At 39.9% G+C, this 288,358-nt stretch overlaps 12 protein-coding genes, 1 long non-coding RNA gene and 2 pseudogenes across 22 annotated transcripts in view; 6 read left to right on the top strand and 9 right to left on the bottom strand.

The window, feature by feature from the left end:
* zbtb16a (zinc finger and BTB domain containing 16a) overlaps positions 1-29,540 on the top strand; it is a 142,487-nt gene extending 112,947 nt beyond the window's left edge. For both annotated transcript variants that reach the window (XM_080866383.1, XM_080866384.1), the window contains exons 5-7: positions 10,816-10,986; positions 20,190-20,360; positions 23,458-29,540. In XM_080866383.1, coding sequence (XP_080722509.1) covers positions 10,816-10,986; positions 20,190-20,360; positions 23,458-23,687 — 572 coding nt within the window. In that variant the 3' untranslated portion in view covers positions 23,688-29,540. The remainder of the gene's footprint in view (positions 1-10,815; positions 10,987-20,189; positions 20,361-23,457) is intronic.
* Positions 29,541-32,660: 3,120 nt separating this feature from the next.
* On the bottom strand, positions 32,661-34,518 carry LOC308387465. Its single transcript, XR_013969947.1, has 2 exons — positions 33,897-34,518; positions 32,661-33,434 (listed from the first exon to the last, which is right to left on the bottom strand). It is a non-coding gene; the product is annotated as an uncharacterized lncRNA (long non-coding RNA).
* Positions 34,519-47,498: 12,980 nt separating this feature from the next.
* Positions 47,499-53,873, bottom strand: htr3a (5-hydroxytryptamine (serotonin) receptor 3A; the record flags this gene model as incomplete). The annotated part of the gene is made up of 9 exons (XM_080866409.1): positions 47,499-47,809; positions 47,951-48,187; positions 48,539-48,749; positions 50,874-51,034; positions 51,495-51,664; positions 51,757-51,866; positions 52,394-52,438; positions 52,736-52,899; positions 53,786-53,873. The coding sequence occupies 9 exons, from the start codon at positions 53,871-53,873 to the stop codon at positions 47,499-47,501; spliced, it is 1,497 nt and encodes a 498-aa protein (XP_080722535.1).
* A 1,971-nt stretch (positions 53,874-55,844) lies between these two features.
* htr3b (5-hydroxytryptamine (serotonin) receptor 3B) lies at positions 55,845-65,661 on the bottom strand. Its single transcript, XM_080866738.1, has 10 exons — positions 65,554-65,661; positions 64,840-64,877; positions 64,012-64,175; positions 63,791-63,835; positions 63,540-63,649; positions 62,790-62,959; positions 61,222-61,379; positions 58,208-58,418; positions 57,415-57,624; positions 55,845-57,005 (listed from the first exon to the last, which is right to left on the bottom strand). Exons 2-10 carry the CDS (start codon positions 64,871-64,873, stop codon positions 56,740-56,742), a joined length of 1,368 nt encoding a protein of 455 aa, XP_080722864.1. The 5' UTR covers positions 64,874-64,877; positions 65,554-65,661; the 3' UTR covers positions 55,845-56,739.
* A 12-nt stretch (positions 65,662-65,673) lies between these two features.
* usp28 (ubiquitin specific peptidase 28) lies at positions 65,674-91,494 on the top strand. 3 transcript variants are annotated; one of them, XM_080866736.1, is made up of 26 exons: positions 65,674-65,825; positions 68,460-68,537; positions 69,901-70,021; positions 70,718-70,805; positions 71,810-71,972; positions 75,400-75,486; positions 75,595-75,732; positions 77,764-77,834; positions 77,938-78,014; positions 78,092-78,240; positions 78,353-78,480; positions 78,670-78,765; positions 78,834-79,013; positions 79,218-79,426; positions 80,280-80,350; positions 80,615-80,843; positions 82,251-82,583; positions 83,268-83,401; positions 83,925-84,206; positions 84,482-84,577; positions 85,172-85,350; positions 85,665-85,743; positions 86,603-86,682; positions 87,145-87,268; positions 88,965-89,163; positions 89,966-91,494. In XM_080866736.1, exons 1-26 carry the CDS (start codon positions 65,766-65,768, stop codon positions 90,139-90,141), a joined length of 3,627 nt encoding a protein of 1,208 aa, XP_080722862.1. In that variant the 5' UTR covers positions 65,674-65,765; the 3' UTR covers positions 90,142-91,494. The 3 variants fall into 3 exon arrangements, with proteins under 3 accessions (XP_080722862.1, XP_080722861.1, XP_080722863.1); XM_080866735.1 differs by having other exon boundaries at positions 82,248-82,583; positions 89,966-91,443; XM_080866737.1 differs by having other exon boundaries at positions 65,675-65,825; positions 68,463-68,537; positions 82,248-82,583; positions 89,966-91,493.
* Positions 91,495-93,513: 2,019 nt separating this feature from the next.
* Positions 93,514-99,423, top strand: orai2 (ORAI calcium release-activated calcium modulator 2). Its single transcript, XM_080866558.1, has 3 exons — positions 93,514-93,827; positions 95,438-95,661; positions 96,572-99,423. The coding sequence occupies exons 2-3, from the start codon at positions 95,443-95,445 to the stop codon at positions 97,139-97,141; spliced, it is 789 nt and encodes a 262-aa protein (XP_080722684.1). The 5' UTR covers positions 93,514-93,827; positions 95,438-95,442; the 3' UTR covers positions 97,142-99,423.
* A 3,590-nt stretch (positions 99,424-103,013) lies between these two features.
* On the bottom strand, positions 103,014-120,170 carry bckdk (branched chain ketoacid dehydrogenase kinase). The gene is made up of 11 exons (XM_080866557.1): positions 119,768-120,170; positions 114,131-114,199; positions 113,922-114,032; positions 111,652-111,699; positions 110,090-110,209; positions 109,467-109,565; positions 108,005-108,078; positions 107,280-107,408; positions 106,359-106,448; positions 105,975-106,130; positions 103,014-105,744 (listed from the first exon to the last, which is right to left on the bottom strand). Exons 1-11 carry the CDS (start codon positions 120,011-120,013, stop codon positions 105,600-105,602), a joined length of 1,287 nt encoding a protein of 428 aa, XP_080722683.1. The 5' UTR covers positions 120,014-120,170; the 3' UTR covers positions 103,014-105,599.
* A 1,682-nt stretch (positions 120,171-121,852) lies between these two features.
* lrwd1 (leucine-rich repeats and WD repeat domain containing 1) lies at positions 121,853-131,922 on the bottom strand. Its single transcript, XM_080867606.1, has 16 exons — positions 131,873-131,922; positions 130,935-131,021; positions 130,195-130,429; positions 129,083-129,202; positions 128,721-128,867; positions 128,544-128,636; positions 127,988-128,365; positions 127,357-127,471; positions 127,107-127,213; positions 126,746-126,956; positions 126,120-126,192; positions 125,772-125,915; positions 125,499-125,602; positions 124,983-125,144; positions 124,297-124,406; positions 121,853-123,334 (listed from the first exon to the last, which is right to left on the bottom strand). The coding sequence occupies exons 2-16, from the start codon at positions 131,012-131,014 to the stop codon at positions 123,182-123,184; spliced, it is 2,232 nt and encodes a 743-aa protein (XP_080723732.1). The 5' UTR covers positions 131,015-131,021; positions 131,873-131,922; the 3' UTR covers positions 121,853-123,181.
* A 1,044-nt stretch (positions 131,923-132,966) lies between these two features.
* Positions 132,967-138,396, top strand: alkbh4 (alkB homolog 4, lysine demthylase). Its single transcript, XM_080867524.1, has 3 exons — positions 132,967-133,100; positions 135,272-135,460; positions 136,426-138,396. Exons 1-3 carry the CDS (start codon positions 132,987-132,989, stop codon positions 136,945-136,947), a joined length of 825 nt encoding a protein of 274 aa, XP_080723650.1. The 5' UTR covers positions 132,967-132,986; the 3' UTR covers positions 136,948-138,396.
* A 632-nt stretch (positions 138,397-139,028) lies between these two features.
* Positions 139,029-158,037, top strand: LOC308387463 (E3 ubiquitin-protein ligase CBL-like). Its single transcript, XM_080867523.1, has 15 exons — positions 139,029-139,611; positions 141,525-141,772; positions 143,547-143,693; positions 145,457-145,613; positions 145,976-146,097; positions 146,213-146,350; positions 146,793-146,880; positions 147,034-147,165; positions 148,619-148,828; positions 149,110-149,226; positions 150,042-150,325; positions 150,622-150,789; positions 152,405-152,508; positions 152,678-152,860; positions 153,963-158,037. The coding sequence occupies exons 1-15, from the start codon at positions 139,468-139,470 to the stop codon at positions 154,304-154,306; spliced, it is 2,586 nt and encodes an 861-aa protein (XP_080723649.1). The 5' UTR covers positions 139,029-139,467; the 3' UTR covers positions 154,307-158,037.
* A 2,891-nt stretch (positions 158,038-160,928) lies between these two features.
* On the bottom strand, positions 160,929-220,317 carry mcama (melanoma cell adhesion molecule a). Of its 2 annotated transcripts, XM_080867000.1 has the most exons (16): positions 220,160-220,317; positions 183,429-183,559; positions 181,446-181,671; positions 181,263-181,333; positions 181,036-181,123; positions 180,301-180,480; positions 179,088-179,215; positions 177,574-177,718; positions 176,910-177,025; positions 176,524-176,665; positions 170,508-170,638; positions 170,173-170,314; positions 167,502-167,537; positions 164,567-164,693; positions 163,476-163,593; positions 160,929-163,028 (listed from the first exon to the last, which is right to left on the bottom strand). In XM_080867000.1, the coding sequence occupies exons 1-16, from the start codon at positions 220,221-220,223 to the stop codon at positions 163,020-163,022; spliced, it is 1,854 nt and encodes a 617-aa protein (XP_080723126.1). In that variant the 5' UTR covers positions 220,224-220,317; the 3' UTR covers positions 160,929-163,019. The 2 variants fall into 2 exon arrangements, with proteins under 2 accessions (XP_080723126.1, XP_080723127.1); XM_080867001.1 differs by lacking the exon at positions 167,502-167,537.
* Positions 220,318-245,417: 25,100 nt separating this feature from the next.
* Positions 245,418-255,741, bottom strand: tmem120aa (transmembrane protein 120Aa). Of its 3 annotated transcripts, XM_080866553.1 has the most exons (12): positions 255,576-255,741; positions 253,896-254,014; positions 252,911-253,042; positions 251,335-251,394; positions 251,127-251,222; positions 250,840-250,929; positions 250,520-250,585; positions 250,311-250,372; positions 249,593-249,685; positions 247,407-247,471; positions 247,216-247,284; positions 245,420-247,032 (listed from the first exon to the last, which is right to left on the bottom strand). In XM_080866553.1, exons 1-12 carry the CDS (start codon positions 255,666-255,668, stop codon positions 246,919-246,921), a joined length of 1,059 nt encoding a protein of 352 aa, XP_080722679.1. In that variant the 5' UTR covers positions 255,669-255,741; the 3' UTR covers positions 245,420-246,918. The 3 variants fall into 3 exon arrangements, with proteins under 3 accessions (XP_080722680.1, XP_080722681.1, XP_080722679.1); XM_080866554.1 differs by lacking the exon at positions 251,335-251,394 and having other exon boundaries at positions 245,418-247,032; XM_080866555.1 differs by lacking the exons at positions 251,127-251,222; positions 251,335-251,394 and having other exon boundaries at positions 245,418-247,032.
* Positions 255,742-257,184: 1,443 nt separating this feature from the next.
* Positions 257,185-263,692, bottom strand: styxl1 (serine/threonine/tyrosine interacting-like 1). Of its 2 annotated transcripts, none has more exons than XM_080866460.1 (8): positions 261,615-263,692; positions 260,846-260,928; positions 260,583-260,682; positions 260,272-260,405; positions 259,582-259,727; positions 259,378-259,475; positions 258,708-258,820; positions 257,185-258,534 (listed from the first exon to the last, which is right to left on the bottom strand). In XM_080866460.1, exons 1-8 carry the CDS (start codon positions 261,907-261,909, stop codon positions 258,406-258,408), a joined length of 1,098 nt encoding a protein of 365 aa, XP_080722586.1. In that variant the 5' UTR covers positions 261,910-263,692; the 3' UTR covers positions 257,185-258,405. The 2 variants fall into 2 exon arrangements, with proteins under 2 accessions (XP_080722586.1, XP_080722587.1); XM_080866461.1 differs by having other exon boundaries at positions 260,846-260,907.
* A 7,507-nt stretch (positions 263,693-271,199) lies between these two features.
* LOC308386723 (serine/threonine-protein kinase pim-2-like) lies at positions 271,200-275,659 on the bottom strand (annotated as a pseudogene). The gene is made up of 7 exons (XR_013974729.1): positions 275,288-275,659; positions 275,017-275,111; positions 274,882-274,929; positions 274,552-274,770; positions 273,759-274,202; positions 273,555-273,653; positions 271,200-273,433 (listed from the first exon to the last, which is right to left on the bottom strand). The product of XR_013974729.1 is annotated as a serine/threonine-protein kinase pim-2-like (transcript).
* Positions 275,660-277,665: 2,006 nt separating this feature from the next.
* Positions 277,666-288,158, top strand: LOC308386721 (hepatic and glial cell adhesion molecule-like; annotated as a pseudogene). Its single transcript, XR_013974728.1, has 7 exons — positions 277,666-277,900; positions 281,700-282,041; positions 285,383-285,664; positions 286,611-286,704; positions 286,778-286,851; positions 286,968-287,041; positions 287,539-288,158. The product of XR_013974728.1 is annotated as a hepatic and glial cell adhesion molecule-like (transcript).
* The last annotated feature ends 200 nt before the right edge of the window (positions 288,159-288,358 follow it).

Raw genomic sequence — 288,358 nt, 5'->3', positions numbered from 1 at the left:
TATTTTCTCAATTTACTCAGATGTGATGATCCAGATCCAGATGACACAGTAAAGAATTGGCTGATTTATTTTAATCATGTTTGAGTTCTGATCATTAAATATTGTCTTACAATATATTTTCTTTGTTCTGTGAAAAGCTTCCCAACATAACATGCACCTACATTAAAGTCCCAAATGTTAATATTAAGACTTGACAAGCTCCCATGCCCAGACTCCAATTCTCTGTTTGGTTTATTTGTCACATTTTCATCAAATATGATGAAATTAAAATATGGAGTTAGAGCCTTCTCACTGGCCCCTGCTGGCTGTTTACTAGTTTTACACCCCAAGCTGTTGAAAATGGGCCCTTGCTTGACTGAAGGAGAGGGGAGTGGAGAGCCAGTTGTCATGGTCAGGCTGGCTGAAAGTTGCTGGGGCCAGCTGTAGCACAGGAGCCATTCCCTCTCATTTCCACTTCATTTATCTGCTCCTGCTCTTTCCTCCATCCATCCATCTATTCCTCCTTCTTTTCCTCTGCCAGTGGACCAACACTCTCTCCATGCTGAGCTCCACTGTGCCCAGTCAACTGTGGCAGAGCAAATGGCATCTCTTTGTTTCTTGTCTGTCTCCCTCAGAGTTTTATTTGCTAAAATAACACAGTGTACTTCATGTATGTCCAAACCCTTCGATATTAAATACACTAACAGGTTTATGTTTATTTCCTTAATTATGTTTCACTCTTTTGTTCGTTTTCTCAGCCTCGAATTTTGAAGGAATATTTATCACTTCATTGCTTCAGGTAAAAAAGAAAAATAATACTAATAATTGCAAGTAGTCGGGGTTGTATATTTGTTTTACTTATAAAAAAAAACGATAACTGGAGTCATGCAGGAAATAAACAAACATAAAGGAAAGCAAATCACTTCCAGATCTGACCCACTGTAGAGCAGAGCCAGGTCCAGACAGAGCATTCTCTCTGTTTCCTTTTCTCTCCCTCCCTCCTCTTCTTGGTATGAATCTGCCGTATCTCATTCCCCAGCGCTAATTCCAATTTAATTGCCAGTAGCCTGAAGCCTCCTCAATAGGAGTAACAAATGGTTTGATTCTGTAGACTTCATCAGACTGCATTTTAAATGCGACACAGTAACCCGGTGCGAATGCCAATGAAGCCTGGCGAGTAGCTCCTCTGTTTACTAATTATCCTTTTTCTTACTCCAAGCCACACTGCACAAGTTGTCTGATTAAATCGGATTTGTGGGGATTGGAGGGTGGGGTAGGTGGGTGCTCCGGTGGTGGTGGTGGTGGTTGGGGCCGGGTGGATTGGATGGCAACCGTTGTCCATCTTTGCAAATGATCCCCACGTCCACAACACCAAGGGCCCGCTGGTGCGACTGTAAATCATGTTAAAGGGCTGTGCCACTGTTCTTCACATTGACATTAATTCCCAGCTTGTGCCGTTGATGATCTTTACAGTCAGCATGGTGGTGAGGAAAAAACAAACACACGCTGGCAAGTGTATTCTAATGACATTTCGGAATTGATATCCACCGCAGTCACGCAGGGAACAGGCTTTGAAATTTGAGATTTCTTGAATGTGGGTGAGATGTGCAGTTAAGATCTGAAAACTTTTAAAGAGCCATGTTATATGAGGGTAGATTCACAACAGCAGCTCTTAGCCACAAGCTTATTTGTTTCCAATGAACAAGTAAATCTTTTTTTTTAATTGGGTCACTGTAGTATTTTGGCTCAAACCAGAGTAAATAGTACATTTGAATGAGATTATTAGAGCTCAGTGAAATTAAGTAAACAACAGAGTGGGGCAGTGTATTTGTACATAGTATAGTAACTATTTCTCTCATTATCTAACATATCTCTAATTCACTTTTTCTTCCTGTCTCTTGTGCTGCAGTAACAAGTGAATTTCCCCCAGTGTTGGATTAAATAAACTCTGTCTATGTCTAAAAAAGGCAAAACAGATCTTTTAATATATACGCATAAGATGTTTTACATTTATTTGTCTGTTCTGGCTTTATTGGCACTTTGTACTTGGAAGTAGGGTAAATTCAATACAGAGTTAGCTGTTTTCATTTGTTCATAATGAGGAAAATATGGATATTATTACCAACCTTATCAATTTAGCAAACCTTAATCACAGCTACGTTTCTAAAATGAAGTAACAACGGATCGCTGGAAAACATTCACTTATTAAGCCTCCCTCTCAATGTATTGTCCATCATAGCGCACCGCAGACACCGAGCTAACACTACAAATTTGAGCAATAATGTGCAGCAGTAATGAAGTGCTCCAGTTGCTACAGTAGAGAGAGAATATGGCGGGGCTCTGAACGCTGTGCAGATGAGGAAATTTGCACCGCTATAAAGACCTCTCCCTGTCAACTAAATGGGCAGTTGAGCTGCCATATGGTTGTGCTGACATTATCTCTGGGTAATTAATATGGCATCTCGCCTGGCATCTGGTGGCATTAATCTAGCTGGGAGCAGTTCATCTTACAATGTCAGCGCTGCTGCGGGCCCGACGTGAATTATCACTGCCCGATGGAACAGGGAGGAAGGGACGAAACAAAACAAAACACAGCGGGGCAGGGTCTGTTGACTGCGTGGCGTTGCATCTTCTTATAATAGCGGTTGCCTTTTTACTTTGATTTCTTGTTTATTTCATCTGCATGAATAATGTGAGCGAGTTATTGGTTCTTTGAACTGACTCCTTGGCAGTCCCGTGTCATTACTGAAATGCTCGTATGAGTGCGATAATGTCTTCAGTGAGTCGTTTTGTTGTATTTAATTGCAATTGTGCCAAACTATTGTAGCTCTAGTTTTGTATTTTTCCCAATTATTAAGTTGCATGCTATTATATTGTAATTTTTCCAAGTTTCCTTATATTCTTTAGAGGTAGCGTAGTATAAAAACAATGTATAGTATAATTACGATTATAAATGTTGGTGTGATGTAAAGCATTTCCTTCCAACGTTGTCATATAATATTTTGCCATCCATCTTGCGTCTAGTGTCAAGACGGAGGTGATTATTTTTTTTGGACTGCCTCGATGCCTCCTCTTTTATTAATCACCCTTTTGCTGATCGACAGCCTCTCAGTTTCCTAATCCCGAGTTAAGAGTCACTGAAATAAGGTTTGTCCAGACAGATCTTAGTTTAGCAGCCTGCTTCTCCCATATGTTTTTAGAGGCTTAAATAAATTGATTTTGTGTGACCAGCTATGGCATTGCACTTGGGTGAAGCAGAAGTGTCCATCAGAACTAACTGCCACAGGCTAATTTCAATTAATAAAAGGGTTGTTTTTCCACGCACGAGGGAAAATCTCGTTTTTTTTCAAAGTATGTTCATGACCTCGGATAACCCACCCCCCCTAAAAACATGAAATCTCTGCCTGGTTAGAAGTAACCACTTTAAAATCTGTTGCCTCAATCCAGGGGTTTTATTCAGATGTAGAGCTCCCTTTCTCTGTTACCCCTGAAGCCTCATTTCAGCAGTCATTCCAGCCTCCCCCAGTTTGATCAATAAATAATTCTGTGGAGGTGTTTTAAATGAATTAGCAGAAGCGCAAACATTCCATCTTATTTTCTTTCTCGTGCCGAATACACAAACGCGCTACAACACAGGGTGCCTCAGTAGATGCCAGACCCCTGTGTTTATTTTTCTCGTGTTATGCATCTGCGTTTTGAAGCACAAGGGAGGAACTATACTGATAATGTGAGTTGAGAAAAGAGGATTTATGGGAGTGCTGCGCCTGGTTGGATAACAGGATACTCTGAAAAGCGCATATCAAACGTGGCATTCACCTACAGGTTATTATTCTGAAAAGCTGCGTCTGTTGAAGTTGAGGTAAACATGAGATGTCTCCAGCAGCAACAGGTTCAACGCTAAAATCCTTAACACGTCGAATAAACAGCTCTTTGAGGGGAAATCTGAGGAGATTTCAGGATGTAGTACAGACCACAGGGGATGAAAATCTCATAAAGTAGTCCTAACTTACACCAGGAATGTTTTCTTGCCAAATTGAAACTGTTTGCATGCAACAAACAGATCATTTGCTAAGGGTGTGCAGAGTGATGTAATTCAGATGCAATGCACAATATGTAAACCACTTGAACAGAATGCTTATTTCCCCATTTCTGCATCTGCGTTGGCTTCTACTTAGCACCATGTGGTAGCTTTACTGCACAATCACTTTAAATGTACAGTTCTCCACGATGCAATGAAAAGCTCTCAAACAGTTTTCCACATGAATATCGATCCCCTGAACATTTTCTGAAGATTTAGTTGGCAGAACAAACCCCAGCCATTTTTCTCTTCAGTGTTAAAAACAAATTTGTTTTCTTGAGCATCTGTCGGAGCGATCGTTATCATACCGAGGAGCATATGTCTAACAGTTTGTTTCAGTGGCTACGACTGAATGAGGCTAAGAGTCTGTCACTCTTTTGATTATGTTACGTGGTAATGAGGAAATCCCTGAGACAGTGGAAAGGACCGCACACTGTAAAGAAATCCACTGGCGTTAGCAGTAAGATCTTCTAGTATTGCACATTCTTACATCTTTTTCCCTGATGCTTTTTTTCCCTGCTTATCCTTTTTTGTTGTTGTGTTTTGGAAGAAACTTTGTGTGGTGGTGCTACAGACAGGCAACTGTTGCCCACAGTGGAAAGGATATCCCTTATAATCAATTTAAAGACTCCTTTCAGTCCATAAAAAAGTAAATTAAAGAAGGCGTTTATTTACTTATTTATTTATTCATTCACTGTGAGATGCATATCTCTGATGACACCCCACGGAGGCGGCGGTAAAAAGGTGCTCTGCGACCTTTTCAGAAAGACTCTGGCTTGATATGCGATGAAGCCTGATTGCAGATGAACAACAAACACTTGACAAAGCTAAAGAGCAGCAGGAACATCGCTGTTTCTTTGATTTCTCACACCTTGTCCTGCCAGCACAGGCGGGGATGTTGTGACTGGTGTTTGTGGAGACTGTCAGTTACATGGTGGGAGATAGGAGAGCAGCCAGTAGGACGGATGTTGTTGTGACTGAATGCTGTTGTACTGTAGAGCAGCGATAGTTCAAGGCAAGAAAATGAAGGAAGACGCTGAGATTTGCGTACTAATAATCTAAACATTCAGCTGTGATGGTCACTCCAACTAAACAGGACATGCCGAGAATAATTCGCCTACCGCTGATTTCCTGTAAGGAAACGGACTGAAAAGGTCTAGTTCGACAAACCAAACCAGCACGTCCCGGGGAAGTGTCAGCGATCGGTTGTACTGCTGCCAATGGCTTAGTCAGGTTGAGTCATTTGCGGTTGATTTTTGATTGTCACTATTCAAATGCGCTTGTCCATGTGGCAGAGGCGCTAAAAGGGGGGTAAAGTTAAAATCTGTGACTCTGAATCTAAGACAGCAAATGCTTCTGAGAATAGTGTGGTTTCCTTTTGACCAGGCCACAAAAAAGAAGTCACTTGAAGGTAAACGAAGTAAATAAAGCAAGGGTATATTCACTGGCCTTTCAGGATTTAAGCCTCATGTTTGACAGCTGGGTGCATTCATTTTTCAAACTTCTATTTCCACATCAGGTATGAACGCTCCTTATCAAGATGAATCACATTTAGGTAACTTATCAAGGCAGCAGCTCAGAAAAGAACTCAGATTTCACATGATGCGGTGACTTTGGGATCATGTTTCTGTTATTACGCCTCAAATTGGGACATCTCCAATTAATACTAGCGCACTAGGATGCAGACACCTACATTTAGTCACTATTCTGCCCTCTGTATAGATAAAGTATAGCTTGCTATAGATTGCTATTGACAAGAGCAAGCAGTAACAGAGGTTGAGGGCTGCGGTAATGGCCTGTGATTGAACACCTTGTGCTGAGGTCCCGCTGCTCTCTGCCTCATTAACTCTGGCAGTTCCTCTGTTCAGCACGCTGCATTGCAGGCCACAGTCAGGACGCATTTAACTCTCTCAGCTACAGTCCTGGAAACGTGCATTCAGAAAGGATTTAAACCAGCATAAGGACTTTTAATGCTTCGTCTCAAAAAACGCCTGCGAGTCGTTGCAAATATCCCAGGTAGCTGTTAAGCTTCTAATCGAGGAGCATAGGCTGCTGTTATGTAGAGTATGTGAGTGGCAGCACCTTGAGGTGTACGTGGAGATTTTCAGGTGTGTAGTTACATTTTACCACTCATCAAAATCCATTTCTTCAAGCTTTAGAGTCCTCAAAATGTTCTGAGATCCTGATGGTCCTCAGTCGTGCTGCATTCTGTCACTTCCACATTTAATTCAAATGGCCACCGTGGTGGAACCTATAACCTAGAATTATAGGAACAGTCTTAAGCTGTTTTCATACATGCACTTCAGATCTGAACTTTTCTAGACGTTACCCAACGGAGCTGCAGAGCTGTGAGAATGCAAATGTCCCTTTTATCCGGATCAGACATTAAAACTGCCTTTAACCTGCCAGATCCTCTGATGCAAAGTCAGTGTGATGTCTGCACGTGTGAGACAAGTGCAGCAAACTCTGAAGAGAATGAATGAGCACCATGTGTCCAGTATCAAACACTCAAACCACCCTTGCCTAATCAAGAGTATTTCCAGTAGAGGCCACATGTCTGAAGCAGATTTCCTGTGGTTTGCTAAATGTATGGAGAAAAGGAAACTTCATACAATGTCCCAGCCAGAGTCTCCTATAAATAGACTGATTCTTATATAGTGTTTCACTGCTCGAGCACTGAAAGTATTTTATACAACATGTGTCATTCGCCTATTTGCACCCATTCATGCAAGCACTGTTTTCAACACACTGAAACAATTAAAACTAAGATAACGCACACTGGAGAGCAACTAGGGGTTCAGCGTCTTGCCCAAGGATACATTGCCACACAGAGTGGAGCAGCCAGGGTTAGAACGAGCAACCTTCCGACCTTCAGATTACTACAGCTCAGTTCACCTGTGATAACGGCTCTTGTTGATTTATGCAGATTTATGCAGGTGACAACTGTAAGAATTTCTGATAATTTTTGAAGCCATTAATCAAGATGGATAATTTTTCTGAATAGGTGCGTGAGTGGTGGGTGGTTACCCTGCTGCTGGAAGCGCCAGCCTCAATGGCAAGCATCTAGCTACAGGCCATTTCTCTGCTCCTTGCCCATCCGGCCACTGTCACCTCCCATCGCGGGGTATTCCTCTCCATTACCAGCCTGTGTCCATCCCCCACTTAAATAACAGCAGCCCTGCCACTCCAGACCCATTAAGATACTACCGGCACTGCTGCGGCCCCGCACACAAACAGCCACAAACTGCCCAAGCCTTTATAAATAGATGGCACGAGAAGTGTAGAGAGGCTGGTTAAAGGAGGTAAATTATTCCAAAACAGCCAAACAGGACTGAGACTAAGAACCCTCCACCGCTCTGGCTCCACAGCTCCTCCTTTCAGGTGTCACTTTGGGCTGACTCAATTTTACACTGTAATGGACCTCCTGGGTCAACTACCTTTCTCCCACCTTTCCTTCCTTTTTTATCTCTCCACTGCTCTCTTCATCTATCAGCAGCTGACAAGCCTTTTACTCACTTTACTGCAACACACAATTATTCCCTGTTCTGAAGTTTGGACCGCTTAATTTTATCTAACAGTAATCAATGTTAGCACTTTGCTACAAACTGTGCTTTGCAGACAAGGAGGGCAAACGATAGCAAGGAGGAAGCAATTTCCTACAGTACATAGACTCAGCAGCATAGGTGAAAGATCTGGGATGTAACGTGCAGTTTGTGGAAAAAGTCTTAAAGACTTTTTTTACTTACTGGTGTCAGATGGACTTTCTGTACTGGCTGGTTAGTCAAACCATTTATTTCTATGATGTTATTTGTACTGTTATTAAAGTTCTGGAACTAGTTGGACTTTTTCCCACATTTAATTAAACATAGGATGTAGAAAGTCTTACTGTAGTTGGTGTATTCCTACACTCCAATGAGATCCATAGAAACATATTAACAGGAAAATTAATCATTTCTGTGCTCGTTAGCTAGTTTGCTAACATTGCTAACCTTTGGTTAGGTTTAAGCACAAAACACCACATGGTTTGGCTTAAAATAATTAGTTTGTTAAGGTCTAGGGGCCTTGCGTGATCCCGCAGTAGTAAATATGCAGTTGTTATGCAGGATTCTAGGAATGGTCGTGGTTAGAAGAAACGGCATTAACTAAGCAACAAATATCGATCTGCAATACAAGTGTATGTAATCTTATCAGTTCATCTACCCAACACAACATCCGCCCTGCAAAAATAATTGGACTTCCTCCTTTGCTGCTGTCGGAGCTACAACAGGCACTAAAGTGCTTTGTATCTTAAAATGAATAGAGATGGCAATTACATGTAAATGTGGGTTGTAATAAGATGCTTTAGTGTTGGCAAAATGCCTGAAACATTAGTTAATAGCAGCTCTTCGAGGCTCAGAAAGTCAAAAACTGCATAAATATGTGGTCATTTTTGATTATTTACTTGTGTGGTGTTTAGAGAGCAGCATGTTTAAACGTCCATCACTTTCTGGTGGTTTGCTTGTACTAACCATCTTTGTTCCAGTGTTCTCAGCTAGATTGTATTGCTTTTGATAAAAGCAGTCACTGTCAGAGCTCTTTTAAAGTTGATACACACTTTGGTGATGCATATTGTTCACCATAATGCGCCGCGCCACTGTAACTGCCCTGACTTCAAAGTCGTGTTTTTCATGCGGTGCTTCCACTTTTTTGTTCCACTGCTTTGTTTTTCTGTGTGTGTCTGTCTGCGTGTGTGTTGGTATCTGGGTTTCAGATTTCCACCATGCCTTGGCCTAAACCTGAGGTCAGAGGTCTGCTGACCTTTTACATTCCAAAACCTTTTTTTTTCCCTCTAATTCTTGATCTTTGGCCAAAGTCTCCACCCAACCCTACCCCCAAGTCCACTATTCTCTCATTTTCTCTGATGCCCATTTCACCTCTTGTGCACTTACACCATTGTTAGTTTCTTCTTTCAATAATAGAACTTTATTTTTACATATTCAGTCCAACTCTGAATGTTGTGATTGATCTGATATAGCCTAAAGGAAGAAGTATTGTGCTTATGGAGGATCACTGAGTTAGCCAGACCTTAGATGGATTACAAGCTAAAGAAGGAGGAGTGAGGTAGAAAAAGGTGAGAAGTGACTAAAACCTGGATTGTCAGTCAAAGCTATTATCGTACCTGAAATGTCCTGAAGGGATTCTAAAAGCAATAATAGGCATTCATTGGCCTCTTCAGTGGCCTTTTCAATGATAAACGCAGAGAGGACAAGAAGACAGAATTGAAAAAAGAGCAAGCAAGTTTAGATGTAAGTTTAGATGTAGATGTAGGAAATAGATAGATAGATAGATAGATAGATGTTCTGAGCTAAGAAGTGGCTAATTTCCAAAGGGTGATCTTCAAGGTGGCATGAATATGCTCGGAAAAATTAAAAAGCAAAAGGTTGCAAAAACGCTGCCCTGTGTTTGGGGGGGAATAAGTTGGTCAGCAGCACATTTGGAGTTATCCTCCAAGGAGCATGAATATAACTGACATCACATGTAGGGCTGGAAGATTAGTACCTCGGGCTTTCAGTCATGAGTGCTCACCACGGTGTTAATGAAAACTCTACACTCCTGTAGACAAGCCTGATTCCTTTCATGTACAAGAAAAAATGAGAAATAGAGACAGTCCGAAAGTCAGAAGGGAAAGGTTTGTCAATATTTATTTTTTCTCCACTACTTGCAAACAAAGTGAGAATTTTTTTTCCTCGTTTCGCTCTTCAGCATCACTTTCTTCTGCTACAAACCGAAATCTCCTCTCTTTACCTGCTTTCCAGCAACTCTTTTCTATCCTTCCTCCTATCATCATTCTCCAGCAATATACTCCCTCCCTTCATCCCGGTTCTTTAGCGTGTAGAGCAGCAGAGACAGTGATTGATCTGGTGTGGAGGCTGTCGTGGGCCCGCCTCCTCCTCCAGTGGTTATGAACATGAGGCGGGCTGCTCTTCATAGATTTTTAAATTAGTGTCAGCTTTGCCCCAAAGATGTGTTATTGACTGATGAAATAGAAACTGAGCTCCAAACACTCAGTCCTTCCCCAGAGTTTTCCCCAGCCTGGTAATTGAAAAAGTGTGAAGGGAGTGTGTTCAAAGGAGCGTGCAGTTGGGTGTGTGTGTGCGTGTTTGTGTGTGTGTGCGTGTGTTCTGCTGTGTTTGTGGGCTCTTTATCTCTGCTGGAGAAAAATGCACAGTGCTCGCTGGAGTCAAGATTCGATTGAAGTATTGCATAGGAGATCTTTATCTTTCTACACACCCACCCTAAAACATGAATGCTGCATGCAACTTTAGTCCTATAAATACAGTATTTTTTTACATGCACTTGTGAAAAAGTTTTTTGTTTTCCTGGGTTCTTTTCTTTTTCTTCATTCAAATTTGATGTGCTAAAGTTCTCGACATCATACCTGTGTTGTTATCCTGTATTTTAATCACTGTAAGGATACACAGCCGTGTGTGATTGGTTTGAGAAAAGCTGGCTTTGGCTGTCACTCTGGATCTACATTGAAGTGCTACTGAATAGCTCCGTAGTGACAGTGCTTTATTCTTCCTGAAATAACCACTGCACAACTTGGATCTAAGTTTGTTTTTTTTAACACAAGCACCTATAAGGTCATATTCATCCCTTTAATTGCAAAAGAATGGATACACAAAAAGACATGCGACAAGTCAAGAAACGTGAGGTCGGATGACTTTTAATAAATAATGTTTGCCTCGAATTAACTTGCGGTGTTTTTTGCTCCGCAGGCTCGGACATGGCCATCTTTTGCCTGCTTTGTGGGAAGCGCTTCCAGACCCAGACAGCATTGCAGCAGCACATGGAAGTCCATGCCGGAGTTCGCAGCTACATTTGCAGCGAATGCAACCGGACTTTCCCCAGCCATACTGCACTCAAGCGTCACCTACGCTCACACACAGGTCAGTGAAAGCCGCCTGTGGTGATAAGGCGGCGATATCATTTCACCGAGGTGTTCCATGGGGCGTTATCTGTCTATTCATATCCAGCCTTTTCTCTTGGTCTGGAATATGCGAATGCTGTAACAAATTAAGTGCAGTAGTCCATAATACATTCTCTGTTTGATCTTGGGCGACCCGCATGTACCCACACCAGGTCGGAAAGGTAATCCCTTTGCTCTTTTTTTCTGTATCCTAGAGTCTGCTTTGATTTTAATTCAAAATACCTCCAAAAGTAGGATTCATCATAATTAGATGTCTGAACCACCTCCTTCCTAATGCTAAGGAAGCACATCCAGAACTAGTCCCTGTAATTCCTAGCTGAGTAACAGTCACCTTCCAAAACTTTGAGTATATAGTAGATGAAACACGAAGACCTGACAACTGCAGCCATTTGTTTTGTTAAATCAGTGCACTTATACAGCTTAGCCTTTTGATTCATTTCCTTAGCGTATTTAACAAAAACAACTCAAATCCTTCTAATAAAATGGATGGCATTGCGCACTAACAAGTAGTTGATATCTTTAACTTCTAAGTAGTTTCCATGAATGACATGCTAACTCATGTGCACAGAGTCTGTATTTTTTACTTTTTAAGGTTTCTTCAAGTCCAAAAGCTGCTGTGTGTTTACTTTAGGATGGGAGTTTTAACTTTCACTGTCCAGGACAACTGGGTGTGATAAGAGAGAGTAAAAGAAGTGATGCCACTGCCTTTATTTCCTTTTCTTTAGGGCAACAAATACGATACATACATGAACTCTCATACAACTTACACATATTTAAGCTCGTCATACAACAAAGGACCTTCATCACATATAGGATGCCTGAATGAAAAGGTACATAGACCCATATGAATGGTAGTGACAGTATCACTCCCTATCAGATATCCAGTTCTCTTATCAGTTAGCCAGGAGCGGAGCACGTGTATGTAGATAAAGGACTTTCAGGTGGAAGCCTTAGTAATCACCAAAGTATTGACTATTGGAGAAATGATTAGTAGGAATTAATAATGGCAGAATACATTTTCCACCCAGCTCATACTGATGCCAGATTTCCGTTTTATTTATCGTGCATGCCCACACCTACTAGACCACAGACGTGCAGTCCCTGTGGTTCCATAAAATCTACATTTATTATTATTCCAGCTGATGCTCTACCTAAACGGTACATATTCTTAATTTTTGTGTGTGTTTAATGGAGGCTAGTATAATGTCCAGCAGTGTCCCATAATTCAGGTCATCTGAGTTCATTTTTAGCATAAAATAAAATAAAATTCATTCTCAAACAACACGTAGGGATAGGGTGGCTAGTACAGCACAGCCAGCGTAGGGTTGCCATCGACAAATATAGGTATACAAATAAAGAATTCATGTTTTGTTTGTAGCAAATTTGAGTGAATTATGTTACCACTTTCCTGTTACGCTGCTGTTTTTGCTCATCTGAATAAACAGTATTAATTCAGGTCAACACAAAATGAATTCTGCAGCAGTCACAAAAAGCGTATTTACAGCAACTATTTTTTTCTTGTTGTTGCTGTTGTTGGGTTTTTTGGTTTGTTTGTTTGTTTTTTCCCCCCCTTTTTGTCAACTTGTAATACTCACGGTGTTGGCTCTCTACTGAGATGAGGCCAGGATACTAATACATTTTTGCGAGGGAGCAGAGGTAGCCTGACGGATGCGGCTATTCAGAGTAAAGAGAAAAAAGCCGTAGCCATGACAGAATATGAACACATGGAAATGAATCCCATTTCACTGGCAAGGGGATGGACGCTTTTTTCCTTCCCCCTCTCTCTCTCTGTCTCTTAGCCAGCCGCCTGTCTGCGACCTTAAATAACAGTCTCACTGTCAGAGCCGATTTAGCTCACCGGCTCACGGATAAATATTTGAAACGAAAGGCAGTGAGATGAGAGCAGTCGGCCCTATTTACAAGTCAGGCGAATACACCATTAGTGTGTGATGGTGGCAGAAGCCGGGGGGGGTTGAGGTGGCGGAGGAGGGAGGGGGGGGGAGGCGGACGTGGCTGCTTGAGCCGCCTGTACAGTAGCGGTGCACACATCTGTTCTATCTACCAGACATTGGAGGGGACACATGCAGCGTCTCTGATCCACCTGCCCACCCGGGCGACGCAAATGTCACCTCAGCTCGTCAGTGGAGCTGCAGATGAGACTTTGCAGCCTCCTGCCACTTTGAACCTCATCCCATTGTGGGCGTGTGTTAAATCACAATGAGCCAGCCGTGAAAGCAATCGTTTAAATATGATGCAGAGCCTTTTGTCAGGGGATTATAAAGTCAGCAACTCGCACAGCCATCATAGGCGCCAGAAATAGGTCTAATTTACCCTCCAAAAAAAAAAAGTAGAGGCATGGTGTTCCTCTGCATTTACACTTTGATGTTAATAATCTCATTCACACTTTGCTTGGTAACGAGGCAAAAATAGTGCTTAAAAACAGACAGCTAGACAGCGTATCCACCTTAGAGAATCAGCCTTATAACTTTACCTTCATGTGATGCAGAGACACGTGCACTCTCACCTAGCAAAGTTCAAGTTCGGATTTTTGTCTAATTCTTTTCTTTATATTTTGTTATTTGTTCCTTAATGTATCAATGTTGTGTTTTCAAGTTTTATCGGATGCATCAAACATGCAGAACCCATAAAAGGGTTGGTTGGGTTAAGATGTGGAAACGATTCAATTAATAACGCCCTAATTAACTTATTTTCACTTGTATCAAACGTTAGATCTACACCTTAACTAAAGTGCCATCCTCGCTTGTTTTGTGCATGTATTTTCTAGGAGAATATTCCATTCAAAAAGAAATATAGATTAAGTGAGCATGCAAAGGGGTGTATCTGTAAAGATAAATTAGACGTTAAGCCTGTCTGAATGTAGCCCTAGAGGCAAAGCTGCAGTAATGTAAGTCTGTAAATGTAAATAAATTATGTCCGTCTGTAGGGCTGGGCGATATGACCCAAAATTCATATCTCGATATTTTTTTTAAGCCATAAAGTAAGAACAAAAAGAGTTCTTAGTCAAAGCTGTGTCCCAGATGTCACACAGGCACTTTTATTAACATACAGCACAGATGTACATGAAAAATTACTCAAAATTAAATTATGAGCATTCATTAAATAATAATGCTCCATAAATAAAAGAAAACAAGGTTGTTTTTGTGCTAAACAAAGAGCTCACAATTGTGCAGTCAAAATGTAAACTAAAAGACGCTGAGCATAATAACAAAGACAGACAGATTTCACAGCTGCTCTGTTCCCAAGTTTTACTGTGTGACTGATAGCCTGGAGTTTGAAATCCGCTTCATAACCACGTCTCTTACAGGTGCCATTTATGGTCCTTATACACACACACAATACGGTAATATTACGTTGATGCACAGTACGTATCACTCCGCGAAGCTCCTCGGTAGCCGTAATGCGCCGACAATCTATCAAGCGGTGCAGCTCCGTAGCTTACCAAAGTCGTACTCAAACATTTTTGACAGATTGCTGAACGCCGTGTACCACATAAAATCGGTTCGCGGCCACCAAGCACAACCAGAATTCATACATAAGGCGCGCTATCAACTTTTGAGAGAATGAAAGGATTTTAGGGTTAGCGCTGTTAGCTCGTTAGCGCGGTTAGCTCGTTAGCATGTTTAGCTCGTTAGCACGTTGACGCCGTCCAGCCCCACGCATGGGGCGATGCGCAGTAACTCGTTAACGGAGATTTGCCGTGTCCGTCTTGTCGCTGCCTGCACGTGAAGCGATGGGGTAGGAGGGGGAGTTGTCTTCAGTGAAGGCGAGGCGGAGTAACGTTGCGTAGAGACAAAAGTGGACGAAAGAGAGGCAAACTTGCGGCTCCACAACTATAATTATAACGTAACATAGACTATATCGATATAAAGGATATTGTCACATCTTATATCTCGTATAAAAATATATCGATATGTTTTAAAAACTCGATATATCGCCCAGCTCTATCCGTCTGTATGTTCTTATCAGCTAGGATCTTTTCTCGTCTGGATTCTGTAAGTCAGCTCAGCTCAAGACATTTGAGTGATTAAAAGCAAATTGCATAAAGAAAGCTGCCATGTATTGGAAAGGAAATCTTTAAACCAACCAAAGTTTCTGCAGTAATGTGCATTTGCTTTATTTATTTACTTCTAGTTAAGTTTATGCAAGCGCCAAAAAGCAGATAAAATGGGAACCATTGGCTCTTCCTTCTATAGTTTTAGTTCTGGTCCTAAAAACATCAAAACCGTTGTCATTAATGCTGATTAATGGCATACGCTATCAAAGACAGTTTATCCATATTGCAAAAGCTAACAGTGCTTAGTAATTGCTAACTAATTACTTTGATAAATGGAAGTAGTGACTAAGAGATGTTTCCATTTGGTGTCATATTTTGTCTGGATTAATAAAGACTCATCACTGAACACATTTAAATTTAAGATCTGAGATATGTGTAAATTACTTTTTGAATGAAGGTTCAGCTCTATAGGTTTTCTCTCGATTTAAAAATGATTCCTTAAAAAACTGTGCTTTAAAATAAAAAACCAAAATGAATTTTTGTTTCATGTAAACTCCAAAATTTAAATCTAAAAAAGCATATATTATAATAATTGTGACATCATTGTATATTTTCATGTAAGTATTATATTATATTATATTACACTTGCATTATATATTAAAGCAGCACAACAGTGTCCCTGTTGACAAAACCTGCTTTGCAAAGGGAGGAGAAAAACCTTTCACATGCCGCCATTTTTTTCTCTTTGTTTTTCTAATTTTGGGAAAAGCAGTTAGTTATATGCCAAGTTAAATTACAAAATTAATTCATTCTTCTTGTCTGTTCTCTTATTCTGATTTAGTGATGGTTGATCTGTTTTTGTTGTTTTCGGAGGGTGTGCTCATTCAGACCTGGAAAAATTGTATTTCCTCTCATCTGGACTTAAGGCAGACACTGAAACATGGAAAGTAATTGAAAACAAAACACTGCAGGAGAAACGCTGATCCATATTATATTACCGTAATAATGGCTTTTCAGTGGCAGACTTTGGCGTTTAGGTGTGACAGTTGTGTGGTAAATGAGGTTTGGATGAGGTGTCTTTGTTCCAGTGCGCGCAGTTGTTTCCAGCACACAAATGTATCATGGATGCACTGGTTCCTTGCAGGTATTTTCCCAGAAGCACGGCTCAGTTTTGACAAAAAATCCCCAGTAAATACCAAAACCTCAATTCCTGGTATTCAACCTTAATTTTTATGGACAGACAATGGCAGCTCATCTTCCATACAAAGCATTCTAGATATTGCTTGGTTATTGGTTGACTCACTATTCGGTTGTATCAGCTGACAGCAGAAAGCAGCAAAAGCACTTTTATGGACATTCATTACGCGTGCTTCATTTTACCTGTCTGCAGCTTTATCTTTTGAACGCAGCCTTGCTGGTGCGGGCTTTGACACTGGATCACCGTTTAGGACGAGGAAGCAGGAAAAAAAAAACAACCTGATTTAATGGTGTTTATTTCAGCATCTTAATCTTGCCATCTCTCTTTCGCCTCCATCACTGTGTTTTCATTTTCTTCCATCCACCTGCGGTTTCATTACCTCCCCTTAACATCCTATTGCACATTCTTACTGCGATGTTGCCTATCTGTTAAATTTATTTTTGTCTTTATTTCGCGCATGTAGTACAGTATAGGTTCGAGCACTCACACACAAATGCACAATGTTGGCTCATAAAAAGTGGCAGTCATAGCAGCTGTGTTATTTTTCTTCCCCGGCACCACATGCACACAGACATACACACTCTCTCTTTACAGACCAGACCTTCATTAATATTCTGTTGTTGTGCACTGTCTGTGTGTAAGTGTCTGTTTTTTTTTTCCCTTTTTTTTTTTTTTTTTTTAACTCTGGGCCAATTTGCTGTCTGCTGTGGCGGGGTGTTTTGTGTTCGCAGCTGTATTTGATAGTGCTACAGCCAGAAAGAGAGAGAGAGCGAGAGAGGGCTGAATTGAATTTAGAGAGAGAGAGAATGAGGCAGTTTCTGGTCCTGGCAGTGATGGAGCCTGGTGATTTACAGCCTCTTACCGTATATAATGAACACGCACCGTGTGCCCATGGGCACAGGAACCCTCAGCAGTCCTTTGGGGTGTCAAAGGAGGTGATGAGGAGGGGTCAGGAGACGCAGGTGGTGATGCTCGGGGGCACCCTTGGGTTCAGTCACCATGCTGTGGTTCCACCTCACTTTGCCGGGTCCTCATCTGTCGCGTCCCTGCCATGTGGTCACGCCACAGAGGGATGGAGAAATGGAGAGAAAATAAAGAGGAAAGCAAGAATTGAAGGATGGAGAGATGGGGGAAGTAATAGTAGCAGATTTGGGATGGACGGAGGACGTGTTCCTATTATTCTCCGCCTCCCATGAGAATATATCCTGACAAAATGAAGCCTTGTCTGCTCCTTTACATTCTCACAATGTGATTACAGAATTGTGTCCGACTTATATAAAACTCTGCAGTGCAACTTTGCACTTTGGCGTCCCCGAGTGGCAATGGGAGATAACATGCGTGATGAGCATCCAGCAACAGGGTGCTTGAGTGAGACCGAACCCCCTCTGTATGTTATACCACGGTTATTTTTTAGCTTCTGCTGATACCAGAAGCTCCTTAATTAGATTTACACTGGGTCTCTAAGCCTGAATATTATATATTTGTTGTCTATTCATTATATATAGCTAAAGCAGTTGTAGCCAGCACAGACTAACAGAGGCACCCTTACTTTAGCGCAGTAACTGTAGCATTGATTTGTGTGTTTGGGTATAGGAAAACTATTTTTTTTGTTTTGCATTGTTGTCAAATATGATTTTGAGGTTGTTTTCTTCTTGCTTTTTGTTTATTGCTGTTATTTCTTGTAAGATTTGCATAAATGTCTACAGTAACTTGAGATAAAGTCAGTGTAAATGGGTTAAATTGAAGTGATTTATAAACCAAATCTAAGCTTCAGATCATTTACAAAGCTATAAGAGAGATCATGGACACTCTCCAAAACTCTTTATTGTGTTTTCCAATTTAATTTAAATAGCACTAACTCACCATCACAAACATACAGAATACATATTGTGTAGAAATCTGTATTGTGCAGAAATCCTTTATTATATTATCAAATGAATCAAGTTCTTTCCTACTAATGGAAGATTTTTGATGTTTGCCAACAGCACACGTTAGCACAGAAACATGCATCTAAACGTAAATAGCCCTCCACAGACATTCTTCGAGTATTAGCATCCCACTTGCTGGTTTGATTGGAGGCCTTAATTAAAGGCAGGTGAATCTGAGCTCAATTATTATTCTTGCAGCGTCGTGCAAGCCCACCGAGCTCTGTGATGGATTGTGATCTCTGCTGTGGTTGAAACGCTAGAAAGAGCATAATGTCTTACAGCGGGAGCCACTGATAACTTCATGCAGACAAATAAAGACTGTCACTTTTATTGATTTTTGCCCAGCCCCCACCACTGCCACCATATACACCCACATCCCCTGCTCCATCCCTGTCTCAGTTTTATCCCTCCCCCTTTACCCCCTCCAATCCCCAGCATTCCCTTTAATGGGAATGCATCCAGCATCAGAAGGCTTTGAAAACATTTCCCTCCCCAAAAGTATAACATAGCCGACACGTGATCAACATTTAAAGAGTATCCAGTTTACATTCCTTTCCCATCCTTTCTTTGTCTCTCCTTCTAAATAAACCAGTTACATGTGTGCATACTCTATGTGCATACATAAAATCTCAAATAAAATATGCAGGATGGAAGTGAAATAGTCTCTTAACAGCGGGGCAGTGGTAGCAGCACATAACGAGAAATGCAATTTATTCTCTGGCACGTTGCTACTTGGACAGGCAGATAATGAAAGGCATAGGTCACTGATGGTGACTTAAACCTGCAGCGGTAGAGTGAAATACATTAATAAATATCCACAACATTACTTGGATGGAGAGTGTAACACTGGGGGGAAGCAAATGACGCAAGAAGCAGCCCCTCATCAAACACGGAAATACAATTAGTCTTTGGACTGCTGGTGAGAGGCTCCTGCAAATCATAATATCCCTGATCACTGACATCTGAATATGCATTACAGCAGCCCTGTGGGGACCTGTGCAGTGGCAGCATGAGGGGGAGAATGTTATCATTTTCATTTCTGAAAGCATGCATGCTATACAACCGCCAGCAGTCTGATGCCTACAATAACTGCGATGTCTCAGGAAGGAAATATGATGCTATCTAAGGAAAAATTAAGGAAGGGTGGAGACGGGGCGTAAGGAGGCTAATATAAGCCAGTCAACATGCTGCCAGTGAATGTCAAGACATGGTACATTTATCTTCATTTACATTTTTAGGCATTGTCATTTAACCGTGATGATGACACACTGTCTAAAATACAAATATTGTGTTTTAGGACCGGCTACATGGCAGTGATCGAGGATGCAGAGTAATTTGGACTCTACGACTAGACCAGTTAAAGACAAATGCCTGAATTTGGGTCTGCTTAAACACATATATATCCAAGGATAATAGATTCTGTGATGACAAACTCACTTCTTTATCCTAGGTTTGCACATTAGTTAGGTGATCCATTAGTGCATTGTGACACTGGGTCTGCATGGTCAATAATACATCTCGAGGCTGGTGAGCAGCCATGACAGGCTACAATTATTTAAGGGTTTGGACAAAGCAAAACAACAGCGCAGGTGATTTGTAGACAAAGACAACAGATGGGTTATACTTGTCTGCTGTTATTAAAGGCTTTATGTAGCTACGCATTGGAAGATACTGCATGCTGCTCTTGCATTGTGCACAACCCCGACAAAATAATCAGATAAAGTAAAACATTTTGCAATGCGGCTTCCTTCACAGTAGCTTTCTAATTTTTTTTGAAGGTGGAAGCTATTTTCAGACATTTGACGTTCTTCTTTGTCACAATTACTAGAGTAACACTTGAATTGTACATGTAAATAAAGACAAAACCTAAGCTTCTTGGTGCTGTCATTTGCACTGAGTTGTCATTAACCCTTCGAGCTATCTTTTCACGAGCTCAACCAGTGCAGTCTTTAGCCTTTTTATGATACAATGTCATCAGCAGTTTGTGTGAATGTGTCCTATTTTTTCTTTCCACATTTTAGCCGGGGACCACCCATTTGAGTGTGAGTTCTGCGGGAGCTGCTTCCGAGATGAGAGCACGCTGAAGGGCCACAAGCGCATCCACACCGGAGAGAAGCCCTATGAATGTAACGGGTGTGGGAAGAAGTTCAGCCTCAAGCACCAGCTGGAAACCCACTACCGTGTGCACACAGGTACTGTGACCAAACTAAGTAAAGGCTTTAGCGATAATGGATAACAATCAAAGCATTCGGAACTATTTATTCTCACTTGATTCTGTGTTGTTTGCGGTAGAAAATGAAAATCTATCGTGTGCAACACAGTGTAGCATCACAACAACTTTAGCTTTTTGTTTCAGAGCAAAAAACTGTAGAACTTCCTGTTCAACATTTTTCATATATACTCAGTTAACAAATGTTTTGGTGTCTGTAGAGGCCCAGTGACCCCCAAACTTGGGCAGGACAAAAATGGATGCCAGATCATTTCAGATACAATATGTTAACAAATTAATTTTGCAGGTGATAGCAGCTATGTGAAAAAGGCCAGACTAGTGTTTTACACTTGCTTTTGAGTCTTTTACTGTACTAAGTTCTTCTCACCTCACTTGCAGAAAGAGCATAAACTGCAGTAATGAGGTGTTCTAAAACATATGGTGCATGATGGGGGAGCCTGTTAAGGGACTCTCTTCTAGAAAATCCAAGTTGCAAGGCGCAGACCAAACCAGATGAATATCTTTGTTGCTGAGATACAGTAGATGAATGTCTCAGAAGACTTTGTATTGATCTTAGTATATTTAGAGCCCCATAAAGATGTTGACACAGTGATAAGCTAGGTGCCCTGGAGAATGAGTGCGTGCTACGTAGCAGAGTGAGCGAGGATACCACAAGTGCTCACCAGGATGGCACACAGCCAAAGGTTTATGCTTCCTCACCATCCCTTTTTCTCAAACACACACATAGCAGCACCCTCCCATCTCCCATTCAATAAACCAGCTGTTCAGCCACACTATCAAGGCAGCCTGTCCAATAATTGGCTTCCCCCCCCATCCACCCTTTCGCCTTTTGTGTTGGGGAGGGGGGCTTTGCGTTAAGCTGGAGAGCAACAGCAGATAACAAGAGCAAGTGACAAGCTCACAGTCAAAGGCCACCTCGCACAAAAGGGAGCTGCTTGATGAATCATCGACATTGGCAACCCAACCCAACCCCTCCCCGACCCGTCCTCTCCACACATTCCAAATGCCAATGGCGGATCAATACCTGGGCCCTATTTGCAATTCATTATTAGCTGGTTATTTGAAGCGACCCTGTTTACAGTCTGGTTATCAATATCAACATCATGCAGGTGTCCACACTGCTACAAAGAAGCGCGGGGCCTGCAACACTGTATTTATGCTTATTGGCTCAATGGAAGCGTAACCCGGGCCCTGTGGAGGTCAAGGTTAACCGGGGATTCAAAGGAGCAGACGGGCTGGGCAGCAGAGGCACAAAGTCGGACGTTTCGCAGCACACATGCGCAAAGATCTAGCTGAAAGGTGACAGCGAGCGCTGGGCCAGATCACTTCCGACAGCTCATTTCAAATGCCATTGGTAAAGGTCAGCATTTACATGTCTAATTTGCGTCTGCCGGCTTGAGCGCTGGTGGATTATTCCGTGCCATCACTCAAATCATTAGCACATTTAGGCTGGCCGCTGTTGCTGAATTGAAATGTGCCTCTGGAATATAGCAGCCCCCACAGCAAGAAAGCAGTGTTGCACTATGATTTATGACACTTGCAGGAGTTCTCGGTGTCGTCAGCTGTATTTTCTTGTAATGTGCTGTAGATTAGTTGATTAGATCATATTCTATAAAAGTAAATACGCCTGGAATTTCTTTCTTCTTCTGATTGTACTGACTGGTTCTTATCACAGGTAAACAGGTGATATGATTTAGAGAGTCTCTTATAACTCTTGTATTCTCTAATTTGGGTCATTTTGAGCATATTTCTACCGCTACTCACTCTAATAAGTACTAAGAGCTGAATTTTGAATTTTACAGTTTTTACAAGTAATAACAAATAAAGTATATGTTAAATTATCCTCTGCATGTACTTTAAAACTGCTGGCATAATATTCCATGTATATTAGTTTTAATAGCAGAACATCTCCTTTTCTTTTTCTTCTGTTGCACAGCCTGATGTAACTAAAACCTTGATCCTTCAAAAATCTCTTTACACAGGGGTATTTTAATAAAATAATGACATGGAAACAGTTCTATCCCTTTAAAGTAAGAATAATTAGTAAACAAATCATCATGTGCGCTGCTGCTGTGAGGGGATACTTTGACTGGACCTGACGGGTATTCTATTTATTTCTCAGAGGTGAGAAAACTGCACTAATGTACTTGGAGCTTTTTATTCTCCTCTCACTTCTGATTTGTATCAATTATCGAAGGCTGTTGAGAATGACTTTAAAGAGTTACCATTATCTTTTACTGGTGCACAGTGTCGTCTGGAAGACATTTGGGATTTCACCTCTGGGTTTTGACTTGTCACTTTTTAGATGCATCGTTCAATTATCATAATAGCGTCAATGTTTCTTGTGAGCCACACAGAGAAAAAAATCTCTTAGTGGTGATGGGATTTTTTTTCTCTCCCACAACTTTTACTTCTTTGGTGCAAAAGACACCATGTTTAAACTGTCGGTAGATTTGGGTTGATTACATCTTGGGTCTGGCTGTTGTCCAAAGACATAAAGATGGCAACACAAGGTCAAAACAGACCATGTAGTGAAACCTAACTGACAGGGATGAACCACCTTCACCTTAGCTCCTCTTTTGAGGCAATGTTTAACTTGAAAATCTGTAAGATTTTTCTGACATCCAGATATTCAAAATAACCTAGTATACCTTTGACTGCTGCGGCCTTGGTGATTGAAGACACAGAACAGTAGCTGAATCCTCAGAAGCAGCTCAGACAGTTGCTAACCTGTTGGTCCATTTGCTGTTTGTGTGTTTATCTGACTTATGTTAGAAAAAAATAAATAAATATATATATATATAACTCAAATGTAATTTAAAATCGTTGGCTGTAGAAATACACACATTTTTTACTGCATTTTGAACAGCAAGGATTTTTCTCATTGCATTAAATAAAGTTAATAAGTTTTAAGGCAAAGAAGCAGAAGTCATGCACTTATCAGTAACATCTTACAGACTAGTACAGTTTTTCCATCCCTCTAATGGATTTCAGTACTGAATTCCTTTATTTGCTGTTTAACGTCACACTTAGGCTAACACTGTTGTCTTCATCTTTAGGTGAGAAGCCATTCGAGTGCAAGCTGTGCCACCAGCGATCCAGGGACTACTCGGCCATGATCAAGCACCTGCGCACCCACAATGGCGCCTCGCCCTACCAATGCACCATCTGCCTGGAGTACTGCCCCAGCCTGTCAGCCATGCAGAAGCACATGAAAGGCCACAAGCCCGAAGACATCCCCCCAGACTGGCGTATAGAGAAGACCTACCTGTACCTCTGCTATGTCTGAGTCTAGGAAAGTGAATGAAGAGGGTAGGGGATGGGTTGAGAGGTAAGGGGAATGTAACAAAGCGGATAGGAGGCATGAGTGTTGACGATCGAGGAATGTCAACGAGAAGTGACTGGAAAGCAAGAGGGTTTGTTTTCTGTTTTTTGTTTTCATGCAAAGGCAAGCGATGAGGGCGGGGTGGGGGGAAAGGGTGGTGATGGTGGGGCAAACGTGCTAAGAAGAGGAAGTCTTGGACACGGAGATCAATTCTCCACCATTGTTCGGATTCACCGGGTCATTCACTACATCTGCAACTGTGTTATTGTTTCAGGTCATTTCATGCAGCGCCATAAAGTGAGCAAGCTGCAAGGAAGTGACTTCTTGGATGCTGCTGAGTTGAGAAAGCAGATTCTCAAGGGCTATCTGAACCTCTACATCCATGCTGTCGGGAGCCTTCACTGCGTTTTGAGGTCTTGTTTTGCTCAAAAAATGGAAAACTTTTTGGGGGGGTTTTGTTCTGCAGTGGTACTTTGTGCTTTCATGCTCAAAGTATCACTGCAAACCTACATCTTTCTGGTTACGAACTACATAAAAAAAATATCTCAGAAGAAGACTGAGACATGTTTTTTAACATGCATGCATCCTGAAGAAACTAATACTGTGGAGTAAATGAACAGCTTTGGGGGGGACATACACGCAACCTTCTCCTTTTCCAGTAGAGGATGTATAGGTTTTGTCACCTTTTTTGTTTTATGCATGAGCAGTTTTCACAGAAATCTGCCCGTTATCCTGTCCATGTCTGAAAAACCTTCAGATCCCAATGGTGGCAGTGAGATAGCCCCTGAGAATCAGCAGCAGAGCCGGTAGGCTTATGCAGTAGATGAAAACAGTTGAACTGGACGAGTAGAAGCATTAATTTAATGCTGCAAACCAAGCACCCATTTGGTTGTGAGTGGGGAAAATGCTAGCGCTGCTCTTTGTCGGAAGTGTCGAAAGTGTTCTCAGTAGTCTTCCTCGTTCTGCATCTCTTTCAGATGAGGGCTGGAGAAGGTTGAGTCACAACTGGCCACTCACGGTTCTCCCCAGAGAGCCACAGGCTAACTTGTGTTACTTTTTCATCATATATATACATACATATATATATATTTTTATTTTTTATCTTTTTTGCTCTGCATCGTAGTTTATTACGGCTTAATTGCACAAGTAAAACAAACTACGACAACAGTCTCTGTTTGACGTCAGCAAGGTATATACTTTTTTTTTCATCCGCTCATAACTCGCTACAATATTTCACATTAAACCCTGCCTATTCACTTATTGAGCAATAGATAACTGGACTGCTTGTATCCATGTACGTTTAACCAGATGACTATCATTTTTCCCACACTAACAAGAAAGTACATAAACTGACTGACACGCAAACACTTCAACTGCAAGAGATCTGTCAGTTCACCGGAGTGATTTGAAATCCAAGCAGCGGAAAGTGACTTGGGAAAAGGTTGCTGTCTGTGAGAGTCCTGTGACTTTACCTGCTAGTTGTAAATGTTGAGGATGCCTTAGCTGCACACCTTAATGTTTGTCATAGGTGGTGTGGCAGTTTGAAGACTGTTATATGGCATAGTGACATGAATGTGAACGCTTGTAAGCCCGGCTTCTACTACCATGTAAGCATACATACTGTAGCAGGTTAATGCTGCCTTTCAGTCAGTAATTCCCAGGTTATGATTAGTTTCCAGTGGGTCACACTGGAAGACTTTCTCCATCCAACATTAACAGCATGCATGCTTACGTTCCAGCAGGCAAGACTTGCTGGGCTACGCACCTTTTCATCCACGAGCCCCAGGTCATTGTGTGGAAGTGAGGTTTATTTTGGAATGTGCACCACTTGAGTACTGGCAGGTCCTGCGTTATGTTACAGATATTGTATTCAGATGATGCATATTCCCAAATGTAGTTGCACTGATTTGAATTACCACTGAGGCTTTTGGCAAAGATATAGCTAAAAGGATGTGTGTTGGATACCTGTTTACAACACAGCATAGGGAAAAGGGTAACAGCTGTAAAGCAGGCGTGATATTTCATGCTAAGCTGTAACACTGACCTTGGTTCTCTTGGGGGGGGGGGAAAACACATAACCTGAGAAACTCCTGCTCCAACATTTTCTCTGACTACAAGTCGGCAAAGTCTTTTCTTACACCTTTGAAATGCAGCATTAGACCTTTACGGTATACGCAGTCAGGTATTATGGTTGAACCTTGGGAGTTTTGATGAATATCACTGCACGTCACAGCGTTGTATCTGGTTGATCACATATCCAAGAAGGGGGAGATCACTGATTGGACGAGACACAGCCCAGCAGCTTAGGGGGCGACCAGTAAGATGACAGAATAAATCAACTCTTTCTCTGTGGTTTTTGTCCCTGCACTTCGTCTCTCTCTCTCTCGTCTTGTTTTGTTGTTGTGGGTTTTGTTTTTTTCTTATGATTTACCTTGAGTTTGATCTCAACACATTGTACTTGAATTACCTCGTTTTTGTGACCTCATGTTCCTTTTGTGTATTTTAATTTTCCCTTTTGTTTCATTCGTTTTGTTTTGTTGTTTTTTGGGGGAGTTCTTCTTTTGTTTTTATTTGTTAGTTAGCGTGTGTTGGAAAGGTGCATTGCGAACATGATTGAAGCAATGCGTACACGGAAAAAAAAAATAAGTGCCACGGCGAAGAGATTTGTTTGTTTTTTTCTTATGTTGCGTATTTCTTTGTGCATTACTCGTTACCAAACTTGGTATTATTAACCCTGCTTGTTAAAGAGCTGGAAGGTTTGGTCATTTGTTATAAAAGCTACCTCTAAGTTGTCGTGTTGGTTTTTTTTTTTTTTCTTTTTCTTGTTTTTTTCTTGGTAAAAGCACATTTTTTGCATTTGTGTTTTACATTGTTTCATCTCATGCTTTTTTTTTTAAGTTGATTTATGATTGTCTGTTTTTTTAAGCAAAATGTATATAAAAGGATGAGAGATAACAAAGTAGAGGCTGATAGGATGAGAAATGCCAAATGATGTTTATTCTTCTCTTATAGTCCCCCCAAACCTGCACCTCCAACCACAGAAGAGCAGAGAGAATGGAGGGGGAAAAAAGCAATTTTGAAGCCTTAAGTGATGAGGGATACAGCAAATAAGAGGAAGTACTATTGCTTTTAAGAGGGTTTAAAAACAAGAATCTAAACTTGAACATATGTGAATAGAATTGTAGTTTTGTAATGTGAAAAAAACAAAAAAAAAACCAGAAAGTTCGTCTAAAAAAACGCTGAACCACCCAGGACAGGTCATTTTTGCAGTGATGCAGAGTGCGTTGGACAATTGGAACTGGAAGTGGTAATCAAAAAAGGAGGGAGAAAAAACCACACATAAAACAAAAGGTTAAAAATAGAGATTCTCTCAGCAGACAAGCTCTCTTGAGAAATGAGTGTATTCCTGAACAAGAGCCAATAGAGGCAATTTGATATATAAAAATTGTGATATTTTTGTATTCAGTGTCAGTCCTTTTTCCATTTGTGGAGGGTTATAGCAGGGCACAAATATTTGTATTTCTTTTCTTTTTTTTTTTAACCTGTTTTTTTTTTTTTCTCTTTTTGGGTGTGAATCATTTTATTTGCCTTGCTCCTCTTTGATATTGTTGAACAAAAAAACATGTGTGTGAACATATTGTAATAATAAGTGTTGCTTTCTGGATGTCAATTGCATTGTAGGTGAAGGACTAAATCTATCCGCCACAAATTTTACGAGTGTGTGTGTGTGTGTGTGTATGTGACAAAGTTAAGAGAGAAAAAAAAAAGAAGAAAAAAAAAGATGATAATATGCGGGGCGGCAGGGGGACGCGGCCAAACCGACCAATTAGTACTTGTCATTCATGATTTTTCAATCAAACTTGACTGTCGACATGTTTTTTTGTTTTGTTTTTGTACTTGAAAAAAAAAGAAAAAAGAAGGGATGGCATGTCCCGTGGTGTCTTGCCATTTTATTCTCTAACACTGTGATTTGAGGGAGCTTCTTTTCACCCTCGCATAATATCCACCCACTATAATATACCCAGTCACGGTTCAGTCTGAACACCACAATGCAAGACCTGTTCAGTCACATTATTCCTATCATCATCCTCTGAATGTTTTCTACTTTCTTGTGCAGGTGAAAGAGTGCATGAAAGAGTGTGTAACTGTGTGTGTGCGTGTGGGTGTGTATTAGTGGAAAAATGCACTAAACAGATCAGATACAAAATAAATGATATTCTATGCCACTTTTTTTCTGTGGGAAAAATATATATATACATTGGCATTGATATAGTTCTTCCCTCAGTGTTTCTCCGATGTTTCTGTACTATCTTTGTGCCTAAAAATGGAAATTGTTCAACAAAAATATCCATCTATCTGCGCTTAGTTTCTGTATTTTCAGAAGAAAATAAAAATGGTGTCTCCAGCGCCCTAGGGATGTCATGACGCTCTAAAATGACCTGATTTTCTTTCTTTTTTTCCTTTTTAATCCTGAATAGAGCAGTGCCTCTTCTTTTCTTGTTTTTTTTCAAGGACTGCAAAAAACCCTTAATGCTATTGAAATAGCAACTAGGATTGTGCATTCGCTTCTGTTCTTTGGCTCTGCTCTATGATTGGCTCCCAGAAGCATTTATTTAGCAACACAAAACAAAACATGGGGAAAATTTACTGAAATTTGTGCTGCAGTCGTGAAACTATTAGAGACTTTTGGGGACGAGATCTGCTTTGTGATTTATTTTTCTGTTTTCTTGCGAGCAAACGAGGCCCCGAGTCTGCTTCTCTAATTCTAATTTTCTCTTTTTGTCAGCAACAGGTTTGCTGAGCAGAACATTTTATTGTTCTGGAAAAAATGTAAAAAAAAAAAATGATAAAGAAACCTCCATTTGGGTAGGTTAGCACCGGGGTATTACCCTTCTGTTGCTTCAGTTTTGTTTGTTTTTTAAGTACTTTTTCTTTGCTACAAAAAAGCATTTAAGAGGGGATGTTCAATTCGTCAGAGAGGAATCATGGCATCCCTGGACCTGGCACTCTGTGTTTGGGTGTGGTGTTTCTAGAACAAAGTAGCCATTTCATGCAGTGTTGCAATGCATGTGTCATCGAGGTCTAGACTAAACTTGTTTGAGTAACAAAGCACCAAGACATTGTATTTTTTTATATTAGCACTGAGGACCAATTGCCCTGTCGGACCAAGCATAACAAAGCTTTTTATGTAACAAAGCTTTTCTCTCTCTGTCTTTCCCTGGCTTGTCTGTGCTACTTCTTTCCTCCATTGTTGTGACAGCACAAGTGCCAGTCAAGTTGCTCTATATTAAGAAAATAGTGTTTTTATTATGATTTGAATGGTTATAGTTTTTGTCTACCTCAGCACCTAATCTTAGCCTAATCTTAGAAGGTGCCCAATTATTATTTTTTATTTTCTTTATTTTGGTCTCTTATTGTTGTCAGGTATATAATTTTTTTTTTTTTTTTTTTTTTTTTTTTTTTGGAGAAAATTGGCATTAGAGCTTTGCAAAGGTCCTTTGTCTTTTCCAGCGACAACGTGCTATTTCTTTCTGTGGCAGTACGTTTCCTGTTGAGCTGTGCCACCAATCTATAGCCACTGTCTGTTGATATAGAAGTTGTTCTTTTTCGTTTCTTTCCATGTAGAATCAGACACATCTCTTTGTAACATTTCAGTGTTCTCTGATGGAGTGTGAAAAAAATAAAAAGGAAAAATAAAAGAATTATGCTGCAGGTTTTCTTCTCCATGTTGTCAATAAAGTCAATGTTGTGCCTTTGATAGTGAAAATATAACGATTTTTTGTTTTGTTTTTTTACATCCTACTAACAGTAGATTGTTTTTGTTTGTTTTTTTGTAGTGAAATTTTTTTGTAATTTTATTTAAGAGTCTCATAACAGAAATCAAATCATGATGTTCAGTTGTATACTTTCAAACTGCAGTTAGAAAAAAAAATAAAAAATGGACTTCATGTTGTCTGTGTTAGCCCTCTTTCTGGCTCACTATTTTATTTACAGTAGTGGAAACCCTGTTTCACAAGAGACAAAGACTCACAACTTTTGAATCGTTGTTAAAGTTACATACAAACTTTGGCAAAAGTAGGAAAAAGTCTGCGTGGAATAGCTGCAGACATCTATCAGGGTAGATGGACAGTACTTCCACATTCAGTATTATCCTAAAAACTAAAGGCATTAAATAAAAGAGCAAGGTATTATATATCTCAAAGAAAATAACTATTATACTGCAGATATGAAAATACCAAATAAATAAACGCCAAAGACGACCGGTTACATTTAAAGGACCAGTGAATATGAGAGATTTTATCTTTATCTCATTTTATCTCAACACAACTCACCATATGCTGTACTTTTATTTTCAGAATGACTATATCAATAATATTATTGTATAACTAGTATTTAATCTGGTGAAAAGACATTATTTTTACTCATTTTTAAAACTAAGATTTCGTCCACTCTTGCTTTACTTTATTGTAATGTGGGCAGGGTCATGTTTACGAGCAGCAAGACATACTTAAAGCAAAAAATAAATATCCACATTAAGTAACCGGAATCAACGTTTTATAACCATTTCAAAGTATCTGACTGATGCCACCATCAGTTTTCTGTGAATCTGCTTTATTTTTCAACAAATGCTCAGAGCTGAAGTGCATTCAGTTGTCTAGCTTTGCACTCAGCATCTGGCTGTTTGCCACCAGTTCTCACTCATAATGTACTAACGGTAACTGTTGCACCACTTCAAGCCTGACTGCCTTTTGTCTGTTCAGTCGCTAATGCCATAGAGGTCATAAATGCTATCATTAGATATGCAGGGGCATGTTTATCTGCGCACCTGTGCTCTCACACAGGCATGATTGTCATTAGAGAGGAAGCGAAGCAAGACAAAAAATGTTCCGATTTTGCACAAAGATAGACGACCCCAAACAGGGGGTTTTTCTGTGGCAAGTTATAGCTGATGTTTATCACCTGTTATCATTTTGCATCGTTGGTCAAGCTCACATCAAAACATCAAATATTTTGATATAGCATTTAAATTTATACAGCAGGTATTGAATAATTGTTCCACGGTTTTAGAGCAGTAGATCATTGTGAAGCTAAAGAAACAGCCAGTATTTAGAGAGGCTTAATCCCTGTCTTTAAAAGTAAAAAGAGAAGATCAGTCTATGAGTCCAATATCTGTTTCAATGCAGCGAAGTCTTCTTTAATTAGGAGAACTTTTAACAAAAGGATCACAATGAAACTTTTGATCACTTAAGACAAGTTTAAGACAAATTTGGAAGTTCGATTCTGCACATGAGCCATATTTTAGTATTTCTAGTAGTCATAAACTATATTTAACTGTCCACTATTAAAGGTTTTTATTAAGAGATAACACAGTGAAATTTTCCTTTTTTTTAATTCCAAGTTTTCTGAAACTGTTCACCGTAATTAAACAAATGAGGTATCTCATTACTTATTTAGCAATTTGCAGACACTGACAGGAGAAATAGAGGAAAATGAACACAGAAATCTGTGCTTGGTTATTTTGTGAACCCTAGTTTGACCAAATATAACAAGCCAGAAATCACCTTTGCATTGCTCATTGGATTTGTAACCACTGCTATTGCAGGGACTCTCTGCCATTTGGTCTTAGAGCTGAAAAAGCTTGTCGGGTGAGAGGTGAAGCATCTTCAAGAAACTTAAAGAAGTCCCATCAGTTTTCCTTCGAATCTCCTTAGATTACCATGAGCTGGATAACTGAGAACCTACACTGCTATTGTTTCTACACATGCTTCACTAATAATATTTTGTCACTTAGTCACTGATGCATATCTCATCTGAATTCGACAGCCAATTAAAACAGTTACTACTTTTGTCAGTCAGACTTTTCTCTCCTTAATATTGTCCAGCATGACGTTTTTTGGTTGTTTTTTTTTTTTAGTCAAATCAAATATGTATGAAAAAGTAAAGAAAGCACTTTCTATTTTACTGGAGCACTCAAAGTGCTTTATACAACATGCTTCATTCACCCCTTCATGCTTTTTTCCCAGTACAGCATTTTTCCAGTCTTCTGATATCTAGTTTGAAATGTAGCCTCGGTTTTCTGACCTTAGCTGACAGGAGTGGCATCCTGTATGGTGTTCTGGTGCTGCAGCTCATCTGCATCAAGTTCCAGTGTGTTGTGAGTGTTCTGCATACCTTCGTTGTAATGAATCATTATTTGAGTTGCTGTGACCTTCCTATCAGCTCAAAGTAGTCTTCTCCTTTAACCTCCGCTATCAACAAGGCTTTTTGTTTTCTCTTTTCTGACCGTTCATTGTAAACGTAAGAGATAATTGTGTAGGAAAATTCCAGTAGATCAGCAGTTCTGACCAGCCCATCTGGCATCAACAACCATGCCACACTGAGTCACCTTTCTTCCTAATTCTGATACTTGGCTTGAGTTTCAGCAGCTCATCTTGATCATGTCTGTGTGCCTAAGTGTTTTGAGATAATGCCATGTGATTGGCTGTAACATTTGAGTCAGTTTTTCCTCAGCTGGTTTGATGCAGCAGAAAAGTCTCTCTTAATGCAGTTCTCACAACACTTCAGACATTTTTCATAACGCAGAATCAGCTGTGCAAAAGACACTGAAAGATTCAAAATACCCTTTTCACATTTATCAAAACACGAATAGTGAGTCAATCACTTCAACTCTGTGATGAAAGAATCAAACCCTTTCACCACTCTTTAAAGAATTAGTCATTGAAATGTTTAGTTGTTTCTTTGTCTTAAACCCTTAGTGACTTTGAGAGATTTCTGCAAAAATGTGAAGGATTTTTTGACACTTTACAAAATTGCTGAAATTGAGAAAAGCTAAATAATACCCATTAAATTCTATGCATCAGAAAACGGACAAGTCAAATATATATAATCTGAGACCTGAACACCAACTACTGTGTGGGCCAGAAAAGTCACGCTACATACATTTAGCACCCACTTTATTAGATATGCTTGTTCCAATGCTTGTTACAGTAATCCAAATATCTAATCAGCCTTTAACATCAGCAGCAACTCAAAGTATTTAGGCATGTAGACATGATTAACTTAAATAACCACTCATTAGAAACAGGCTAGGCAGAAGAGCATCCCTGAAAGTACAACATGTCTGGCCTTGAAGGAGATCTGTACTTCAGATGGGTACAGAAGACCACACTGGGGGCTACACCCATCAGCTAATAACAGAAATACCTAATGTAACCAGTATGTAACAAAATATATAAACAATGGGCAAATCAGAAGATTTCAGGAACGACAGGAGCCCAGAGGATGGGTAACCACAATGAAAACACAACTGCAAATGATGAAGCAATAGTTCAACTGTATTTGAAATTTGTGCACTGTATTGCCTTTACAATAACAACCAAAATTGTGTGTGCGCGCACAGATACCCAAAATAAAAAAAAGAAAAGAATGTTAGACCCGGGTCTTTTAAAGTGTCAATAGGATCCAGATCAGGCCTGTTTGGTGATCTGGTGAGTTATTGGTGTGAGTTCAGTCCACGATCGATGTATGGTTTGCACTGTCCTGTCCTACCACAGTTCAGGCAACCAGACTTCAAGATTCAATTCCAAATGGGCTGTGGCTCGCCATCCATTGCAATGGAAAATTATTCCTCTTCTGCGGATTTCCACAAAGTCTGTAATCCAATGTTCTCCGAGGAGTCTCGGCTCCTTTCTCCAACTCAAAAAACCTGACCTAAGAGTGAGGTCAGAATTACTTCAAATGAACATGGTTCACACTTAACTAACACTTCTGTTTAAAGTATAAATCATGAACAAAATGTGTTTCAATTTCTAATGTTGTACAACTAATCAAATTCTAAACGTTTTCATTACATGGCAATGTAGCTATCACCAATCATTAAAGCAATTCACACTGCTCATTAAAAGCAGCAAACTCAATATACTCTGCTCACGGTCAAGTAACAACAGTGATGAATAAAAGTAACACAATAAAACATTTCAATACAACAGATAGACATACTGTTTTTTCCTTAACCTAACAACAGCTAATAAGTTCTCAACTAACGCTTAACAACGGGAGTGAGCGTTTAGCACATATGTACACGCACCGTCACCATTAGCGTTTGTTTTTTGAAGCGAACAACATTAACATTTCAGGATGCCGATCAGCGGCTATAACGGTTTCGTTACTCACCAGTGCAAAGCACTTCGTATTCATAAAACTAGCTTCGGCTATCCAAATCTGGCGGCTAATCAAGCAGACACCAACAGCTTCGCTGTTTCAACAGCTACCACGTTTTCCCCACAGGTACTGCTATGGCGCGTGTGGTCTAAGCAGCCTTAGCAGCGCAACCAAACATGAAAAACAAGGCGGGACAAACAATCCCATTGGTTGGACTGCATTTGTATCCAGGTCAAAAAATAACCTTTGAGAAACAAAATAAATAAATAAATAACACAAATAATGCAATTCCATACAAAATAATTTGGATTTTTTCTTTAGAGTCTCTCTCCAATCATGAGTGCTTTTAACTGAACAAAATAAAACACCTTTAATAATAATTACAATAAACAGTCTCTAATTCCATCTGTTTGCCACTGGGCTACACTCTCCCCTCCTAAATTCATGCAAGTCCCTTTGCATGGGAGATGGCTGTGACCTCACCACTTGAGAGAGTGGCTCCTGGTAAGTTCCAACCTCCTTACTCTCTTGCAAAGCATCAGTAAAAGCTAAGCTCAAGCCTTGGAATAAGGATTGCACAATAGATATCAGTGGATTACCCAACTGGGTGTACTGCAGTCTTTCTGGCGGACCTCTATTCGTCACTGAACGTCGAAGAGTGTCCGTTTTATCACCTTCCACGCTCTGTTGTGAATCTTCTTTGTTAAAGGCCTCAGGCTCACTGTCAGAGTCTTCTCTGCTTAGAAGAACATCTCCCTGAAAGGTGGATGTGTCTGCTAAGTCATTTCCACTTCCAGGTACATCAGCAGCTGAGCGTTTTTCACTCACGGCATCCAAGGCAGTATCCTCCAAAATGATTTCTGCATTTCCATGAGACAAGTCTTCTCTGACTACCGTATCATTAACAGCTAAGCAGTCTTCAGTTAAATTTATCTGTGCTGCCTCACCATCATCGGTGTCAGGGGATGATTTTGGAATCTCGTACAATGTGGTGAATCGAATGGTTTCTCTGGGACGCCTCTCACGAAACCAAACGGTATCCTCCTCTGTCTCAGAAGGTTCAGTCTCATCATACTGTTTAGCTGATTGCCGTGTTACAGGCTTGCGTGTGGAGTTTGTCATAACAGGCTTCTCCTTAGTGGGTGTGACAAAACCACAAGGGAGTAGGAGATCTCGATGGACAGTTCGCCAAGGAGCGTCTCTGTTCTCAGGTTTTATTGTGTAAACTGGGAGATCTCCCGCCTGCTTTACCACCACATAAACATCTGACTCCCACTTATCAGCAAGCTTATGTTTCCCTCTTAGGCGTACAGCACGCACTAAAACTCTGTCTCCTTCTTCCAATTTAGAAGCGGTTACACACAAGTCAAATCTGGTCTTATTCTTGTCAGCAATCCTGTAACTCTCTTCCAGACGTGACTTCAAACTTTGCACATATTGCGAATGTGACTTGTAGCCGTCGTCTCTGAGGGGAAGACCAAAAGCCAGGTCAATGGGCAATCTGGGTTTACGGCCATACATTAATTCATAAGGTGAGTACCCTGTAACGTCGTTCTTTGTACAATTGTACGCATGAACCAATGGTTTCACAAAGCTATGCCACTGTGATTTGTCCTTGTTTTCCCAATGTGCCAAGCATGCTCAACAGCGTCCTATTAAAACGCTCTACAGGGTTTCCCCTAGGATGGTAGGGCGTAGTACGAATCTTGTGAACACCCAGGATGTTGCATAGTTCTTTGATGATGTGTGACTCAAAGTCAGGCCCTTGGTCACTATGCAAACGTTCAGGAATGCCGTAATGGACAATGAAATTATCCCACAGGCACTTGGCAACTGTTTGAGCTTTCTGATTGGGAGTTGGGACGGCAATGGCATACTTAGTAAAGTGGTCTGTAAGTACGAGGACGTCCTTAATATTGCTCCTATCAGGCTCAATGGACAAAAAGTCCATACAAACAAGCTCAAGAGGTCTGGTGGACTTTATGGTGACCAAAGGAGCAGCTTTTTCAGGAAGGGATTTTCTCAGAACACAGCGATCACAGGTTTTAACCTTTTTCTCAACATCTGCAGCCATCCTTGGCCAGTAAAACCTTGTTCTCACCAGGTCGAGAGTGCGTTCAATCCCTAAGTGGCCCATATCATCATGGAGGCTATGGAGGACTGTGTCTCGAAACTGCTCTGGAAGAACAAGTTGCCAGGTTACACAACCTCCATCTTGTCGTGTTCGGTACAGTATTTGATTGTGTAGTTCAAGGCGACTGAATTCCCTGATTAGTAAGGGAATATCGGGCAGTTGCTTTCTAACGGTGGGTGGAACCTTGTCCCCAGTCTCGAGTTGAGCTATAATTTCCCTCAAACACGGGTCAGCTCGTTGTTCTGCCCTTAGCTGCTCTACTGGCATATGGGGAATAACTGGTAACCCACCACACTGATCTTCATTCACAAACTCATCTGGTATAGCAGATACAGACATGGCCAAAGAGTCTACCAGGGTGAAAGCACAATCCATCTCTTTGTTTTCACTTGGGCTACAGCCAATGAGGTGCCTCTCACAGATAGCTGGGACCACGTCTGGGCCAAGAGTGACTCCTTGACCAGACAGATGTGTTTCAGTGAACCGCTGTATACGTTCCTGCTCTTTTTGTGAAACGGTGTCATTGAGCAGTTCTCCATGTGGTCGTCTTGAAAGACCGTCTGCATCAGAATTTAACTTTCCAGCTCTGTACTGAAGCTGGAAGTTAAACGTGGAGAGTGCTGCTAGCCAACGATAGCTCATTGCATCCAACTTGGCTGTAGACAGAACATATGTTAAGGGATTGCTGTCAGTTACAACCATGAATTGGCTACCATAGAGGTAATCAGAAAATTTTTCTGTAACTGCCCACTTTAGAGCTAAAAACTCTAGTTTGTGGGCAGGGTAGCGAGACTCACTCTTGGACAAACCTCGGCTAGCATATGCTATTACTCTCATCTGCCCCTCCTGCTCCTGATACAAAGCAGCACCCAACCCCATAGTGCTGGCATCCGTATGGAGAGTGTAGGGCAACTTGGGGTCAGCAAAACCCAAGATCGGAGCAGTAGTTAGCTTTTCAATGATCGCTCGGAAAGCTTGTTCACACTCTGGAGTCCATCGCTCACCAAAGGGTTTTTTCGGATCATGATACTGAGGAGTGTTAGCTTTGGGCTTGGTACCTTTGCGAAGGGGTGGGTAACCTGAGGTCAGATTGGTGAGGGGCTTCACTAGGTTAGAATAGCTTTTAATGAAGCGTCTGTAATACCCTGCAAAACCAAGAAAAGACCTCAGTTCTTTCAGATCAGTAGGTACTGGCCAAGTTTGCAGAGCCTTCACTTTTTCAGGGTCAGTCTCCACCCCATTACGAGACACAACATGTCCCAAGTACCTCACTGATGTCTGAAAAAATTTACATTTCTCAGGGGATAATTTCAACCCGTACTCTTTCAGACGGTTGAGAACTTTGATCAGTCGGGTCTCATGTTCTTCCAGCGTTTTAGAGAAAACAATGATGTCATCAAGGAAGACAAGAACCTCCTTCAGGTTCATATCCCCCATGCATTTCTCCATGAGACGCTGAAATGTGCTTGGAGCGTTCGTAATGCCCTGCGGCATACGGTTAAACTCCCAAAATCCAATGGGACAAACGAAAGCTGTCTTCGGTTTGTCAGCCTCTTCAACCTCAATCTGGTAGTAACCAGATTTTAAGTCGAGGACAGAAAACCACTGGGAACCAGTCAGCGTGGAGAAAGTCTCCTCCAAGTTTGGGAGTGCATAAGCATCCTTCACTGTTTGCAGATTGAGCTTCCTGTAATCAACACAGAGACGCACATCCCCATTCTTCTTCCTCACCACCACTATGGGAGAAGAGAAGGGTGATGTGGACTCCCTGATCACACCTGCCTGTTGAAGTTCTAGCAAGTGCTTTCGGACAGCTTCCAGATCATTTGGGTGTATGGGGCGTGCCCTGTGCTTAAATGGAGTCTCATCAGATAGCTTGATTTGGTGTTTTACCTGATTAGTTCTCCCAAAGTCAATGTCATTTTGCGCGAAGACCTCCGGCATATTGGCAAGTTTTTGTGTTACTCTCTCTCTCCACTCAGCACTTATGGGTGAGTCCTCGAAGTTGAAGTTGAGGCCTAGCTTCTGCTTGGTGCTAGAATCTGGTGTCACCACACAATGCTCATGTGAGAGAGAACACGATGAAATGCACTGATTTCCCCAATCACACACTTCTGGGGAATAACAACATCATGATCCAGCTCATTAGTCATTACGACTGGCACTTTATATGGCGCTTTCTGGGGCAAGTCAATGAGGCAAGGTTTAACTAACACCCCACCTGGCAGTGCTGACAAGGAGGGATGTTCTAAGAGGACAGATTTCTCAGTGGTATGACTGTTAACATCAATGAACCCCTCTAACACTACGGTTTGTCCTGCTGGAACTAGCTGGGGGTCTTTTCCGAGCGAGGTGACCAGACCAAGGCGGTTATCCTTGCACTGCCTGTGTCGCAGCCCCAAAATCTTTAGCACTGCTTTGTAACCATATTGTGATGGTTCATACTCTTCAGGACAGGTATCACGATGGAGTTCGTAAAGTAGATCTAGTGTGTTAGTACCTATCAAAACTAGTGGCTGGGGGACTGTACGAACATCTGGAACCACCAATGCTAGTGTGGGGACTTCAACCTCAGCACCTAAAAACTCTTTGGGGAATACAACATTAATCTCAATGTAGCCTAGATAAGGCACAGATTGGCCATTGGCTCCTTCAACCTCCAAAAGCTCAAAGAGAGGCCGGATCTCATGTTGTGACAGGTTCTGATTGTAAAACGACTGGGGAACAGTGGTGACTTGAGAGCCTGTATCCATTAAGCAGCTAACACAATTGCCCTCTATTTGAACCTGTGCTGTAGTTTTCGCCCCTATTAAACCTTTGGGTAATTTGAAATTACCACGCTCAGCATTCAATGTTAACATGGCACCCTTCTTAGTGGTCACTTTAGGCTTCTTATCAGCGGGACGTGTTTGACCCGTTGCAGTCCCCATCTGTCCCACGACAGGGACTGAATTCAGTTTAACGAAGGTGTGTTTCGGTGTTGGCTTTCCCATAACTGCTGACGGATTCTCAGTTCCTTTCTTTTAGCAGCTACCAGGGCAGGATTTGGATCTGACTCACAGGTGGCCACAATATGACCATCCTCCCCACAACGGAAACAGTACCACGGTTTTGGCTTTACAGTTAAAGCGCTGTGTGGAGGGGGCCCTGGTTCAGTCTTTGCATGGTCAGGTTTTTTAGTTTCATCTTTCTGCATGTGTTCTTTCTTAGAAGCAGTGGGTTTTCTTTGTTTCATGAGTGCTGTCAATTGACTCTTCAAGTCAGCAACTTGCTTCTTTAACTTACTTAGGTCACTTGATTCAGATTCAGCTTGTGTTTCGCTTGTTTCCTGAACACTCTGTCTATGGGAGACAACCTTAGGTTTGGTAGTACCAAGGTGCCGTTTCATTCTACTAGTTTTTGTTTCTTGCCTATTTTCTGCAGTACGCAGCAGCAACAAAAGCTCAGCGAGTGATGGGGGTTGTCGATCCTTAAGTTCTAGCTGCAAGACAGCAAGCAAGTCATGATTCCAACAACCCCTGTAAAATTGTTTCAGGAGGTGTTTGTCGACCTCTTGTGGCTGTACACCTCCCCTGCGTACAGTACGGTTCAATGCCACCTGCAGGCGATGCAGGTAAGCTGAGGGTTTTTCTCCAGGATCTTGCAACGTGTTCATGAACCTCACCAACAATTCCTCCCCATCCTCAACTGTGCCAAAGGCAGATTCCAATAATTGCAGGTAGGTAGATGGTGGCGCTTCAGGTCCAAGATGTCGAACTACATCTGAAGCAGGAATGAGGAGGCTCTCGAGAATTTTATGAGTCTTCTCCAAGTCAGAAACAGAAGTGTCCTCCATCATTAAATCAACATGAGAGCGCCAAGTATCATAATCAGCTTCATTATATGGCCGGGGAATCTTCCCAGAAAAAGCTCTCAGTCTCATGGTGGAATGGGTACGTGACATCTTATCATCACTCTTTACAATGTGTTCAACCACAATTCTCTGTACGTCTGGTGGGTTAAGCTCACCAGGATTTAGAGTCAGGGATCTCTTGGTTCCAGAGCTTAAAGTCGGTGTGCGATATTCATCATCAGCGTGGCCAAGCTTAGGACAGACTGAAATACCAGCTGATTCAATAAAAGTAGCAGGGGTCTGGCTGGGCCTGTCAATATGATCAACTTCCTCTATTTCAACCTCAGTACTGAGTGCAACACTTTCTTCGGCGACACCCACAGACTTTTCAATTTTTGTCATCACCTCTCTCAGTACCTCTTCAAAATCTTTCCCACTTAGCTTGGCTATTCCTCGCAGTTCACTCAGGTAAGTATCTGTGACACTCCCCCCAACTCTCTGGGAATAAACATCTGTCAAAGCATGTACAGAAAATACTACATCAGGATTGGCAGCTGAGGGGTGGACATAGGGCAACAAGGGTCCTAATGTTTGCACTGCTACTCCTGAGTTATACTCCACTATCTGATCCTTGTTGAATTCAGATACTTGATCATCAATGGTGAGGACCCTACTAATAGAGCCGTACTGCTTTAAGAACTCAAAAATCTCTTCATCCTTTTCTGATCCTGTTACCCCACGCACTATGACAGCATTTGGGACCTTAATACCTAATTTTTCAACAAAATCCATCTTTTGGTGCGACAGACGGTCTTACCAAAAGCTCAATCACACAATATGCTTCACTATCGTCACCCATTAATTCAAGGCTCCTGGCTGGCTCGCCACTTTTACACTGTAACCAGTATGTAACAAAATATATAAACAATGGGCAAATCAGAAGATTTCAGGAACGACAGGAGCCCAGAGGATGGGTAACCACAATGAAAACACAACTGCAAATGATGAAGCAATAGTTCAACTGTATTTGAAATTTGTGCACTGTATTGCCTTTACAATAACAACCAAAATTGTGTGTGCGCGCACAGATACCCAAAATAAAAAAAAGAAAAGAATGTTAGACCCGGGTCTTTTAAAGTGTCAATAGGATCCAGATCAGGCCTGTTTGGTGATCTGGTGAGTTATTGGTGTGAGTTCAGTCCACGATCGATGTATGGTTTGCACTGTCCTGTCCTACCACAGTTCAGGCAACCAGACTTCAAGATTCAATTCCAAATGGGCTGTGGCTCGCCATCCATTGCAATGGAAAATTATTCCTCTTCTGCGGATTTCCACAAAGTCTGTAATCCAATGTTCTCCGAGGAGTCTCGGCTCCTTTCTCCAACTCAAAAAACCTGACCTAAGAGTGAGGTCAGAATTACTTCAAATGAACATGGTTCACACTTAACTAACACTTCTGTTTAAAGTATAAATCATGAACAAAATGTGTTTCAATTTCTAATGTTGTACAACTAATCAAATTCTAAACGTTTTCATTACATGGCAATGTAGCTATCACCAATCATTAAAGCAATTCACACTGCTCATTAAAAGCAGCAAACTCAATATACTCTGCTCACGGTCAAGTAACAACAGTGATGAATAAAAGTAACACAATAAAACATTTCAATACAACAGATAGACATACTGTTTTTTCCTTAACCTAACAACAGCTAATAAGTTCTCAACTAACGCTTAACAACGGGAGTGAGCGTTTAGCACACTCGCTAGCTACTTGCATAGTACCGTCACCATTAGCGTTTGTTTTTTGAAGCGAACAACATTAACATTTCAGGATGCCGATCAGCGGCTATAACAGTTTCGTTACTCACCAGTGCAAAGCACTTCGTATTCATAAAACTAGCTTCGGCTATCCAAATCTGGCGGCTAATCAAGCAGACACCAACAGCTTCGCTGTTTCAACAGCTACCACGTTTTCCCCACAGGTACTGCTATGGCGCGTGTGGTCTAAGCAGCCTTAGCAGCGCAACCAAACATGAAAAACAAGGCGGGACAAACAATCCCATTGGTTGGACTGCATTTGTATCCAGGTCAAAAAATAACCTTTGAGAAACAAAATAAATAAATAACACAAATAATGCAATTCCATACAAAATAATTTGGATTTTTTCCTTTAGAGTCTCTCTCCAATCATGAGTGCTTTTAACTGAACAAAATAAAACACCTTTAATAATAATTACAATAAACAGTCTCTAATTCCATCTGTTTGCCACTGGGCTACACTAAGGCTACATTGGTGAGTCACAGTCTCACCAAAATATAGAAGACTGAAAAAACTGTACTCCAATGGCCTTCAGTCAACAGTATCCAGTAGAGCATCCTTGGGGCTGCTTAAAAGGGAAACTTGGATGAGCAGCTGACACTAACCTGAAAGTATGCATTTCTATTTGTTGCAAGTAAACCTCTGAATAGGCGTTACTGTATTTGCTCTTTCATACAAGCTTGAAGTCACTGGACTGGAAACATTAATGCAATGCTGGACAGTATTAGTAGAAAAAGGGTGTTTTCTGTCACGGTCTGGCTGGCAGACCGTGGGGATGTGGGGAAAGGAGGACCCAAAACGCAGACTCTGCGATGCAAACAGTGCTCTTTATTTACAGTGAAAAGGCTGTAAATACAATAACTCCCCGTTGCTCCCTCGAACCCCGTGTGCGTGCTTCCCTCCGATATCTGTGCTCGTGCTCCCCGCTGTTGTGTTTCCGCACCCCCGTGCGTGCTGCCTCTCCGGACCACTCCTCCTCCTGTAGGGAAACCAGAGACGCAGCCGTCAACACTAACCCTCGGCGGGCATATACGCACAGCACAGACCTAAGCTAACACACACTGACTTGGTAAGATAACTCAATGATCCCGCGTCGGTGGGAGCTCCAAGACTCTCCTAAGTAGCTCCCCCGACGAGCCCTGATCAGCGGCAGGTGTGTGGCTTCGGGTGTGGCCAGTCCCTCCGCAGGGCCACACCCCTCAGGCCTGCAGGTGGCCGAGCTCCATCCTCCAGGCACACCCGCAGACATACACACCCATACCTCGCCTAAACATATGAGTGGGACACAGACTAACACAGCACAGAGAAACACACATATGTACACGCACAGAGAAGGGGAAACGACACCAAAAATACATAATAATAATAATACACAGGTCTATGACTGCCCAGGGATCCTGGGTCGCCCAGTCCCAGGACCCTGACATTTTCATATTCAAATGACATAATTTCCTTAGGGATTATTAAAGTATTCTGATTCTGAAGTTCATCAAGACAGTAACAAATATCTTTAGTAGTGTAACAATAGCAGTATCACTGGACAATTTATTAGGTACACCTTTTGGTAGATCTGTCTAGTACTGGTTTGGATCCCAATAGGTGATTCTATTGTGTAAAATGTTTAATTCTTCACATTTCATTTTTGGGTCTGGACACTATTTTTTTAGGGCCAGTAAAAAAAATTGTTGGTATTTTTTGATAAAAAGTAGAAAAACATTTTGATGTCAAAGTCCTAAAACAGCAGTGAGTAAAGGCTTTTACTCAGCGGTCACTGTGTTTAAGTGAAGTGCTCGACTGCATATTCTAACTCATGTGAAACAAGCTTTGATTGTTGAATTGTATCAAAACAATTGAGAAAACTTAAAAAAAAGAAATATGGTAATTATTATTCATCATTTTACTTATGCTTACGTTAAATAGTATTATGAACATAATCATGTTCATAATTTGGTGAGGGAGCAGGATTTATTTGTCTCCTCTGGTGCATTGGACATGTTTTTTTGTATGAATGCTTTAACAAGGCCTGATATTTTTTTTCCCAGTGCCATCATCAGGCTAAAATCTCCACACGCTACCCTTTCCAAACAAAACACAGCAATGAATAGGTGGATTGTACAACATTTGCTGAGAAAATGTATGTTTCCTGAGAAGAAACTCCTTTGACTTCACTGATTTGAGGGTCTTTTCTGTACCATGATACTTAGAGCAAGCTTTGAAATTTCATCCTCAGTGCTGGTGAGGCTTAAATGTTGCATTCACATCACACAGGCAGGATAGGAAAAAACAAAAGACATCCCTCTAACTGTCCTTTCATTGCTATAGTCAGCAATTAAATGTACTAACAATGAGGTGTTCTGACATCAGTATAATCATCCTGCCTGAGTGTGCATTACTGCGCAGCGCATAATATATATGGAGTATATTTTGTAAATGCTTGCAGTGTTGTGTGTTTGTAGTTAATGTCATCGCCGCTCATATCTGGGGTAATAAACATCCATTGTCAGTTCTGTGTGGTTCCCAGAATTTTATGCCCAATAAAACTAGAGAAGGCAAGCCCGGCTGTGTGTGTCCAACAAATAAATACAGTGTCACATCAAAAGTGTCTCCAATATTTCCCAATAATCTTCCTATATTTGCTCATTTCCTCTCTCTGGCACACGAGATCAGATCTTGACTTCAGCGTATTGGAAACTAATGAGGCAGCTCTCCAGTTTCCCTGTTCATTTATGCAGAACACGCCAAAGTATTACATCCAAAACACATTGCAGATTAGTGTAGTTTTTCCCGTTTGATTTTTTCTTCTTTTCTTGTTTTTTTGGGAGAAAACAAAAACAGGAAATGAGGCCAAAAACTAACTGTGAGCAGATTTGTTGGACTTTGATGTGACTTTCATGTTATTTTGGGGCGTGGGGAAGGAAAGGGCAGTGGTAAGTGAATGGTTTGTCAGGATGGTAGAAGGAACAGTGTAGGGGCTTTGTTTTACAGAATCAGGTTTGAGTGCTGATCTTTGACCCACATATGTAAAGAGTGGATTATTAGAGTGATGACTCCAAGGTTCCCTGTTTGGTGGTGAAGGGAGGATTAATGATGGTTTAATTCCAACTATTAATCGCTTACTCAACCAGACTGTTTTTAAATCAACCACATGAACTACGCCATTGAAATCTGAATCTGAAATCTTGTCAGCAAAGACGTAAACAGTTCAGACATAACCCCAGTCATCGGTCAATGATTTAAGAGGAAGCTAAGTTGATATATGTTAGAGCTTTTCAGATATGATGTTATCATCACAGTGCATTTTACATAGCACATACCTTAAGTTGCACAGCTTATTGCTCAGAGGTAAAATAGAAGCTTAAGCGAGTCTTAAGACTTAAGAGATCCCTTATTCCTTTAAATTTTGCTTCCAAAGAGACACACTTCCTTTTCATTTTTAAGTGGTCATGAGCAATAGTTCTTCAGGCTTTCTGATTGCTTTTTCAGTCACTTTCAGTCCAGTCCTTGTACCTGACCAGAGCAATGCTTTGTTTGTTTTTTAAGCCACTTAACACTGACCTAAAAAAAAAGGTTCCTAAAACTGCCAGTGCAGAAAAAGCATACCCGGAGAGAAAAACACACAACAGAACACTGCCAGTCATAGATTGGCCTCCCCAGTAACTAGATGTCAACATTACTGAAGCAGTGTGGGATCATCTTGACAGCGAACAGAACAAAAGACAGCCAACATCCGAAGCAGAGCTTTAAATGTCCTTCAAGAAGCCCGGTTAACTATTCCTGAGGACTACTTAAGGAAATTGCGAGAAAGCTTTTCTCAGAAAGTTCAGGCATGTACTGAAGAATAAAAGTAGTCATTACCAATATTAACATTCGAGGTTATTGGAAATGTACAAACTCTTTTTGTGTACTTTATTTCCATGTATGTTTGTATGTTGCTGTACCTATTTCCCATTTTCCTGAGAGAAAAACAAAACTAAGGAAGAGCTATACTTTAAAATGATTATTCATCTTTTAGCATGCAATTGTGATGGGGCTAGGGAGGAGACCTTATATAGTGTCATTCATCTCATTTGCATTGTGTTTTTGCACAAAGAGCTACAAGTTGAACAGACTGATAGGTCGTGTAAACTGATTTAATTAACCTTTAACGTGACATTGTCCAAATTGTGGAACATGAAAGTGGGAGAAAAAATCCACAAAATGCATTTAGTCTAACTTACACAATCATTTAATCATACTAGAGAAAAAGATGGCAGTGAATATCGCAAATGTATTCCCCCTCTGCTATTACTCTAAAAATTCTCTGGGTGCACTAAAACTGATAAGAAGCATTCATGCGGGCCACTGATAATATGCACATCAGACCTTCAGTGACTCACTGCTATTGAGGGAAACTGATGTTATTGTACATGGTGCCATCCTCTGGCAGCTGTGGTGGACTGCAGGCAGAAAAAAAGCTAAAAAGTCTATTTTGTTATAAACTGCACATCACATGTGACACGTACTGTACTGTGTGTGAGTGTGTTTGTCTAATATCTGTGGGTTCATTTGCAAGGCACGTTACAGCTTCAGTGGCTTGGTTATGATTCTTTTTGTGATAAATTCTATGAAAAGGTGTTTTTCTCTGTTACGATTTTTTAAAACTCTGAACTTCAGCATTATATTTTTAGTAGAGTGGAACAATGCAGCTTCCGAAACCTAAACTATGGAAGTCATTTTTCATTTCATAGTGTCCAGGTGCAAAGACATATCTTTAAAAAACGTCATTTTACACACCATTACATAAATGGAAGCTCTTATAAATGTAGTTTTTATCATTTGCTTTGTTTGATTTTATGTTTTATATGACTGTGTATTTTTAATGAAATACTGTGGCACACATGGACTTCTATAAAAAGCAAAGACTGCTATTTTTTTTATTATTTTTTTTACTTCTTTTATTTGATGACTAACCAGTGGTATTTTTAACTGGTTGTAAATGAACATTATGCATTTTACATTTTTTTTTAACATTCTACATTTTTTCAGTGTATAATTATACAGACATTGTATTTTTTCACTGTATATAATTATATATCATCTCTTGATGGCACAAAAACACCAGAAAGTGTGTAATAAAAAGAATTCAATAGATTTCACATATTTCTCATGCTTTGAAGCATGAAAATAATTAACAGTCTTCTGTCCAAAAAAGACACTAAATAAACAAACAACATCACTCGTATGCAAAGCAGTTAATAAAATGCAATTCTTGCCTCACTAATATAAATTAATGTACAGATAACACACATGCTGGATATTTGGACTTGCATTTACATAGCACTTTTCTTCTATGCATGTTAAGCACTTTAATTTCTCACATATATCTTCTGCTCCCAGAACCTACCACTCACCACTTAACCCAACAACGACTGTAGACTACTTGAGTTCAAATTTGACACAGCAACATCTGCGATAACAACCTTAATGTCACCACTTTGACCAATTTTACTTTTTTTATGTGTATCTCCTGGTTTGTCACAGCACTTTTGCTATATTCGTCTGGGTTTTATACGATATTTACCTGCATTTTATGCTGTATTTTCATGTTTGTCTTGCAGATCTGAGTCACACGCTTCTGTTCTTGCTTCTCATTCTTTGTAATCCCTCATAATGATGGATAATAGGTGCATTTTCATGTGTGTGGGACTATTTGTATTGTTTCATATCCAGTTGCTATGTGAGTGCCTTAATGTATCCTATGAGCTACATGTGGCACAGGCCGACTAACTCTGGCATTCTTGATTTCCTGCTTTCGAGCTTGTGCCCACAGCAGTACAGTGCTATAACTTAGGCGGCCTGCCAAACAGACCACAGTGTGCCCAGGGTGATGCTGTAGGCCACCACGGCCACCAAGTAGACTCTGAAGAGCAGCACGTCAAGCACATAGCCAACCTGGAGCCACTCCTTGGCAATTTCACGGCACTTGTCCCTCTTCTCTAGGAAGTGACGTATCGTTGTCACCTCTTGCAGGATGTTGTCCATGAGAGGTGGGACGTTGTCCTTAGCTGGAGTCAGGTGCAGTCCAAGCAGTCCATCTTCTCTCTCATGCTGGCTGAGCTTTCGGCCGATTTCACAGGTGTGGTGGAGTGAGCACGGGGCTGTAGGGTTTGATTGGAGTTGTAGGATTATTTACAGTGCTAAAGCTTAAAAGCATTTAGGGATTTTTCCTTATTTTCTGCATTATTTAAGTGCGATTATGAATTATATTAGCCACTTTACTTGTTTTCTTCAATACCTACCACTTCCATAGTTGTTTTCCTTGTAGTTCTCCATGTCAGTGGACTGAGAGGAAAGTCTGGAACATAGCCGGTGCTTTTTGTGGATGCAGAAAAGGACTGGAGCTCTTTCCAACACCAGATACTTCAGCCACTGGGGCACAGGGGGCTGCAGGTCTTGTTTGTGGACCAAACGTACAATCAGTACAGTTTCTGTTAGGCTGATTACTAGGAGGGCCATGCAAACCACAAAGTACACACCTGTAGGACAGATAAGATTAAAAAAATAAATGAATTGTAGTATATAAATGATAAAGGGTAGTATGGTAAATGGTGAAAGGATGTGGCCTGACACCCAATCCATCCTGGGATAGTTTTCAGCTCAGGTGATGTTTTGCCCTCAGCCATCTGTCACTGCATGCTTTACTACAAACCAATAGCTGTTCATGGTGTTGATCTCCCCTGACATATTTTTCTCTGTTTTGTTTACCCATACATTTAAAGAAAAGTAAGACTGCCTTCAGGCAAAATATTTTAAACTCATCTCTACATAGTCACAGAAAATGCTCATTTGAATACAAACTGCCGGTGAGCGTAATTGATTCTAGTCACCAATTAGCGGGGTTCCTATGGCAGTGGCAGGCAGAGTGTCAGACACAATGATGAGGAAGACAGAGTAGCCCAGCAGCAAAGTGATCTTGAATGAAACTCTCTCTCCACTGTCTGGTGGCAGATAGAAACCCACAATGTCCATCACCATTAAGAAGATGCTGGGCAGCAGCAGGTTCACGGTGTAGAATAATGGTCGCCGTCGGATCACCACCTGGGAGATTTAGTTTAGAGTCAAGTTAAAATGTGTGCTATCAAATGAGGGAGGACATGTTTAGCATTTCTTTTCATAAAAACTGGGAATCTGGGGAACAGATGGGAACATGTTTCTTGTTTCTTGTTGGTATAAGCAGTTTATCAACAGTGTTATCACCTGGGAATAGATTTTGAGTAATTGTACCACAGGCAATGAGAAAAATACACACAAGGTAAAATGATTTTTTTAAAAAGACCTTTCAGCTTTCTCTGTAAATCATAGTAAGAACATTAACTATAACCTATAAACAGGGGCGCACATAAGTGGTCCACATGTGCGCATTCGCTGTCAAAATAAAAGAAGCGCACCCGATAAGAAGTTGCAACGCGCGTTTGCGTCCATATAAAAAGCACTGTTTTTGTCCTGTAGAGTGGGATTTTCACGGCATATTCTGCACCACATCTCTGTGCGTTTATCATTTGTTTGAAGCCAGCTCACCTCCTGCAACCACTTTTCCGAGAATACGTGCTTCTTTTGTGGTTCGGACTCCTTCTGACATTTCTTTGGAGGTGGAGGAACACCAAAGTAATTGCTTAAAGGAGCTTGCATCTTAGACATCTTTAAGAGTTCTAAACAAATGTCTGTCCTCCTCCAGAAAATCTTATCTCAAACGCGCGTTGCAACTTCTTATCTGGTGCGCGTCTTTTATTTTGACAGCGAATGCGCACCTGCGGACCACTTATGTGCAGCCCCTGACTATAAAGCATGATGATGAATACATAGTCAGGTCCAAAGTTATTTGGAAGTATTTGAACAATTGTAATTTTACCTCTCGGGACCACTGCAGTGGATTTGAAATAAAACACTGATAATTTTATTAAAGTGAAGATTTAAATTCAAGAGGTTACACAAAAGTGTTGCATTAGTTGTTTAGGAATTATACCAATTTTTATCCATAGTCCCCTATTTTCACAGGTTCAAAGAGAATTGGCTTGACAACATTTCACGATCAGGTGATGCCTGTCTTTTTTCAATTCCAAGTACTGAACTTGCATTTGGTGCCTGTTCAAGAGACATCCAAGAGATGTCTGTGCAAGTAAACAAGACCGTCATCTGGTTGAAAAATGAAAATAAACCTGTCAGAGAGATAGCAAAAGCCTTTTTAGTGGCTTTTGCGACAGTTTGATGTGTGCTTAAAAAGAATGAATTCACTGTAGTTCATCAACACCAAAAGGTCTGAAAGACCACAAAAGATAACTAAAGTAAATGATCACAGAATTATTTCCATGGTTAAGAAAAACAACTTCACAACACCTTGCTAAGCCAAGAGCACTCTCAAGAAGGTATGTGTATCATGATCAAAGTCTCCAATTGAGAGATGGTTTCATCATCGTAAATGCAATTTACGACAACGTGCAAACCACTTGTTCCACTCAAAAACAAGAAGGCCAGATTAGACTTTTCTAAAGATCTAAAGGAGCCTGCACAGCTCTGGAAAAAAATCCAAATCATGGAACGAGGATTCACTTGTAACAGACTGACTGGAAAAGAAACGTATGGAGAGGGAAAGGAATGGCCCACATCATCTGTCAAACATGGCTTTCCATAGAGACAGGTCACTGGTGTTTAGTAATGACTCAACTGCTGATAAAAGTATCAGGATGAATTCTGAAGTGCAAAGGGTTATACTTTCCTAGATTCCACCAAATCCTGCCAGCCAGACAGCGTTTCACAGAGCAAATGGTTAGTGATGCAAAACAACCTGCAAAAGCACCTCACAAGTTTTTCAAAGCAGAAAAATGGGATAGTCCTTAATTGCCGGAGGAAAAAGATGATGGCCATGGACTTCAGGCAGTCAGTGAGTGCAAAGAATTTAATCATAAAAAAATTCTTTTGTTTAACATCGGGGTTGTCCGGTTACTTTTGAACTTCCAAAAATGAGGGACTTTGTATAAAAATGCTTGAATTTCTGAAGAGTTAATTCAGTACTTCTGATAAACCCCTTAAATTGAAGCTGAAATTCTTATGTCTATTTTTTATTTTTGGTCAGTCTATTGTTTTCACTGTTTCTCTATCTTGACCTATTAGATTGGTTCTGAGTTTTTGTATGCTCTATACAACTTAGTAAATCTTTACACTCACATGAAATTTCATTTCAGCGTAATACTCTTCTTTGTCCACACTGAAGTTCTTATATTTGGATAGTACATGAAGTAACTCCCACTCTCCTTGGTTCATGAAGACACTCTTGTCTTTACTGAGTTCCTCGGGCTCTCGCATCAGGGTGATGTTGATGTCATCAACTACAAATCGAACACAATATTGGGAGCAGCGTGAAACAGCCATGGCAACACGTCAGCCTTCACCTACCTCTGTGCTCTCTCACAGCGGGAGAGAGTTGATGGATTCATCAAACAGAGCAGTTGTTCTAGCCAAGACTTACAAGAAGTGGTGCTGCTTCAAAGACATTGATTGGATTTAGCTTTTTTTTTCTGTTTAGTTCAATTTGCATGCAGGTAATTGATAAATATGAACTATTCATTGCATTTTTTTAAAGCATTCACAAATACTTCTAACCTAAAATGTACGTTTGGCTTGTTAGAGGCTTGTTAGCATTCTTATACATGGGAATACTTTTAGGAATAAAAATAATAAAATGTTCATTTAAATGTCATATAATAAAAATGTTTTTAGAAAAACAAAATTGTGAGAATGACTGTTATGTAATGATAAATTAATTAATAACTCAGTGAAATATCTTACTGGTATGGAGCCAGCTTTGGAAGGTCAGGCTGCAATTCTGTACATCAAATGGGAAGTTGTAGATATTGAGAGTGCAAGCTGTGACAACCTGGATGGGCTTGTAGTTGCGCACAACTCCATCATCTGTGACATAAACGTAAGGAATGTCTGGAGACTTCCCCACGTCTACACTGCAGGTCACAGGCAGAAATAACAGTTTTAATCATTGTAACAGAAATGCGAGAGGGTCTGTCTGTTAGAACTAGTAATAGCATAATCTTACAACTCATTGATGAGGATGTCAGGAACCCAAACATTAGCCGTGGGTATGGAAATTTTTTTGACTCCATCAAAGTCCTGTGAATCCCACACCAGGAACTCATCTTTCCATGACTGAAATATTCAGGAGTGCAGAAAGAACCAAACAGAATGTAAAGATTTTTTTAATTGCACTATGTCAGAAAATATGGACTGAGTGTGGTGTCATTATTAAGTGAACACAAAGGAATACAAAGAAAAGCAAACACAGATGTAAGTTAAAGCAAACATATTTCATGCAGCACTTTATAAGTTGACTAATGTCTAAATTTTATAGATAATACTTTGTGTCTTTTAATGGCGTATTTATTGATTTAGTCATTTGTCCAAACAAAGACAAGCAAACATTTGGTTTGTTTGTCTGTGTTTATGGCACTTACACAGCCCCATGAGAAAATGTAATGGTTTCAAAGAGGGGGAAAAAATCAATCATAACTGAAAGTTTTTTGTTTTAAATGGCATGAATGTGAATACTAAAACTTATTGTTGAGTAACCACATGTTTGCCATGTCAAATAGATCAAATATGTGATAAATTAATAATACCACAATTACAGATAAAGTAAGCAAACAATATACATCAAGATTTTTTATTTTTCTTACCTGTCTGTACCAGACGTATGTTGTTAACACCTGATTCTTCTCATCCTTTAACACAAAACAAAACAGAGAAATCAGGGGAAAAACAAAAAATGGTATATGGTCCACGTTACATTGGTGCGTCTATGTTTTTTTTAAAAAAAATCCTAACATGTGAAAGCAATGATTTAGATTCAGTTTTACAAAATGACTGTGTATTTGTGCATGCTCATGTATGCATAATTATGACACATTGTGTACTTAATGATGATTTCTTTATATATATATAATGTTATATATACTATATAAAATATATATATATAACACACAGAAAATAGTAATTGCTTTGTAGACAGCATAACTCACCACATTAAGGATAGAGTATACCATGAGGTCAATTTCCACATTAGTAGGGGTGTTCCAGTCTTTCACTGGTCTCACTCCTTTCTTATAACCGACACTCAAAAATTCTGCCAGTCGCACTAAGGTGGCATTGGCAAATCTTCCAGTGCTGCTGCCCAGTTTCTTTGCTGAAAAAGTTACAGTGAAAATTTGAAAAACCCATAAAAAATCTAATAGACACACTAATATAATATATATATATAATAATATATGCACATATAAATATATGCCGTTAAAGAAATAGTTAAAATCACAAATGACAAACAAATGTGTAATAAGATCGGTTGCATCTGTGGTCAACTTCAATAAAAATAAAAATGGAATTCATCAAAAATAATTAGAAGGAAATCATTATGAATATTAAATGCACTGAATATTTTTAAACTAAATGTATTTCATAAGGAATATGCATTTCTTGTTTCAGATGACAGATAACAGCTACATGTCACGTATATTTAATCAAAAAGCTACATTTCCAAGCATTCAAAGCATAAATGTTTTGAAGTTCCATAACGTATTTCACCACAAATATAACAGTACTTTAAGTGTTCATTGCTTTTTTTATTTCTCAACATATATCCTTTATCTTTTATACGTACAATTAATGTCAGCTGTTTCTGCGATATTTCTTTCTTTGTTTGAGACACTTTAATTTTATTTAATTTAAATGATAGATATATATAATTATTAGTTACTAAGATTCATTATTAAGATTCAACTTTTTGCAAAAACACTTAATTTGTTAGCAGACAGATGTGACTAAAATAAAACAGCTAAGATTGGACTAGAAAGTCAAATGAAGACTAGCAAAAATATTACACAGGAAAGCTAATACCATTTTAAACTATCATTAATATTTTCCCTGATATTTGGTGAACCCAAGGCCCAAAACTGGCTTAGGTTAACAATAAAATTAAATCCTCTGGTGTACCTGTGCATTCTTTTGAGGCTTCATTAATCAGAAGGAAGCAGAGTGCTGTCCAGGCTGATGAGAATCTCATGCTGCTAGTTCACCTGTGTTTTCCCTTGTTGCTGCTGAAGTCTGCCTGTCGCTCTGATGAAAGGCCTCAGGATGCCTGGCACCTATATCCTCCACATCCATCCACTATATGCATCGCTTCGCTCACATCCACTATCAAAACCTTGTTAGTGTCACTCCACTCATGAGGGTGTATCCGTCTGCTCTGACACCACTCCTTGTTCAATAAAGCAGCAGCTCGCTCAGATAAATGGAGCCAGAGTTCTGCGACTGGATCATATGTCATGTCTGAGAAGTTATTTAATTCAATAATACGATCACAGGCCAATATGTTACAATGTTTACCAATTAAGAAACCATTAGGCAAGAATGTCATCTCATTTTAGTCTCAAAGTGTCAGCAATTAATGCCTTAAAAACAATTAAAAAGGAGCGTGGCGGTGTGAATTTTTATTAGCCAGTTTTCAGCTGTCCTCAGTTTTACATCAGGGTACATTTTGTTTGGTAAATATGCCCATTAACTTTTAAGGAAAGGGCATAATATTTTGTTCACACCTCAGAGCATACTATACTGCAAATGTTCGTGGCCAGGATTGCTCTATCTACAGTACTTACTATGAGTAAACTGATTATGTGCCGCATACAGCCCAGTTATCTTTACAACACTGAAATAATCTTTGCTGGATCTGCCTTCAAAATGCTCCATCATCCCTATTACTACTGAGTCTACTATCATTACACTTGCTGTACAATTTCCAGACAACAGTGAAGTCCACAAATGCACGTAAGCTTCACATGTTCTGTGCTTTTGGATTTAAACAACAGTAGTATGTTGCAATTTATCAGGATCTAGAAATACTATTTACTTTCAATACATTTTCATGGCTATACAAGGAATAGTGGTATGCCTTATTAAAAAATTTAAATGATTAATGAATCATTTGCAACTGTTAGCCTTTGAAAAGTAGCAAGGTGAACTGGGCTCTTTGGCAGGCCAGTTTTATTCAGTTCAATTCAATTTTATTTATACAGCGCCAAATCACAACAACAGTCTCCTCAAGGCGCTTTATATTGTAAGGTAGACCCTACAATAATACATACAGAGAAAAAAAAACCCAACAATCATGTGACCAAGCACTTTGGTAACAGTGGGAAGGAAAAACTCCCTTTTAACAGGAAGAAACCTCCAGCAGAACCAGGCTCAGGGAGGGGCGGAGCCATCTGCCGCGACTGGTTGGGGTGAGAGAAGGAAGACAGGATAAAGACGTGCTGTGGAAGAGAGACAGATTAATAACAAGTATGATTCAATGCAGAGAGGTCTGTTAACACATAGTGAGTGAGAAAGCTGACTGAAGAAGAAATACTCAATGCATCATGGGAATCCCCCAGCAGCCTAAACCTATTGCAGCATAACTAAGGGAGATTTCAGGGTTACCTGATCCAGCCTTAACTATATGCTTTAGCAAAAAGGAAAGTTTTAAGCCTAATCCTAAAATCTTAAAATTCTGGCCTCTGTGCCACATGTTTAGCCCCTGATCTTAACTGCACCTTGAAAGAGGACAATATTGTAGTTCACTTTCACACTGACTATATCTAAAATACTGAAAGCTTTGGTTTTTGACTCATATAATGTAAGTAGTTTTCAAATTCAGATTGCAATTCAAACAAAAAAACCTAGGTTTGATTTGGATTGAACCTTTAGCTCTAAGCCATGGAGGGTTGTAACAACTCTTTAGTTTCATTCATGTGAAATTTCCTAAAGAAAGGTTTTGTGGCCTACTTTTTCACTCGCCTGCTCTCCGGGTTTCAGAAATAATGAATATGAGCAGCGAAGCCTTTGAAGGCTTGTAGCTGTCTCTCTAAATGGATGCATACTAAGTCTGTAATCATGTGTATTTCAGAAAGGCAGGATCCATCGTTCCTTTGCCTCACAAAAGCTTTTGTTGCTTCTTCTGTCATGTTTTATCTTTGCAAAATAATCACATTCTTTTTGTGGTTATTATTTTTATTTAAAAAAAAAAAACAGGCACAAACATCTACAGATTACATTTATATCCAAAACAAAGCGAATGCAGACATCTTAAACAGCCACTGGAAGCCTCATAGAGACACTAACAAAGCAATGATGAAAGATTTATTTTCAGATGTGTTGCATAACATCGTGTAACCAGATATACTGGAAAAAAGAGGTTGCTGATACCGTCAAAACTACATTAATATTGATCGTTACACTGGCAAGTTTTCTGTGCACATTTGATATTCTTATTAGGACTATTAGGAAACCACCAGGGAGTAGAGACACAGCAGCTGAGCTCTGAAAGGTTTTCACTGATCCATTTTGTGGCAGTAGGATGGAGATTAAAGTATGAATACAATATCATAGCATCACACTGGAAGTGAGAATTTTCTCCTGAGAGCTACTTTATTGTACAGTATCTCTGAGTAAATCTTCACTGCCGGGAAACATAATAACAGAGCCGATACAATAATGTCTTTGTCAGAATGATGATACAGTGCTACGATGGCTAGAGCGGTGGCGGTTACGCGAGCAGCATATTTAAAGAGTAGCTATTGCTCCAGAAGACTTCAAGTGTACTTTTTGCAGTTTTGCCAAATATTTGTACTGGCTATTTAAAAGGCATTACTCAATCTGTCAGTAATAAACATAGTTTTTTTTAATAATTTATATAATCTGAATAAACTGTTGTTTTGACCACATCCTGTTCTTAGACCCCAAAGGTCCAAAACTGTGATTAAAACTAAAAACAGTCAAAAAACAGCCACATTGCAACATATAAAATACAACAACAACATACAAATAAAGTGTATTGTAACCAGTGGTTTCTTAGGTTAAATATATATGAGCACTTCTTGAAGTAGCCTATATTTTTATTTAAGTCAGGTTTATTCTATACACAGCAACAGTGCAGTATTTATCTCTGCAAGTACAGTGGACATAGGCAAGAACTGTTTTTAAATGTGCAGTTAAGTCAAGCAAAGCTCCAGTTGACCCAGAGCAGCAGCAGCGTTCCAGCATACAAGCCCAGAACCAGCAGATAAAGGCGAAACAGGAAGCAGTCGAGCTTAGAGCAGAGGGCCAGCCATTCGCTCTGAGCTGAAGACTCGCTGTCCTCCTGGGAAAAAGCTAGACGGAGGGAAACCAGCTCTCGGAGCAGCCACTCCAGCCCAGTGGGAGTATCCTGGATCTCATTCAGGGACAGCAGATCCTCATCCAGTGAGTTTTCAAGCTCATAGTCTAAGAAAAAAAAACATTACAATGTAAGTAATGGATATATATTTATGGAGTAGGAGACAGTTTATATCCTTTACCAGCTTTATATCCTGTACAATAGCCCCATTGACTTGGCCCACTGTGCCACCCTGCTGCTATTCCACCCTCAACTATTCCGCTAATGCATTTTTGTCCTACTTTCAAAAAGAGTTTCCATACGCTTTGGCACAGTGTGTATTTCTATTTCTATTTTTAGGGCTTAAATTTTCCCACAGATAAGATGTGCCTTGGCTCCCGTTTAAGTGTTTTTCCTCCCATGACTCATGATGTTGTTTTCAATTTTGCTGAAGCAAAGTAAAAAAAAAAAAAAAAAAAGTGTACTCTTATATCCGCTGCCAATAGCACATTTGGGAAAACGAGTCTTAAAGTTTACCTCCAGACGGGTTTATGTGGTCGAGGGTTTTGATGGAAGTTAAAGCACTCTCAGTAAAGACATGACCAGCTGAGCCGTACTTGTCCAACAGGCAGGCAGACACTGACATTTCCTTGACCTCCTTCTCACTGTAGTGAAGCAGCTTCACAACCAGTATAGACTTGATCAGACTGAGCATCAGCAGGGCCATGCACACCACAAAGAATACCCCTAAATGGAGATTGCATAGTTCAGAAACTTGGTGGAGAATATAGAAACACTTACAATAGTGTCTAGTTACATAAAATCCAAACTATAACCGATATTTACAATAAAGCTTTACTGATTGCCCAGACACCTATTTCCATGCTCACAGTCTGATTCTACCTCAAACTGCCTTCATATTGTGACACACTGCCAGTCTTGGGGTATTTAGTCTAAGAGTGATCTTTTCTGTGGTTTAACATTACCCTTACTCTTTATAGGTTTTTCATGGAGCACTCTATTTAAGGCAGAGCAGGTTTGCAGCCTCCCCAGATAAATTACTGTGTGTAAAATTAAATGTGGGGAGCACTCAGAGCTTCATAATTTAATTAAGGTATTTCAGATTCTGCTTCTTCAATTAGGCTCCACTTGTTTTTCCTCTTGTATTCCCCCAGTACTACTAGACATACTATTGTCATTCTACAAATTAATGTTTTGCAGACAGTGCACATTGGAATTTATTTTACATTAACCTTTCTGGCTTCAGTTACAGAATAAAAAACAGGATATAGGTTGTTTGCTTTACATATGTGTGTCTTTAAAATCCCACCAATGAGTGAAGTTCTGACAGCAGTAACAGGCAGTTCATCTGTCATGTTGACTCTGAAGACGGTGTAGCCGAGCAGTATGCTGATCTTAAAGGTGATGCGTGTACCGCTGTTCAGAGGCAGGTAGAAGCTCATCACATCTACCAACATGAGGAAGATGCTCGGGATGAGGAGTCCTACCACGTACAGCAGGGGGCGCCGGCGAATCAACACCTGAATAAAAGATGAGGCCAGTGAGCTGAGGTATGAAGGACAGAAGACAGACAGAAATAATATCCACAAGTCTTGACAGTTCACACACCTAATTTTGGAGTCACTTTTAAATATAACCAAGGAATATTTGTTTATCTCTCCAGACAAACAGCTGTGTGCATGAAACACTTATCTCTGACATTTCTGCCCCCAAACCCACCTGAATGGAACTGAGGGACATTTTACTTAGGACACAAAACAGCAGCAGCACTGTCTTGTTTCACAAAATAAATGTCCTTATTAGTCTGTATAATCCACAAAACACATTATCAGCTGTAACATAAAGGACAACCAGACTAAAGAAAAACAGTTTCTATCCACAGGCCATCAGGCTACTGAATCACTAACTAATTGTTGAACTGTAATGATCTCTCACCTGTAAATTTGCAATTTTGTACATTTATATATGTATATATTTATAACACAACTTCATACAATATAAACATTGCATACTCTGCATATATTACACTGGGACAGTGTTGCAACTACTTGCACTTTAAATTCTGACTACACCTACACATAAGCTGCACTTGTTTTACTTTATTATTATTTTCAGTGCTATTTTCTATGTTCAGGGTTAAGTTTACTCTTTTAGTTAGTTGTTATTTAAATGTGTGAAGGGAACCTGCAAAGTAAGAATTTCATTGCTCTGCATAACTACTTGTATTTTGTGGTGTATATGACAATAAACTTCACGAATCTTGAACATATTTCCACTGTCACTCCATCCATTTTCTTTCATTTATTCTGTGTTGGACCGTATCCCAGCTGCCATAGGGCAAGAGGCAGGATATGCACTGGACAGGTCACCAGTTTGTCGCAGGGTTAACGCAGACTGGCAACCATTCATTTAGAATCACCTAAATTGTCTAACCCCACTGACTGCATGTCTTTGGACTGTGGGAGGAAGCCAGGGTACCCGGTAAGAACCCACACAGACATGGTGAGAACATGCAAACTCCACACAGAAAGACCCCAGCCAGATGGTGGATTTTAACCCAAGGACTTCTTGCTGTGTGGTAACAGTCCTAACCACCGCTGCCTGTTGGCTCCTGTGTGATAACACGAGTGAACTTGTGTGTTGAGTACAAGTAATAATATAAAATTCAATTATGTCTGATTTTGATAACCACAAACCCTGAAAAACCACCATTAAATCCCTCTCTAGTGTGTTCATGTGTCTGAGCTGCCGTGATGGTGATTAATGAAAAACTAAACATAATCCTGTTAGAAAGTTTCCCGTCATAACAAGTTGAAACCATCCCTGATAATAATTACCAGCTAACTGATGTTTCACTAGCTGCTGCTGTGAGGGAGCCTTTCATTACTCTCTCTGAGAGAATGAGTCCCCGAAGTAACTTCTGTTTACACTGCACTCGTTAAACTTTGTTAGCATTCACAGCACATATGATATGTAATCACAGGAGTGTCTTATTCATCACATCTAGGACACTCTCTCTCAAAGTCATTTTCCATCGTTCTCTGCAGAATATCAGCTGTCTACAAACACGTCTATCACTCAGCTCGTCTCAATTTGTCAAGCTACAGCCTGCTTCACAAAGTGATTTATGAGCACTACTCTGGTACAGATTGCAAAAATTGCTGGCATCCCAAGTTATCATCACTCGCAAATTAAATATAAATTTGCAAGTCTGACAGTCCTTTCCCATGTTCGGGCATAGGATTCAAGGTTTTCATTTCTTCAGATCAGTTAAAAGTGAGAAAATTAGTGTGAAAGTAGTTGACCCCAATTGCCAAATTCATGAAATGGGCCCCAGTCATCAACGAGAGATAAAAAAGAGCCAAGCCATTATTATTTATGTAACAACAATATAGCAGTGTGCATTGACATCAAGTGGCCCACTGTTAAATAAGCTTGTGTTCCAAGGCATGAATAGGCGTCACTATGAATGCTTTAGTGCATTTTTTTACTTCCAAACTGGAACGAATATGTTTGGATTTCACTTTGACTTTTCATTTCGATGAATAGAGAATCAGGTCTTCCCGGGCTATAGATTTCGATTCTGAATGTGTGTAGATTTGTTTGTTCATGTTCAAGTATTTGGGTTATTAATAGCAGCTGAATGTTACTCTGTTACTTTCTCCAGCTTGTGAAAAGTAACATTTTCTCAGAAGTCAGACGTTTTTATATAAAATATCTATTGCACGCAACAACACTGTCACAGTGTAACAATATCCCAGTGAGCCATGAAATGCTCCATTACAAAAAAAACCTTGGCTCTTTGAGCTGGATAACTAGCAGCCCTCCCTGCTCTCCACCTGCAATGGGCTATGGGGCCATTTTGCTCCCCGCTAACAAGAAGTCCATTGATCAGGCAGCCACTGAGACAGTCTCATTATGGTTGCTCACCCTCCCCTGTCTATCAGCTTCTCTCTCTCTATCTGTCTCTTTACTTGCCAGAAACAGCCTCAGCCTCATCATTTGGCATTAGCTCTCTAGCTCAATCCATGAAGGTCGCAGCCAATTGCTTTACACTTTACAATTCCACCGCAACGCTTCAGGGTGTAACCCGCAGAGAACTACAGTTTAAAGCTCACCATCGACTAGCAATCAGAGCCATCACAGCACAGTTACTCTCTCACTTGTTACAGAGCGTTTACGCCTCTGAAGTAATAATCTATCAAACACCCGAAATATTAGTATTTGATTGCTGTTAGATTTATAAGATAACCGGTTTCATTTAAATTACTCCCAATAACAGTAAATGTGATGAATGTACGCTAAGTACGATAAGTCACGTACGTTAAACTGGATGTAGGCATATTCAGTTTCGTTTTGTTGACTCAGCCGGTAGCGTGAAGGAATGGACAGCAGTTCCCATTCTCCATCATTCATGAACTGCTTTCTATCCTTAGCAGTGGTGTTTTCATTCCTCAACAGGGCCAAGTTTATTTCTTGCACTGCAGAGGGAGAGATAATGAAGAATAAAATATGGCAGAAGAAACAACAATGAGCGTAGTGTGTATCTGCTATCTCCTTGTACTGTGTTGTCACCTTTGTCTCACAGTGGCAGACAAATCAGTTTCAAATTATTCAGTTTTCCTTCTACTATCCACAGATTTTTAAGCAAGGTGCACTGTCATATCTACATGTCATCTGTCAGCTGTGGCAAACCCTACAGCTGAATGGAATGATAAACACTGCAAATACGGAATAAAATAAGCTCAGCATTTCACTCACTGTCTTTATCGGTTGATGACTTTCATCAGTTGTCCTAGAGATGGTTCAGATTTTATCACAGGGCTGAAGCTATGTCGTTTACAAGGCAATGATAACTGATGGTTGCAAAGGCATATGAAAGAACACTAGCTGAAATTACAAAACATTAGCTGTACAGCTTCTACAGTTCGACTGTTTACTGCTTTAGTGGATCACCATAGTCTTTCATCCCGTCTTCCTTCTCTCACCCCAACCGGTCGCAGCAGATGGCCCCGCCCCTCGCTGAGCCTGGTTCTGCCGGAGGTTTCTTCCTGTTAAAAGGGAGTTTTTCCTTCCCACTGTCGCCAAAGTGCTTCTTCATATGGAGTCATATGATTGTTGGGTTTATTTCTCTGTATGCATTATTGTAGGGTCTACTCTACAATATAAAGTGCCTTGAGGAGACTGTTGTTGTGATTTGACGCTATATAAATAAAATTGAATTGAACTGAATTGAATTGAATTGAATTAGAAGAATAAGACAAGTTAAGTGAGTTTTGTTGAACTTTATGCAGCAATAGATATCTATGATTCTATTAACAGATGTAAACTGGATGAATTCATCAGAGCTTTTGGTTAGATTTTTTAACTTTGTAAAATATTGTAACATTTAATTTATTTTACTTAGTTACTGTTCTTACTTTCTTCGAGCAACTGTGACCACATAATTAAGGTTTTCTGATTCTGAAATTATAAAAAACAAAAGTTCAATTTATGTGATACTAAATAAAAACACTGTTGATCTAATCAGCCTCAACCTGTTGAATCACCATAGGTGCTCCTATTTTTTCTAATTTCTTTATTTTTATTATTATTTTATTTCTTTGTCTCCCTCCCTCACTAACATAGGCTTTTGGACTGAATAGAGCCCCATACTTCCACACAGCAGCCCCTATAACACACACACACCTACACACACTCATATATCTCGTCACATCCTGTCTTCTCTTGCACAATAAAAAACAATAAAAACGCTGTTGTTTTTGAGATTAAGCAGATACACCAAGTGAAGTCATTCTGACTGAATTTCTCTACTTAAAGCTGGTGAAAGTCTCCACCACAGGTATGAAAACTGTACTCTCCTGCTGTAAACGTAGGCTGATTTTACAGACCTGAGTGCAACAAACTTCGGAAGGTGAGGCTGCAATTCTGCTTGTCAAATGGAAAGGCATACATCTCGAGAGTGCAAGCTAGCACTGCCTGTATGGGCCGTTTGTTCTTTACTGAGCCAGAAGAGTTGACGTAAACGTAGGGGATCGGAGGGGACTTCCCTTCGTCCACACTGGAATGGATATGAGGAGAAAGAGGGGAGAACAGGTGAGATCATCAAGACACCTTTTGTTGAGCTGATCCATAACTAAAGTGGCTGTTTCGTGGACCTTGTCCCATGAACGGGGACATGCTAAACCAGCACCTATAAATGCTCAGGTTTAACATGAATCCTAACCTAATTTTGATTAGACTTACTGAGATTGAGACGTACATAATTTCCTCTGCCATTAATAAAGTATTGTGATTCTGATTATTTCATGATTACCTCTGGGATGCCAAAATCCAATTTCAAATACAGAAACATGACATCAGCAGTTACCGGAAAGATGTAATTTCCTAACAGTTTACAACTAAATTAAAAAAAACATTGCCATGTTAAAAGATATGTGAATATTTTAATGTACTGCAAATGTAAACCATGTTATCAATTGATGTATTATTGCTTTAATACAATACAAAACAATCAGATCAGTAGGAATCTGTGGTACATTTCTAAAATCAAAGAAACTCAATCATGTTTGAGACTTGGGCAAAATTGAAGGACACTGCACTGAACACAAGAAAAAAAGTTTGTGCAGACACTTTCTTACAATTCACTAATGATAACATCAGGTATCCAGATAGCTTCAGATGACAGCGAGATCTCTTTGATACCCTCAAACTCGTCTGGATCCCAAACCAGGAACTCATCTGTCCAGACCTGAAAAGTGCAAAGGATTTTTCAGCTAAACTAAAAAGCTCTTTTATCCATAAAGATATATATTTTAATACACTGAAAAATGCCTTTTTTTCTTAACTTGTGTAGCAAGAAACAATAAGGAAGCACAAAAAGGCTATTTACCTGTCTGTACCAAATACTTGTAGTGATGCTCTGAGTCTTTCCATCCTGAAGAAAAGAAAATGAGTTTCAACACAATTTCTAAAATTTTTCTTCCAAGGTTACTGTTTGAGTTGCTTTGTAAACAACATAGAAATGCATGAAAAGTGATACTGAATAAAATGCAATATCATAAACGTTAGGAGCAATACAAACACAGCAGAAAGCATTCAAAACTAACATACCACATCAAGGACAGACCGTAGTGTCAGGTCTATGTAGACAGTAGTAGGAGTGGTCCAATTGTGAACAGGTCGAACGCCGCAGTCGTAGTTCCTCAGCAGGGTCCTGGTCAGCTGGTTCAGAGCTGACCTCTTTGGCTTCTCTGGCACACATTCAGCCAGATGGGCTGAAAATTAAAGAAAGATTACCACTTGGACAAACAACTCACACTCACAGGACACAAAGGACAAAACGATGTGCTGCTACCCAGTGGTGCAGAGGAAAATCTGAGGCTTAAACTATTACATCAGTGGATTACTAAAAAAGATATCATATCATGCCTAGACTCAATATCTGTTGCCTACTTGAATTTACACAACACAAAAAGAATTGGATAATTAAGTTTTGGGGTAAGCTGGGGGTATCAAGAAGTCCCCTTTGAATTTCCTGGATCACTTATTAAGTCTTGCAAAAAGGTAGCTGCATGAGCCATTCATTGTTCCGCATTCCCTTCATTTTGCCACTTTAATGTAAAGCGATGAGAATAATGTAAGGAAATCCACATTTTTTAAATAAATTTGTATTGATTTAAACACATTGTTAAGAGGATGCTTATAATAACCATCAGACAAGGTGACTTTTTCTTTATCTCTGCATTTATCGTAACATCTGAATGTGTCTGGTATTGCTGACCAAATACAATAAGCAAAGCAATGGCTCAAACAATTAAAACAAAACAAAAAATCAGGACATGTGACAGCTGCTTCATTCTGATGTGAAATGCCACAAAGACGAAGCATCTAAATGAATTCATGTGGACATCTCAATCAATTACAAAAAGAGCATCTTACCTGAGATCAGCAGCGTCAGCCAAATGAGAGACATCAAGCTAAAAACCAAGATTACAGGTGTTATCCAAGTCATACCCAAAATGATTGCCCTGTTAAAGTAGAAATATCCACAGTTTCATCAAATAAGTTCAACAGCAGCAATCCTGACAGGAGGGGAGGAGCAATGAACAGGGTAGAGCAGACATTTTTTTGGTTGTCATTGATTTTCCACTACCCGGGTAAGGTGATACATGTGATAGAAACACCCCAGAGAGACAGCTCCCTGGAGGTGTTTTTAGTCCAGTTTACAGCTTCGGATAATTCTAAACACTTAAGTATGTGTTGTAAAAGTGCTGGAAGCATCTAACAGAAGAACTAAAGAATGGACTGATGGGTAATTGTACATGTCTGCGAACCAGAGAGTGGAAAATAAAGCCATAAAATGCAAGGCATAAAAATATTTCACATTACAGATTGCCGTGACTGTAATACCATGGATATAAATGCATATCATTTATATTGCAATCACATTTAGTTTCTCGTAAGAAAAGCAGTAATTCAATTACAAAAACAACAATAAGGCTCTTAGAGACGAGGAAATTGTTTTGTTTTGTTTTTTTGTTTTTTCTGTAAGAGAGGCGGAAGTCACCGTATTGTAAACTAGCTACATAATTGCTGTAAAGCCATTAACGTTGGATAATAAATCTGCCATAGACACTGGAAGTATTTCATTACCTGAGGAAACGTCCCGACAATCACGTAACGGGTGCGCGCGGGTTTTAAGTTAGCGACCATTGACTGTAGTTAGCGATCGCTCCAAGGCACGCGCGTGTCTGGATAGGTGAGCGCGCACAGCTGGCCTGTCGCTCTCGTGCCTGACAGATGGAGCTGGTTTGAGTCGGAGGCAGTGCTGGAAGCATTTGGGGGGAAAAAATCAGAAGGAATTCATGTTTTCGTCTGCAATGAGAGCCGATCAGTCTGAAAATGGAGAAAACTCAACCAACTCGGTGAGAGCTCAGGATGATGGAGCTGCTATTAACACAATAAGTGGCATGTTTGTGACGCCTGCAGAGCTAACCTTAACACTAACCCCTCTGTTGTGTGGGCACAACCCCCGGAGGCCAGTGTGTGTTCAAAAATCTGCGATTTTAAAGTTTCCTCTGATATTCTTTAATGTAACTCAAAATAAAAATACATTTTAAAACGTTTTCAAATTTTAAAAAATAACGTTTTTTAAATCGGTAGGCATAAAATACACTTTTTATTTTTAAATCAAACTTCCGACATGGCTTTTTAACCAGATGTGACTACTTAACTGAGCCTTGTTTGATTGAACTTCTATTTTTTTTTTTTTTTTTTTTTTTTTTTTGCTCGTTTAGTGACCAACAGATAAAATAATGTCTGTGAAGGTTCTCAGTCATCCAGGTCATCGTAGTCAAAGGAGCTTGCAAAGATAAAATAATAACACTTTAATTATGCAGAGTTTTTTGTATATAAATACATATTTTATTAATAATTCCCACTAGTTAAACGTAAACTACGTAACATTTACATTTAAACCGTTATTTGGCTCAGTAACTATTAATCCAACCGATTGCTCTTTCACTAGGCTTTTGTAATTATTCTAAGACAGTGTGGAGTGATTAGTGATTTTATACTTCAGGGAGGGCTTTCCTCTAATTATATATGATGTGGTGTTAATGAAAATGCAATGCAATCTAAACGTTTATTACACTTTTTTGGTTTGGTATTGACACAGGAGGTGTGTTTGAAGACAGAAAGAGACAGACCCACTACTGCCCTCTCACCATGCCTGGTGGCATGGTGAGTGGAATGATAAACAGAAGCTTGTGCTATCCATGTCAGTAGCTGAAAATAGAGGCTAACCAAGAGGGTCTCAGATAGCCACTGGACTCCATATAAGTCTGGTCAGCCTGCTCCTGGCTTCCTTTGTGTGTAAGAGAAAGATACCATGACATGTGCACCTGGTGTCAGGGTTGCAGGCTTTATATAGAGCCTCTAACTCAGTAAACGTGTGTTATTTCTTTTTTAAAACTTCATGTGTCTGTGAGGTCAAAGTATATGACTGCCTGGGAACACTTGTGTTTGCCTGTCCGTGTGTGGAACAAATAATGTGGTGGTGGGAGACTGACCATGCAAAGCCTGCTGGCTAAAAGAGGGGGATCTAATTGGAGGAAGGGTACCTGAAAGTGCCCCCGATTGGCCAGTGTCCCTGATTCACTGGTCTACTTGAAACTAAACAGAGAAGGCAGATACACAGACTGACATCCCAGCAAATCGCTAAGGTTTATTCAGTTGCTCCCTTTAGGAATCTCAGCGGATCATTTCCCTCCATTTCATTATCTCCCTTGCATCCTGTTCTGTCACACCAGCCAGTCTGCATGTCCTCTTTCAATACATCCATTAATCTTCTCTGTGGTCTTCCTCTTTTCCACCTGCCTGGCAGCTCCATCTTCAACATCCTTTGCCCAGTATGTGCACTATTCTTCCTCTGCACTTGTCCAAGCCATCCCAGCCTTGGCTTTCTCACTTTGTCTCCAAACTGCTCAACCTGAACTCTCCCTCTAATGTACTTATTTCTAAAGCTGTCCATCTTTAACATCTTCATCTACATCTCCTGGCTTTTTGTCAGTGTCTGATCTGACATTCTGATCAGTTGATCCATTTTGTTGTTGTGGAACTCACCCATAAATTACTGCCTCTCAATATCTCTAGCTATTCCAAAGCTTCTTCCAACTATGTTTCAGTTCTACTCATTGGAAATATAATTTCATTTTTGTTTAACTGTTCCTACTCAGCAAACTGCCTGTGTAAGTCACAGAATAGAGATGAGCCACACATGAGCCATGCACTTATGTGGTCCTCAGTTTGTTCCACTCCATGTACATTAGGTAAGGAGGACTGTAAGTGGGATGACACACTAACCTTGACATCTTTTGGTTACCACAAGTGACTTTCTTAGACTGGTCTTGTGTACCCTCAGTACTGGTGATATATAGACCAGACGTCACTTTCTAGCAGGAGTAATGCCAGCTGAATGATCGTGAGATCCCCTCTGAAATCCTGGTGTTTTCTCTGCTGAGGGAATGCTCATAAGGAAGTTGACTGGTGTTTTACTTTTGAATTCCTTTGGATAAATCATCTTTTTTGCCTCTTCTGACAACAGGGCTCTTTTTTTCTCTTTTGAAAGTCAATTTTTCACATTTTTCTTTCTTTGAGTGCCATTTCAGCTATCAGAGAAAAACTACCAATAGCTTTTGGTGAGAACAAAAGCACTATTCATTTATTTTGTTGGTGGCGTATTCTTTACAACATATTTCATTCTTGATGGAGGACAGACTTGGATAGTGAAAGCAAGGATTATTGAGCCAATCTAAATGGAGGACTTATTGTTGCCATTGTTACTGTAGTGATATTTATTTCGTAACAGTTGTAACTTCAAAGCCAATAATACTTCCAGTGGATCGCCTACTTGTGCTACAGTTATGTCCATTTTGTCTACCCAAATGGAAATGAAATGCCAGCCCATCACTGCCTCTAATGCATGGATCCGATACAGGAAGTTGTGTGTAATGGTGATAGAAAGATCTAAAGTCTGCCTGGTGTTTTCGTTCTCTCAGCAGAGTGAAATGCTGATCAGCCAGCTGAGGGAGATCACTGGCATCCAGGACCAACAGATCCTCTACAGAGCCCTGAATGTAAGGCCCAACAACTTAGCATCAGCTTTTAGAATCTGCAGCATCACATGTTTAGGGTACTACAGTTGTTTGACACTATGACTTTCAGACAGTAGAACAACATTCACGGGATTCCCGTGGCTGAGAGATTTGTAGTTTTAATGTGATTAAAAAGCTTGTAGGCCATTTAAAACACCATGAACCACAAACTGATAGAGCTAATACCATTTCTTATTTAGCCTGCTCAGCAGACCAGCCTCAACAAGAATCTGCTGTTTCACTTTAATAATATTTCATTTTAATATGATTGTCTATATAGTCGACTAATGAAGGGGTTTAGGTCAGGCTAACCTGAACTTACATTTCATGGAAGAAAAGGTTTACACTTTTTCTTCCACTCATCAAGCTTCTCGCTCCCTGTTGCCACAATATTTGAAACGTGTTATGGGCTATTATAAAATGATGACATTATTAAAGGTACAAAATGGACGATTTATTCCAGACATTCAGGAAATTGTTTATATTTAAAATGATTTTTGAGAAAGAAATGAAATACATAGAGTAAAGACTAATCTGAATGTGTGTATTTTTTAATTGATTATTTGCCCACATCTCATAATGGTAAAGTATCCTTACAAACATTCCTAGATTAATATCCAGATTCCCTAAAAATGTGAAACATTTCTAAGTTATGCTACGTCTGGTAAATGCATCTCCATCCATAACTTTATGAGTAATGCTGCTAACAAACAGATAAGCTAGCAAACATCCTGAAGCCATAGTTATTTGTAAAGAAATCCAAATGGTAATCTAAGTAATGGTGAGAATTCTGCTTTTAGCTGGAGAAATATATTAGACAGTTTAAAAGGTAGGAGATGTTTTATAGCAAGATTTAATACCATGAAGAACATGAATCTAAAACTGTTAAACTGTAGCAATCCATTCCCGCACTATTAGGCAGCTAAAGAGTCTTTGAAGTGTAAATTATGTTAAAGACCCCATAGGGTCCCATTTTTTCACTCCAGCACTCTACCTCAAGCTTACCATGTTTAAATACAGCTGCATATGAAAACCCCGTTAAAAGATTGAATGAATTGGAACATCATAAAAGTAACAGTTAAACAAACAGTACATTAAACACACTGGTTAACTTTCACAGGCATCGTGTAACCAGATGCAGACGGCAATAGGGTTATGTATTCGTTGAGTCATACAAGTCTAAAATTCTTGTTTAAAGCACAATCGACTGGATATGGCCATGTGTTTATATTTTGATTTGTGTGTCTTTAAAATGTGTTGATTTATCCTTGTGATGTATTATTAGATGTTGCAGTCACAGATAAAATCCTCAATATTTATATATTCCTTCTTCTCTCTCCTCAAGGTCAGTCAGGGGGACATTGGACATGCTGTTGGACTGCTGACAACCCAGACTGCAGAGGTTCAGGACCCTGGAGAACCACAGGAGTCAGGGACATCTGGAGAGGCCTGGGAGGGCCAGAAAGGTACTCTGGGGATGCAAATTGACACAAAGCTGATAGCAGAAGTGACACTTCCAGCACAAATGCAAACTGAGCTTAATGGATGAATATAAAGAAAGCTTTACTATGAGACATCAAAAGAGAAGAGAAGACAGCAGTAAATGCATTCAGTTGGCCAGCAAAAGGCTGTTGGTTTGAGTCCAGCCGGAGACACAAATCTCCTTTGGGGTGGCATCAAGAAGGGCATCCAGAGTAAAACTCTGCCAAATCAAACATGTGGTGACCCCTTGTGGCAAGGGGGCAGCCAAAAGTGGCTACTACAGATTTGCCAAAATCGATTGACTTATGTGTGGCGTTAGGGAAATTAGGTATGAAACAGATAAGGAACACACTGCTCTTCAAACACAAGTAAAATGTACAAAGAATGTGTCAAGCTTTTTTTTTCCGAGGTGAACTTACACATATTTTAATATACATTTAAAGTATTGCCATTCATAGCCATCTGTTTGGGGATTTTAATGGTAAGTAAGCTAACAGGAGAATATCTGAGCAATGTTATGGGTCATCCATTTACTTTAGTTAGAAAACAATGTTTGAGTGAAGGCAGAGTCACATAGAAGAAACAGAATTTTATTATGAGTGCTCAGTGTGATTTTTACATTAACCCATTTTAAGTTGAATTATAGGATCTCTGTAACGCTCTTGTGGTTTTTTGTTCAGGGCTTCCTAAAGATGAACTGCAGACCGCTATAGAACTCAGCCTGCAGGAGTCCCACAAAGCCCAGGAAGAGGAGCGAGAATTTCATAGGTAAAGGACGACTTTTCATTTGATACAACACTTGTTTTTGGTTTAATTCACTTTTTAATTTCAATAGAGAGAACTATGAAAATTAAAATGTTAGCGGCATGAGTGTTTTTCCTCTCAGGCTACTAAATGGCCATGGATGCCACAACTATTATCTTGGCTGTGTGAGTGTTACACTCTCAGCAAAGGTCACTGCTGACAGCTGACAGTTCACACGGAGCAAAAACACACAAAACAGTGTGGTCTAGCAGTTAATCTGAGATCAAAAGTAGATAAAATAGCAAAGAACTTTAAGTGTCTGACTACACTTTCTCTCTAGCCATGCTGGATGGATTGAAATGAAATTTCTTTCAGATGATAACCATCTATCAAAGACCTTAACTAATTATCGTAATGGTGATTCATTGACTTTTGATGAAGAGGAGATTTCATTTATCCAATCATAGATGGCCCTAAGATGATTTAGCTCCATGTCTTTGGGGAACCTCAGATTTCTTAACGTTTCATCCCATGCAGTGTTTCAGTTTACACTGAAAATGGGTAGTTATGGCGGTTTTGGTCCAGCAGTACCCCACACAGTTTACCCAAGGACACTTGGGTAAACTGTGTGCAGCTTGGGAGCTGCAGTTTTAACACTGAACCTGGAGTTGCTTCCAGTAACAGGCCCGCGTTTTGCATTGCAGCTCTTTTGCCACTGAGATGTAAGCAGATGAATAGGGCAGTTACTTCAGCATAGTTCATTCACCATGAGCTGTTCTTCATTTCAAATGCTGGATTTAATGTATAAGCATGTTGATGCTCATAATTCCCACAATACTGATTACCTGTTAGACTCATTTGCTCCTCTTGATGTACATTTAATGTTTTTCTACAAATCTTTTTGGGGTGATTTTACTTATAAAGATTACATTATACTAACCCTAACCCATAACACTGGGAATGAGTTAACCTGTGTTCAATAGCGTTGTCAGATAACCATTTTAAAGTGGTAAACTGATGTTGTGCAGGGCTCTGGAAGCCAGTGCAGAGGAGAATGCTGCGAGAATAAAGAGGAAGAGATGTGAAGCCCAGAGTGAAATGTGTAGCCCTGCAGAGTGGATCCGTCAGGAAGATTGGCCTGTGGGCATTCGTAATGTAGGAAACACCTGCTGGTTCAGTGCTGTCATCCAGGTGAGGACAAGGAGCTTTTTTCACCTAACAAATAATAAGATGAAAAAGGAGCATTTTGGTTACAGAGGTCAGATTAATAACAACAAATGTCCATAAATATAACCCCTATCATGCTTCACAGAGAGATACTAAAAAATCAAAATGTTGCTAAAATCTATTATTGCTTGTAAAATAGTGTAATTTATTTAGAATGAAAAAAAAAAACCCTCAATCATAAATATGATCAAATAGGAACACATGACATTGTAATGCCATAAACGTCCTGAATATGTTGATATAGAATGAGATCCATGTGAATTTAAGCAAATGGATGTAATACTTTAATTGACTTGTCTGTAACAGACTTACTTAAAATTCCTTATAAAATAACTATCTTAAAATTTAAGTATTTAAGACAAGTAAAAAACATATGGAAGAACAAATATGCAAAACATAATAGGGAATCTGTTGACTTATAACAGATATTTACCACCAATTTGAGGAGGAATTAGGAGGTTGAGGGTTAGCATTAGCAGTCACAAGTGTTTTAATTTTTTTTTTTTTTTTTTTACTTTTTGTTTTAAGTTGTTTCATTTAGTTTCCTAAATTGATTTTCTTGGTTCATTTTTGGGTGAAAGCATTTTGAGTTTCAGTCTTTTTAATTATCATTGTATAAAGGGCATATGTCAGAGGCAAGATTTAGCAAAATCAGTTCAGGTATTACAATAAAAACACTACTTTTTTGAAAGCAGCTGACTCACAATCTTGTAGACATCTATCGACTCAAAAACAAGGCCATCAAAGCCTCATCAGCCAAGCTGTAATAGCTTAAGCAGTAAACAGTTTTAAGTTTAATTTTAGTTGACTGTAATAACCCTGATACCCACTAACATAAATTAGTGTTGTATTTTTAATGTAGTGTATATATAACACATGTCGATGTTAGACCCATATGACACTTGACCACAAAAGTATTCAAATTCATATTCAGAAAACATAGCGACACCTAGCATGTATTCTGTTGCATGAAACTCATCACCGATCTCCACCTGTTCTAACAGTCTCGCCTCTGTTGCTCCCAAGACCTAAATAGCTCTTGCACTTAGTTCAACAAACATTTATAGACTTGGAGTTTCCTTTCAAAGATTTCTAACTTCTCTTGATCCAGTGTCAATCATCACATGTCTGTTTTGCTTTCAGCAATATCTGTCACCTAGTTTTTCCATGGTAAAATTTGACCACACTGGGTTAAAATGTACAGTACAGACATCTTTTTAAAGCGAAAGCAGAACCTGTTCAGCTACACAAGAATCTCCCTTCTATCTCACCTTTTCATCAACCCTCTATCTTGCTAATAAAGTTAAACATCTTCCCGGTGAGCTTAAGCATACAGTATTAATCTGAGCTCTTAATTCTATTATAAGTCCATTCCAGCTAACTTAACTTTTCCAGGCCTATCAGGTAGCTCGGCAGAAACCAGAACCCTAACTGAGATACACCGGCTATATTGATAATTAAATAGCGAGCGAGGACGGAGTGAGCGGTGGCAGCCTGAGTATAAAGTAAACAGAAGAGACTGTGATTGTTTCTCTCTGTTAAACTCAGATATGCTTCCATATCTGTTAAGAAGTCCCACCCGCATATGACGGGCTTTTATCTGGAAATTGAAATGGGGGAAATAAGGCCGTATTGTTAGAATACAAATGGCGTTCAGATCATACCTTTTTTTCTCTGTTTATTGTACCAGAGTCACTTCCTTGTTTTACAACTGAGCTGTTGTAGATTCAACAGAGCTTGACTCGTCGTCTCCCCTAGAAAATTTTTATGCTATCAGATTGAGGCTGAGTGACCACGTGACTCAGTTGTCAGCTCATATTTCTTCAATTATCCTTTGTGGACTAAATTGCAGTAAAACTGAGATAAACCGTAATTGAATTTCCCTCTGAAATGTAAATGCATATCTTGATACTCAGAAGTGCTTATAAGCTCCCATCAGCCCTGCACATGACACATAAGATTAGTATTAATGCATTTAGTTTATCCTGAGAAACATAGGTATCTTATGACAAATTGATATGGGGTTTGTTCCTGGCTGTAAATATATTAAGCTATTGACATATACCGTTATAAAACCTTATTTTCCGACTTGCTGACTTCTTAGTCTTTTGCATATTTGTCACACTTACATGTTTCAGATGGTAATGAACTAGTGATTTGATTCAGGTGTGTTGACCCAGGGTAATATCTAAAACCTGCAGGACAGCGGCCTTTGTGGCCTGGAGTTTCCCCCACCCCTGTTTTACATCATCAATGTAACGTTTCCCCCCCCGAAAAAACCTAAATAAATAGCTCAATACATTTTTAAGTAATAAATTGCACCCATAAAATACGGAATGTAGCCAATTTATGTGTCTTTTATTATTATTTTTTGGCAATAATTTCAGGGTTCAGGCTTTAAAGGGTTAAACAGGCTGTTCATCCTCAAAAACCCTCCAATGTAGCTGAATTAAAGCAATTCTGGAGAGAAGAGTGGGCCAAAATTCCTCCACAGTGATATGAAAGACTCATTGCCAGTTATCACAAACACTTGATTACAGTTCTTGTTGCCAAGGGTGGCACAAGCAGTTATTAGCTGTAGGGGGCAGTTACTTTTTCACATAGGGTTGGATAGCTTTTTTCCCCTTAATAAATATACTCATCATGTTAAACTTTATTTTGTGTTTGCCCAGGTTATCTTTATCTAGTTTTTTTCATGATCTGAAACATGTAAGTGTGAAAAATGTCCACAAATAAGAGATTAGGAAGGGAGCAGGTACTCTTTCGCAACACTGTATGTGAAGAAAAAAGAATAACAAAAAAACAGAGGATGTTGGCCTATTTTAGCCTACATTTTTGAATCCAGGTGAAACTACACCACAGTATTCATATGCAGATCAGCCACAACATCAAAACCTTCCACCAATTATTTAACCACCAAAATATCTCTGACCCGTTGTGGCATGGATACAGGACTTTGGTTGCTCTTTGTGGTTTTCGCAGTTGATGCTTTGGAAGTTTGGATGCTTGGTCGTTGCCTGTGCCTCATGTATTCCTCAAGCCATTCCCAAGCAACTATTTTTCCCTGCAGAACATTGCATTAAAAAAATAGAACTGATGTCATTAGCCTCACCTTTCAGTTATTGTGATGGTTGTTTGATGTGTGAATACTTAATCTACTTAACACTCGCATGCAAATTTCCAAACAGCAAGCTAAATGTCAGTGGCAGAACATTAGCAGTGTTCTTTGTTAATCAAGCAACATATTTGTAAACATATGTCCACATTTTCTCCTCAACCAAGTTACAATAAATGTTCTGCTGTAGCGATGATCTGCCATCTGGTAATCTCCCATATCCAACCTTCAGTGGATGGCTGGATTTATGTGCCTTGTTATGCTGTCTTGTTACAGTCACTCTTCCACCTGCCTGTGTTCAGGAGACTGGTTCTCAACTACCATCTGTCTGAGAAAATACTGGAGAAGTGTAAAAGCCATTCAGTAAGTAAGCTACTGTCACGAGTATATACAGAACAGGATAACACATAACTCTTCTTACTTTGCCGCTGTGATATAAGGGTGATGAAGTTGATGAGTTTACGTTAACAGGACAAGAGGAACATAGCCTTCATGCAGGAGCTGCGCTGCCTGTTTGCCCTCATGGTGGGCTCTACCCGCAGGTTTGTGGATCCTTCTGCTGCTGTGGAGTTATTGCGTGACGCCTTCAGGACCAATGAGGCCCAACAGGTACGAGATATGTACAGTATTTGTCTTTTTAAGGAACAACCTAACTCCGCACCTGCTTTTAATACTCTCTGACTTGCTGATAAAGCTGAGGTGTTCCTCTCTCAGATACAGTAACCAGAGCACATCTGTCAGCACCTTTTCTGCAGGGCACTTCAGACTTCTGGTTTCTCTGAAATTTGTAGCCACTGCCTCATTGTTTCTCATTAACTACAGGGACATGTAGGCTTTAATGGTCAGCAGTCTCTCTATTTTTCAGCTGCTGTCCTTCTCAGACTCATTTTCTTTATTTTTTCTATTTTCCAGCTGAATATTTTATTTGTGTCTTTGAAGGATTTATGATGTTCTCTTCTAAACCACCATGACAGAAACCAGCCATAATTTTCCAGAGCAAGTCTGCCCACAAACTTTTTTTTTAGTGTCCATTGTAATAGGATCAGCAGACGGCAGGCATCATTATCTGGGTTTTGCACTGAATCCATTAAATTTACATGCAGTCCGTGTTTGCCCTGACCTGCTCTTAGCCCAGTTCTGTCAGGGCCACTTTAGTTAAAAGAGGTTTGTTACTTCATCTGTAATAATTATGAATTTTAGGCTGGGACCTTCCAATCCTTCTACCTGCAGATTTGCAAAGTCTATAGGGAGAGCAGCAACAAGACTGCTTAAGTGAAAAGAGCAGGCATTAAAGAAAGGGGCTGATCTCTGGGTGAATTCAGGAGGACTGTTTCAAGCTGATAGGAAGGCAAAACTCAAATAACGTCATACCGAGTTACAACCAATATATGCAGAAGAGCATCTCTGAATGCACAATATGCTAACACCAGGTGTGACCTCTGTCAGCTAAGAACAGGAAACTGAGGCCACAGTTTTTATGCACTCACCAAAACTGGACAATAGAAGATGTTGCCTGGTCAGCTGACTCTTGATTTCTGCTGCAACATTTGGATAATGGGGTCAAAATTTGGTGTAAACAACATGAAAGCACAGATCCACCCTGCCTCGACTCAATGGTTCAGGTCAGTGGTGGTGTTGTAATGGTGTGGTGGATATTTTCTTGGCGCATTTGGGCCCATAGTACCAACTGAGCATTGTTTAAATGCCTCAGCCTATCACATGTTGCCAACCATGCCGATCCCTTTAGACCACAGTGTACCCATCATCTGATAGCTATTTCCAGCAGAATAACGCACCATGCCACAAAGCTCAGATCATCTCAGACTCGTTTTGTGACATGACAATGAGTTCACTGTACTCATTTGGGCTCCACATTCACCAGATATCAATCCAATAGAGCACCTTTGTGATGTGACTAAACAGGAGATGGCTCGTCACGGTTGTGCAGTCTACAAATGTGCAGCAACTTCATGTCATTTCCAGCACCTTGTTGAATCTATGCCATAATAATTAAGGCAGTTATGAGGGCACTATAAGGTTCATTCCAGCACTGGCAAGGTGTACCTAATGAAGCGGACAGTGAGATTATAAGCAGGCTGAAACTGTTTAAATAGGATGCCAATTTGAGACTCTTTTATTCCCCGGTAAAATTCACAGAAGGGAATCAGCTGAAGATTTAGCTAATGTGGCTGACTGAGTTCAAGTGTTCAGCATGCCAGAGGTAGTGCTATGCACACCTGGTCATCATTTAGTCTTGGTTTAAGACTTCCCAGTGGTCATGCAACAGGTGGTCATACACTTAGACAAGCTCCATTCACTGGGGAAGACCATGAGATGATACTGAAACAAGTTGATCTTTTATTAAGATTTTAATTAAGAGCTAAAAGACTTTTTCTTTATCTAACTTTCAGTGAAGATTGTCATGTAAATGTAATAATATTTAACCTTCCCATTTGTTGTTTATATGTTTATGTAGATTCAGCACATACTAATGCTCAGCAGTCCCTTTAGTTCTTAGACAGCCCTTCATTAGGTCTTTATACATCAGAGACAGAGTACAGAAAAAGCACATAACAGAAAGACAATTAAATAAATGACTCAGACAAGTAAATTGCCCTTTTTGAAATGTGTCCCTTTTAGGATGTCAGTGAGTTTTCCCACAAACTGCTTGACTGGCTCGAGGATGCATTTCAGCTGGCTGCCAGTGGAAAGTACGTTTTAAGCTGATGGCACCCAGCGTGTTTTGTCATTGTCATCTTTAGTGCACTACTGCTTGCTAAATTAATTTAAAATAATGCCATGTTTTACTTTTAGAAATGCAGAAGATAAACAACATAACCCCATGGTCCAGCTCTTCTATGGTACCTTTGTGACAGAAAGAAGACACGAGGGTATGAGTTTGGTCTTTTTATTGGTGTTGTCTATGATTTTCAGTCATCCCCTGGTATCTATGTGATTTTTTTCTCAGGTAAGATGGTATATAATATTGAGCAGTTTGGCCAGTACCCCCTGCAAGTCAATGGCTTCAACAATCTTGATGAATGCTTAGAAGGTGCTATGGTAGAGAAGGAGATTGAGTCGGTTCATTCAGAGCATCATGTCACATCTGGACGTGAGGTGAAGAATTTGATAAACTTAAAATTGAATCTCTCTTTGTGCAGCACGCTCGGCTAGAGTTTGTGAAATTTAATGATCTGCTAAGAAACTCTTTATTTATTCATGTTTTCAGAGATGGTTCAAAAAGCTACCACCAGTCTTGACATTTGAACTTTCGAGATTTGAATTCAACACCCAGCTTGGGCGCCCTGAGAAGATACATAAGAAACTGGAGTTTCCTCAAATCATTTATATGGACAGGTGAGTTTAAAACAGAGGGGGATGGTTCCAGACTAGGCTTGTTGATAACTTAGGCCGCGGTCATTTCCACCAAAATGGTCATCCAACTTTATTCCATTGGTATTTTATGATGTGTGTATGGTGTAAATATTTAAATATAACTTTGCCACATTTTTAATTGTAGGAATCTTCTTGTTTTTGTGGTTACAGATATCTTCACAAAAACATTGAGCAGACCCATGAGAGGAGAGGAGAAGTAAAGAAACTAAAGGAGCAACTGGCAGTCCTTCAACAGAAACTTGAGTGGTAAGTTTTATCCTTTCTTTTTTTTAAGGTCAAATCTCCATCTAATTATCTGCTTTCTTTACTCACAGTTATAAAAACTATGGCTCTGGACCTACAAAGTACCCTCTAGCTGACATGCTCCAGTTTGTGCTGGAGTTTGCTACCACCAAGCCGACTAGCGTTTCCCCAGCTGAAGACTCGAGACAGGCCGCATCGTCACCGACTCCTCCAAGTGCCCCCCTCAGTGAAGCCATTGCCAAAGAAAGCAGGTGTTTACCTTTTTCAACTCTACTCTTCTTGTATAGAGCAACAGCATTATACTCACCGAGGCCACAAGTGGGATCTCGAAAATGAAATCATCTTTTAATAGATTTAATTTATTCTCAGTTAGTGTGGTTCCACACAGTCGTCTCTTTAAATGGGAAATCCTGACATGCTTGTAACTGCTGTGTCGTTGTTCTTGCCTTCTTTAGTGATCCCGGAGAATCAGTTTCATCAGAGAGCCTGGGTTCCAGTGTTTCCAGTTGCCAGAGGACCCCCATATACAAGCCCTTCACTCAGTGCAGACAACCTATTGACTGCCCACCACACCCTGCCCCCCACAGCATCACAGAAGAAGAGCTGCACTTTGCTAAAACCTGTCTTCAGCGTTGGAGGACTGAAGTTGAGAATGACATAAATGGTATGCTAATGATAATTCTCTTTTTATACCCACATTGATATTACCTTAAAGATTTACTTATATTGCTTTGTAAGCATCATATGAAATCATAACATCCTTCAGCTTTCTTTGTGTTGTGTTTTCAGTTGTTAAGCTGCAAACGATTTGTCTTTTGGTGCCTTGCTTGAGGGTTGATAAGTTCAGAGTGAGTAAACCAAAACAATCAAGCTGCATAGTATAAAACCCAAACATGCATAGAGTAGAGTGGGGTCATAAATCTCCTTGGGTTTTTTACCTTGTCTGGCATATTCCACATTATATAAACTCACTTGAACACCCAGTAATAAAAACACTGTGCTTAAAGATATGCTTCAATAAAACTGCTGCCAAACTGGATACAGCAGATGATGATGATGCATTAATGTGGGTAGCCTTGACAGTGAAATTGCAATGAGCCCCACGGTTTCCAATGACACTTGGTCTGCTACATTTATTCGCCATCTTCAGTGGAATAAAATACATTTCATTAAATATAAGTGCTGCAGGTGAGTAAAGAACAAAAAGTGTACTGGCACAGAGCTGTGCACCTGCACAAAAATAGAGCCAATGTTCTTCTGCTGACTGTGACTCATTCAGGCGCAGACAATACATCAGAATATGTTAAATGTCAAGATGAGTCATATTTCTTTGAATACGGGTGATAGACATTTGGCCGGCTCTCTCAACTTCCCCATTATGGCACATATCATATAAAATGTAGGACAGCTATGCAAGCATGCAAATTAGTATTATTCAGATTGACTTATTTTTGTTCCAACAGTTGTGAAAATCATTTCCTTTCAGGGTCTGTGTTTATTTTTTGCTTGTTTGCCAGAACTAAAGGCCAGCATTGACAGGCTCACTCAGACGCTCGAGGGCATGTACTCAGACAACAGTCTCTGCCAGGTAAGGCCTGCACACTCACCTAATTTAGCAATTCAATTACATATTTTACATCTGCAGCTGTAGAAAGTGAATGAGCTGAGATTAGATTAAACTTTACTGATATCTACAGAGAAACAGAAAATAGTGTCATGTAAACAGGACAACAGGACACAAATAAGAACAGGTCAACTGAAAGTAATGTTGCAGTTCATGGCGAACAGCTGATATTAAGTTGGGAAGCTGGATTCCAGTGTTCTTTCTCTATGTCTCTCGTGTGACTCTTAGGCCCCCTACAGACTCCATGCAGTGCTTGTCCATGAAGGCCAGGCATCAGCTGGTCATTACTGGGCTTACATCTATGACCATGCTAACCAGCGCTGGCTGAAGTACAATGACATAAGTGTCACTGAGTCATCGTGGGATGAGCTGGAGCGAGACTCCTTTGGAGGCATGACCAACGCAAGTGCCTACTGCCTAATGTACATTGACGACAGGCTACCTCAGCTCATCACAGGTACACCTACCTTTCAGTTATTTTATTTTTAAGAGGAAATGAGAGGAATGAAAGCAATTTTTGCAGAGCGTTCTCCGTTTACTTGATGCAAAGAGGCAGTTCAGAGGTTTCAGCTGCTCTCTCCAGTGCAACCTTTGTCCAACCTTAATATTCAAGAGAGGAATGCTATCAAACACCTGAGCAGAAACCAAAGCATCAACATACTATAGCTGACAAGCGGAGGTGTACCATTCAAGTCAATTCAACTGAAATATATTTATTTTTAAAACAAAGGTTTATCACTTTGTTTATTAGCCAGGATTTATTTGAGATTTTATAGATTTATAAATGTATACCAAACTAGTACATTTCATTTGCCAAATTCAAGTAAATTTAAAATTCACACTGTATTTATGAAACAAAATGCTCAGCATATCATTATAAAAATGGTTTGTCAAGAATTCCTCATTCCAGTATTCAATTCAGTTCAGTTTTAAATAGCTCGAATCACGACAATAGTCGCCCCAAGGCGCTTTATATTGTAAGATGATGGATACAAGCACTTGGCGACAGTGGGAAGGAAAAACTCCCTTTTAACAGTAAGAAACCTTGGGCACAACCAGGCTTAGAGAGGGGCTAGAGGTGAGAGGAGGGGGAGACAGGACAAGAGATGCTGTGAGTGTGCATAAATACATGTAGAGAGTGAAAGAATGGTTATTAAAGAAGAAAGAACACTCTGTGCTTCATTGCAAGTCCCCCAGCAGCAAAGGTCTGTTGTAGTGTAACTAAAAGATGTTTTTTTAAAGTCACCTGATCCAGCCCTAACTATAACCTTAGGAAAGTTTTGAGCCTAATCTCAAAAGTAGAGAGGGTGTCTGTCTCCTGAAACTAAACTGGAAGCTGGTTCCGCAGAAGAGTGACTATTCTACCTATAAATACTGTAGTAACCACAAGCCAGCAGTCTGTGAACTGCTGAGTGAGTCTGTTGGGGTGATACGGTACTCTGAGGTCTTTAAAATATTCAAGACCTTTTATATGAGGGGACACATCACTAGATAGACAGCATCACTTATGTATGTACTTATGTAAGTGCTAAGCAACGTTAAGGAGCAAAAAATATGTTTTTTCCTGTAACTTGGACTCATGTAGTGAGATTCAGTAAAGATAAAGGAAACTGAAATGAAAACAATTTATGTATAAATTATATGGAGTTCACCCAGTAGTGAAGTAGTGGCTAGATACTAGAAACTAGAAACGCATAAACATTTTTCTATGCAAACATTTTAAGTATAGTAGCATATTGAAATACCTATTTGTACAATGGATATTAATATGCATGAATTCAAATGGTATTACTTGAAAGGCATTAAAATGATAATAAATGACAGTTAATTTCCTAACTAAAATGTCTTACATCCCACCCAGAAGACACAGATGATGAGACGGGCCAGGTGCTCCATGGCATGGACTCTCTGCCACCCATCCTCAGGCGCTATGTCCACGAAGATAACCGCTGGTTCCAGCAGGAGCTCAGCGAATGGGAGGAGCAGTTCTGCCAGACAGCAACCCCGCAGGAAGAGTCCACCGCCTCTGCAGAGCCCACAAGTCCCAGTCTGGATAACATACAGCAGTCACCTGTTGAGCCAGCACCCCAGTCAGGATCCACTACTGAAGAGGTGGATGAAGGAGTTGCTCCAGAGCCACAGCCAGACCAAGAAGCAGAGAAAGAGCCAGAACCTGATCTCAGAAAAGAGCCAGAAGGTCTGTAGTGATGCCTGAAAAAGTGAGAATGACATAAAATATTTCATCACCACTCTAGATAATGTGGAGATGTATATGAAACATGTAGTCATTGTAATTATGTTCACACCAGGGCAACTAAGCCAGTTCAATCAAATCTTGAACCTCTTTCAGGAGCACAATATATACAGGATGAGACTTAAGAAGCAGATTAAAACACAAAGTATTATATATCTGTTCAAGCTTTAGCCTAAGGAGCCCAAAACAGCAGTAGACATTGTATTTAAAAACTGTATGGACCCAAAATATAATTAGCAAGGATAAGCAATTCTCAATAGAAGAAAATCTAATTCTACATGAAATATTGAACTAGTTGATTGCACTTCTTTGTCCAATTAAGCAGGTGTCAGTTATCACTTTCTCTCCAACAAAATCACCTCCCTCCAATGTAGTTTTATTGGCTGTGTAACAAGAGCCCATCAAAAATGTAATGAACACTTGTTACTGCAGAGCTTTCTTAACTCTAGACAGAAGTCTGCCCTCAGGCTGGACGAATAGACTGTATCATTGCTCAGACCTTCTAGGTGGGGTCTCTAATACCAGATGAGATTAGAATATATCCAGTAATGTAATTATATATTTAGCACTTCTTCTTTTCAAAAGACACATGAAGAGTCAAAGCCTGTCTTTCTTTTTTGACCTTAGCGCAAACAGATTTATCTCCCCCACCACCAGAGGGCCCTGGCTGCCAGCCAGGTGATACCAGCACTCCAACAGTCACTGACACCACGGGGGTCAGCCAGAGCTCTGATTCAGAGGAGAAGGAGCCGCAGAATCAGGTGAACAAGTACACGACACCTCACCCTATCATTCCCTACCCTACCATGTTGAATATGGGTCAGAAATTCTAGGCCACAAAAATAAAGTGCGTCCATCTGGGTCAGCGATCAGATTTCCCCAGTTAGCATGGTGATGACCCTTCAGGACTTATGTAGAGCTTATTTAGAGACCTATTTAGATTAGTGTACAGATAACAAGTAGTTATTTGAAGTAATTTTTGCACTTTTTGTTGTGATCATAATATAAACATAACTGTTTTTGCTGACCCAGATAACCCGCTTCTGTTGAATGCAGATAACTATTCTGAATCACAATATTTCTCACCATGTTTCTCATTGAATACATTTGTTGTTAGAATTGCAAAGTACTGTAAATTAGCACTTTGAGACACACTGTTCAAGCCAGGTACTAGACTTCCAGAGCTTACTGGTATGCTGACAAGACCCCCAAAAGCTGTGAAAGCATACGCTGATATAAGAGAGTATATACTAACGTGTTCTATCTGAAAACTTTCTCTGTCAGATCCCTGGCCCTGATGTAGAGCTTTGCAATCAGACACCATCTGACATCCACGTAGAGAAGGATGACCCAGAGGTGGCCGGCCTCGTCTCTGAAACTGAAGAAGAGCCCCAGGCTTCTGGAGAGGCTCCTGAACCTATCGCAGAGCAAAGCAATCAGGAGCAGCAGCAGCAGCAGGAGGTTCCAGCCAGACCACGACAGACTGAGAATGAGGTCTCAGAAGTGGAGATCCCCAATGTGGGCCGGATCATGGTGAGGGCGGATGCTGACGGATACAATGAAGAGGTAAGGCCTAATGTCTTAATGGAGTGTGATTTAAGCAGTTATAAATACATACCTGCAGCTGATAGCTTTCCTAGTCAGTGGACACAAATATAAGCTAAATGATCAAATGCAGGGTTAATGTAAACGTTGATGAGATTTAAAGAGATACAATAGGTTTTGAGTCATATATCATATGTGTCATATGTTTTTTCTTTGTTTACCCTTTGGACTAATTATCTGTCATTTCATGGTATAATCATTCTCTTTTTTCTCTACATTGTCATGTCATTTCCCAGATGATGCTAACTCCAGCTATGCAGGGTGTCATTCTAGCCATAGCCAAGGCCAGACAAATTTTTGATAAGGAGGGTCCTGAGGCTGGCCTCATCAAGGTATTTTTTGTTTGGGATATTGATGTTCTTTTAATCACACATCAACTCTAAATTGCAAAAAATCTGTAAAAGCTGTATGACTGATTTGACCTGATTTAGACCCAGATACTCATAAACTGTCCTTGGATCAACCCGTGCTCTAATTGCAGTTTTTATCTCTCTGCGAGACAGTTTTATTAAAAATCCACTCAAAAACAAAAATGCGCATTTTATGGGACTTTTTCGCTAGAAGTTAATCCCTGAAGGAATTCCTTTTATCCTAAACTGGAGGTTCTCTTGCAATAAGCTCGGGAAGCAAGATTCACTTTGCAGGGTGAGAAGCCTCTTGAAGTATTCTTTCTGTATTTGATAAAGAACTTCTATGAAGCACAGTGTTTCATATTTAAAAAGATTAACATCAATAGCAAGATCTGTATTTTAACTTTGTCACTAAAGTCATGATGAAATCCCCATATTTCCTAGATTTTAAACAACAAAGAAAATACTTTAACTTGTGAAATGTGCGGTCCTTGTATAAGTCACACTGAGGCCTTAAAGTGTACAATTAATTAAATAAAGCATTAAAAACATTAAAATTTCCCGTGGTTCTTTCAGGCTTTCCATGAAGAGTATTCGCGCTTGTATGAGCTCTCTGAAGAGGAGACCACACCACAGGAGGATGCACGTCTGCAGCATGCTCTGGTCTACTTCTTCCAGAACAAGGCACCCAAGCGTGTCATTGAGAGGACGCTGCTTGAGCAGTTTACTGACCGCAACCTCAGTTTTGATGAGAGGTGCACACAGCCCTTGAGTGGCCAAAATAATTGTAACACAGATGAATTTTGTCCTAGATTACCCCAAATAAAAAAGTTTATAAATGAACTAACATAGAACAGAGGCATTTCAAGGTTGTAGCGTGTGTGTATATACAGGAATAGGAGTGTAATACTGTGGCTGGAAAGCAGAATGGTAACTAAAAATACAGTAGAATATATAGCATGCATATTGTGCCATCTAGTGTCCAGAGTTCAGAGCTGTAACTTTACAGTATCTTCTCCTTTCCATGCATTTGCTGTTAAACTTCATTTATCATTTTTGGTACTTACAGAGCCATCAGTATCATGAGGGAAGCCCGGGCCAAACTTCGTCTCATTAAGCCAGAAGACATGGACATGGAAGAATACATGGTACCGTCTCTAGGCTGAACGGATAAAATGTTTGATTTTTTTATGCAGGGAAAACATCATAAATATGCAAATAAAGAAATTAGTATAATTTTCAAACAGATATTTGATGAAAAAATGTCATTAGGTCCATGATGCAATATGGCAGTGATCTGTAACAGCAGCTGAGACTTGCCCCCAAAACAGAACAGGGGCAGACATCTGTTAAGTAGCTTCACTGGGTTGAATTTTTTTTCCACTGCTGAGCATCTGTGGAAAATTAGTGGCTCTGTTAACAGATTTGTGGCCAAATCACCTCATTCTTGCCTTTAATAGCAATAAAAGGCTAAAAATCCAAAAGTAAAAATAGACACCCTGCACTGCTCTCAAATGTCAGTTTTATTAAATATTTTGCGTTTATAAAAATATTATTACATGGCTATCTCAGCTTTATGAAGGAAGTTTGTTTGTGTTCAGTATATTAAATCCCTAATCTGTGTTTATTTGGGTCTGCGTGGTTGACATTCCAGTAGGGAGCATGTAAACCCAGTGACATTTGTTCACACTGGAATGAGAACTATGTCCAGCATGGAAAGACAGCTGGGATGGTGAAGACACCAATCACAGACTGCAGTAATAAACTGTTTCTTATATCAAGAATATAGCATAAACCTAACACCAAACTTGTCTTTGATTAAATGACATATTCTCTATGTCTTTATATCTGTGCAGCCTCTAACAGTCTGATTTTACTTCTTTTTTTTTCTTTTCTTTTTTTCTACAAAATAGAAGTTTTTATTCAAATACTGTCAAGTGGAAAAAATAGGAGGAGTGTAAAAGAGGGAATTACGTGATGGTGATATTTCTGTTTGCTCTCTCACAGCAGTGGCATGACGATTACAGGCTGTTCAGGACGGTCTTTGTCAATCTGTTGACTGGGCTGGAGCATTACCAGCACGGGAAGTAGGTGTCGAATATTCAGCACAACCCTACCCGATCAGCATGTGTCTGACCACATTTTTCCAGATTAATATATGGTTGTTTGTGCTCATTCGTGCGTTACACATAAAAAATCTCACACATCACTGATCCTTTTGACACTGCCTATTAAGTTATGAATTCTTTACACAGAGTAAAGATGCACTCATTTAAAGCCAGGATATACATACCAAAGAATAGTTAATGATAGTACAGTTCAGATATCTATATCCTTGAATACTATAACTTTAGAGTAACATAACACGAAACAATTTCTAAAAGCATGGGGACCCTCATTTTAAATACTTTTCATATGTTTTCAGATCATAAAACTAAATATTTTGCTTACATTTTGATTACATTGTGTGGGAAATAACCATTTCTTTTTTTACAAAAAGTGTATTTTTTGTGTAATATGACAGCAGTTGTTGCCTTTGCGTACTGCAGGATGCGTGATGCACTGAATTACTTGGCCCACGCCTACGAGACCAACAGCACCCTGCTGCGAAACGGAGAGAAACGTGGTGTGGACAAGTCTCTCATTGCTGTTTACAGGAGGAAGTGTCTCACTGTGAGTAGGACTATTTTCCACTCCGTCGAATTGCAGATAGATCGCTGAGCTCGATTCTTCTCTATAAAGTCTGAAATATCAATAAAGAAAAATTATCTAAAAATAAGAGGTTTTGGTTTGCTTAAAATAAGATGTTTGCAGATCATTAGAATCCATCCTCTGGGAGTGATCCATGTCCCCCTGACATTTTCTAAAATATATTTCTCTGTACCAAAAATGTGGATAGAAGGACTGACTGGCCAAGAGGGCCACATTTAGGAGAGGAAATGTTTTGATAAGCTGCGCTTGGTTTAGTTTCCCATTACAGCCTGTATAAAATCTAGTCGGACAGTATTAGAGCAGGAGTAGATTTGTTCTCCAATGTATTGAATTTTATAAAGTATATTGACTTGGAAACGACGGTTCTTTAATTGCTGTTTTGCAGCTTTTGATTGTGTCTCTCGAACCTTTACTTTTAAAATGCCCTACATTTAAAATAGTTTAGTATCAACCTCATTTTGAATTTGATGGCAGCAACACGTCTCAAAAAAGTTGGGACCAAGGCAACTGGTGTGAGTGGTGCTAAAAAGAAACCGCTGGAGGAACAATTTTCACTACTTAGGTTAACTGGCAACAGGTCAGTTACATGATTGGGTAACTAGTCAGGCAGCGTTTCTCATAAGTAAAGCAGACAGAGGTTCACCAATCTTCAAAAAGAAAATGTGTCTGCCAATTGTGGAAAAATTTCAGAATAATGTTCCTCCATGTAAAATTGCAAAGACTCGTGAAATATGACTCGTGAAATATCATGAAAAGGTTCTAAAATTTGGAAAAATCTGAATGCCTGTGATTTTCAGGCCCTCAGGCAGCACTATAATAAAATCAGGCCTGATTCTGTTATGGAAATCACTGCATGAGCTCAGGAAGACTTCCTGAAACTGGTGTCTGTGAATACAGTTCCCCATATTATCTGCAAATGCAGGTTAAAGCTCTGTCACGCAAAGAGGAAGCCATATATGAACATGATCCAGAAAGGCTGATGTTTTCTCTGGGTCACAGCTCATTTAAAACGGACTGAGCAAAAGTGGAAAACTGCTCCGTGGTCATGGACGCTGCATCCTCTGGACAAAAGAGGAAAGGGTTTATCCGACTTATCATCAGCACTCAGTTTAAAAAGCCTGCATTAGTGCCTATGGAATTGGCAGCTTACACATATGGAAAGGCTCCATTAGTGCTTAAAGATATATACAGGTTCTAGAACAACTTGTGCTCCCATCTAGATGACAGTTTTTTCAGGAAAGACCTTGAATATTTCGGCAAGACAATGCTAAACCGCATGCTGAATCTATTACAACAGCATGGCTTCATGCCCTGCAGTCCAGACCTTAAAACAGCTGAAAACATTTCATAAGCATAATCAAATGAATAAGATAAAACAAGGAAGCTCAGGACTGTTGAGCAGCTAGAATCCTCTATTAGACAAAAATGAGACAACATTCCCAAAAGTTCAGCAGCTGTTTTCCTGAGATCCCAGATGTTTACAGACTGCTGTTAAAAGGAGTTGAGAGGGCTACACAGTGGTTCCGGTGCTTGTGATTAAAATATAGGGTGATAACATGTGCAAATCATTGTATTCTGTTTTTTTTTTACACTTTACACAGCATCCTAGCATTTTCAGAACAGGGTTTGTACATATGTCCTGTCATCCACCACACAGGCACTAAATGAGAGCGCATCGCAGCTATTTTGCAGCGGTGAGGAGGCCAAAGTAGAAGAGGGTATTGCCATCATGGATGAAGCCGTCATCCCCTGCCTTCACCTGATGAACCGGGACTCGACTTTACCCCAGGAAGACCGAGATGCAATGGAGGCCATCCGCAGCCACTGGTGCTGCTGCCTGGGCCGAGACATGGATCGTAAGTTTAGATTGTACATCAGTCTGTACCGTCCAGCTCTATTATTCTTATAGCTGTATACATGATGTCTCATATGATGAGCTAGAAGTTTTAATTACAGCAGCTCAAAAAGAAATAAATATATAAGGTGGCTTGCTGCCATGGTTTTGTGCATTTTCTGCAATACCGACTTTTAGGATGCTTTTAGGTTGCTGTAGGGTTTGCATCAAAAATGTCAAAATACACTCAATTATTTTTTAACTTTCAATAAACACAAATCATTAATTTTCAGTTAAATGCAACTGACATATATGAAAGAAAGGGTTTATTTTTTCAAATAATTCATCACTGAGGAAAATGTGCTTGATATAAACTGGATGTATACCAGTAAAGTAAATTTCATTTGACCAGATTCCATTAAATTTTACATTATGACTTATGTAACAAAATTATATGGAAAATTCACATGTAATCAAATTACTTTAAGTCAGCATGTTGGTGCATCTTGAATAAATATTTTATGTGTATACAGTAGATGAGGATCCCTTATTCTGAGAGTTTGAAATACATTTAAATTAAAAGGAATGTGGGACAGAGGCATAAAGGCTTATATTGAGTCAATACAGTATAAAGTTTGCATACTCAATAGTGTAGGTGCACCCTTAGACAACATTTTGCTGTAATTACACACATACATTTAATTCTATACCAGTAATGCTGCTAGCTAATTAAAATTTAAACCTTAAATTGAAACAAAACTGCAATAAAGAAAATCAACAATAAACTAAGTCGCTCACTTCTGCTGCTCTTCCTTTGTGTTCAGAGTCATTGCAGGTGAAGCTCGGCGAGTTGCTTCCCAGAGTTCTGGACGGTTCAGCTGACACAGTAGTGCTTAAAGACCCACCCAAAGTCCACGTCACCCAGGCCTACGACCTGTGCAGTCGCCTGGCTGCTGTTATGGAATCCATCCACAACACATCAGTGGTCATTGTGAAGTGAAATCCCAACAACTCTTTTTAAACTGTGTATCTTAACTGAAAGTGTCCCGGCTGATGGTTTCTTCTCCACTGACAGACTGTAGGGCGGAGACATCATGTAGTTTTAGCACAGATTGTTTATTTTAGTATATCTGCTGTTTTGCATTGCACACTTGCCTTGTTCACATAGCAAACCCTGTGGGTAAATGATGGACCATGCAGGGCTGTCACCACACGAATACATAATTATTACAAGAACACATATCGTGGCATTTTACCCCAAAAGCCTCAAAAAGAAGTCAATGTTCTTCTCAAGAATATTAAGGTATGCACTTTGACTGCTCACCATACGCAAACAGCTATAATGTGTAAAAGAGGTACAAACTGTACTTAAAATTTTAAGGACTACATCACAAGGATATGCAAAAAGAAGCCCAAAAGGTTGCAGTATTGCTATGTTTTGCCTGGTACAAGATGGAGAACCAGCAACTCTAAAGCGGGGATTATCTTTTCAGGTAACACCTAAAAGTTTGAAACTTGTCTGAAACTGTCTTTATGTTACCTGCTACAAAGAGACCGATAAAGATTTAAGTAGCTCTGACCATCTCAATTTACAAAACCAGCTTGCTGGAGAACAGTGAGGCATTGAAATTCTGATTGGTGCAAATGTTCATATATGGAAATGTTTAGCTGGGCTACCCCATTAACTTGAAAAAGTGTTAACAGTTGTCCTGTCGCTCAGCTCTGCAGTAAGTGACTGGATTGATATTTGGATTGTGAATATACAAGACTAAAAAAAACCCACAAAATTTATACTGCACAGAAAATAATAGTGTTTAATAGATTTTTAAAAAATATATGTTTTATATTACTTTATTATCTTTGAAGGTCTATCTGTAAACGCTGTAAGCCTTTTGAAAGGAGACTTGATATTGGCAATCCTGTTTTGTGTCGCAGATGCAACACGTTATCGTGAATGAATGAGGATTTCTAGATGAGCTACTGTAACAGCCATTTTTGCCCACTGATTTCAGTCTTTCACTTGTGCTCTGTGATGATACAAATAAATGTTTTAAATACTCTCTGCGTGCTTATTATTGAGACTATTATTGTGACTTGTGTGGGCAGGCTTTGAAGCTGTTCCAGCTGTTGTTCCTTCCCAAAACCAAAGCAGCATCACAAACACCCAAACAGAATTAATCCGCCTAAGGAGTTTGGCTGTTCCCCAGTAAGTATTAAAGAAAAATAAATCAATGAGCAGCAATGTTTGGGGATTTTTTTTTTGCATTATAGTAAACATCTTATTTTGGATAGATAGCACATATGCCATGTGTTTTAATCCACAGAAGATAATTGATAATACCCATTTCCGGGCTGGCTGCTTCTTCCAAGGAGTCATACTTTATTGTATTTTTTTTTTCAAGTTGACTTGTGCACTAGTTGTCTTTATGCATATAAGACAAGGCTCTGTCATGGTTTGGTATTTCAGCCAGTGGTGTTGGAGATTGATGGAATTATGAACACAGAAAAGGACCATCAAATTTTGATCTGCCATGCAAAATTATCTAGAAAGTATCTGACTAGCAACAGCTTCAACATGGCAGTAATCCCAAACACACTGCGCAGATGCAGTAAATGCTTACCTGGTTAAAAAAGACACAATTGAACACTATCAGCCATGGATTGGCCTCCTCAGCTTCCAGAAGCAGTGTGGGATCATCTTGACAGAGAGCAGAACAAATGCAGGCAGCATCCAAAGAAGAGCTTTGAATCTCCTTCAAGACCCCTGGAGAACAATTCCTGGAGTTACTTAAAGAAAGTACAGGACAGCTTACCTAAGACACCCAGTTGCTGAAGAGTAAAGGTGGTCACACCAAATATTGATTTTCAAGCTTGTTAGAATTGTATAAACTATGTTTGTCCTCAAATATTGTATTTTCACTGATGTTTGCTTGCTTTTTTAACTACACGTATTTTCCTAGAAAAATATAATGAAATAAGAAGGGCTCCAGACTTTTGCACAGTACTGTAAATCTACAATAAGAACCAGTTATGTTACAGAAGTCAGACACACTTACCTCTCATTGGCCTATTAACAGATTTCTTTACATTAGGATAATACCAGATTTAGTTGGATTTTTTTCTTCTTCTTTTACTCTCAATGAGTTAATTTCATCTGCTGATTAGACCACGTGTAAATCTATTGCTATTTATGATCTCTCTGCAGTTATACTGAGATTAAGACAATAATACTTGAGAGTCAGAGTTGGCACGAGGTGGATTAAGATCTGATTTTCGCTAGTCAGCATTGTTGAAGGATGTCAAGGGGGGCTGTTGATATGTCTACAGCTGTTTGAAGTTTTCAGGACATGTAGTGTTATTGTTCCATCTGAAGTTCATCATTTGAGGAATGCAGCAACATTTTTAAAGGAAACCAGTGTTTCCCGGATTATATCTGGGACCACTTCAGCACACACACTGCTCTTTACAAACAGCAGTGACTGTTCTGTTTGTAAAGAGTTTCGCAATCCTCACAGCAGGTGCAAAGGCATGACCAGCTACTTTCAGCAACTACATAGGTATTCAACAACAAAAGCATGTATGCAAATTAAATAGACAATTTGTCAAGAGTTACTCTTAAAATATAATTTCAGAAACAACCAAAAAAAGATCTCTACAGGTAAGTAGTTTTGTGCATAAGGCAAGATTTCTCATAATATACAATACAATATTTCAGCCACAGGAAACTGACATGAGTGGCAAGCGTGAGCCTGGCTCCTGGATGAAAAATCTTTAAATAGATGCATCTAAAAAAAAAAAGTTTTGACAGCAGTAAATGCACTTCCACATACTGGCATTTTGCTAGTGCCAGTGGTGTGAGGGATATAACCACTCTGTCAGCTTTACAGAGGATATTACCTCCAAAATAGCCCTGGATGATCTTACCCACCAGTTACAGTTAGCTGCACTTTTGAGTTTGATCTAAAATTAACATTACAGGTCTTATTACATACTTTAAGAGGTATAATAACATTATTTAATTTATGTATCTTATTAACCCAGTGAGAGGCCTACTTTAGAGATTGTGACATAAAGCATTGCTGGGTCTAGAAACAATCACAACATGGTGCAAGTCATTTTTCTAAACCCAGTCTAGACAACTATTTATGCTTATAATGCAGTGTTATTGGGAACAGGGTTCACTGTTAAACTTTCTTTAATTGTTTTTAAGTGTTTTATGTGGAATTATTTTATGCATTAACAATGAAAGGGGCTTTTTGAACAGTCTTCCTTGTATTGTAGGAGACACCGGGAGGCTTCAACCTGCTTTTATTTTGAAAGTTACACGCCCAAGCGGAAACCTTTTATTTTAAGGACTTTAGTTTTCCTCAGCTTCCGTTCTGCACTCTGCTGGGACCGCACCATCCGAACCAGGAAACCAGGCGGCAGGTGAACTTACTTGGAATTGAAGCGCAACTGTCACGCAGGTTGTCGGGGTATGGAGGAGAGCAGTGCAGTTGGAGGACCTGGTTCAGATGCAGGAGTGAAACGGGGGTACTTTTATTGATTAACTACAAGCCAAGAGCGGAAGTTGTTTGACTAAAACACCCGGAGAGGACCGGAGAGCGTTCATTTGTCGGGTGGCAACGTGGAGAGAGGACTGTCTCGGAGTTTGCACCCGTAATTAAAAGGCACTTTGGCGGATAGGTAAGACGGAAAGTTAAGGAACAGGCGAACTTGCTGAGAATGGCTAGCTAAATAAGCTAGCTGGTAGAGACCTGCTTTTTCTGAATTTTGTTATGGTGCTCATATCAGGTGAAGATGGACTCAGGCTAAAATGCGCACCAGATTTTTTGCATAAGTATTCGCATTATGTCTTCCGGCTTTTACTGTTTAACGCTGACTGAAATAACAGCGGTATTTTAGCTTTCTGTTAGCGAAACTCTGTAAACGGATCCTGCCAACTTACCAGAGTTCTAAATATACATAGAGACGTAAAGGTGCACCCATCTGCTGAAACGTGTTACCCCTGCAAAATCATGGGGCCACCGTTTTGCACTTGTCTGTCTGTGTGTGTGTGTGTGTGTGTGTATATATAGATAGATGGAGAGAAAGAGAGTGGGCGAGATAGTTAGATATATAGATAGTGGTGCGCACTATCATAAGCACTGACGCATTAATGGTTAAAGTGCAAACTGTAAAATTCAGTGGTTTGTGTTTGCACAGCCTGTGCTTGCACATCGTGAAGGGAGATAGACGTACTGCTGCTGTGCAGTTTGTTGAATGTTGTTGTTGAGTGCATCACTTTAGAATATGCCAGTGGATATGTGCTTATATATACATGCTTAAGTCTTTGCTTTTTTCATGTGTTTTTACTCATGGCATGGCTGTTTGTATTCATGCGTTAACTTTGTCTTTTTTTTCCCAAAATAGTGATTTCCTGTTCCCTCCCTTTAGCTCCCCTGGCTCTTTGCCAATAGGTTGTTGGTGCAAAACATTGTTGACACAGCCCCCCTCTTCTCTCTCACACTCACACACACAGAGTTTGGGAGTATTTGGATAGTGAGCTCCTGTGATTGATGGTCAGGAGAAAACACAGCAAAGATAAACATTCACAACCGAGCATTTCTTTATATATAAACTTTATTGGGTTACTATGATAACATCACAGTTAATAAACTGAAGGACCCATGATGTATCTTTTTTTTTTTCTTTTTTGTAATATGTAAACAGACCTAGATATGGGCAGGAGCTGGTAAACCATCTTGGCTATAAATGCTGCAGTATTGTATGGTTAAAAATATGAATGTCACAGATTGATGATTTATGAGCTACAATTGTCCACAGCAGCATCACCAAATGTAAATTTTTGTATCTGATGCGTATCTCCTGTGACCACAAGGGAAGTTTTCTGTTTTCAAAATGAGTCACTTAAAAAAAAAGGTTGGTTTTGTTAAATGTCCCACAGTACGCTGATCACAAGGTTAACACTGTCTCCTGTTTCTCAATCAATCATAATTTGGTGATTAATTTGAGGAAGTGCTTTCAAAATAAAGTTCATGGTAATGTGATAGAATAGCGGTTAACAGCTGTGACTGTTAACCGCTAAAGTAAGAATCACGCTAAAGTGGCTTAATTTTTTGCATAAAAGTGGTACATGTCAAAGGGTTCTTGCAGGAGATTTAAAAAAAAAAACTTTTGTTATTATCACTTAAACATGCCACGTGTATTAATCTCATATCTCTAATCTTAATCTGTAATGGGATCTGAGACACCAGGTCATTGATGTGATTCTGTCTCTGCTTCATATCCACCAGGTGAAATGAGCAGTGAGCTGAATGTGCCTATGGGTTCTCCAGCAGAGCATGCCCCAGACAACAGTGGGATGGACTACAGGGACTGGGTGCGACGTAGTTACCTGGAGTTGGTCAGCTCCAACCACCACTCAGTGCAGGCACTGTCATGGAGGAAACTCTATCTGAGCCGTGCCAAGCTGAAGGCCTCCAGCAGGACCTCTGCACTGTTGTCTGGCTTTGCAATGGTTAGTCAGTTTAGTCTAATATGAAAAATCCCCACTAACCTGCAGGAAGGAAGTGGTTTTAAATGTCATGTTTGTGCTGTCCATTTGCATTCTTAATGGGATGAGTGTTTTTTCTGACAATATAAATTAAATATATCGTTAAAGTTGATGAATTAAGTTTTTGACAGAGAAGCACATCTTGTGTTCTGTTGTGATCAAATTTGGACAGCAATTTTCCCACAAAGTAACAGCTATATAGTTAACTTAGTTGCTGTTTTGTTATCTCCATAGTAAATTAATTATTTTGCTCATCAAGAAGAAGCATTTGTAGCTGTTCTGGCATTGTGGCTTCTCACAAGACAAGCCACAGCCTCTGTTGCTATGGAGAGTAAGGCAGACAGAGCAAAACGCATTGCCTTCGAAACAGAATCTGACACTGACCCAGAAACTGAAATTTCATAAACCGCTTCATTTCCCGTGTGTGTGTGTGTGTGTGTGTGTGTGTGTGTGTGTGTGTGTGCGCGCGCGTGCGCGCGCCACCGGGTCTTTGCTGGGCCAATTCTGGCCCTCTTGCCTTATGCTTGACACCCCTGATCATTGGAGTTAAAGATTTATTCATGCTGAAGCCAATTCAAGCCTCCATTTGAGGGACTGCAGTTTGTTGGCTTTATTTTTCAGCCCTGGAAGCATGGTGGTTGTTATCTGACTTGAGAGTTAACATTCCAGAAAGTTTCTGAAGGCTTAGACTTGCCAAAAAACTGCTCTTTCTTAGTGGCTTAAATACTTCTGACCACAGTTAATGGGACCTCATACAGAAGGGTTAGAAAATGCCTGAAATTCTTTGCGTAGTATAGTTTGCATTGTGTTGGTGTGCTTTGATGTACTCATGGATGTAGAGTAATTTGGATATGTCTCTGTTTAAATGTCTCAGGTGGCCATGGTTGAGGTGCAGCTGGAAGTTCAATACAGTTACCCTCGTCTGCTTCTCATCGCCTTCAGTGTGTGCACCACCATCCTGGTGGCAGTGCACCTCTTTGCTCTGCTGATCAGCACCTGCATTCTTCCTAATGTGGAAGCTGTCAGCAACATCCACAACCTCAACTCCGTCAGCGAGTCGCCTCACGAACGCATGCACTACTACATCGAGCTGGCCTGGGGCTTCTCCACGGCCTTGGGGATCCTGTTGTTTTTAGCAGAAGTGGTGCTCCTCTGCTGGATCAAGTTCTTGCCTGTAGAATCTGGCAAGATCAAAAAGACAACTACCACATCAGCCACCCCTCTGGAAACCACCACCCCCTCGCAGCAGAACCCCGGCTGGCAGGCTGCCCTGGCCTCCACCATCATCATGGTCCCGGTGGGGGTGATTTTTGTGGTGTTCACCATTCACTTCTATCGCTCTCTGGTTCGCCACAAGACAGAGCGCCACCACCAGGAGATCGAAGAACTGCACAAGATTAAGGTGCAGCTGGACGGCCACGAGAGAGGACTCCAGAATGTCTGAAGACATGACGGCAGCTTTAATGACTTCACTTTGTCTCATATATTTATCAAACCCTCTCTCCCTTTTCTAAAATGTATTCTGGTCACTTTTAATACCTTGGACATGTCAGCAGTGAGCTTTAAAGTGTTGCAGTGCCGACAACCAATGTGTTCCAGACTGCTAATTTATTCTTATGGTGAACTTGTATTGTAGGATTTGTGCAGTGACTTTTTTCTGTGCTTTCAATCTTTAATCTGTGCTGATGAAAGGTCAAGTTAAAAGGTTTACAGAAAAAAAGGGCTATTAAGTTCTGTGTGCCATTCTTGCTATATCTCTGTTTTCATGTTAGGGTTGGGAGCTGGTGATGATTCCATTGTTGCAATGTTTGTTCAGTCTGAGAATGACTCATTTTTTTGGAATCTCTTATAAGTCCTCACTTAATGGCATAAAAGTAACCAATAATTCTCAAAAAGTTGTTCTGATTAAGCTTTGTTTATCATCTTGCCTTAAGTAATTTGCCATAATGTAATGTGGCTTTTGTTTGATTATTGTCTTTTCTGAAAACTGGTCTCTATGCTCAGCTTTATTTAGGCATAACTGTGACAGAGAGAGCCATAGCGTGCAGTATTTGTCATGCAAAGTGTAACGATGCTTTTGAACGTTCAGCTTTTCCTACTGTTGTTACTGAAAACATGTTTCTTTATGCATCTGTACCATCCCTCCCACGCAGATGCCATTTTGTGGGAGGGATCATTATATTAATCGTCGTATACGTGACATTAGAATGAGCCGAGCTACTCACAAAGATGGAAGAGATGCTCATAATCCTGTGACGCGGTTATCATATTGACCAAGGTTTTACTTCACTTGAAGATGACACATTTAGGTGCCATCAGATTCAAGTTAAAGAGTGTGTGTCTGAAAGGGGTCTGAGTCTCAATCCAGAGTGGAAAAATTCTACTTTAGAGAGAGGTTTGTAGAAGGTCTTTGATGTCAATTATGGAATTGGTCAGTTTACCTTTTTTTAATTAGTTGTACCAAGTTAAGGTTTAATATTTTTACAGCACTTATATCTGAACACTCATACAAGCCACATTCACCCACAAAGCACTTTCTGAATAACATGTATGCACTGGAAGCTATTTCTTACCCAGTGCTACTTAGACACAATCTGTAGGAGCTGGGAATCAAACCACCAACTTTCTAATCATTAGAGAACCTGCTCTACCTTCTGAGCCACAGCCATCCTGATATAGAAAGATGCAGCTTTTTGCACCTACATGCTTAACTCTATAATGACAGGCAAAGTGTAACTGCCAACAAAAACGCGAGTTGTGTGTAATTGTCAGATGGATTCTGTGAGAGACTCAAAGATTTGGCTTTGTATAGCAAAGCCAATACTTGATTTAGGTTTGATGAAATGCTACTGAACCCCAGACCTCATGCATTATGTGGTGGCCTTATTGCTCACCCTCAACCTGCCCCTCCAGTGGGGTATACAACAAACTGCAAGCAGCTGTGCGGTGTCTCTGTTCTGACTGGAGGGGAATTGTTAAACTAAGTATCTATTGTTGGTATGTCTTAAAAAAGCTGCATTCTAGTGTTTTTTCAGCCAAAATCTCACAAATGCCTCAAACCTTTTTTTTTTTCCCTTTTTACTCAAATAGCTTTTACTGTCTGTTAAGACCTTGGATCCTTTGTAAAAGATGTCAAATGTGTCTATTCTGTATATACTGATGATGCACAAATTGCTTAAATATGAATGTGTTACTGTCCAAATATAGTTCTGCCTTACAGAATTGTTGCCTTTTATGAAACGCTGTTTTGCTAAAGGTCATAACACAAGTACATCTTTTGTTGGAAATGTAGTGAAGCTAAAATGTGAGTTGGGTGTCATCCAAATATTTGGAGGAAGAGTCACATATGAACAGTCACAAAGTGCATGTAACGAGCATGATTTATGGTGTTTACAGTTTTTTAAATGTTTTCAGTTAAGTGCGGGTCCATAAACGGAAATCCGCACGGCGAATGACGATGTTTGAAAAAAGAAAAATGTTCAAAACAACATTCCAAATATGACTGACCAAAGTGTTGCTCAGTTATGTGTCGTTTCTTTCTTTTCAGAACAGAAAGTGCACTTGTAGTTTAATTGTACAGTAAGTAAGTGTCGGTTTCTTATCAAAGAACGTCCTCCATTGTGTTGTGTTTGTTGCTTCTTAAATGGATACTGCAGAGGACACGGAGACCTGTGCTGTAAGATAATTAACACCCTGAAGGCTACCAAAAATAAAAATAAAAAGTTCTCTGTGTCTTTTATGTCCACGTCCATTTTTAGGCACTGTGAAAAATAATGATTTATCTTCACTCTGTCTATTGAAATGAACTGACCTCGTGTGGCTTGACTAATGGCCACAGGAGGAAATGGTACTTGAGAAAAAGATAAATAAAATCAAACTTTTCCTGTCTTGTTGCTCCTGTCCCAACCAGGTAAACTAGTTCTGATAATCTTCTCAGGATGAGACTGAGGCCTGAAATGTCCAAACGTTCTTAAAAAAAAAAAAAGTCTTGTAATGTGAGGAGGTGTTATTGAGGTAACAGGTCACACTGTGTTGTTTTGTGACGCATTCCTGCAGTGCTACATGCTAATAGTAAAAACATCTTCAGACTACTGCTGTCAAAAACATAATGTCTTAGACAAACCTTTGTAAGGAACCTTATTTTAGTGATAAACGTCCTTCTGATGTTCTTTGAACATTTCTTGAGAAGGCCGTGAGAACGTCATCAACACTGTGGGAGGATTTCCTGCTAGCTGGGAACTTGCAGTTGCCAGTATTACAAAATAACTGATTGACTGTGACTGATTAGCAAGCCAAAGACATCCTGAACAGCACGAGACAGCAAAAAAGTAAAAGATCTCCAACATGCAATATCAATATGATAGTGCACTTTTTTAGCATTTTGCATGGCTTGAACGATCCACGGTATTTAAAGCCAGAGGTTTCTGTGTGTGGCACTGAGTTAAATCATCACTCTTAACAGTTTGATAAAAATGCTAAACAGTGATGATGAATATGGTGAGCAAACAGGAATTCTTGTACTCCTGAAATGTAAATTCTGCTTGAAATCATTTGTTTAGATGAGTGTCACCAAGTGAAGTTTAGCCCATGTCTAAGACTAGTGCAGTGCGCTATATGAAGCAGCGAGCATGCCTCTGCTCAGCAGTGGAGGACATTGTGCATATTTTGAAGCACTTAACCTTTGAAAGACTCAAACCTTGTAAGAGAAACAGAACTCTGTCCAGGATTCAGAGAACCATTAAGCCGGCTGCACAAAGACTACTGAAGGACGCTGGCTTTGACTTAAAAACAGACTTCAAAAAGAGAAACTTGAAACATTTTGGTGTCATTTTAGAATTCGGTCCAACATTTACAGCAAAGAGAGAATTTGAGATTCAGTAAAAAGAGACCTATGCTCATACATAGAGCTTTAAACATGGGTTGTCATCAAGGACTCTATATTTGCTTAGTTATAGAACACCCTTTCAGAAAGGACCTTCAGGTAGAGCAATCATTCATAGTTTGCAGTACATATTACCTGTGGTGTAGCACAGAGTTCAATTTTTAGGTCATTTTTTATTTTCTGTTTACATCTCTTTTTCCACTAGGAAAAATCACCAACTTCCATCAGGTGTTTTTCTTTACTGCTCCACAGACAACTGTGCAGCAATGCAGCAATGCACAGTTCAAACCACATCAAGTTCGCCGATGACACGACTGTGTCAGCATACAGAGGAGGTGCAGCAGCTAACGGACTGGTGTAGAATCAACAACCTGTCTCTGAATGTTGACAAAACAAAGGAGATGATTGAGAGCACAGAGAGATCACTGTCCACTTAACATCGGTGGATCCTTTGTGGAGGTCGTCAAGACCACCAAAGTCCTTGGTGCCCACCTGGCCGAGAACCACTCCTGGTCCCGCAACACCAGCTCCATAACTAAGAAGGCCCAACAGCGTCTCTACTTCCTGCGGAAGCTGAGAAAAGCCCATCCCCCTCCATCCATGCTCACCACGTTCTAGAGAGGGACTATCGAGAGCGTCCTAAGCAGCTGCATCACTGTCTGGTATGGTAACCGCACCGTATCCTATTGCAATACCCTACAACGAGCATTTGAGAAGATCATTTGAGCCTCTCTTCCCTTCATCACAGACAACTTTAGCACCCGCTCCATCTGCAAAGCCACAAGCATTGTGGAGGACCCCACACACCCCTCAAACACACTCTTCACCCCGCTGCCTTCTGGAAAGAGGTACCGGAGCATCCGGGCCTTCGCTGCCAGACTGCGGAACAGTTTATTCCCCCAAGACATCACACTCCTGAACACACAGTGACAGGAATGACACCACACACTTCATACACATCACTGCCAAGCACTTATCTGCAGAATCTCTCTCTCTCACACAACACACACACACACACACACACACACACACACACACACACACACACACACACACACCTACCTTCAGACACCAAGTTCTTTTTTGCACGTTTCCATTGCTCTTCCATATACCAGGATTGCAGTGATTGGTTTCACTAAGGTATACTTAAGAGCATCTCAAATAACCATTTTGAGTTTGCAGTTTAGACTTTACTGAAGATTTTACTCGCGTTTACACATAACCTGTTTATAGCACTAATGTTAAATGCATATGTGCCAGTTCACAGCTTTAATTTGTCAGGTTGAGGTCATTTTAGCTTCTATGAGGTCAATACTTACTATTAAAAAAAAAATCCCCATGTCTAATGTACACCCTTTAAATTCTTTACTATTCTTTTCACTCTTAGAGTTTGTATTCCTCTGGCATTAACCATCTGAACATCTTTTCTTCTCTGGTCTTGGTACTGCACTCTACTCCAATGCGGCACCAGCAATGTGGATAAAAGAAACTAAAACCCAGAGTGACTAAGCACACAAAGGTATGTTAACAATCCACATATTTGGCTAGTACACAAGAATGTTGTGTGACATTCCTTACTTTGTTGTCAATCTAGGGCTAAATATAGGCCTATAAACCCTATAGATGTATACATAATTCTGTGTATGTAAATATGTTACCTTTGAGACTTTGTGTATTCTGCCTTGACTTATATGTTGCAAATGTCTAGCTAACAAAAAAATTATAATAATTTTTCTTTATGACTCCACTCTTTAACCATTTATACACAGGGAACACTGACTCACCTATAGTTTGTGATTTAGCATTGATAAACTAAAGGAGCACTGATGGTGGCTTTAAACAGTCACATACGTCCATTAGTTGTGTCAGCTATAAAATAAAAAAACAAAAAAAAAAAAAACACAAAAACAAAACACCCATATATTCATTCTGTGCCACTTGTCCAGGCCCGGGTTGCGGGGGCAGTAGACCCTCTCCTCAGCCACCTCCTCCCGCTCTTCCAGGGTGACCCCATGTGTTCCCAAGCCAGCCAAAAGATACAGTCTCTCCAGCACTGCCTCAATATGACATCCCCTAAATACCTCACCTAGGAACCCTTACAAAAGCACCTTTTAATGCACAGAAATGTCGTCTCTATGCCAAACTCCTCGTCAAGCTTCTCACCCTACCTAACACGGTAAGGTGAGACCATTTGTAAAATAACGAACGAATAAAAATCAAGCTCACTCTCAGTTCCAACAAAGTGAAATTTAATATCTACAGAAAATGTGGGAGAAACTAATTTCAGTCAGAGAAAAAAAAAAAAAAGCACACTTTCTCAGTAACATGACTTGAATATTTTGGTATTGTACTGGAGATCATTTCTAAATGAACTTTTTTCTGATCCTCATTTTAAAATGCAAAATTAATCTGAATTCTAGACAATTAAATTAACTTGTATTCACCATGTCCTCTTCTTCCTTGGAAAAAAAAAAATCACTTGATATTCTCTCCATGAACAGTATTTTTCAGTCTGCCCTTCTCTTTTGTGGCCTACAGGGGGCATACAGTGCACATTTTATGTTTATGAAAAGCTACAGCCTGGCAGTGAAATTCAAAATGTGCAAAACCACTCTCAGCATTTTTTTTTTTTTTTTAATAGGAGGAATCCTCAAAATGCTCTTTACAGTAATATTTCCAAAAGGAGATACAAACCTCAAATGTTCACCTGCATTTTTTGAAGCTATGATTGTTTATGCTCCCTCGCCTTAACGTGTATACGCTAAAGTATATACAAGAACTTCAAGACTGTCAAATCAGTAATAAAAACATGTAGAAGGCTTCATCAAGAATACAGGTACAGACAGTATACCCTCTCTGACCTTTAAACAGTTAATCATAGGGGGCTGTTTTTGCTTCACAAAATGTCAAAATAAATACCAGCCTTTACAAAATTAAATAGATTCTGAAGGCAAAAGAATACGTTCACAATGTCTCACAGGTTTAAAATGGCATTTGAACTAATTTGTATGTAAAATCAGGGAAAGAAGAAATGAAGCTTTCTCTACTCAACTTTTTAAAGATCTTTGTCATTTTGTTTCTAACCAGTTCATAGTCTATACAAGTAATATGCATTCAGCTGTAGAATAATATGTCGCACAACTTCAGGCTAATGATAAAGACCGTATCACTGAAATCTAAAAAACAAACAAACAAACAAACAAACAAACAAAAACCTGACGGATTTTAAAAATTTAGAGATGTTACATCTTGCAGATAACATCCTAAGATTTCTAATGCCCTTTCAAATGAAACAAAAAAAGTTAATGCAATAACAAGCCCACGGATCAAACAGAAGAGGTGTAGCTTTCTGATTGATCTGTTGGAGCTGGGACCCACTGGGGAATGTTCAACAAACTGCAAGGAGTGTTTGTGTTAACTCATATATCGCAACTTTTTCAACACCTGACTCTGCTCGATTTTTTTTCTCTACTCCCAACAGTGCTGCTGTGATTTTCTTGTACAAATACTGAGATCACAACATGGTTATCTCATTATTTTCTCAAACACATTCTGTTTTTCATCGGTCCATCTATGCATCTATTTTCTGGAGCCCCAGCCTATCGCAGGGCAAACACAGAGAGACGGACAATTTTGTGTCACCAATCACCCTAACATGTACACCTTTAGACTGTGGGAGGAAGCCGGAAGCTTTGAACCCACCTGTAGGGTACTGGTGCTACTTTTTCATCCACCAAATTGACAATCACACTGACTATACACACACATAAAGTGTGTCCTACTTACAAGTTTGGCCATTCACAATAATGACATAATCAAGCAGTGATCTATACCTAATAGAAGACCAGCAAACTTGGCTAACGGTGGAGAAACTCCTTTGTCTACTGATGCTGTGAAATTAAATGGGACCTTCTGCAAAGCCTTGTTTTAAAAAGAAAATATACACCTTCCTAAAGAAAAACTGTGAGAAAACAGTCAAATAACGAATAAAGAAGCGTATATCAGACAATACTTCTCTGGTATATTGTTACTTTGAAAGTTGTTACAATGTTAAAGCCTGCTATGATCTGCACTGAGCATTACAACAGGAAACCTATTCATTACTAGTGAAACGTTCTGACATGGTGTGCGTCTGTGTGACCCAATAAAGGTAAGTACCACAAAGAAAACAAAAGAACTCAGCATGCAGTTAAAGGACTAGTGTCACGCGTAAGGCAGCTGAACATCTCGGTCGACTTCCCCGTTCAAAAGCTCTGCAAAGACGCTGCTCGACAAAGACGCTCATCAGAACAGAAGACAGAAATGTGTTAATGAGCATTTGGTGTTTTTGGCAGTTTCTTCTGTTTTTAAGAGCCACAGCTGTACAGCAGAAGAAGAAAGCGGTGTTTGAGGAGAGCGCATGAGCTTTAAGAAGAGGATAATTAAGCGAAGCATGTATACTGCTTCTACCAACGTTTCCCCTTGCAGTCAATGACACGCTGGGAGGATTTGGTAATTTAACACATGAGCAGCATTGATAACTTTGAGGAGATTTTGACAGGGCTGCTGGAGTGTCTCAATAGTTCCACTTGAAACATTTATCATCGAAATTTCTACTTTGAGGCTATTAGATATGCAACTTCATCATGAACTTCTTTAAAACTGAAGCTCTTCTTTCTTGCTTTCCTCTGTCTCTCATAATCATCGTCATCAATAATATCAATTATCATGCACAGTTTGTCCCGATAACCTACACATTCAAAGTTCATTACCCGCCCCGCCCCTCAAACTTCAATACAACATGCCACAGGGTACAAAACAAAAAGAACACAAAAGGAAAAACAACAGAAATCATCACCTTGACAGGCAAAAGGCAAAAAGACAAACTAAAGAACAAGTAGTGGGTTAGTGAATTTAGGAGCTTTCTGAAAAACACTTTTCGTCCTCGTCCTCACCAGCCTTCGTCGTGGGAAACCCTCTGCACTCCTGCACGGCCTGATTTCCTGGCTGGCGTCTACATGGATTACTGACGTGGGGAACGTTACACCCTGAAGCTCTCTCCTTTGCCATCAATATGGCGCAGACGCAGATAAACATCAGTGCCAATGCCCTGCATAGACTGAATAGACAGAGAGCCACCGAGGTACTCCGCATAGGCCCTAGACGTGGGTAGGCCGAAGCCAAACCTGTACAACACACAGGCAACAGGTTTAAGGTGATTACGTGAAGTGACAGAATCACACCAGGCTGAAAGTGATTTACTGTAGGTGAAACATTAAGCTGCAGGTAAATACAGGCAGCCATCAGAGCTTTTACTGGCTCATAAAGAAGCCTACTGGAATCATCGAGACTGGATAAAATCAATACTCCTCTCTTATCTCTGACACAAACAGAAGTGCATCAGTAAAGAGCTTACCCATGCATAGGGTTAGACTGATTCCCACTGTTGGTGATGTTGTTGAAGAGGTTGCTCATGCGGGGATCCTGTGCACTCTCCTCAGCTGTGCTGAAGTGGTAGTCCATCACCTTGTCTATGATATTGTGAGGGATACCGCCGCCGCGATCCGAGATCCTGAATTAGAAAGAAATGGCAACAAAAACTTGTAACGATACCTTCTGTTACAGGAAGTCTCCCCTGCAGCAGTGAGGAGCGCACAGATTTGCAAAGGAAGTACAAATTATTGGTCCTACACATTAAAAGAAATCAACTGGGCTGGTTTGGGTATTTGGTCACCATGCCTGGACAGGTAAACCTGCTCAGAGGCTCAGGACACACCTGGATTACAATTCTGGCACTCACCTGATGACAAAATCTATGTCGTTATTAGCAATGGTGACAACCACATCGGGGAGATTGTATGGGGTGTCCAGATGGCTCTCCATGGTGGCCCTGAAGATGCAAATTGAAGATCGATGTGACAACTGTACTCCCATTTAATAACAATCCAGTATGCAAAAAAAAAATAATCTTTTTTATAATACTTTTGTTTTTCTACAGTCTGTCAATCAGAGGAGGCAAGAGCAAGTATTCAGCTCATTTAATTGATTAACTGATGCAATCCACTTTTAAATTTAAGTTGTGTGCTAAAAAGCAGATGTGTAGTCTAAACTACATACTTTTTCAGGCTTTTGAGCGAACAGTGAAGATTCTGTTGCAAACCTGTTCTTCTTGTGCATAATACTAAATTAAATTGTGCCAGAGCCACTGTTGTGACACATGAAAATCTCAATTTTTCCAGGTGGATGACACACAATAATCTTTCTAAATGCTGGTCCAATAGCCCAGTAAAATTTTTTTAAAAAGGACCTGTGTGCACACCGACTTGGACTTGGCTTCTATGTCCAAGCTGAAATCAACAACATTCTCTACACTCGTTAAAAGCTACATCAAAAGAGCCAGTCATTTTCCAAACTGCACCCCTTCTCTCCCGCTGTTGCCCTGGAAACCATTAGCAACAGCTACACTGGTGCCAACATTAAGCCAGCTCCAGGGCTCACTCACACCAGTCAAACAGCACCAACTAAAATCTTCACTGCTCTCCCTCAATGATCCTTTATTGCCATCACATTATTGCTCATCTATTATTTTACTGATTCACATAATTTTTCACTGTCAGACAAAAAAAAAAAACCCAGCCAAATCATTCAATATAACTTTATTTAACACAAGCTGATTTGAGGTCAGTGGACATCTCCGTGGGTGAGTGAGTGGTTAGTTTACCTCATGGCGTTCTTGAGGAGCTCTGGCAGGATGTAATCCAGAGGCAGAGGGATGAACGGGAAGCGAGCTGCTACGTGTCCGTTGATCCTCACCCTGGGCGAGTTACCGTACTGGTGCTCGCAGAGACGTCTATCAAACACCAAGAACATTTCTCATAATATTGAAGACTACAAGGTCAAAAATATATACAAATTCTCTGCTTCCACACAACGAGTGAAATGAAACTGTTTCATGACACTTTTTAAAAAAATATTAATGACTTTTTTACCTGATTAAAAAAAAAGGAGGAGGAGCCACACGTAGTGTAGGGTGTTACCATGGACAAAGCACTAAGTAAACCTCACAGTTATGGGAAAGGTGTTAGTTTTGTCTGCGTGGGATTAGAAACCAAAGCAGTGGACCTACTAATGCTGCTGGATGACAATTACAGTTCATACAGTTCATTAAATGGAAGTCCAATTTCATTCATACAAATGTTAAACTGTAACGACAGAGAACACGCTGTATCTCTGATTGTTTCTTTGCAAACTTCCTTTGAACTTGGTTAAAACAAGTCTATAAAAGGTCACTTGATTAGATTACCAAAGACAAACAAGAATGAGAGCCCATTCACAGCTCCACATGCCATTTCTGAAAGGTTATCTGATGAACTCTGGTTTGCCTCGGTCAGCACAGAGACAAAGTCACCGAAAGGTGAGATAAACTAAGCCGTACCAAACACTCACCTGGCAAAATCCACCCACTTCTCGATGATCTTTTTGGGTGAGAGACGTCTGCATATGATCCCAACAAAATCAGGCTGGAATGAACAAAAAAACAACAACGAAAAAAACAAACATTCTTTTTAGTCAAGTCTAAAAAGTATTTCACAAAATAACTAAATCCCCGCTGATTAATCAATACGGTTGGTTTAATTACACAATAGCGTTTACTTAAATAGCCAGCTGCCAAAACAAACATGACGTATTTTATGCTTCCTTGTAGCTGAAGGTAAACACCATGAAACCAGCAACTTCTATTTGACAGGATCCTGTTGTCCCAACCAGAGATGGGCAGTAACGCGTTACTGTTATCTGATTACTTTTTTTCAGGTAACGAGTAAAGTAAGGGATTACTATTGCAAAAACGGTAATTAGATTACCGTTACTTTCCCGTAGGAACGCTGCGTTACTGCGTTACTAAAACCGTGATTTTTTTTGCGAGAATGTCTCATGTCAGTGACGTAAGCGAGTCCGTGACAACAGCTGTGTGCAGATCAACAATGGATCATATATTGAGTGCCGGAGAGAGTATGAGCGTGCAGCGTTTAAAGCGTGGAAGTACTGACCTTGCTTTGAGTTTGATTCCATAAAAAGTGACAAAAACATTAGCGTCCGTTGTGCGTGGGAAGAAAACTTCTTTTTACAGCGAAAAAAACCCCCCTAAACTTCCAAGCAAGCACCGAGTGCGCAACGACGTAATGGGAAACTCACAGAGAAACTCGCGGATTCTTCAACTGACCGCGGCACACCTGCACCAGGGTAAACCTCCGCCTACCCTACTCCTGCTTTACAGGTGAAAATAGAGCAAAAGGACCGCTAGTCTTTGATGTTATTTATTTTCTGCTGTGTTTTACTTGCATCTATTTGAAAGACTGAGTGTAAACACACAAAAAAAAAAAATTTTATGTGCTGGAATGTGCAGAAAATAGGTTTAAATGTTAAACAAATTTCTTCCAGTCAGAGAATGTTGCATATAATTACATTTTTGCTTGATGCATAAAGTTAAAAGATTAAAACTAATTAAACAAGTTTTAAAAAAGAGACTTTTCCACTTGATTACATTTTGTATGATGGATTATGCAGATAAAAGTAGAATTGGGCTGAAAGATCTATCGCTTTATCACCTATTCAGGTTGTAAATTGTGTTTTTAAAAAGTAACTAAGTAACTAAGTAATTATTTACTTTTGAAAATAAGTAATCAGTAAAGTAACGGGATTACTTTTTTGGGAAAGTAATCGGTAATTAGTTACTGATTACTTTTTCTAGTAACTTGACCAACACTGGTCCCAACCCAACATTAATCCCATGTTTGCAGAAAAGCTGGACAACTATCACCTTTCCCCTTAACAGTTACCGCATGATTTGCTCTGGGTAACCGTCACCGTTCAGAGGTTTTCAAATCCTTTGAATAACAGTTGCACGTACATTATCTTCATGAAGGGCGAGATGGTGCGTGGCCAGCATTCGTATTCCCAAACGAGAGCACAGCGTTGTATCCAGGAAGTTGCGGATGACCATCTCATCCTGTGACAGCAAATAAAAAAAAGCAACTGAAACTTCACAGTTGAAACTAACTTATCAACTCTAACAGCTTTTGGTGAATCACAGCAAATGTTTTATTTTAGCTCTACCTCCCATAAAGGTTCTGACATAAAGATGTGATTTAATGACCATTAGAAAAGTTTCCAGGTTTTTCCTGTGTAGCTGCAAATGCAAAGACCGCCCTCACTAACTTCTAATGCAGCCCCAGTAATTTAGTTCTGTAAGCAGGCCTGAAATATGACATAAAGAGCCTCAAGAGTGACTCCCTGAAAGCTTTAAGGAGTAAAGAGTTAAAGGCAGATCAGCAGCTTTCTTAAGAAAACACATCATTGTTAGCTGAGAAAGCCTTAAATAGTCTTTCCAAATAATAAAATAGTGTTTAATTAAACTGAATAACAAACAAACTGACATTAATAACCTAACCTGTGCAGACCGAGAGTAAGTTGTTTTAGTAAGGAGTCATTTCCAGCAAATGGTGAATCAGGTCAGTCTTAGTATCTCTGTACCTGGATGTGTCTGCGACACTCCCTGAAGCCCTGTGCCAGCATTGTGACCACATCCTTGTGGTCGTCCAGCAGCTGCCGCACTAGTTTGCAGAAACGAGCCTCCACGTCCTGATCCTTGATCTGCAAACAGAGATGCTTCACACTAAACCCGAGAAACCCGACGTTTAAAGAAACAGCCTGCTCTAAGAAGAGCCTTTTAATTATTTTGGATTTTATATTTATTCTGGCTTGAATGACTCAACGCTTCATGTTTACCTGCTGCACTGATAGAGTCAGCTTCAGTGCAGCAACGGCCTCATACTCAACACTTCTACTGCACAGAGATTTTTTTTTTCTTCTTTCACAGAAACGCTGCTTCCATTTATGAAATTGTCCGTTTCTTTCACGACTAGAGCTTCACATTAACGGTTGTTTAAATCCATAAATGGTGTATTGAGAAATAAATAAAGAATGCACAGGACCAGTGACTGAGAATCAGTAGAGCAATTCTGTGCAAACCGCTGTCATTTTAAAGCCACCAATGAGAGAATTCAAATGTAAAAGCAAAGCAGGTTTCAGGCATACAGATAAAAGCCGGGTGAGCGTGACCTGCCTCTGTAGCACAGAGATGTTTTTAGACACTATGATTTCCCCTGAGAGCTATTGTAGTATAGGTGACTCCAACCCAGAGTCACATTATCTGATCCTTTGTCTCTGTAGTTTCCTCTTAAATCTAGGGACCTTTTATTTTTAGCTAACCTTGCGTCTGCCTCATCTCTTTAGAAATGTGTTTATACAAGAGAACAAGAGGAGTCTGAAAGTCTCAGCACAGTACAGTGTTTCCACGCTCCATAAAGAAGGCACACACCTTTATAGGCACTGAAATAGGTGTTGTTTTTTCTTAACCTGACAATGTTAGGGTTACTTATCAGATTTTAGTGTTTACATTAACACAGAGGAAAACAGGTTCAGCCAGTTTGAAATCTCCAATCATACATGTGCGAACACACTGAGCAACTGGGTGTACTCGTCTGCTTTGTCCAGACCTAAAAAGAACAGAACACAATGATCACTTTGCTACTGCATGCAGCAGTCAGTGAGACAGTTTGGCACTGATAACCCAGGAAATGCATTACATCTAGCAAGCAAGGATGACTGTGATGGAACACGTGTTATAGCCCTGACAGTACACAAATAAATACAAACAATAATCAGTGTCGTAGAAAAGCTACAAATCCTAAACTCGATAGCAGAGAAGAGTTATCCACTAACCTTCCCTCTACGACCTTTCAATGCCAAACAGAATGATTGGCGAGAAACAGATTTTTATTGACTCGAACAATGCATACGGCTAATGTTTCATTAGTTTTAATAACAGAGTCACGGCTTGTTTACTACTCAAATGAGCCAATCCTAAAGCGGCTGCGGGCAGATTCATCACACGTCTCGACAGGAAAAAGGTTCACACTTCCTGTTTTTGCTCATGAGCAAACCCACTCCCTGAGAAATAAAACTTGAACTTGTGACCCGTGTTTGTGCGCGTGTGTGTTTACTGTTCGTGTTTGAGTGGGTCGGGCACTCACCTCTGGAAAGTCACTGAGCATGTGATAGGCTCTGATATACAGTTCATGCTGTGAGAAAAGAAGAGAGATGCGGGCTATGGTTAGACCGATTTCTCTGTGATCGTTCACTCAGCCAGAAAACATCACACCACAAGCACTGTCCCCCCTGACTGGGCCTCACTGTGTTACTGACAAGTCCATGTGAGGCTTACACGTGGCAACTTTCTCCAAGCATCAGTGGGATGAGTTTTCTGTTACTTGCAGAGTTGAGCAATTTCTCTGAATCAGAATTCTGCATAAATGACTAGACTGGCTTATTAAAATCCATCTGATCATCTTGATGTGCAAAAGTTGGAGAGTTAAAATCAGTTCCAGCAATTATTTCACTTCTGATCAAAGAGCTAAACAGTGAAGGTACAGTCACTCCGACGTCACAAGTAGTGGCACAGAAAAGGAGCTTTTGCTTTATGTAATCGACACAGAGCGGTTCCGTGATACCAGAAAAGGAAGGAATCTGGGTGAAAGTTCACCAGCAACGAGACATGCAGAGGCAGCGAAATACTCAAAGTGCTTGCAGGGGAATTAAAGGCTCAGCGGGAACAATGACAACAACAATTCTTTTGGTGTCAAAGAGTCTGTTATATCCAGACACATGCGTATTTTTCTGGTTAAGTTTTTGAGATCTATGTATAAAGGAGCTTTAAAGGACCTCTGTCTGAAATGGCATCTGAAAAACTAAACAGCCCTGCAAGATCAGAATCCTGCTGATGTGGACAGTTTCTGCTGGAAGAAACATTTCCCATGAAAAATTAGGAAAGTAGAGAATGACAGCATAGTCATTAAGTATGAGTTATTGATATGACAGGCCTAAGTCATGTGTGAAATAACAGTATCAAAATTATTTACTGGACAGGGTGTGGCACTGATGTCGTTACAGTTAATCAAAAACAACCTTGCCTGCAAAAAGTTTGGAAGACTGTCAGAAACTTAAATAAAAGAGTGTTTTCGATGTCATTTAAACCCTATTTATGATTTAAAAATAGTACAATGGCAAATATTACCAAATCTGAGAAATTGCATTGTTTCAAAATATTTTGCATTTGGTGCCAGAAAATCATTCCAAAGTAGTTGCGACAGCTGGCAGGAAAGTGGAAAGTGGCAGGAAAACAAACCACAATTAAGTGCCAAAAGGCTCCTCGAATGGCCACATGAGGTTGTTTCTGAAAGTGGATCAATCTCCATAGACTCCTGTGTTAAAATGACCAACTAAACAGCCCCGGAAAGCATCCAGAAAATAAAAGGTTTTGTGGGACTTTTTTCTGCTTCCTACATTTGGATACTGTTGAAGCTAACCGTTCAGGGCACGGCAGCTTAGACTGACAGGTGTGCTGACACCTTACTGCCTGCGCTCACCTCTGCTAACTCAAATAAGTGAACTGAACCTCTCTACTGTGTTTGCAGTGTTGGTGCCTTCTGAAGTTTTTTTTTTAAATGACAAATAATAAGACAAGCTTTCTGATAATGACCATCCAGGCAGCCTGTGCTTCAGTTTTGTGTATTTGTCTGTTACTAAGCACCACTTATGTGTTTATAAGCATGTTTATGATGCATATTGCAAACCAAGCTTCCTAAAAAAAAACCAAAAAAATAAAAAAATAAAATCAGATGATAACTTAAAACCCCATCACTTTGTCCAAATATGGGAACTTCCACCTAAAAATGTCAAATGTGCAATTTGTTGCGGTAATATGCAATGCTCTTCCTGAAAAACAACATCTGGGTGGCAGAAAACAAAACCTGCATTTATTGTTCAGCATTAATAGTACCCAGGACAGTTTTACTACAAACCTGAATACAAACATGTGCTTTCAAATCACAAGCTGCAGCTCCTGCGTCAGCCATTGATGCTCTTTATTTTAATAAAAAAACAGAACGGTACAACATTCCTGGTATGACCCATCTTTACAGGATATGGATATCCCATAAAGAGTCTACAGGTTGTTTGATGTCACCATTATGTGTATAAATAAAACCCCTCCTTTCAGTTCTTGCAGTCGTATTTCAGCTTGGTATTGAACCATAAACCTGCTGTACCTCTTAATGCACAGCCATACCTCCCTGTCCACTCTGACGGGAGTGGACAGGGAGCATCTTAAGAGCGCTTTCTGTCAAGACTTTCCTGTGCAGTATTGTTACTTTCTATTTATATAATCAGTTACAGGGCCCACTTCCTGTATAGCTCAGCAATCTGTAAACTGTATTTGGGTGTGTCTGGAGAGCTGTGCGCTTACCACTTGCAGAATCGTGGGGTTGCAGCCAATAATGAAGGGCAAACTACGGAAACCCTTGATGCGATGAGCGATTCGTACAGGCAGCTCCTTGTGGAGGTACTTGGCACTGCTCTGTGAGCGTAGAAACACACAGAAATAACAATGAAGAGTCTCAGAAGTCTCATTATTGTTACACTTTACAGAAATCCCAGCACGGCTGAAATATTTACCAAGATGTGGTGTCCATCGGCAGACTTCCCAGAATACAACAGGGTTGCTAAAGTCAGTCGAACAGAGGCCTAGGGAGAAAGCGGCACATAAAATTACACACACAATCATAACAGCAGGGTTGAGATTGTGTTTTAGTTTCGAGTGTGCAGCCGTAAAAACACACATGATTGTTATCCACATAAATGACTGGCTGTTTAGCCTGTGACAGATAAAGTCCTTCAGGCAGTTCATGCAGATTTTTAGCTGGGACACTGAAGGACACTCCATACTTGTCTTAGCTGTACACTCTGGTCCAGGTGACGAGCAGAGCTGAGTGTTCGCAAAACATAACGAAACATTTTCACTGCGGTATATAATTTATATTCAGAAAGTCCATAATCTGGCCTTCCAAACTGCAGTAACTCAGAAAACTAAAGCATTACTTTGTGATTGTTTGATGGCGGTTAAGTCTACCCAGACACAGAGACCTGGAGCTGTGAAAGCAGAAAAGACAGCTGTCTTTATCCAATCACTACATTTCTAAAAAGTCACACATGTAAAAACATTAGCAACTTTTTTTTGTCTGTGAACTTATTTGCCTGGTCGTGAAACAAAGGTTCCTGAGACTAAAAGCTCTGGGCACTTTGAAAAAACTGCAAAAGTGCTCGGAGCGAAACATCTAAAACTCAGCTTGTTATACGCTCGCTGCATGACTGTGTGTTTTATTTCCTCTCGTGAGGCCAAGCCTTCAAAAGCATGCACCGATGTCGAAGGCAGGATATGGATGTACAAAACAGCACTGCTATTTTGATGTGCTTGCAGCAACAATGATGCATTTGCTTAGTGTATTATTATGTTCTCATTTGGTCCATTTTGGTGCTGTAGATAATAGAAAGAACACATGAAACACTCCCTTCATATCTGCACACACAGAGCCTGAAGCAGAAAAACTGGTCTGCAGAGAAAGTTGATAACCAGCTTCGTGATACCTGTTATCACTGACTAGGCCTGTAGATTTTGTTGACTCAATTTGTTAAAACAAAGCCTTAAGACTGTTAAATCACAGTTCTGATAATTGTTTTAATTTAACAAAAGCAGACACCCTTCATTGTTTTAAATGCAATTAAATGTTAGCACTTCGCTCTTCTCTACACACAGCCCACAATTAGCTATCCTGTCTGCTAACGCACTGCCAACAGAGAACCATGTTCAGCGCATTACAGCTTCAACATCACCTAGACATCGTTGTTAGACTTTCTTGTAAGAATACGTTTGTTTTCAAGAATTATTTTCCATCTCTATATCGATTAGAATATAATCAGATTTAAAGAAAAAACTATCGATAGAAAGACAGGGAAGATATATATCTCTCAGATAAAGTCAGTGTCTGACAGTGATAGTTACTAGAGCAGGGCGATATGGCCAAAAATATTTATCACGATATATATTTGAAAATTTGCGATAACGATATAACCGACGATATAATTGATGCGAGACAAAATACAACTCCACAACATTACTAGCGCAAAAAGACAACCTTCCATTTATTTTCACTTAAACAAGAAGCTGGTTTTTATGTACATTAAAGCTTTATAAAAATGTAACAGTACAAATGCAAATTCCTTGCTGAAAGTTTAACCAAAAGGCATTTCCAGTAGAAATGGGCTGACATATCCTGAGCATAACCATGTATAATATCCACTGAAGTTAAAAAGAGGTGCTTTGCAACATTAAACTGCAGTGTGCAGTACGCATTTTTCGGACCATAAGGTGCACGGGATTATAAGGCACATTAAGCGAAACAAAGCAGTCAGATAAATCAAACTTTATTAAACTCATTCTTCTTGCTTCCTCCATTTCTGTACCATTGATTCCTTAATGTTGAATTCTCTGGCAGCTGCTCTATTCCCATGTTGTTGCAGTATATTAATGACTAACCTCGTATTGTGGATGGATTATCTCAGTTGTTCTCCTGACTGAAGTTTGGTCCGTTTACAGCATCCTGCCATGCGATTGCATTTGTCTCTAACCATGAAGAACCTTCACGTTAACTTTTATAAGTGGAAAAGTGTTAGTGTTCGTCCTCCAGCTTCACTGTTTATGTTATGCTAACATAGCTGTGTCGCTAGCGATCACGTAGCACATCATTATATACCAGCTAGCCCAACTTCAGTAACCCTACAAACGTCACTGCTGTTTAGTTTCCTGTCTTCATTTATGTTGCAAGTGATAGCAGAGGTGTACGTTTGAATTTATTCAGAAATCTCTCAGTCAGAACATGCAATATCATGCTTAGGTAACTAGCGAAACTAGCGAGCTAACTTCCGCTAGCTTCCTGCTAACTTCTAACTCCGTTAAATGTAATAACTTTTGTTTTCATGGATGCCTGGAAGTTAAACTTTATAGTTACACCTGGTAAAGCAGCAATGCTGATCGTTTTATTAAAGATGAAAGAATTTAGACAGTTTTTAACTCTAAGTGATGCTGCAGTGTTGTTTGACCTGAAGCATACGGAGTTTAGGACCCAGATTACTCCCAGATTTAAGAGCATCTTAGTCCGACAAATACGACAATAACAACGGCCGCTTGCATGTTCTGCAAAAAAATGTGCTTTGTTGTGTATCTGACGGACAAACACCAAACCAGTTCCACATCACGGAAGTTGCACCATTTTTACAAACCAATTCTGGATCATCTGTTTCACTCAACAATCGGCCATGTGCGTATGAAAACAAAGGCACTGCGCATGCGCGTTTTACTCCCATTCTATCGCGATATTTCATTTTCCTATCGTTGCCTAACATTATCCGGTTGTTCAGTCTGACGTCACTAGCCGTGTCTGGGTCTAAACTCCGCTGCAGGTCCATATATCAAACGATCACTGTGGCATTACTGAGAGTTGAAAAACTGTCTAAAGTCTTTCATCTTTAATAAAATGATCAGCGTTCTGCTCTACCAGGTGTAACAATTGAGTTTAACATCCAGGCATCCATGAAAACGGAATTTATGACATTTAACGGAGTTAGAAGTTAGCAGGGAGTTAGCTCGCTAGCTTCTATCTAAATACAATATAGCATGTCCTGACTGCGGGGTTTTGGAAACAAATTAAAACGTACAGCTCTGTTATCACTTCCAGCATAAATGAAGACAGAAAACTAAACAGCAGTAACGTTTGTAAGGTTACTGAAGTTGGGCTAGCTGGTATATAATGATGTGCTGCGTGACCGCTAGCGACACAGCTACGTTAGCATAATATAAACAAGCTAACTTTTTTTTCCACTCGATAAAAGTTACCGTGAGTGTTCTCGGTGGTCAGGAACAAATGTAATCGCATGGCAGGATGCTGTAAAAGGACCAAACTTCAGCCAGGAGAACAACTGAGATAATCCATCCACAATACGAGGTTAGTCATTCATATACTGCTGCATGGGCTGGGCTGTAGTTACACCCTAAGGTTTTAAAAACTGAGCTTAAATAAATGATTAGCGGTAATAAAAGCCGAGGGAGGTCAACAGTGATCACTGACTGTTTTAGGAGCTTTTTGAGATCAAATAGAAGAAAATACATAACATTAAACATGTTAACAACACAAAAGCCATATTAAACGCAGACTACTTTAGACCCGGAAGTAGGATTCGTCGCGTCATCACTGAACAACCGGATACCGGTATTACCGTGAACGGTATAATATGGCCCAGCCCTATTAGTTACAGAGGCTAAGATGGAGGTAAGTCACTGTGGTAAAGCAAGTCTAACATTTAATACTGTGCTCAGTCATCACTGACTAATGTATGTAAACTTGCCACATTATAAAACCTTACAACGGAGCCACAACTTCACCAACCACAGGCATGTGCACTATAACAGTGCACATGCATGCATGCAATGTTACGGTGTGCTCCAGTACTTTATAGCACTCCAACTCTGCTCACCAGCTGGAGCAAGTCGTGGCATCAGCTCCAAAATGGATCCGAGGGTGCCACAGCGAGATGCCAGTAGCACAATCTGAGCTAGCTAGAAAGACAAGAACACTAAAGAAATGGTTCATGGTTTGGATTTCCTGTTGAATCACTGCAGTAGCCTGATTAAATCAAACATACTACAGTGTGATAAAAAACATAAAAACTGTAGTAACTGTTAGAATAATGCATCTTTAAATTGCAGGTCCAGTCAATAACATTCATTCACACCCCACAGTAAGATGCAATTTGCAGGTGCACAAGTAAAAAGCATTGTGTAAATACAAGCAGAATGCACAGCTGTATGCCTGGTGATGGTCTACAGATCTGGGAACAGATCTCAAGTTAGAACCCAGGATAAATGGAGCCTAACAGGCACACCTAAGTCAAACAGGCATCAGTTTTATAAGCTCTAGCTGTGTTTACCCCAAAAGGACACTGACACTCCAGTGCTAAACCGACATGCACAAGTGGAGAATGTACAAGTGGAAAAACACTACTCATTGCTCCAGGATCTAAATGCTAAGTAATGTCAGTGCAGTCCTAATGTTTGCAGTAGGTCCAGTGGGTCCTACACCCGCAGGTAGGACCCACTGGAAACAACAATCTGCTGGATTGGTCGTATTACATTATGTATACTGATGCAAACATTAAGCCATCGCATCGATATCACTGTACAAAACAATAACATTTGTCTTCCGTAAAGTGAAAATGTTGTCGTTGGGTAGTGTTTTGTTTCAATATTTCAATTCCTTCCTCTTTTTTGCTGTAAGAGTACTTCTTATATTCACTCCAGTAAGTGAGTAAGTAAGTAAGTGAAAAAAAACTGAAGAATGTGACCAAAAAAACAAAACAAAACTGAGCCAGGAGGAAGAAAAGCATCTATGCTATTTTTATTGGTAACAATAACAATAATAATAATAATACTAGTTAACATGGCGACATTCATTCAGGAGTTGTGTTTTCTTTCTTTTATTTCACTTTAAGGCAAAGTATTTTAGAGATTGGCAGAACAGATTGTTAGACTTGCTTCTCATTAACTGGGGCAACGTCAGCTCAGCTCCATCGCTGAAACTTTACACCATCAAGTCTCCTGTTACTGGACAATCGTCTTATGTCTATAGTGTAGCTAATATTACAATTTTGCGTTGGCACCTCGTCTGGTCCGGTAAACATCAGCGACAGCAAAGAACCGACGTTATAATTTGTCTAGAAGCTCAGCAGGCTGCAGATAAATTTACCCGGGCGTTGCGTTCAGGTCTTCGGTACCGGGCATGTCAGCCGCTTTACATTATTACTGAATTATTATTATTATTAAATAGACCATTATAATTCAATACACTATATGACTTAAAACAACAACAACAACAAAATAACAGAACAAAGCACGCTCTTTTCTTTTGCTAGAGGAATCTCCGAAATATTAAAGGAAAATTACAAATTACAACTACAGACACTGCAATGTAGGTGACAGCTTTATTCCTCTTATAGAAGGAATTCGTTTTTAAGCTTCTAACTGACAAAACATTAGTTCTGAAGACTAAAGCACTGCTCTTTTAAGTAGCAGCATGTCACTGTTTTTCCACCTGCCCCTGAACGTAGCACAACCCTGCCGCAGCTAGCTACAGCTAGCTTAGTTACCCAAGAGTTCTGAGACCTTTTCAGGAGAAAAGACCGGGAACCCGTCACATTTATTACCTTTTCTGCAGAAGAATCTATTGCAGACTGGTTATAAAACGACGTGACAGTCTTCGACCGCTCTCGTGCCATCTCTGAATATCCCTGCATCGAGGACGTTGACCGAAATCTCTGGCTCCCCGTGCCTGCCAGCGGCGGTACTGTTTTGGTGGCGGGGGCCAGCAAGAAGGTGCCGAGCCTCGGCCTAGCTCTGCTGGCTGCGCCGCTCAGCATCTCAGCCGCTACACCCGCCAGGGCCAGACGCATCTGGAGATGAGCTGTGTGTGCGAACAGGGCTGCCCTGCTCTCATACAAACACGGAATATCACAGTCGCTACGAGGCCATTAGGGTCGCGTCGTACTAGAGCACAAAGGCATGTATCTCTGAATACAGTTGCGTTGAGGGTGCAGAGAGGGCTTTGTGCGCATTGGCCAGTGGGGAAGAGAGCTGGGGGAACGACATGACAGCTCAGCCAATCAGTCCACCAGAGGCGGAGCGAAGCAGCATCAACAACACCCCGGAGCCCAGAGTCTGCAAAGCCCCCCCGCAATGTACTGTTCTGTACTGTACTGTACTGGAGGCAAAGCAGGAACAGCCGATTGTCAAATTGCACCAGTCATAAGTTTTATTGGCCGACTTGAGGCTGAAGGGGACATTTTAACATGTATGTTACTTGTGAATCGTTTATGCAGGTAGAAACGAGCTCAGGACCATTAATTAGAATGCCTTTTGCTACTTAGGATTTTTCCTGTTTGTTGAAAAAAACAAAACGTGGTTCAGGGACCTGCAGTTAGTGTTTGCTGTGTGCCTGTTAAGAAGTGAAAAATGCAAATCCCACAAGTTTCACTTCCTGTTAAATAAATGTAAATAATGATAGAGAAAGTCCCAATAATCCGCCCCAAGAACCACGGATTGAACCGCCCAGCCTCTTGCCTTTTACTGCCACCCAACACACTTTGAACCCAATCCTCATTGGGGATCCTGTATGTGGTGAGCCCACAGAAGACCCTGTCCCTTAAGCTCCTTCCCCAGACCCGGCCCAAGAGTGCAACTCCAGTAACCCTAACCCCCTAACCCTAATCCAGAGTAAACAGGTCCCTTCATTTATTTTATTTTTTTTATCTTTCATGGTACCCTCATCCAGGATTTGCCTTGGGAGACCCTACCAAAGGCAAAAGCCCCCTGACAACCCTGGGATCTTAGGATACATAGATCCCAGAAAATAGCTTCCTCCAAACGGTAGATCGCTTCTTGCTTAGAGATAGGGTGAGGAGTTAATAAGTAATTTGGGAGGGAGTCCCAAATGAGTTTTCCAGGCATGTCCTAACAGAAGGAGGGCCGAAAATAGGTGTCACAGGATAGGTGTTAGAAAATGAAATGATGAATAATAAAGAATGATGTGTCATCATTGTGTAGAATTTTTTCAAACTACTGGTGAGAGGGCACTTCTTAATACCTGCTATATTTCAATGTTAGGAAGATGACTAGGGCAGAAGCACTGAAGGTGAAGAGAAAGACTCCCTCGGTCTTGTTTTGCACTCATATAGCCTTACATGAAGTGTGGTTGAATTAATACAAAAGTGCATTCTTTCTAAACTGTTAACAAAGGGACTCTGCTGACCTATGAAGACAAAACAGGACAAAAGTCTGAGGTAAAAGTTTGGACATCCTGCATGGTTGGATAACCTGCTCAGTAAAACTTGTTTGGGGAAGTTTTTTTTTGTAGCAGCAAGTCTTTTGATTCTTGTGTAGAGAATTTACAGCCATCCCTGCCAAAGTCTTGGGTTCCCAGGAGTCTCAGAACACCTTTAGGAGATTTCCTATTATTGTTTAGGTTTGTGGACCGGGAGAGTCACGTCAAAACCTTCATCTTACACTTTCTGAGCTGGTCCATTGTAGATTTTTCATAGTTTTGGAACATCATCTTCTTTTCATCTTTGTCTTTTACAGATACTTCAATGTTTACTCCTGGAAATCATTTGTGTAATTGAATCCATTCTTCCTTGTAGCACCAAAGTACTCCCAGTAAAATAAGCTGAGTGGTTCTTTTCATCTAATTTTTGAACCCCTTTTCCAAACATATGATTCTGTAATGAAATCTTCTGTTTTTATTGTTTGTTTTTTAAGCATATACATTACTGGGCACAGTGGGTAGCAAGCACCCTTCAAGTAAATTCCTTCCAAAGAATGTAGTCTGTGTTTTCAGAGCTAAGGAAAAAACAACCATGCCAGCCACCAAGTGGTTAAAATGAGAATAGTCAATACCAGGTACAACAGAACAACCTGTTTACATCTTTGCTGTACTTCTTAAGAATTCAGACATTTGATTCAACAACAGAATACACTTAAAAGCCAAAAGCAGTTAGAAGCAAGCTAAAAACTTCTTTAATTAAATAAAATAAAAAAAACAGTCCACTTTCAGCTTTAAAGCATAAAAACACAATAAGCACACTGACATGAGAAGTATTCAGAAAAGTAAATGTTGCAGCAGTTTCACTCTTCAGTGTTATCTGATCATTAAAAAAGTAGCACAGGAAAATAAAAGCCTCAATCTTTCACATTCAAAAACTATACTTATCAACAAAGCATATATTTCAAAAAAGAAACAAGCCGCAGACTCTTGACGGCTTAAATCTGAATGAACCAATTTAATGTGAAACATGAAGTTTGTTACAGTGAAAATGTGGATAAACTGTAGCCCTTAAAACATCCTGCAGACACTGAGCAGTCTTATTATGTGGAGTCACAATCTGCTGTGTGCTAGGACTGCTTTTTCTGCAAAAACCAGGTCCTTACTGGTGGAAACAAGGGTGATGGAGGGGTGAGACCTTACCACAACACATCATTAAAGTTAGGAATAATTCTTTGACACGAACTCGTGACCGTTCTGACATTACACACAGATCTGCTAAAAAAAGTTTAACAAAGCTTTAACTAATTCCAGTTAAACTTAAACCAGCTAAATGGCTTTGTTAATGTTGGGCTCGCTTGTACTTTTACACTGAAGTTTGCACATCCAAACTGTGAAACTGTGCCAGGGAGTAGAAACAAGAAAACAAATTCAGTCATCAGCTGAATTTTGAAGTCCACGGTTCATTATTGTAACCATGTAGATCTAAATGGAGCCGTTTCTGTCCATTCTGGACAAATCAACGGATAATTCTGTCACAGTCAAAGTCACCTAGCTATGATCACCTATAACTCATAACAGCAGCAACTTTAAGTCAAAACAAAAACATCTGAAAATTACAGTTTTATGTTTAAACTCCACATAATACATTATTGTGTAAAAAAAAGTAACAGAGTTCTTTTGTTCTTCAGTCTGTGATGCTTTTAGATGCTGATGTAGCATCAACACTCGCAAATTATGAATGTGCACATTTTCAGTAATGGGGCACACTCAGATTCTTTATGGCTGTGCAGTCCATGGTTGCTCAGGGCGACTCCTCTCTCTTCCACACTATCACCATATTCTTGTCACTAAGGGCAACTAGATAGCATAGCTCAGGGTCCATGGCTACGCTGTTGATGGAGGGGCCTTCTACCTTGCCGTGGCCGTTCTTAACTGGGGTCGGCCACTCCAACACCTGCCAAAAACAAACAACATGTTAGTGCTGAGTGGAGAGAAAAGCGAAATGCATCTGAAGTTTAGGGTCATTACACGCAGCCGACGTGAAGCTTTGGAAGTCTCAAATCACTAGTCTTTACATTTCATGTGCAGGCTGAAAGAGGCAAGCAAACTGAGCTCTCTTTAAAGAGTGAAGATGGATAGTGACATTTATTTCATTGAAATGTAGGTTTAAAATGTCTCCATCCTTTACGTTATCTTAATGGCCTGCACAGGCACTCCTGTGCACGATAATCCTGTGTTTATATGTGAGAGCTGGTCATTGTGTAATCTTCCAAAATGAAACAAAAATCAACTACACAGCTCAGATCTCTCATATTTATGGTGGTTGCACACATCTGTTATCAGAGATGCAGACAAAATCTGAGGAAATTATGCTGAAGCTAAAATAATACTTGAATGGCCCGTGTTTATCTATTGTAAGCTTCCTGTGTGCATTCCTGTGCACGTGTATTTCTCTAGGAACAACACAATTAACTGCTTCTGCAAATTTAAATGTCTTGTGAGTGCAAGACAAAGAAACTCTCTCTTTACGGGACTTCAGTGGATTCACACATGAAGGACAATGTTTCAGCCCAGTGCTGAGATCTGGGTATGTTGTGACATCACCAGAAATCCAGCTGGAAAACAAACAAGTGGGCGGATGAAGCTCCATGTGTTTTCACTTTTCAGAGCTAAGATTGTGAAACAACTTTAATAAGACATAAAAGTAAAAGAGAGCAAAAACAAGGACAACGAAGGAAAGTATAACTGATGATTAGGATAACGTTCACTAATCTGAGAGTTTGTTTTGTCTGACTGCAACTACCTCCCAGACTAATTTAATAGACTCATTTTTAGGAAAAAAAAGAACAAAAAAACAATCGATATTTCTCTAAACAAGAATCGTAAGAGAAAGCTACTGTCTGAGAATACAGATACCTCAGTGGGCAGTATGGGTTTCCCAGTGTGGAAGCTGTTTTTCTGGAGGTTGGGGATGTGGTATGTCCATATCTTGCCTTTGTCATCACCGCACACCATGTAGGCTTGACCTAATGATAGGAATGAGAACACAGAAAAGTACACGTGGTGAGTATCTGTGATGTTCTTGGTCTAAGCACTAAAGTAGTTTTTTCACAAGTTACTACCAGGAACCTTTAAATGAACTTTAAAGTCCTTCAGGTCATTAGCTGTCTGCATTTCAAGATCTTCTAAATTAGTTCACAGCATAGAGTGATTGAGTTACATCAGCTGTCCTCTCTGTTGTTTCAGAGCTGCAGGTCTGAGTGTGTGGCTTCGGTGAAGGTGTGCACTCATCTATTTGTGCTTTAGAATGTTTTATTTATCTGATTCACCACAATCTGGAGGGTTAAAATCATAACCCTGGAACGTAATTTAGATTGTAAAGTGAAAACATCCAGTTCTACAGTAAAGCCGACAGTCAGGGCAACTATGGAGTGGCTTCAGACCCAGTCTGGACTGTCCTTCTGTGTCCCAGCTCCCAAAATATCTGTGGTGACCGGAAGATGGCAGTTAATGAGCTTACTGCCTTTGTCTACACTGATGATGACCTGAAATGACGACTGAATGTTAAATGCATCAGAACTGACGAGATGAGGTGAACTTACCAGGACAGGTGTTGAGAGCCAGGTAGGGAATCTGAGTGTTGGTCCACTGCAGCTCAGCCAGAACCACAGCATGCACTGCTTTGCTCTTCTTGTCAGGCCGCTGAACCTTGGTCCTGCTCCAGCTCCACAGGTAGATGCAACCATACAGGTAGTTCTTGGATGCTATCATAATTGACAGAGCGCGCAAAAGATTAGGAAAAAAAATGAGAAAAGGGAAGTCAGGAATAGTAATAAGCAGGAGATTTTAAGCTAGACAATTTTATTTATGTAGCACCAATTTACAACAGAAGTCACCTCAAGGCGATTGATATTGTACAGTGAGACTATGACACTACAGAGTGCCAGAGTCAGATCCTCAAACTTAAATGAAGTCAGGACCAACCTGGACTGACTGCCAACGCCAAGCATCGCTGAAAGGTCTAATTATATCCAGCATGAGTCAATGTTTCCAGCTCAGAGTGGCATGTGTTTAAAGGCACTGTAAATAAAACTACAGTGGTATTGTGGTACACTTACCCACTATGTCATCATTAAGAAAACTCAGGCCGTCCACCGTGTGGTAGTCATGGTCTTTGTCTTCCTTCTTGTATATGGGGAAAGTTATCTCCATTTCCTTTGACCTACCAAGGAGATAAAAACAAAAACACTGTAATTGTTTCTGGGTGGGCCACATATGTATTCATAGTTTTCTCATTAAAACATCAGTGAACAGATATAGTGAGCCAGTATAGTCTAGGTCACTGACTGTCACCAGAATAAAAGGTAGACTGGGAGAGATTCAAATCTCACCTCTTACTGGTGTTGTTGGCACCGAGCTGTGTGTTGTAGCAGTGCAAGCCGTCCTCACAGGCAGTCAGTAGGTGTGCACTGGGAGCAGTGGGGGGCAAGCAGATGTGCAGAGGGGTGGTACCGATTTCCAATACCAGCAGCTGACTGGAGGGTCAAACAGCAAATTTTCAACATCACAGTCTGAACCGTTCATCTTAATGTCAATGGTAGCAGTTTGAAAAAACATAAAAAATATATTTAAAAATGTATTATTGATAAACAGTTATATATTTTAGAAAAGTCAGTACAACAGATGTGATCTGCTAAAGAAATTGCATCGCAAACACTTTTCCTGGCAGAAAGACTCACACAACTTTGAAGTTGTACTGGCTGTCCACCCCGCCGATATCCCACATCAAGATCTTGTTGTCGTACGATCCCGCTACAAGACAGAAGTTGAGGCGGTGTTACTTTACAAGTAACCCACTTTAAACAAGAGCAAATCAAACTATGTAAAGCCCACTACTCTAACAGGTGAGCAAATTATTGCTAAAGCAATATCAGTGAGATGTGAGGACTTAAGAGCAGGCATAGCTAAGAATACAACTAGAACACAGAGACAGGAGTGTCACTTTCCATAGCCAACTGTTTACAAACGGCATCAGATCCCTAAAACCTTAAAAAATATATCTAACAGAGAGAAAAACATGAGCAGAAAACAGTCCAGCAAACATTCAAAGAGGTGGTAATAATTCCTAACTGGACAATTACACTACATCAGATCACAGCTGAAGCAGAGGTTGATATGTAAACAATGGTAAATGATTACAACAGACATGGGTATTCACCTCGCTATTCATTTGTTTTCTCTTTATAAGTTTAAGCCTGACAAAAGATTTATTTACAAACCATCTGATTCTCTGTCAGAACTTTAAACTCCCAATTTTTATCCATACTCGCTATTATGGTTTGAGTTTGTGTAATTAATTACTCACTGAAGAGGAAGTTTCCCTGCTGGTGGTTAAATCGGAGGACAGACAGCGCCTTTCGGCTGGCTCTGAACTCTCCGTAGGCCACGTTGTTTCTGGGATGAATCAGTTTGACTATCCCTCTCTTCCCACCGGCTGCAAGAATGCTGCAGTGCTGCGCTGAAGCATTGCCTCCTCTGGACATCAGCACTGTAGTCCAGGCCAGGGAGAAGAACTCCTGGTGTAAAGGAAAGCAACAGACAGAGAGCTTTATTGTTTTCTTGCCATTATGAACCAAGTATCCTACGAGTCTGAGCAAAAGACAGAGAGAAAATTCAGGTTTTTAAAGCCTAACTACTGCAGACTAATCCGAATAAATGGAGCATACCTCCCCGGGAACTTTGTACTTCTTCATCACCATCCCCATTTCACAGTCAATCAAACAGATAGAGTCTCCTCCACAAGTAGCGACCAAACGACTTCCTCCAGCGTTGCCTGTTAATAAAGATAAAAAGCCTGAGTTTAATCCCACATTTACAAAAAACAACAACTTTCAAATCTCTTTCTTCTAATCCTTAAAGCTTTGTTTGACTTGGAGATGCCCTGCAACTGTTTTTCAACGTGTATTCAAACAATACCAGCAGAATCAGGCAGTGGCTGGAAAGCACAGGCCCACAGCTGGGTGGAGAAGTCCTCTAAGCTGTCCTGTTTGCTGTGGCACTGAAGAACATGGAGCGGCTTGAGATGCACCGGCTGTTGGAGGAAGGAATCATGAGATGGAGAAGGGAGATAGGGGGAGAAACTTTAATGAAGGCACAATCTGATGATACCTATAGTGATGCTACCAATACTGATGCACACAAAGCTCGAGCAAAAAAAAAAGAAAAGTGGGGGGTTCACAGCTATTTTGACAATAAACCAGGTTATTAGACAAAAGAAAAGACCTGTTGGAGCTAAATGAAAAATTAAAGAAGAGCCAAATTACTAAAATTCATCAAGAGGGGACATATGTTCTGTACCAGCTGCCAGATGTACAAGTCTGCATGGAAACACAGACTAATACTGCCACCTACTGGCTGTCTCAAGATACATTTTGACTTCAGGTACGTTTTTTCCTTTTTTTTTATTTTTTAGATCTTTTGTCTTGGGAATTCAGGCAGATCAATTTTCCAGTGATCAATGGCATTGGCAGCAAATTTCCTGAGAATCTGACTGGCCAGACTAAAATTTAAATGACTGCATTTAGCAAAGAAGGTATATTTCCCTTACCTGTGTGTCGCTGCGAATTTCTACTGTTTGCAGCATGTCAGCATCTCTCCGTGAATCCTTTTTGCCCAAACTTTCCTTCCGTTTCTTCTGAGCATCATCCTCGCTGGTTTGCTGCTCTTGAAAACTTCTCTTGGGTCTCTCTGATCTCCTCTCTCCCCTGCTCGGGGTAATGGGAGGCCGACTTGTTTTGCTGGGGACATTCCTGATTGTGTCGATTGGATCTTGTGTCTGAGGCTTGAGGCGGAATCTCGACTGGCGTGGACTGTCTGAGGCTGCAGAGGCTGCGGGATCTGTGCGAGGCTTTTTGTGAGGCCTCAGTCTTATGCTGGTGTCTATAACTGATTCAGTTTGTTTCCTCTTTGCGGGCTTCGAGACATCCTGTGTAAGACGAAGCCACTGTATGAACTTTAAATCTTCTAACATCATCATCAGCTGACTACAGAACTTTGGATATAAAAGCATATTCTGGACTAAAGCAGAGACACTAAGTAGGAAGCTGCTGATCTCTGGTGCAACTTCATTAATGCAGCAATATTTAGTGCACACAATGACTCACAGAGTTATTTTGAGTGCCTGTAGTCTCCACGCTATCAACTTCTTTCTTTGGTTCTGTCAGTGAGAGAAGATACTCCTTAGCTAATATCCCCACCTAGGATCCAAAGGAGACAAAGAAGAAGTTATTAAATGTAACAGAAAGCAGCCAAAAACAAGTGCTAAAGCACTCTAAACTTACCCTCCACCTGGTGAAGTCACTGACTGAATTGGGCCCAAATTTAACTTGATAAGAAGCAGTGCTGACAAACTTGCTCTCTAAGACATCTATTTTCTCTGCTGTGATGGGATCAGGGAGGCAGAAGCTATTCTCCCAAAGAGCAGCAATCTAAAATAAACAGCAATAGTTAGGACAGCGATTCCAGGCTACGTGATGAAACGATGACGCATTGCCACATCTGGGCCAGAAGTATTTTTTTTTTCCAAAACAACAGCTGCTAAAAATCATTTTTTGGTGCATGTTATGACTTTGTACAGTATCAAATGCAGGAACATTAACACCAACACCATGAAGTAGAGCAAAATAAGATATTAGTTCCATACCCTGGTCCTCAGATTATCACTGTAGACATAACGCAAGTGGTTGGCATAAGTACTGACATCTTTACCGTTGTAAATCCTCAGATTGGGCAGCAACACCATCAGCTTGTAAGTGTCACTCACCTGATAACCAAAAGAAACGTTAACAATTAAGTCAGTGTGGCGGCATTTTATGATGAAGGGACCTAAAAAAGCAGTCTCTCTGTGAACACTTTCAAACATACTGTACATTTGATATGACTGTGCAAATGTGGAAGACACTGGAGATCACAGCAAAAAAGGAAAAGAGTTTAATTCCTCCATTATTTGCAGTTCAGTGAATGATTTATACTTCAGAATTATTATGTAATTACTCATTCTGATCACTGAGCTGACAAAGATCATATATATTTGTTGTGTGCCAGCTATTTGATCTTGTTTATGAGTGGCAGCCAATCAGAAGCAAATGATGAAAATGAGCGGAAACCATTTTTAAAAGAATTTCTCTGCTAATAATACAGTTTTCATTGGGGCACTGGGATAATAAGAATGCAGGGATGTGTTTTGCTTTATCATATGAATCACCTAGAAAAACAACCAGATCCTACAGAGGAGCAAGGATTTCCTTATTTCCATTTATCATCTGCAGGATAGTGGGGGCTGAAACTGTGTCTCTTTCACAGTGGGGGGAAAAGGCTGGACAACAGTCTATCTTAGAGTTGACACAAAAAAGAGCCATTCACACCTACAGGACTTCATTTCACATCATCAGCATGTGTTTGCATTGCAGGAGGAAACCCTTAAGACAGAATACACAAACTCAGCAGACAAAGGCCTGAGCTGGCTGAGGGAGTCAAACACATGAATATTTTATTGTCATGACAACTGATGCAGGGTGCTCCCTTGCAATGCTAACACTAATAATCAGCTGATATGATCATTCAGCAATGTGGCCTGACTCAAATATTTCTCCATGAGCCAAGCCAGACAGCAGTAGGTGTAGATGTATGTGATTTTATGAAATACTGATGACAAGTGTCAGTTATAACCTGTTCATGTATTTGCTATTTGTGCTGTAGCTGCAAAGAGTGACACTAAAACAGGAGTGTAAGGAGAAAACAAAGCGATGTGCTCACAGTGATGTAGAGGTTGCCATCCATCCTCAGCTCTTCTACGTTGCTTAGCGAGTCCAGAGTGGTAACGTCCTCGATCTGGTTGTCGCTCAGGTCCAGGAAACGAAGAGCAGGAAGCTCCAGGTTCTTGGGAAATTCCTGCAGCATGTTTCCAGAAAGATCCAACTTCTCCAGAGACTGGAGACGGGACAGCAGCTTGACAGGTAGATCCTGAAGCTTCAACCTCATCTTAGACAGGCTGAAACACAAAGAGCACCAAAGTTAGTGTTTCCATGGGGTATGAAATAAAATTACATATGACACCGTTTAGTGATTATAGTATTACATCTATAATCATTTATTTAAATCTTATTGCATACACACAAATATCACAAAAGTATAAAAATATTTCCATTAATTCAATGTTTTATTCCAGTTTTTAAATAGCCAACTGGAAAATGTCTTTGACTATTAGGGCCTTAGCTGTTTATGTGCACTCAGGATTGGTATAAATGTCATGGTCATTTAGGGCTTCATAATTTCCAGGGTGGAATGAATGGATACATTTTAATTACTTTAAAAAAACAAGAATCATCATAAAAATACCATGACAATCATGCCCATGATGAGTGGATGTAAACTTGTCACCACAACTGTAACTAAGCATTACCAGTTTACTTCAGTGCAACTTTAACAGCAAGACAGCAAGACACCTACAGGGCATAATAAGAAGAATAAGAATAAGAAGAATAAGAAGTCCTTACTTCAAAGTCATGATTTGCTCCAGTTTGTTGGCTTTTGGAGAGGCTTTCTCCAGTAAAAGTTTCTCAGTGATTTTTTCCATCGCTTATCTGCAGGAAGAAGCACAATTCAGGAGTGAAGATGGCAAACTGAAGCTAGGGCTGAGAGAAGTGTCCTCCTAGTTTGTTTATATTGTCAATCCTGTTCTAATCACACAACCAGAGCACCGCCCACATGGCCAAAACAAACTGACTACATCAAGGACTGAAACTCCGTAAAAGCTCTTTAAGAATATAATTAGATACAAACAATAGGGTAAGGTCTGTAACTGCTTTAGAAGGCCTGATTAGTAATCAACACCACTGATCAGCCTCGAGAACAATGAAAATTCCTGTGGATGAGAAACGCTGTAGTACAGACAAAGACTTAGAAAAGTAGATTTGTGTTTAATATTATTACACAGATATTGTTTACAACTGAGCTTGTTCCACTTGTTTTAGCTGATCTAATTACTCTTTTTTGGCATTTTTTCCATTTAGCAATTAAAATCCCCTCTAGCTCCTCAGCATGATGAATCTGTTAAAGAAATGGAAGATTTCCTCCAAAAACAGTTTACAATAAATTAGCGGCTATTCAACAATAACAGGCTAAATGCGATTTCATAACGCGCTATCCTTTAAGTAACGTTATCATAACGTCTATATAGAGATCCATACATACTAAGGTGAGGAAGGATATTTCACTTAAAGAAGATGAGAAAGTGTTATATGAGAATAAGTTTGAGTTTCTTCTAGCTAACCACGTTGCAGTGCCGACAGCCGTATATATCTCTATATATTTATATTTCTCGGCTACAAACACAAATAACAATTATTGGCTTAATTAGAGCAAGCGTTAGTGGTTTTGATTTTATTATTAAACAACTTAAAACTTGCCAATATCTGTGATTAATATCACTTACCAAACACTTGAGCGAACTCAAAACACTCTTGCCGAAACCGAGCTTTCCCGGGGAAATGTTACGTATATCCGGTGGGCGTGGTTTAAACACGAGATTGTTTTTACAGCCTGGGTTTTGCCTGCCAGGCACTAACCTTAACCCTATGACAATTGTACAATAACTTAGTTTTTATTAATATGATTCTTTTTCATTTACGTTAAGCACATTGAGTTTAAGTGTAATTAAAAGTGCTGTATAAATTAAATTGACATTGATTTAAAATTACGTTATTTTAAGTTCTTTGGATCACAAAGAAGTGAAATAGTATTGACATTTCATTCCAAAAAGCCATCATCTGAATATTTTCTGCTTTTGTATAGTTCCAATGTGATAAAACAAAAAAGGTAAAATTCATGTCATTTTTGAATGATTTAGTTGAAGTTGTGCCGTTAATCACCACTCAGAACATTTTCAGGATGTGGTTCAAAAGAAAGGGTCTAGAACTGAAGAGTAGATTATGCTGTCTGTAGCCCCTGAAATGCATTCATTCTGGCACTCCCAGTTTAGAGCAATGAACAATGAAGACTTTAACAGAACGGCAAGGAGGGGCAAGAGGTCTAGGCAGGGTGGCACTGAAGTATATGAAAATCTCCTATATGTTAACGGAGTCAACAAAATATCCGCAAAAACACTTTAAAATTATTTATTGTACCATTATCTGTTCTAAGAAAACAAAGGCAATAAGAGGCTTTTGGACAAACAAGCAAACAGTTTTTACAAGTATTTTAAGGACATAAAAGTTGGAGGGCAGATTTTTAAGGCAGCCACTCCCGACATTTACCCTTATATCACGATCAACAATCTCTCTCTCTATATATATGAATATATATATATATATATATATATATGTGTGTGTGTGTGTGTGTGTGTGTGTGTGTGTGTGTGTGTGTGTGTGTGTGTGTGTGTGTGTGTGTGTATTTTTTATATTCAGAAATGTGTTTTCTTATTTGCATCCTCTTTTAGCTTTGGTTGGATAATTCTCAAACCCTGAAAATACCCGCATTCTCCGCTAGGTGTCGATAAAAAATGTTTTCGTTTGCTGCCTCTTCCTGACACAAGAAGAAGATGCAGGACGATGGCTCCCGACACCAGTGACGACGTGCCTTCATGCGCTTGTAAAGGTGTCCGCCGGTGTCTCGTTTGCGAAGGGTTGAAAGAGAAAGTACAACCGGAGGCGAGTGAATCAAAGGTACTGTTTTCCAACAGAATACTTATATATTGTGCTTATAACAGTTAAAAAAATAATCAAATACTGCTAACAGCAGCGCACACACAACAAGCTACGGGTGCCCTCTGAGGACATTCCATCCTTATTAAAGGGATATTACTGCGGTTATAAATGTGTGCCAACAGCTAGTGATGGCCAAATGAAGCTTTCCGAAGCACTGAAGCTTGTATTGAAAAACGGTTCATTACTCGAAGCTTTTCAACACAGTCCTCTCCGGTGACATCTGGTGGTGAAAATTTTGAAGAGCAGCTTGAATCTGCAAAATAAAACGGACTGCTCAATTATCACTGCTCACTCAAGAGTGGAGTTCTCTCTGATATTGGGCCACCGTTCCGTTGCTTTGAACATGTAATTGGTTTTGTTTTCTCGATTGGGGGGCTGAAAAAAATGTAATGCGTATCTGCGTAATACATTTTGATCAATAAACTTTCCCTATTTAAACATGCACTATGGTGTGGCCTTTCTTTGCTCATAACTCCTTGATGTTGGTAAATACAATAAGTGAGCAATATATATAATATACATATGAGAATGCACAGCACATTATGGAGTATGCCCCTGCTGTGAAGTCCTGCCTCCATCTACTTGTCGTTTAATCACTGGACAGCTGGACAGGTTCATACAAAATATTAGATTAGGCCAATTCCTATACATATTTTTGACCTAGGGGTGGGACTGATTGTGAACTGGAAAGGGAAAATGCTTAGGGAGCTGAGTACGGCTGCATCGTCACTGATTTGTAGAATCATTTTGATTCGATACAGGATCCGATTCAATTTGATTGGAATCTGGAAAGTTTTGCCTCAGTCAGAACTATTACAATTCTGATCATTTAACAGTATATATCCATAATTTCGTATCTATTAAAAGAAAGCTGACACATGTTAGACTTAATTAGAGATGTAAACAGAGAGTTATGAAACCTGCAGCTGCAGAAGCCAGCGAAAAAAAAAAAAGAGGCAAACACAGCGCGGACCCGACGACACATCAAAATCTGATTCTGACGCGTCGGGTCCGCGCTCTGTGTTCACGTTTGTATGCAGAATCCGTAAACCTGCTCCCAGTTACTGTTTTGGCTGTATGGTGTTTGACGACATGTTGTGAGGTTTAACCTGAGATGCTGGCGTTTCAGGCATAATAACGTTAATTTACAAATCGACACGGGATTTTAATGAATCAATATCACTTTATTCAATTTAGCATGGATTGTAATCAGAAAAGCGATAATCAAAACCCACCCCTAATCAAGAACTTGCAAAGTAAAAACATGATCTATGTAAGGTAGCCCTTTTGTTATTTACATTTAAAAAGAGGATTAGTGTTACTGTGCGCTGGCTGAGTCTGTTTCTTTTCTTAGAAATAGTTTCTCCTGCCCTGGAGAAAATCCACTTGCATGGAACAGAAGAGGCTGTGGAGTGCAGGAACCACACTGCAAGCTGGTAGATATGCAGGTATTCCTGGGTCCTGCAGACTATCACCTAAAAACAATAAACAAAATGATTTTCTAAACTGTAGCAATGTAATGTACGTATAGTGTCAAATACATTTTTGTAGTCTTCATTAGCTTTAATTCACATGGAAGTGTTCCTAAAGTCATATGCTGTAATGATATTTACATTATGAAAACATGATTTTGGACATTTCAAGTTTTTCACTTCGGCAGATAAAATGAATTGAGCAAAATCAACTCAAAATATTCCCACACGCCAGAACGTCCTCTCTTCCTCGCTGGCTCCATATCTGTCAGTGGAATGATCACCTCGTCGCTATCTGTCACCATCAACACACTCCACGAATCCCGTGGATGATTCACTTCCTTATATCCGTTTGAATCAGGTACCGAAGCAGTTACGTGCGTAATGAAGCTTCGGACGTCACTGGTCACGTGACTTTTGCCAAACGAAGCAAGCCTCGACACAGTGCTTCTGAACCAGTGTGTTGTTTTTTTCGACACACGCTCCGGAGCGTCAGCTTCAAGCGGGCCATCACTACCAACAGCGTTTGTCATTATAACAAAAAGGCATTCACTACAAACTGTCAATTTCATCGCCAAAATAATAATAATTCTAGGAATACATTTGCGTTACTGTATAAATAACGATGTTTTTCTATTTATCTATCTTTCTGTGAAGATTGTCCATCATTTCCTCTACGATCCTCAGTCGAGGCTCGCTGTTGGAAAAGATGCCCAGGCTGCATCCTTCCCCTTTTCTGGGGTCTTTCTGTGGGAGAACTTCATATCAGAAGAGGAAGAGAAGGAGCTCATATGTGCGATGGACCAGGATGTGTGGAAGGAGTCGCAGTCCGGTCGAAGAAAACAGGTAAGCATGTTATCAAATAAAAACAGACAAAACATTTTTGTTTAGACTATGATTTATAGAAGCGATTATCAGGGCTGTAAAGTCAATATAAGTGCCAGTCCGAGTTTACTCAGGTCATCAACAGTGATTCACAGAGAGTTTGAGTCATACTTCTCCATGCTGCCGTCAACACTGTTGATTGTTGATCGTGATATTTTAATTCAAAGGCTTCGTGATTCAGTTTCTCGATTGGGTTTCATCATGACTAAAGGGTAAATGTTTCTATGTGTCAGTTAATATTTTTAGAACTGCAGAAATAAACATTCTGTCAGTGGTTACTTTTTAACCTTATCATCTAACTCACAGGTGTCGAACTCCAGGCCTCGAGGGCCGGTGTCCTGCAGGTTTTAGATGTGTCCTTGATCCAACACAGCTGATTTAAATGGCTAAATTACCTCCTCAACATGTCTTGAAGTTCTCCAGAGGCCTGGTAATGAACTGATCACTTGATTCAGGTGTGTTGACCCAGAGTGAGATCTAAAACCTGCAGGACACCGGCCCCCGAGGCCTGGAGTTCGACACCTCTGAAACCTGTTCACAAATTATGAAGCTACGTTGATGACATTAACTTGTGGATGTCTAGAATCTTTCTAGAAATGAATAGAGACAAGATAGAAAAATCCAAAAAAGTCAGAGACAGAGAAAATTTGTTCATATTTATTATCCCTTTCTCTGAAACACAATGAACAAGTCAGGCACCTTGGCATCATTTTGGACTGTGGTCTCAGTTTTGATAATCATATTAATAAAATAACCAGAATTGCTTTCTGCTACTTAAAAATGTATAGGTTAGAAAATTCTTATCTTCTATTTGATATATGTAGTATGGAAAGTATGGAAAGTGTGTGTGTGTGTGTGTGTATATATATATATATATATATATATATATATATATATATTAGTAATGGAGTCCAATATTGTTGCAGGACTTTGGCCCGAAGGTGAACTTCAAGAAAAAGAAAGTGCGTGTGGGTGGCTTCAGTGGACTCCCTGCTTTGAGCCATAAACTTGTGCTTCGGATGTATCAGGAATCAACTCTAGCTGGCTTCCAGCCAGTGGAGCAGTGCAACTTGGATTATCATCCTGAGCGAGGTGCAGCCATTGATCCACACTTAGACGATTCTTGGCTATGGGGGGAGCGCTTAGTCACCATTAACATGTTGTCAGACACTACACTCACCATGTCTCTGGAGCTGGGCCTGCCAGAGCTGGGACTAACAGGGGAGGTCCATGTAGCTGTGCACCTTCCTCGCAGATGTTTAGTAGTTTTATACGGCGAGGCACGGCATATATGGAAACACGCCATTCACAGGAAGGACATTCATATACGTAGAGTCTGCAGCACCTACAGAGAGCTATCTGCAGAGTTCCTGCCTGGAGGGCAGCAGGCAGACCTCGGAGCCCAGCTGTTGAATATCGCCTTGAACTTCCAAGGCTCTCCGGTTTAATCTAATTTGATGGATCCAGAGGGAGCTGCAATCTAAATCACTTGGACTTGTCTTAAACTGTGAAGATGTGTCCTTTAAGGCACCCTAGGGCTTGTTTGCTGGATCTGTGCCAGCTCCCCAAACAGTGAGCAGTGCTCACGAGGCTTGTGTGCATTAATTAGTTGAACATCTGCTTTGCTGCGAAGCCAAGCTGAAGTCAAATTGCTTTGGAAAAAATGTTGGGGAGAAATTGTTTTAAAATAGCTGCAATGTCATTATTTTATTCCACCACAAACTTCAATTTTCTTCTTGTTTTATGACAAATGGAGAGAAAATATACATACACACTTATTTAGTGTTTGGATGATGGAGAGCACAGCCTTACACATCTCTTTAATGGTTCAAATCTGGTGAATGGTATGGCCAGAGTAGATACCTTAATAATAATAATTTAGTAAGCTTGATTATTTTTATTGTGTCAAAATAATTTTAAATATGGCCTTTAAAGTGAATTGTTGCACTGAATTGCATTTCTGTCTCTGTCATTCTTGGAAATAGACGGTCTCAGATTACAGATGTTTAAAAGTGGAAGCTTTTATTGACACATATAAATATGTGTGTGTGTGTAGAGAGAGACTGACACAAACCTAATCTTTGACGTTGTGATGATAAGGACAAATCTTTGATGACAAGCTGAATAGAGAATTATATACTTGTTGGGATTGAAGCTTTTTTTTTTCTCCTTCAGAACTGCAGTTGTAATTGTTAAGTTAAACATTTAACAGTAAAGTATGACTTAAAACAAAAACAAATCTGATTGCAAAAGTGAATCAAAAGATCTGTCACCTGAAACAATCATGTGCAATAGCTGCCCTTTAATATCTGGCTTTGTTGAATCAGCAGTGGCTGCGAGTCATTGTTCGGAAACCCAGTTTGTCCAGTTCCCGATGAGTTCTCAGACACAGAGTGAGAACTACAAACAGGATGTGGCCCGCACACTCAAAACTGACTGCCTTTACAAAGTTTTTGTGTTCAAGTCATTCTTCTTGAAGTCATTGTCTATTTAAAAGAAACAGGAAATGTGCAATGGTGTCAAAGCTTTTATTTTTCAGTTCTCTAAATGTGTTTTTGAGGTTGCTGCCGTTATCCACACATTTAGCTTCAGTGGTCACAGATGTCTGTATTCACAACACGTCTCCGGTTCATCCAGCTGGCAACATATGAATTTGATTAAGGACTACAAACATGAAGACAAAACCTTTATTGTTACTGTGTTCAGGATGTAGAGGGATTGGTAGTGCCGCTGCTGCTTAGTGATTTACTTTGTGATATTTAAAGGAAAAAATAAATTATATTGTAAAAGAGAGAACTTTTCAATAAAAAGCCAGGGTCAAATGAATTATTGTCTTCTGTATTTCCTGAATAGAGTGTTATTTCTGCTGGGGTTTGGAGCAATTTCTAATAACATTTTTCATGTTGGGGGAAATGAATTGTCACTGGAGAGATTACTTTACTAAATAATACATTTTTAAAAGAAAGCAGTTAAAGTTATGGATTTCTTTTTGCAGCTCATGAGTCCTTTGAAATCACTTGTAAGCTCAGTATTTTTTAAAGATTTTGAATAAATGGCAATTTACTTGAAACAGCAGCTTAATTTAAATGCTATTTTAGCTGTTAGCAGAGTTATAATTGATTTATAGTTTCAATTTTTTCTTGTTTCGTTTTTGCTTTTTATTTTTCTAAAAATGTTTAGTTTTAGTTTAGTTTTTTTTGTTTCAGCCTCTTTAATTAGTATTATGTGGAAAGCATATGGGGGGTGCAAGATTGAGGGAAAATTAATATATCATAGTGAACTGAATATTACAGTAAAAACATTTTTTTAAAGCAGTTGACTCATAGTCTAGTTTTGTTTTGTTTTTTTGAGTTAATTTTTTTTTACATTTAGATTTAGTTCTTAGTTTAGTTTCAGTTAATTATTATAACTTTGGCTATTTGGCTCTATTACAGGTAATTTACGTTAAGCCAGTTTTAATTTTCCCAGGTTCTGCGTGTTTGTTGACCGTGCTTTTACTTTGAAGGTACGGCCGGACATCCTTGTTTACTTTAGCTGCTGGCTTGCTGTTGGCTGGATCCGCTTCTCAACCTGTTTGTTAATCGCGCTGTGTGGCTTATTAACGCCCCGAGTTTATAATAAGCCGGGCTGATTTCTCAGGGGGAGATTTGACTTGCCGTCGCCGGGAGGCGGTAGGTCTATTTTTGAGGACAGATTAAGCAACACGGTGAGCATGTCCTGAGCTCGGAATCAAACTGAGTGGCTTTTCAAATGTAGCTTGTTAGCTAGCTGCATCGCGTATAGTGTACACACTGCCTTTTTTGTTCTGCTCATGGACAGCCTCTGCATGACAAATTATTACCAGTGTTGAGTGCAGGCAGGGCACGAAGACAGCGATCGTTTTGTTTGAAAACGTGTCAAGAACTGATCTTCGGTTGTCAGCCACCCACACCCAGCCCCGGGCTAACCCCCGGTCACCGACCGAATTAATGGCCGGAAATCCGAGAAGGGGCGCCGGTCTCATCGGCTTGATGAAGGACGCCTTTCAGCCTCACCAGCAAGCTCTCCAGCCTCACCAGCCCGCAGTGGTCGACAAGAAAATGGTGGAAAAATGCTGGAAACTCATGGATAAGGTACTGACAGTGGTTTTCCGGTAATAAATCCTTTACAAGAAAGGGGTTTGAAACAGTAAACGAAAAACTTCTTACTTGACTTTTTTCTTTTTGTCTGTAACTCGACATCAGAGACAAATGCAAGGCCACTTTAACTGATTTTCTTTTCTCACATATTGAAAAAAGATTTAGCTCAACTTTTCCATATGCTCCTTCACTTAGCGTGAAACTGCGGTTATATTGAATCATCACTAATTCCCTTTGCATGACATGAATAACCTCCAGGACATCCACACAGGAAGGTGCTTTGGCTTAAATTTTAAACAATAACCTTTAAAGCAGTCTAAACCTGAAGCCTAAAACTGGAGTACAGTGGTGTCTGATTGTCTAATTGGGGTCATTTCTCCTGAATTAGGTCACATTCATATCCCTAAGAGGACACCCTATATTTAGTATTGGATAAGAAGAGGTGTACATGTTGCAGGGGCAAAGCAAGGTTCTCTATAGTCATTGCAGCCTATTTACTTTCTTTTGCAGTTGGCTATAACTAAATCAGATGAGCGGGAAGTGCAGAGAGATGGTGAGACAAGAGCTCACAAGATATTAATGCAAGTGAGCTGATGTAGGAAGTAACAGTGCATCAGATAATAGAGAGTGAACCACGGCATGCATGTGCAGTGTTCTGTGCAGACTCATTTACACCTGTGCTTGTAAATGGCACGTTTGAGGTCAAAAGCTTTCACACCTGGGTGGTATGCTTCAGGGCTGGGTGCTGAAAATTTTTACTGCCTTGCTGTAAAGTTGTATTGTGGGAATATATTGCCATCAAAGTAGCAAAATGAGGAATCCGAGGGTTTAATAATAATAATAATAATAATGGATACTTTATTGATCCCCATGGGGAAATTACTTGTTTTTCTCTGCATTTGACACATTCACTCTGTGAAGCAGTGGGCAGCCCACTAAGCAGGCGCCCGGGGAGCAGTGTGTAGGGACGGTACCTTGCTCAGGGGTACCTCAGGGTAGCCGTTAAGTGGATTCGAACCGCCGACCTTCCGATCATGGGGCGACCACTTTACCTACTGAGCTATCCCTGCCCTTTGGGGGAAGGGCTGGATCTGATATAAAGAGTGAGTGTGCAAATGTATGCAAAAAAGAAACAAAACCCTACTTGCATGCACAGTTGGTCCACAGCAACGTGGGGAAAAGATGCACTTAAATGAATAGTGACAGCTAAGTTTCTGGTGAAGTTGATGCAAATTTTAGGTATTCAACGTGTTATTGTACTATGAGCCATTTCATGTTTATGGTCACAATATATTGGAAGTTATTTGGTGGGTATGGGAGCATAATTGAGTGCAATTTGATAAGTAACCTTAGTTGTCAGGTGATTGGTCGGGTAGTAAATGTCCATCACAGATTAAAGAAACAGTTCCTGGTCAAACTTTGATCTACAGCTTGTGCCGCATTATTCTCCGATTACCGAAAAGACTTTATCAAGAACATTATCATCATAAACATTAGGAAATATTGGCTGAAACTTCAAACCATGACATCTGTAAGAATGGCAATTTTGTCCAGTAACATCACATTGCAAAAATCGTGACCCAGTTTTATGAGCTTAAAATTTATAGACACATCCATATCCAAACTTGCGTGCGATAGCTGATGATCTAGCTGGAAAACTGTCACGAAATCTGTGAGGTCTCTTTAAGCGCCCTGAGTATTAAACTGGTTAGTCCTGTATTTAAATGACCTCAGGCTTTTCTCCAGTACCATACTTAGACAAACTTTGTGAAACATGCACATTGCAGCATCTCGCATTGCCACAGCTAAAGGTTTTAATCCTGTTTGTTTTATTGTTTTTTGTTTTTTCGTTGTTTGCAAGTTAAAAAAAATAAAAAAATCTCTGAGCCGTTGCGTTCTCTGTCCAGGTGGTACGTCTGTGCCAGAACCCCAAGGTGGCGTTGAAGAACAGCCCGCCCTACATCCTAGACCTTTTGCCGGATACCTACCAGCATTTACGCACCATTCTGTCCAGGTATGAGGGCAAAATAGAGATCCTCGGCGAGAATGAGTATTTCCGCGTGGTCATCGACAACTTGACGAACAAGACGAAGCAGACCATGAGCCTTTTTAAGGAGGCCAAGGAGAGGATGTACGAGGAGAACTCCCAGCCCAGGTAGGCGCACGTTATATCTGGTCAAAACGATTCATCTTTGTGGGGGGAAACGGAATATTGCACCAGCAGAAAGCCAGGATGCAAAAGCTGTGAAGCAGGGAGTATCTGAATCATGGCACAGTTAAAGAGCTAATCGTTGTTTTTCTTGGCTTCCTATCAATAAAATAATCCCTTAAGCTCATGATGGTACGATAATTCGAGACCGTCTCTGTCCTATGGAGCACAGAACTGAGCTTTTTCACAGCATCTGTTTTGACATGAAATAGTTGGAAAGCACAGATGTTGATGATCACATTAATAAAGATCGTTACCTAAATAGAATAAAAGCTTCACTAATGGACCACCTTTGTCTGAAGGTCTGCTGTCAGCATTGGCTGACTTTTTTTATTTTTATTTTAACCAAAATAAAAAATGGGTTCTTAATGAAAACCTTCTAAACTACCCAAGAAATACAACTCGTACTGAGATTTTTTGTGTGCTATTTTTTTTTTCTCCATCAGATGATTAAAAAGATTAAAAAAAAAAAAGCGGCATGCTTGCACATCTCTAACTCTGTGCATTTAAAATGACTAGAAAACTACTGGAATTGCTGATGTCATTTAAGCTCTATAACATTAAACATGCAATCTTTTTGTAAATATTAATTTGAAGTATTGAAAAAGTTTGTCTTTTTTCTCGAAATGTTCTTACAAGTTTCCATCGCTGCGATTAAATCAAACCATATGAAGCAAAGTGAACTTTATAGGGAAGTGATTGCAGTTTCGCAATCATGTGTACTTCCTCTGCTTCTCAGAAAGTCTTTGCTAAGCAAAAGTTCATCCTTCCTTTTACGCACTGAATTTTTATCAAGTGTAAGATGTTCTACACAAACAGCTGTGTTGGCATTAGCAAATGCATGTATAGGTCATCGGAAAGCCTTTTAATTGAACCTTCAAAGCTGAGGTCATGCTCAGACGATGTCATAAACATATATATTTTAAAAAGTCGTTGCCCAACTGGCTGTGCTCAGTATGCGTCTGCGACTTTTGGTTCAGTTTTTTGTCATGTGTCACCTTGTGCCTCCTTTTAAACTGATTTACTGTTTAAAAAAGCAAAACAAGTAGGACTAGATTATGCACCCGCACTGGTTATGTTCAACCCCAATGAGGGTGGACTCACTTCCTCTGAAAAGTAGCGTTTCGTGTAGACTGCTCAAACCAGTTATCTTCAAATGTAAAGCAAACGCAAGTGTAAATGTCAATTTTCAACATTGCTTCCCTTCTTCTGCAGTTATGTTCATCATTTCAGCTCTAAGTGGACATATTTTTATAAATTTGACACTTGAGTTGTCAGGAATGGGGTTCGTTTATCTGGGAGGTGGTGCAGCCGGCCACAAGTAATTTTACAGAAAGTGCTTTATATGCATTTAACAAAATAACACCAGTTGTTTCAACAGCAGAAAAAGAAAAAAGCGAAGAAGAAAATGTCCAGTTGACTATTGTGTTTGTTGAGAAAGAGGAAAAAAATTAACTGTAGATCCATAAAATGTGCCAGAGGAGAGGGAAATGTACGAGACGAGTGGTACCATCTTTGATTCCGCCTGATTGTTTTGTACTCGAAAGTGTCTGGCTGCTGAAAACTTCTATTTCTGTGTGCATGCAAGTGTAACTTCCCCTTTTTATTTAAAACCGAACATGGCGTTATAGAATACTAAAGACATTAGGCTGATGATACCTGTAACTAACTTGTTGCTACGGTTTCCTTTAATTGTCTCTCTTCCTTTTCTCTCACTTAGGCGAAACCTTACCAAGCTGTCTCTGATCTTCAGTCACATGCTAGCGGAGTTAAAAGCCATCTTCCCCAATGGCCTATTTCAGGGTGACAACTTCAGGATTACCAAAGCTGATGCTGCTGAATTCTGGAGAAGGTCATTCGGGGACAAGTGAGTTTTTGTTTCAGCTCTTTATTCTTATTCTTGGGTGATGCTCGAATGACTCATATTTCACAGTAATCCTTATTTATGTCATGCTGGCCATCGATTCCAGTTCATCTCTGGCTGATACAAGCAGTTTTATCTTACTTACTGCTTCCTGCCTCTTGCAAACAAAAGATTTAAACAGAAGTCAGATTACCATATTAGCATAGTCACATTCACGGGCAACATACATACGCAAAGTAAAAAAAACACAACAAAAGCGCTGAAACTGAGCATTTATAGCAGTGGGAGGTCTGGGTTTTGGGGTCATGAGTTAAGGCTACGTAAGATGACCTCATGATTTGAACCTTTGACTGTGAGCATCCCAGCCATTTTATTAGGGGCACCTTGCTTCAGAGATGCCTTCATTTTTGTGGCATTGATTCAACAAGGTGCTGGAAACATTCCTTGCTGATTTTGGTCTATAGTGACATGACAGGTTCATAAGGTTGCTGCCACATACCCAGGTTTCCCTATTGGACTCTGGAGGCCATTTGAATGCTATTGCTTGGATGTTACTTACTGTCATGTTTAGAAAACCAGTTTGATTGGAGCTGTATCACCAGATATGTTATTTTACTGAAAGCAGCTATCAAAAGATGTTAGAGATGTTTGTGGGGGGAAAATCACAGCAGATCAGCAGTTTATGAAATGCTCAGAGCAGCACCAACAAGCATGTCCCATTCAAAGTCCTTTAATCGCTCTTTCTCCCACATTCTGCTCAGTTTGAACTTAAGCAGGCAGTGGTAACCATTAGAGGTGGGAATCACCATACATCCCACGATACGATATTATCACAATACTTAATGCACGATATGATATTATTGCAATTTTTTAAAATATTTTGCGATATTCAGATTCTGTACATAAAGGTAAACTTTATCAATATTCATTTTATCTAATATCAAAGTCTCACACTCAGTCTTTCTCTCATTTCAGTCAGTTTTATTGCTGACAAACTGAACGGTTTGTATTACAGTCTAGTCCAACTTAACTGAATGCAACCATCTGGTACAATTATAGCTATTCTGAACTATGCAATTTATGAAAACTATGCAGCCCCTTCAGCAACTGAATAATTTGAAAGTAAATTAAAACAAAATATAATTTTACATTAAATAAAAAAGTTTTAAACTTAATTAAAATAAAAAATGTCTTAAATTAAAATAAGTAAACTGTCATGTTTATTGCTGCCAAAAAAAAGTTAATCTTTTGCTCAGAAAAAGGATCAACATGCTCTGAAGTCAGAGCATGTTCCATTCCACAAAAACTTTTTTTTGTAACAAAATATCGATTTCTGCTGTCCCTGTATCGATACATTATTAGCAAACAAAATATCACGATACTTCACAGTATCGATTTTTTCCCACACCCCTAGTAACCATATACATATGTGTCTGCATGCATAAATGCACTGAGTTGCTGTCATGCTCAGATATTAGTATTAATCAGTAGTTGAACACACGTATCTAATAAAGTCACAGTTGAGTGTGTGTATTTGAGGAAAAGCATACCAGGTCCCCTTTAGTCAACTAAAAATACACCTGTGTATATATTTAGAGTTGTGTCTTTATAAAGGTCTGCTGCCTTGTTAGCTAGGTGTTAGCTTAGCAAATCTGCAATTTTATTACATTTTAGGTTCTGTTTAACCCCAAATTCTGTCTTAACTAATAGTGAAAGGCAATGTTCCCACAACAAACATTTGTTTCCTCTCCCTCCCTTCTACCCAGGACTATAGTGCCATGGAGGACATTTCGGCAGGCTCTTCATGAGTTTCACCCTATTAGCTCAGGTCTGGAGGCCATGGCGCTCAAATCCACTATCGACCTCACCTGTAACGATTACATCTCTGTCTTCGAGTTTGACATCTTTACAAGGCTCTTTCAGGTACGTCACAAAGCATTCAGAGTAGTTCACTGTAAAACTGCACAGTTTACTAAAATGTTATTAAAGTGCAAAGGCGGTGAATTACATGAGGACGCTTAAATTTGTTTATTTGTTTAAATTTGAGTCCAGCTTAGTCTCTCCTGTGTAAATGCAGCAGCAGGGTCTGAACCCACTCGCATATGTTTTTCTGTAGTGTTGCCAGCGATCAGAGTTGGTGTTTGTAATTTTATTGCTGCAAACAGATCTTCTGTCCTATATGCATTATAGTCTCATACCTGATTTTTGTTGTGAATTCAACTTCAAAACAGCCGATGTACACAACATAAATAAAATGTTTGCATTTGTGAATCTGTGTCTTGCAGCCATGGTCATCTCTTCTAAGGAACTGGAACAGCCTGGCTGTTACACACCCTGGTTATATGGCCTTCTTAACCTACGATGAGGTGAAGGCTCGACTGCACAGGTTCATCCACAAACCTGGCAGGTAGGCCTCACAGATCAGATATATTCTATAATACTTTTGGGGGGAAATTCCTACTGTATTAAATATTTTGTTGCAGGAGTTTGTAGCTGTTGGTTGAAATAACTCTCTCCCACAGCTATATCTTCAGGCTGAGCTGCACTCGGCTGGGCCAGTGGGCAATTGGCTATGTGACAGCTGATGGGAACATCCTGCAGACCATCCCGCATAACAAACCACTCTTCCAAGCACTCATTGATGGATACAGAGAGGGATTGTGAGTCGCATATCATCGGGGTCAATGAACTAGTATTTAGTGTCGATTTATAGCACTATTAAACTGCAAGCTGTCAGGGGAGGGTATTGTCTTTCAGCCTGCTGAGTACATGTTACTTTAGGTTACTGAATTAATAGTGTGGAGGGTGGAGTCTTTGTAGTAGTTCCTCAAAATTTAACAAAAAACCTTACGAGGAACAGGTTGGAGAGTGTGGATAAAATGGTGTCACAATCGATGTATAATTAACTAGTTTGTGTCATCCTGCAGAGAAACAGACCTGTTTTGTTGTTTTTTAAGGATTTTATAATGAGAAATTGTTTGGCAGCCTCGATGAATTGTAAAAACATGGCGAGGTTGTTGTTTCTTACTGTTGATTTATAAAATCTGAAACTGACCCTTTTTTCGTGACTTGGTTGCGTTTCTGTGCGCCGTGGTTCTCCAGCTATCTTTTCCCAGATGGCCGTGCACAGAACCCAGACCTGACAGGGTTGTGTGAACCGTCTCCACAGGATCACATCAAAGTTACTCAGGTTTGTTTCTCATGTGCGTGCATGTTTTTAATGCAGAGAACAAATACAGATGCATAAAATGACAGATTTTTAGGAATAAATCTCTACAGGATGAGAGTAACATGAGCAGCCGGTGTTGAACGGTCTCCCTCTTTCCCTCGTTTCTCTGTGTAGGAGCAGTACGAGCTCTACTGCGAGATGGGCTCTACTTTCCAGCTTTGTAAGATCTGTGCAGAGAACGACAAGGATGTGAAGATCGAGCCGTGCAGACACCTGATGTGCACCTCGTGTCTGACCGCCTGGCAGGTATGACCTTATCTGCCACCTCTCCATTTAAACTATAAACTTTTATTACACTGATTTGAAGCAGCTCGATAAATCCTGACAGGGATCTTCTTTTTCCTGCTGTAGAATTTTCTTTAAATTCCGTTTTTTGTGTTCAATGGTGCCTTTTTAAATAGGTCAATTAATAATAAGTCTTTGATTTAGATTCATTTTCAGATTGCAAGTGTTTTACTCCACTCTCTGATCTGCATGTTTAAACTTAAGTATAATGTCTTTTTTCTTTTTTTTAAAAATTATTAGTAGTAGTTCTTGCAGTAGAGGAGTCGTGTCATGTTCCTCAGTGTAACTGTTGCAGTCCCCAAACTTATACGTTCGGTTCTTTGAGCCATAAGATCCCACAGTGCTGCTGAGTTTTAATAATGAAAGTGTGAAACAAAGGGAAGCAAAAGAACTCCGGCTAAAACAAACAAACAAAAGAGGAAGGAGACCATGAACGAACCACACCAGACTGTCTGCTTCAGGCGTCACCCCTAAACTACTTTTTTTCTTCCTTTTTTAACTAAGAACCAAAAACAAAATCAAAAAACAGGCCTGTAGCAACAGAAAGGCAGAGGGGAGGGACAGAGATTCCAGTTACTAACCATCAAGCTTCAGCAGCCAATCGGCACTAAGAATAAATCTAAAGTGAGATCAGGTTAACGAGGGTGCTGATAAAAACACAACAAGGTGACGACTGGACCAACGCACCGAGGTCACGTGTAGCTGTAACTTTATTGTTTTATTAACGTGATCTTACAGTCAGTGAAGCTGAAGCACTTTCTTTTTGTACTTCCTTTAATAAAATCCTTCTTGTTACTAACAACTAACAACTTTTCCTCTTCAAACATAAAAGATTAAATAGACTTTACTGGCTGGGAACATAGACTTGCTAAGAGTGACACAAAGGACTTGTTTGCCATGAGTGAGTGATTAAGTGAATTAATTTGATGTGCTGTTTATTCTTGATGGACTTTGGACTTTAGACTTCCTTATATGGAATTTATTTTGATTGTGGTTGACATCAGACGAACAATATAATCGTTGTCTTCCCAAGCACAGTCGTGTTGTTCTCACTACTCTGCTTTCACGACAGAAATGCTCTCCGGGCTAATTTAACAGATTAATTAATCGCAGCATGACTGCAGAGTTCTTTAGACATGGTTTTTGTTGAAGTGCTCCTTCTGCAGATCTTTGATGTACAACATTTATTTGACATCTTCAGTTTTATTTACATTATAATTCATCCTATCCAGGTTGACTCTTTTTGTGGTAGTTTTCATGGTTTCCTCCTTCAGCTTTCATTCTTGAAAAGACTTGCAGCTGTAATTTGGGTTTAAATCAAAGCAAAGCCTTTTACAAATGATGAAAGCTTCAGTCTGCTCCTTTACCTTTACCTCCTAACCTTGCTGTGTCTTTCTGTGTGTGTGCATTTCAGGAATCGGAGGGTCAGGGCTGCCCGTTTTGCCGATGTGAGATTAAAGGCACGGAGCCTATTGTAGTGGACCCCTTTCACCCGAAGGCCAGTGGGGCTTCCTTTGCTGGTTTCCAGGGGTCGAGCAGAGCAGAAGCCGCAGGCAACGAAGAGGAAGAGGATGATCGGCTGGAAGACCAGCAACTTGTCATGAGCAGGCTGGCCTGCACCAAAGTAAGACGAGCACGTACATATATTTAGACGCTCACTGGGTGCTTTATTAGACGCAGCTGTTCGATTGCTTATTAATGCACATAATTAATCAGGTAATTGCTACAACAACTCAGTAAATTTAGCTAATAGATATGGTCAAGATGACCTGCTCAAGTTCAAGCAGAGCATCAGAAAAGGAATGAAAGGTGATTTGAGTGATCCTTATCGTGTAAATATCGCTGAGGAATATTACAAGCACTTCATCTGCTACAAAATCTGTAAATCAATGTGTGGGTGTGCAGGTGGAGCGCCCTCCATCTCCAGTGTCTCAGCTGCCTCCGGTGCCTCCGCGACTGGACCTCTTACAGCAGAGGTCCTCTGCCTCCCTTAGTGCACTGAGTCAGGGAGCCACAGCCAAAGTAAGTACACGCCTGAGTGCACTAAAGACAAAAGACTTTGAGACCGACTAGCTGTGGAAAAGAATTCAAAGGGTGGAAAAATAGTTTTTAGAAAAACACTTGCATTGGCCAGAGGTGCATTCAAGACTTACCGGTCACTGAAATATTTTCCCTCTGAATAGAGCCTATAAGAAGAGCCCTGTGCAAACATACAGTTGAACCAGAAGTAATAACTGCTTAATCATATGGAAGTCATATGCAAAGTGTTAAGGCCAACACCTGCTGCTGGGACGCAAACTTCATTACAAGAGCAGTACATTTAGGTCAGAGTAATATCACAAACTAACCACCTCCTATTACCAGCTTTAACTCACTTTTTATATCAATAAATGAATGTATATGAATGGCTAACGATATAAATATCTAATGAATATCTTCTCTAGAAAAGAGCATTTATAGTTTTAGTTGTGATCAAAAGAGCCTGTGAGATAAAGCTGTAATGAGCCCAAGTATATTTTAGTCAATATTTCCTAGAAGCCTTGAAGTTACCACAGTGTGTGTCAGATGTCCATTTGATAGTCAAAAATAATCATGTGTTAATGTGGCTGCAGATTCCTGGAAATTATGTGAATTGGCTAAGTGTTGGTATTCACAACTGCTCAATTGTTTGCGTGTGACTTAAAGATTAATAGTCACGCCTTTTTATTAAACCTCCAGTGTGCTGCCAGCCCTGCTAACACAATTATTGTTAATACCAAAATAGGATGTGTGTGTGTGTGTACTTGAGTCTTCACATCTCTAACAAAAAACATCCTGTACTGTGTCTTCTGACCCAGATGGTAGCCACTCACAGGGACAAGCCTCTACCTCTGCCTCCAGCACTGAGAGAGCTGCCCCCTCCTCCCCCACCGGAGCGCCCCTCCCTGGTCGGCCAGGAATCCAGACTCCAAAGGAGACCCCTCCCCTCCACCCCGGACCAGCCAGCCTGGGCAGCCAACTACATGGTGCCACGCCCTGCAACGAAGGCCCCGTCGTCCATCCCTCAGAGCAACGGAGCCGGCGCAGAGGGGAGCAAACCGCAGACGGCGATCAATGCTGTGTACTGCCTGGCTGCACTAAGGTGTAGTAGACAGGAAATAATGTAGTGAGACAAGAACTGATGAGGAGCGAATGGATATTTTTCCATCTTTCTTCGACCTTGCCAGCAGCGTTCTTAACATTTGTTTTGGTGATGTAATGTAGAGCCACATCAGTGTTCTGATCTATCAAAATGATGCCTTTTCATATATTTCTAGAACTAGTAAAAAAAAAAAACTGTCAGTGTGTTTGCGTTTTGTGTCTCCTTCAGGATTTCTCAAATTTGTCATTTACGACTGATGAGAAAAAACACGCTCTGTGATGTCTACCTTTGCTCAGGTCGTTGCCAGGGTCAGCGGTGTCCAGCGGGGAGAAGCTGTCGTCAGACGGTGAAGATAATGAGTACATGAGTCCCACATCCCTTCCAGCTTCCGGTGCCCCGTGGGTAATAACAGGCTCCTTGGTGCCCCCACCACCAACCCAGGGAAACAACCACAATGACATCAGGTAAACGGAACAGCAAGGGGGATGAAGTTGCTTCTATTAGAAGAATGTTTTTCAGGAAAATGACCTCTAAAGGCTTCTCCGCAGCTGGAACGTATTGACACTTAACATGTGGGCTATTTATTTCCCATATTTTTAGGTTTCTGGATTAGTTTTAGTATTCTGACTCAGTTTTTAAAGGCCAAACATAATCAATGACCAGAAGAAGAACACAGCTTAACAGCATTGAAAGTATCACAGTGTAAGGAAAAAAATGGACAACACTGGATTTAGACTACAAGTGGAAGAAAATCAGACCCAAAGGGAGCATAAAAATGACACAATTGGTCCCACTGTCATCTTATTAATGGAGTATGTATAGTGTAAAAGGAAGAACTTTACACCAGATCAGGTCAGATGACTTGAAGCTCCAGGGTGTGCTGTCTTTTGGAACAGGACTATATGGCGCTGTCTTTAAGGGAAAAATATAGATGTTGGGTTGTTGGAAATACCAGCAGATCAACAAACATGCTCAGACCTTCCAGCAGGTAATAAAATGTGCTTATGTGTGTGGTTATGTAATTGTATAGTGAATTGCAGAGAAAAATCTCGCTGGGAAAGGTTACAAGTGAATTTCAAACAGTTCGTAGAGTGAAAAGTGAGGAAGTTGGTCTATAAACAAGTTAAAGGGATAGTCTGACACACAGTAATGCAACCCTCAAATCTGAAGCTGTGTATTTTGTCCAGCAGGGTGCTCTCGAGGTTCCCATTCCTTAGACAGAACTCTCGTTCACTTACTTGCTGTTTTTCACCTCCTTAAATAATTTAAAGGGCATTGCTTGAAGATGACGGCAGCTGCATCTCAGCTTGTCTCTTTGATTAAAATGATGAAAGTGTCTAAAATGTAGGGAATTCGAATGGATAGGAAATCTGCTTAAATTTTAAAACTCGAGAGCTGAAAGTTGTGGTGTGAGCCTACAAAGATGCCTTCACTGGGTCCATGCATGACTAATTAGGCTTAAAATGTGTAATATTTGGAAGCATTCATACCTCTGTGTGATTGGTGGATTTTTGTTTGAAGTAGAGCTAGATGTTTAGCGGTCTATTTGTGATGTTAGCACACTGAAATGATGAGTTTTTGATCAGAGGTTTGGTGATTTAGCTTACAAAGTGTAGATTCAGTCATTGAGAATATTACTTTCTCTGTGAGGATTAGTTTGTGTAAGAGTCAGGCATAAAGGATCGCCAACAATGGCCCTTTTCAAAATCTGCTTCTAATACTTTTTCCTTTCTTTTTGTTTATTTTGGTCATGTAGTGTTACCATGGTAACTAGACAAAATTTCAGATTATGAGTTAAGTGTAAGGGGCTCAGGATGCAGACTTTCCAGGCACACCGCTCTGTCCCCAACCACCTACAGTTCAAACCTGCTGTTTGCAAGGGGCATCCTATCAGAAGAAAACTGACCTTAAGGGGACGGTGGCCTGAAAGTATAAATGGCATTATTTATTTATTTATTTATTTAAAATCATGGAAAACTATTTGAGTCCAAGAATAAGATTCTTTAAATGAAAATAAGCACAGTTTGTTCCCCTTTAAATGATTCCTCTATCTCTCTCCGTCTCGCTGTGTGCCTGCAGTGAGGTGGGGGACAGTGACTCTGAGGACCCCCAGGTTTACGAATCCATGTGTAACATCCAGGCCCAGGCTGGCTCGTCGGAGACGACACAGAACTCTGAGCTGGGTAACGTTCTCAGTTTCTCACTTCAGTGTATGGGAAGTGCTTGATCATTGTGGATTACTAACAGTAATCGGACTATTTGTTCTAGTAGTAGTGGATAAACTGACATCACAGAATTAAGAATATCAGTGTAAAACCTCATTTTTATTTACATTTTTTTTCCCCCTCCAAGACCTTCCTCAGCATTCAGCTGTTCCGCCGGACAAAAAGGAGGAGGCCAGTGTGGAGGATGTTTACGAGTATGACTTTCCCAGACCAGTGGTCCCTCCTGCCCCCGCCAGAAGAGCCCTGTCAGATATCGGCGGCCCTTCTTCAGCCTTCAGTAATCTCAACATAGACTCTGCAGTAGATCCCAGTATGTGTGGGTTTGTTTTTTTTTGTTTTGTTTTGTTTTTTTTCTCCCCCCTTTTTTAATTTCTAATGATCAGCAGGTGGCGAAATTTCTGGTTTCAAAAAGGGAGTTGTGGTCATTAGTTACGTCGTACTGAACACAGCGTGATTTATATTTTAATAGTGATCACCAGTATGCTCAGCTTGGGGCTTCAAGATGATGCACGAACAAACCGGTGACATCCAGTTCTCTGTTGTCCACGCTATTAATGTTGTTTTATTGAGCATTTTTCCTCAGGCTGGAAATAAAACAAAAAGTGCCAAACAATTTTTTTGGCATTGAAGCTAATCACAATTAAAGAAAAATCAAAAAGTCCAAACAGAAAAGTAGTTTTAGTTAGACTCTGTAGTGGTGGACAAATGAATATTAATTTGAGAAGTAATTAGGCTACATGAATGTAACTTGAAACTTCTTGTTTAACTTTGGCTTCAGCAAATTACTGCTTTAACCACACTGAAGTCAGTGATGGAAATTGCTTTCATAGATACTCTAACACATAGTGCTGCATGTCAGGCCAGCTTGTGAAACTGCTCAGGCGATTCATGAGGTCAAAGTTGCAACAGAATCCATCGTGCCAGGCTTGAAGCTATGTGCTTCTAGATGAACTACAGGTAGTTTGGACCAATCAGCCTTCTGTTAGGAAGCCACATTCATTCTGGGAGCAAGTGTCACTGCTTGGCAGTTTGCTTGGTAACAGTTATTTTGAAGCCAGAACTTTAATGTCAGTGATAACCTAAAGGCCTTTTTTCCTGCAAGTTTTATTTCTGTGGCACATGCTGTTTCTTTGCCTTTCACAGACTGTTACAGATGATTTATCCAGTGTTTTAGTTTTTTCAGAGTGCGGATACTTTTAACAGTTTTTAAGGACTTCTTAAATGTTTCTGTTTCTCAGATGTTTCAGGTTAGCAAATGTCTGGTTATAAAGGCAAATATTAAATTATTTTTCCCACAAATCATCTACTCATCAGTGCTCATGTGTCAATGTAAATGTGTATTTGACGTGTTTATTTTGTATTTGACTCATCACGTTTCTTATTTTTCTTTCATTTTCTCTCATTTGTTTCAGGTATGTTTGTAGCAGGCGGCGACCCCGAACGTCCCCCAAAACCTCTCCCGCGGCGAGCCAACTCTGACCGACGGCCTCGTCCGTTAAACCGCGAGCCACCTCCGCCGCCGCCAGACCTCCCTGGCCCCTCCTCATCTGCCTCCCCTGTTCCACCTCCGACTATTCCTCCTTCAGGTCCTGGAAGCTTGGCCCTAAACGGGGAGATTGAATGCCTCATATCCCAAGGCTACTCCATCCAGGACATCCAGAAGGCCCTGATGATCGCTCAGAACAACCTCGAGACGGCCAAGAACATCCTGCGCGAGTTTGTCTCCATCCCTTCCACAGCGCACATCGCCACATAGTCACTTTGCGCAGGCTCATCCTCTGTCTCATCTCTCTCCACTCTGTGCCATTATCATTTACCAAGCACTTTCCTGCAGGGCCACAAGTACTTTCAGAAGGCTTTACTCTGAGGGATGATGCTGCGTTCATGTTATATCTCATCCAAAGTCATTTGTAGTGGGAAAACAGCAACGTGGGGTGGGGGGACTATTGTTAAAGACAATGTCAAGCGGCTGAAATTACAGTCTCAGAATCTCTTTTACTTGTAATATTCATTTGGAGATTGAGGGTTTTGGCCTTAAAGGTGAGAGGTCAACTGTAAGTCCGATATGACCTGAACACAGCATAAATGGAGAATCGGAGCCTTTAAAATGGGCTTGCTGTGACCCTGCTGTGATTCGCTGAGTTAGTTAAATGCTGCGGCAGTGTCTCCCCTCAGTCTGCGTGCACGCTCTCATTAAGCTAAGTGTTAAAGCCGTGCAGACTTTGTTCAGCGAAGGTACCCCGCACATAGTCGTGTCCGACTGGGCGTCCCACTGCCTGCAGCCGCTCGGTCTGGTGCTTTTACTGGCTTCTTTGCAAATCGTGGCGTACGAATATGTAGCGATACGGTCTGAAACTGGTGATTAACTGTGTGGCAGTCGTGCTCGTGCTGATGAATGTGAACGTGTAGTCGCGGTGCAGTATTGCAGGGCTTCGATGTCGTACGCGTCGCTGTGGCTCGCTCCGTTTTCGATGGTATCTGACAAGGTGAACACAATTCAGTTGCCGTCTGTCAGCTCCAGGTTCGGTGATAGTTCTATGATGAAATAACAAATTTAATGTTTAAGTACTCTCATAATGTGTTGTGGTGTGCGTAGTACTAACAATGGCTGAGTTTGAGTTCTTTTTAATTCCATCGTTTCCTGCCACCGCTAGAGGTGGCCCGACACTGAAGGCTGGTTTATTTAGTCGCAAAGCTTCTCTCTACGCTCGTAGTTTCTTAGTTATTAACCGAAAGAAGCTCTTAGAACAGCTTCACTCAGTTCACTGGGAAATCACATCAAACTCTAAAGCCTAAAGCAAAAAACAAAAAACTGAAAGTGGGGTGAAGTCACGTGGACTCAGGTACTCAGTAATAAGCCAGGTTATATGTAACGAGCAGATGCTAAAGGACACGCTTCCTCCATCCTCACAGACATTCCATAGAGTGGATTTTCTTTATATTTTTAGGTTTCCTGCAGCATATTTACATACAGCTACCATAGTTAAGATATTAAAATCTGTTTTCTGATTCTTCGATGAGCTCGTTTACGTCCTCTAACTTTAAATTCTGGATATGACTCGAATGTAGCTGCGGTAATTCCATCTGTCCACAGTCCTGTATGACCATTTTGTGGATTTCAGTCACTCTGCAGTTCATAAAACTCTTCATGGGAAGAATGTTGGGGAAAGGCAACAAAAATCTCAGGATTGTATTAATCCGTCAAAGCAATTTACAACACATTACAGCTGTCACAAATGCCAACGAATTTCTAAAACATGTTTTAGAAATTTGTAAAAACTTTTTAAAACAAAATTGTATTATTAGTTATAATGTTAATAATGAACAGAATTCATGTTTTTCAGGCATAGCAGTGAGCCAGTAAAAACTTTCTGTGCAAGAATGCAAGAAAATAAGTATGTGGCATCTTAATTTAAAAAAAATAAAATTGTATTTAAACCAAATTAATGGACAACAAAAATAATTATATTCAAGCATTAAAAATAAAATTTCAATCAAATAGCTTGTTTATACTGGTGGATTAACTGGTATGGAGATGATTTCGGTAAATACTAACACTGTTCATTTAGAGCAGCTGGGGCACAAACCTTACATTGGATGGTGGTCTGATAAACGTGTTGTATAGCCAGCTTCTAGATGCGCAAGTGGTAACACTAAACACGCTCCTGATCACTAGTTTCAAACTTAGAAAGCCAATTTTTGGGGGGCTGATTTGAGCTATTTGCAGATATATTTCACTCTTGGTACTATATAACTGCTACTAAATGGAAATTAAAAAGAAAAGACTAGATGAGCGAAACATCCTTCAAAGATTTATCCGTGATGTTTCGTAGTTTTCCACCAGAGGGCACTCTGTAACTTCCCTGTTGGCAACAGGAATGTTCTGAGCAGAGTGAGAGAGTAAACGAGTGATCCATGACATGTATTGTCTGTATTTGTGTGTGTATAGACTATGCATAACAAATTTGTTTATTTCGGCTGCTGAAAGAAAAACAAACTGTTGATATCAGATTTTTAAATCACTAAATATCAGTTTTGTTTTATCCTATATGGGTCGGGAATAAATGCCCAGAATAAATTGGCTTGAAATTGTCACAAAACCTTTGAACAGGGACTCGTAGACTCTGACTTCTATTTTAACTTTGGTACAAAAAACAAAGAAATCAACAATCTGCTCCAATTTTACTAACACGTTAACTTCTTCGCGTAAAATTTCAAGCATGCGTGCTCTTCATCACACCAAAACTCTGGTACCACCACTAAGGATGAACTTAGATTGTAATACTTGTAGTGTTGCAATCCATTACAAATACTAGCTTTCCTGTAAAATGTCTGAGTTGACGATACGGGACTTTCTCCAAATTCCTGCTGTGACCATGTGCAGCTTCGCTGATTCATGTACGCTACTGTGTAGTTTTACTCCCCTTTTCTCCTCTTTAAAAGCTGCTAAGAAGTAAACATCTGGTGAGATCAACACTCTTCCCATACATACTTTTATGAACTGCTGCTTTTCAGTGCACAGAGATCTTAGGTCCTTAACGCGCCAATAAAATATCCAAATTGACACGTAAAAAGCCCTTTAAAGGTTTGGATTTCTCTCAGGTTATATTTTCTTGTCAATGGACCAAAAAATTCAGCAGCTGCCACTTCCAGGCATCACCACACCTATAGCGTCTGAGATGAGCCCATCGGTGGTATTCAGCGTCATACCTGCATGAGGGCTGTTGGTTTGTCTACTTAAGAAACTAAAGAAAGATTCAGATTAAAGACATTAAAGGAGAACAGTGATCTGATCTGAATCCAAACACAACACAAAAAGAGTTGCAACATCTGGAACATTTATGTTTTTCTGCATGAATATTATTTAAACCATAGGCTGATTTTTGTTGTTGTTCTTACAAGTCCTAAAGGTAGATGACAAGAACCCAGTTTAATCAAATGAGCCTGACAGTGAAAGGAAGCTCACTGTCAGCTGGTCACCTTTTCATTCCTCCGCAGCGACATGTACAGTAAACGTGCCTTCTGTCCATCACAACTTGCACATGCCAGCAGGCAAGCCAAAATAACCCCTCCACATTCACCATTTAAATGTGTTGGAAACTACTGCAGATTGTTTTCAGGTCAAGCGCTCTCTTGATTTCACCATGGTAACACTATATCAGAACTACAGTTTATGCAAATTTACCTTTTTAGATTAAAAAAATTTAACTGACTTAAAAGTGTTTCAGAATAGAGAGAGCTCCACTTTTTAAAGTCAAAATAACAAACTTTAACCCTGATTTGGGTGAAAGGGCAAAGGGCGATTGACTTATATTAAACATGAACTTTATCTGAAAAATGTTTCTCGTAATTATCAGACACTAGGATCTCCCACCCCCAATAAATGTGCTGCTGGATTTGGAGACAGTGCAAAAACCTAATACTTCAAACGGAACTAAATGAAAAGAAATGTTACTAAATTTCTAAATCTGATGCTAAGGGGGAGAATGGTAAATGGCCTGTATTTATATAGCGCCTTACTAGTCCCTAAGGACCCCAAAGCGCTTTACATATCCAGTCATCCACCCATTCACACACACATTCACACACTGGTGATGGCAAGCTACATTGTAGCCACAGCCACCCTGGGGCGCACTGACAGAGGCGAGGCTGCCGGACACTGGCGCCACCGGGCCCTCTGACCACCACCAGTAGGCAACGGGTGAAGTGTCTTGCCCAAGGACACAACGACCGAGACTGTCCAAGCCAGGGCTCGAACCGGCAACCTTCCGATTACAAGACGAACTCCCAACTCTTGAGCCACGATCGCCCCCCAGAAAAAAAACCCAGTAAATCCTGTTAAGAACCCAGAATACCCTGGAGTTGTCCTGCTGTTTTCTGGCTGTCTGATGCCGCAGAAATGTTGCAGCTTTAATCGCCCCAAACCAAAAGAATCTTAAAACGTGTGCGTGCGCTGCTCCTCCTCCTCATCTTCCTCGAGTTGCCCCAGAACAGAGACCACGAATGTGTCTTCAGTCCCCTCAGCTTTGTTTTCACTCAGTCTTGGCGTTTTGTATCAAGGCAACCAACTAAATGGCACTAACTCCAGGACTGTTGTAGTCCTGATGTGTGATGACGCACTCAAGGCTCATTGTCCTGCTGAATCACTGCCAGAGGCTCCTCCGTCTCACACGCTTTCTCTCAGTGTCGCCGGTAACCTCGGCCGGTGTGTTGGTTCTGATCCGCTGATTAACAAGGAGTGTGTGCGTGCGCTTTATTCATGTTAACTAGCCTTCTCAACAGGAACTTGCCTACTAAAAAAAACTGTCTTCATTGCTTTATTATTGTCTATGTAGATATTTTATTTATTGTGTTTTTAATATCCTCGGCATTCATTGTGTTACAATGTTTTCATGCCTAAGCCATTAAGATTTTTAATTAAACTGTATTTTCTTTAACATTTGATCTGTGTGGTTTGTCACTAAACATAAGCAAACAGATTCTCTATTAATGTGTTTGAGCATCAGGTTATTTGCATTTATCAAACTTTATGGGACACGCTAATGAAACGATCCTGCAATAACAATTTTAAGACTTGACACAGTACGCTGCAAGACTGTCATCTGCAGTGCATCACATTTGTAAACGTAGTGGGTCTCCAAACATTTACTGCTGCATTATTCTGCATTCATTAGCGGTTGTGTTTCTGGCTACATGCTGAAAGTAAAGCCAACGTTCTCCACAAACTCCAGGAGGAGCTGCTATTTCTCCTTTGTTTACTGCTAGAGAACTTGGTTTGTCTGCTTTTATCAGACTCAATTACTGAACAATTCTGCCTGAAGCGAGGTTAATGAGAGTGTACTCGACAAATTAAAATATCAAAAAGGGTTCAGCAGAGTTGAAGGCGACTGTAGAGTCACTGCAGGCAACTTATTAATCTAAAGGTGAGCTGCGACCACTGTGCTATGAATTATGTTACAGTTATGGGACACTGGAGGTGAATACATGTTTTAAAAGTTAGGTTCTCACATGTTTAAACACAAGTTCCACTGTTTCTGCATGCAGACAGTTTTGGTTTTACTCGTCGAGGTTCTGAGATTTATCTTAAATAACATTTTTAAGTCTTTTTCCATGAGTAACACCTGCCTCCTGCTTATTATCTAGACAAAGTTATAATATGGCTTTGTCAGTTTTTTGCATTAGAAAACGTTCCTGTAACATTATACCCAGCAGCCTACATGTGTATAAAGGTATGCATGACAACGGCTGCACATTTCATTCATTCAGTTTCTTTTGTACTTCATGGGGTGGTTTAAATCCACCATCTGGCCAGGGCCATTCTGCATGGAGTTTGCAGGTTCTCCTCATGTCTCCAGGGGTTCTGAGTACTCTAGTTTCCTAAAGATATCCACTTAGTGGGTTATGTTAAGTAGTGATTCTACATTGCTCATGTGCAAATAGCTTTATCTCTGTTGTTGACCTGTCAACGTTGTACACTGCGGGGATAACTCTGGGATAAATGGGGGGAAAAAATTGCATGATAAATCTTCTGCCATCACGTAAGTATGGCTAAGATTGACAAAAGGTGTTTGTTTTAAATCTTCAACTGTATTTGAGAAACAGAGGAGCTGATGTGGGTTGCAAAGTAGCTTGCTTTGAGCAGGTTAAATACTGCAATCTGTGTGAGAGATGCCTATTGGATGTGTAAAAGGGTGTCTGCTGAGCCATCACAGCCTGAACTAACACTGTGCTTAAAATGTTCAGTGTGCATTTTTCCTGTGAGGTACCCAATCACACACAATTTATTTCTGATTTGGGTTCTGAATTTACACTCAGACATCAAACCTATTAAGAACCTCTGAAACAAACCAGCTCACTGGGTTCCTATGTGTTGTTCCCCCACTGTTAAATAAACACTAAATGCTTAAAGCACAAACTTTCAGTGTAGAAAATATGATGTACTTTTGCGCTTTTCCCTCAAAAAAACCCGTCACAGGCAGCAATCCATCCAAGCAGCAAAAATGCAAGACAAAGCCAAAGTACCGAGTCGTAGTCATGGTGGCAGCGCCTCCTTTGGAGGCTTTACACTAAATGAAGAGAGAATGGCTGATTTGATTCGCAGCTACATGAGCTAACGCTGCCTGAATTCATTGCAGATGTGAGCTTTGTTTTCTGACCTGCCTCCTTCCAGACTCCAGCTGGAAATCTGAGCTACTGTTGGAGTCACTTCCAGTTCGTGCTGACAGCGGTTTGGAGGCTGCACTCCTTCCTGTCTTCTCACTGTGGGACTGTGCAGAGCTAACACACTGAGCTCACATTTGCTGGGGTTCATATTTAGCCTCTGGGTTCTCACTTCAGAGCTCCCTTATACCTCTGCAAAAGTAATAACACTTTAAATGAAAACTTTAAATGAAACTTTATTTGGCTTTATTTTCTTGCGAAAAATATAAAAAAAATGCAAGCTCAAAGAATCACATGTACAGTACTCAATTTACACACGTAGAGAAAAAGAAAGAACACAACATTTTTTTCCCCACCAGTGAAAAAAATCCAGAGCAACAAAACAGAATCAGAAATGTTTCACTGCACACAGGACACTGTCGGCGTTATGGCTTCGTGCAGCTTTTCTAAACCATAATGACAGTTATTGCCTGAGGACAACCTGTACCTGGATATTTCTTCCAACTTCAGCTCAGTGGTACAAAAAAAAGACACAAACCAAAAGCAGATAACAGAAAACACATCACTACTTTGTTAATGTTGCAAGTCATTGGGGCAATGTAGCGCTCTCAGCAACAAAGTGTATCTTTTTCACAATGATGTACACAGTGAGCAATATTCACAACACTGGGCCAAAAAAAGGAGCGCACCAATATTTTTGCCTCTTTTCCCTCATCAGGCAGCCGGACTGCATTTGTACAGAGTGTTTAAGGTTAGCCACAGTTTCTGCCTCATGTACTATAATTACATGGGAGTAACAGAGTTGAGCACTTACTGAAATATAAATCGTTGAAGGTGTTTCAAAAAGCTTTGAAGATATTTTTCAAGAAACAAATCAACGTGTTGCTGTGTACAGAAGAATGGAGGCATAAACTCTTGTTTACATTGTACAAATGAGTCGAGGAGAAGCAGCTCATCATTTCTGGATATTGTTTTTTAAACACTGTGAGAAGAGTCTTCCAAATATGTTCAGAAAATCAGTAATGTTTAGTTTTCAGACTTCTGGGTTTGCTGAAGATTGTTCAAGCCGTTCTCCTCCAAAATGACAAACTGTAGACTGATATTTCAAGGTTTGAAAAAAAAGCACTTGCTTTAGTTTGGCAGTCCATAACAGAAATCTTAATGTCTGCAATTTATTTTTGTTGAAGGTTTGTGATAGTTTAATGGTAATGCCAAGCCAAGATTATTTTAATCAGTCTGGCACAATGCTGACCAGAAAACTAAATGTTCAAATCTCAGGTCTTCGCATATAATTTCTCAAAGTCTACAAAAACAAAAAGTGTGGCTGCCTGAGGGGGGAAAAAAGCGCAGAGCCTGCAGCCAGACTGGAAAACAGTATCTGCAGCGTGTGTGTTGTCTGGACTCACACATGCAAAAACACTGGGACGCCTTTTCAGGCAACTAGCTCTCAGTGGAAACACAAAGCAAACAGCAAACAAACAAATTCAGTGTATGATGTATTCTCAAAAACATAGGCACAGCAGATCTCTAACCTTTGACCTTTTCACCTTCAGTAATAGTTCAAGGCCACCACTAGCAAGTCTGTACAAACATGTATTTACAAACAGTACACGAGCTTGACAGCAGTTTCCAAAGAAGCTGCCAGTGTGTTGTGTCGTTTTGACGCTCAAATTAGTGTTGGGATTAACCTGCTGATGATCATCGATTCGGGCTGAAATTACTCGTCCTTTTCTTAAAGTCAAACACACTGACACCCTCTCAGTATGACTGTATCATTTGGTCTCTGACAACACGTCCTGCCTTAAACATCACCTGGAACCATGAACACGGATCAACATGCACAAGACCCAGACGCTGCCATGAAATGAAAATCTGAGTGCCAAATTCCTTAAATAACAAAATATATATAATATATACACTTTGATAAAAACAAAAAATAAAATAACATGATGCACGTAAGATGCCATCATACACACTGAACAACAGCAAAGAGCTGAACACAGTTTCAGGAAGTAGTACAAGAACTAATGAATGGAAGAAAACATTCACTCAAAAGAAAATACAGATCTCTATGTACATACCTGTGTGTGTTAATGTGTGTGCGTGTGTGAGTGTAATGTGCATGTATGGTTGCAGTTCTGTGTCGATCATCTGAATACTGCTGTGAACAAAGCACGGTGGGTCGAACATCCAGACTGTGAGGTGGTGTTACTCTGCAGGTATCAGGTCAGTGGGAGCGTCTCCTGCCTCTGCTGTTCCAACACACACCCACTGCCGGCTTCATTTATCCTGCTGTCTGCTGCACATCTTCACAGGGGCTTCACCGGAGACAAAAAGGAGAGCGTCAGCTTCTCAGATACTCCTCTCAGTCCAGTGATCACACTGAATAAATCCTGTTTCCAGCTGCATGCACTACATGACTGTTATTCTATATTTATCACACATTCAGTGCAGCCCTGAATGTTACCCAGAATGCGACGGCACAAATGTCTAACTTGGATCAAACATTTAAGTTTAACTGAACAGCTACCAAACATGTGAAACTAACCACAATATAGACAATTTTCAACTTCCACAGCCTTGGCAGTTATGTTAAATCTTCACAGAATAAAGGCATTTGATGGCAGTTTTAAAAATGCTGTCACTACAAAAATTGTTGTTGGTGTTTGATGAAATGAAAACTGCAGTCATGGTTCACACAAAATTACTGGCTATACATAGAAGTTGAGTGTAAATTGTGACTGTTCATCCACAACAATAGTTACCTGGTCATTAGGGCCCTTTTTGTCTCCGTTGACAGCCTTTAGGAGGACGGCTTCCTCATTCTTTGTGTTGGTCTTCATCTCCACAACAATCTCATCTTTGGTGGTCTTCTCTTTGGTGCTGACGACAGAAAGAGATGTTGGGACATGTATGTCATGGCTAAAGGCCCAGGCATCAGTGCTGGGCTTGATATGATGGCAAATTCCAATTTAGACAGTTTACCTCTGGTTTCATAGACTCAGTAATGCCATTTTTCCTTCTTTTATAGAACATACTAATCTTACACACGACTCAAATAGTCCTTTATTTTTTACACTTGAAGCACTTCACTTTACAGCCAATTCAGAATCACTGCTTAACCTAGCATGCATGTGTTTTAGAGAGCCAAAATCACAGAATTACTTAATCATTTGGAAGAAAAAATGGATGGATGGCTAGATAAATGGCGAGAGTGTAAACCCAAAAATATATAATAAAAAATATATAGTGTACACATTTACTAACACGTTGCAACAGTGCAAACTGGATGCAGGCGTAAAAAATATTGTTGGCAGCGTAGTGGCACGATTGCGTGACCGTGACCCTGTTGCAAATGTATCCCTGTCAGTTCCCTTTTCAAGATGCAAAATATAGGGAGAAAAATATTTAAATAAAGTGCACAAACTGATTTACAAACATCTACGATGTGCAATTTAATTGAGTTGATATTAAACACAGAAAAAGCATGTTTTGTGCTTTATATTGATAAAGAAACAACCTGGGTGTTAGAAAGCAGCACAACTTTTATAAATCACCCAGAAAACTAGCCACACCTGTCAATGCTCTTTAGGGCCTATTTAGTAAATCTGGCCCTCACAGAGTAGCTGGAGGCTTCAGACTGCTCTAGATAGCCTGTTTCAGCCTGTTTTTTCAACTCTTTTATCTCTATGATGCAGACGTTGCTAATATACTAATATCAGGGACATGTGATGCCCGTGAGCACAGAAGCTCCACCTTACATTTTGTTTGCCATGGGCAGCAAGTTATAAAGTTTAAGTGTAAGAATGAGCACAATCGGTCACCTTTAAGCAGAATGAGTAGAGACAATACTTACATCTCCTGCTTGCCAGAGCGTCCACAGGGGATTTTTCCCTTCTTGTGCAGGAAGTAGATTACACTGCCAAGGAAGGCCAGCAGCAGCAGACACACTATGATCACTACAATGATCACCCCACTGCCCTCTGCGTCACAAAAACACAGACAGAGGACACACTGATCATAGGTTCATCTAAAAGGTTAATCAAGTTAACCTAGTTAACTTTATCAATAACGTTTCTGTTTACTGGTTCAACCTGCACATAACAATCACACTACACTGAAGATACATGATTTACTTTAAATCACTCAGTGCTTTCGTGCCTGTTTCATAACATCACTGCAGTCGCCGGAGGAGCTTGTACAGCTTAGACTTTAACAACATGAATATGAAACAGAAAGACGGTGTCACATGTGTGGTGTTGTGAATTTTAAAGCTCTACCAGGGACTTAAAGTGTAAACATTATTGTAACGGCAGCGTTTTCTACTATTCTTCTCTTTAACTTATCTCTTGCAAAACCCTGTAACTATAAGGAAGTATAATGGGGTGTATTTACATACTGCATTACTTGCTGCTCTGCTACAAAGTAGTTTATTTAACAAAGTTCTTCTCTTTACGCGTAAGAAATAATTAACTGACTGTGAAATTATGTCTATTATATTGTCTCTATCATTTAACTGGCAGTGGACGCTGCAGTGCAGCAGGACTGTATGAAAAATCCTTTATTCATTCATTTATAATCATCATTTATTTTGCTCAGCATCTGTGACCCGTAGCCCTAATAATTGACTTCATTTGAATTGCATTATCCATCCAGAATGTAGGGGAGCTGTATTATCACGTCGAAGTCTACTGGAACAGCATTTGTAAGAAGTAATAGACTGGTGGGAAATAATACGAATATTTTAAAGGAAAAACAAATTCTTCCAGGGTAATATTGTATTTTGACTCAATGTGTCATTTCAAGTCCGAAATAGCATTCCTTGATGGCTTTTTCTCACCTCATAAGACTTGCCTGGTTGCATGCCATCATCAAAAAATGTCTTAGACACCTCATGTAGCGGTAACTATCACAAATGTTGTTTTAAGTACTTTGGGGGTGTTTATATGCTGGTCTGTCTGTGACCAATCCTGTCAATGGAATAGTGATGCAGTGATAAAACTTTACCGGTTTAGTAGCTGAAATAAAAGTGAAGGCAGGCATAGTCCAATCAGTGGGCACTGAAGGCATCAGAAACAGAGGCACCATGCCATCACTGGCATCCCACAGCCCTGTTACTCATTAATTTTAGTGTATTTGTAACTCACAATAGCAACAATCGTTATCTGATGGATAAATATGTAATACAAAAGCTTACATCCTTTCCTTTTAATCAAAAGTCTTTAAAAAAAACTTTTGCTACATATCATACAGCCACTGGTACATCTGTGTAGTCTCTCTGTGTCAGTTCATTGTATTGTCCGGGTCTTCTATGACTACAAAACTAGCAACAAGGCCAGGTGGTTATAAACTGATCTGCATTTTCTGTTCTTTTAATAAAATAAAAAACAATTAAACGCTTCCACAGTCATGTGTTCCCAAATCTAACTCCAAATTTCTCAGTTTAAATCTCAAATAAATTTTGTAGTTTGTATAAATTCCCTCGACTGCACTGCTCTAAGCCTTCTGAATATATACTCATTGCAATAAAGATGACAGCTCTTTGTGTCACGTTTATCTCCAAACAACAACGACAACAACAACGACAACAACAACATCTACGACAACGTAAAAACTACAAATTTAACCAAGTGGCTTAATAGCCTCTTTAATAGAATTCTTAACCTTTGCATAGGTGCGTGGGATGAGAGGCTATATAACCTTTGGCACTGAAACATAATTTTGCACAAACAATGTGAATGAGACACTCAGCGTGCAAAGACATGGACAGAGAGGTGACATGGGCAGAAGGATTAGAATAAAGTGATACTATTATCTTTCTATTCTGCTTTCCTAGAGAAAGATGCATCCAAAGCCATCCAATGTAAGGGAGAACTACTAAGAAGTTAGTTTTGAGGACTTCTTCAGGTGTTTTTATACCCGTGGACACACTTCACACTTCACAGTCAGAATTCAAAGGTCATGATATTTTTTTTGCATTTCATCCACTGAAATATCCACGAGTGTCCTGAATCCATATAAAAATTGAGAAGCACACCAAACACGGTGCATAGTGTTAATTCACTCTAAAAATACACATAACTGCAGTATTTTGAGTCCAGCCAATCTCCATGTGAGATAACTACAGCTCCCGATAACGCAGTAAATAAAAGTAAACAAGAATTTACTTCCTATGAGCACTCTACCCTAAATGGAGCACACACTGGGTTTTTTACTGTTGTTTTGGTTCCTTTGTATGGCCCATAGGGCCGATGAAGATTTAACAGTGACTGCTCAGATAACGTCAGAAAATTACTTTAATGCCCCTCGCCACAAATAAGTGCAAATTTTCCAGGTATGTAAAAATCTGCTGTAAAACAAGAGGGGTGTCTGGAAAAGTCAGTAAAAGTGAGACAGTGTCTGTTTTTAGTGTTTAATAAGTTATTTTATTTGTTTTAAAAATTCTGGTATAAATAAATAGTATTTGTACCAGGGCAGAGTGTTTGGTCTACGTACCATTCTAGCTTCTGCTGTGCTTGAATTTGCTGGTGTTACGATTTTTTAGTCTATATCAAACAGAATATTTAATGTGCCCACAGGCCATCCCAAAGATCTGCCAGTGAACCAAAGACAGGACTCGTATCGAGTCACTGAAAAGGATTGATAAATAATGTATGGACTTATCCAACCCTTCACTGTCACACACAAAACTTAAGTCAAAAGCGTGAAAACTGAGACACAAGTTGATAGAAAGTGAACGAAAGAAAAATAGGCGTCTTTAACAAGAAGAGACTGAAGGGCAATAATCTTACCAGGAGTGAAGGGAGCAGTTGTGGTGACCCTGGGAACTGTGAACAAGTAGAACAAAACTTAGAGCGGGTAGCTGTTCATGTCTACCAACATCCGCAGAGCACACACAGACACTCAGATTTAACTGGATTCTTTTCATTTATTATAAAAATCTACTTGGACTGTGTAACACAAGTTTCTGAAGCATGCAAAGCACTTTTCAAAGAATCAATAATGAGTCACTCAAAGATGTTCAAAAAGCTACTTTAACATGCGCCCTTATTCACAAGGGGTCGCCACAGCGGGTAGCTCCACATATTTGATTTAGCAGACTTTTACGCCAGATGCCCTTCTCGACACAAACCCCGAGGGATTTGTGTCTCCTCCTTGGACCGGAGCAGGGATTTTTCACTTGTTAGATATTTGATCATTTAAACAAAGATCAGTTTATTAGCTGGAACAAGGGAAAGTTTCAGATATTGTTTAAAACATAGCTACCAATTATTGAGTTCAGTTTGGTAGCTGCAGGCTTCTTTCGTTTTATTCAACTGAATGTGCTTTTTTTTTCTTTTACTTCGATCTAAATCTGAGGTTTAATGCAGCAGCCTTCAAGCAATCACAAGACTTAAAGAGATGTTAAAAAAAGAAAGAAAGAAATACTTTGGTTTTTCAAAGATATGTTTGAAAATATCCATGATATCCAAGAATCCATGAGAACCTTTTTATCAGTAATCATAGGGAGACGTGTAATTTTCTGAGAGGCCAAAATAGGTAAGAATCACTGCATTTATGTGATAAACTAAGGTGTGATGTATTTACTGTGGTCTAAACCTCTTAACAATCATTACCACTGACATTCATTCAAATTAAGTCTGATACGAGGTGTCATCATAAAGCCTTTGTGTGACATCCGTGTCACAAATGTCATGTAACATCCGCAAGTACCTTAAGAGGACACATTTTACTATCACAGAGACTGTCGAGGTGGACCGGACAATAAAACAAAAGAAAGCTTTATTCTGTCAAGGAATAGAGCTGCATCTATATTTCTTACAGAAGGAGACACAGACAGAGACTTTAGATGCTACTGTAAAATTTTAAACCCTTTTGCTATCTGTGACTAGAAGTCTGACTTTGTTTATCCCTAATCTAGAACTAACCTGCTCTGGAGCAGATTAGTACAAGCCTTCAGTCAGGAGCATGACCAGGAGCATGCTCAGCACATTCATTTGCAATATGAATTAATTGCTAAGGGTAAGATTATAAAAACCAAACTTCACGAGGAAACCACGTGAGCAAGTGGTGTGCACCACTCTAAGCCATTTTCAGTCATCACTCACCCTACTCGAGTCCCTGTAACTTTGTCCTTCAAACCTAACTTCCAGAGAGAGATTTTAAAGAGGGAGGAAAGGGATTTGGGAAGCTCTGCCCAAGGAATGACTTTAAAGGTGAGATTGGTCAAATTTAAAGCAGGTGTGTTTTTTTGATTTTTTATGGATGGGGGAGTTAATAGCTTCACCTCATGAATGCATTCTGGCCTAACGGGTCTTCTGAAAAAACAAAAAAAACCCAAAAACAGAAGACATGTTAGGCCTGGGCTTCTTGGGCTGAGGAGGAGGGAAAGTTCACCAAACCTTGAATGATTTGGGGGCTACAATAAGTTCATCAAATAAGAAAGACCCACGCTGAGTTACAATTATAGTGCATGAGAAGTAGTGATGTTTGGTTAAAATGTGACAATCAATTTTTTGGTGTGTCCTCAAAGTGCCTGAAAAATGCATTTAATCTATTTAATACTAAAAAGTCATCTGCTTGTTTTATATCATCTCACGGTACCCTGAGACTCTTCTTTGCAGACATGTATGCACGCAAACATCACCACATATATTTGTACCACATTTTCTCTATATTGCTTATTTTATTGTTTTTTATTATAATATTCATGTTGAAAGTCCAGCGTGTTTTTGAAAGTCGTGTATTTTCAATGTGCAAATACGAAGGAAATCAGACACTAACGTTGTGCACTGGGACGTTACTAATGATTAAGAAAAAGTATGAAGAAGATGTTTGAGGGCTTTCTCCATATGTGAATTCACAAAGCATAATCAACACACCAGCAGTGCCTCTACAAAATGTTTCATTTCTCCAACTGCACGGATAAAAGGAATCAGCATTATGAATACTGAGCAAATGACTTCTGATTAGATTTAGGAAAATAAATGTTTTCTGGAAAAACCATGTTTCCAATCTTTCCTTTTGCACAGTTATTACAGAGCAGGCGGCTAGTAAGTAAATGGAAAATGTATTTGAAGATTTAATGTTAGAACCAGGGCGAGCTAATGATGTTCATTCATTTAGACTTGAAAAGCAAAATAAGTTTTAAGTTTCAGCACTGATGCTGCCTGGAAGAGGTCAGAAAATTCTGTCCTCTTCATAGCTGTACTTTTTAACTCCCTTAATTAGCCAGGAGCCAAATATTGTGCAAGAGTTGTGGCACTGTGTGTAACAGTCCTGTCAAATGGGAATGCAAGCTGGAATTAAACGAGCTAAAAGATGAAAGAAAACTTGTAAAGCTCTTTAGCACCGAGAGTTTCCAAACTAGCATGCTGGAGCAAAGGTTAGCATTGGGAAAACATATATGTAAATGAAGTCATAGTTATAGTGTTCTGGTGTAAGTGAGAGAGAGGCACTTACTGGCTTTGATTTTGAAAATCTTGACGCCAGAGCCCCTGTCACTGGAAACGTTGCACTCAGCGGTGATGTCCGAGGTGACTTTGACCGATACCACGCTGTGAGTCATGTGCTTATGTGTTTTTTTATCCACTTCATGCCAGCTCTGTGGAGACACACAAACACACTAACTAAAGCTGGACTAAAGCTGTTTGAGAATACTGTAATAAATGCTAGAATCATCGTGACATGTAAACAATCATAACAAATCGAGCTAGCTTCGACTGAACATGAACATTGTAGGACAAATGTCATCTCCCACTGTGAAGTAAGTTTGCACTGCGAGGCAGACTAAGTACCTGGCTGCCAGTGATGTTCCAGGAGATGCTTGGCAGTGGATTGCCCAGAGCCTCACAGCTCAGGTTCACCACCCTGCCTTCCACTTCATCTAGCTGGACCTCCTCCTCTGAACCCACCAGTTCAGGACCACCTAGAAGCACACATAAAGAAATGAAGATCATTACATGTCAGTGACAACACGGTCAAACTCTCACAGCCTTAATGAAGTCTTTCTAGTTTAAGTTCTAAGAATCACCACAAATCCCATCACTTGGCTGACATTTACTGTAATTAGTTTTCAGGGCAAATCAGAGGGATGTAAAAACAGAGGGAGCAAGTCATGACCAATAAAGAGAGTGCAACAAAAACATGTCCACATATCTAATGCTGTTTTCACAATTCATTTTTTCCCTCCAGGTCACATAGGTCCTCCTCTCAATAACTTCTCTCAGAGAAACTAAAGGGCTTTGCTGTTATTGCCCCCAGACTCTAGAGTAGTCTGCCAGCCCATGTAACAACCTGTGCAATCAATGACGCTTGTACGTCACCTCTAAAACCTCAAAACTGCCTATTTTAGTCAAACATTTGTCGCTCTTCAATTTCAACAGTTTTTCCACCACTATTAGAGTTTGTGGGTTTTTTTTAACCCTATGTCTAAATTTTATTTTGCCATGTTTATTATATTTTATTGCTGCTATTGTTCTTGTGTTATTGTAAGGAGACCTTGAGGGTCTTAAAGGCGCCTATAAATAAAATGTATTATTATTATTAATATTATTATTATTAGGTATATATTTATTTTTATTTTTGACTTATTCTGAAATTGTTCTTTTTTTTGGAGACCTAGAAAACACTTGGGGTCAACTAATAGTTATAAAATGCATTATATGAATAAAATTGACATGACTTGATATGTGAACTCTGAAGAATGCAAATCAAGTCTGAAGTTGCCCAAAGCGCTCTTTTCTCAAATCCAACAGATGCAGGACACAGAACACAGAAAGCTCGATGCATTCTGCACGCTGAAAATACTTTTCAGCGCGGGGTGGTGTCTGACTAGAGCATGCCAAAGGCAGAACACATGACTGCTGTGAATTCTCCACATAATTATCTGCTCTACCCAAACAAATGGGGAAAATTCTTTAATGTGTTGTCTGAGTGATTTGCACATTTGCAATCTAGAATAGAGCTCCTCGGGGTCATTTCTCGAGTATTTTACAAATGGTGTGTAAAAGCTCGATTCTCAGGCACAGAGATAACAGTCCTGTTTTAGAAACCAAAAACATCCACATTACGAGGTTGCAGGGATGGTAAAGTTGAAGTTGCACAATTGTCACCCAAGAGGTCACAGTTTGTAAAGTGAATAGTTTACTAAATTAAGTTGATTTTCACTCGCTTTAGTTCTGCTTTCAACTACGGGCTGACTGACTAACAGTTACCAGTTACCAACATCCATTATTACTGCAATATATAACTGCACAAAATGCTAAGAAACAATTGCTAAATAGCTACAGTAGTAATTTGTACACTCTTTTCAAAAACCTTAAAACTGAACCTTTGAGTCAATTCATGCAGTTGCAGGATGGTGGAAATTATGAGTGTGACACAGTCAAGGCCCATGAATAGCAGCAAGTTGGTTAAATGGGGGGAAATTATGACTTTTTTTGAGTGGAGCAAACCACCATCTAAAGAAAAGAAGGAAAAAAGCACAGGAAGTCTTGCATAAGCTTGTCTTGTGACTTCAGTTGGATGTCAACAGCCCTCAGTACGAGCACTTCATCTGTCAGTAGACGTTCTCTAACACTAGCATGGTGCCAACCAAGTGTGAAAGACGCCCTCAACCAAACATGTCTTCTCAGAGAAACTAAGTTACTTTGATTTATCTTTATTACAATTTTCCAACCTCACCTAATTTTCACTCTAATATTGTTTATTTCCCATTGGTTTGTCGTTATTATTATTATTTTTTCTTTTTAGTCACGTTTCATCATTTTCTTGGCTCTCCACTGGGACCCAATCTGTGGATCGCACTAAACCATCCAACCAGTAGCATTACTGAGAGTTGAAAAACTGTCTAAAGTCTTTCATCTTTAATAAAATGATCAGCGTTCTGCTCTACCAGGTGTAACAATTGAGTTTAACATCCAGGCATCCATGAAAATGGAATTTATGACCTTTAACGGAGTTAGAAGTTAGCAGGGAGTTAGCTCGCTAGCTTCTATCTAAATACAATATAGCATGTCCTGACTGCGGGGTTTTAGAAACAAATTAAAACGTACAGCTCTGTTATCACTTCCAACATAACTGAAGACAGAAAACTAAACAGCAGTGACGTTTGTAGGGTTACTGAAGTTTGGCTAGCTGGTATATAATGATGTGCTACGTGACCGCTAGCGACACAGCTATGTTAGCATAATATAAACAAGCTAACTTTTTTTCCACTCGATAAAAGTTAACGTGAGTGTTCTCGGTGGTCAGGAACAAATGTAAACGCAGACTACTTTAGGCCTGGAAGTAGGATTCGTGATGACCGGATAGATAGTTAGTTAGCATATCGTTAAGGCTGGATCAGGTGAGACCGAACCCACCCTTGTTAAGCTGCAATAGCCTTAAGCTTCTGGGAATTTCCCATGATGGACAAATGTTTCTTCTTCACTCACCTCTTTTCATTCTGTGCCTTTATAAACTACTCTGTATTAGTTATTATTAATCTCTGGCCCTTTTCCACAGTCTGTCTTTTGTCTTGTCTCCCCCAACTCACCATCAATCAGGCAGAGGTTAGCCCCTCTGTGAGCCTGGTTATACCAAATATTAAAAAGGTTTCTCCTTTCCAATGTCATCAATGTCACTGCCAAGGTTGTGTGATTGTTGTTGTTTTCTCTGTATTATTGTAGGGTGTCTACATAACTCTCTCTCCCTCTATATACACACACATATATATATATATATATATATATATATATATATATATATATATATATATATATATATATATATATATATATGATGCCTGACAGGAGCTTCCATGTAGTACTGAGGCAGGTTATTGGTCGATTACAAGAAGGCCTATGACTCAATGCCCCACAGCTGGATACTGGAATGCCTAGAATTGTACAAGATCAATGGGACCCTAAGAGCCTTCATCAGGAACTCAATGGGGATGTGGCGTACAACACTAGAGGCCAACTCCAAGCCCATAGCACAAGTTACCATCAAGTGCGGGATCTACCAAGGAGATGCTCTGTCCCCACTGCTGTTCTGCATAGGCCTGAACCCCCTCAGTGAGATCATTAACAAGACTGGCTACGGATACCGACTACGGAACGGAGCAGTTGTCAGCCACCTCCTGTACATGGATGACATCAAGCTGTATGCCAAGAGTGAACGAGACATCGATTCACTGATCCACACTACCAGGCTATACAGCAATGACATTGGAATGTCGTTCGGACTGGAGAAGTGTAGTCGAATGGTAACAAAGAGAGGGAAGGTAGTCAGAACTGAGGGGATTGAACTACCAGAAGGCAACATTGCAGACATAGAGGACAGTTACAAGTACCTGGGGATCCCGCAGGCAAATGGGAACCATGAAGAGGCCGCTAGAAAGGCTGCAACCACCAAGTACCTGCAGAGGGTCAGGCAAGTCCTGAGGAGTCAGCTGAATGGTAAGAACAAGATCCGGGCCATCAACACATACGCCCTGCCCGTGATCAGGTACCCTGCTGGGGTAATAAGCTGGCCAAAGGAGGAGATAGAAGCCACTGACATAAAGACAAGAAAGCTCCTGACCATGCATGGAGGGTTTCACCCCAAGTCCAGCACCCTGAGGCTGTACGCTAAGCGGAAGGAAGGGGGCCGGGGACTGGTGAGTGTCAGCACCACAGTCCAGGATGAGACAAGGAACATCCAAGAATACATTGGGAAGATGGCCCCAACTGACCGAGTGCTCAGTGAATACCTCAGGCAGCAGAAACCCAAGAAAGAGGAGGGAGACGAGGAACCATCATGGAAGGACAGGCCCCTGCACGGTATGTACCACCGGCAGATAGAGGAGGTGGCTGATATCCAGAAATCCTACCAGTGGCTGGACAAAGCTGGACTGAAAGACAGCACAGAGGCACTAATCATGGCAGCACAAGAACAAGCTCTGAGTACAAGATCCATAGAGGCTGGGGTCTATCACACCAGGCAAGACCCCAGGTGCAGGCTGTGTAAAGATGCCCCAGAGACTATCCAGCACATAACAGCAGGGTGCAAGATGCTAGCAGGCAAGGCATACATGGAACGCCATAACCAAGTGGCCGGCATAGTGTACAGGAACATCTGTGCCGAGTATAACCTAGAAGTCCCAAGGTCAAAATGGGAGATGCCCCCAAGGGTGGTGGAGAATGACCGAGCTAAGATCCTGTGGGACTTCCAGATACAGACGGACAAAATGGTGGTGGCTAACCAACCGGACATAGTGGTGGTAGACAAACAGAAGAAGACGGCCGTAGTGATCGATGTAGCGGTTCCCAATGACAGCAATATCAGGAAGAAGGAACACGAGAAGCTGGAGAAATACCAAGGGCTCAGAGAAGAGCTCGAGAGGATGTGGAGGGTGAAGGTAACGGTGGTCCCCGTGGTAATCGGAGCACTAGGTGCGGTGACTCCCAAGCTAGGCGAGTGGCTCCAGCAGATCCCGGGAACAACATCGGAGATCTCTGTCCAGAAGAGTGCAGTCCTGGGAACAGCTAAGATACTGCGCAGGACCCTCAAGCTCCCAGGCCTCTGGTAGAGGACCCGAGCTTGAAGGATAAACCGCCCGCAGGGGCGTGCTGGGTGTTTTATATATATATATTAGGGGTGCAACAATACACAAAATTCACGGTTCGGTTTGATACTTTGGTGTCACAGTTCGATATTTTTTCGATACAAAAAAATGTTCATGCTTTTTTAATTTGTCATTTATTAAATTTATAAATATATATTTTAACTCAAAAGTACAGTTTTTAAATTTAATGTTGCTGAAACAACAAAGTAATAAAAAAATAAATCTATCTGATCGAGAAATCACTCATCTTTGGAAAAGAGAGTTTATTACAGAGAAATGGCTCTTTGCAAAATAAAAGCTATACTATACGCTTCTTCTGGGCTATACTCTCAGCAGCATATTAAACATATCAGGTCCCCATAAGGAGAATCATGTGCTAACGGCTGTCTAAATGACTCAGGTAAAGTTTGTAGCATGCGTGCTTGTTGTTTTTGTCTGCTTCCACTTGTCTTTGCACTAGGATGATGTCGGCGTAAATGTGCAGTCATATTCGTTGTATTCCCACTAGTGCTGTCAGCGTTAATCTCATTGAAATGATGTTAACGCCACTTCACGGCAAATCTCCGTTAACGAGCTACCGCAGATCGCCCCGTGCGTGGGGCTGGACTGCGTCAACACGTTAACGTGCTAACGCAGTAGTTCCCAGTAGTTGAGCATTGTGTTGCACATCCGACATACAGTTTTACTTTTGTCCATGACGCGCTTACCTTCAGGGTCATACTTCACATGAAGACCAAAATAGTTCCAAAGTCCAGATCTGAATGAGGGTGGGGGAGGTTCAATTTGCCATGTTGCAACGAGCTTAGCTTCTGTCTTGCTAGCTTGTGCTGCGCTCAGTGGATCTGCGCTCGACAGTACAGCCTAGGCGGAGTAGTCGAACGCAGATCCACTGAGCTCTCAACACAGACAGCATCGTCAGAAGAAAAGTTGATAAAATAAATTTAAAAAAATTGTATTGTTCGATATAAATGCGTACCAAACCAAAAGAACTGTATCAAACGGTTCAATATCGATATGAGTATCGTTGCACCCCTAATACACATATACATATATATATATATATATATATATATATATATATATATATATATATATATATATATACACACACACATTTACATTATATACATATAATACATCAAATTGGGGGGAAAAAAGAAAAACGATTTCCTTGCAAGTAAAAGTGATGGGAAGTTGTTCTAGCAGTGCAGGGGATTACTAACCTTGGACGATGATTTTAACAAAACCGTTGGTTTTCAGGTTAGGCAGGGAGGGGACCGTCACCTCACATTTATACACCCCACTTCTTTCATAGGTGGCATTCTGCAGGTGGAACGTGTTCCCTCGACCCACCACCATCCCATCCTATACATATCCACAGAAAAGATGCACAAACATAAAAAAAGGCTATGATAGCTGGTCAATCCACTGTGGCTACTACAGAAACATCATCTCATCTATTAAATAGACTGGAACAGTCGCAGAAATGTATCTTCCCTTCAAGGAGAACTAGAACAGCAGTGATGTTTACTTACTTCTGTTTCTTTCTTTTTTACTCTGATCAAAGGAAGCAGCTGTAAACTCAGTGTTGTGTTTTAAAGGTTCATACCTTGTACCAGACAGTAGATGTTGAGCGGGAGGACAGAGCATTGCAGGTTGCAGTCAGATCTTCTCCTTTGTGCATTAACTCTTCATCTTTTGGTACCACAACAGCTGTATCCAAATCTGGACACAAGAAAAAGAGACAAAACAAGATATGTGAAAACACAGTTTAAAACAGGCTGTAATTAACAGAGTAAAAGAATCTGTGAATTAAACTTGGTTTTGAACCAAAAAATATGCAAGCCAAGCTTGCCAATTAACAGAAATGCAAAACTCAAAAGTCTGCAAAGACAGGCAGGAATTACGTCCATTGAGCTGTTGGGCAGCTTTGAAGGTTTAATAAGTAACAGCAGCTTAACATCCCCCCAAAAAACCCAGAACAGCAATGAAGAAACCATGTACTGTAGAACAAAATACACAGAATTAAAATTAAAAGCCTTTTTTCTAGCAGAAGCAGAAAGATTTACTTTGTGGTAAATACAGGATATGTCGAGTTTAAATCAACATCAGAGCTTCTTACTATAATATAAGAAAAAAATATTTAAAATTAGAGAAAGAAAGTCTTCAGGTTTAGACGGAAACCTGAGAATTATTAGTAAACTTTCATTTGTACAAAACTGTTTCCTCCCATATGTAAGTATGTATGCCATTCATATCAAGTTGCTCCTTACAATGCACTTTGAGCTCCACTTCTCCTTTGACTTCCATGACGCCATCGCCTTTCAGAGGGTGACATTGATAGGTGCCGCTATCTTTCCGTGACACTGATGACAGGATCAACACATCCCTACTGCTCTCGAAATTCACATCAGGCTCCTGCAACAAATACTTTCATTTTAATTTTCATCTAAATACATTTTACTTTGGTGTAAAAGCAATAACAGGTAATAATAGTTTGCCTTTGACTTCACTGTACCATATTTGGGCTTGATTAAAAAAAAAAAAAGATAAATGCCTAATTGAAAATATTATTGGCAGGAAGCAAAAAAGCAGTAATTGACTTTTATCTATCAAAAACAGAATCTGTGGTTGGCAAAGAGTTTCCTCAATCCTCTAGTGAATCAAGTAGTCTTTTGTGTCCTCTTAGAGAACGACCAAAGACAGACTCAAAATTAGTAACTTTAAACACAAATATTTGATGAATTAAAAGCAGATCCTTTCTTGTAACCTGCTATCTTAGACAGACAGTCACTTAGAAAAAGAGTTGATTTTTTTGTCCAACTTTACCAAAATCTTCTGAAGGGACAACAACAAAGTCACCCACTATTTATGGGTGAGTCCATTAATAATAAGCACATATGGCCAGACAATTACCAAGTGTACATACGAGAAAGCAAAACTAAAAGGCACATAATGTCTGTTGCATTATTCATTACAGTGCAAAAACATTCTGTATACAGCTATGATACAACTGTTAATACATCATGAAAGGTCTTATGGACATTAAAAGTGATGGGGTGAGTTATTAAAACTTTTCAAGATCTGTTTATCTGAAATTCCAGAAATTGGCTAGAGTCAAGAACACAAATTTTTGTTTCACCTTCATAAATACTAGTATGATCAGGACAGTGCAGTAAGGATCTTGTAACAAAAGAGTTCATTTTACAGTTCTGTTTATCATTCAATGGATGTTCCACACTTCAAACGGCTTGACTGACATCATTTTTTTACCATCTTGTCTGAGTTTTTAGCTGTTACTGTGTGAATAAATCATGTAACCTCGATGATGGCTTAACAAAATGGAGAACTTTTCTTTATTTTCTCAGAAAAAAATCTTTTCCAATTACTCTTATGTGCCCAAGTCAACAACCGTGAATAAAAAACCCTGACAGCCAAGTTAAGAAAAGTTGACAAAAGTGGACAATACAAAAACTCAGCTCACTGCCACTTCAACTTTTCTTAATTCGGCTGAGCTGAGGTTTTTCATTGTCTATAAGTACAATGAGTGCGTGTCTGACATGGGAATGAGTCCTACCCATGAGCCCTGTCATTGTGGCCTCTGGTCTCAGACCCCAGCCTGGACCTGCAGGGTCAGAGCTGACAGAGTCTTCATAGACCTTGCACACTCATGTCTACATGGGTCCCTGTGAGCTATGCATATCAAAAACATTCCCTACATGTCTCTTGTGTGTCACCCATTCTCTCTCTGGGACTTGCAGGATGAGAAAAGGCCGTCCATTCTTACTTCTACTTTGTTGAAAATGAAGTGCGGTGGGGGGTTGCCATCACCCTGGCAACGCAGCTCCACAGTATCCCCCTCTTTGACCAAGCCCTGGGGCGACTCCTTCCAAAGCTCCACCATGGTGGTGGGGTCTGTACGCACACACAAAATCAAATTAAGCAGGCTTATTCAGCAAGCTGTTAAAGTCACTTTATAACGCCATTTCCATATTGCTGACAGCACAGACTGCATTTGGCTCTGCCTGCCAATGAAGGAAAGAGGAGATACTGAGGCTGTTAAAATTCTTATAGGTGACGGAAATTGAAATGAAGTTTGTTTTGATATTTATTTTTAGTGAAACAAGGTCATTTTATGAGTTGAGGACATTTTTAAAAAGTTGGGGCCCAAAGAAGAAACTACTGTACTACTACTGTAAACACCATCTTAGGATGAGTATGGACAGATGCTGTGAAAGACAAGAGACTTATTTTGGGATTTGTGTGATATTGTCTCTGTTTTGATGGCTTTTGTTTTTCATTCTTACAGAATAAACTAAACCAGCATGGTTAAAAATGGTGAGCAATAATAGCTGTAGCTTCAAAAACACCTTTTTGTACATTTCGATACAACAAGCATAAACGTTAACAAGTAATCACTGCAGCTCCTTTGATGTGTGTCTTATGAATATTCCACCGACTGTGAGCAAGTTCAAACAAATTAGCATCTATTACAGTAAAATGAAACACAAGCAGCTTCCTTTGAGGATGAAGCCAGTTACCCAAATACAAAACAAAGGAAAAGGATTTCATATATATCCAAGGTGTTAATATTTCTGTTACGTTATGCTCTGTTATGACACTACATATAAAAAAGTGATAATCAATTAACAACAAATGCTATAAAACAGACCAGAATGTTAGCTACAGTTCAGCTCATGATACATCACAACTCACAGGTTAATGTAATGTTTGAATACTAGAAATAAGGTTGTGAAATCTCTTTTAACAAATTATCCTGTACATAAACAAATTCCCACAAACCCAGTTAACCTGGATAAACTAAAAGTTTATAAATAAACTTGATGAAAGACTAATAAAGTCATAAAGAAATAATTGCTTGACGTTATTGCTTCTAAAGATGGTTCTATAAGCTACTGAATCTTGGGTTATATATTTACTTAGTACACTTATTTTCTTAAGTTTACATGACAATATAAAAACCCTGAGTGTTAACTCACAGTGGACAGTGATGTTGACGCTTGGGGACTCGATTGTCCTGATACCGTCCGGGACAAAGAAGCTGACTTCACAGGAGAAACGGGCATCCTTGTCCTCCTTTTCCACCTTGTATTCCAGAGTGCTCTGGACGCTGTAGAGGTCACTGGACATCCGAGAGCTCAGGATCACTATGTTTACACCTGGAAATTGGACAAGACTAAATGTGAACATGCATCGACCAACACCATTATGTAATTTAATTGCAATATGCACAATGCAGCATCATGCAATCAGCTAATCTGAACAAAGTGCACATATTTTGCTCCTGTTTGAGTCCTTGTTCATGGGAACAGTTACAGAGTTACACTAGGCTAATATTGTGTTCCCATACTAACATGATCACAAGGTAAAAACACAGACATTTAACATGTAGTGGTTAACATTGTTACAACTTCAATCCAGCTTTTAGTATAGCTTGCAGGCAGTTTTTCCTCTAGTGCTGGACATTGTCAAAGGCAGCCTACATAGAGAAATATTTACTGAAGGTGATGGATGTACTGATCCAGTATGACAGCATTCTTTTAGATAACTACACGTATGCATTTTATCATTTCCTAGCTGGTATGTGCAAAAAGGATTTTCTGTTATAGTCCTGTGGGGTGTGTTTGAGAAAACTATAATAAAACAGGAGAAAAGTGAATTTTAAACAAAGGGAGATTTATTTCTTATTTGATCCATCTGCAGTTTGTACTCACGTCCTGATTCGTTCATCAGTGGCTCGCCGTCCCTGTACCAGGTGATGTTAGGTTTAGGGAAGCCGTTTCGTGTCTCACATGATGCAACCTGGGTTAAAGGTCACATAGAGAAATCTTTGCTATCTTTAACTTGGTAATTTATTTGTTTTAGTGACTTTCAGATGCCTCCTTCACATTGCCATCTCAAAGAATATTTATTTGTCAGCATCTAAAATTGAATGGCTCACCTTAGATGGTGTGTCTTTAGTGACAGATATTCCAGTAGTGACACTCTCAATCTCTGGAACATCTGGAGGAGCTGAATAAGAAACAAAAAACAATTGTAGTGGTTTATAATAAATAAAGATAGAGCTCAGTGACATTCTAAATGTTCCTTTAGATCGATTAGCTTGTTTTCTGTGCTTTCTTACCAAATACTCTGAGGTGTGTCTTGCGCACCCCGCTCCCAGCAGCCAGCCCATTAACATGGCAGTAGAATTCCCTCTCGTCAGACAGTCTGACGTCCTGGATTGAGAGTCGAGTTCCTTTCTCGTCAGTAACCACGTTAATGCGGTCGGTGTAATCTGTGCCGCTATCAATCAGTTCTTGATTGGCATCAGCGTAATAGAGCCGTGACCGCGAGCCACCACGTTCAGCCTAGTAGAGAAGGACATACAGTAAGAACATGGCATATTTAAAGTTCAATCACTCTTTTTCAGTCAACTCAGTTTTTCCTACACAGAAAAACAGTTTGCCTAATGGGCAATTCCCTGGCTTTTATTTTGAAAGTTTAGCTGTTGCTAAACAGCTATTCCTACTGACTGGCTCATGTCCCTCTGAGCTAGAAAATCATAACAAGCACTGGCATCCGAAACAAAACGTCCAAAATGGCCAAGTTGGAGTTCATCCTCGCCCCCAACCAGCCGTGGCAGATGGTTGCAGCTCCCTGAACCTGGTTCTGCCTGTTTAAAAACAAGTTTTTCCTTCCCACTGTCACCAAGTTCTTGCTCATAAGGAGTCTGATCACTGGGTTTTCTTAATTTACCGTATTTTCACGACCATAAGGCGCACTTAAAAGTCTTAGATTTTCTTCAAAAAGTACGGCGCGCCCTATAGCGCAGTGCGCCCTGTGTGTTGTAAGGAGGACGTAGTAGAGAACACCATGAGAACGCTAAAGGGTGAAGTGTGGGCGCAACCCTGAAAATGGCAAAGAGACACGCTTATGAAGCACAGTTTAAACTGAAGGCCATCAGCTACGCGGAGGAACATGGAAATCGAGCAGCGGCGAGAGAATTTAAGATTAACGAATCGATGGTTCGCAAATGGAGGAAGCTAGAAAACAAGCTCCGGCAGGTCAAGAAAACGCAGCTGAGTTTCCGCGGACATAAGGCGAGGTGGCCCGAGTTGGAGGAAAGACTCGAGCGGTGGATCATCGAGCAAAGAACGAGCGGGAGAAGCGTTTCGACGGTCACCATTCGGCTAAAAGCAGTTTCACTTTCACTTTTTATGAAACTGTGCCATTTTTCCATCCAGGATTGTAGATGCTTGGGCTAACATGTCTGCTGGCACTGTTGTTCGAGCTTTCGCAAAAGCCGGCATCGTTTCCGAGGAGCCGCACGGCACGGAAAGTGACTCTGACAGTGAAGAAAGTGAACCTGGCATGTTTGATGGAGATTTAGCGCAGCTGTTCAGTTCAGACACAGAGGATGAGGACTTGGATGGGTTTGATTGATGATAAAAATGTGAGTACCAAACTTCGTTTTGCTCCTGCTTTATTTTTAAATACGCACACTTGTATGCTTGTGTGTTGTTGATGATGACGATTACTGGTAATAAAAATGTGAGTAAGGTACCAAACTCAGGTTTGCTCCCGCTTTATTTTTAAATACGCATACGGTACTTGTATGCGCCCTATGATCCAGTGCGCCTTATGTGTGTGTTAAATACAGTAATGGCACACATAACTGAGACTGCGCCTTTTAGTACAGTGCGTCTTATGGTCGTGAAAATACGGTACCTTAATTTAACTTACCTCAAGTTCCTTGAGCCAACCTTTGCTGTGTTTTGGTGGTATAAATAAAACAGAATTGAATTGAACTCACTTAAGAAGCTTGGATTTTTTATTTTTAAACTGCACATTTGAACCCTATTTACATAAGAAACCCTGCTATGTGAACAGATCTGCATGAATCAAAATAAATCTAAAATGAATGAGAGCCTCAAAGACTTAGGATTGCATGTTACTTCACAAATAGAGCACTTTAAGAAATCTCTGGAAATTACACAAAAGTTTGATGTTGCAACAAAAAAATGGAGCTCAGGGCTCCCTAATGGTGAGGTAATTGCTTGACTTTAAGACTTCATATAACAGCAGTTGATAGTTTCAGATAGTCTGAGCATCAATTTTCACTCACCGCAAACCACTGGATCAAAAATCTGGGCTTGCTGTCACTGTTCGTGGAGGTGTACTGGCAAAGGATCTCAGCCATGTCACCGATGTACACATCCACAGTCTCATTCATAGACAGCTCTACCTTGGCCAACACTGAAAAAGACAGAAATACATGTGCATAAATCAACTTTATGCTTCCTGTAAGCACTACATGGTTATCAAACATTATTCAGGAATCGTGTAAATCCAGAGAGCATTGTCCAGTGAAATTGGATGTATTCATCCTTACCAAACTTTAATTCTTAAAATATGTTTTACTTCTTAAAGCATTGCTCCTGACAGATGATTGACTGTCTTCTCAAGCCAAACTGAAGCTAGGCTGCCCTGTTAGCACAACAAAGAAGAAAAGGCTTCCTGTCCACATGGCATAATTTTAATCTCCCTTCTGCCTGACTGACTGTAACAAAAAAACCCACAAAAACATCTTGGCCAGAAATGTAGTTCCCTAGGCGCCGTTGGGAGAATGCAGGCAAGAAAAAGACTAGCCAGTTTGACACTGTGCTGTTGATTCAGAGAGCCAAGAGCTTTTTCAGCCATGTTGGACTTGGCTGCTGTTCCAGAGGGGCCCACTCACACAGTGATGAAAAAACAGAAGGATGGCACAATAACGTGTATTTTCTCTGCTTAATCTTGTTTGGAGTTACTTTGCAAAATGGCACAAGATACCCCCACCTTCTTACACTGTCAGGCGTCACCATGCGATAACCATTACAGTAACTTGTATATTTTCATTCACAAGTCAAGCAATCACAGGATAGAACAGATAGAACTTGTATGAACAGTTGCACTTGTGTACCCAGACAGCAAATACCAACCTCTCTTTCACACTGATTTAGCTTAAGTCAACTTTTGTATTGAGCAGATAGCTGCAGAAATAGCCGAGCTGTTGGGTGTGCCATCATCCACCGCAATTTCTTTAGCCACAGCAACACAATCTTGATTCGTAATCTGCCCTACTTCCAGATACTCCTCTGACTTTGTGTACTTCCACAAAATGAATATCAAGTTAAAGATTTGCTGTTTTTACCCACTGAATGCGAGGTCAGCCAAATTTAAATCAAGTTAGTTTGTAGAGTTTTACGGGCCGATTCCCAGAGCAGTTTCAACACATCTTATAAGATTTATTTAGTCCAGGGAATTATTCATGGATATTCCTTTAAGTCTATTAATAATTACTACATACAGATGGGGGGAAACAAATTGCATCGCAATTTTTTTTTTTACCAATGGCTTCTAAAACGAAAATAAAAATAATGAGTCAGAGCTACACCATGGTGCCCTCAAGTATGTTTTCAGCGTTGGTTGAAACCGATCAAGCATGAAAGGAGCATTAAGAGTCCAGTTGCCACCCTGCTGCCCCCATTCTGCCGGCTGCTCCCCATCACCATCTTGTCAAGCCCCCCTTCCTCGGCACCAATCATTTTCGCAACTCATTTTTTTCTTTCTGTCCCTCCCTCCTCTGCGTGGGGCTATGCTCAGCCAACCATTCCTTTAAGACAACGGGCGAACTATTGTTCCCCCACCTGGGTGGACCAAATCCCCCCCCTTGCACACATAAATAAAAATCCCACACACCAGTCAGCCAAAAAGTGTTATTTTCATCCAAAGCAAAGGTTAGCAACAGTTCATCATGTACTGAATACATTGTTTACTGTGACAAAGATGACGTGAAACGGCTTTGAGACAAGAAACAGATTACGGGCACTGAAGAGCAAAATATGTCACAGAAGTCAGTGTAAAAAATGCTGCGTCTCTTTGGGGCCATGCTGCTAACTTTTCAGCTAATCCGATTAGCAGTGGGGGGATTTAGCTTCGCAAGCCAACCTGGGACCAGTCTTATCTGTTCCTGTTGTGACTTTATACAGCATGGACTAAAGGACAAGCACACATGACCCATGATCTATGGAGCCTGACAACCGAAACTGCTGCCTGTGGGTGTGAATGCGCATACATTTGTGGCAGTCTGCTGTCTGTGTCTGGATGATATAGAGCTAATTAATTCAGGAAAAAAAAACCACTACTCCAGAATATTTGGATGTGTTGACAGCATGAGGGCTCTGAGTGGACCTTAACTGAGTGGCCTGTCAAGAGGACAATATAGGAGGACTGGAAGACAGACCAGTTACAATGCAAAATTATAAAATAAAACATTAAATATTAAATATAATCCATTATTCAGTCAATTTCCCATAATGACAGCAGTAAAGCAAATGAAACCACCATGCTAGAAACAAGGAACCAGGCGTGGTTGAAACATGAAGCCAAACAAACCAAGTGACTAAAACGGCACTTTCTCAAATGATCATAGTTCAGGCTTGAACTGAAAGAAGAGTTCATCTAAGGAAGCGCTGACTGAGACATTTTGGATTATTTCTGATACCAATGTTTAAAATAACAATTTAGTTTATTCAAATGAATTGAATTTTACTTATTTAGCAACAACAGTCACCTCAAGGTGCCTAAGGTAAAGAGCCTACAATAATACAGAGAAAATTCACATTTCTAATACTAATATTTATTTGTTTAGCAATAAGTTTTCAGTATAAAAACTTAGTTTTCCTCTTTTGTTTAAATATCACTAAGAATATTGTCTGAACATGTGGCTGTTTTAGTTTTCAAAACCTGTTCTCCAATGTTTTTGCATTCAAAGACCAAAAACAATCACAGTTGTTCTCTGCAGACATGTTGGTGTCCTCCATGAAAACTACCAGACACTGTAGCAATCTGCGAGTAACACTAAGTTTTGGTGCCGCACCTTTTTGTGACCAATTACATCAACCACTCGCCAACCAGTCGGGGAATACACGTCACTGTTTCATCAGAATCAGAATCAGAAACTTTATTGTCATTGTCACGAGAACAACGAAATGAAGAATGGTCCCCGATCATTGCATCATGTAAATGCCTTCAATACAAGTGTCTATGTAGCGTGTAGATGAAGACAATTAAGATTCTTAATTAACATCTCAAATGATAAAGGCTGATGTGTGAAGTATGCACAAATTTATTAACTGCCTTGATACAATATTACTCAGACTAGGGATGTTTAGTCCGTTCTGTTGATCCAGTCTGGAATTGAATTTGTTAGAAAGTTTCAGTGGATTGCTCTCAATGTTCAGCTCAGTGATTCCTTCACATTCATTTAAGAAATTGCTTTACTTATTCTCTTATATATCTTGGCATCCAGAAGCTGAATTAGCATTGAACTGTATACAGATGTTTATGATTCCCACTAAACTGAGCACAGTGAGGTTCAAACTCTGATGTCCTCTTTGGGATAAATAGCAATTTTCATTTTGTGCTACAATGATCCCTGACAGTCCTAATGTATTTATACAGACTTGTGACTATTTTTAATAAGATATAGGAAAAGAAAGAGCACTGGAGAGAATGGGCTGAGGTGGCTGAGATGGTTTGGACATCTGCAGAGGAGGGATAATGGACACAGGACGTTGATTGTCAAGCTGCCAGGCAGGAGGAAAAGAGGAATAACATAGAAAAGATTCACAGATGCAGTGAAGTAGGACATTCAGAGGGCTGGTGTGACAAAGGAGGATGCTAGGGATAAGGTGACATGAGAGAAGTAGGGGAAGACTGGAAAAGTAAGAGAATCCACAGACGAAACCATTTTGTCTGATTTCTGGGTAAGACTCACATGCTCTCACAATACTAATAAGACAATAATACACATTATAAGGGGATAGTTCCAGGATAGCATCTGTGTACAGTCACTCATTATGCACGTCGGACAATACTCAGACAGTATCCTCACATGCTAACTAAGTAAACTGCCATTACTGCAATCTCCATCCCATTAAGGCTGCAAGCTTAGGCCTTTAGCAGATCTGCAGCTCTGCTGCCGATAAGAGTCCAAATCAACTCTGACATCACAAATCTGTAATCCTGCACATGCCTGGTGACCCGTGAAATAGGACTGAGTGCCTATTAGAACAGGATTTTACTGAATGAAAATCAAATTGGTTAAGATATATTTTGGAATATTCAGATATAGTTAAATCAGCACATTTAATGTTATTTATTTAAGCTACTTTAGAGAAAATGTATGAGAAGATTAGCCTTTCAAAATTTCAGAGACCTGGAAACGCCCAGAATAAAAGCTGTACGCGGGCACTGAGTGTCCCCTCGGAGAGTGAAGGGTGTAAAAAGCTAGCATGTAAGTGTGGATGACAGGGTGGAGGATTTCTCAATATGCAACCCTGGTTTGGTGCTGAACACCTGAGGGACACTGTGTACCGCCTGACATCAAAGAGCACACACACACATAGTGAAAGCATACAGTGAAGAAGAGCGCTCCTTGTCCTCCCAATGTGGCTGTTCTTTCAGAAGCAGCATCTGGCACAAATCTCCCAGCAGCCCCTTTCCCGTTGGTGCAGCAACTGTCACCCATGCTCTATTCTTTCACACAGACAGATAAGGAAGTGCTGCAAATCTCCTCAAAGCCACCTCTTTATGCATGTGTGATCTCTCCTTTCATGCAGTAAAGCATATCGCAGCTTCAGGTCAAGACCTCAAACAGTCCTCCATGATCAATGCCGAGGTGAACTCTCTCAGATTCACGACAGTGCACCCTTTAAACTTGGTTGCAAAGCATTTTTAAACTATGTGACCAATTTGCATTGCACATCTTTTGCAGTTCTTTGACTGTGAAGAATTCTCAACTTCAAATGTTGCATATTAACTTTAATCTTATATGATAGCACTGCAAAAAAAACCAAAACATTTACAAGTCCAATGGGATCAGCCTTATCGAGGTTTCTGCACTAAATGAAGGTGACTGATTGTTTTCTGTCAGAAAAATACTTACCTATACCGCAAATTAGGGCTGAACGATTATGGAAAATAATCTAATTGCGATTTTTTGCCCCAATATTGCGATTGCGATGCGATATGCGATTATTTTTTAAGGTCTTTGTCTTCTGTATTATTAAACAAAGACAAGCAATACATCATATAGTATGGCCAATACTATATTACATTAATTTTAAACTGTTCTTTCCTGGAAGACAGACCTCTGTTATGATGACATGAGGTGATGCATGAATTGATGACTGACATTTTTATTTAACTTCTTCAATCACAACAGTATATTTGAACATACACAATAGTTTATTTTTAGCTTACAAACATCTGAGCATAAAGTGCTGACAAGGAACCCTGGTGTAAACATTAAAATGAAAGTCAGTACAATGTGCAGATTGCAGAAATATACATAAACAAAATCAGCGGCTTTACCACACTCAGTTTTTCGACATCTGTGAACTACTAGACAGTCATTCAATTAAAAAATAATATTAAATAAATAAAACTAATAAATAAAAAATACACACATCTTACTGATCTCTGCAGTCAGTAACATTACACATAAAGTGCAAACATAATAGCAATTGTATAAACACACACACAATCACGCCTTTAAAATTTAAAGGCGTGAAATTGGACGGTCTAGTTCTGATTAGCGTCACCGCTGTCTCGGTGGAGTTTAATAAACTCGGCCGTCTGCTTCTTGCTATCTAAAATATAACCAGACACTGGTGTAAATTCTCGACTGTCTCATACTTCTGTTTAATAAGTTTTCTGTTTGACGTTTAGTCAGCTGTGTGAAAACCAAGGAGGAACCCACCCGGGGGATTAATAAAGTTTTATTTTATCTAATCTAATAACTTTAATCTCAGCCAAACCGATTTACTCACGAACAAACAAAACACTGAAAAAAGCCCAACAATAACATTTTTAGGTTGTCTAAGTGACTTATATATCACGTTTAACCCGAGCAGCGAAACTCCGCGGTGATCTGAAAATGATGTGCCGGGAGTTGTGCCGTTCTCGGCCGCATCAGTAATCCTCGAGCTCCCGGCTAGCTGTTGAGCTGGTGGGTAGCAGACGCCTCTGAAAACGTCGAAGCACTTTTGCAAATATGGGATATCTTGATAAACCGAGCAGATATTTGATGTTTACACAACTACTTTCTCGCCTGAAAATATTTTAAAAGTTTATTTTGTGACCCAGAAAGATTAGTATGAGTAATTTTAAAACTTAGTAGCGGCCGCCATTGTTGGAAACTGGAGTTTGGCTGGGCCGCGCTATGAATTCTGGGATATGGTAGTAATTTGGACAGCCTTCGGCGCGTCGCTGTGACGTAATCGGTCTACAAATGCGGCCTCAGGAGGATGCAGCCCATGAATTTGGACATGTCCAGAGTATAATCGCAGCCTTTGCGGTTAGAAAATTGCACTTGATCATGTCGCGATATTATCGCAAATGCGATATATCGTTCAGCCCTACCGCAAATTAGAAAAAAAAAAAACTGGTTAAAAGATACATTCTCACTAATGATGTGTCTGCATGTCATCAACGTGCCGAGTTATTGTTTTTGTCATTTGCTTACTAGACTTTTACATCTCCTGACCATGTTCCTTGGTCTATGAGTGAGTTGAAAGTGGCAGGCTGCCCACAGAAACATTACTTATTTGAGATTAAAACTATTTAAATGTCAGCTTTGCTGCACTGGTTTTGAATGTACTTTGGCAAAGCTTACTACACACCAGGTCTCTCTTTGTCTTTTATTATTTTCTTTATCACTACCTCAGCCAAAAAGGTTCAAGTATGTCTGACTGTCCATCTGTTTGGCTGGCAAATGGGGCTTAGCCCAACTAAACATTTTTCAGTTCATTTAAATCAACATTTGGATCCAGGAATTTTTCGGAAGGATTCTTTAACCCCGAGGTAAAGGGTAAAAACTGTACTTGTCACAATGTATTTTCACAAATATATATACATTTTCAATAAGAACATCTGAGAGACATTGTTTTAATATTCTCATGATGGTCTTTGCAAACATCCAGATATCCTGCAGGATTTGGGGGCTTAGTTCATGCATGATTATGGGATAAAATTTCAGCCATGGTAGAGGTATGCATGACTGCTCTTGTTTAACTCTTATCCACCTTACCACTCAAACCTCTGCTCACATACCTGGAGATGGCTTACAGACACATACTGGGAATGTTTCTCATCTTTTCTCAACTGTTTCACCACATCTTCCAATCACCAACAAACACAGTGCCATTTTTGGCTTTTCAGGAATTACTAATCATTCCCGCTGGTTAGTAACTTCTTCAGCAGCTGCATACATTTTTAATCATCACACCCGGTGGGTGAAACTTCATTAAAGAAGCAACATGAATGTTTTATTTTATCTGATGTTCAGCACTGAGTGCCGCTTGTTCCTCGGTATCTACTATCCATCAATAGATCCCCTACAGAGCCGCTGGGCTCTGGCACGCAGGCTGCTCCACAGCCACAGGATGGATAATTAAAGGTCAATAGGCTAAACACTGTATCAACATTATGGGGGGTTCCTTTTACTATAAGAGAGAACAAAAACATCTGGAAAATAAGCCTATGGTAAGTCATTTTGCTAAAAACAAAAACAAAATTACACATATGTTGCGTAGGGATGGAAACTACAAAGCCACCAGCTAAAAACCTGGAAATACAACCAATATATTACACAGTCATTCCTCTCACCAAACACTGGTTTAATCCAGTGTAACAACTGGATACATGATTTTATAGTTCCTAAATGTTAGTAACAGTAACTGAAGTCAGACTAGGAACAAGAGCAAATGCAGCTCAGCAATCCAGAAATACCCCTGACCACAATGTTGCTACTGCTATTTGGTTTTCTCTTTAAACATAAATATAAATTCAAGAATAAATGGCGTGGTTTCCCTCTACTAAATGGATAGGTTGGATAAAATATTAACCACAAGTTCAAAGAAGGTTCTGACCTATAACGACATGTTTAAAAATCCTTTCCATTAATTAATTTAGTTTTCAAAAGCAGGTCATGCGATCCTGCTCTGTGAAAGGTAGGCAAAAATGATTTCTGAGGTAGACAGAATCTGGAAATGACAGCGATTCCTTCTTCATCTCATATTAACGTGTGTGAAAGACGAGACATTAAGGTAAAAGGGGCCAAATATGAGGCTTTGGCTGTTATCCTAACACTATAAATAGGAGACCTTCTTTCCAATCAAACCTCTGATGACAGCACACTGACTTGCTGCTCTACTCCAACAAAGGCCTTCTTATCCCAGCCCCTGTGGTCATCATCACAGTGCTGAATATCCTTGAAAGCTACAAACTAGGTGCCAACTAAATCAGCTTTCCCTCAACCGCACAGCAAAAAGGCCTGGGATGAATTAAAGTCCCCAGGAGCCAAGAGCTCTGCTAACTTTGAATTCAAAAAGTTATTATAGAACAAAAGCAGCAATATAATCTATATTTTTTGGCACTTTTGGCTTTACTTCATCGTTGACAGAGTATTTACAAACAGAAAACATGCAGATGTTGTATGTTATGACATGAAACAAGAGTAACTGGCTTGAATAAAACTCATTATATTTTACATTTCAATCAACAGGACATTAGCAGGATTTCTGCAGTCCTGTTTTCTTTGAGTGTGATGTGTTTTCATGAAGTTTATTGCTACAAGATTTACTTCCCTTCTTCGGGATCTTCCAAGCTGATTATATGTTATTCTTTCAATACCAATGCAATTATGTTATTCCTTCAGAAATCAAACTCACTAGTGTAAACCTACGTTATCCACCACAATCGTGGTTTTTTTGCACATTTTGCACACTCAACATGTAGCTGCTGGCTTTAATCTCTCTGAGGATACAGGTCCTATCTCTTATCGTCAAACAGACTAAGGCTTAAAGATGTTCAACATCAATGGATTCTAATCACTAAAGTCTCTCTTTTCTGCTAACCTCAAAATTGGCGACCTTTTTCTTTAAAAGTTAAGTAGATGGTATAAAACAAATCAAACCAACTAACATACACTCTCATTGGAGCACTGTAACCAAGAAAGCCCCCCCCCCCCCCAAAAAAAAAAAAAAAACACATAAAGAGGAATGATTAATTCCAACTACATAATCATGTATGCAAACAGGTCAAATCTATTTAGTGGGATGTTCTCTGATACAGCCACACACTGATTTGTCAGCCGAGTTTTCACAGAAAAAACAAAACGTACACATTTATCTTTAATGGTGATTACATGCGATGTGACACACCAAGTTGCTCACATAAACACATATTTCTGTGCTTATGAGCTTCCATGTGTTTGAACTTTTGTGGATTGTTTTGTGCATCTGTGTCTGTTTTTATGTGTGTATTAGTATTCAGGCAGGCCTGTGCTACAACAAAGGTCTAATTGTGCTTTCGCTCTCCTTTTATCCCATCACCCAAACATGAGGGGAGCTGTCGGGCAAGCGTGCCACACCCAATTCACCGGGATCAAAATGCTGAACCCCAGCCCCCCCAAATCCCACGCTGAGAACCCTAATGCTCTCAAAGAGAATATCATAGTGATCACAGGTGCACTGCTGTGTTAATGAGGAGAAAAGGCTACTCCCTGTGCCCAGGCCAGTCGTACCCTCCAACATTCACAAAAGCATAATCCAAAACCAATGCTGTTTTGGTATTATTAAAAAACAATCTTAATTCTCATAGCACACTCCCATCAAGAAAATATCTGTAGCCAGCAGTCCAACAACCACGCCCAATTTCACTGGCGACAGGGCAGTTTGAGAATTGGCCACAATCTCTTCAGAAAATCTGGTTTCAGTTTTCACAAATCATCATATTTGCCACTGAACTAACCATTAACGGGAAAACTGAGAGAACTGCTAATCAGATATAGATATAAGCCAAATAATTTGACATAAATAAATGGAAAAGGGAGACAACAAAGGAACATTTTGTGGAAGAATGGTGTTCAACACCAATTTAAAACACCAATTTTTTGCAAAAAGACTGAAATGAGTGGTCCAACACTTAATTTAACACAGGGTTGATTGTGGGGAGTTTAATACACGTTTTCATTTAAAGTTTTCAGTAAATACAGTTGTAGTCAGAAGCTTACATACACTCATCATGGGTAACTTTTTGACTGTACAGGATACATCTTTAATGCCTAAAAACAAAAATTGGATGCACACAGTTGAATCATTTTGGATTTTCTCTAACCCATATGGGGTCAAGTGTATAAATACTAGCTCGAATATATACATACACACTCACTAATACTTGGGTAAATGTTCCTTAGCAAGTTGCACCTTAATACATTTGGTAGCCATCAAGAGGTTCTAGCATAATTCCAGCTGAATATTTGACCAGTCTTGGCAAAGTCAAATTTAGGTTGATATAGGCTTGGGGTCAGGCTACGTTCACACTGCAGGCGAAAGCGCATCAAATCCGATTTTTTTGACCCTATGCGACCCATATCCGATCATGGTTGATCTGATATCCTCATGTTGGTGTTGTTCCCAGATCATCATACTAAATGTTGTTCCAGGATTAACATTGCAAGTGACCAATCAGAATGTTGTGACGTCATACTTTTGCGACTTCGGGAAAAACCGGCGTAAAACAAAAAACCGTACTAAAGCTGCGTGAAACCGCCTCTGTCTGCCGATCAACGGACCCTGACCCTAACCCTAACCCTTTAATAAACAGTAAGCAGAATTGATACTGTCCTTGCAACATTGGAATTTCATAAATGCACGAATGGCTTGGCGCGCAAAAGAATAACGTCACAACAATGTGATTGGTCACTTGCAATGTTGAACCTGGAACAACATTTTCATGATGGTCTGGGAACAACACCAACACGAGGATATCAGATCATCCATCCGATCATGGTCTGACAGTGTGAACAGCACAAATCGGATATTTCCAAATCCGATCTGGGTCACTTTCGTATGTGGTACTGAATCCTGTCACGGTTCTGGGTCATTTTGACCCAGCTTTTTCAGTTTTTTATATTTTGGTATATTTCTATAGTATTGATTATTATTCCAGATTAAGTTCAGTGTCTGTCTGCCTCCTTGTAAATTGTTTCTTGTTTCCTGTTTTACTTTGGAGGTTCGTGTCTGGTGTCAGTGTGTTCGGTTTACGTTTCCCGTCTCGTCAGCTGTGATTTCTCCCAAGTGTGTTCCCCTCCTGTCTCTCATCCCTTGATTACTGCCGTGTGTATATTAGCCCTGTGTTTCCTTTGTTCTCTGTCGCGTTGTTAATGTCTACTCACCCTCAGTCTATGCTCTGTGTTTCGGTCCTTGTTTATCTGCCTGTTAGTTTATGTTTTCCCAGTGTAGTTAGTCCGCTGTTCATCTGCAAATAAAGCTGTTTACTTTGAGTTCAACTTCGCCTCACTGAATCCTGCATTTTGGGTCCTTCCTCCTTGAGGATTTTGAGATTTTACTTATACTGCATAATCTGCAGATTCTGACAGAAATCTGCAACTATCCTTTGAAGCACCGCTCCTCTCTAAAACAGCGGTCCTCCAGGCTTCATGCCCTGGAGGACGGGGCTGTGGCCCCCCCACACCCTCTAGCAGATCATTACATGAAGGAACCTTTTAAAAAAACAAGCGCGTCCATGCTCACAGGTGTACACACGGGTGATCACACCCACAAACTACACCCTTTTTGGCTTCTACCTCAAAGCACACTGTGTTCTGTTGATCTTATGTGCTGCACAATAATGTTTAATATTTAGTATTTACTGTCATATTCCCATATATCATTGTGATGTTGTTTATTCTATTACTCTCGTTCTCTTCTGCTTGTTTTCTTTTTTCTTTCTCAGCAGGTGATCCAGGTGATTGATATATGCATTTTTTATTTCTTTTTTTTTTTCTCTGCTCATTCTGTTGGTTTTTGTTTTTTGCCCCTCTCCCCCGTCCCTCTTCTCAGCTGTTTCTCTTTCCCTCTTTCTTTCTTGCTCCCCTTCTTTCCCCCAGTCAAGTCTGTCCCGTATTCAGTAAATGAAAATAAAATAAACAATAAAAGGTGAATCAAATGGACCATTACGGCAAGGCTGGGATGGTCAATTTGGTAAAGTAAATCCGTTGGGCATCTTTCTTTGCCTTTAGACAACAATTCTGATGGTAAAAGAGCCAAACGGGACAGGCAAAAAAAAAAAAAAAAAAAAAAGAGAGAGTTGCACTTTAAAAGGGCTTTAATGGAACCAATTATTGGGAGTATCTTGCCATCTGATTGTTCTTGTTATAAATGTTCCTCCTTCCCTTGTCAGAGTTGGCCATCCCCATAGCCAACCCACCTCACATTTCATCTCTCCCCATTGTATAGTGATGAGAAGGTCGATAAAGTAGTCTTCACAGTCCTTAAACATTTTCTATATTTCCTAATTAGGCCAGGTTGCATGTAAAAATGAAGCCTATGGACAAGTACTTTCTCACACATGCACATACTGAACATATTCACACTTCATAGTGTGTTCACTAGCAAAGTCTGACTGGGAATCTGATGTTTCTCACAGGTAAAGGCAGACTGCACAATACATAGTTGATGTCTAGTGGTTCATTTCATATACTTTACACTTGACCAAAGCTGTCAGTTTGTGCTGTCTGCAGTTGGCATTCCACAAACTTAACATCTGACATACTAGAGAGGTGCTGGACAACCCATCCTTAACACTGGATAGAGGGGACTTACCATAATGTCAGTGGGAGGAAGGATGGAAAGAAGCAGGCAACAGTGGAGAACAGAGGAAAAGGGCCACTAAAGCCTTTGACATTTTGTTCATGCTTGAAATCCTCAAGTTGTTCTACTGAGAATCAGTCGATTCAAGTACTAATTAGCAATCAGAAGAATGTCATGGCTCCAACAGTAATTGTGCATGTGTGTGAAGTTACCCCACAGCTGTCCTAATGTGGCGACTGTTTCTCCCTTCCCTGCCTCTTCTCAGATTTAATGCAACCACTGCTGCACTAAAAACCTTACAAGCTGGAAACTCTTTGACAAAACAAAGTTTAAAAAAAAGAAAAAAAAAACAGCAATAAGAATAATTATTAGGTTATCTACATTATTATGTAAATTGTGGCGTTGCGTTGTGTGTGACGTCTTCTTTTGCACACTTGGGCCACTTTGAGGGTTCACACTAGAGCACGTTTGCTGTTGCATTTTATTTGTAGCGTGAACAAGCAGACAAAAAAATCGGAATTGAGCATTAACACCTGCAGTGTGAACGTAGCCTTAATGTCATCTCTGATGTGTATTTGGGATAATTATCCTCTTTCAAAACCCAACTATATCTAGTTTTCTTAAAGCTGTTGATTTGAATTTGGAGGTAGTCCTCATTCCATTCACGTTGCGCAATGTACCAGTACCACTGACAGTAAAACAATCCCACAGCATGATGCTACCACCACCATGGCTGAGCTGGTACAGCGTTCTTAGGTTTAAAACATCACCTTTATCGTATCGTAGTGAAATATCAATCTTATATATTTAATCTCTGTAATATTCAGGATATTTATAATTGAGCTATTTGTATATACATTAGAGCTATTTCTTTCTTATATTTTGTAACTTTGTAATATATTGTATTATTGAATTTAGTTCACATTGTTACTGCTCTTATTGTCTTCGAGCAACTGCGGCCACATAATTTCCTTAGGGATTAATAAAGTATTCTGAAGATCCTCAACACCACTGGTTGAAACGTAGCTCAAACCATGACAGAGCCTCTACTGTGTTTTACAGAAAGTTGCTTGCCCTCATGTTTACACCTCTCTCCTGTCCTCCTCCCTATATATTGAAGACGATTTCAACCAAAAACTTCAACTGAAATTCAATTTGTCATGAGCACGAGTAAACCTAAATGTTAAATGGACATACTTAACATTTCACTTTCATCAAACCTATTATCTGAATATACATATCACATGTTAAGTAAATACAAAAATCTAGCTGGTTCAAGTAGTTTCTTATCTGCATTTCTCTCTCTTTTTTTCTTTAAATTGTAACTAATAGACTTTTAAAATAATCAGATTTCTAACAGTAACTGCCATCTTGCTTTTACACCATGGCCAATAATACAAAGAACAAGAGATAGCTTGCAGAAGCATTGTTTTCTAACGTTATTTCAATCCTTACTCACTCAAGGACAGAGCTGAGGTTGTCTGATTGTCAGCGAGATTATGCAAAAACAACCAAACCTCATGGAACCAGCAAATTTTGGGGCCGATCTGGTTCTCTTGCTTTACAAATTTTCAAACAGGACATTAGCTGTGGCTCAGGACTCCCCAAGCACACATCTAGGCCAAATAGGTTTCACAGAGATCAGTCACGCCAGCTTTTCACATTTGAAGCAACATTTGAGCAAACATGCATTCAGTTCAGAAGAAGAGAAAAGAGGAAGATGAGAATACAATGATAAGAGGGTCTGAGTATATCTGTCTGGTTGTACCAGAATGTTATCAACCACATCTTCCAACTGCTCTTTGTGATCACACACTCACACAAAGTGAAGAACTGTGGCAGGGATCACACCGGATACGGAGGAAACCCAAAAAAGGGAAGAAAAAAAAAGGGAAAAAAAACGTGGATGTCAATTTTTTTGTTATCCAGGTTTACTGACTGATCGATCTCTAGGCATGTGTGAGACCTTAAGCATAAAATTACATCTAAATCTTAAATCTGACTGACTTAAGAAATCCTTTTAATTGCACTTCACAACAAAATGAAACATGTCATCTGTTAATTAATCCAAGTAAATCCAAAAAGACTTTGGAACTGGTTGCCAAAACTTTTTCTTTTTTTTTTCTTTTTTTACAATGGAAACTGAAAATCTGTTAGCAGTAACAACCATTATGCTGTTATGCTATTATGTCACAGTCAATAATATAAAAGAATAAGAGATGACTTGCAGAAACAGTGCTTGCTCAAGTAAACCTGGTCATTACTCTTCCAATGAGAGAGCTGCGGTTGTCTGCTTGTCAGCAAGATTACACAAAACTCCCAAGATGAATTTCATGAAAATTTGTGGACAGAAAAGTGATAGAGAGAGAACATTTATACATTGGCTGTGGCTCAGCCAAGCACCCATTTAGGCCATCTATGTTTTGCTGAGATCAATCATGCCTGTTTTTTATATCTGAAGCCAGGTTTGAACAAGCACGCATTCAGTTCTGCAGTGAGAAAAGATAAAGATGAGAAAGAAGTTATAAGAGGATCTGAAAACATGCATCTACACTCCTGCACTGGAATCTTATCAACCACATCAATCAGCTCCAACTCTTCAGCAGCTATACTGAAGTAGCGATCCCATCAGCTCCAAAAGAAGCCCAAAATAAATATAATTCGTTTATTTTTTGAATGTTAGTGTTTTGTCTAGTTAATCAGTAGATCATTTGTTTGTGGCGCTTTGCAGGTCTTCTGTGGCTGGGTGAACTTGCATTACTTGGTGGTTAGGGGGTGTGCAGCTGAGATATCGGTAAACACTCAGAGACGGGGGAGGGAAACTTGTGGTGGAGGGCAGAGCAAGAAGCAAACAAAGAACATGTAGGTTTTACTGCTACTAGATAACTGCAAGCGTTTAGAAATGCTGCACAAGCAATTACAATGCTTTTTCTATAGCTAAAAATATGTTTATGCTTCACAACTTCTAAGTAATTGCTGGCGATGAATCACAAATCCCAAGACAGCAACATCTCACATAAATTAACCGGTTTTAGAATGTCTTACAATCCCCAGGGTATCCTAAGACACTTTATTTCAGTGATTGAAAACATCTTCACCTTCACCTTCCAGCAGCCTCATTGACAAATTTCCGAGACCTAAAAGTCGTCTATTTTCACAACAAACCTGCCTTGTATTTCACATCAAAACACAGACCTTGCCTCCGGGAAGTAATAAACACTTTCTCCTTTTTCTCTAACAGGAGTCAGATGCGTGCAGTCGGTCAGACACAATGTCAAACACAATGATATATCTGTGTTCAAAACTCATAACCAGCCGCATTGTTTGATATGAAAGTAGTGAGCAGCTCAGCGCCTACTTTATCTTGATCTCCAGACTGGGAGACTCCAGTTCTCAGAGCTCAGCAGACAATATCCACCACTTGTTTTATTCAGTGGGCCGCAGCATGCCAAAACCTTGAGCCAGGGCCATGGTTATGACTGGATTCCTAGTCGTCGGGTGGCAATGTGTCCTGCTGGGTTGGGGAGGATGAGGGCGGCGGGGTTCACGTTGACACAAGCAGCTGTGAATAATAGGAAAGTCGCCCACATTCCCATGCTGCAGGGAACGGGGCAGTTGGGGGGGGCAGCAACACCTGTGGGCAGCCCATTTGTCAAGTGATTTGTGGGGCAGAGTGTAGAAGCAGTGAGAACAGAGGACCGAGGGCAAATAGGGGTGTGTGTGTGTGTGTGTGTGTGTGTGTGTGTGTGTGTGTGTGTGTGTGTGTGTGTGTGTGTGTGTGTGTGTGTGTGTGAATGGAGGATGGGGGGGTAACTTTGTAGAGTATTATTACAGGACCACACACAATGTCATGCCTGTTGATTTCCGCTCTTACACACACCTGTGCAACTTAAAAAAGGCTTCACTTCCTCAAACTACAATTGGAGTGGAAAACAGCAGAATCCAGCTGAACTGGCCTGAAAGCAATGAAACTGTATGCCTGCAAGCTTATCGATTTGTTTTATCAACTAGGGCATGTTTTTCTCACACCTGCAGCTACAAAACACTGATGTCATAGCACCAGAAATTTTCCACACCTGAGCCACATGCGTGTCTTCGTGCTCTGTTTCAATTCTGGGCTCAGACTAAAAAGATAATAAAATAGCTGCGCTGATCCTGAAGATCCTGAACCATGGCAGTGGCATCAATAAAATGCTGTGATCTTATTGCACTTTGTCCTACTCCTGTCCAATATCGACATTCTAAATTTTTACTCAGGTACTACCTAAGCTTAAAAGTCCCCAAAGAAAGATGACTCTGGCTAGAGTTGGGCGATAGAACGATAACGATATGTATCGCGATATAACTTTTACTCGATAGAGAAATTAAGCTATCGCGATAGACCTCGCCGCTCTTGTCCTCTTAAAAAAAAAAAAAAAAAGGTCAGCCAATCCAAATTAAGTAGCGCAGAGCCGAACCAATCACAGCCGCAGCGTCACGTCGCGTGACTTGTTACGTACAGCACAAGTGCCAAGCCGCACGTGTGTTTGTTTGGGAAGCAGCCAGCGGGTAATGGAGCCAGCGCGTAATGGAGGAAATGAGTGTGCCGACTAGAAAAATCAACCGAGCGTGACCGAAGAGAAAACAGATGATGGTTCCAATGCCGGAGAGATTGTCGAACGGAAGAGCCATAGAAGTTCCGTAGTGTGAAGGTATTTCGGCTATTTCAAGTCTGACAAAAAACAGAGTAGCGTGCACTGTAAATTGTGCCGAAAGCAAGTCTGGAAATACAATAAACTGGTGCATGCGTCACACTGTGCGCCACGTTATTTCTACAATACTGTTACTGTTAATTCTACTCTCTGCAGTGTTTAAATGCTTACATATACACACAGTTACTGTCCGTCCACACATACGACTCTGTTCTGCTTCTATGCCGCAGCTTTGTTAACTTTTTCCCACCGAGGCTTCTAGACTTCTGATTGGCCAACATTTCTGCACGGTTAGGAATCTAGCGCCACCTGCTGCTTTGGCATGTTCATAGCAGCGTTTTCCTTCATTTCTGCCTTTATGTGTGGACGGGATTATTTTTTAAAACGAAAACGGAAAATCTCCGTTTTCAAAAATACCCGTGTACGTGTGGACGTAGCCTCAGTCTCTAACTGGAAGCGCTAATTCGTCATTCGGCTTTTGTCAGACTAAAGTAACTGTTAAAACTGTTTGAAAAGCTAAGCTATACAATAAGGAGAGATTGAGAATTTCCTTTTAGTTCTCAGTTTATTTGATATTGACAAAAGTTAGTCAATTTTGTCTGTTCTTCTGTAAAACAAACTAAGATTTATTTTTAGAATTAATATTTTGTTTCTAAGTGGAATCGACAATTTAGTCTGTTTCATTTGTTCTATTTTGAAACTTAAACGCTTTAGCGGCTGCCTTTTGTGTAGTTTGCAATATTTGCCTTTATTTATCTGAAAAAGTCTCATGTTCCTTAAGTACATCTACCCTGTTGAACTTATTATGGGAAATAAATATTTAAAAACAAGCTGCTGATTATTTCACATTTTACTTGTGAGCAACGGCACATTTAAATCTTACAAATATAGTTATTTGGCTTATATCGTGATAGATATCGTTATCGCCTGAAATGAAAAAAACATATCGTGATATGAAAAAATCTCATATCGCCCAGCTCTAACTCTGGCACAGTTTATCCATTCAGAGACAAACAGAAAGCTAGTCAGGGCACTATCTACCCTATTCTTACAGCTGGACTTAACACAGTGTAAATTTAATGTAAAGCATTCAGCCTGGCTCTAATGTTCCCAGAGATTTACTCTCAAACTAATTCCAACCATTTAGCGAACAGAAAGAAAATTATGACTATTACAAAGTCCAGCTCATCAATAGTAATAAAGTCAGTGTGTTGAATTTTATTATCAGTGCATTATTTCTTGTCTATGGTGTATATTTTGGTTTACTTTAACCGCTCTCATCATAAGTGCTTCCGAAAGCAGCAGCAGTTTGCAACTTTCAGTGGAAAAAGGATCTGATAAATGCGACCTAGCAGGTCAACACAGTGGAGAACTCAAAAATAACATGATGTGACCACCAGGGATTTATATGGTTTCATTGTTAGAGTGCTTTTAATTAATAAACTAAAAGACTGAACATCCATTATTTAATAAGTGTGGAAAGAACAGTAGCTCACAATAGCAGAAGAATCCACTCTCACAAGTGCCTGTAAGACAAAAGTTAGATAACCCAATTTTATGCTGAAACATGTATAAATTAAGTTCCACAGATGAGCACACTGGGAAAATCCTCTGCTCAGAACACTGCTCTTTGATTAGGCGGTTGATCTTTTAACAGCATCCAATATCAGGGCTGAGGGCGTGGGGGAGGATTTGATATTTAAGCATCTCTTTATCCTCTTCCTTTTGAAATGTCAAGTTCAAAGATCCAGACCAGCAGCCTTGATCTGTGAGCTAAGACGACCCAGAGAACTACCCAGCAACTCCTAACCATCATCACACGACAGCTTCACGGCAAGTAGCAAAACAGTACACATGGAGTTTTATTAACTCTGATTACATTAAAACCAGTAAATAGGCTTTTGATGTTTGCGCCTCGTGCTCAGTCAGACCGTCTAAATCAAACCAAAGCTGTGTTTTCTTTGTAAGGAAATGCTCACTGGATGTCTGAGCCTACTCTAATCAAATAGAACTGATTCAATTAGGAAACTTTCCCAGGCAGACTCTCATAATCCCACAGTGTATCTTCAGTTAGTGGAATTTTTAAAGACAAACAAAAAGAAGATTTTGATGTCTGTAATGAAAAGAAGTGATACGCTGACCTTTAGTTTTAAGCAGGGTGCCAGTGCTAGTTAATGAGTTACTGCCAGTTCATCCAAAGCCAAACCAAGCATGATGCACTACTGAACCTGATTTCATGGCTCATGAGAGAAAAAACACAGAAAGGCAGCCCCCCTATGACTAGATAAAATCTAGACCTGCCTTGCATTTAATTTTTTTGCATCTTGCAACCGATGGCAAGCAGCTGCTGTTAACTTCTGAGCGACCACTTTTAATCGCAAGTCGACTGTCTCGTGAGGGCACCCTGCCTCCAAAACAATCACGTTCCGACTTGGGCTGACCGCAATCTCTCCCAGACAGACTGGCGAAGGTTTGCAAATAGCTGCTGTCCAATTTATAGACACAGACAGATTGTAAACATGTTGCAATCAATCTGAGTTAGTCTGCATCAATGAAAGGAACTCAAACATGACACATTTCTCAGATCAGCTGGATGCCAACTGGTTGAACCATGATTTCTGTCACATTGCTTTGTCATTCATTTCTGCAAGTTGTTGGCATGAACTTAAATCTGAACTCAAGAAGAAGCCGATGTTATTTGCACCAGTGTTCACAGTTAATCACTGCATTAAAACAAACTGTTTGTCATGGTTGGCTGTGTGGCAGGCAGGAATTGGACCCAAAATGCAGGACTCACGGAGGCAAAACGTGAACTTGAAAGCAGCTTTAATGCTGACCAAAGGAAAACCAAACAGAAAACCTAAACTGGAAAGCTAGAACTAAAATACACAAGAAAACATCAGGAGAGCCACAGCACGAGAGAGAACTGACGTTAACGACACAACACAGAACACTGGAGGACACACACTATAAATACCCGGACGGGAACATGAGGGAACGAGGAACAGGTGGGAACACAGCCGGGAGAAATTAGACTAAACGAGACAGAGGAAGCGAAACTAGAAACACTGACATAAGATATGAACCTTCAAAATAAAACAGAAAATCCACAGACTGAACACGGATAACTCTGACCAAGAACAGGAGGAACACAGTACAGGGGTCAGAGTGACATCAGGGGCAAAGGAATACACAAGCTAAGAAATATAGAACAGAAACCAAAACACCAAGAACCAAAAGGAAAACACCATTCAGTCACAAACTGACTCCATCTTATTGTTGTTTCATCGGTCTTGAGGCACCAAAGTTGCCTTTGTTTGTGCCAGTATAACATTTTTCACTTACATCACCCTCATAGTTCTTTCAAGTTTAGCATTGACATGTCTCTGAACATTTATAAGCAATGCAAGGTGCTTTAAAAATGTGCAAAAACTATAGAATTTGTCTTCCATTTCCAGAGTTTTTGCAGAGAGTTACTGAGTGCATACAAAACCTTTCTTGAACTTGACAGATCATATTTTATTTATCATACATTTCTATCAGTGTAATAGTGACTGCTTTGTTATCAAGACCTATCTTTGAAGCTCAGCTCTCACCATGTAAAGCATTTAAAAAATGATTCAGCTCAGTTAAGACACGTACAGGTGAGATCAGAAAGACAAGGTGATCAAACGATTAGAGCAAATGCTTCTGGCAGACTGAGTCCATAATTTGTTCATATATGAAAAAGATAAGGGGATTAGCATTAGAACACCAAGGTAATATAGCACTGAAAATGCTGAATCGGAGATGAATAAAGTTGCAAAATTAAAGATTCGGTTCATTCAGTGAAGTTTAAAAAGTTTGAAAGTAGGTTAAAGTCAATTCAGTTTCAAAGTATTCAACACCTCAGAGTTTTTTAAGGTTAAGGTACATCTATCGCTATGAACACGTCAGCACTGTGTAAAGCATGACTGCTTCTTATTAAAGGGGCGAACCACTGGTTTAACACAAGAGTATCTGTGCACTAGCCATGGAGAGAATTACCAAACCTGCAGAAATGGTTATACACCATCTCTGGCTCTGAAGTAGCTGAAAAGACCCAGATAATGTAATCTCAGCTTGGGCTTGGAGGACTCAGTTTTTTAAGAAACTACAATTTAAACTCGGGCTGAGGCATTGGAAGAACCAGTCAGAAAGAATTCATGGGAAGTGTGTTAAATATTTCCAGAGTTTGATCCATGCAAAGAAACTAATGCTCTCTGCTGCTTCAAAGTTAACATTCAAATTTTTGTTACCAGCCTATCACAAGTGCTCTAACTTTATAGCAGGATTGTCCTGAGTGCAAATTTCTAGGCATTTTCTGGTGCTAGTCAAACAGAAAATATTCAAAGTATAAATAGTGGCTTTAAAAATAACTCATTTCGCACAGAAAGACCTTTAAAAGCAACAGAATGTCTTGTATTTTTTTCGTGCACAGTGCACAGCCTCCCTGAGGGCCGAGAGTAATGCCTCACTCTACAAAACAAAATTCTTGTGGGAGATAAAGACTCTCCACCACTAAACAAAACTGTCAATACATTTCTCACTAGGTACTTTTTAAAAAAGAATCTCGAACAATTACAAAGACACACAATCTTGTGATAAATGTGTTAAATTGGTAAAAATTAACTAACTAATGAACACTACTGCTGTTATTAGAAAGGACTATTGTATTGTATTGGTCTACTATCCCGCATTAAAATAACCCCAACTCTGACACTGAAAACAAAATAAGGTCTAAACTGATCCTCATCACATGAATAATTGAATATATGGCTACAGCCTTATTTTTCATTAGTTAAAAAAATACTGATTTTTTTTTTCTTATTGTCAGCAAAAGAAGTCAACAGATGAAACCGAACAATTTTACAGCTTCCAATCTTCCAAAGAGTTCAACTGCTGTCTAGAGCCATTAAAAGAAGTGCATCAGTAAAGCAAATGATTAAGATTCACTGCACTGAAGCAAAACACACATTAGATCACTAAACATTTATTAATCCTGAAGAAAGAAAATTCAGAAATTCTCAAAGCAAGAATTAGTGTTGGAAAACTGCTGACTATAGCCTCTGTGTCAAAATGACCTTACAACACACATCATGAGATCTTGCGCAGACTGCTAGCAGAAGGGGAAGTGGAGATGATGGATGATAATCAGATAACATCTTTGTCACTGGGTAATAGGCCCTGCATGGTCGTGACCAAGTTGTAAAGAACCACCAGTCTTGCAGATAATCTCAATAAGGGATGACACAATAAACTGGCTGTCTGATTTCTGGTTAAAATACCATTAAATCAAACATCATGAACATTTGTCTTGGAACTCTCTAAAGCATTGCTTACTCCTCCATAACAATTGGCTCTGTGTGCTGTACCCTTTAACAAGCAGCAGTGTTTTTTTCAGGCCTGTCGATATCAGTGTTCCTGGTCTCTGCTGGGCAGCAGATGCCAAGCTGGCTGGAGGTGGCGGAAGCCCATGGTGTTCTGACTCCTCCGGCCCTGCAGGGGGCTTTGCCTAGTCAGAGACTTCTTCAGCAGGTTTTCTGCTTGTTAACCATACTTGGATACTGTCTGGCATGGTTTCCAAAAATCTAGTCGCCATTACCAAGCTTTTTTTTTTCCTCCTTGTGTCTGTAACTATGCGACAGCGTATATGGAAAAGGAGCTTAAACTGAATCAAGCAGCTAATGACTCTGTAACACTTCAGGAGCCATAATTTATTAAATGCAAGCCTGCATGGGGTCTGTTATATCAATTTGACTGCATATTAGATTAGTATGACATGTTGCAACTTAAACACCTCCAACGGGGTCTTAAAGCTGGACATTTGTTGTGGGGTAATGTGGTGTATGTACTTCCAGGAAGACTGAGCAAAGGAGAAACAGGTGGGTCTGTTACTTTACCTTACCTATCTTTCATATAAATGCAACAAAATAAAATATAAGTGCACTGAATTAAACCTTAAAGTTAAGAGACTGCATGTTCACTAAGTATAACTGCATAAAAACCTGTCTATTGCATCCATTTTGAGTCACATATTAAGTTCACAGTCACTTTAACAACAGGTCAAGGACAGCAATGACTTGCAGGCTTGTCTGCCTCCATCAGGGCATCTCCACCAGATGCCCAAACCACCCTGAATGACTCCTCTCAAAATGGAGAAACTGTAGTTTGACACTAAATTCTGCTCCTGCCACCCACTAATGTTAGAGGAACTACAGGGAGACTTTGGCTAAGATGAGAGTCATGTTTTTGCTTTGCCTCGAGGGAAAATGGGCAGCTTTGCTGCTGCTCCATCTCCTCTCAAAGCTGAGAAGTGCATTTAGAGAGACAAAACCACTTACCACACACAAAGATTGTTACAGTTTTCTCTGAAGTTTACCGGTTTGTAAAAGCCTGAGAGCCAGAAGTCACCTCACTTTGTCCACTGCATCGTGTCACTGTTACCTATGTCATGGTTTTTCTGAGTTTTTCTGTTATCTGTGGTTTCTATTGTAATCATTAATCTATCTTGCAGTGTGTTTTCGAATGTTCGTTCCTTTTCTAAATGTGTTCTGCGTTCTCTGTGTCTTATTGTCTTGGCTTTATGAGTTTATTCTTTGTCCTGCTTCCAGTTGTCTCCCGTTTTATTTTGAAAGTTAGTTCCTCCTGTGACTTTGTGCTTTTACCTCCCTCCCTTGTTCCTTTTCTGACCTTGTTACTGTCATGATTGAATTCACTTGTGCCTTATTACCCATTTTTCTGGTTTGTGTATTTAATCTTTATTTTCTACCTATGTCAGATCACCATATGGTCTCCCCTTTGTTCCCGTATTGCTGTCTCCCCAGTGGGCTCTGGTGAATTTGCTCCATTCTTCATATTTTTGACCTTCTTAGTACTTCAGGGTTTCCTGCCATCACAGTACAGCATGTTTTCTTTTTTTCAGTATTAATTAAAGTACCTTTCGGCAATACCTGTCAGTCTGCCTTCATCTTTTACTTTTTCACTGCTTTATGAAACATCAAATATGGCATCTTTACATAATGTTAAATGAATGTATCTTAAAATGAAAACTGTTCTTTCAATATCAAGATAAAAATTGTTTTTCCTCCCCAAGACATTTTGCCAAAGGCCAAAGAAAAAAGGAATCTCTAAATCATTATCAGCCATCGCATAATTTACAGAAAACCCTCTGGGTGGTTACCATTTGTCTGTGACAAACATTCACTTTAAAATGTTTGGAGCAAATTAATGACTGCTATGAAGCAAGATAATCCAGTGCAGTAAGCATGATGTCTTCATTTGGTATTGATTCAAGTACTTCATTAAATTGAGTCCTTTCCAGGGACAAAATAAATCACTAACATGATTTTCATTTGTACGAAGAGAAAAGTCTGCTTGTCATAATACATTTTGGAAAACAAGTAAAACCTTTTAGAAAATAAATACACCACAAGAAATACTAGCAAAAACTGTGTCAAATCTGCATCTTTGCTTGAACAGGATGGTGCCTGCCAACAGCTAACCACAGGTTTTATCTTTATTGTCCTGAACTAAAGCTATTTCAGAGTCTTCAGTCCAGTTTTCACATTGCAAGGGACAGTGTACACCTGGAGTCTTGACATGCCTTTACACTTAAATTGCACTTGTAGAAGAAGACCCCCTGAAGGCAGATTCCAAACGCTGAACTTGAGCTGCAAAGGTAGATCACATTACAGCTCTCATCAGACACGTCTTTAAAATCCATTCCCTGTGTCTGGCAGCGACCAAATCGCCCCTAAAGTCAACTCTGCATCATGTCTCTTTAATAAATCCTGTCTGTGATTTAGTTATCACCCTTCAGCATCTGATTCTTATCTGTGAATACAGCCAGTTGTCACAGCCCACAGCAAGACCAGGAAGATGTTCCAACAAAAGCCTAAATACTCTTGTTATATCTACACATCTCATCCGAATAAACTCATATTAATCCATCTTCATACTGTGGGAAGGCATTCTGTTCAGTTCGAATACGTATTTTTAGATCCTTTACAAATCGAATTCAGCTCATCTCACTCACTGCAAGGCATCTGTCTACAAATCCTCCCACACATTTGCCCCATGACTTCTGGTGGCTGTACACATAGTGTGCACACACAGATTGTAAAAAGATACAAGAATCTCATTTCCAGTAATACAAATGAGTCATTTCAGGAAAATCATTAAAGGAAAGATAAAGAGTCTTTTGTTTAGCCAACATTTAACATTTGCAAGTCCGTTTTTTTTTTTTTGCCATTTAAAATGCAAAAGTTTTTCATTCTTGAAAAAACAACCTCTTTAGTACCAAAATCAGATATATTTTCTCAAGGCTTAAGAAATACAAACTATTAGTTTGGTGAGGCAATCGACCTTTTAAAGAAAATTTTAAATGCAAAAATAAAAAAACACCAAGTATTAATCTGAAGAACTGGTAGTGAAAGCGAATAAATATTTTGGCCCTGATGTTAAAATGATGTAGAGAAACATTTTAGACAAATTCCTCTGTCCGATCAACAGTAGTTGTTGGTTTTCCTTAATTGCTTAATTTTCTGCCTCTCTTGCGCTTCCTGAGGGACACTTAAACAAAGAGATCAGCCCTCTGGGGAATCAATCACACAAATGCAACAAATGCCCCGCAACCACTTACTGAACAACCAAAAAAGACCAAAATAATTAGCCTGCACTACAAGTCAGCTAAAGGGGAGAAACCCACTCAAAGCATGAAATGTGAGTTAAATCAGACACTTTACCTCTGCAGTGATGGTTGAGCCTTAGGGGCCAGAATAACATTAAAAGACATGACTGACACAGGACTCTCTAATGTTGTTCATCCCCTATGCATAGAATCATGTGCAGACATGCCTCCACACCTTCAGACAAACTTTATTTTGCAAAGCATATAATGTTGGGGGTGTTTTATTATGTTAGCTTACACTAATGTGCAAATTTCACGCTAACAATTCAACAAGAAACCCTGAAATTTTGACAAGTTACAAAAGGCGGTCAAAACCAGCCCCTAAGAAACAGCAACACTGCCAGATGCATGCTATATCCATGGCATGGCACAGCCCATTAGATTGAAGCGAAAACCATGAAAGACTGTCTGGTTAGCCCTGGGGTCCTCATGAATATTCATCTGCACATGCACACACTGAACACAGAGATTTCTTTTCACCATCAAAGTCAGTCTGGATTCAGACTGGTTTCATTTTAATTTAGCAGATGTGAATGCAGGTTTATGTGGCAGGCAACTGACTGGCACAGTGCCAGACATAATGAGCCTCATCATTTTATCTGGAGGGAGATGAATAAGGAAAGACAGTACAGCTAATAATGTAATGGTAAATGCATTTGGCAGGTTATTTTTTTTCACCGTGTTTCCTTCCTGATGGTTATAAAACTGTCAAAATCTATGACAAGTCTTTGTTTCCTACAGGCAGAAATAATGATATCAGATATGATATTAGAGGAAAAAACAGCCAACAGGACAACCTGCCCCGACATGGCAAGATGTCCCGTTGGCTAAAAGTCATGACATACAAAAAAGCAAATACATAAAAAAACGAAAGCAGAGGACGGACAAGTAAAGTTAATCAAATTGAAGACAATTTGTTTCTTAGCCGTGAAGCAACAACGGAGAATGACTGTCTTATTGATTTGTTTCTGAAAAAAGAGGGAAGCAGGAAAACCCCCGTTGACCCCATGACCCGTCCCTACCCTTGCTTTACTAACCCATGAACACCCTGAAGCAGTCAAACTGTCACTTTATTTTTGGTATCTGACACAATAATCAGTAACCCATAAGCCTTTGTCCTCTTTGTGTCTTACAGCAGGTATTGTCAGTAACATGTATTTACTATTTTGTTACTTTCCTCATATATAGTGCCGATATCACTTTGCAACTTAATCCTGGTTATGGGCTAAATGGTACTCTAAATATATTTCCCCACAGACACATCGACTGCATTGACAGTTTGACATAAAGTCAAAGAACAAAAGAAATCAGAGGACATGGCATTCACTAGGACAATGGCATGGTCTGAGGGGAAGCCTTGAGCAAATACTTAAGAAGCTTAATGACATCTGCATTGTTCGAAGAAGAATCATATCTCATATCCATTACAAAAAAAACAGAAAAACCAATGACATAGTGCTGTGGTCACATTTCACAAACACCTGAACCCCGCAGGATGGCAAGGGGAATCTCTGCTTCCCACTTTCCAGGAGTAATAATTTATGGACCCTTTTGTAACAAATTGTAAGCAACAATGTTCGTAATTAATGGATAAATTCTGGCCCAGAGATGTGGCACTCGATCCTTTTTTTAGTGCCTGCTGCTTGAGGTACTATTATAAAATAATTTAGTACTAACCTAATGGTGCAAACAGTAGAAAAAAATTAATATATATAAATATTGCTTCAGTTTCTGCACAATCCAACTTCATTTGGACATGATGGTAAGCTTTAAAGTTGCTGGCTGCAGAAAGACAAAAATCTTAATATCAACGTCCAAAATTAAGCATCTTAATTTCTCAGCTTAACTCTAGGAAATATAAAATATACTAGCTTGCATCAGATTCTACTGCCAAGAATGAAAGAAGGTACAACTAAATCCCAAAACAATCTGGTGTGATTTCAAATCATGTTTCTGGTTAGGGAGTAATTATTCCTGTCACTTGGTTAGGCTTCCCACGTGGAAGGTTATGTTTCATATGCCAAAGTATAATTTCTTTAAAAATCCGACATAAGATTTTACTGATTAACTCAGATGAGAGTAAACTGAAAATTAAACTAAGCTCTATAACCAACGTATGCAGCACAGTATAGAATAAATTCCATCCCTTTGTGTGTGCTCGTGAGAGAACTGTTGATTTCAACAACAGCAAAGCAAATAATCCCAGGCTCTGGCAAATATTAAAAAAAACAAAGCAAAGAAGAGGGCATGAGAGAGGTGTGCAGAGCACAGGGTGTGGGGGGGAGATGGCTCAGAAAAAGGCGGGAAGGAGGCAAAGACCATTGTGGTGTAAAATTTCTCTGTAACACGAGCCCCTGCTTGTTGCCCCACGGCAGATTGTGCCTTGTCCGATGTACTGGCGTCAGGTGTGTGCAGCTGCTCTTTAAGCTCTGTTTGTGGACTAAAAAGGGAGAGAAGAGGGAAAAGGAGAAATGAAAGACTTCTCAATGAAGGCAATACTGGAGGGTTTTTTCGTCTCTCGCCCTGGCACTCAAGGGACTGCTGCCAGGACTTGGACTGTGGCCCAAGACAGTGCCATGTGTCCCACAGATGGGCCTTCTAAATATGAAGGGACATAATGTACAGATGGCCAATTTTGCCTGGGCACAGCTCAAAGACAAATGGCCAAATCTGCTGAAGACTGAAATACTACAAATTTGCCTTATTTTAAGACAAAGAACCCAGTAGTTGTTATGGTACTCCCTGCAGTGTTTTTTCAATAATACTTAGATATTTTACTTATGAAAAAGATACATTTTAAACTTTTAATTGTTATTTTATAATTACAACTAATTCTACTAACAGTATGCAGTATCTATGATTATCAAATCCTGAGGATTCTACATAACATACATAATTATAGAAGACACGGGAGGAGAGTCACAAATAATCATACATTTCTTGGTGAATGGAAATTTTAAGCAAATATTTAGGCTACTGTCAACATTTCAAGCTGCATGTTGTTTCTTTATCATCATTTTCCACTGCAGAAATTCTCAGGCAGTTTAAGATTCCTTTGTGCTCATTCAAACCAAAGAAATTTTCCCCCTGTAGGATGCCTTTCAGCACCGTTTTCAAGGGATAAAAGAAGCAGCTTTTCAGGGCAAGGTGCTTCTGAATGTCTCTGAAAGACTTCTTGCTGGGACTTGACCCTGACTGATTAAACTTGTGACTAGTGTTGTTCTTAATACCATATTTGCAGGGCCCCAGAGAGCCACAAGCAGAAATGTGAACATGTCAAGGTATGGCAAGTTTGTTACTGTGATGTTGTCTCACATTGCCACAGTACACAAATGTTAAAGAAATGGTCTCTGCTATAATTTTTGCTACATTTACAAGTCAGATGCCTACTAAGAGACAAATTTACGAGCAGTAGAAAATGTCGGTATTCTTTTCAGTTCCCCACTGCTGAACAGAAAAGAAGAGAGAGGATGGTGCTTTAAAAAAAAGTCCCCAAAGAGCTATTAAAAATTGTTAAATTGGCAACAGTGAGGTGAAATGAACATGATAACCAATGCTGTGAGTGATAGGGATGTCACACACACAAGCTGAGATGGTAAATACTCCTGGATGAATATCCAAATATGCCGGCAGCATCCCACACGACGGAAGACTACTCCTCCCAAATATCACCAACAACAAAGCACAGTTTGCCAAAGTTAACAAAACAACTAGCAAAGTATAAACCACATCATTGCCCTGTGTTATTATTTTTACTCTTGCAATGCAGTCCAAGCCGCTGCAAAATTATAATGCTACTTTGTGAGTTCTGTGGGTGCTACGCTGCAGTGGACATGAAGGATATAAGGAAATGATTTACAGTGCAAGGACACTGTAACTCTTAAGGTGTAACTCTTATGCTCTAACTTTGCTGACATCATCCGCACAGCCAATCCAGCAGGGTAAAATATACCTCTACTTCACTTCACACTGCTCTTACAGTACTGGATAGAAATAATCAATCCTGTGCGAGCAATGCAGCCAAATCCAATATTTGTGAGTCAAAGAAGTGTGATGAAAAAAGCCCCTGAGCACTCTCTCAACAAGACGAGAAAAACCTGAACCTGCAAGATTCCTGAAAAAAACTGAATTCTGCAATGCCTTTTAAGGGAACAAGTATTAAAAAATGAACTTAATGTGTTTCTGGGGAGATTTTTCATGTTTCTGACACTGTGTGATAACAGTTTAACGCTCTGAAGCAACCGTATGACAAATTCTTTACCTCCTGAATGGACACATATCTTCTTAAGTCTCATGAGTAATTTCCTGCATCCTTCACCCTGACTGAGTCTGCTTAGACAACCGTCTCTAGCTCTTAAAAGAGGTCCTATCTTTTCTGAGGTGATTGTTCGCTTTATGGATTTCTCACTGTGGTGAATGATGTGCTTTGAATAACATACCAGGCGAGGATGTTTTGGGGCAGCTCTGAAGCACCAGAAAGGTAGTCGATACAGGAGAGTCCCTCCCAGAAGGACAGGGATCAAACTACAGAGGCAGCTGTTGGAAATAAAATCCCACTCAAACATCAACCATCCACTACACATGCAAGACAAGGCCCTTGAAAAACCTTTCAATTTAGGCTTAAGGGTGATGTCAGCTCTGCTCCTGCCAGCTAAACAGCTAGGGCTTTGATTTCCCAAAACATGTCTTGGATCTTCAGAGCATGCACTGGCTTCAAACCACAAACTGAAACAACAAACACCAATGAGCGCTCAAGCAAAATGCTTTTTTTTTTTTTTTGTTCCAGTCGATTTGCAGCAGAGAAGCAGCCAGGTTGAGCACCTTTTAAAACAAAAGGTATCAAGCCTGCTGTCTTGGTGTTGGCACACATTCAAAATGAAAAAAAAAAATAGTTATGTTCTCTGGGAAACTATGATACTTAGATCATCTTTGTTCTCCGACAACAAAGGAAAATGCTTGGTTTACTATCATATACAATATCCCCTCATAACTTCTAAAGCTATATCAAGTCAAATTAAACCACTCAGGTTTAAAGAAAGTGCCAGTCTTTCTGTCAAAAATGTCTTAAAAATCCTAACATTTACTAACATTTAAATAGTCTAAATCAAAACATGCAAACCCCATGTCTTAAAAGTCTGGAATAACACACAAGGTATCCTGCAATCTATTTAGAAGCTTTTAAGTTCGAATGATTAGCTAAAGTAATGAAAAAAAGTTAATGCAATTGCTTGTATTTATTTAATTGTCCACTGTGCTGACCTACATGTTAGCCGAATTAGCTTACATATGCCTAACGCTACAGCAAGTCACCATTATAATACTACAGGGATCAAACAGCACACTCTCTTTAATGAAAACAATGAGCCAATACATTAGATTATATGGCTGTCATGCCTAGCTATCACTCAGGCAAATGCACTAATCCCACATGGACAACTGCAGCCAACAGCTGCACACTTCCTGCCACATCCAGACAAGCCCAGCAGCAAAGTGTAGGCATTCCCAGGCATTCAGCCACGGAGACGGATGAAGAGGAGGTCAGGGAGACCAGCCATTATTTACTAGAGAAGACTGACTCACTGGGATACATTATGACTGCTTTTTTATTTTTCTACATGCTGCAAAAAATATTTTCTTAGAAGTCAAAAATAGACCTGCAGATTTACAGCAAATACATTTTTAATAGCATATTTATATCTCTATGAATTTATTTTCATTTTCAAGTATTTTTCAATATGACCTTGGAGTCAACATGAATTTGAATGTCTCAATTACAGGACTGGCTGTTTAATAATTCAACAGTCTGATATATTTAGAATATAAATAAATGTATATAAACCACAATGAATTATAAATAACATTGTAGAGGACTGCATGGTCATCACTTATTGTCTAAAAATGACATTATTATTTTCATAACTCAACAATTTGAGAAATATTTAAAGGCGACATCTTTAGAAAGCTTGATTGATTGGCTTACTGTCCACGGATATTAAAATATGATATATGATGACAACCAGGAAACACTTACATTTCAGGGTTTGAAACTAGAGCTGGTCCAGCAGTTGTGCTAGACAAATTGCCACTGCTATCTATTCATTATATTTCACATAAATAACAAATTACAAAGTCCTTCAGATGTGTATTAATTCTATCAAAAATGCTTAAAGCCAAAAGAATTTAAGAAAGGCTGAATGTGGGTAAGCATATGAAAGGGAAATAAAAGAAACCTTAATGTCATTTAACACTTCAACACACATAACACCAGCAACATGGTATTGTTTTTGATTAAGCATCATACTTGTAGTACTTCAACAGATTTTCTTCCCCAAGTGATGTTAAAACTGATCAAATGATGTCAATACAACCACTTTTTAAACATCAACCCACCCCTATAGTATGCGGCTATCCGATACACCCATACTATAGGGGTATTATCAGGAGTCACTCCCTAACAGGCAGCTGAATTGTTTGGATACTGAATTTTCTTTAGAGCTGGAATGAGCTGCTCTGTAGGAAAACTTTCAAGTTTACCTCCAAGTGAAAAGTGTGTCTAAGGCCAGTAAAACTGGGATTTGGGGCTAACTTTACAACTTTAGCATTTTCTAGAAGGTGCCCTTAATCGTTTTCAACAACAATGCGAGTTCACGGTACAGCTGGGCAGTATATCAATGTTTTTCTTTGCTTTCTTGTTATGTTTCCAAACAGGATATAAGTTGAGACATTACCAATTGTATTGATATAGCTTGCTTTTGACACTTGGTTCGACTTCTTTATGGTCCAACAATAAATAATATCTCCAAGGTTGAAGGCATATGTTTTAACTGCATGGGTGTCCACAGTAGGTGGTGATCTGTGGAAACACTGTACTTAGAAAGAAATTGCTCTTCTTATTAGGGCTGCAAAAAACACTGATTCTCAGATACTGACCACTGGATTAGGTACTCATTTGCATCAGTATTAATAGCAGCAGTCCTGTTTTTATCTCCTCCAGTTGACACATAACTTCATACAGCCCCTCCCCTCACTAGCATCTGCAGTAGTTGACATTCACAACACTTAACAACACTTTAAGAGGAATTTCGAGAAGCCAATAAAGCTCCAGTTGCAACATTAATTGCTTAACAATGAGTCTTAATTACACTATCCGTGGGTCTGTTTGGATCCCAGTGAGGTAAATTTCAGCTTGCGATGGTCTGTGTGGACATCTGTGTACCTACCTGTTTTTTGTGACAGTATGGACTTGTAGAAAATTTGAATTACAATGCGATCCAAGTGACAGACTTCAAAGAAGCGTAACGGGAATGACTACTCATCTGTTGAGTCTCCAGCTGTCCCTGTCTGCAGCAGAGTATAATCAAGGCATTAGCTATTTACTCAATAGCTACAAACCCAGGGAGTCACAAGGTAGTGTACTCTTAGTGCCCATCCCAAGCCTGAAGGTGCATTTATGTAACAGCCACATTAGCTGACTGTTAATTATCATTAAGGTAACAGCCATGGCTAAACTTTGCAGGTGGGATGTGAACGTTATCAGCCCTGCACGTCTGTAACATTATAATAGACGATGTTAATTTACCAGGATAACAGAACTGTTTGGGTCTAAAAATCATTATGTTTCTCCCAACTGAAGCTAAGAAAAGTCTACCAGCAACCAAACAGAAATTGTGGCAGACTACCTTAACAACTGTGTTTCATCAGCAAACAAAGTATGGAGCCAATTCACCAGAAGCACAGCACTACCTCAGAAAACCTAAAAATACTGACTTTTTCGTTGTTAGCAGTCCCCAAGACAAGCTTAAAATATTTGTCATAAATACACTATGCAATTATGTTAAAACCTTTTTTGCATGATAGTGTCATCGCTGTTCTCTCTTTTTTTTAACTGACTCTTCACTTATAACTGATTTTCTGTCATTTTTTACCTCTTGTAGTATCCAAAATAGTGAGGAGGATTGAGGAATTTCCCAGTATCTGTATTATTATGACAACGATACTCCTTAAACACAACAGACTTCTTTGACAAAAATCGCCATTTCACCCTGCAGATCATGAAAGTTGCTGGTCTACCACTGTGTGACCTTTTTTTAACAGGTTAATCCAGTTTTGAACTAACCCTTTCAAAGACCAAAGTCAAATAACAACACAAACAAACTAACCAGTTGATGCAACAGTAAACCAGCACCTCCTATCTTTTAGCAGGTACGCTGAATAACTGACTTTGTCAACAAAGCACACTGTCTTTGGGTGATGTCACAGTTAGCGGTACACTACGATACAGCTGCTCATTTTAACATCACAAAGAAATATTTATTCAGGTAAGTTGCAGCAGTTTCTTACTAAAGTCTGCGGTACTCACATGTTGTTACACTAACATATATTATATAAAAGCATCTGCCAGTTTTCTGAATGCAAGAGGCATTTTACACACAGAAACTCAGAGCGGATCCCTCCGAGCCTCCAAATGCACCGATGGATAAAACCTTGTTTGGTTAGAAATATTTCATAACAGCATTAACTAAAAAGGCCTGTCTGCTTTCCCTACTCTCTGTTCTGTAAATGTCATCGTAAAAGCTCAGCCACTGCTCAGATTTACTGCTCTACCGCCATTCCCGGACCACTTGCCCATTCTTTTAACAGAACGTGATGATCATATTGATGAACATTGGACTCTGAAATCAATAGTGGGTTGTATACAGTGCATCAACAAAGCTTCATGTTTGGGTTTCTTCTCATGCTCAGGATGGGTTCATTTCCATGCAGCAGAAATGCTTTTAGCCACAAATTGTATTCGAGTAAGTGCCCTTCAAGGTCCATTAGGGAGTAGGTCAGTTTTGACAGGGGCTGGTTTAGAAGCTCTTTAGGGGTCCGGGGTCTCTACCAAAGGCTAATGACCTAATCCAAAAACAGACAGCTTTACTTGGTCTCCAGAGGAGGTAGAGGGGAGATGAGGATTAAATAGAGATAACCCAATTAAGACAAGGCTGATGGAGTAAAAAAAACGTGGATTTAAGGAAAAAAAGAGGGATAAGGTCAGGACAAAGTGAGTTGCGAGAGGGCGGATGGTTTGGGTGGGGAAACTGACTTAATGAGTTTTGATTAATGTGTTTTGCAAATATGATTCTAATAAAAATTTAAAGACACCCATATCAGGTCAATAATTTATCTTTCTTCATTTTTCATGTTCATTTAAAAGGATCAGCCACTGTAATGAAAGCAGTACAGCATTTAACAGTCCAATATAAAGTTGAAAGCACACAGCTGTATCGTCGATATACAACACACTCTAGTTGATCACGTCCTTCAAAATGAGAAGGTGCATGGTGCCATTACCCTACACTGGCTAGATAAACAGTAGAGTTGCAGTTAGCTATCCAAAAACTTCAAGTATTTCCCCAGTTAACCTACTACTTCTACAAAATTCCATAAAAAATTAATCATCATAATTTTCCACAGCTCAAGGGAAAAGCTTAAAATAGCTAAAATTGTCAAACAGTACAAAACCCAACAACCCAAAAAGGTTCAAATTGTTTTGAACCTTTAAAAAAAAGTCAAAATATTGAAATTGAAATGTTTCAGTCCACCCACCTTGTTTTTTAATATGTCATGTAACTTAAAGGGGCACAAAAGGAAGAATTTGCAGTTATTACAAAAGCATTCAGTATTGTACTTCTTTGCAGATTGATTATTCAACAAGCCTCAAACCTTAAACTAATGTTTGCTTACCTGTGAATAGCTTTGATGAGCCCCAAGTCCTTAAGGCATACTGCTTTTCTCTGTCTTATTTTGTACTCAGACAGACCAGACAAACAATACACGAGAACCTTTCACTACCGGGAAACTATAGGTATTTTTCTCAATTTGAGCCAATCTGGTCAAGAGAATCAAAGAAAATTGTTCATAGAAGCCCCAACTAAAAAGATCTATAAACAGCTTCTAACCCTCCACAGCTCCCTGAGGCAATGAGTCACGCCTTTGCAAAAATATTCACAAAAGTTAAACTCAGACTGGCTCTTAAAATGACACAAGCTGAGGATATACAGACACTGAAGCAAACAAACAAACACATTGCACTGCTCTGTGCTTATCTATCCCATCCTTTAACTAAAGAAAAACAAAATTCCCCTGCCTTGAAAACCCAACCCTCTTCTAAATTTGGTGCTGTGGTCTACATAAAGTGTTGTGGTTCTTTAGATGTTCACAGCAGTCGCATTAAACCTTTACCAACTTTCTTCGCAGACCGAGAAGAGTTTTATAACACACGAGCTCCTCAGACGCTCGACGCATGCCCGCGTGCACGCGCTTAGCTCTACGGGCTACAGCTACGCATTTGGTGCTTAATTAGTATCAATTACGCAGTAATTAAACACACCTTTAAAGGCGACGTTTCACGAAGACGACAAGCAACTTAAAAAAAATAAAACATGTAAAACGTGTAGAAGTCAACACCAGGAGGTTCATATATTACTATATTAAAATGAGGATGAAAATTCAACACAGAAGCCAAAAGCTTGTTAACGGAATAAGATAATGAACTCCTCAGAAGCACGCGACATAAAAACACGTCAACGTCTCGAGCAAACGAAACAAACGCTCCGAAAATTGTCGCCGCATCCAAGAAGAGACACGCATCCAATTCTCATTCAAACTCTGCACTCCTCCACGAAACTTTATTCTTTGATAAAAACGCGCAAAAAAAGCAAAACCAAAAATAAACCGTGCTCTTTTACTTCTCGATTTTTTTTTTTTAACTTACCGCTCACGTGCAACAGGCAGACCTGAAGAAACAGCAGCAGAAACGCTCTACGAAGGAAAGCCATGTCTTTTGCTGCTTGTCCGTATCCACTCCAAAACAAACTGAAGCCAAGTGGTGCGTCGACGAGAAGTTAGCTGCCCGCTGGAGACGGAGGAGAGAAGAAGAGAGAAGACGGGGGGGAGGGTGGAGGAGAAGAGAGGGGAGGGGAGGGAGTTCAATTAAAGTCTCAGTGCGGCTGGGATCTCGTATTGTGGGGCCTTAACGTGTGTGGCAGAGGCACAGAGCTTATCGGTGTTTTCTTCTGCTGCAAATTCACGCTGCATAGATTCCTTCTTGGTGGAAAGTCCTCAAGGTCACTGTTTAATATGCCCACCTTATCACGCCTCCGCACCTTTGAGGCCAAATCGCATGGCCTGTTGGCTGTATTCAGTTTAACTTTGCGCTAATGCTAGATCAAGGTTAAAAGTTTATTTATACAGGAGTCTGAAATTTAATTTAGGAGCTACCGGGCTGTAGATTTTTGTAAAATATGCTAATAAGCTGTCCAGATGAGAGTGATGCCACATATCTAGAGCCAGCAGGCAGTTAGCCTCGTTTAGTATAAATTCTGAATGACAGCTTAACAAAAATATGCCTACCAGCATTTATGAAGCTTACCAATTAAGATTATATATCTTGTTTAATAGCCTACATACAGGAAATACGTGTAAAGGGGGAATAAAATGCTCTCATATGAACTAGATTACACTATATCTTAGCCTCTGACTTATCACATTATGTGCAGATTGTAAAATTAAAATAAGCTGACGTGTATTAATTAAAAAGCTTTATAGATGGAGGTTTGTTTGGTTTTTTCTGTTGTGTTTTCTGATGGTTAAGACTGCTGAGATGAGTGTGCCAAACTTAAGACTACTGAGAGGCCAGCGAAGCCTGTTTTTAAGCCGGACAGTGATTTTAAAAAATATTCAGGGTTAGAGGAAAACCTCAACCCTTGACTTGTGCATCTGAAGAACCAGATGGCTCTGTTAAGATGTGGAGGACATTTGGCTGGTATGGTTTGGCTCCCTTTGCCTTTTCAAGGAAGAAGTGCCACTCCAAATAAAAACAAAGCTGTTTTACTCTGCAAGGGGAAATCTTTTTATTGTAATTAGAGATACAGTGCCCACAGGAAGGATGAGGATTTTCACAGTCACCAGAGTTCAAATTATCAACACACTTATGGGAGATTACAGTTTAGACAGCACTATCCACCTACACGGTTGGCAGCAGACCTTATGAACTGGATGTGCAATCAACTTTGACAAGGACATTTGCCTCTAGTCACCTTGCTTTTCAAAATATAAACAACAACACAAAAAGTGCATATTTACAATAATATATGCATAGGACACTCACAGAGAAATGCCTTCACAGTTAAAAAAAATGTCAAAATATTTGTCTTAGATTGAAGATACAACACAGAATGCAAAGAAGACAAACAGGAGATAAAATTTCTTTAAGTGCAGAAGTTTTGTGTAATTATATTATGCCTTTCTTTAACTGAAATATTCAGAAGATTCATCAGAATATTGTTCTGTATTCCTCAACTATCTCATCTGAACATACTTCCCTTCTTTCAAGCTCCCCAACTCCTCAGATATTTCAGACCTGATTCGTAACTACAAGACATCTACTTGTAACCTGGACCCTCATCTAGTCCTCTTTAGAAGTTGCCTCCTCTCTCTGGTCCCTCTCATCTCTGTCAAAACTGCTGCAATAAACCGGATTCTGAAAAAAAAAAAAAACTGGTGCTGATCCTACCAACTTCCTTTCTAATCAACTTTTCATTTCCAAAATTCTTTTTGCTATTCAACTTCATTCACTTTTATCTCATAACATGTTGTGTGAACAATTTCAGTCTGGTTTTTGCTTTGTTCATAATTCAGTGACTGCACTTACAAAAATTACCAATTACATGGCAGCAGATTTCAGTTTATTCAGTCTATTCTCATCCTTCTTGACTTCAGTGCAGCCTTTGACACTATCAGTCATATCACCCTTCTCAAAAGATTATCTTCCATTGGTATCACTCACACTCTACGTGACTGGTTTAAATCCTACCTATTTGGGTCATAAATATTGATTAACCACCACCTTTGGAAATTCAGGGCTTTGTCCTGGGCCCCTTCCTTTTTATCGTTTATCTTCTTCCCCTTGGCAATATCTTCCATAAATACAACATCAATTTCCGCTCCTGTGCAGATGACACCCAGCTCTACCTCAGTACCAGACTTACATCCACTTTGCCTCCACACTCTCTCATCAACAACATATCTGAAGTAAAATCTCAGTCATCTTCAAAAAAATTTCAAATTAAACACTGACAAAACTGAGGTTCTCCTCATTGGTTTCAGCAGTATCCAAAATTGACCGTTTTTCCTTAGTCATTAAGAATTCCTCTGTGTTCCTCTCCTCACAGGTTAAGAGTGTGAGTGCCATTGTCGACAGTAATTATATTACCTGGTCGGCATATTTGTATCTATGTAACATCAGCCACCTTCACCCCTCCCTCCCTCCCTCCCCATACTACTTCTATCATTGTTACTTTTCGCCTGGATTACTACAGTTCCCTCTTCTTTGGCCTTACTCACAAATCCCTTCATAAGATTCAGCTGGTCCAGAATTCAGCTGCCCGTATTATCACTAGAACCACTCTACACGCCACATCACTCCTGTTCCGGCTTCACTGGCTCCCACTGAAATTCCACATCAACTTCAAAATTCTCCTACTGGTATTCAAGGCCATCACCCCTCCATATCTGTCTGACCTTCTCCATGTTGTCACTTCCTCTTGTACTCTAAGATCTTCTTCCTTCCTACACCTGACTGTTCCCTCTGCTTGTCTCACAATCAAGGGGTTCAGAGCTTTTAGTTGCCCCGCTCCCCGGCTTATTTTCCAATATCAGATATATTGATTAACCGCCACCTTTGGAATTTCAACTTTAAAGCCCATCTGTTTAAAATGGCTTTTTACCTGTGATCACATTTCCACTTATAGTTTTTATTTGTTTTTCTGCACAAAGCCATCCATTTAGTGTCCTCTTTAGTCATGCTGCCCACCACAATTTTAGAAGAAGCACTGTAAACTACTAAACTGCAATAACTTAGCCCTTAAATTTCAAACTTAACACTCTGAGTGTTTAAGTTTTTCATTGCCGAACTGCATGAATTAGTGTAATTTATAGTCAAAGTGTATCAGAAGAATTCATCTGAGGATGACAGTGACCTCACTGGGCTGGCCTGGACTCCCGAGGCCCATCCATAACCCTGGCATTGTCCACTTCCATCATTAGAACATCCAATGGGGAAATGTATTCTGAAGGAACAATCTTCCAGATTGTTCCAGCACACCACTATTTGTTTTGGCAAATAGTAGCTCAGCACCTTGCAAAGACACTTTATTTTCTCTAACTTGTCATCACTATACACCATTTATAACACGGATGAAAGATACAAATTGTCACTCTTAGATACAGTAAAAAGGATATGGAGCAAACTATGTTTAGGAAGGTACGAAGCCAACATAGACATAAGCTCTTCTGGGCTCTCACATGTTTTGAATGGCCTCGGTTCATTAATGAACTATGTTACTTTTTCCTCTGTTTGAAATCTTTGACCTAAACTAAATTTGCCTACACTGGGAGGGACCTCTTCCACAGTACATGGAAACATCTGATTTACATTCTATCAGTAAAGCAAATTTGAAGGTTCAAACCACCTTGTGGTGCAGTTTGAATTCAATGATGTGTTGTTTTCACCTCAGATAGATAAAAGTGTTAACACTAGACTGTGATTTCAGAGACAGACACTTAGTGTTTGCTTGCTTGTTACTGATGTCCGAGGCAGCAGCTAGTTGAAAACCCCTATCTTCTTTAATCTCTGAGTTACTCATGCAGCAGCTGCTAATGTAAAACTGCAATTCTGGAACCAGCTTTTACGACTTTACTACTAAAAAACAGTCCCTTTAAATCAAAAGCTTTTCAAGGTTATTCCAGTTATCCACTGCTGAGTAGAATATATGCTCATAATTAGTCAAAGACACAGTGAATTTACTGATTATTGCATCTATGCATGGTTGTCAGACACCTGTCTAGGTATGTAGTCTTTTTCACCTGTTTGTCTTTTGTCTTCAGACGGAGGGACATGTGGGTCTACCTTACTCAAGTCTTAGAACTTTGGAGTTTTGTCCAAAAATCACATAACCCATAAAAGGGGGTTAATACTAAGACACCTGGTAAAAAAGACTTTTCTATCTTTATGTCAAACAGTTTTGCTCATATGTCTTCCTCACCTTGAATTATTGAATGAATCCTGTATTTAAATATTTTTTGCTTGATGGAGGTTAACAAATGTATCATCACTCTAAGTTTCATCAACATATATTTAGTTTTGCGAGTTTCAGTGTGCAAACTGAGCAAAGTTTAGACACACTGGACTGCTTCCAATACAGCAGCTCCCAGTGTTTTTAATCGCTGCATGTGGGGTCACCTTGGCTAACAGCTGCAGCAGAAAAGTTTCCTGGAGTTGGTCACCCAGTTGTTCGACCCCCATCATAAGTGAAATTACAGCTATGGGCACGATGCAGGCATTAGGCCTGGAAACAAAAGCCACTTTGCACAAAACACTTAAAAACCCTATAGGTAAAACAGAAAGAGCTTCCAAGCATGCCAGTGATCGGCGCACTCTTTCTACCTCAGTCTGACCTAATTAACTATGTTACTGATAAATTCCACCTTCCTTTAAGGTATAAAACCTTGCAGCAGCATTGTAGCCGAAAACTTTGAATGAATTCTTTAATAATTTGCCATACTTACATACAAGATTCCTAACACTAAACAATGTTTTGCTTTATTTACATGGATTTGGCTGCTGTATGGAGTGCTGTGGGAAGGTGTTTGTCTCTTTAAAATCCCTTCAGGCTGTTTCTCTGCATGTTTAGTCAGCAAACTGACTCAACCTACACCTACTTTGCTCACATTTGAGACTTTTATTGTGAAACTGTTACACTATGACTTGTCTGTAGTGATGTTATAGCAATAATTACAAAAAAATGAATGTTTTGTTGCTTTATATTGATCTATCCAGTCATAAATCATCTGACCATTCAAAACAAATGCAAACAGATGTTCTGCTTCATTTAAGCATGAATTTTACATGTTACACACTTAATTGTATGACTGCATTTTTTAAAATAAACTGGATTAGCTAGACAAGACTGGGAAGGTTTGGACAGGTGCAGAGGAACGTTAACGCTCAGTTCATCACTCTAAGATTTCCTGTTGTAACCTTAGTTGCTGCTGGTTTTTGGTGCCATCCACTTTAATATTCTGAATCATGAATTTAACAGCTGTTTGAAAAAGTACATAGATTAAAAAAAAAAATTATTCAAAAATGTATTCACTAAAATGATTTTTTAGTAGATTTACACCAGTCAGTGCTCACAAACTATCCTATTTTTGGAAGCCACACAAAGGGCAGCCAATCAGAAGAAAGTATTTTGGATACTTTTGGATAGTGCAAGAACAGGGGGGCTGCATTAAAGGTCAGTATATTTGAACTCAAAGAATAAACAATCTAGTCTGACAAACACCTATTTCTTGATTTTGCACTGGGGTTACACTTATATGAGTCATTACTCAGTCAGCGTTGTCAACTCAAAATAAACCTAATGCTTCATGCTGAAAAGGGCATAGCAGCAGCTGCATGCAGTGTAAAAGTGTATATTGCGCCTCACATCAGAAAATATTTGGTTTGAATAGAAGCCAGCTTTTCTGTAGGAAATCTTTCTCACATGTACCTACCCCTTACTCCTGAAATGATTCTCACCAGGCTTCTCTAAAAAGGGAGTTTTTTTCCCCCAACTCTCGGCCCACACATTTTCTCCTTTGTTAATACCAGAGGCTCGGTATCTCTCGTCTTCTTCCACCTCAGTCTGACCTAGTTACCCGCATTACTGATGAATATAAGCTTAGACCTCCCTTTGAGGTAGAAGCCTTGCAAGAGAATTTATTTAATAATTTATCGTACTTTGAGATGCATGAGAGTTGCTTCAAAACACTGTATTCAGATAGAAAGTGAAATAAATGTTTTGCTTTATTTGCATGAATTTGACTGCAGATGGCTTCAAAACCAGCCAGTCACGCCATGTCTTTCCTTTATATCCCTGCAGGCTGTGTCTCTTTATGTTTAGTCAGCACTTACCCAACCTGCATGTGTTTTTCCATCAATTTTAGCTTTGTACCAAATTGTGCTCATATTCAACCGCTTCACATTTTGAGCTGTGATCCAAAATTATGCAAAAGTTTTTACATTTAAAATTTCTAGACTTTTAAATGCTTGTTAGTGCATAACAAAGTGAGATGTCTGAAACCATCAGTTTAACACTGCAGTGTTGGTAAGGAGTAAAACACCTTTACAAACATGGTGACACATACCTTCTCAGACACAATCTGGTGCTGTGTAGTGGTCATCTTAAAAGCCCTGTCTTTTATCACTTACTTTGAATACAGAAATAGCCACAATCAGCGACAGCTGTTGCCATTATCTGTGACATTTCTGGCATCTGATGACTCTATGCAGCACTAAATAGTGTTGTGATTATTGGGCTCACTGATGCAGTTGTCTTAGAGTCATTATTTTAAATTTTCGCATTGTCCAACAACAGAAAAAAATGTCTGGAGAACTAAATTGTGATGTTTACATAGTTTGTATTGCTATACTTGCAGCTTTTCTTTTGCAGAAATAAAGTGATTGGAAGGGGAACAGAGCAGAGGCTAAAGGGGTGCCTGCTCCACTTGGTACCAGATATAAAATATATATAAACTTTTTGCCAGCACATCTGTGTAAATCCAGTGGGAAGAAGGAGGATGTAATGGTTTTCCCCATGAATGTTTTGGAGACCTTCAGCTAGATGATCTGATAACTTTAGTGTAGACACAACAAGCATCATGTACCTGACTCATGCTTTAAAGCATGTGCATTTCCTCATCTTTGCTTTCAAGAAACTATTATTACTCTCTCTTGAAATTACAAATGCAATATTATTATAACTCCTGTTCTGTTAAATGTTAGCTCATTTATGACCATGGCATGCATACAGAATGACATAGTTCCAAAGTTTGAACAAAGTCAGCTTTTTAAAATTAAAACTGTGTTTTGATGTGTTGGTGCTGTGGTTGACGGTTAGTTAAATGTAGCCTTTAAAAAAGAGATACTGTGGTTGCTGTGTGTAAATAGATCTACTTTGTTAAGATTGGGGAATCTTGTTTATGTGCTTAAAAAGAGAAACTATTTGTTTGAGGTCTAGGAATAATTTAACATGTTTAAAGGAACCAGTGTTGGCAGAAAACAGGAAGTAAATGGTGATTACCTGTATGTTAGTATATCAACATATATATCATCTTCCCTTTTCAGAGAATGTGGCTTTATATTAAAGCTTGCTATATCTTTCATTTATCAAAAACAGTGTTAAATCCAGTTGAGCCTCAGTTAAATATCTGCAATGTCCGTTCATGAACTTTCTTCTTCTTCTAATTTAGAGCCCAATTCCCTTTGCTCTGCAGTCATTTTACTATCACTTCTGTTGTCCGGGGAAGGGTGTGTACAGGCATGTGCTACATGTATGACAGATGGTATGGACAGCCCACTTCTTTTCACCTGCCACGAGAGGGGAGCTCCATCAGAAGAGCATAACATGCCTGAGGTTTTTGCTATCCCCTCTAGTTCACAGCCCCCCCTCTGTGCAGGCAGCCCAACAAAGCATGTGCTCTCATAACTCAACTTTGACTGGAGCTCGTGAACTTTTTGCCAGGAGGCAACAAGGAAAGTTAGGCATCTCTGTAAAAGCTTTTTGAAATAATCGAATGCATCTAACCTGCTTTTCAGTCTTCGTTTAATCATTTCTTTGCCTACTCGTGAGACACTTCACTAGTTTTTGAACATAGCTACAACTTAAATCACTGCGAGGAGTAGCAGTAGAAATAGTTTGCATTTTTTTATTAGTAGTATGAGGTGAGATGTGTAGAATCAATCAAAAATATACAGAAAACAGAGCCTCTGTCCAGCCAGACTCCAGCTTGGTGCAGAAAAGCCACACACGAAGGCTGCCACAGAGATTAAACATCCGTCTCCAGTATCAGATTTCTCAGTATCTCTGCCTGAGTTATCAACCAAACCAGGACTGGAGAGCCATGAGGAAAACACCAGCCAGAAAGAAAGAGAGAGATTAAACTGAGAAGTAATTCTGACAAGCTTGAGGCAGTCTAAGGCATCTTAAAAATCAATAAACAACCATGAAATGTATGATTGATCAGTTAACAGTAAGGTAGTGGTGTCATTAATGGTTTATACTTGTATTACTATACTTATAGTGAAGAATAGCCAGAGAAACTATTGATGATTACATGCCTAATAAAGTGCTGATGTTATAAGTGTCTTCTTGTAAAATCAGAAAGTGAAAGGATTTTGAAAAACAACCAGAGAGGGTCAGTGTCTGCTGGTGACTGGGAAAAAAAGAATGTATACAAAGGTTTTAGTGAAATTAAACATGGTAACTAATTTGATTATTTACCCATAATGTGTGTCATCACACCATCTATTACCCCACTTGACCTGATAGGTAACTGGGGTAAGCTTATGCAGGATGTTCAGCTACGACTGGCAAAAATGGTTTAGAAACATTCGGACTTTATAAAGTTTACTGCTGCCTTGGGCTTCTGCATCACTTTAAATCAGGATTCTGAATCTATGCAGAGCTCTCAGCCGTGTTACACGGTCAACAATGACTGAGTTTCAACTGATTTTGGATTTAGTCTTCAGCTTTCAGAGAATAGTAGCCTGAGTGGGCTGCTAATGCTACCAATTACTGCATGCATTAAGTAAAGTAAAATTACATTAAAGGTTTTAGTAGCATTATTGTATTTGAGTTAAAGGCGTCTTTATGGTACCCGTATTCTCTCTTCACTGACGTAAAGGTGTGTGCCTAAATCAAGCCCATTAGATGAAAGCTGTTGTTGCTTTGTCTAGACTCTGAAAGTAACAATCCCTCACCAGTAAAAGTTCATTTACAGCATAAAACTATCCATCAATTAAGAACTATTTCAATTTTTGCCATTAGGCAAAGAGATTTCATAGTTTTCTTGGGGTTGGCCGGTATGGGTGTTGTTGAAAAACTAGCAGTGAATGGTTTGGGAAGTAAGACCACAGCTAGACATATCACCTTGACCTCAGGCTTTTAGTAAAAATAATTAGAGTCTTGCTGTGGACAGATCATTAGCCAGGCTAACATATCAGTTTACTGCGATGACTGAACTAGGCTCCTGAGTGGAGTTGCCAAAGTATCAGCGTTGCCAGATTGTAGTCAGTAACTAAAGTGCACATTCCTGAGACAGGATTTTGATTCAACACGCGCGGCACTAAAGTGAGAGAAAAGGACTGGAGTCAGAGAGACCGGGGTGGGTTGATAATACACTAAAAAATCTATATTCATCTCTTTAGTTCTTGGTTCACAGACATAAGTGGAGGGCCACACAAACATCCCTCACCCATAGAAATGAAGTCTGTTTTATATAACAATGAAAAGAGAGCGAGAGACTTGTGAGAAAAGGTCTTTGAAGTGGGCAGAAATCCCAACCCTGATCGAAAATCCTTCATTTCCCTCCAATAATGGAGCTGGGGGGAGTCAGAAAGAAAGATGATTCCCCTCTGCCAAATCTTTCCTCTGCTGTATTTTAAATCAACTCTTCCTCTCTGTCATATTCCTGCCTCTCACCTTTTTCCATACTTATCTTTATTGCAGTCATCCGTGGCGCCGAGGAGTGGCTGGAAAGCAAGACGGGAGAGGGCGGAGGGAGAAGCCATGTGTCAGCTGTCACCCGTTAGTGTGTGGAACTGAAGATTTAATGTTTGTGTACACATAACCTGCCATGAGACATAAAACTGATATCCCTGTTAATTCGGTAAGGTGAGCTTTTAAATGACAACAAACAAAAAACTGTAAATGTCAAGTTAAATGTTTCATTGTGTTTTTTTTACCGAGCCAACAGAAATCTTTGGCTGTTGGAACCCCAAATATTGTTGCTAAAACAAACACATTTTTATCTTGATAGGACTGTCTGACTCAAGGCTCAGGTGAGAACTTATAGACCTCTAACCGTAAAAGTGTAAACAAGAATCCTAATTTAACCATTTTGTTTTCTAGCCAAACATGTGCCACATATTGAATTCAACATGTTGAAAAAATCTCTGATGTCTTCCAATAACTAAAGAAATGTCAACACAGGCCCTGGTTTCTCATTACTATTAAAGCCAGTTATACTCAGATTGCACATCACTGTGCCATTCTTTGTTTTGAGCTTGTATACAGCAGATAAGGGATGCGGTGGAAGATAAATTATAAGATGGTTTAAAGACTAATGTGCCATGGCTTTTAAGCGCTCCGAGATTTGAATGTACTTTAAAAATTATTGGGTTTAATTTTGAGTATATAAGGTTTAAAATATTTGAAATCCTAAAGATATACTTAGTCAATGGATTAAGATGCGGGGTTGTACTTTGAAAAGAGTATTTTGGTTGTAATGCAAAAGATAATGGTGACATCCATCCATCCTCCTAGCTGCTTATCCATGGGTCATGTGGGGTTTCAGAGCCAACTGTCATAGGGCAAAAGGTGAGATAGCCCTTGGAAATGACTGCAAGTCTAAACAGGGTGATAACAGCTTTGTATTTTCTGTTATTTGGTACTTATATTGATTTAGTTTAATCGATGGTGCAGATTTTTCTGGTTGAACACTGTGTGATACAGCAGGGGATGCTGATAAACATCATCAATTAAGATTGCATGAATTTCTCATTTCAGTCTAATCATTAAATAACTGCCTCCCGAACTTACACGATTAAAACTAGTAAACTAACATAGTAGATTTACAAAATTAAAATTAAAATCATTAACTACGGAAGGACAACACACCCACATGAGACTGGTGAGTTTCTTTATTTAGAGGTTTTGCTACAGCTGAACTGGTTTTCTGCAGATGCAGGGGTCAAACAGGAAGCTGTAAGAGCAGGTAGAGGAAGTACGGTGGATTATTCTGGGTGGGGTTTAAATGCAAGTTTGTTTGGCTGCACTGTAACAGGAGTTATGAGCTCTTCTGCTGCAGTGTTTTGGATTAATAAAAAAAAACGGAAAAAAAACCCAGCTTCTCCAGCTGTGCTTCACTTGTATGAAGAGTCAATGTGGATTTTACTATAATACTAGAAAAGCACTACATAAATGTCAGACCATTTACCAAAACTAACCAACTACCAAAAATAACCAAGCATTCAAAACAGAATAACTAAGCAATTCACTATATATATATCTATATCTATATATCCATATAGATATAGATATATATCTATATCTCTCTATATATGTATATATATGGTAAATATTAAACAGCTCCAATCTCTCGAGCTGTTCCCACGAGATGATAACTGTACACTTTCGTGCACCAACATAAAAACGTAATCACCTAATGGCTTAAAAACTCTTTACAGTAAGAAAGGACATGGTACTTAATCATCATCATCATCATCATCATCATCATCATCATCTTGATGTCCGGAGCCTGGAGTGAGCCTGCACACTGGCTGCTCCGCTCACACAGATTGGGAGCAGAGTGTTTCACCACAGGAGTGCCAGACAAAGTCAAGGGCCGATGGTTTGAGCAGGCAGACACTTACAGAGGAAGGGGTGGGAAAGAAAGGACACCATTCACTAAAGAAAAAAAAAAAAAAAAATGCCAGGGGGCTTTAAGGGCACGCTTCCCTGTTCAAGCAATGGATTGCAAAACCTTGCCTGTGTTGACCAGGGGAAAAAGATTTATGTCTGTGATGTCTGTCTTAAAGAAAATTGCAGCAATCAAACTAACAATCTTCCAAATGGGAACAGGAGGACCGCTGGGCCAGAAACGACATAATTAGACAGAAGATTCTTGTGTGTATTGACTTAACTGCTTAGTATTCAGACTGGAAATCTTGCACTGCACATTGCAGTTTGAGTTTCAAAGCAAAGCTCATCCTGCAGCATCACCCAGGAAGACAGAACGAAAACATTAGGCTGGAGGAGGCAGAAGAAAAGAGTGATGGAAACTGCCAGGCTGGGCATTAAATTATATAACAGATTGTTTATATTTATTGCTATAATGGTCTTTTTGTTCCAGTGTTTCTTCCTTAAGTCGTGTTTGGTTTAGGGTTAAGCTTCTCTGGTTACCAGGTTATCTGTTTATATAATACGTATTGGTAAGCATGCTAAACAAACTAAATACACAGCACATTTCTTGGTAATAGAGGAAAACACAATATTGCACAAAAAGGTTGATCCGAGACTGACTTCTTAACTTGAATTCTTGGTATGTAATGTTCATAATACAAATCAAATAAATGAATAACCCATTGTTTACATTTCTTTCTTTCTTTCTTAAAAAAACAAACATTATTTAACATATCTTGTACGGCACTAGTGCACTGGAAACGCTGAATAAATTGAGCTTACAGTCAGAGCAGATTCTGGATAACACACACACACAAAAGAAAAAAAGAGATCCATGTGCTTTCACCTCCATTAGCTGCGGTGAATTTTGCCCGACCAGAGGCACACTGGAACTATACAGAGACACTACCCAGAATTTCTTATTAGATCATAGCTGGAGCATTGTGTGTTGAGGCGATCTGCGTGAGTGTGTATACGTAGTTGTTTTTTGTTTTTTTTCTAAAGCTGAGGGCATAAATGGGTTAGGGGACCTCATGATGTTTTGGGGGTGGGGCAACTGATTGTACCTCCTGCCATTGCTCAGATCGTGTGACAGGGTTCGCCCTGAAGGAGACTGTCATGTTACCGGTGACCCCGTTAGAAAGATTGTTGCCATGGCCACAAGACGCCTTAATGAACTAATGAATCACTCTGGCACACCTCAGCTCAGACGCATCAGTGTCTCGTTGAGGGCACGGTGGGAGGGAGCGGAGGGGTGCGGTCAGGCCTCAATAAGAGGGTTTGCTTGAAGCAGACTTGGGGACCCAGGTGGCCAATTGTTCGTAAATGTACTGAATCAGAATTTGGTCAGGGGGAGCTCTTAATCATCTGCAGAAAGCACACTTCTCATTCATTCTTCTCTGATTACATTAACAAGGCGTCTAGGAGCATGCCATCTATTTTTTCCTTCACATAATGGAGAGACTGAAACCTCTTTTGTTTGCAGTGAATTACATTATGTAAAAAAACAAGACCGTTTAGTTGTTATATCCCATGATGTCAATCCAGTATTAAGGAAGAGTTTAGCATTTTGGGAAGTAATTGTATGTTTTTTACTTACTAAGTACGAGATGACATTGCTGTGGTATGAGGAGATAATCAGTCAAGTTCAGGATAACGACTTGAATCTGAGGCAGGAAAATCTACCTCACCTTACACCTGGTCTCTATGAATAAAGGGGCAACATCAGGCAGGTGCAGTCACTGTGTATCCTTAAGTTCCGTTATGGCAGTCAGGTTGCCAGGTTTGGCACCAATGGCAACTTTAAACGCTACAACGAATTACTTGGTGGGTGGATAAACTGTTTGTCGGGACACAATTAAATCACACATATCCCTCCCCAAACCACAGATTGCCGTAGAAGTAAACAGAGCTCATACAGCCACATCAAAAGCAGCGGATTAAGGACACATGCCGAGCGCTCGAGTTGGGAAGCCTCTCCTCTGGCTCTGATTACCTTCTTAAAGTATAAGTAATGTTATCCGTCTTAGCAAGACTTCAGAAAAGTTGCCTACAGATGCCGTCGTCATTTGGGTTTTAAATCATGGGGTTTGATGGGAGCTTAGATTGTATATAAACAGTAGATGCAGACACTATGATGTCACTGACTGGCATATGAACTCCAGTCTTGAAGATTCCGCATTTTGGTTGTCGCCATGCTTTTTTTCTTAACCCGACATAATGAGTGAGGGGATGGTCTGACTGAGAAACAGAAGATACTCACACAGTAGCTACTTTCCAGTAAAAAATAGCAACACAGTAAAGTATTTCCTGCTAAATATAAAATAAATATGACCATAATTTACTAAATTTGCTTCATGCCATCTTGAAAAAGACCTGAAACTAGTGACTGAGACCAGAAAATCATTTTTAAAGTCTTTACTGAAGTCGAAAATTAGGGGAGAAGTAAAGTGATTATCTCATAGATTTCAATATAAATGGACTTATTTCTGCAGCCAGTGGTGTCGCCACCTGCTGGCTAACAGAAAGACTGCAATTTTAAGATGCTTCTGCATTGGCTCTTTCATGGCAGCACTTTGAGACAGTTATCCACGCCTTTGTTACCCATATGGAAATGAAATAGTAAAAACTTGCATAAAAAGACTTGCATAAGATGTGGTCAACTTCATATAGTGAATCATGTAAGGCTTATATGATTTACTCATGAAAGTGGCCACTTTCTCATTACTTTCATATAATTAGTAAGTATCCAAAACATACAAGTTTCACTTATATAATTTTTTTAAGGGATCTTATATCTGTTTTCACTCTTGTATGCTTTTCATACAAGTTTCACACAAGCCGCAGCTTGTCTTTTAACCGGCACTCAAAAGTTTGGGCACATTTCCCCTATTTTAGCTTCACTTCACTGGCTGCCCATTCATTTTAGGATTCATTTTAAAATTCTTTTATTTGCTTTTAAAGCCCATGGCCTAGCCCCATCTTATCTCTCTGAGCTGCTACAGCCTTATACACCCACCCACTCTCTCAGGTCAGCTGATCAGCTGCTCCTGAATGTACCCAGGACTGAGCGTAAACTTAGAGGAGATCGTGCTTTTGCTGTAGCAGCTCCAAAACTGTGGAACGATATTCCTTTCGAGATTAGACAGGCTTCTTCTCTACCTATTTTTCAATCACTCCTGAAAACCCACATCTTTACCCTGACCTTTGACACCACGTGAGATGTTGGCTTTTATTTTTAGTTTTATTTTAATTGTTTTTAGTTGACTCTGTGCTGTTTTATCTTGTTTTTCTTAATATAAGGCTGTTTTAATTTTTATGTATTATGTGTTTTATTTAGTTATTTTTGCTGTTTTCTGCTATTCTACTGTTTTTAACTTATTTTCTGTACAGCACTTTGGTCCTGTGCTGGGTATTTTAAAATGCTTTATAAATAAAACTGGATTGGATTGGTGTCACCTTACAGATCCAGAAGAGATGTCCATCTTTTACTAGAAATACAGTTTACATTGAGTTTTTGCAGTGGAGGAATTGAAAAACAGAGCGGCAACAGAGCTGTCTTCTTCAGCGGGTTTAGTGCTGCAGTTCATGTAAACCTAAAGGATTTCTCCCAGATTTATAAATATGTAGTGACTCACACTCACAACAAACTCCTCATCCTGAACACAATAGTTCAAATCCTTCTTAGCATTTCTCCCCCCCAACATTACACGGAGCAGCTCAAATTATATTTGCTCCTGTTGAGTAATCCTGCTGAATTTAATTTACTAAAAAACAAAACAACAACTAAGAAAACAGGGTTTAAATTGATGAATTTGAGCCTTCGGGCAGCTCTGATAACAAGCTTTAACCCCTCCTTGCTCTGCCCTTTTAGCTGTTTACAGCTTTACACAGAAAAAATGGGAGCTTTAATGCACTTTTCTCGGGTATCTCACTGACTGACGCATGCACTTCTAAACCGAAATGAGAAAATGTAAGCAAAGTCTTGAGGAGACCTGGCGACAGACCTCTTAACACTTCACAGGACTAATGGGAGCTTCTATTCCTTGTTTATGTATTGAAGGGCATGTAGAGGGCCAAGACGGGCCCCTTGAAACTGGCCTCCGGTTACTTGAATGACAACCTCAAGTGTGTTTGCTAACACCATTAACCTTAAAACATTAAATTATCTAATCACATAAAAAGTCAAGTGTTTAGTATTCCCAGTGGTGTTATTCCCAGTGCTCAGAAGGGCAGCAGGTCTGTTTTCGGTGCAAAGGGTTAGCAGGTTTTATTCTCATCATCTTTTTAGTAGGCTTGTTTTCTTAGCAGTACTTACATGTAGTTATTTTATGTTCTTTTGATTTGGGTTCCTGTTGCATTTAGATTCTCCTTTTGACCTTTTAATACTGGGTTAGCTGAAAGAGGTCTCCCTGTTATTTTGACTGGTGTCTTAGTTGCGATCCCATTGTTTTTTGCTGGTTTATTGCAGTGTTGTTAAGTGATGTGGCACTGTTTTCTTGCCCCTCCTGTGCACCACAGGCAGCTGTGACACAGCATTCAACTCTATTGTCCGGGGTGGCTTTTTATAGTGTGACGTGTCTTGCAGCTGCCAGCCATTTAGTGTTTGCTTGATGTTTCATTTGTGGAAAGTGAGTAATGCCTGAATTGCAATGTGTAATTTAACATCATTAAATTTGCTTGTGTTCTTTAGATTTACTCAATTTTGCATTCCAAGCATTGGATTTTAAAGACAGTGCCAGACAGTATCGGTGGGTATTGCATGTCTATCAAACAGTTGTCTCACAACATTCAACACCAGCGCAGGGACTGTTGTACAGTTTATATTGCAAAGTGGAAAGTAATGGGCTGGAGGTTGTCTAATTGGTATAGCAGACTCACAGGCTTGCAATTAAAAAGAAAATGCAATTACTGACCTACGTCGTCCTTCCGTAACTATGACTAAATGTTTTTCTTGCTTAAACTTAACCACAGTTTATTTACTGCCTCCACAATCTTCCTGTTAACTCAGCAACAGTGTATACAATAAGACAGAGACAATGTAGAAAGCAGTGCTGACAATGGAAACTCTGAATGTAGCATGTTGCAGAATGATCTAATACTGGTGTTCTTGACTGGTTGTTCTCTCTGTCCAGTACTTAAATCTTATCCAGAACAAGATAAGTCAGCACATTTGCAGCACAAATTTGCTACAGTAATTACATTTTGCCAGAGATTACATTTTCCCTGACCTGTACTCAGGACAAGAAAAACACTTTTGTGAGAAAGTTCAAGTCTTAACAGGCAGATAGACATGAAACTTATGAATGACATTTGCATTCTTAAGTCCTGAACTCTTTCCATTTTGGGCACCGCCATCCGTGAATGTGAGATGTTGTTACTTTCCACTTCAAATACTCATTATCATTAAATGCAATGGCAGCTACTCAGTGTATTTAAGCATGAAGACATTGTCAAGATTACTCACTGAAGTCAAACCTGAGCATCACAATGAGGAAGAATGGTGATTTAACTGACTTTGAACATTGCATGGTTGTTGGTACCAGACGAGCTGGTGATCTCCTGGGATTATCCCACATAAGCATCTCTAGGGTTAAAAAAAATGGTCCAAAAAGGGAAAATATCCTTGGTTGAAAATGCCTTATTGATTTTAAAGGTTAAAGGTGACTTGGCAAACTGCTTAAAGCAGAAAGAAAGCCGACAGTAATTTATGTAACAACTCGTTACAACCAAAGTATGCAGAAGAGAATTGCTGAACATGTTGAACCTTGACGTGGGCTACAGCGGCAAAGATCAGACCAGGTGCCACTCCTGTCAACTAAGAACAGAAAACTGAAGCTACAATTCACACATACTCGCCAAAACATTGCCTGTTCTCATGAGCCTGGATAATTGCTGTGACATTCGGATGGTATGGTCAGATCCATGCTTTCATTCAGACTGATGATGGTGTAAGGATGTGGGGGATATTTTCTTGGCACACTTCACCAGCTGAGTATCGTTTAAATATCTTAGCCTACCTGAGTATTTTTGTTGACCATATCCATCCCTGTATCACAGTGGACCCATCTTCTGATGGTTGCTTCTAGTAGGTTACTGTGCCATGTTTCTGGAATATGACATTTAGTTCTCTGTACTCAAATGATCTCCACAGTCACCAGATCTCAATTGAATAGAGCGCCTCTGGTATGTAGTGGAACAAGAGCCTCAGATCATGGATGTGCAGCTGACAAATTGCAGCAACTGAGTGATGTCATCATGTCAATAACAACTAAAACCTGCGGAATATATCCATTCCTCTCCGGTTCTCATATAACGCTGTTCTTCTCTAACTGAGCACTTAAAGTGCTTTCTACTACAAGAATATCACTTTATTCTGTGCCTTTAAGTGCTTTCTAACTATCACATACATGCATTAGGGGAAATTAGTGGTTTAGTATCTTGCAAAAGGACACAATCACTCCTGGTTATATCTGCACAGTGAGTGCAGGTATAAGAAAATAAGTGAAGCATCATTTATATTTATTTAGACCTAATATGTGTATTGTCAGGTTTGTTTTATTTGCTTGTTTACACCTCACTTCAGTTTGGGGAGGGTGCTATTGGTTTAAAATGGAAATGGTAACCAGGGGAAACTGAAAATAGCAGTAACAGCACTCACTGACAATGGCCGCACTGAGCATAACAATGACAGCGGAGGGAAATAAGGGCTTTAGGTGGCTTTTTACTGAAAATAGATTGAAGTAAAGGGAATAAACTAGAGGCTGTGAAGAAAGCCCTTTCAACAAGCAGTGATGTGATATTCTAAAGCTGTCAGGCTGAGATTTGTGTGTAAGTAATGGGAGCATTTCAGCCTCTTGGTTCCTTAATACCTGCTCTAAGTTATTTCTGTGTACAAGCAGCTTCTCGGGTTCAGTGTATTGCAAAGCAACAAATCAATCAACATCCCACATTTTTTGGAAGTGACAGCAAGGTTACGTCCTTTGTTATAGTCCTTTATTTTCTCTGGGAATATGAGGGCTTTAATGACCTCAGGACAGTATTACATTACACAAAAAAAGAATGTGCTGACAGCAATTTTTCTTTCAGACTTGTTATCTTCAAATTTCACAGTCTTTAGGCAAAGACTATTAAATTTAATTAAAATTTAATAAAGTCTGAAACACAATTATATTCCTGGCAGTGAGGAGATGATGATGACTTTAGACCATCACAGGAGAAATGAACTTTAAGAAAACATAATTAACCAATTCAGTGAATAAATATAAAGGAGAACATTTCGCAGAAACACTGCAGCACACCTATGGGAGACATCATCAAAATGCCAAATGTGGAAACTGTTTTGATGTTCCAAGGAGCTCCAAAGTCATTATGGGGCCACAATCATATGCCAACATCTTACAAACCAAACACTTTATGGTTTGTCAGACATTAGTAGGCTGCATGGAAATTGTTTTAATTCGCCGATGTTTGTTTATATTAGAACAACTGGATTTCTTTTCTATTTTATAGTGAATTTGTTAGAAAAAGTGTCAGGACCAAAACACAATAACATTAGCTGCAATAATGACCAGAATCAGCCTCGGGTGAAACCTTAATCGCAACATCAAGTTTCAGCAAAAGCCGTTTTTGTAAATAACTGGCTCGTGTAAAGCTTTGTGGGCCATGTTTAGGCAAATAGTACACAAAAACACTAGAACACCAAATTACAAACTAACGAGCGCCACTGATAATACAATATATGGTAAACCACGGGTGGAGTCCCCTCCACCCGTGGTTTACCATAGACTGCTGTGTATGTAATTGTACAGTGAGTATGTGGCACTCGACTGCTGCGTGCACCGCGGGAGGCTGCAGGGTCTTTATTCTGCAGGGTGTGTGCTGATTGAATTCAATCAGATGGTGGACAAAATGTGTTATGATTAATCTTCTCATGGCTCCAACCAAATTGGCCATCTGGCTTGCAAGAACACATAGAGTGTGTAGGAGTGGACCTATTGACCCACTTCACTGCTTATTCTTTTGACCCTCAGGGCCAATTGTTTTCAATATGTGGGTCAAGGACTCTGTGGATGCGGTTATGATGGTGTATGTAAACACTCCCATCTTTATGTTGCTGTGTAAAGAACTGCAGATAGCTTTGAATTGTTTCTGTTTAGTTTGAAATATAGATTTGTCTTTGTTCTGTGACTTAAAGGAATTTGTTAGCTGTTATATTTTGAAGAAATGTCACATGATTAGGTTGGAGGAAGTAAAAAAATCCACAATGTTTTCCCTTTCTCACAATAAGGTGTAACAAGGGTAATCAAGAACTAGGACTTATTTGGAACGGTACCTTGAGATTTCTATTCTACTCTGCAGAGACTACTTTAGAAAGCCTGGGCCCGATTCTCTGATATAAAAAATGGTTTGATCAGAAACTTAATGTTGTAGTATCCCTAATCCAGTATGACACCATAGAAATAGTGTCTGAAATTCTGTGAAAAAGAAAACATAATTTTAAGGAACACCTTAGGCTAAAGTCAAAGGGGAAAACAGTGGCTGGTTGGTTGCAATCAACTTGCATGTTCTTGCCTTTGAAATGGCCGCTTCAAAAAGGGGACCTGGTCTAAGACCAGCTGCAGTCAGTTGCTATCAATCTGACATTGGTGTGTCAAGACGGCAACAAAATGGGATAAAACAGCAGCAAGAGGGAGTGATTCGGTTTTCAGTTTAATGGGGTCAAGTTGGCACTTACATGCAATCTCTTTGCAATAACACTGACATTCACTGTGATAAACTGTCTACATCAGACCTGTAGTGCTGTACTTCAGCCAGGAGTGGACTCATCATACACATATGGGGTGCAAAATCAGACCTGTTTTTGTTGTTTAAATGTGCAATTTACAGCAAAGTGTAAACCGCCAACTCTATATGGATATGGTGAAACGGGAGATTTCCATCAAGGACCTGTAGCAGACAATCTACAGCAACCACGTGATGCTATCATGTCAATATGGACCAAAATCTCTGGGGATTGTTTCCAGCTCCTTGTTGAATTAAATAAAAAATAATTAAAGCAGAACTGATAGTGGATCCAACTTGCTAATGCAAGCTGTACCTAATAAAGTTTTACAGTGATGGTATATTGTAATCCTGCAGGTAGGAGGCAGAGGGAATACCCAAACACTGGACAGAAAAACAGGCAAAAATAAATAAAAAGTAGGGCTGCAGGGAACCCACATAGAGGTGTATGAAGCCTGAGAAGAAGACTCATGCGTGCAAATAGATGAACTCACAAAAAGAAATATTACATTATACCCTATATACAAAGAGGACTGATTGTAGGGCACTGGTGAAAACAATTAAAGGAAGACACAGGTGGAAACAATCAGTAACCAAAACTCAGCAAACACTAAACGGAACAGAGACAAATTTAATACAATTTCCTGAGATTACTGGGTACTCCTGGATGCTGAAAAGGATTTTATTTATGCAGAATAAAATAATTTACTGTTACACACTCATCAAAACAGGCCCACATCTTGACTCTGTACTAAATATATCATGCTTTAAATAAGATATTCTTTTTATCAGCGATGCATTGGCTGGATTTTAAGGTCTGACTTGAGCAGAAGTAGACACTTGGCAGCGCAGAGCCTGTTCCAAAATGCTGTTTGAAGGTTCAAGAGGTAGTAAAGGCGCATGGCAAGGCAGTCTCCTCCTCACTGTCTGCTTTTTGCGGTTGCTATGGAAACATGCAGTCCAAACCCCCAGAAAGGCAGAATGTATGTAATCAGCGCTACAGAGAGGAGGCAGGGGGAGTCCTGCTAGGGTTGCTCCCAAAGAGCCATGCTGAAATAAAGATGAATTCTCTTTTTTCTTTCCAAACTCTGCAGGCCATAAAACTCAGCCTCTTTCTCTCAGTCAGATTTCCTCAGTGCTCATACTCTCATTTAACAAGTGAATGCAATCCTGTTCCCCTCCTATTAAATATGCATGTTTAATTTGTCTCTCAGTTCATATTTCAAGAGGTGAAGGAGTTGCTGTCATGGGACTTAATTTACTAATGAAGAGGGGAAAGAGCTGAATCTCATAAGTGTAAGAACATAAGGCTGGAGTTTCTATAAAAGCCTTATTTTGCTGATTTATTTCTTGATCCACTTAAAAGATCTACATGTCTTTCACCTTCTCCTCTGATTGGCTATATAATGCCATCCATATGCAGGTATAATGAAAATCTTTGACAGACTGCTGGCTGTTCTTAGTCTTGATGGTGATTCCCATAGATGTGGAATTAACTAGGGAAAACAATATAAACACCCCTTAAACCTCTAAAAATGTAAATGAACTGAAATTGGTGAGATACCTGTCTTTGTTAACCTGTTATGAATTTGATGGACTTGTTATTTTGGAGTGATAATTAGTGGCCATTATTTAGAAGAGAGGTTGTAGTTTTATTATCAGCTAACGCTAGCACGCTTGGTTACCAAGCTCCATCCATAGGATGTAGGGGTGCAGGGTGAAGACACAGATAACTGGCAATTAGTACTAACAGACTAATAAATGTTTTTGGTCTTCAGCGGTGTGCAGTTACAGAAAGCCAAGCAGAAACCAAACCTCTACCAGTGCTTTGCTTGCTTTTATTAATGCTGTACTCGGCGTGGCTGAAGAATTGTTAAATGTTATTAGTTCTATATTTATCATTAGAATATTCACTGATAGCTGTACTACTAGCTAAGTACTAGTAAAGTACTTAAAAATGTTACCCATTTTCAGAGTTATATGGATCAATATTTCTGGTGCAGATGTTTAAAAAGGAACAAATTTTAAATACTTTACATTCTATTTAATCTCCAGTAATGCATCATATTCTACAAAATCATATGTTTGTGGTGGCTGACATGAGCTATATAGGCTATAACAGGATTAAGTTATGACTAACAAAATTATATTGAAATAAAATAACTGTTGAATAAACAATCTTGAGCAGTGTATGATGTTAACTGATAAAAATCTACAAGGGGATTAAAAACAATAAAAAAATTGAACTATTCAGTCAACCAAGTGATTTCTCACAGATGTTCATTTAAAAGTGCTGGCTGAGCCTGCACCAGTTCAACTTGCATGTATTTTTCTGTCTATTTATTTAACTGGTAAAAGCAGGAGCCTTGTGTTTCCTTCCTATCATCAAAGCTTTCCTTCCTAACATGCTAAAGAAATTATTAAAGTTTCTTACATTACACATGTTGGTCAAACTGATTAGTAACAGAAAATTTATATTTTGTGATGTTAAACCAGGGGGCATTTTATTTGTTAATTCTAGCTCAGTTTCTGCAAAATGTGTAGATTGTAACTGTTCTCAGAGCAGTAAAAGCAGAGCTGTAACACACTAGTCTTCAAGATCAGACGCTTGTCTATACTGTGCATGCGCAAATAACCAGAACAAACTGTCGACCGTTTAGCTTGTCCAGCGCAAGCCTTTGGTAGGACTTGGACATGCACATGAATTCCAGCGACTACAGATTTCAGTGGAATCATAGACAAGCAGAGTTAAGTTCTCTTCCAGCTACAATAACTGCTAACTGCTGCCACAAAATGATTGAATGTAATGAGAGAATCTTTTGGAATGGAACAGTGTTTGAAACGTAAAGAGAGAGAGAGATCACTTTCACTTTGACTTTTATTTCACTTTCAGATTTAACTGGACAAGCACTGCTTGCCTTGCTTGCCCTGACAGAACACTTCTGTTTTATCGATAGTTTCCCCATTCATAGTATCTGTAGAGTATTATTTGTATGTGTCAGAACACCTATTTACCGCATTGGCCTTAACAATTTCCAAATGGATAAGGTATAAAATCCACCTCTGTAAAGTATACAGGGGGAAAATAGACAAGTCCATGAACGCTTCTTGATCCAGGATATAAAAATATATTGCATGGCTAAAGTTGGGCATTTTACCATGAAAGTGAGTAAGTGGGGGCTGGCTCATTTTCACTAGCCTCCAGTGGCCTTTGCAGGAATGTGGTTTTAGCCACTTCCATTTTTCAAAACCAGACTTTCTGCTTGGCTGGAAGTGATTATTCTCTAAAGTCTTGGTGATGGTGGCCTGTTGCTAGCTAAACTTAAACTACTTTCTTGGCAGCATCAAACATCTGCAACTATAAATTCTATACAGCTAAACTAAACTATAAATGGCCTGCATTTGTATAGCACTTTACTCAGTCCCTAAGGACCCCAAAGAACTTTACACTACATTCAGTCATTCACACACATTCACACACTGGCAATGGCAAGCTACGTTGTAGCCACAGCTGCCCTGGGGCTGCCAGACACTGGCGCCACCGGGCCCTCTGACCACCACCAGTAGGCAAACATGGGGTTAGTATCTTGCCCAAGGATATTTGGCATGCAGCCAGGAGGCAGCCTGGGATCGAACCACCGACCTTCTGATTAGTGGCTGACCTACTCTGCCACTTGAGCTACAGCCACCCATAACCTGAAATAAACTTTGTGGGAGAAAATACAACAACAAAAAAACAGGCTTTAAACACCATAAACCTAAACATGGGAGTATCACTGGAAACGCTCCAGTTAAAGACCCCATGTGGATCAGCCTTTTTCTTCAGAATCAACCCTTCTGTCATGAACTACTTCCTCTCCTCGCCTCTCTTTTAATCAGTCTTTCCCAGATGGAGGCTCATCAGGGCTGCCCTCCTCTTTCATATACAGTCCCTGAGAGAAAGCTTGTGCATTTCGGACCTACTCAACCAGAGACGCCCCCTCGGCCTCTCTGCAGCTGTTAGCCATTCCCAGGCTGGGAGAGAAGGTGAGCACAGATAAGAGGTCTTTATCTGGGCCCCAAAGGAAGGCAGGTTAAGTTTAAGGTGAAGGTTTGACATGGCCACCGTCTGCTTGCGCTGGCTGTTTCCTCCCACCTCCTCCACCTCCTGATGTGAGGCTCAGGCTCAGTCCCCAATCCCCATGTCCCTGGGCTCATTCTTGATGGCCCCTACTGCTTCAGCTTTAATGAGAAAGATGAAAGAAATGCAGGCTGGGAGAATACCCAACCCTCCTCCCCTCATCTCCTTCTACCACCCCATTCACTTTGCTCCTCGTCCCATTTGTTCAGTACAACCTCGCTCTCACTGGCCCTCCAGCATTAACTCATCTAAGACTTTTTACTGGGGTGGGGGAGTTTTACTGTGATAAATCAGTAACAAGGGTAGTTTCTTTTAAAATTTCAGGTATTATTCCCTCTGATCTTACGTGCAAATTTCTTTCCAGCCTTTATTTCTCGTGCCCTGGCTCTTTGGTTCTGCTGTGGACATGTTTTAATCATAAAGCAATGGAAAAGTGGCTCTACTACTTTTTAATTTTTTTTTATTTTTGGTTACAAGATCGTTTTTTGGGATTTCAGGGTTTTCTAAATGTCCCTACATTAAAAATAATCAGTATACTCTGGAATGAATATATATATATATATATATATTTATTAATGACAGAACATGTTTTTTTATTAAACCACTCCATTTTTCCATTTTCAAAATCAAAGATAAGATCCAAATCTAGATCAAATCATCAGAGTTCACCACAGGTGAACTCACAGCATGACCTTTACCTGAAAAGGAGCATTATCAGTGATGATCTTCATGTGACTAACATTAAAGAAGCCAGACTAATGATGAAAAGAGTCCTCAGTCTACTGTCGACATTACTCTTTATCTCTGAGTCCAGTGTTGCACCTAAAGCACTGATTCTGAACAATGTGGCTGTGTTGACAGCACCTAAACAACAGTTCAGCCCCAGAAGGCACAGAAAGATCACACTTCAAAAGATGGGTGTGTTGTCCAAAATTTAAAAAAAAAAAAAAAAAAAAGATAAAAATAAAATAATGTATACAGTCTTTTTGCAGCTGGGTCCAGTGTGTTCACCATCAGTTAGTGTAATTCAGTGCTTCCATCTTGTGGTCAGTTTAGGTATTGCAGTACCAAACAAAACTTCTCAAACAACAGCTGTACACTTTAACATTACCATTGCTGTCACCATATTAAAATGTGCAATCAGTTTCAATTTTCAGGTAAGAGAGCTTCCTTTTGCTTTATAGCATACAGAAATTTGCAACAGTCTTGAACCATCCTTCGTTTTTTGCTTCCAGGAGCCAGAGGGTTTTATTCTTTAAGTGTTTGTGAGCAATAGCTCTCCAAGCTTTCTGAAAATTTATTTGTACCTTGCACTTGATCACTTTCATTCTTTGTTTGTTAAGTGACTTAACACTGTCATATAAATCATTCAAGGAAAAAAATGCACCTAACTTAAGTGATAAAACCTTTAAACTTGTTACAATTAAAATGTTAAATTAAAAACATTAAAATGTTTAAAAGTACATGTCAGAAACAGAACTACAGGATGAAATTGTACCTAAGACACGTTAGAGGCACGTATGTACACAGAGACAATAGTGCAGCATAATAAAGAGTTAATATTTCACTGTGTGTTATGAGCCCTGCATAGTACTAAAACCCAAAACACGTGGAGGATGGCGGAGTGTTTTTTATTCAGCAATGCACTTTCTCCAAGGCTAAGATACAAAGCAGCTCAGGATTGAGAAACTTTAGAGCTTCCTAAATAAATACAATGTAAATAACAAGCTGTTTAACCAAGAGAGACAGATAATTCTGCCCCAGCGATCTCACAGTGTAACTTATTAAGACCAACAAAGTATCTGATTACTTCTTTTTAAGTAAGTCATTGTGACAATACTTTAACATGGTGGTCTGACCAACATTTGGAGAAATATGAAATGAAAGGGACTTCAAAGATGCAAATTAATAGAAGAAGCTGTATATGTAAACACATGGACAATAATAGAGACCACGTGCTCCTCCTAAGAAAACATTAAAGTGATTGTAATTATATGAATTTACCGTTCCATATATAGGACGGAGTTTTGGAGAATTGGAGAAGCCGTCTCATTAAGGATTACTGTCTTACACGTTTTTAGACTTGTCCTGGTTGTTCATGTATTTCTGGTAAACCACTGCCAGCGTGGTGAAGACGTTTCCCATGAAGAGGACCAAGTAAGAGCAGCCGCACATGAAAACCTAGACCACAGCAAAATAAACAAAAATAATACACACAAATAATTCTAAATACAGAAAATGTATACCTTTTATGAGGATGTGTTCACTAAAATATCTGTTTTCATGTAATTTTTGCTTAATGACCTCATTTATAAAATAAATAAATTTAAAAAAACAAACTTGTGAAAGCTCTGGTGTACAAACCTGCCACTCTTTACATTCTGGGAGCTGAAACATCCTGAAGAGTGTTATGCTGTTGTAAAGCTGCCAAAACTGTAACAGAACAAATAGTTAACAGTCAAAAATGTCCTAAAACACGTTCCTGCAAGAATTTTCTAATTTAGTATCTAGTAAAGAGTTCACAGTATTACAGAAAAGAGAAAAGAGCCACTTACATGATAAAAGAACAAAAAGGGCAGGAGGAAGGTCAAGCCTCTCCACATCCAGGACTGGAACCCTTCTGAACACAAAGAGGGGAGAGAAGAGAGGCACTCGTATAAGAGAGACACTGAGACGATGCATGTGTGTAGGAGGACTATAGACATAGTACACAGCTGACATAAAATAAGATGTTAATATGTAAATGAGACACTGGGATTTAAAAATACTTATCATGTACAAACATGGTAGTACAGGGATCATAATATTGTTTGTGCCAAGTTAAACATTTTACATTTGAACAAGTCTAACTATAAACCAGCTGCCAACATGCCAATCAAATCACCCCTTGGTTTCTGGACTCTACACTGTGTTGGGAGTTCGCCTTGTAATCGGAAGGTTGCCGGTTCGAGCCCCGGCTCGAGCCCCAGCTCGGACAGTCTCGGTCGTTGTGTCCTTGGGCAAGACACTTCACCTACCGCCTACTAGTGTTGGCCAGAAGGGCTGATGGCGCGATATGGAAGCCTCGCTTCTGTCAGTCTGCCCCAGGGCAGCTGTGGCTACAACTGTAGCTTGCCTCCACCAGTGTGTGAATGGGTGGATGACTGGGTGTGTAAAGCGCTTTGGGGGGACTAGTAAAAGCGCTATACAAATACAGGCCATTTAGCGTTTTTAGGATCCAGAGATGACTGTCTTTTTATGTGAGGGTACCCTGATAAGTTATCTGTTAAAGCAAGTAAACTGCATTTAGGGCTGGGCGATATATCGAGTTTTTTAAAAATATCGATATATTTTCATACGAGATATAAGATGTGACAATATCGTTTATATCGATATAGTCTATGTTACGTTATAATTATACTTGTGGAGCCGCAGGTTTGCCTCTCTTTCGTCCACTTTTGTCTCTACGCAACGTTACTCGGCCTCGCCTCTCCTTCACTGAACACAACTCCGCCTCCCCCATAGCTTCACCTGCAGGCAATGACAAGATGAAAGCGGAAAATCTCCATTAGCGAGTTACCGTGCGTGGGGCTGGACGGCGTCAACGTGTTAGCGAGCTAACCGCGCTAACGAGCTAACCGCGCTAACGACATGCAGCCAGGAGGGGCTGCACGGCCTAAAATCCTTTCATTTTCTCAAAAATCGACAGTGCGCCTTATGTATGAATTCTGGTTGTGCTTACTGACCGCGAACCGATTTTATGTGGTACACAGCGCTCAGCAATCTGTCAAAAAAATGTTTTAATATGACTTTGCTAAGCTACGGAGCTGCACCGCTTGATGGATTGTCGGAGGATTACGGCTACCAAGGAGGAGCCTCGCGGAGTGATACGTACTGTGTGTGTATAAGGACCACAAACGGCACCTGTTCAGAGATGTGGTGCAGCTGTGAAATCTGTCTCTTTGTTATTATGCTCAGCGTCTATTAGTTTACATTTTGACTGCACAATTGTGAGCTTTTTGTTATGCACAAAAACAACATTGTTTTCTTTTATTTATGGACCATGATTATTTAATAAATGCTGATAATTTATTTTTGAGTAATTTCTTCATGTACATCTACGCTGTATGTAAATAAAAGTGCCCGTGTGACATCTGGGACACAGTGTGACTAAGAACTCTCTTTTTGTTCTTAACTTATAGCTTTAAAAAAAAAAAAATCGAGATATATATCTTATATCGCCATCCAGCTAAAAAATATCGAGATATGAATTTTGGGTCATATCGCCCAGCCCTAACTGCATTGATAAAAAGTTAAACACTACAATGCAAAAATAAATGTAAACATAGAGAATTTCACTCGCCTAAACTGAAGCAAAACTCCTTATTTGTCAGATAAAAGGCACTAATCCATAAAGAACAAATGTTTTTTTTTTGTGAAAACTTGCTTTTGAAGCCTGCCTCAAGTGGCCAGTCTGGGAACTTCAGTTTCTGGCTTAAACTTTTTAGTCAGGCAGCATAACCAACCTGGTGGTGATGCTAAAATGTAATCTCAACTGTTTTCATTGCCTCAGACATACCTTTATCATTCAGTAAATTTATTAGTAAATTACCAAATGTACCACCTGTAACACCCTGAAGTCAGATGCCAAGATCAGCCAGATAAATATATCATGCTTTATCTTGTTCTGTACCACCTTCCTCTTCGGCTTGCGTTATTTCAAAGTCATTTATGAATATAAATAACAAGCTGGTGTACTCACCCACTGTAAGGTCCATATTATGTCTCTCTCCCAGTGCTCTGAGTCTGTACAAACAGCCACTTTGGTAGTAGTACTGGAGGAACTGAATGAAACCTAAAAGAAAGAGAAGTGCATGTATGACTTCATTGTTGGGCATCTTGCCCAACAATGAAGTCATACATGCACTTCTCTTTCTTGTGACACAAGTGAGACGAGGACCAACCACAAACAGACTTGCTTACTTTGAATATTATCAACAGTTTACACATTTTAACCGTGTAAGAATGACATGCATGCAGGAAACGCATCAGAATGAGTACATTCATGTAGCTTTCCTGATTTGAGGCTTGTGCATATAGAACCCTAACTGTACAAAATTCTTTATTAAAGTGCATTCATTTCCACATTCCAGGTGCCTGATCTAATGTTTCGGTCTCTATGCTAAGAGACAGATACAGCTTTTATGCACTTTTATGATGCTTCCCATGATGAGAATCGAGTCCCCACAAGATATTTAAATGACTATGGGAAAAATATGCTTTCTATGCTTTTCTTTTTTTTCAGTTTTTGTTTGCATTTGTTGTAAATTATTGGATAATTTAGGCCTGAATGAATCCTTAAATTGAAATATGCAGTTCTGCTAGGTAGGCTCAGCTTCATTTTAAGAGTTTGCAAGCCAAAATCATCACCTGACAACTCATACTGCAAGCATGTCAATGAAACAGGGGCAGTCTCTTACTTTGGTATAAGCAGTAACTTAGAAACTGGTTCCTAAACATCTGGTAGAGTGCACCTTCAGGCCTGTCAACAAGGACATAAAAACAAAGCACACCCACATAATATGTATGTCATTTAAAACAGAAAGGATTTCGATAGCAGGGATGCAAACAGTTATTGTATTATTGAATAATTTTAAAACTGTGATAAAAGTGCAAAAACATCACTCACCAAGTGAGCATGACTCCAGACAAGAAGGTTGACACATAGTGATGGAAAACCCACCAGCCTTTGATCCTGAAACAATTTGGAAGATTGAAGGATTACAGACGGGATACCAACAAGAAAATAACATCTCATAAATAAGATAAACCAAACAAAATATATAATAGTCATTATAACTGGTCACATACAGTAGTTACAGAAAGGCTTAAGAATAAGGCTTTCTGTAGTTGACAATGCCCTGCTTTATTACAAAGCCTTTGCATATAATCTCCTATTATCATTAAAAGAAAAACAGTGGAGACAGAGGAAATAAAATGGTCACAGACCTAGAGCCGTTGCTGATGAGGATACTCTCCCGGATGGTGAGAGTGCAGTAGTACCACACCAACAGGAAGTTGAACAGGGCGTCTAGGACTCTAAAAACAACAAACATGATGATGATTATCTTCCTTTATACATTAACATGGGACCTGTAGTGGATTTGCAGATAATTCAACATTTACTACTTGCTGCTACAAACATTTGCCAATAATGAGCGAGCTGACAACATCATCCACAAGTTTCATGAAAACCAACTCAAAACAAAACAGTAATGAGGTGTGGGGAATCATACCTGTAGCTTAACAAAAAGCGACATGTAAAAGAGAATACAAAGAGGATGACAGTGAGGACCAGTTTGAACTTCTCATATTCGTCTTTGTAGGCAAATCTGTTTCATGAAAGAATAGAAATGATTATTATTGTGGTGCTCATGTGGCCGCACTTTAAGAGGCATTTTTAGGTTTGAAAGAAGAAGAAAATTACCCTTATACTGGACTTACTTTGACTGTTTGTTGAGGAGTGTTATATTGACATTTCCTAAAACAAGATTGAGATATAACCTAAACAGGAAGAGGCATTAGTTATCCAAAATGTCCTCAAATCTTATATAAATATGTTTTATTTTTAAAACGCAAAACTCATCCACTTTAAACTAGAGATGGACCGATCCGATACTGACGTAAATTACTGGATCGGATATCGGAGAGAAATAAAAAATGTAATCCAATCCATTAAATATCAAAAAAGCACCTCACAAAACTCGCGACATGGCGTAACTCGGCCCATAACCGTAGCACGTTGGAGCAGCGTGCGTCGCCTGATAGAGCGGCTGTGTGTATTTGTAGCCTCGCTACCAAACCGGCATTTCATCTCCGAGGAAGTTATCCCAGAGAGAAGTAAAGCAAGTGTGCAAGTTCATCTCTGAATGTTTGTAAAGCATTCCCACGTTAAGCTTAACAACTGATATATGGAGTGACTGGCTCTTCTCTCTCTCTCTCTCCCTCTCCTGCTGCTACTTCAATCATGAAACTGCTTAATGATCAGCTGATCGGCTTTTCTGTTGCGAGTCCGTCTCTCTTCTTTGCTTTTGGCCCACTTTGCACCAGAAAGAGGAAACCAGCGCTGAACAACAGCAGCACGTTTAAGCTTGATAAGCTGTTGTTAGAATTTATTTAATATTACTTTCTACACCAGGATCGTTTTCTACGTAGCTGACGGCTGGTAACTGTGCAGGGGCGGATCTAGCAAAATTTAGCCAGGGGGGCCGATAGGGCATGAACAGGGAAAAGGGGGCACAAAGACATACTTTTCTTTCTTATTCTCATTCAAAATGTCTAGCTTTAAATAAATAATTATCTGAATCTTACACCCAAAGTTTTAATCTGATGTAAAATGAATAGAAGTCCATTACTGTATGTAGTAACTGTTAAGTCTAATATACCCTAGTAAGCTCTAGTACTTTTTCCTTTGGGAAGATACCATCTGTGCAGTCTGCAATTCTGTTGAAGAAAGATGTTGAATCTATTTAATTATTCTTGAAAAATAATTTATTTCTGTGCATTTTTTTTTTCTTCACACTGCATCAAATTAAAGTTGATTACGTCGATTAAGCATCATAAGGTGGAGGGTGATTCTCTATTTTTTTTTGCTGGGAGTTTGCAACCCTATTGGTTAGGTTGCTTAATATTTCTGTTAAGTACTCTTTAAAATACCAGAATAGGGAGGATGGTGTAGGTTTAAGTTTATTAGATTGATCAGTATTGCTGAACTATGAAATATTTTGGGTGCAGTGTATTTTTTGCATACAGGTATAACAGAATGGCTTTAGTGTTGTTTATTTAAACTTGAGTATGAACTTATACAAAATGCAGCAAGATATTAAAAAAACTGTTTTATTGATTAAAAAACACACTATATCGGATTCATATCGGTATCGGCAGATATCCAAATTTATGATATCGGCATTGGACATAAAAAAGTGGTATCGTGCCATCTCTACTTTAAACATTTTCCTTGTTTACTTCCATTTGGACAAAGAAAATTGTAGCTATTTATCATTCTCATTTAGAATCATACCCATTCCTCTTGGGGAGAAATGCTTCCATCTCAAAGAAAGTATGTGCTCTGTCTTTGATGGAGTCCTCGATTTCTGCGATGGCATCCTCTTCCTCTGGACTTAATTTGGCTGTTGAAGAATTTGATTTGCATCTAATGGAAAAAAAAGATTTGTTAGGACAATTGTTAGGTTTCATGCATGTAGGAAGATGTTCACAGAGTCACTTTTGATTTTAGATCCAGTTTGTGGACGAGGTAGGTTGTGATTCTGTTGTGGCAGTTATAATCCATAATAATGCCCTCCTTCGGAAAATGCCTGCAATTGGTCAGATCCTCCTATTGCAGGCTAGATTTTGAGAACTCAGTGGAGGTGCAGGAGTTTAATATCCTCCTTAGCACACATGATTATAACATGCTGAAAGATTACCAATTTTTTGCTCAGTGATGCCAAAAATGACTACCTATCCCAGCTTTAATAGTAACACTCTCCATGTTATGAGAGTGTCAAATCAAACAATGATATATCCATGAACTTAAAAAGTCTGAATTATGAACCCTTAGTATCTGAAGAAAGTATTACGTGAAGTACATTCAAATATAACTCTTACTTGACTTTTAAAGTCCTCACATTTTTTTGCATTTATACTCCCACTGACCATATCTGTCATACTAAGTTCATGTTTTTTTGTAGAGCACAAAGTCTTCCAACACCCAGCTGAAGTTTTTTAAAAAGAAACAAAGCTTCTTTAAATGCCAATTAATACTGAACTGCAAAACTAAACATAAAAAGCTGCAGTTACTCTTTAAAAAGCATGTCTGGTAATATTGGAGAAAGTGGAAAAAAGTCCCTGAAAACAACCAGCTACTAAAAAGCCAGAATAAATTCCTACCCAATTCATTTTTTGGGCTTCTGTATCCTGAATGAGCTGATGACACAAATGCTTTTACAAAAACATTACATACACATATTTCAAGTTATCTTGTCTCATTTCTGATCAATACTTACTCTTCTAGGGACACAGTAAGCTCTTTCAGTTTCTTCCTCTGACGTGCGATAGCGTTTGAGCAGCTGTCTTGCAGTTTGGTCACGTCCTCAAGTTTCTGTTTATATAGACGATGGGTGTCCTGGGGTTAAAAAGAAAAAAAAATCCAGAGGATAATATAAATATGTATGGTGTAATGCAAAAGTTTTAATTATGATGAAATCTGCAAGGTAGGATGGGCACAAAAAGATAAAAACCAACCAAAGCTTTAACCAATCAGAATCAGAATCAGAAAGACTTTATTTATCCCCAAGGGGCAATTAAAATTAACCAAAGAATCTGATGCTGTTGCATGTTTTTCTTTAATGGTTGCAATACAGGCTGCTAAATGGGTTATCATGTAATAATCATGGATTTATTGTTAATGGATTCTTGGATTCTAACCCTAACCCATAGATATTTTAAATGATTACATGAGAAAATCTGTCTAGCTTCCAAAGCATTTAAATAAGTTATTGTACCTTAATTATTTAACTATATATTTGAGGTAGGTATAATCAGACGTAAGTATGTTGCTTTCCAGAAAACATGTGACTGGTTATCACAGTTGGTTTGTACAAGTTTAAGACACTTTTAACTGCCAAATTTTTCTGTAAACTGATTCTGTAAAAGTTGGGCACAGGAATAATTTTTTACCCCCTTGGCTTCATATTGTGGCAAATTCCCAGAACTGAGCAATCAGAATTGCACAAGAGACAGAGAAATGGTTGTGCCCTCTTTTATATGACGGAAAGTGATGCAATTTTACGCAGAATTTACAACTGCAGACAGCAGTTACTACTTTGCATTTTACTATTCACACACACATATTGATAAAGGGCAATCTGGTATTCAGTATCCCACTCAAGGATACTTTGAAAGGAATTGATCCAACAACCTTCCAGTTAGTAGACAACCCACTGTACCACCCAAACCACAGCTGCTCTAATATGATGTGTAAATTGACATGGTAAGACAAGTTACCTAGAAAAATATTTGTGTATTGTGCTACATTTACTAGCATAAACAGACCTACTCAAAAAACTCTGTCTCAATGTATTAATCTTAGCAAAGACACACTGAATATATAAAATCTATTTTATGTGTTTGCATCATTGTCTTGCAGTTAAAATGCTCGCCTTTTTAAAATGTAAAATTTCCAGTTACACCAAAATTCACATTCAGTATATTGCTCCAACAATTGTGTTTTTAAATTTAGTTTTTCTTACCTTGATGCTGGTTTAGGACCTGAACACTTCCTTTGACAAGTGACATACGCATTTCAGTGCCTGCCATTTAGTTATATATTAACACCACACCTATAAACGACAACTAACCAGGCCTATATCAATATATGTGCACTGTAACGGATCTAAGCTCTCAACGATAACAACAAACCAACACCCATAGCCCCGAGGTTCTTCCTTTAACAGTGTGACAGCTGTCACGGTGGAGGAAAAAAAAGAGGCTGTTGTCCTCGCAGGAATTAAGCTTACGTTTCAATTACATTTTCTGCATCTCTTGGCTGTCACAAGACAGTTATCTTGAGCTGCTGAAGGCAAGCCCCTCATTCTGTAGCCTGTGCGTTTCCCCCACCTACCCCCGACTGTTAGCTTACCCGGGCAGGGGTAACCAGGGATGGACACACCATTTAGTTAAAATACCTGAATCTGTTGGTAGTCCTTCTCTAAATCCTCCCATTCGCGTAAGCACTCAGATAAACCACCTGGACTGAACAACATTTTTCCCTCTGGCATCAGGAAACCTCGCGGAGTTGGTCAATAATCACACTCGAGTGAGCAACAGTTGTACCACCCAACAGAATTAAAGCTTAACAGATAAACTGGCGCTACTTCCTGCAAGCACCTTCATAATAAAGGTGTTGAGGTATTTTAACGTTCCCAGTTCAAAACGGATGGATAATAAAATACGTAAATTGGCATTAGTTAAACATAATTACAAATGTGTTGTAACTAATTGCGGTTTAATATTTTATTAATTTATGTTTTAGTTTCCAATGAATAAGTGGTTTATGGGGTACTTTCAATGAGTTTTTGTTACTGACACCGATGGTCCAAAAAAACCAAAAACACCCCCCCAATAAAAAATAAATAAATAAATAAATAAATAAATAAATAAAAACAGAAGGTAGAAGGACACACATTATGTAAACACAGTAATTATAGTGTGTGTGTGTCTGTGTGTTTGTCTGATTTTGGCTTAAACCACCATTATTTGTAAGTCTATTATTTTAACATGAATTTGTTTTAATTTAATTTAACTTCATTTGTAATTTCATTTACTTATTTCATTGCTGCTCTGTTACGAACATAATGTATTCGAATGGTGGCTTACAGAATAATTTCATATATATCTTTTTTTCAAATAGTATAGATAGCAGTAATCCTATAAAGTCCAAATATATTACTTTGTTCACTCCAAAACCACTTTACACTAACAACAGTACTATTTAATTTCAAGGATTAAAAATGTATGCTTTTATTTTTTTTTTTTAAATGTCCCATCCGGTTAATCATAGGCTTATAACTAGTTACCCCAATCAGATGTCAGGCTGGCATTTCGGTTTCCCCTATCAGCCAATCAGCTCTAGCATCTTTAGAGCCGCTTTGTCACATCAGGAAAGAGTGCCCTGAGTTATATCTTTCAGGCAATACAACAGCTTTTTATCCATCCAAACTAACCAAGCTAATAAGCCGGGTTTGCCACATTACCCTAAACTGTCATCTAATCCTAGCCATGCTAGAAACTACAGAAACACAGATAATTAGGATATATGTTACTACTCAGTTGGGATTTTACAGAGAAGGCATTCTCTCACCAGAAAGGTAAAATCTAGGGTTATAAATTGCCCACCACTTGGCCTGTGGCCTGTATTTTTAGAGGTGACGTTGTGCAACTGCAAATAGGGGAAAGTGTTAACGTCAATAATGTAAGCGCCTCTGGCAGGGCCATTTAAGAACCTAAATCAACAAAACCTTTGTCAATACAAACCAGGTCCTTTAAATTCTGCAAAATACAAAAAAAAGCAAAAAATAAAAAAGGAAGATGTTACCTTCATTTTTTTTTAAATCCTTGTGTATTGTAAAACTATATCAACACCTGAAATTGAAATCCTTGCTTTTTTAACCTTAAAAATCCATAAAAATGGTGAAAAGGTTATTTGTTTGCATTTAAAGCAGTAATGAATAATGAATGGAGAAATTCATTATTTAGAAAAGTTTATTTAAATACAGTTTTATTAACCATTTTTACTTGAAATTGATCCTTTAAATTACACCCAAAATTTTGTGATGAAAGGGAATGTTTGGAGATTTCATTGCTTTGGATCAAATTTCCACTTAAAGTCACTGGACATTTCAATACTTTCAACGTTTCCAATAAATCTCAGTGTATTTATTTAAACAGTTCAATCCAATATTAAATGAACTAATACTGAATGAACCTAATCTGTATCTTAATTAAAATACAATTCCCCTGTCCCCTCCGTGAATTGCTGCCTTATTTTGGTAGAGGGGTTTTTGTGTCCAAGGGATCCTGGGGGCTATGTTGTCAGGGGGCTTTTGCCCCCCTGGTAGGGTTTACCATGGCAAATTGGTCCTAGGTGAGTGACCAGACAAAGAGCGATTGAAAAACCCCTGTGAGTGTGAAATCTAGGGAACAGTTCACCCTGCCCAGGATAGAGTTACAGGGTTACTGGGGCCCTGCCCTGGAGCCAGCCCCGGTGGTAATGGTAGTGGTGGTAGTGGTACAGCCCAAAGAGGGGACACCACCCACAGGAGGCGCTATGGGGTAGGGTGCAGTGTGTGCAGGGGCGGAGACCCTGACAGAACAATCACCGGGCTACCGAGCAATTGGGATATGGAACGTCACCTCTCTGGTGGTGAAGGAGGCTGAGCTAGTGCGTGAAGTTGAGAGGTACTGGTTAGATATAGTCAGGCTGACCTCAACGCACAGCTTGGGCTCTGGAACCAGTCTCCTGGAGAGGGTCTTGACTCTGTTCCAGTCTGGAGTTTGCTTTGATGAGAGGTGGTGGACTGGGATAGGTATCTTAGTATCCCCCTCCGCTTGCTGCCTGTGCATTGCAGTTGAGGTGGTTTGGGCATCTGACAAGGATTCCTTCTGAGCGCCTCCTGGGTGAGGTGTTCTGGGCATGTCCCACCAGGAGGAGGCCCTGGGGCAGACCCATGACATGCGGGAGAAATTATACCTCTTGGTTGCCCTAGGAACGCTTTTGTGTTCCCCTAGACAAGCTGGCCAAGGAGAGGGAGGTCTGGGCCTGCCTCTCTGCTTAGTCTGCTGCACCCATGACCTCCCCGCAGATAAGCGGAAAAGAATGGATGGATTAAAAACCAAGGTTCTGTGAAGTTACAGACTTGCATGCAGTCAATGTAGGTATATCAGATATTTTAAATGTTGCATGGGCCACATATACAGAATCCAGAGTTCAGATGACTAAAAAAAATTCTTCTTTTGTTAAAAATGTGAGACAAAATCAGTCGTTGTTGTTCCCAAAGTGTGAAGCTCCCAGTTGGACAACTGCTGCAGAAAACCTGTGTTTGGCCTCATGATGGGTTTACATTTGAGCATATGCGTCCAGGCCTCCTGAAAAAGTTAAACCAACATCATTATGCACTGTATTTACTGTACTTTCTATAACTAGGATCAGTTCTTTCTTGGTGCCATTTTGGAAAATATATTGTTTTTCTTGCCATTTGAGGACACAAGAGCCACACTTTGTGCACATACTGCCACTAAACTGAACGAAACAAACTTGCCTTTAGTGTGTATTTGAGGTAATGGATGAGAAATGCAATGGCCACTGCGCTGGCGCGGCTTCTGCCTTGCTTGGAAACTATCAGGACACGAGAGCCCATGTTGATGTGGGAACCTGAAAGCAGGAGATAACAAGAAAGCCCTCTGCAACACCTGTTCTGTGCAACACTTACTACATTTATAGCAACAAAAAACAGAAATTAGAAAAATCTGAAATCACTCATTACAATTTGTGGTGGATGGATTGCATTGCATAATACACATTGCCTCAAATAATTTTCTTTTTAAAATACATTCAGTAAGTTAACGTTACACTCTGTGATTTTAAGTTAACGCTATGACTCTGATTCATGATACATGATGCATTTCTTTCAGATGGACAGTCTTGAAGCTGTTGTATTTTTACATATTAATAACAAAATAATCAGAAAACAAAATAATTCAGAATTTGAGTAATATGCAATCAGTTTTTTTTAGTTTGAGATCTTGAAATTTTTACCTGAACTAAGACAGCCAACTGCATTTATATAATTATTTCTGTTCTCCTTCTAGAGTTTGCCCAACTGAAGAAATTCAGACACCTATAATTCACTAGTTTCTGACTTCTATGAATTAAATTATAAAATTCAGATTTTTAAACGTCTTGTTAATGAAAGCAAAGGAACAACTTACTAACAAAATTGCAGATCCTTTCAAAGCTTGAATATAAATCAGACCGCACTGAGTCAGCCACAGGGGTGATAAGCAAGGTATGGATCTCCTTCATGAACCTTGATTTGAAGGAATTTAAAAGAGTAAAAAAACAACAACTAATAAGATCTATAAAGCAATATGTTAATTATTCTCTCTAATACTCAATATCCAGCCCAGCCTTACTCGAGAGTGTCACTCTCTGAGATGCTGACGATAGCACCAATTTTCAGGTCTTTGATAAGAGTGAAGTCCATGGATTGCTTCTCATCGCCCATGTACAGCAGTCCTGCTAAGATCTCCACTGGGTAAATCTTAAGGCTTTCCAGCTCCTGAGGTAGCCCACAGATATATACAATCAATTACAACAATTCTCCAAACTGCTTAGACTGGAGCCTATCTCAGCTGTTATGGGGCTAACAGAGTGACAGAAATACTCAATGGTGCCATCCACACTGAAGGCCAATTTATAATCACCGGTTAACATAACATGCATGTCTTTGGACCATGACAGGAAACTGGAGTACTTTGGGAAAAGGGTAAACATCCAGGTTAACCAGTAGGTGGCAAACAGGAAACTTATTGCATGCAAGGTGGCAGTGCAATAATTACCTGACACATTTTATATTTATTAGGCAGAAACTGGAATCAGTTCACTTTAGCTGGATATGTGGGAACACATGAGTAAGAAACTGCCCTGTAGCCGCTAAACACTGGCCTTATGTTACCTTATATTGCAACATATGTAATTTGGCAATTAATTGAATGCTGATGGAAGATTTGTATACCTGGCTCCAGATAAGACAGCCCCCCCATAATCTTAAATTGATGAAAAAAAATGATGGCAGGAATGTTTGTGTTTTAGGAGAGTTCTACCATGATGGTGTTCAGGATTTTCTCAGTCCTCAAAAAAGGGTATTGAGCTGAGAATCTCTGAAAGCCTCCTCTCAATATCTTGACTGGATTGAGGCTAGCCTTAGCGAACACTTGGGCACACGAAGTTGCTCTGCCTGTAATCACAGGGAGAGAGCCACAATAAGCATTGCTTTTAAGGCTGAAATACAGATTTTATTTATTTATTTTTGTTTGTTTGCAGGAAACCAGTTGTTTTCTTTTGGCACAACAATGCAAATAAAATGCATAAAAGTGGACTTGCTCTGAAGAAATCTCTCATTTACCACTCTAACCTTGCTCCTGTAAAGAGCTTGTGTTGTTGTCGTAGACCACCACATGCTCCATACTTTCAACCTCCACAAACTCTGGAAGAAGGAATGTCCCCTCTGAGTCCTGGAAAAAGTCAATTTGAAAGTTTTGGTACAGTCGTGTGCAAAAAGTTTAGAGGAAAGGTTAAAGCCTGACTAAATGTACAGGAGAAATTTGTAGTTTGAGCCCTGGGTTTTTGCACACACACACAGACACATGTCAACTGTGGGCCCAATGATAGCCATACCATTTTAGCATTTTTAGCAGTTATGATGTGACTCCTGTAGTAATCTTTGACTTCATTAGCATCTGGAACAGAGACATACAACACTGAACAAAGTTACAACTAACGGAATCAAGTTTATCTATCAATCAATCAATCAATCAATCAATTAAAACAGATTATTATCAATCTCACAATCTTATTTGGTTTTCATATTTTTAGTGATATCAACTTTTGTATTTGTCAATTATTATCAATTCTTTTCTTTCTCTCTCTTTTTTTTAGATATATGTAATTTTGCCTATATTTGACAACAGCATAATAAAACTGGAAATTCAGTTTTTTAATGTGCCACCCCAATATTTTTGTTGGCCCCCATATGGCCACCACTATAAAAAAGACTGGAGGCGCCCCTGCTAAAGGGAGCAGGTGAAATAAGAAAATAAATTATATTGCAAAATATAATATTGCATAAAGTTACAAGTAAATCCATTAAGTGTCATGTTTGTGTTTGAACACTTTTTACGTTTTACTCTAAATCAAGCCTGCGGGTTTGTTTTGTTTTTTGCGCTAATGGGCAAGGTTTTGATAAAAGTATAAAATCATCCAGCACAAAATTGGGTATATCTTTTGCAAAGGTGAGACTTTATGCACAAAAAGTTGTGAGAATGAGTCTCCTAAAGAAACAAAAAGCATGTGCTATAGCACTCATACCCATAGACAACACATAGAGTAATTAAGCATAGGACTTATCTAACCAGACAAATGTTGGTACTGGCCGATTTTCTCTTACCAATCAAACACAGGTAGTTGATCTCTGCGAGTCTGGGCACACGTCGGCACTGATTGAGGATATTGTAGAGCTCAAGCGTCTCACACATCACGATTTTAGCCATCACACGGACAGCTGTAACAAGAAAACACTGAACTGGAAAACTACTGTCAGCAAGCGATCCGAAAAGCTTGACTTGCCAGGTAAACGCAGATACAAGTAGCACGTCCGCTTCCGCTTTTTTTGTATGGGTTCTGTTGCTAAGCAACTCAGCGTTATCGCTCATTGGGCGTTGGCGATGATGTAGATTCTGCATTGTAGAACGGTAAGTGACTGCACCTGTGGGAGGGAGAGCCTGAAAGTATTTAAAGGAGCTCAGTGAACAGGCATGTATTGTTCTGGAGTGAGGAAGCTGGTGAGTGTAGCGTGTGCCTCAGCCAAGCAAGCTGCAGCAGCCTATTTTACTTTTAATTTTGGGAGAAGTGTTCTAGTTGCATCCTGATTCCACTGTTTTGGGAGTCCATTGAAGCTCTAACCCTTGGGGAAATACTGAACCCAGGAAGAGTTAAGTGGTTTTAATGACTTAGTTATCCGTCTCTGTGTATGTTATTTCTAGAAAAAATTGAGGACTTAAACATCTATTGTAATAGTAGCTTAACAGTATCTTAGCTTCACCAACTAGCTTTTTTTAATGATTTCCCAAAGTACAAATGCAAACAGAGTCCATACAAAGGCATTTAGAAAGAGTTTCTCCCTTTAATTTGAAGTTAAGTGTTAGCTAATCTGTTAGCTAATCTTAAAATGTCTATTTCTTGCTTTCACTTAACATCAGTGTGTTGAGAAGTCTTACGAATCCTTCTGCAATATGTTTGGAGTGACGTTTGGAAATCTTTCTAAAACATTTCTGGACTATTAAAATTGAGGGTAAACGTTCATTTACCCTCTGAGCTTGCTAAGTGGCAAATATTGGTGCTGTTTCAACTAACACTGCTGTTAAAATTATAAGGGGCAATTAATAAGAAATTGAGAGGGATTTTTATTCTTTGAGATGTTAACGTGATTCAAAGCAACTTCTATGTTGCTCACCATCCTTCTATATTTCCTAAAAACAATGCTGATCTTAGAAGGCAAAAAAAGCAACCCTACCTAATCTCTGCCTCTTCCCTTAATTTAAGACTTGGTGATTTTAATACCACAGTGATGGCATTGATTGTCTGGTGTGCACAGGCAGGAATTGGAGCTTTCCCTGGTAGGATGAAGGAATGTTTCTCCTTTGGGATTCATTCATAAACTCTTGGTAGTGTTGCAGTGAAAGTGGTCAGAGCAGTTGTCTCGGGGGCACATCCCTAGACTCGAGGGGGTTGCTGTTTATACAGTTGCCTTTCTCACTCTTGTGGTTTTCAGTGCATAAATACCCACTGCAAGTAACTGCATGAAGACTAGGGTTGAGATTAGTAAGTTTCTTGGTAAGCAGTCAGTGGGAGAGCTCTAATTAAATTGCACATCATGGATCACTGCTGTTCTCTAAGGCTAGCTTTGTTTAACCTGCATTTGAACAGAATACTTTATTAATCATGTGGTGATAGTTACAATAAGAAGAGTGAAAGAAATCTCCATCCCGGGTCATCCGTGGATCGGGTTTTCCTCCGAGGCGTGGGCACCTATAAGCAGAGTTTTGTCTTTACCCTATAAGATTCAAAATTATTCAAAGTAACACTCAGGTATGCCGTTCAGCAGGTTAGTTACGACGTCGGGAGTAGCTTGGGAGAACAAGGAAACACAGACTGCTTCAGGTTGCCTTCCCAAACCAACTCAAAGGTTTATTCATCATACAACAGTTTATATAGGGGAAAAAGGTTCGTGTGTCAGCAGATTCTCAGTTCAAACTGGTACAAACCAAATAAGGAAGCGTCTTCCTGCCCTCTGAGCAAAGAAGTATCCTTTGTATAGTTTATCAGTTCAGCTACAATTTATGATTATCCCAGCGAAATACACTCCTAGACATAGAATACAGAGTTCTTTCATTAGTGAATTCTGAAACAAACCACCTGGCCTTTAACAAACCCTTTTCTAAGAGATAAAGAAGGGAGGATGGGAGTAAGGAAGTGATCTCTGTGGTATTTTCGACCTTGAGGTACCAGCCTGTGATTCTTACACATTAATTCTTGGGTCACAGAGAAAGAGGAAAAAAACTAGTAAATGGGCCTTATTGAGTAACAGTTTTCCTGTATAATATCACTATAAAACAATATCCTGTAAATGCTACCATGGTATCAAAATATCACAACAAACAGTAACAGACTGAACTAAATTAATGATATTAAATATAAAAATACTATTTATATTTTTTTAATTATTGTGCCATGGTCCTGTTCCTTGATAGGTGCCATTATTGCTGGTTGGATGTTCTATTCTCAGTGTTCAAGAGAATGCAGAACACAGGTTTGATATCAAATTTCATCAGGTTAATGTGGCTCATTAGTTCTCAGTTTTTTGCCATCATGCTTGCTTATCCTTTGTGGGTTTTTTTTTTTTTTTTTTTTTTTGTGTTACCCTGATAAACAAATTCATCAAAATCTTAATGCTCCTATTTAAAACAAACTAGCAAAACATGCTTGCAAGGTAGAAATTTCATAAATTGGTTGATATATTGGCCATTGTTATTACATTCAAATTGACACACTATTGCAGAATTAAACATGGAGATACTGCTTATTTTAGAATATTTTAATAATCCCTACAATTTTTTTTTTTTTTTTTTTCTTTATAAACTAAAGAATCAAATTATAAGCATGCATGCAAATCAAAACACTGATCCAAAGACTTGCCCACTAAGGTGATATTAGTATTTATTTTTGTTAAGTTTGAAAATGTGTGAAACCTATGGAAGTCAAACAACAGCCTCTAGCTCAGCTGGCAGGGATAGGTGAAGGGAAAGGCTTACATTCAATACAAGTCCACTTGTTCACTTATGACTCTCAAAAGGTTGATTCTGTTCATCTGGACGGGTGTTCTCAGTGAGAGAAATGTTTCTTCACTCATATAAGTGACTCCTTTAGTCTCAGCTGACTGAAGGCTTCCCCAACCTTATAAACAGTACATTTGCACAACTAGCCCACTAAATGAACAATGGGCTGAGAGGTCAACTCCTTGATCATTAACATGCAAACTGTCATGACATTGATCAAATACCATTGATCAGTGGCCATGAGTAGCATGAGAGTTAAAATGGCTGCAACCACAGCATTGTAAGATGTTGACAGATGTACCCTTAGGCACCCTCCTCGATTCAAAGATGGTCTTTCCCTTTTCACATAAGTGACCCAGGGTGATATATAAAACTGTTTTGGGGGGTTTTGTTTTTGCAATTTATTTTATTTTTTTTCTGATAGTTTCCAACATAATGGCCACCTCCACTGAAAGACACTTTCCATCCTCAGCCTGTATCACCACCAAATCAAGACAGGATGAGCTTTACTCAAACTCATAAACTTCAGTGATGAATCAGAGTAGTAGTAACTGGTGTTGCTGACTTGCCTTGTTTTCCCAGGAAAATCTTGTTTTTTGGAATGTGTTTTATGGCCACCTACAAGAAACAAACAGGATTTTGGTTAGCGCTTCAGAATGATATAGTTTGCATTCTGTTCATGAAAAACATGTAACGATCCTTACCGGTAAATTGTCTGCTTTATGATAGCCAGCAAACACTGATCCAAACCCTCCTTCACCAAGTTGATGCTCCTGGATGTATCTGGCTTCAAATTCAGCTGAACGGACACAATCAAGAACCAATTTGGTTTCATAACGTGTGAGAAAGGACTATGATAATATGGTACCAGTGTTACCTGAACTCTAACACAAGGGAATATCTAAGATTAAGTATTTAATGAGTGTTAAATTAAGCACACAATGTGGTTTGAGGGATTCAGAATTTCAAGCATACCTCTGCCAGTGTTCACAGAGGATGAAGTTGGATCATTCTCCTTGTAGTCCAAAGGAGAATGATCCTTGTAGTCCTTTTGCTGAAGGCCTGTTCAGAACTGGCCTTCCTTTTGGTTGCCTTGCAGAGCTTGACTGATGTGTTCTATGGTGCCATTGTGCTGTTTGTTGAAATAAAGGCAGACTACAGATGGCCCTGAATTTATAGTGACCTGTAGCCATTGTCTGCATTGCAGACACTGCATGTAGCAGCAGTAATGACACCTGGTTATGTCATTTGGAGTTCATCAAATTTAATATTGAATCTAAGTGTGACATTGCCAAACGATGTTGGACTCTCTAGTGGTGTGGGGTTTTTTTTTTTTTTTTTTTTTTTTTGGTTTTTTTTTTTGGGGGGGGTCCCCTCCCAAATTAGACCAGGAGTGACATGTTTAGTTGAATGTTCTCATATTGCAGTCTGAGTGGTGTCTAAAAAGACATGGCCTTTATAGATTGGGGAACCTAGTCTTGTTAGGAGAGATGGCATCCTACTTTGGATGGAGCAGCTCTCATTTCTAGAAATCTGGACAGTTTATTCATGCTGAAATGGTGGTGCAAGAGAGGCATGCTGGGCTGTTTCGAAGGTTGTCAACTCTTCGGTTTTAGCAGGACATCCTGTATAATGAGCAAAATTGGTTTGTCCCTTTACTTTACCTTAAATGTCCCATACTGACAGTTACCTGCAATGTCACTTTCTGACAACAGATGGCACTCTGATAAATTCTAAATCTGATTTGACCACAGTTGTATCAGGAGTGCTTGTGTCCAGTCATAGCCGTAAGTGATGGTGGTGTGTCAAAGTTGAGACTTTAAACTGTTACAAATGACTTGACCTAAAATCTGACAAATTGGTCAATCGTATCTCTCCAAGAATATCAAGTAATTTGGAACTAGAATCTCTTCTATCAAAGTACCTGCTGCACTCAGTTCCACAATGGCTCTACCCATAAGGGCAGCAGAGAGGGAAATTGGTAAAATACCAGTTAATGCATCATGCTATGGAAGCTGCACAAAACTGCTCAGACAATGTCAATCAGCAAGACATGTGGAACATAGGTGTAAAAAGCACAGATATGGGTTGAAGAAAGGCAGTTTGTACAGATGTCTTTAATCACTACAGCCTACAAAGCCACACCCCTCCCCCACATTGGACAATCGGACCATCTCTCCCTGTTCCTCACACCTCGGTATTCACCACTCATCCAACGTGTGAAACCTGCTGTGAGGACAATTAAAGTGTGGCCAGAGGGGACAGACGCAGTGCTCCAGGACAGATTTAAAAACACAGACTGGAATATGTTCACCCACACAGACCTGGACCAGTACGCCTCATCTGTACTGGATTACATCTCCAAAACCACAGACAGTGTCACCACCCAGAAACGGATCACCATGTACCCCAACCAGAAGCCTTGGATGAACCGGGATGTTCGTCTCCTCCTGAAGGCCCGCAACACTGCCTTTAGGTCAGGAGATGCACACGCCTACAGTACAGCCAGGGCTAATCTAAAGAAGGGCATCAAAAAAGCCAAACACCATTACAAAAAGAAGGTAGAAGAACACTTCTCCAACTCCAACCCCCGACGCATGTGGCAAGGACTCCAGACCATCACAGACTACAGGACCACCAAACCCTCCCCCGCATCCTCTGATGTCTCCTTCCTCAACGAGCTCAACAACTTTTATGCTCGTTTTGAGCGAGGGAACCCCACAACCACAACCAAAGCAGACATGACGCCAGACCACCAACCTATGACTCTCTCCCCCACCGATGTAGGAGCGGTGCTGAGCAGGATCAATGTCCACAAGGCTGCAGGCCCTGATGGCATCCCCGGGCGTGTTCTCAGAGCGTGTTCTGGGGAGCTTGCAGGAGTGCTCACAGACATATTCAATCTGTCCTTGGCCCACTCTGTGGTACCGGCCTGCTTCAAATCCACCTCCATCGTCCCGATACCCAAAAACTCCAACCCATCTTGCCTCAATGATTACCGCCCAGTAGCACTCACCCCCATCATCACTAAGTGCTTAGAGCGACTGGTCCTAGCACACTTCAAATCCTGTCTCCCCCCCCACCCTGGACCCCCACCAATTCGCATACCCCCGGAACAGGAGCACAGAGGATGCAGTCTCCATCGCAATGCACTCTGTCCTCTCACACCTGGACAACAACACCTACGCCAGAATGCTGTTTATAGACTTCAGTTCAGCATTCAATACAATCCACCCCTCACAACTCATCAGGAAACTGACAGACCTGGGTATCAGTTCCCTCATCTGCAAATGGTTACTGGACTTCCTGACCAACCGCCCCCAACATGTCCGGCTGGATAACCGCTGCTCATCTACCATCACAATGAACACCGGTGTACCACAAGGCTGTGTGATGAGCCCTTTCCTCTACTCCCTCTTCACCCACGACTGCAGACCTGCTGATGGTTCCAACACCATCATTAAGTTTGCAGATGACACCACGGTGATTGGCCTCATCAGTGACAACGATGAGGCCGCCTACAGGGAGGAGGTGGATCGTCTGGCTGAGTGGTGCGACAGAAACAACCTGCTGCTTAACACCGAGAAGACCAAGGAGCTCATCGTGGACTACAGGAGGAATGCTGACCCACATCCACCCATCCACATTAAGGGGACGGCTGTGGAGCGTGTGAGCAGCTTCAAGTTCCTGGGAGTCCACATCTCCGAGGATCTCACCTGGACGACCAACTGCTCCAAGCTGGTCAAGAAGGCTCACCAGCGCCTCTTCTTCTTGAGGACTCTGAGGAAGAACCACCTGTCCTCAGACATCCTGGTGAACTTCTATCGCTGCACCATCGAGAGCATCCTGACCAACTGTATAACAGTCTGGTACGGGAACTGCTCTGCCTCGGACCGGAAGGCGTTGCAGAGGGTCGTGAAAACTGCCCAGCGCATCGCCGGAGCACCACTTCCTGCCATAAAAGACATCTACAGGAAGCGGTGTCTGAAAAGGGCTGGGAAAATCATCAAAGACCCCAGTCACCCATCACATGGACTCTTCACCCTCCTGCCCTCTGGGAGGCGCCACAGGAGCCTCCGGACTAAGACCACCAGGTACCGGAACAGCTTCTTCCCCATAGCTGTCAGACTCCTGAACTCTGCCTCCTGACATCTGACCCACGTTAACACATGGACTGAACATACACACACCCACAATGGACAACTGTACCCTCAAACACAATAATAACATGGACTGAACCACCACTCACAACCACTAGCACTTTATATAGCCTCTGTAGGAATTATATCTCACTTATCTTAACTGCACTACTGTATAGCTCTGTGTAAATAATCATTCTGTACATTCGATAATTTTTAATCCTACAACTGTTTACAACTTGCATAGTTCCCATTTCTGTATAGCTGTATATCCCAGATTCTGTAAAGTTATTTATTTCATATTCTGTATAGTTTTTCATATTTATATCCTGTACATAGCTTGTACTCACTACAGCCTGTACATACTTATAGTTATAGAATATTCACAACATACTTCATACCGTGTACATTATAACATACCATAATAGACCCATTTCTGTAATATACTCACATATCTATATTATTGCTAATATATATTGTAATATATCTATATCACTAAAGCACTTCTGGATGGATGCAAACTGCATTTCGTTGCCCTGTACCTGTGCATGTGCAATGACAAAGTTGAATTCTATTCTATTGTTGTTGGTTTTTTATTTTTGTTGTTTTTCCTTCAGTAGTTTCTCCTTACACAAGCAATGAAGACAAATAGGCCAGTATGAAACCTGTGCAAGGCAAACAGAAAGCAGAGTCTAATTGGGGTGGAGGTATCAATAGAAATCTACTGAAGTTTACACGACTAAGTCGGATGATTTCTTATTTTTGTGTCTTTAGGTTAGGCTATGATTGACACTGGAGCTGCTCCATCAGGAGACCGTCAAATATCAAGAAGTCCTGCTGCTCCTGAAAGGGAAGAAAGGCAGTTTGTACAGATGTCTTTAATCACTACAGCCTTGTCAGTTGTATTCAATTCATGCAGTACCTCTTCAGATTGAGATGAGTGATTGTGTCAAACCATCAATTTTGTAGAGATTTTCAAACAGTGCCACCTTCATTTAGAATAAACCTTTATTATCCCATGAATGTTACATAGCTCTTATAGCAAGAGGAATATAGACCTAAGCAACTGAAAGACATATGCATAAATAAGTGTTCAGATATGTACACACGGGGGGGGGTATAGGAATACTGGTGAAATATACAGTGTACAAACAAGATGCAATGAGTAGCAGCAATTAAACCGATGATGAGTAACCATGTTAAACTGTTATAGAGTCTAACAGCTGCTGGCAAGAATGACCTGCGGTAGTGCTCCTTCCTTCACTGTGGGTTCACTGCTGAACGAGCTGCTCAGTGCTCATGCAGGGGATGGGAGGTGTTGTCCATGATGGATATTAGCTTAGTTTCCCCAGTCCCCCTCTGCCATTCCAACGACCACAGCATTTAATAATACAAAAAAAGGCAGATGCCACGACAGTGTCATAAAACGTCCCTAGAAGTCCTGTTCACCTCAAAGGATGTCAGCCGCCGTAGCAGGTGAAGACTACTTAAACCCTTTTTGTAAAGAGCATTTGTATTCATGGAGCAATCTAGTTTGTTATTGAGGTGAGCACCCAGGTATTTGTACTACCCCACAGTTTCAATGTCCAAACCCCGGATGTTCACTGGTGTAATAGGGGGTGACTTCTTGCTGGAGTCAATCACCAGCTCTTTTGTCTTGCTGGCTTAATGCCAATATGGTTCTGTTCACACCAGCTGAGAACGTCATTAATGACTCCCTGTATTCCAGTTAGTTTCCCTTTGACACCCGACCCACAATGGCGGTGTCGTCAGAACTTCTGGAGATGGTAAGTGTCTGTGTTATAACCGAAGTCCGCAGTGAAGAGAAATGGGGCAAGTACTGTTCCTTGTGGGACCCCTGTGTAACAGACTACCACCTCAGACACGCAGTCCCACATACTGGGGTCTACTAGTAAGGTAGTTAACAATCCATGTGGACAACAGATGGTCCACTCTCACTCCCTGCAGCTTCCCACTTAGCACTGCGGGCTGGATTGTGTTGAAGGCACTGGAGAAATCAAAAACATGACTCTTACATCAGGTGTCTTCATTAGGTGTGAAGTCAGGGCAACGGGTCTGAAGTGATTCGGTTCCTTTGTGTACCTTGTCTTTGGAACTTGCACCATGCAGGAGGTTTTCCATAGCCTGAGGACCCTCACCAGACTGAGGTTGTGGAGACTTGTGAAGAGCTTTGGATGGGGGAGGGAAGGGCTTCTGAGTCAAACCTGTTAAAGAACTGGTGCAATCTATTAGCCCAAACCTGATCTCCAGACTCTGGGCCTTCTCTGCTCGCTGTACTCCATCTGGTGATTGTATTCAGTCCTCTGCACACTGTAGCAGAACCAGTGCTGCAGGTGAATGGAATGTACCCATTTTACCTGATGGTCACAGAAATGTGGGGAAAGAACATAAGACTGTCTAGCTTATATTACACGTCACCTTAACAGAAAGCCAAAAATTAATAACTCTGTTCAATATTATCGTGTGTGTGCGTTACCATTTCAGTTTGAGAGCCACGGGTGCTGATAGAGTTGCTTCAGAGTGGGACGTTGCTCAGGAACTTTATTTAGACAAGTTCTCAAGAAATGACGGCAATCTGAGGAGCAACCAAAGGAAATGTGGTGAGATCTACAGTGATTTAAGAAGGTGAACTACACCAGACCTGTGCTGACAGTTCATCATGCAAGAGTGTGTTTCTTACTTTTTGAGAGCCTGTTGCTGATCTTTAGTTTGTGCCTGATAAACTCTTGGGTCTCAAACTGTTTTCTGTGGAGGCTTTCATAAAGTAGCACTCCCAGCTGCCACACTGTTGTAGGACCAGCACTGTAGCTGAGTGTTAAATTAAGCACACAATGTGGTTTGAGGGATTCAGAATTTCAAGCATACCTCTGCCAGTGTTCACCGAGGATGAAGTTGGATCATTCTCCTTGTAGTCCAAAGGCCCCTCGCCAACTCCCCTGCTTGTCACAGACTCTGACAGCCTTGTCCTTTTGCTGAAGGCCTGTTCAGAACTGGCCTTCCTTTTGGTTGCCTTGCAGAGCTTGGCTGATGTGTTCTGTGGTGCCATTGTGCTGTTTGTTGAAAGAAAGGCAGACTACAGATGACCCTGAATTTATAGAGACCTGTAGCCATTGTCTGCATTGCAGACACTGCTTGTAGCTGCAGTAATGACACCTGGTTATGTCATTTGGAATTCACCAAATTTAATATTGAATCTAAGTGTGACATTGCCAAACGCTGTTGGACTTTCGTGGTTTTGTTTTTGTTTTTTGTCCCCTCCCAAATAAGACCAGGAGTGACATGTTTAGTTGAATGTTCTCATATTGCAGTCTGAGTGGGGTCTAAAAAGACATGGCCTTTATAGATTGGGGAACCTAGTCTTATTAGGAGAGATGGCATCCTACTTTGGATGGAGCAGCTCTCATTTCTAGAAATCTGGACAGTTTATTCATGCTGAAATGGTGGTGCAAGAGAGGCATGCTGGGCTGTTTCGAAGGTTGTCAACTCTTCGGTTTTAGCAGGACATCCTGTATAATGAGCAAAATTGGTTTGTCCCTTTTACTTTACCTTAAATGTCCCATACTGACAGTTACCTGCAATGTCACTTTCTGACAACAGATGGCACTCTGATAAATTCTAAATCTGATTTGACCACAGTTGTATCAGGAGTGCTTGTGTCCAGTCATAGCCGTAAGTGATGGTGGTGTGTCAAAGTTGAGACTTTAAACTGTTACAAATGACTTGACCTAAAATCTGACAAATTGGTCAATCGTATCTCTCCAAGAATATCAAGTAATTTGGAACTAGAATCTCTTCTATCAAAGTACCTGCTGCACTCAGTTCCACAATGGCTCTACCCATAGGGGCAACAGAGAGGGAAATTGGTAAAATACCAGTTAATGCATCATGCTATGGAAGCTGCACAAAACTGCTCAGACGATGTCAATCAGCAAGACATGTGGAACATAGGTGTAAAAAGCACAGATATGGGTTGTTTTTTTTTTTTCCCTTAGTAGTTTCTCCTTACACAAGCAATTAAGACAAATAGGCCAGTATGAAACCTGTGGAAGGCAAACAAAAACTCCATCTTCACATCAGAAAGCAGAGTCTAATTGGGGTGGAGGTATCAATAGAGATCTGCTTAAGTTTACACGACTAAGTCGGATGATTTCTTATTTTTGTCTTTAGGTTAGGCTATGATTTGTCTTGCTGGCTTAATGCAAAGATGGTTCTGTTCACACCAGCTGAGAACATCATTAATGACTCCCTGTATTCCAGTTAGTTTCCCTTTGACACCCGACCCACAATGGCGGTGTCGTCTGAGAACCTCTGGAGATGGCAAGTGTCTGTGTTATAACCGAAGTCCGCAGTGAAGAGAAAAGGGGCAAGTACTGTTCCTTGTGGGACCCCTGTGTAACAGACTACCACCTCAGACACGCAGTCCCACATACTGGGGTCTACTAGTAAGGTAGTTAACAATCCATGTGGACAACAGATGGTCCACTCGCACTCCCTGCAGCTTCCCCCTTAGCACTGTGGGCTGGATTGTGTTGAAGGCACTGGAGAAATCAAAAACATGAACTGGTGCAATCTATTAGCCCAAACCTTTTCTCCAGACTCTGGGCCTTCTCTGCTCGCTGTACTCCATCTGGTGATTGTATTCAGTCCTCTGCACACTGTAGCAGAACCAGTGCCGCAGGTGAATCGAATGCACCACTCTGTACCCATTTTACCTGATGGTCACAGAAATGTGGGGAAAGAACATAAGAGACTGTCTAGCTTATATTACACGTCACCTTAACAGAAAGCCAAAAATTAATAACTCTGTTCAATATTATCGTGTGTGTGCGTTACCATTTCAGTTTGAGAGCCACGGGTGCTGATAGAGTTGCTTCAGAGTGGGACGTTGCTCAGGAACTTTATTTAGACAAGTTCTCAAGAAATGACGGCAATCTGAGGAGCAACCAAAGGAAATGTGGTGAGATCTACAGTGATTTAAGAAGGTGAACTACACCAGACCTGTGCTGACAGTTCATCATGCAAGAGTGTGTTTCTTACTTTTTGAGAGCCTGTTGCTGATCTTTAGTTTGTGCCTGATAAACTCTTGGGTCTCAAACTGTTTTCTGTGGAGGCTTTCATAAAGTAGCACTCCCAGCTGCCACACTGTTGTAGGACCAGCACTGTAGCTGCAACAGCTGTACCACTCAGGAGGAGCATGAGCAACTGTGCCTGCAAAATACAGGAATGAGACCTCATTAAGAAAAGGATTAAAGCAAATGGGTAAACTGGTAAACAAATAGGTAGGCTGAAGCAGGACAACGTACCATAGAACACTTTGAAAGAGTCTTCCTGCACAAAACAGCTAAGGCCAAAGTCAATCAGCCAAACACGTGGAACATCTGAGCCAGTCTCTATTAGAACATTTTCCACCTTAATATCACGGTGAAAGATGTTCTTGTCCTCAAACGCCAATGCTCCAGCAACCAGCTGTTTCAGTATGATCTGAAAGAGGCAAATAAACATGCTGTGTGAGAATTGGGGGTTTTCTATGCATTGCTAGTTCAAAGTGCCATACTGCCATCCCCACAAGGCAGTCCTATTACTGTAATTACTTGTATAAAGATGGCATTTACATGACCAAAATGAAAACTGCAGGACATGTTGCCAATTCCACACTTTGTTTAGGTGCTCAGGAGGTGAATAAATTTAATTCTCCTCCTCAGCATAGCTGAATTATAGGTAAATTTTGTCTGAGGCCTTCAAATGTAGAAATGGTGAAAGGTTACAGGCAATTTAGTATCAGCAATAGAAATGTTTAATACACACTTATAAAGACCCCCAATCATCTTACCTTGGCCACGCCCTCCTTTACACAACCTCCATTGACTTCAATGAACTGAAGGAGGTCCTGTGCAGGGATTGGTCTCTCAAGCACCAGAATTTGCTCCTCCTGTAGATTGTACCAATCCAGCAAGGACACAGATGTCGAGTTCAGCAGCTGTCCAGTTTTTCCATCCTGGAGTTTCAACATAATGGCCACCTCCACTGAAAGACACTTCCCATCCTCAGCCTGCATCACCACCAAATCAAAAGATTGGAGCATTACAGAAACGCAAACTCATAAATAAACATCAGTTATTTCAGTGATGGATCAGAGTAGTAACTGGTGTTGCTCACTTGCCTTGTTTTCCCAAAAAATCTTGTTTTTTGGAATGTGTTTTATGGCCACCTACAAGAAACAAACAGGATTTTGGTTAGCGCTTCAGGATGATATAGTTTGCATTCTGTTCATGGAAAAACATGTAACGATCCTTACCGGTAAATTGTCTGCTTTACGATAGCCAGCAAACACTGATCCAAACCCTCCTTCACCAAGTTGATGCTCCTGGATGTATCTGGCTTCAAATTCAGCTGAACAGACACAATCAAGAACCAATTTGGTTTCATAACGTGTGAGAAAGGACTATGGTAATATGGTACCAGTGTTACCTGAACTCTAACACAAGGGAATATCTAAGATTAAGTATTTAATGAGTGTTAAATTAAGCACACAATGTGGTTTGAGGGATTCAGAATTTCAAGCATACCTCTGCCAGTGTTCACCGAGGATGAAGTTGGATCATTCTCCTTGTAGTCCAAAGGCCCCTCGCCAACTCCCCTGCTTGTCACAGACTCTGACAGCCTTGTCCTTTTGCTGAAGGCCTGTTCAGAACTGGCCTTCCTTTTGGTTGCCTTGCAGAGCTTGACTGATGTGTTCTGTGGTGCCATTGTGCTGTTTGTTGAAATAAAGGCAGACTACAGATGACCCTGAATTTATAGTGACCTGTAGCCATTGTCTGCATTGCTAGCGACTACTCAGCCTACCTGATTAGTCAGGTGGCTCATTAGCATGAGTGATTACAGGGCTCTGTTCACATTTACCGTAATCCTTTTCAGGGAATTGGAGCAGGGTGAGGCTTTTATGCAATGCCTTTTGATCATGATGATTGAATTTAAAAGTTTCAGGTTGGTTTCTTTTAATGTCTTTTTAGGTTGCCTGACTGACTATTGTAATGTCTTCAGGCTCTATGTAGTGATAACTGTTTTTAATTATCTATTGGTAATTTTTAAATTCCAATGGTTGATTTTAGTTTCCACTATGTATTACATCATTTTATTCCAAATAGATTACAATATTAACGAGTGACTTTAAGTGGTTTAAGCCACTGCAAAAGTCTTGGATGAGAGGTGAAACATCTTTGAGCAACTTAAAGTCCAGACGCTTTTCTTTCCAAGCTTCTTAAACAATATATTAAAGATTTTCCATTTATCACAATGTAATATTCAAGTATTATCTTCATTTTAATGACTTTTTAAAACTCTCTTGAGTGTAAGACTCAGCTTTGAGTTCCATGTTTTTAAACAATCAGTTGGAGGCTTAACGTACACATGAATAATTGATGTAGATGGCCATTATACAGATGATTAGAACACAAAGGTGTGAATAGGTGAACTTAAACTGCTCAAAGATAATGACATTGTGACTCTAAGTGGTTTAAGCCACTGCAAAAGTAAAAAGATTTCTCCTTGGGCCCACCAATGTAATCAGTATGCTATATTGCAACTGTTAAAGCACAATGAGGGGGGGGGGGGGAAAGAGAATACAAGATAATGAAAGAAAACACAAAGCAATGAAACTAATGATCATACAATTACCCACCCTTTGTCACAGCTTCAGCAACAGATGTGTGGAGTTACAAGAGAAGGATCCAAGTGCTGGCACTGGCTTTACTGCGAGTTAACTTTTATTTTCAAATGGTGACAATTCAAACAGAAGTGGAAATGGCAAGGACAGAAACTTAGAAAAACCTAAATTGGGAAAGCTAGCTAAACAAACCTGCAGCTAGAACACGATGACTCAAAGAATTATACACAGGTGGACCAGCAACAAGCAGAGGGGGGAAAAGGGCTTAAATACACAGGTGGTAACAAGGGAGTGAGAAACAGAAACAACTAATTACACATAACGAGATCAAGGAAGCAAAGCAGAACATGCTGACAAAGGACAGGGATTATCAAAGTAAGACAGGAAACACACAGGCTGAACTCAAGACATGTAAGCTTAACACTTGGGACTGGAGGAATGAAACAGAGACAAGACTCACAAAACACAACACCTGAGTAGACACTTAGGGAGGTAAAAAAAAAATAGATCACTAACAGCAAGGAACTAAACAACCTAACATAAACCACTCAGAGAACCTAAACTAAATATTCTTTTAACCCCAAAACACAGTCCAATAGGGACGGAACAGTAACATAAACACAACAACCAACTGATACAAAACCAAGGAATATCAATCATACACAAACACATGGACACTGGGTCACCCTTTATCTAAAACTTAAACACTCAAGCCAGCAGATGGTGCTGCACTGAACTGAACCGAAAAACCAGTTTATTTGTTCAGGATTTTTAATTTTTATTTATTTATTTTTGAGTAATAAACGCAACTATGGGTTTTCTCAGTGGTTGACATGGTCAAGAAGTGGTTGCCTTCTTGTGGCCATGTCCTGGCCCCCACACAGGTTGTAACACATGACTAATGTGACTATGACTGGAAAAGGAGTTTCAGGGTTTTACACAATGCAGCATTTTCTCATAAAATAGAAAGCACCTCTGTTTATTTATTTACTTCTCTTTTAAACCACTGGTATCTTTCTGTCTAAAAATAGTGTATGTTAGTATGATTGTAGATTATGTGTGCATTGTCTTTAAAAGTTTAGATGGAAGCAGATTACAATGGATAAAATTGTCTAGGCTACACATTGGGTGCTTTGTCAGTGATAAATGTTTGGTCCAGGATGCCTAATCTCAATGTTTGTATTTTGTTAATTTATGAACACTGAAATCTCACCACAGTGAAGCATTGTTGATATGAAATTTAGTTTTTCCCAATAAAAATGTAGACCCATCTATACACACACACGCTTTTGTCCTCTTTCTACAGTGGCTTTTGTGAACAACATGTACTCAGTTCCAGCAGAGCCTGAATGAATGACTGTGTCCTCCGTCCAACCCAGAAGCACAAATCATGCTGCTCGTCTGGGAGGAAAACAAAGCTTGAGACCCAAGATGAAGGAAGAGAAGGGTGCTCCATTGAAAAACAAAATAATTTACCAGATTTTTTTGCTTGTGTGTTTTGGTTTCTGCAATTCAGGTATGTTACCTTCTTTTATATGGGTGCTTCAAACTTATTCTCCAGATGAGCAAATACTTGCCTAGTACAAGTCTATATATTCTTAATGTACTGGATTATTAGGATTTGTGCATAAAACAATGTGTAGCAGTACATTTGTCTACATGTACTGCTGAAATTTGCAAATCTTTAGAAAACTGAAATTTGCTTCTTTTTAAATGTCATTTTTCATGTTATTGCATCACCAAGTCATTAAATGAACAGATGCTTCTAGTAGATTTTGCAAATTAACAAACATTTTCAGAATAACTGAATTATAGGGGCAGGTGGAGTTTTTATAATTGCCAGCTGTGACGTGGATGGAAATGGCAACAACAGCTCCAGATACGGTTGCATACTTTGATCTAATTAGATATAGTATTGAGAAATACAGTATGATCACTAGTTTCTGATCATTTTTGCAACATTTTGCCTATTTTAAAGTTTCAATGGTATTACAAAAAGTACGGCTTCAGAGAATATATATTTAAATTTAATTACATGAGGTTCTGGGGGTGTTTTGTGCCCATTCTTCTAATTAATAAGGGCTCACAGACTAGAGCCAGTGTTTTCAGCTGTTTTCAGCTGTGGCTGGGTGTCATCACTGTCCTGCCATTGTTGTGGTTAGCAACAGAGTTACTGAGCTGCTCTGTTTCTGCAGAGCTAGCGTGGTGTCTGGATTGCTCCCATTGCTCTTTTCATGAACTGCCAAGAAGGAAATTTCAACAAACAATCCTCACTTTTGTTGGTTCATGCTGGCCCATCCCAAAGTCTAAAAGCCATCACCATGGTAATATAGATCTGTCATGCAAAGGCTTCCAGTATACAACAGTGACGGGGTGCAGTGCCCGCTTTCCCACAATGATAAAGTATTTGGTCTTCATCTAACCACTGTATCACTTCCCAAAGTTAAAATACTGATAAATTATAATATATTTATATAAATTATTTAATTGTGCACAAATTCTTCATTGGCAGTAGATTAGTTGGGCCCTTATTCTATTCAGATAGGTATAATATTCAAAAACGGATGGGTGTGTAGTTACTTTTAAATCATTGAAGCTTTCCAATTGTAAACAATACATTCATTATCAACTTTGTCAAGCTGGAAGGTGTATTAAGGGTTTTTATGTCTTAAAAAAAAGTCACTAGGCTTTCAGGACTGTCCAGTTGCAGCACTTCCTCTTTAAATACTGCTGGTTATATGAATATTACATATTTATAGTTTGCAGAATTTACATTTTTCAGCATAGAGTGTAAAAAGTTAAGATAACTCAGTCTGATTCATAGATATAATATAAACTTATATTTTAAGATTATGCATAGCCTCGCTATTCTTGTGTGTTAATTTTCTACTTACTTTTTCTAGGTTCGTGCATTTGCTTCAGAACATTTCTTATCTCAAGAGTATCATTTTTTTTTTTAGTTAACATTGAATTGACCCTAATTTATTTATATAGCGCCAAATCACAACAGTTGCCTCAAGGCGCTTTATAGTGTGAGGTAGACCCTACAATAATACATACAGAGAAAAACCCAACAATCATATGACCCCTATTAGCAAGCACTTTGACGACAGTGGGAAGGAAAAACTCCCTTTTAACAGGAAGAAACCTCCGGCAGAACCAGGCTCAGGGAGGGGCGGCCATCTGCTACGACCGGTTGGGGTGAGAGAAGGAAGACAGGATAAAAGACATGCTGTGGAAGACAGAGCCAGAGATTAATATCAGCAGAGAGGTCTATTAACACATAGTGAGTGAAAAAGGTGACTGAAGAGGAAAAACTCAATGCATCATGGGAATCCCCCAGCAGCCTACACCTGCAGCATAACTAAGGGAGGATTCAGGGTCACTTGATCCAGCCCTAACTATATGCTTTACCAAAAAGGAACGTTTTAAGCCTAATCTTGAAAGTAGAGATACTGTCTGTCTCCCGAATCCAAACTGGAAGCTACTTCCATAGAAGAGGGGCCTGAAAACTGAAGGCTCTGCCTCTCATTCTACTTTTAAATACTCTAGGAACAACAAGTAAGCCTGCAGTGTGAGAGCGAAGTGCTCTAATGGGGTGATATGGTACTACAAGGTCATTAAGATAAGATGGGGCCTGATTATTTAAGACCTTGTATGTGAGGAGCAGGATTTTGAATTCAATTCTGGATTTAACAGGAAGCCATTGAAGGGAAGCCAATACAGGAGAAATATGCTCTCTCTTTCCAGTCCCTGTCAGTGCTCTTGCTGCAGCATTTTAGATTAACTGAAGGCTTTTCAGAGAGTTTTTAGGAAATCCTGATAATAAAGAATTGCAACAGTCCAGCCTAGAAGTAATGCATGAACTAGTTTTTCAGCGTCACTCTGAGACAGGATGTTTCTAATTTTAGAGATGTTGCTCAAATGGAAGAAAGCAGTCCTACATATTTGTTTAATATGTGCATTGAAGGACATATTATGGTCAAATGAATTATGAAGGTTCCTCACAGTGTTACTGGGGGACAAGGTAATGCCATCCAGAGCAAGAATCTGGTACCATATTTCTAAGATTTTCAACTTAAAGCTTCATTATCTTTATTTTAATCAGTAAAATTCAGGAAACTCACGGCAGCAGAAAAATAACTTCAACTATTTTAAAAAGACATTTTAAGTACAAAAACACTAAAAACAATTTTTTTTCTTTTTATGGTACAAATGTAAAGTAGCCACAAAAAATCTTAAACTTTAAATAGAATTTTAATCTTATACAACCAAATCACAAAACAGTCTTGTAGTATTTTATGTTGTAAGGTCAACCTTACATTGCTGTAGATATGAATTCAGGGTCATATAAATAACTCACTGGGAAAAGTTAGGAGGCAACAGTATCTCAACCACCAAGCTAAAGAAGGGCAGCCAAGGGAAGTAAGCAGACAAAAGAATAGCATAAAGAAAGAAGTCTAAAAATTACATGTTGAAGCAAAAACCTTCACTGAAATATTTGAAAAGCATCAAACATTAGAAAGATTCTCACATCTAGTTTTGACTAGAATATCATACCAGTTATGCAACCTCCAGTCTTTATTTGGGAGGAGCCCATTTACAGGTTGCGCTGCTTGCAGTTGCAACAGAGGAAACTACAGGACCAGTTACAGAGGTGTGGCAACAAGCGCAGTCACATAATCTGTTTTGTGATGTTTTACATGATTAGTTGTTGTTCAACTAACTTAAACTGCTGATAATGCTGCCCAGATAAACCTAATCATTCAAAATTTGTTCTCTTAAGAAGATGACCTAAAACTAACAAGAAACTCTTGCAGTCTTTGAAGTGTTTAGAGAATTTAAAGTATTCACTGTTGAGATTGGCTATGAAATAGTGGAGTGGGATGATTTTAAAGTAGCCTACACAACATTTCTGTATTCAGTTACCAGTTTATTAAGTATACTTAGTAGAAAAAAAAATTATTATAAAAAAAGATTTTTCAAGATGAAAAAGTTTTACCTTTTTTCAGAGTTGCTGATTGAGTTCTGATCATCTGGGTGTAGGCGCCTCTAATTAATGGTGGAGAGTGTTGGTGTAGAGCAATGACTGTTTTCTACAGTTATTGGTGTAGAGCTGCATGATGCTATTTTTCATGCCAGTGTAGTTGTTGTAAAGTGCATTAGGAATATTTGATGGAAAAACATTGTTCCCCAAAATCTGGCTCCCCAAAAAGCCAGTCATCTTAAAACTCTGTAAAAGTTAACTGATACTAGAATTTGTTTAAAATGGAAAAGAAACTTCTCATGGACCTTTCTTCTTTGTTTCTGTGCAGGTGGAGTGTTGGCAGTGAATATGACTATCCCAAATACTCTCATTAGAGGTAAATTAGGAGGGGAGGCCCTTCTGTCAGTCCGCTATGATAGTTTCAGCTTAGACCTGCCAGTTATCAAGTGGCTACTTAAAAGGGAAAAATCTGTCACGGTTGTCCAGTCGATTGGAACGGACATCATTGGGACGCTGAGGCCCGAGTACCGGGATCGTATCCTGGTATTTGGGAATGGGACTCTGCTTCTCCACAACCTCAGATTTGCTGATGATGGAACATATGACGTAGAGATCTCCATCACAGATGATACCTTTCCAGGAGAGGGCAGCATCACACTCACTGTGGATGGTAGGAGGACATGTCCATTTGTACAATTCTGTAATGTTTTCAGGTGTAAAAGCACATTTTATTAACCCTTGTCTGCTGTTGCAGAATGCAATACTATCAGTTTTAATATATAGAGAGAGATGTGTTTATTGTCTGAACTATAAGTTTAAACCATGATGATTCAAAACACTTACCTAGACTGTAAAAAAGCCATTAGTGAACTGTTCAGCATGAAAATTTGGAGCTAAACCTGCTGAACTATAATTTAACACTCATATTTATCTTTCTTTCCTCCTGCTATGCTGCCTATGAGTCTTTGTGGCTCTTTGTTCATATTGCACACCATTAGTCTTGCTCTGAGTTCAGGTTTCTGAATCATTGTGTGTTTCAGACGTACTCAAACACTCAGGCGCTTCTGCAAACATTTTATCCCACAATGCAAAAGATTTTATTAAACTGTACTGCACTGTTCACGCTTTGTAATCAGCTTTCTTTCCAGACAGTTTTAAAGTCCTTACACATTCACATGTTTTTCTCTTTGCCTGATTGGGCTACTGTTCAAGTTGTAGGTGGCTGAAAGAATGCTGGGAATCTCATGAAGTCACTCCATGAATTATTTGGCTGTACTGATATGTCGGCTGTTAGCAGACAGGCACACAGATGTAAATCATCTAATTTTTATTAGCATAAATTTATGGAACAATAATTAACTTTAACTTTATTTTTCCTTTACTTTTTAGGCTCTGTTGAGACATTTTGTTGAGACTTTTTCATCGATATTATTTGAGATGAGCATGCAAATGCTCATGCCAGCTCAAACTTTTTCCACAATAGTTTGAGCTGGCATGAGCAGCAAGTGCTGTTTTGCTTGTTGAATTTAAATGGAATGCAAACCACTGGCATAAACAAAATAAATAAATAGTTCCAGAGGCGAGGTCACTGAGGCAGTTAAACAACTTCTTGGTGGCAGAGCCCCTGGTGTTGATGAGGTCCGCCCCGAGTTACTGAAGGCTCTGGACGTTGTAGGGCTGTCCTGGTTGACACGCCTCTACAATGTTGCATGGAGATCAGGGGCAGTACCCCTGGACTGGCAGACCGGGGTGGTGGTCCCCATCTTTAAGAAGGGGGACCGGAGGGTGTGTTTCAACTACAGGGGGATCACGCTCCTCAGCCTCCCTGGGAAAGTCTATGCCAGGGTGCTGGAAAGGAGAGTTCGTCCGCTAGTCGAACCTCGGATACAGGAGGAACAATGCGGTTTTCGTCCTGGTCGCGGAACACGGACCAGCGCTTTATCCTCTCAAGGATACTTGAGGGTGCATGGGAGTTTGCCCAACCAGTCTACATGTGTTTTGTGGACTTGGAGAAGGCATTCGACCGTATTCCTCGGGGTGTCCTGTGGGAGGTGCTGCGGGAGTATGGGGTGTCTGGCCCATTGCTATGGGCCATTCGATCCCTATACAACTGTTGCAAGAGCTAGGTTCGCATTGCCGGCAATAAGTCGGACTCGTTCCCGGTGGGTGATGGGCTCCGCCAGGGCTGCCCTTTGTCACAGATTCTGTTCATAATTTCTATGGACAGGATTTCTAGGCGCAGCCAAGTGGCGGAGGGCTTTCACTTTGGTGGCCTCAGAATCTCATCTCTGCTTTTCGCAGATGATGTGGTTCTGTTGGCTTCATCGGGTGAGGGCCTCCAGCTCGCACTGGAATGGTTTGCAGCCGAGTGTGAAGCAGCGGGAATGAGGATTAGCACCTCCAAATCTGAGGCCATGGTTCTCAGCCGGAAAAGGGTGGAGTGCCCACCCTTTTCGGGGATGAGTTCCTGCCCCAAGTGGAGGAGTTCAAGTATCTCGGGGTTTTGTTCGCGAGTGATGGGAGAAGGGAGCCGGAGATCGACAGCCGGATTGGTGCGGCGGCTGCAGTGATGCGGATGCTGCACCGGTCCGTCGTGGTGAAGAGGGAGCTGAGTGTAAAAGCGAAGCTCTCAATTTACCGGTCGATCTACGTCCCTACCCTCACCTATGGCCACGAGCTGTGGGTAGTGACCGAAAGAACAAGATCGCGAATACAAGCGGGGGAAATGAGCTTCCTCCGAACGGTGGCTGGCCTCTCCCTTAGAGATAGGGTGAGAAGTTTGGCCATCCGGGAGGGGCTCAGAGTAGAGCAGCTGCTGCTCCACATCGAAAGGAGCCAGCTGAGGTGGTTCGGGCTGACAAGGATGCCTCCTGGGCACCTCCTGGGGTTGGTGTTCCGGGCATGTCCCACCGGGAGGAGGCCCCGGGGAAGACCCAGGACACGCTGGAGAGATTATATCTCTTGGCCGGCCTGGGAATGCCTTGGTGTTCCCCCGGATAAGCTGGAGGAGGTGGCTGGGGAGAGGGAGGTCTGGGCTTCTCTGCTTAGGCTGCTGCCCCTGCGACCCGGCCCCGGATAAAGCGGATGAAGATGGATGGATGGGATGGATAGTTCTAGTCAGGTTTTGGAAAACACTTATATAAACTGATAAAAGACTTAATTTATCTCACAGTAAAAGGTGAAGATAACAGGAATGGAGAGGTCAACCAAACTAAATGAATGCACACCAAACCTTTTATCTGTGTATATAAAACAAATATATAATAGTGAGTATAGGTGTGGCCAGCAGAGACATTCACATCAGCTCAGGTTGAACAGTTTGCAGACAACGTTGAAGAGGCAAGGCTGAGGTGGTTTGAACATGTGCAAAATGAGGGATAGTGGATATATTACACAAAGGATATTAAAGTTACCAGGCAGGAGGCAACTTTAGACCACAAAGAAGATTTGTGCCTTTAGTGGATAGCAAGGGATAGTGTGAAGCTGTGGCGACCCCTAAAGGGACCATGCAAAAGGAGAAGATTAATATATTGTCTGATGTTATGATAGAAGTTATTCCCTGAGAAATTATAAGTAATAGACTGACTTCTTGAAACCAAGCACACCATTGTTTTTCTTGTGACATTACCAATAAGTTTGATGTGTCACATGGCCCTCTTCCTATTGAAAAAACAAAAGTTGTATCCAAGATGGCCGACTTCTAAATGGCCCCCCTGGTCACCACCCATCTTGAGGAGTTTGCCCCCTCTCATATACTAATGTGCCACAAACAGGACTTTAATATCACCAACCATTCCCATTTTATTACGGTGTATCCATATAAATGGCCCACCCTGTAGAAAAAAAAAACTAATATTCTTGGCATAATTTATTTCAAAAGTTCCTTCAGTGTTTCTTGCATGTGTAAAGACTACAAGAAAGAAACGACTTCAAAAAAGGACAGAAGCATGTTTATTGTTTTTATCTGCTAACATATCCAGAACTATTGTATCTACTGTCTCTTGTATCCAGAATCTATATCCAGGCCTTATATCAACATGGAGTCTTCATCATTACTGGAGCTTAGCGAAAATGTTGTCCTCAACTGCTCTCATGACAATGGAACCAGGACTACATACAGGTGGTTCAAAGGTGGAAAACTCCTGACCAATGAGACAAGGTTCGTGTTTTCTCCTGATCAGAAGCTTTTGACCATCAAGCGGGTGTTGATGGCAGATGATGATGTCTACAGCTGCACAGTGGAGAATCCGGTGGGAAATATGACAAGTCTGCCAATTAGACTGACTGTATACAGTAAGTAACACTGCCTTAGTTAGTTATTGCAATGTCAACAAGGGTTAAAAACATCATGGTAGACACAGAGACATGGGCAGCAGATTTCAGTTGAATTCAGTTTTATTTTTATAGCCTCAGTTCAAAACAAGTTTCATCTCAAGGCCTGTAAATAATTGCACAATTTAATAAAGGTGGTGATTTTGACTACTAAGTATTGCAGTGCACTGCCTAAAATATTAAATTCAGTAGTATAATTTCAGGTGTTTAGTTTTTGTTCCGTTAACAGTTTAATAGCTCATTTGAAAGACTGGTTCAGGCTGTCCTGAGGGTGACATAACTTATATAACTATGCAGCTGTAAGAACACAGCAGGTCTACATAAAGTAAAGAAAATAGTTCCTTCAGTTGATCAGAGAGGATGCTTTTCTACATTACTAAATTTTCCCTAAATCTTTTGACAGATTTCTCTCAGAAATTACAAATGTCTGCCTTCTGGTAGGGATGGAGGAAAAGTCTGAGGTTTTTGAAAGCCAAAGAAAGGTGTCTTTGAAAGACCTGCATAATGCATTGCGTATCTGCCATTCACAGCAGACACATGAGGCATGGAGCAGGTTGTCAAAGACACAGCTCAGTAAGTAAGTAACATCTCATGACTCAGATCTCTGGAGGAGCGGGAAAGTAATATAAAAAAAACCACAGTTGGCCACAGTTGACTGTTGTTAAAAGATCAAGTTTAAGCAGGGTTGACAACATATACATTGCTCATCAATGATAATGTGATAGTGATGTGAAAGGCTGGTACAAACAGTACAAAAATAGTGAAAAGCAGACCCAGAAGGTATATGTGTGTCACATGGGCATAAAGAGAAGGAATACTGTGTGTTATACCATTCGCTCTAGTTGCACATTTTGTTTTGTCAGTGCCTGTGTTGTTCATTAATTGTAATCTTGTACATTCTAAACAGAAAGAAGTTCCCTTTATATCATCCTTTCTACTGGAGGCATCTTTCTTTTGATCACCTTGGTGACTATATGTGCCTGCTGGACACCTTCTAAAAAGTAAGACTGGCTATTAAATAATTGAATTCAATGCCAAGTATCACAAAACTGATCAAATATTTTGTCTACACAGACCAAGACAGCCCCCTAGAAAGCACCTCTCCAGGTTTTATAACCGCTCTCACCAAACACCAATCAATCACACAGGTAAAGTATAGCTGTGACGACAGTTATGAAATGTGAAAACGAAGTGTGAATTTGTATTCAAATAATAATAAATTTGAATACTAATTTATTTATTTATTTATTTTACTTCATCACAGATTGTGTGCTTCCAAAAATGCCACAGCACAATGGGATAAATGCAGTAACTTCACTTTATATCCTCCAGCAAAAGGTAACACTTTTCATTAACGGTCTTATTTTGTTACATTCTGTGAGTCGTGAATAACACCACAACAAATCTGAAGCAATCTGAAACTATCATCTAACAAATTTTGTCTTCTATTGCATAATCTTTAGGCATAAAACCCACAAGTCACTACAAGGAATACATGCAACATTATGTTCTGGCAAAAAAAGTACTAAGGAATGTTTATAAAACTCAAGGCTAGCCAGTTTAATAGCTGCATGGACAGACAGACCAGCTATAAGGTGCTCATTATAAACTGTCTCATTAGCTGCATATACTTCAAAACCAAGCTATCAAAGTCTTTTTGGTCATTTAATAGCACCTTATCAGTCTCACAGGCTAAGCTCAGTAAACCGAAACCAGTGAGTTTCGCTATTAGGTAATCTGAGAGCCATCTACACAAATAGCCACAATGAAATTTAATAAAAGTAAAATATTACTTTTGGAGAGTGAAGTTGGGCTCATGTCACTGTGTTTTGCAGGATCCTTCCACAGATGACTCCTCCAGCAACAGTATTGGATCTCCATCTGAACTTGACAACCCACCATGCTACACCACTTCCCCCACATATACTGATCCTATTACTCTTACTGCTGGTTCCCCTGCTCACATCTCCCGTAAGCATACCTGATGGGTCATTGGTTTAAACAGTCCACAGTACAACAAACAGAAGGTTACATGCTCTATATTCTACTGCTCCGAAATGCAAAGTACTCTAGACATCGTGGAGAGTGTCGTAAAATGAAGAAAATGCTGTGAATTAAACACTGTAACTTAAATAACAGTTGTTTTAAAGTTTAGTAGCACAGCCTGGAATGAAATATGAGGACAGTTTGACATTAGAGTCAAAATGTTTCAGTTTTTATGATTTAAATTTTTTATTTGGTTTGTTACTCAACACCATTGCAGTTTGTTACATGTCAATTCCAGACAATTCCAGACATATAACTGACTTGTTATCTCTCTGTTATGTCAAATTTTTTGTATACATAAAAATACAGATTACTTTGTGAAATAATGTAAATTAGTATTTTAGTTCTACTAGATTGCTTAATTTATGTGTATACAGTGACAAAACCATGTTGGGGTAGGATAGGGGGCCATGGTATTTGAATTTTATACATACTTTAATAAAAATGTAGAATTATCAGAAATTTGTCTTTGTGGTATTTTGGAAAGACTGACCTGTGCCAGTTGACTTGAACAAGTAGCGTCCTTGTTTGCTTGTCATTTATCATGGATAGATTAGTAGATTTAATTTTTAACAACATTTGCCTCAAGCTGCTTTATATTGCAAGGTA

This window comes from Rhamphochromis sp. 'chilingali' (genome assembly GCF_963969265.1).
Source record: "Rhamphochromis sp. 'chilingali' genome assembly, chromosome: 19".
Lineage (NCBI taxonomy): Eukaryota > Metazoa > Chordata > Actinopteri > Cichliformes > Cichlidae > Rhamphochromis > Rhamphochromis sp. 'chilingali'.
This window is presented reverse-complemented; position numbering and strand designations above follow the sequence as displayed.

Excerpts from the sequence above, each read along its gene's own strand:
- htr3b (XM_080866738.1), bottom strand. The coding sequence starts at position 64,873 with ATGTCTCTCATTTGGCTGACGCTGCTGATCTCAG. Across the intron at positions 57,625-58,207 it reads TGTCAGAACTTCACTCATTG|GGGTATTCTTTGTGGTGTGC; the intron begins GTGGGATTTTAA and ends ATCTCCATTTAG. Across the intron at positions 57,006-57,414 it reads CCACATAAACCCGTCTGGAG|ACTATGAGCTTGAAAACTCA; the intron begins GTAAACTTTAAG and ends TTTTTTTCTTAG.
- usp28 (XM_080866735.1), top strand. The coding sequence starts at position 65,766 with ATGTTTTCGTCTGCAATGAGAGCCGATCAGTCTGAAAATGGAGAAAAC. Across the intron at positions 68,538-69,900 it reads TCCTCTACAGAGCCCTGAAT|GTCAGTCAGGGGGACATTGG; the intron begins GTAAGGCCCAAC and ends TCTCTCCTCAAG. Across the intron at positions 82,584-83,267 it reads TCTCAGAAAAGAGCCAGAAG|CGCAAACAGATTTATCTCCC; the intron begins GTCTGTAGTGAT and ends TTTTGACCTTAG.
- orai2 (XM_080866558.1), top strand. The coding sequence starts at position 95,443 with ATGAGCAGTGAGCTGAATGTGCCTATGGGTTCTCCAGCAGAGCATGCC. Across the intron at positions 95,662-96,571 it reads TGTTGTCTGGCTTTGCAATG|GTGGCCATGGTTGAGGTGCA; the intron begins GTTAGTCAGTTT and ends TAAATGTCTCAG.
- bckdk (XM_080866557.1), bottom strand. The coding sequence starts at position 120,013 with ATGCGTCTGGCCCTGGCGGGTGTAGCGGCTGAGATGCTGAGCGGCGCA. Across the intron at positions 110,210-111,651 it reads TGCTCAGTGACTTTCCAGAG|ATCAAGGATCAGGACGTGGA; the intron begins GTGAGTGCCCGA and ends CTCTGTTTGCAG. Across the intron at positions 107,409-108,004 it reads AAGTGGGTGGATTTTGCCAG|ACGTCTCTGCGAGCACCAGT; the intron begins GTGAGTGTTTGG and ends GGTGTTTGATAG.
- lrwd1 (XM_080867606.1), bottom strand. The coding sequence starts at position 131,014 with ATGGAAAAAATCACTGAGAAACTTTTACTGGAGAAAGCCTCTCCAAAA. Across the intron at positions 128,637-128,720 it reads GTGACTTCACCAGGTGGAGG|GTGGGGATATTAGCTAAGGA; the intron begins GTAAGTTTAGAG and ends TTTGGATCCTAG. Across the intron at positions 123,335-124,296 it reads AACCCATACTGCCCACTGAG|GTGTTGGAGTGGCCGACCCC; the intron begins GTATCTGTATTC and ends TGTTTTTGGCAG.
- alkbh4 (XM_080867524.1), top strand. The coding sequence starts at position 132,987 with ATGGCTCCCGACACCAGTGACGACGTGCCTTCATGCGCTTGTAAAGGT. Across the intron at positions 133,101-135,271 it reads CGGAGGCGAGTGAATCAAAG|ATTGTCCATCATTTCCTCTA; the intron begins GTACTGTTTTCC and ends CTTTCTGTGAAG. Across the intron at positions 135,461-136,425 it reads AGTCCGGTCGAAGAAAACAG|GACTTTGGCCCGAAGGTGAA; the intron begins GTAAGCATGTTA and ends ATATTGTTGCAG.
- LOC308387463 (XM_080867523.1), top strand. The coding sequence starts at position 139,468 with ATGGCCGGAAATCCGAGAAGGGGCGCCGGTCTCATCGGCTTGATGAAG. Across the intron at positions 145,614-145,975 it reads TCTTTACAAGGCTCTTTCAG|CCATGGTCATCTCTTCTAAG; the intron begins GTACGTCACAAA and ends TGTGTCTTGCAG. Across the intron at positions 150,790-152,404 it reads AACAACCACAATGACATCAG|TGAGGTGGGGGACAGTGACT; the intron begins GTAAACGGAACA and ends GTGTGCCTGCAG.
- mcama (XM_080867000.1), bottom strand. The coding sequence starts at position 220,223 with ATGGCTTTCCTTCGTAGAGCGTTTCTGCTGCTGTTTCTTCAGGTCTGC. Across the intron at positions 181,672-183,428 it reads TTTTGATCCAGTGGTTTGCG|GCTGAACGTGGTGGCTCGCG; the intron begins GTGAGTGAAAAT and ends CTTCTCTACTAG. Across the intron at positions 177,719-179,087 it reads TCATTTTCAACAAAGTAGAA|GAGCCTGATGTGAATTTCGA; the intron begins GTAAGAATGGAC and ends TATTTGTTGCAG.
- tmem120aa (XM_080866553.1), bottom strand. The coding sequence starts at position 255,668 with ATGCCAGAGGGAAAAATGTTGTTCAGTCCAGGTGGTTTATCTGAGTGC. Across the intron at positions 253,043-253,895 it reads CTTACTGTGTCCCTAGAAGA|ATGCAAATCAAATTCTTCAA; the intron begins GTAAGTATTGAT and ends TTTTTCCATTAG. Across the intron at positions 247,285-247,406 it reads CCTTTTTGTTCTTTTATCAT|TTTTGGCAGCTTTACAACAG; the intron begins GTAAGTGGCTCT and ends GTTCTGTTACAG.
- styxl1 (XM_080866460.1), bottom strand. The coding sequence starts at position 261,909 with ATGCAGAATCTACATCATCGCCAACGCCCAATGAGCGATAACGCTGAG. Across the intron at positions 260,929-261,614 it reads CAACTACCTGTGTTTGATTG|TGTTGTATGTCTCTGTTCCA; the intron begins GTAAGAGAAAAT and ends AACTTTGTTCAG. Across the intron at positions 260,683-260,845 it reads CTGCTAAAAATGCTAAAATG|GACTCAGAGGGGACATTCCT; the intron begins GTATGGCTATCA and ends GACTTTTTCCAG.